The sequence below is a fragment of the Staurois parvus genome, unplaced genomic scaffold (genome assembly GCF_062004578.1).
Source record: "Staurois parvus isolate SC_StPar_1 unplaced genomic scaffold, SC_StPar_1.0 ptg000066l, whole genome shotgun sequence".
In the NCBI taxonomy this organism is placed as follows: Eukaryota; Metazoa; Chordata; class Amphibia; order Anura; family Ranidae; genus Staurois; species Staurois parvus.
In genome coordinates, this window is record NW_028317862.1 from 6,446,031 (window position 1) to 6,734,388 (window position 288,358).

At 41.3% G+C, this 288,358-nt stretch overlaps 2 protein-coding genes across 2 annotated transcripts; one reads left to right on the forward strand and one right to left on the reverse strand.

Annotated features, from left to right (window-relative positions):
* Positions 1-46,837: 46,837 nt before the first annotated feature.
* On the forward strand, positions 46,838-208,971 carry PKN2 (protein kinase N2). The gene is made up of 22 exons (XM_089668904.1): positions 46,838-47,076; positions 144,822-145,119; positions 153,233-153,387; positions 154,361-154,481; positions 154,780-154,925; positions 166,317-166,530; positions 169,003-169,188; positions 176,943-177,052; positions 185,434-185,577; positions 186,674-186,749; positions 186,854-187,028; positions 187,281-187,413; positions 188,366-188,499; positions 188,586-188,661; positions 188,747-188,838; positions 192,014-192,190; positions 194,424-194,486; positions 198,260-198,336; positions 199,042-199,184; positions 199,748-199,855; positions 200,289-200,369; positions 202,705-208,971. Exons 1-22 carry the CDS (start codon positions 47,008-47,010, stop codon positions 202,906-202,908), a joined length of 2,982 nt encoding a protein of 993 aa, XP_089525030.1. The 5' UTR covers positions 46,838-47,007; the 3' UTR covers positions 202,909-208,971.
* Positions 208,972-224,914: 15,943 nt separating this feature from the next.
* On the reverse strand, positions 224,915-275,305 carry GTF2B (general transcription factor IIB). The gene is made up of 7 exons (XM_089668905.1): positions 275,149-275,305; positions 248,203-248,303; positions 243,203-243,336; positions 238,637-238,783; positions 238,428-238,557; positions 231,730-232,011; positions 224,915-225,484 (listed from the first exon to the last, which is right to left on the reverse strand). The coding sequence occupies exons 1-7, from the start codon at positions 275,277-275,279 to the stop codon at positions 225,351-225,353; spliced, it is 1,059 nt and encodes a 352-aa protein (XP_089525031.1). The 5' UTR covers positions 275,280-275,305; the 3' UTR covers positions 224,915-225,350.
* Between the last annotated feature and the right edge of the window lie 13,053 nt (positions 275,306-288,358).

The window sequence follows — 288,358 nt, forward strand, 5'->3', positions numbered from 1 at the left end:
GAACTGCTTTGCCAGAAGTTCAAACAGACTTTAATAGAGCATTCTGCCTCCAAAGAAACTCAAGTTGAATGCATCCATTTAACTGCCATATGTAAAGCTTCAATAACGTGAATGGGATTTTGCTGGCCAGCATTCAATGTGCATTCCTTAGACAGCTGCAAACAAATTTGAAAATTTGAAAGATCAAGATCATTCTTTTGAAGTAGAATTCAAGCAAAAAATGTTGAAGTTTTGGATAGAATGGGTAATACCAAACAAAACAAATCCCCTGCTTTAGATTCCTTTGATATTGGCTCCTCACTTTCCCTTTATGGCTGAGATGTGCCAGCTGCCACACCAGTGTAAACTAAGCTACAATGCAAAAGAGAAACATCCTCTTCAATTTGGACCCAAAGAAGCTCTGCAGAAGTGCATCACTACAAAATTCTTGTGAAGTTTTTGTGCATGTATTGTAGAAATTATTCACATGATTATTATTTAGTAAAAAGCAGAACAGTAATTAAAATCATTTATTAAATGTCTGTGATAAATTACCATGTTTTCCTCTTAAACCCTAGGGAGATTGATTCAATTGTATTCAATTAGATTAACTCAATAATATGTGAGATCCCCTGAGGTCATTGATCTGTGAATCCAGAGGAAGATAAAGAAATCTCCCAGATAAAAAAAAAAATTGGTCTTAATAGGGAAAAAATCCAAATATGGCAATTACACCCTGGATCCCAACTGTATACTTTACAAATATGTCAAATCCCTATGAGTCTGGAAATTCTGTAAATAAGGCTTTGTTTTCCTGCCTTTCTTTTCCTTAAGGCTAAGTTCATACTACTGCAATCAGATTTTGATCTTATTTTCTGTGCAGTTAAGTAGTTCTTCTTGGTTGCTAATCGGTTGTGTTTAGGTGTTGTGTACGTATTCAATGGGGCCAAAATTGCAATGAAATCCCATCATAGTAGTACAGAACCCTTTTCCAAAATCATACTGTGCTGTGTTACGTTGATAACGTGTTACTACAGCGTGCATTTTGAATACTACCCTACTATGCTTTGCATTGTGGTGCACTGTTATAAAAAAAAGTGCGTCAGATTGCCTTTTATATTTATTGTAGTGCATCAGGCATCCATCAAAATTAATAGACTTCCCTAACACAATGCACATTAACTGTGTTCAATAAACATACTGCAATGGACCTGACCAGTGCAAATGGGCCTTACACTGCATGTATATAAATGTAGAGAAGGAGGATTCGGAAATGAGTAATCCAAAGCAACCTATTCAGATGATAGTAGTTAGAATGATGGCTTAAATATTACTGCTGATTAGTTGCTGTAGGTTAGAACATTTACTCTGGGATATAGCACTTTGAAGTACAAAATTATTATTATACAGGATTTCTATAGCACCAACAGTTTGCTCAGTGCTTTACAATATAAAAGGAGAAAATACAGCAATGATACAATTCAGTACAAGAGGGTTAGAAGGGTCTTGCTCCTGGGAGCTTACAATCTAATAGGGATGGGCTGGTGGAACAAAAGGTAATAACTGTGGGGGATAAACTGATGGGAGGAATAGAAGATTCGGTTATTTGCTGAAAGCAGGATAGACTTCCCTGAAGAGATAAGTTTTCAGGGATTGTCTAAAAGATTGGGGTAAAGAGTTCCAGAATATGGGAGAGACTCTGGAGAAATCCTGGAAGTGATCATGAGAGAAGACAAGGGAGCTAGAGAGCAAGAGCTCTTAGGAGGAGTGGAGAGGACTGTTTGGGTAATATTTGGAGACAAGATTGGTGATGTAATTTGGGGCAGAGTTGTAAATGGCTTTACTCTATATGTTATTGTTAATGTTTTGAATTTTATTCATTGGGCAATGGGAAGCCAGTGGAGGGACTGGTGGATACGGAACAGTTGATAAGGTGGGTGAGTCTGGCAGCAGCATTCATGATAGACTGAAGAGAGGATAGCCTGCAAGTAGGTAGGCAAATGAGGAGGGAGTTAAAACAGTCAAGGTGAGAGATAACAAGGGAGTGAATACATTTCTTAGTGGTTTCAATGGTTAAAAAAGGGGTGTATTTTGGGGATGTTCCGGAGGTGACATCAACAAGATTTGGACAGTGATTGGATTTGGGGCTGAAAGGACAGGTCAGAGTCCAGGTTTACACTTAGTACCCTGACATGAGGGGAAGGACTGATGGTTGTAGTATTGATCTTGATGGAGAAATCAGTGTAGGGGGAAAAAGCTGGAGGGAATATTATGAGCTCAGTTTTAGAAAGATTGAATTGAAGAAGTGGTGTGACATCTATGCTATGATATGTCAACTAATAAGTTAGTAATGCGAGAAGAGACTGACAGAGTGAGGTGAGGAGCAGAGGGATAGATTTGTGTGTCAACAGCATACTGTAAATATACAGTATACTATTAAATTTAGTGTTTATTCATTTTATAGTGGTTTAGCAAGTTAACAATGTGCATTTTATAGGACATTTGCTGGTTCTGTATCATTTAAAACCACAGCTCTTGAGAGTATATCTTTATTGAATGTAATAAATGGTCTCTTTACACTTCATTAACAATACAAAGGTTTAATCATCTAAAGTGTGTGGCTGCCATTCTTTAAAGAAACGTTAAAATATTTATACATAGTGCTCAACCAGTATGAGTAAATCTGGCACATTATCACATACATACAGCTTAATATGAAATAATTTTAAAAATGTTTGCATGCACAGTATTTAGAAAAAAAGTGGAGAACAACCACAGGGGTGGGGGGCAGATGTCTTACTGAGAGTAATGGGTGGTGAAAGCCCTATCTGTTTTCATACAAGGAGTGCGGGTCCCTACAATGATAGTCTCTCCACTCAGTCAATGAGACAATGAGGTGAATTTTAGTCCTTATAAAAGGTAAGGTTGTCATCTGCTTATACTTATCATCTCTAGAGAACATTTTCATGGTTCAATATTCTCCCAGTCACTGCAGGCAATACTACTTTGCTTGTGCATTGCAAACATTGGGATTAGTATAGCAAATATTAACCATCTCATTAATAGAAATCGCATAAAGGCCCATATATGCAGCAATGTAAACACATTTTTGGATTAACTAATCCCTAAGAATAAAAAAGAATAAATTAAGGTGCTGACCTAACCCTGCATAACCCCGCTGTTACCATGAGTGTGCCATGATGCACTGTAAGATGCATGACTTAAAGCGGACCTCCACCCAAAAGGGGAAGTTCCTCTTTAAAGACCGCTCCCCCGCTCCCCATTAAGGATTGGCACCATTGGGGGGCGGGGGGGAGCAGGTACCCGAATTTGACAGGTACCCACTCCCACTTCTGGTCCGATTGCCTAGACGACCGGAAGTGGAAGGTGTCCTCCCTCCCTCCCTGTAGTCTTTTGGGACACAGGACAGGTCACAGAAGACTACAGGACCATTCATGAAGCGCAGCGCTACTCGCGCATGTGCAGTGGGTACCCAGCTGTGAAGCCACAAGCTGTCACAGCCAGGTACCCACACTGAAAATGCCGGCCTCCTGGAATACAGGACGGCCAGTGAAACGGGCTGCGGGACACACACCGCGGGACCGAGGGATAGGTAAGTGGCTGTTTTTTAAAGTCAGCAGCTACAGTTTTTGTAGCTGCTGACTGTTAATTTTTGACAGGGTGAGTGGAACTCCGCTTTAATAAAAGTGCATGAAATAGGCAAGGCACAGGCACCTACTGCTTCCCACTCAGTTCAGCAAAACAAACACTCTTCCAAAACAAGTAGCAGAAGTATGAGATCACTGGCATTGCAAAAACTGTCCTGTAAAAAGTCAGATTTGTCAAGAATTCAAAAACAGCAATCACTGGGTAAGATTCCTTCAAAAGAGATTAGGCTAATCAAGTTGTCACAGAAATTTCAGTAGGAGCAAAAGCAAAAAAGTCATGCATAAACTAGATTTAGTTGTGCAAGTGAACATGGCTAGTTTGAATGTATTCAAAGAAACGTTTCCTGTTGGAGAGCAATTGGATGGTAACTTTTTTTGCATTTTTGTCTGTAACTACAAGGGCAATATACAAAAACTGAAGTTCTACATTGTAACCACTAAACTGAGGCCCAGAAATTGTCTGTACTGACATGTTATTACTTGCAGTACATTAAAATGGACATTAGATGGCGATGGCCTGCTATGCTGCTCACATTGATAGAACAGCCCTTTGGAACTTGTATTTCTGAATAGTAGGACTTGGCCGATAAGCAGAGTGTCTGGGACTACATTTCCCAAGAGAGATAGCGTGTGGGCGGGGGCAAAAAAATATCAAAGCCTGGGAGATTGGCCAGGAGAGTGCGGAGGAAGGTTGAAGGAGAAAGAGGTGTGCTGTTGGCTGAAATGCTGAACTAGGCCACAGAGCCAGGATTGGAGAGAGAGCGGAAAGAATTCACTGACTGCCCAGCCTGCCACACTGCCAAGCAGGACACTCTGGCAGCAGAAGACAGAGCAGAATGCCAAGTCTGAATCAGAAGGCCCTTGGACTGTCTCTATCCATCGAGAAAGAAGAATCACAGCAATCTGCTGAACCACATTGATTGAGTGAGAAAGACCCATACATCCACTAACAAAATGCACATTACTAGTTTGCCACCTCAGTTATCTGCTTACACATAGTTGTGAACATTACATACAGAGACCCAGTTTGCGGCCTTGTTATATCAGCGCCATTGTTGGAATATATCTGGAGTACAGTTATCGTTTAAGCTGGCCGCAAGACACACCATTACAGTTCAAGATACAGCAGTGCCAACTAAATCAACAAGTCCATTTCCCTCTTTGCAGAGCAGGATTCCTACTACTGTTCACCTTTTACCTTTGACATTCAGAGGGAGTTGTCTTTGTCCGCAGACATTTATATCAATTGTTGCTATTTACTACATCAAGCTCAATTCAGGGTCAGAGCTCTTAAAGGGAAACTTGCACTAATTCTTTACCATTGTTCTGTGTGTCCAATCTAAGCATTGATAGTGTGATCTCTGTAATTACGGTTGTGATGAGATAGCGATAACTTCAACCTCAGTTGGGGTCCACAGTCAGTGACTCAATCAGAATGATAGCTTGCAGATCTTGTGAAGTTTATTCCATAAACTGAGAGAATCTTACAACAATAAACATTTGATAGGTCGAAAGAACATACTGTGTCTTGCTCCATGCCATGAGGCTAACTGCAATGCATCTCTGGGAAGGGGGAGGGCTATCTATGTAACATTAGCTAAACTAAAGGAAAGGGAGGAGCAGAGACAAAACACTGAAAACATTTAAAGGTATATGAAAGTCAACATGACAGTCATGTGAAACATGACAACCATCAATCAAGGACGTGTTGAATCTTCTCCTTTACCCTTACTATTTCTGATGCAACTACCCTGAGGAACTATCATCCCTCCCTTGATACAACTTCATACCGATTGGGCCCCAACAGGCGTGCAGAAGACATTATAGAGCTGTTGAAGGGGACACTGCCAATTATAACGGAGAATTCCCTTTATTTCACATTTAATCCTTGTTATCTAGTTCTGAGGACCCAGCTTATCTGTTATTGATAGTCATTCCTGCTCACTGGGGATTCAGCAGTCCCCTCAGACTGGAGGCAGTGGATTATTTCTGAAAGCAAGCCTGCTAAAAGATACTGTTATTTTATTGTGAATATTGTTGTTACTTTTGTTCACAGTTGCCAAGAGTGATCAGGTTTGCTGTCAATACCAGAGTTTTTTTTATTATTCTTGACTTAGTTACCTCCAAATCCAATATAAACTTAATTTTGGTTAATACTACTCTGTGTGTGAGTCCATTCTACAAGTGCGATTTATCTGGGTAATCAGAGCATGGTGGTGTCAGCAGAGGTTGGGCTTTAAACAAGAGGTCCAGATTGACAGGGAATCCAAAAATTACTCAGCAATCCCTAAGGAGGTAGAGCTGCATAAGATATTTTCATGGGATATATTATGTAATTTTTTATGCCACTGTGATTTATTTTTAGCTCTGGTAGCCATCTTGGAACAGGGCAGACCAGATCCAGCTCTGCCCTGCTTACCCCTGTACCAACACATCATTGCAATAATATTATTTATGACTGTGTTGTTGTTGGATTTCCTTTCACTTCCTGTCCTGGGGACAAACTTTTGTACTAGGCAGGAAGTGAAGGAAATTTTCCAATGGAGCCCAACACCAGTAAAATGTGATGGATGTTGAATTCCTTCTTCACTCTATTAAAAAAAAGATGCACTTTAAAAATCCTTGTTTTACATGCAATTTCTTCTATCATCGTATTTTAAAGCCTTATATAACACCCCATAGATTACTGGAAATCTGTGCATGTTATTTGTAGTTACTGTATTTTGTCCATGAGAATGTATACTGATTTGGTGCCACTATAATGGCCCGTTCACACCAGCGGCCTCGTTATACTGCAGCTGTTGATGTGCACTTCCAAGGGAGCAGCGCTGACACATCAGAAATGTGGCATTGCACTGTTTTCTTTTTCAACTTTATTGAAACGTCACAAAATTACATTTAGTGCATATTTATTCACTATAGAGGGGATATTCTACTGTTCTAGTGACAATTCTCTAAGAGGAGAGTTCCCCTAATTTTGGAATGTTTTCATTTTACATTCTGCTGTTTTGGGGAAAAAGTAAATGAAAATCTTAAAATCTGAACCTATCTTTACTCTTTCCAAAAGTTTAAAAAAAGATTAATGTTTACATACACTTGGCAAAACATCAAATTCACTAACAAATATAAAAATCTGGTACCTATTTCTGTTTTGCCTGCTTTTTTAACACACATTTTGAAATAAAACATTTTTGGGGCCTATAACAAGAAATTAAGCCTCTGCTGCTTCTGTGCATTGTTGTACAAAAAAGGGGCAGAGAAAGGCCGGGGAGTCAACCAAAATTAAATATAAAGTGAGGTGCCTCTAGAAATACCTGGTAGGATGTTGCCTAAAACAGTACAAGGAAAACTCGAAGAAAAAGAAAGTAGGCTACACAGCTAAAAGGCTAACCTCAAACACATAATTTATTGTAAATCATTAAACCATACAGAGTAAAAATACATTGCATTGGGAATCCAGGAGCCACTCCCGACCATAAAAACCCCCTACCCCTCACAAAGGGGGGAAAAACCTCCCACAAAGGGCATTCCCAAGATAGTACCAGGGAAGGTAACCAATATGATCCAGTGCATATCTACTGCACCCACAGCACCCCTAAAAATCAACCCCCCCTCCCCCAACACCACAACCACCTCTCAACAACCCCACAGAAAAATCCCCCCAAAAAACCTCCCAAGATTACCCCAACACCCCTCACACAAGAACCCTCCCCAACACACCCAACCACCCCTCTCCCAACAGGAAAAGAGGGAGCTGAGGTGTAACACTTGCCCACTAAAACCCCCCTACCCCCCAAACCCCGCCTGATCTAATTACTTATCCACCAACACACTGCATGCGCAAGACAAATATATAACAATCCTTTGCATAATGATTGACTTCAGTCAAAAGGCCCACCCTCAATGCCAAATGACTGTAGGGTAGAATTCACTCATCAAGGACCTGAAAAAGGTACCATATGTAAAGGGCTATAGCCTCTGAAGTCCAACCTGGGCGATCAGGACAATAGTGCACAAAAAAAAAAACATAGTTGTAGTATGGCCAATCCAAAGGAGAAAGAAAAAAAGAGAGTCCTTGCAAATAATGCTCAGCAAATTATGTCCACTGAGATGAAGTCTATGCATGTGCACAATGTGAGATGGTCCGCATACAGCCTGCAAATGTGAAGACAGGGTGATGACCAGACTCTAGAGGACCGCAGCAATCTGCAATGCAAAGCCTCCAAGGTGGAATCCAACCAATGTGTGAGTGGTGTGGGTATAGATAGTGACACAGCCAGCGGAACTAGACACAAAGATGTAATACGAGTACCTGCCACAGCAACCTAATGTGTGTAACCAGTCCAGCCTGCACAAGCCTGTACAGCTGATACGACTTAGAGATCAACACCGAGTCGTCAGCACTCACTGTATGATGGGACCAACAAGGTCCTGTAAGTCAAGCCGTGGCTTGTTGTCCCGATAAAAAGGCCATGTCCTGTAGGGGCTCCGCTAATCATCCAACTGTGGCTATAGGCTATATATCCTGAAGGAATATGCTGTGTTCATACATAATAACGTCCGATGGAGACACGTTACTACTTCTGGATATTTTTTAGAGTGATTTGTTAGACAGGTTGTCAATCAGTACTTATATATCATCAGAGGTATCCCCCCTCAAGTCAGTTAAAGAGACCTCTCCTTCCATCTATACGGGGAAGGTGGGAATCAAGAAATAAACAGGGGAGAGGAGGGAATAAAAGGGGAATATTCAAATAAATAACATAACATTACCTTAGAGAGGCTACCTGCACTGTCCGCAACAGTCAAGCCTAATAGCTATATACACAAATGTATTATCTCTCGATAATTCAGCATAATGACCATAATACCTCTCAACTGTATTTTACCAGAGACAGAGGAGAACAGGGAACAAAGGTAATATATATAAATACATATATTATGGGTGATACCTGACTATATAAGCCAGCACTATACATATTGTAGTATAAAACATGGGGCCAGGTGAACTTAAAAGCTGGACCATTGAAAACAGCCCAATACATCACTATAAATTCCAGTCTAATGAGAGGGATCTGACAAAGCCCAATCAGATCAAAGAAATCACTGTAAGGACAGTTCACTATTGAGCCCTTTTGGAGTCATTGATTCCAGCAGAAAAATCCACATGGCCTCTTTTTGGAGGAGTATTTTGCCTCTATCTCCTGTTCTATCTGATAGTTATAATTTGTAAATCACAAGGCATTTGAATCCCTGAGTGGATCCACCATGTTCATCTATAAAATGTATCACCACAGGTGATTTATCAACACCAGTGAAAATGCTAGTCAAATGTTCACCCATCCATTTCCTAAATTCCCTTCTCATCTTTTCTATATAGATTTTACCACATGTGCACATTATCTGATAAACAACGAAGCTAATGGAGCAGTTGACAAAAGAATATATCTGATATTTTTGTGTCTTATTGGAATTCTCAAAAGCTTTAGTTTTAACAACATATTTATAAATACTACAATGTCCAAATGAGTACATTCCCTTGACAGGTCTCTTAAAGGGAATGTTTACATTTTGTTTTTTAGTAGGAGTATATTCGCTGTGAACTAAGATATCTCCAATAGTTGGAGCTCTTTTGGCAATCAAATTAGGTCAAGGACCCACAATTTCCTTCAATCTGCCATCCAGTAAAAGTATGTGCCAGTGTCTATCTAGTACTGATTGTAGCCAATCCCAATGGGTACCATAGGTGGTAACGATACCCATTTTTTCCTTACAGTTAGTTTTTTGTTTGAAGCGTACATCTTTTTTGTGCAGAATGGCTTCTCTACTCCGATCCCAAGCCTTTTGTTTAGCATCTCTAATGACCGAGTTTGGGTACCCTCTGGCCTTAATTCTTCTACTTAAGTCTACAGCTTCTTCCTGAAATTCTCTGGGATCCCAACAATTCCTACAAATTCTCAGGAACTGTCCTGTGGGGATACCTCTAATTAGGTGCCATGGATGGTGACTGGTAGCATGAAAGAGGGTATTACCAGCTGTTGGCTTCCTAAATGTTTTTGTGATCAACTTTGAATTGGACCTGCAGATTAATAGGTCTAGGAACTCAATCTGGTATGAGTCCACTTTATATATAAGAAAGATATTTTTTTCATTCCGGTTAAGTTCCGCAATGAACTCTTCCAGCTGTTCTACTGACCCCCTCCACACCACCAGAACATTGTCAATATAATGAGCCCACAAGGTCAACATGCATAAGACGGAGCACACACAGCTCCCATCGCAACTCCTCTTATTTGATGGAAATATTTTTTGCTGAAAATAAAGAAATTGTTAGTAAGTCCTAATTCAAGTAGTTCAAGTAGTTCAATAAGAAATTCATTGTGAGGGCTTGCTAATGGATGGCAAATTTCAAGCCATTGGGTAACCCGGTTCCAGGTTGTATGAGGGATGGAGGAGTATAGGGGCTCTAAGCCAGTATACAATCCTCTGGAACTGGGAAGTTGGTAAGCCAGCACAAAATGTCTGTAGTGTCAAGAACAAAAGAGGGGAGTTAATTAACAAGATGTTTGATTCGTTGGTCGACATATTTACCTATTCGTTCTAAGGGACTTCCTACCCCGGAGACAATGGGTTGTCCCAGTGACTTGTTAATATTTTTATGTACTTTGGGGGTGACATGAAATGTAGGAATATTATATTCATCTGCATAAAGATATTGATATTCTTTTTTGGTAAGTAATCCTACCTCCTATGCCTTGTCCATCCAAATTTCATCTACATAATATTTTTCCTGCCAGAGGACCACATTGCCCCCTTTGTCACTAGGTTTAAAAATACATCCAGGTAACTTACCAAGTTCCTTCAGGGCTGACCGTTCCCCCGACGTTAAATTGTCAGGAGGTGGTTCAATTAATTCCATGGCATGTATCTCCGCTGTGACTGATTCAAGAAACAGTTGGAGATATCTATTTGTGCCAAGCTAGGAAATAATGTGGATTTGGCGGGGTCTGAGGGGTAGAGGGGTTTTAGTGGGTGAGTGTTACACCTCATCTCCCTCTTTTCCTGTTGGGAGGGGGTGGTTGGGTTGGGAAGTGTTCTTGTGGGAGGGGTGTTAGGGTAACCTTGGGACATTTTTTGGGGAGATTTTTTTGGGAAGTTGTTGAGAGGTAGTTGTGGTGTTGGGGGAGGGGGGAGGTCTCTAGGGGTGGTGCGGGTGAAGTGGATACACAGTGGGGCATATTGGGTACCTTCCCTAGTACTATCTTGGGATTGCCCTTTGTGGGAGGTTTTTTCCCCTCTTTGTGAGGGGCAGGGGTTTTTATGGTCAGGAGTGGCTCCTGGATCCCCGATGCAATGTGTTTTTACTCTGTATGGTTTCATCATTTACAATAAATTATGTGTTTGAGGTTATTCTTTTAGGTCTGTGCATTGTTGGCACCATTAGATGTGGCATACAGCACAGTTGTACTGACAGTGAAACATTTCCCCCCACACAGTTGGCTAATCTGCTAGTTTACAATCTTCAGAATGGGCACTGATTGGAGGTCAACATAACAGAATGACAGAAAGCATCTAGGAAATGTGTGTGGATGTCATCTGTCACCTTTCTAATGCCCACCCCTTGCTTCTACCCTACAATGACCACATTGTAATCTTTGGTGCACTCTAACCCTTGGAACCTTACTTTTCTGTGGTTCTAAAATGCATAACAGAGTCTGCCATGGCATATTAAAGTTGGGGTGTTTAGACTCACACACACATACTAGGGCTATTTTAGACAAGCACAGGGAGAACATACAAACTTTGTTTGGCTAAGGTGCTGTAGGGGTTCTGTGATAGACCCAACCGGTGCAGAGGCTTTTTGAAGGGACTAGGGGCTAGCCACCAACCAACTGATGAAGGACAATAACGTGATAAATGCTGAGAGTGAGGCTTGGATTAATCCTCTGAATAAAGACAGTAAACCTTACTGGTGTGGATGGAATGGTATAGTATTGATCTGGTAAAGGTTAATGGTCAGATGAAATTTGGTGGCCCTCCTGCAGACTGAGTTGGCGAAGCTCCTCAACTTGGAACAAAAATATTTATCACCAATCTCCCTCAAGAAATCTATGAAGATAAATGAATTCCACTTTTTCAGACTGTTGGAATATTACAAGTGTTTTGTCTCATGATGGACAGATTGCAGCGGTGGAGGCCAGGCATCTGAAAGACAGCCTGTGTAATGTACTTTGTGTATACAGGGTTGAAGGTGCCGGGCTGTCTTGGGTGGGCTCCTGGTTGGCCGAGTTGCCGGGCTGTTGATTAGCTTACTGGTAATTAGATTACTGTTAGCTGTTGGCTGTTCGTTAGATTTACTGAAGCTATTACTGTTTACCGTTTGCAATGTTTAAGATAATATGATCAAGCTCTTACCTAATCAGAATGGGATTTTTATCCTAATCTGTAATATTTATTTTTATTGTTCATGTGGGGACTGCCCCTATTTCCAAAGTGTATAAAAACCTGTATTTCTGTTCAATAAACAGTTCCAGTTGCACCAAGCTAGTGTTGTCTAGTCCTTGGGTGCCATGCCCAGGTATAATACCTTAGTCCTTTATCTCAACGATGAGGAAGCAGTCCTCTGACAGAGGCACTCAAGCGGAGTCCCAGGCGGTCCGTCGCAGGTTCAAACCAAGGATCCTAGTGATGCAATCTATAAATCTGTGATTGCACCAATAATCCAGATCCCTAAAGAGAGCCTGTCAAAATAGAGGTATGGGAGCTGCCATGGTTAACTTGTTTTAGCAAGTGCATGCTCTTGGTCTCTCCACCTGCTTTGGCTTCAGTGAATCACTGACTTTGAATAGTGCTTGAACCTTGAAAACAAATTCACTAATAGCAGCTGCAATATTTCTATCCTGTAACCTTCATTTTAATGGATCACTTGGCTTACTGTAATGGAGCTAAAAAAAAGACACCAGTGAGGAGCATAAGGTCAAAATTGTGTTACCTCGAGGCTCCATCGTATGCTGCAGCTGCTCCCACCCATCTTTGTCAGCCACTGTGGCGAATCTTATCTCAGGTAAACCTCTGTCAGCACAAAAGTAATAATTATTAGCGTCTACTACAGAATTCAGAATTACAATAATCCAATAAGGACTTTAAAATGCATCTTCCATTACTCATTTTACAGTGCTGAGACTTCATAAATACTATCAGCTCTGTAATAAGAAAAGTATTTCCTCTATTGATTGACAACCACAGCAAACTGCGTCCGCTGATACTGTTTGAGAGCTAAGCACTAATGCTAAAATTACTGCAATCAAAGTATCATTACCATGTAAACAAGTGTACCTTCCATTACATTATGCATAATTGAAGAGATCAATTTCTTTTTTTGAAACTGCAGTCATTTTATTTTGTTCCATATAAATTTATTTCAGATGCATAAAATAACTTTTTTCTCTAAATTAAAGCATTGAGTAACTTGCGGAATTGGAGGAACTGATGACAGTATTGACTTTTATCCAGTACAAATAGTCCAGTCTGTTTGATTTCGGGTCATCATGGCATCTTCTCATCATCCCCAGAGGCCCCCATAATGCTTTGATGGTCACATGGTAACACTTATGCAGAGAGGTGGGGGGCAGGGCTGAGTGGGTATGTCAACAGCAGAGCAACAGCACAGAAAAATGCTATGTACTTTAAATTATAAAGTCAATAAATTCACCTGAGAGAGCCTATTTTTGGATAGAAGCCTTATTTTGACAAAAGGGTAAGGCATGTTGCAAAGCTAGATGGACAACATCCTTGCAAGTACAATTCTCTTGAAGAGCACCATTAATAGCAAGGTTCACTTTAACAAGACAATTAGGGCTAATGGATTTAAAGGATAACTCAAGAACAAAAAAATATTGTATCGCTGCTTACCAATCCTTAGATGTGATGGCTGCATTGTCTGCTTGCCTGCCTGATTGCTGCATGTTATTTATTAGGCCAAGAACACTTTCAACAAGTACAGAAAATGACTGATCTTCCCAGAAATTCAGTGTCTTTGTCCATCCTGTGAGCAAGCTGTAAGCATATCTTTCTTCTGCAAACTACTGATCTCCCATTCCCCTGTGTAATAGAAAGGAACAAAAGCAGGCATGGTTATAATCCAGTCTGGGTGGCAAAGATACAGTGAAGGAGTAAGTGTAGCCACCCTAGGACAGGAAGTGTGGTATTCATAGGATTAGTAAAGAAAAGTAAAGGTAAAAAAGGAAACAAATTCAGCCATCTTATATTAGGGCTGATAAGCAGGGGTGTATTTACGCCCAAAGAAGAAGGGACACACGTGAGGATGGGGATGGGATCCAAAAGAGGCTGTTGGCTGCTGGAGGGTGGCAGAGCCCAACTGTGGTTCCCGGGGATGTCCAGATAACTGGCTGAGCTCACCCAGGCTTTCCTAATCATGGCTCCGGGGATCTCTGGCTGTGCAGGTGAGTGCTGTAAGAACTAACTCTCTCTCTCATTGGGGTGGAAGGGAGCAGGTACATGGAGGGGGGGGTGGTTGCACACAATTTTTGTGTTGCACAAAATCTAAATACACCACTGCTGATAAGTTACGAATGATAACATTTTTATTTTAGACTGTACACTGCACTCTTTTTTTGTTTAGAAGATTAATTGTCATTGTCAAAGCAATTCACAATGAAATTACAATTCCACTTCACACTTTATACTTATAAAACAATCATCATCCACACATTTACTATTTCAATTTAATATATAAAATCTCCACTTTATAAAAAAAAAACACTAACACAATTCTATATAGCCGCATTAATTTCATAATCATATTGTGATCAGAAATAGAAATCAGATTCAGAGACGTGTTAATACAAATTTGGAAAAAACTAATTGATGGTGTATGATTGCCCCACTGAAAAAATGTAGAGTTCATTCATGTACAAGCCTTTAATGTGGAAATTTGATGAAAAACCTTTATCGCTATAGCTGACTAGTAAGTGCAAGCAGAGATTTTTGTTTAATATGGAACAATGTAATCAAATCAAGTATTTAGCCAATGATTCTAAAAACTGGCTGTGATGATACCTCTACAGTTGCAAGTGCAATAAAGATTGTGTACCTAGCCTTTTGAAAAATCAGGTTCTTCTACATCAATTTCTGTAAAATCTATTCATTATATCAACAATTTTGATCTTTTTTTATATCGGCAATCTTAATAGCTAAACTATTTTAATTTCATGCTACTAGCCAAAGTAACCATTTAAAGTGGAAGTAAATCGCTCAATAAAACATAAAGGTGATGGGATTAGTATGTAGGCAGAAGTTCCTCTTAAGGATGTGACCACCCTTGCTAGTACCGGGTTGGACCCCATTTTGCCTTCAGAACTGCCTTAATTCTTCATGGCATAGATTCAACAAGGTGCTGGAAACATTCCTCACAGATTTTGGTCCACATTGACATGAGTCACTGTTGCCTTTCTATCATCTTGAACCAGTCTGCCCATTCTCCTCTGACCTCTGACATCAACGAGGCATTTTCGTCCACACAACTGCCACTCACTGGATATTTTCTCTTTTTTAGACCATTCTCTGTAAACCCTACAGATGGTTGTGCATGAAAATCCCAGTAGATCAGCAGTTTTTTAAATACTCAGACCAGCCTGTCTGGCACCAACACCTGTGCCACATTCAAAGTCACTTAATTCCCCTTTCTTCTCCATTCTAATGCTTCAACTTCAGCAAGTCGTCCATACTTTTCAGATATTTATTTGTAAAAAATTTTCGAAAACCATTTATCATTTTCCTTCCACTTCACAATTACGTGCCACTTTGTGTTGGTCTATGGCATAAAATCCCAATAAAATACATTTACATTTTTGGTTGTAACATGACAAAATGGGGAAAATTTCAAGGGGTATGAATACTTTTTCAAGGCACTGTAATTATTTGTGCAAACCTAATCAGCTCAGGAGCAGGTGGTGATTAGGGGAAAGGAGTCACTGTCTTAGCAGTGAGAGTAACCCCCCCCCCCCCCATAGTACACGCACAGGGTGATTCAGGGTTCTGTGTGACATGGGCCCCGGGTGTTCAGTTGAACTCCCAGGCATATGGAGTTGATCTGAACTTTGATCAGGAGGATGTGGTAAGTGGCCTCAGATTAGCCTCCATGAATGTGTTGCCAAGAAGGTAGTCTGTTTGGGCTTGTGCAGTGTATACCAAGGAGTAAACCCTGGGAAGCTTTGTTTGAAGGTGGAATTCCAGCTGCAAGTTTGGCCACATGAAGCAAAGCTGGGCAGTGTGCTTATAAGTAGCTTACTGAGAAAAGAGACAATGATGCTGTATCTCTGGCATCAACAGGCATTTTTCTGTATTTTCCAAAAAAAAAAAAGTTCTGAGCCTGACAGATTAAAAATAACTCAGCCACCACATCTAAGGACTGGTAAATTGCAATATATTACATTTGTTTGTGTTTAGTTATCCTTTAGTTTTGTTCTCTGGCTTTGTTATCCTAATTAATGCTTTGTTATCCAAAATATTCACTGCAGCATTTGTTGAAGTACTTTAAAGTAGTTTAAAGAGTAAAGCTGGCCATACAGCATACAAGAGGAAATATTAACTTCTGGCAATTTGGGGTCCAACCTTATGATATGCCTTGAACAGCCCAGGGTGGAGATGGTGGCGGTTTATCATTTCAAGGAGTCTTACTCAATTTACTACACTTTGGATCATAATGTGCAGATAATTTATCACATGCAAATGTGACCTCTGGAATATTGGGGTCCATTTTTTTGGTGAGTAGCTTGAGAATACTGTATATTTTGGTGGAGGTCACTGAGCAAAGGAGAGCACATTCTTTGAAGAGAAGTTAGTTTAAGTGCTGCATTTTCTTTATGCTATTAGCTGAATGACTTTATATATCAGTCTTATATATCAGTATATAAGCTGCTGTCACATTTGTATTGGTTTAGGGTTGTAATACAGTGGAATTCTGTGTGTGTTGTTTTTGTCACCTTAAAGAGATTACCTAATTATCTACTGTGTTTCCCCGAAACATTTTGGCTCAAAAAAACACACTAGGTCTTATTTTTGGGGTAGGCCTTTTTTTTAAATGTCCAGGAGTGGAGAGGGGGTGCAGAGGTGAGCTGCAGGCAGTTGTGGATGAGGGTTACTATGGAGAGGACCGGTTGATGACCGTTGTGAGCTGCAGTCAAGTGTTGCAGGGGTGACTTGACAGATGAGTTTCAGACCTGTCAGGGTGAAGGGGTGAGTTGCAGACGGGGAATGCAGAGGTGAGCTGTGGCCAGGGGGTGCAGAGCTGAGCTGTGGCTGGGGGGTACAAAGGTGGGTTGCAACTCACCTCTGCACCCCCCAGCCGCAGCTCACCTATGCACCCTGTCTGCAACTCACCTAACCAGGGGCGGACTGACAACTCATGGGGCCCCCGGGCAATAGGGGATCATGGTGCCCCTGTGTCCTTGCCCAAACTAAAAAAAGCCTATGAAAAATGTACCAGTGGCATCTCATGGGGCCCCCTACTGACCCCGGGCCCTCGGGCAGTGCCCGAGTTTCCAAATGGTCAGTCCACCCCTGCACCTAACTCAATTTACCTCTACAACACCTGACTGCAGTTCACCTTTGCACATCCCCCCTCACCCTCCACTGCCCTCATATGGTTAGCTAGCTTTGCAAAACACAGCTGTCAGCAGCTGGCCCCTCTCTGTAGCAACTCCCGTTTCGGGTCCTATCTTCCCACACAGTGCAGCAAGTGCACTTACTCACTGCTCCGCCTCTTCCCCACTGGCCAGCGATCACCCCTGGGGCATCGGCTTCCATGCATTAGGCTGCAGGAGGAGATGCCCCACCCCTAAACACACTGCATACTGCACCCTCAGATATCTGTTCCTTCCCTGTCCCACAGTGAGTACAGAGGTAGGGAGGTTCTGTGGGAGCGGATGGTGCTGTCACTTCAGCCGCGCTTCTGTGTTTATAAGAGACAGTAGATATGGGTGTGTCGGAGTTGGCGGAATGGTGTCCCACCACGTTCCGGCTGAAAAAAAGCCCTGATCACAACTAGGTCTTATTTTCAGGGTAGGTCTTATACTTTTAGCAATTCCCAAAAATAGCACTAGCTCTTATTTTCGGGGTAGGTCTTATTTTAGGGGAAACAGGGTAGTAGGTTAGGACTGTGACAATATTATATGCCAAGCCCTAATTGTCTGTATTAGAGCCCTGTAAGTGTCTGCTACAATGTGGCATTGATTGAATGGGTCGTGAAAGAAGCCAGATGGATGTTTTATAAACCTCTCTGACTCTTGGCTTTCTGAAGCCAGAGTCATACCCTCATTAAAAAATTTACTATTGTTATACCCTAGATAGATCAGTAGAGAGATAAGATTGCAAGGCTCAAGGTACATATAAAGTTTTTCTCTTTCTAGTTTTTCTTGTTTCATAAAATAGATCTTATCTTTGAAAGCTAAATATAGAATGTTTCCTACGATTTAGCAGAAAGTGTTATCCTACAGTAAAGTATTCTTTTTGTAAACAATCATTTTCTAATTCTGTAGAAGCTGTATATAATATATATCTGGGTATATGTACGCAAATTCAAAACAAATTTTTGTAAGTGTTAAAATGCCATTAAACTCACATCATAGAAAATATCAATAAATACTGTATTACATGCTATTCATACTCATTGAGTCACTATGGGATTTGTTTTCTGTATTCTGCAAAACACCTGGTTGATCTCGCTGTTCTCTGTCTCCCCTCCTGTCCATGTCCCTATTGCAGTTGGAGATTTTGCAGAGCATTCTTGGCAGCTACTACACATGCTCAGTTTTCCTTGAGTTTCTATACTGGGTACTTTGTCCCTTTCACATCTGATAAACCCATGTGACTAGAGTCACACATGTGGGTGTATACGCAGTGGTAAAGGACAGTCCACTCCCTCCCTCCTCCTCTACTCCTCCTCTAAATAGCTAAACACAATGGGGTAGGATATTACATCTTGATTGATGAAGGCTTCACCTCCCTTTTATTCTATGACATGGGTTGGAGGGGAATTACACAGCCTGTGACTGGCAGGAATCCACCCACACCATGTTTAAATAAATAAATATATAGTGTGGCGCTCAAAATAAATAAATATATATAAATAAGTGATCAATACATATACAAAATACCAAAATAATGACTGCTAAAATAAATAAATAATCAATAAAAATAATTACAATAATACCTCAAGTGATCACACTCTAAAAGATTAAAGTGTCTCAAATAAATAATCAATAAATACGTGCATCAATAAATGACTCAAGTGATCACACTCTTAAATGAAACAAGTGGCTTATATAAATCACATGCTTATAATTGACATATAAGTGACCAAAAAAAGTAGTACCAACTTGTTAAAAAGTGTAAAAGTGCCAAAAAATAGTGCAAAAGAATAAATAAATGTCCGTTCCTTCTACAAATCAATATATATACTGTTCTTCAAGTGATAAATCAATTCATGCAATATACGGTGATGCTCAATAAGTGATTTGTGCCAAAATCTTCTCCAAACAGTGGCTAAATTTCCTCCTCACCTCCTCCCTGCGACCCCTAAGGGCCAACAGGCTTGTAGGATCAACCTGGATCCTAGAATCAAAAAGGGCCAACAACTTTTCCTTCCTTCTTTGTGTTTCCTGGTGGGCCTCCTATTTCTCTTATTCAGCCAAGGTGCCTCTGAAGAACAATGGCTCACCAATCCAGTGAGCCAAAGAAGAAAACACCCTCTAAGTGTAGCATTAAAGACTCCTTTATTTTCAAAGTGCAAAGTAACAAAACTCACATATCTCAGCAGTCCTCCCTCCTCACCGATGTGTGGGTACACTGCATGTGAATTGGGACTTCCTGGGTGTAGCAAGATGGCGTCGCACGCCGGAAGTGCGTCACCGCGCACCGGAAACTGCGGACTCGTAAACAGGTTTACGAGTCCGCAGTTTCCGGTGCGCGGTGACGCACTTCCGGCGTGCGACGCCATCTTGCTACACCCAGGAAGTCCCAATTCACATGCAGTGTACCCACACATCGGTGAGGAGGGAGGACTGCTGAGATATGTGAGTTTTGTTACTTTGCACTTTGAAAATAAAGGAGTCTTTAATGCTACACTTAGAGGGTGTTTTCTTCTTTGGCTCACTGGATTGGTGAGCCATTGTTCTTCAGAGGCACCTTGGCTGAATAAGAGAAATAGGAGGCCAACCAGGAAACACAAAGAAGGAAGGAAAAGTTGTTGGCCCTTTTTGATTCTAGGATCCAGGTTGATCCTACAAGCCTGTTGGCCCTTAGGGGTCGCAGGGAGGAGGTGAGGAGGAAATTTAGCCACTGTTTGGAGAAGATTTTGGCACAAATCACTTATTGAGCATCACCGTATATTGCATGAATTGATTTATCACTTGAAGAACAGTATATATATTGATTTGTAGAAGGAACGGACATTTATTTATTCTTTTGCACTATTTTTTGGCACTTTTACACTTTTTAACAAGTTGGTACTACTTTTTTTGGTCACTTATATGTCAATTATAAGCATGTGATTTATATAAGCCACTTGTTTCATTTAAGAGTGTGATCACTTGAGTCATTTATTGATGCACGTATTTATTGATTGTTTATTTGAGACACTTTAATCTTTTAGAGTGTGATCACTTGAGGTATTATTGTAATTATTTTTATTGATTATTTATTTATTTTAGCAGTCATTATTTTGGTATTTTGTATATGTATTGATCACTTATTTATATATATTTATTTATTTTGAGCGCCACACTATATATTTATTTATTTATGTTTGCACACTACACTAGGTATTAGTAGGAAAGTGTTGGCAGCTGTATTAGTCGTTCACCATTTTTAGCGCAAGAGGATTCTCTAGACTACACCCACACCATGTTATTGCCAAAAATAATAAATATTTGATTTCAAATATATATTTGCATGACAATTTAAAACAGTTTATTGAAATTATTTATTTGTACTCTGTATCTTAAAGGCTGGTTTTTTTTTTGTTTTGAACATGTGACCAGCAGCAGAGGACTAGAAGCTCCTCCTGCTTATGTTTCCCTGGGAGAGAACTGGGTCATGTGACAGCTGTATATCGATTAGAAAAAAAGGTGCTTAGATTTTTTTTAATTAAAATGATTACAGTGCCATCATCTCCATAGAAAAAGAGAAGGGATAATGTAAAGTAAACAGTGTGGGTTTAGTACCATTTTAAATTGAACTCATGAGACCACTAACTCTTTGTGAACTATGACTATGCAGGTGTACAGTGGGCTGTGTATACCTCCTGTGGCTAGTGAGTCTCTCTAAGCCATAAATTGTAGAAAAATAACAATTTTAATTTTTTTCTTGTCGTTGGACAAAAACTAACACCTGTGTTTTTATGCACTCTTTGAAGAGAAGGGAAAAAATGAACCAGAATGCATCAAAAACTCACTGGATTGCATAAAAAATGAGCATGTAGAAACGCATATGGAATGCATATGGACTGCGTTTCTATGGTGTGAACTGGCTCTTAAAGATACCTGTCACAATACCTCAGAGTTTCATTTCAGAAGATAATACAGGGTGTCCCTTAGGTCTGGACACATAGGCAAAATGCATATTTTCAATACATTTCAACACATTTTTTTACATTTTATTTCATTGCAATATTAATCTTCAATGTGATTTCCACCATTTGTGATGCAAAATTATATGCGCTTTGCAAGATTCACATGAACCCAATGCAGTAACTCCACATTTACGCCAATTTGAGCACATTCGTTCATGATGCGTTCCTTTAGGTAAGTTTCATTAAGTACACCTTCTCCTTTAGAATACCCCCCAAAAAAAGTCAAGGGGGTTAAGGTTCAGTGAGCTTATATAGTGATATATTATACACAGATACATATACTGTACACATATAGTGATATTTACTATGTGTCCAGACTTTAGGAACACCCTGTACAGTGTATGATAGCTAAACTTCTAGTTAATTTTGCCTCCCATGGGAATTCTTTTTATTCAAAATGTATCTAAAGACAAAATTTATAGTTGCATAGTCTGGTTGAAAAAAAACACAAATCCATCCAGTTTAATTTAAAATCACTTTATTTGTTTCTACATTTTATTTCAGTTATTTCTAACCTACTCCTATTAATCTGAATATAACCGAGGTTCATAAACTTATTTCCACGTATTTACTTCTTTGAACTCTGTGACACATAGACATTATGCTCTGTGAGTAGCACTGCTGTGTCACACATTTCGTAGAACCTGCCTTTAGACCTACAGGGGTGTTAAAAGGAGAAGTTTCAAGAAGAGGAGTCAGTACAGAAATCGCAACTTGCAGGCAGCAAAGTACCATGGGATATGTAGTCCATAGAAATTGAAAGTAAACAGCATAGGAGAAGCTGCAAAGTATCGAGGGAATGCAGAAAGTTGTGGAAAGAGATGTCCAGCAGACAATCAGCACTCAAAACATGAAGGGAGATTTTTCAAGTAAGCTTTAGTGTATTGTCAAATTTATTGCTATGACAATGCTGATCCTATAAAAATGAATGTGTATGCTGTGATTATTACAGAACTCATTTAATAACTGCTGAGTAATAAGCACCAGTAAAATGGGAAGAAGTCAACAATTTTGGGTGTGCCGAAGCATTCTTTTTTTGTGGCTGCCCTTGGTTGAACCTCTGCTGCTACGTTTCTTCTTGATACTTTTAAAGTGAATCAAATGCTGGTAACTATAGAAGGGTTGACTTCCTTGAGGCCCAGGAGGCAGTTTCAGTGATGGGCACATGCAGGTCACTAGATTCTGCATGTAGGCAGGTGCAGTCTGTTTTCTCTACTGTAGGTGGCACTCAAACTGAGAGGTACCACAGCCTGGAGAGGAAGTTCTAGGGTAACCTGGTTTCTCTATGGTTTCGTGGGTCAATTGGAGCAGCGTTCCGTTGGCTACGATGCAGCCATGTGACTCTTGGTGGCCATCTTGGGTCAGCAGGGTCTAGTTAAGCCCCTGCCCCTGGGTTTTAGCATGCATTTTGCAAGTGGCTCATATAGGGAGAGAACCCCACTTGTTAGGGAAAGTAACTAGCGGTAGGGAACGGTTCCAGATGAGGAAGGACAGGCTAAGGACTCGCTATCCTGGAAAGGTGCTTCCCCTCTTGGGACTGTACTGACCAGGCCGCACTTCACCCTCTGAAACAGATGCTGTCGGCACCTCTATTCAGCCACATCTGACTGCATTGAACTGTGAGTTCTTTCCCTAGCAGCGCTCTCCTGCCAGGGTGTTTGTAATGTAAATGTAAAGTTTTACAGCAACTGGACTAGTATTTACTGCAAGCACCACGCTGCATCTCTCTACATGCACATGTGCAGATTTCCTGCAGGGCTTAAAATGATTCTAAAGATTATTTTTTGTGAAAAATAACAAACATGTCATACTTACCTGCTGTGTGAAGTGGTTTCCTCCTCTTCCCCCCTCAGGTTCTCCTGGCCCCTCCCACCTGTCGGGTGCCCCCAAAGCAAGCAGCCGTCTATGGGGGCACCCGCTGCTCCGTGTGTCCATTCCCACACAGAGCCGTCGCTTGGCCCCATCCCCTCTCTTTCCTCATTGGCTGACTGGCTGTGATTGACAGCAGTGGGAGCCAATGGCTCCCACTTGCTGTCTCAGTCAATAAGGAGGCAGAGACCCGGGACAGCCAAGGCTGTCATTCACATCGCTGGATCGCGATGAGGCTCAGGTAAGTATTTAGGGTGTCGGGGGGCTCTGCTGCACACAGAAGGTTTTTTTAACTTCTTGCATAAAATGCCTGAAGGTAAAAAACCTTGAGTCTTTACAACCACTTTAAGGTCCCAGCAGAGCCCTGGATGGCCAGACAGATTCCTTGAGCACATCTGCATATGCGCCAGATTATAAAGGATGGCGGCACTGGAGGGGGATGGGCTAATATATTGGAAGACTGAAGTTTCTGTTTAAGCCCAGTATCTCCACATAAAGTTGCTGCTATTTGTTCTTACAGATGCCGCTGTCTACACTTCACCAGCTAATTCAGCTGCATGACATTTAATTTCACGATTATCACTGAAAATTATTTTAATGTATGAGGGTGGGATGTTAAGGAAAATATTCCACCCTAGATATACTAGGAGAAAGCTGCCCTCCTGTCTAGCAGGTTTGCTAAGGAAATGTGATAAACATGATCATTCCAGTAAGTGACAGAGGAAGAAAGTAGCTTTTACCATTACACTGCATGAAGCCTAAACATTGGGTAGAACGATAGATATATTTATTTTATTATGACAACTTCTATGGATGGCTTGTTTGTTCACAGAAACTCACAGGGTGTTACCAATAAAACATATGGTATGTCTGGAAATACCTGTTGGTAGGTGTGAATAAAAATAGCAGTATGTGTCATACAAACACATTAACCATACAAAACATTTGCTAAACAACTGCACAGTTACTAACATATTATTTTATTAGAGTATTTCATTCCAGTAAATTACACAATTAAGCTGCAGCATATGTCAAGGCTAATCTTAAAAAGTAATAATATGATTTACAACGAGCTGACATTTTGAGTTATTATTGGAATTTTTACTTGAAAGGTTTTTTGACATTTGCTTACATTTTTATGGTTTTCTTTTCCAAATGTTTATTATTGCAATTCATATAATCAAATAATGGTCCCCCTCAAATGGTTATCTCTTCAGATAACAATGAATAAGCTGCATAGAAATTCTACTGTTCAGTTAGGTGGAGTTGAATGATAACCAGCTCATCTAAGTACATACACATAACCTTAAAGCAGTATTAAACCCAAAATCAAAAACATAATATATTGCAGTTTACCAATCATTAGATGTGGTGGCTGCATTAGTTTTCCATTTTAAGGCTTTTTCCCTTTGTTTTCACCTGGTGATGTGGCCAATAACACACCTCCTGTATTAGTATATATGACTTTGGAGGAATGAGCACAGGAGACACAGCAGACAGCAGCATTGTCAGTCTGGGGGGGAAGGGTAGCATTGAATGTACTAGCAGATTTAAATACACTAAACCAGCCTTTCTCAACCGGGGTGCCTTGAGCATGGGCGGACTGACAACTCATTGGACCCTTGGGCAATAGGGGATCATGGGGCCCCTGTGTCCTTGCCCAAACTCAAAAATGCCTATGAAAAAGGTACCAGGGGCATCTCATGGTGCCCCCTACTGACCCCGGGCCCTTGGGCAGTGCCCGAGTTTCCAAATGGTCAGTCCGCCCCTGGCCTTGAGGTTTCTTCAGGGGTGCCTTGGCAAATTGTCTAAAAAAATTGTCCAAAACTTGTATACAAGCCAGAGGGTGGAACAAGCCTGCCTTTTAGTAACACAAAGTCACAGGTTTTCATTGTGCACCATTATGACCTTCTAGCCACTGACATCCTGACAACCAATCACTTCATCAGTTGATAGGGAGGATGTCAGCTGCCTGCACAGCATCCTAGTTTGACCCTCCCCTGCCCCTCTCCATCAGTGCTGGGGTCGCATTAGCTCAGTGATGGAGAAAAACTGAGGGGGGAAGAGAAATTCAGTACCAGTGTGCAAAAGTATATTTGCTTTGGAAGAATAAATCACCTCTAATGTTGGGTGTCCTCCGTGTGTGGATGTCGCTGCGTTATATGAAACTATTAGAATATTTTCATATTTTACAATGGGGTGCCTCCAGACTGTCCATAATTTTAAAGGTTGCCTTGACTGATAAAAGGTTGAGAAACACTACACTATACCAATTGAAGCCAAACTCCAGTTCACACTGTATAATCAGTTACAGCAGTTTTTTTCCTTTTGGTATAAAGGTTTTTCATGAATATTTTTTATCAATAAATCAAAGCTGATCGTTTTAATCACCCCTGCCAGTGTTAAGTGATTTGTCTCATCCATGGAAGATGATACTTCCTTGGGTTTCTGAAAAACAACAGACTTTTTGGCTGGATCACCAGATGAAAATAGAAGACAGCCTAAAAACTGAAACTAATAAAGCCATCACATCTAAGAATTGCTAAACTGACATATAATACATGCTTGCTTTTGGGTTTAATACTGCTTTAAAGTAAACATTGCCAGAAGTTTCTAAAACTGTTTTCTTTATGGAAGGATTTGGTGTCACCATAGCCACTGCCTCTGGTTTGTAGTAAAAAAAAAAAACATTCAAATCCGAAAAATAATGGCTGATTGCAGATTGTCATGAAAAGTAGATTTTTTTTAATTCATTGCATTTATTATAATTGTGTGGTGACTTGGTGATTTTTTTCAGTTGCAATCAGTTACAGCAAATACATTTTTTTCTTTTAGGATAAAGGTTTTTACTTAAATAAAGGCTGATCGTTGTAAGCACTCCTGCCAGTGTTAAATGGTTTGTCTCATCCCTGTAACTGATTCATCTGCAAGAGAGCTTGTTCTGTTGAAAAACAACAGATTTACTGGCTGGATCACCAGATGAAAATACAACCCCTGGCAAAAAGTATGGAATCACCACTCTTGGAAAAGGTTAATTCAATTGTGTAATTGTGTAAAAAAAAAAAACTAATCACAGACATTCCTCAAAACTATTTTCATTTAACATTCCAACCTTCTGGGTTTAAGAAACACTTAAAAAAATAAAAAAAGAAAGAAAACTGTAGTCAGTTGCAACTGTTTTTGCAGATCAAGTAGAGGAAAAAATATTGAATCATGAAAAAAACCCACTACATTCTCTGAGGCATGGATTTAAAGCGGAGCTCCACCCAAAAGGGGAAGTTCTGCTTTAAGCCTTTGTTCCCCGCTCCCCATTAAGGATTGGCACCTTTGGGGGGTGGGAGGGAGTGGGTACCCAATTTGACAGGTACCCGCTCCCACTTCCGCTTTGATCGCCTAGGTGATCAGAAGCGGAAGTTGTCCTCCCTCCCTCTTTCCCTGTAGTCTTCTGGGACACGTGACAGGTCCCAGAAGACTACGGGGCCATTCACAAAGCGCAGCGCTTCTCGCACATGCGCAGTGGGCACCCGGCTGTGAAGCCGCAAACTGTCACAGCTGGGTGCCCTCAATAAAGATGCCGACTCCAGGGAGAGAAGACGGCCGGTGAAACCAGCGGTGGTGAGGACACCGCTGGACCAAGGGACAGATAAGTGTCTGTATTTTAAAAGTCAGCAGCTACAGTTTTTGTAGCTGCTGACTTTTATTTCTTTTTTTTCAGGTGGAACTTCGCTTTAACTGTCAACAAACCATATTCTTCATCAATTCGGCTCCAACTTCCTCTTATTGCAGTTGCCAGATCAGCTTTGCAGTTTGGAGCCTTGTCATGGACCATTTTTTTTAATTTCCACCATTGGATTGAGATTCGGACTATTTGCAGGCCAAGCCAATGACATTGGATGTCTTTCTTGAAGGAAAGTTTTCATGGCTTTTGTCCTAAGATACATTATCATCCTGAAAAATTATGTCATCATCACCAAACATCCTTTCAAATGATGGAATAACAAAAGTGTCCAAAATCTCAATATAAACTTGTACATTTATTGAAGATTTAATGACTGTCATCTCCCCCGTACCTTTACCTGACATATCAACGATTGTGAAAATTTGCATGTTTTCTTTAGGCAGCTGTCCTTATACATTTCATTGGAACGACACCAAACAAAGGTTCCAGCATCATCACCCTGCCCAATGCAGATTCATGATTCATCACTGAATATAATTTTTATCCAGTCGTCCACAGTCCATGATTGCTTTTCTTTAGCCCACTGTAACTTTGTTTTTGTCTGTTTAGGTGTTAATGATGGTTTTTCGTTTGGCTTTTCTGTATGTAAATCCCATTTCCTTTTAGGTAATATCTTACAGTTCGGTCACAGACATTGACTCCAGTTTCTGCCCATTTACTTCTCATTTGTGCAGTTGGTAAATGGTTAGCACTTCCACCTGGCAGTACTAGGGTTGTTGATTTGATTTCCAACCACGGCACCACCTCCCTAGAGTTTTAATGTTCTCCCTGTGCCTGCATGGGTTTCCTCCCACACTCCAAAGACATTCTGGTAGGTTAATTGGATCCAATCTAAATTGGCCCTAGTATGTGTGAATGTAAGTTATGGACCTTAGATTGCATGCCCCTTGAGGGTTTAGGGACTGATGTGAATGTACAATATATATGTAAAGTGCTACATAAATTGATGGCGCTATGTAAGTACTTGAAATAAATAAATTTGTTTTGTTGTGTATTTTCTGTTTTCAAGAATTATTGGTTTAAATTTTCTATCTTGACGCTTTGAAGTCTTCCTTGGTCTACCAGTATGCTTCCCATTTGATTTGTACTTGGTCCAGATTTTAGACACAGCTTACTGGGAACAACCAACATCTTTTGCAACATTCCGTGATGATTTACCTTCTTAAAGAAGTTTTCTAATCCTCTCCTTTGTTTCAAATGACATCTCTCATGTTGGAGCCATGATTCATGTCAATCAGCTTGGTGTAACAGCTCACCAAGGCATGCAAGCACTCTTTTTTAACTGCAGACTAATTATCAGATGTAATCTGATGGAGATATTTGTTTTAGAACTGCAAAGTACATAGTGATTCCATAATATTTTCCTCAGAATTGAATGATTCCATATTTTTTTTCTCTGCTTGATCTGCAAAAGCAGTTGCAACTGACTACAGTTTTCTTTCTTTTTTATTTTTTAAGTGTTTCTTAAAGCCAGCAGGTTGGAATGCTAAATAAAAATAGTTTTGAGGCATGTCTGTGATTGCGTTTTTTTCTACACAATTAAACAATTGAATGAACATTTTCCAAGAGTGATGATTCCATACTTTTTGCCAGAAAGCAGAAAGAAAGCAGAAAGAAAGCCTAATAAAGAAAACTAATGTAACCATCGGAAATAAGAATTGGTAAGCTGCAATATAATAAATGTTTGCTTTTGGGTTTAATACCGCTTTAATGGGCCATTCAAACTGCCCGCATGCCAAACACTCTGCTTTCAGTTGTCAGTTTTGGCTACAGGGATGGGGTAGTTTGATGTGTGTTTCAGCGCATCTCACAACGTCCTTCTTTTTTTTTGGGGGTAGCTTTATTTGAAGTGCACAAAGTGACCCTTCATTCATGTCTCTGCAGGGCAGCGTGCTTACAAATACTGTAGCTGCTCACTTTTAAAAAACAGGTAATTACCAGCGCTGTTTTCACTGGAGCCATTCCTTCACTGGTGCCGCCATCTTGGATATGGGAGCCAACTGTGACTTCCAGATGTCTCACAGCTGGCAAGATCATGTGGTGCTTTCTGACTGGTCCCACAGCCTTTTGGGATGTGTGTCTTGTCCCAGGAGATTGCGGGCATGGGGAGGGTGGGGGCCAGCCAAGTTTACATAATCTCCGTTTGGGTGAGAATTGTGGAAGGCCCTATCAGAGAAATGTACCTGTTTCCAGAAAAAAAACACCAATCTTTTTAGCGTAGGGAGGAAGGAGGAGCATGAGCAGAACTTTAACTTTTAAGTAAAGGCCCGCATGAAAGTAATATTAAAGTCTATTTTTTTTATAAAACAGACAATAATAATAATAATATTAATATCATCTATGTATTTGCTGCTTTTTCTAAAAAAATCCTTCTTTGTGTTTAATCTTCAACGTGTCCACTGGTTGCGCTAACAAACACCCATTTTATATGTCCCCCCCTGTGCTGCTGGAACCTATGAGGTCCTGCAGGAGTCCCCTCTATGTGCATGCTCCTATTGTGGAGGAGGAGGAGAGGCATGGCTTTTGCTCTGTGCACCCCTCTTGTGCGTCCTCTGTGTACAGTGCTAGGAATGCTACACGTACAGTTGTAGTACAAAGAGGGAGCATAGGAAGTAGGGAAGGGACACCTATGGGACTCCATAGGTCCCAGTGTCACAGGCAGAACATATAGAATGAGGTGTGTTGGCAAAGCTGGGGGACACTTTCAAAAGTAAACACTGTTTTAGAAAAAACAACAAATACATTTAGGTTATATTCTTATTATCTGTTTTATGAAAAAAAAGTTTAAATTGTCGCTCTTCTTTAATGTCACTTTAAAGAAGAAGTGTGAGATATAAAAAAAAACAAACACACATACTCACCTATATGGCTGCAGCATCAGGCCGATGCTGCAACTGTCACCCGCCGGCTCTAAGACCAGGAACCGAGAGTTGATTGCTCAGTTCTCAGCAGGGGCGGACTGACAACTCATGGGGCCCCCGGGAAATAGGGGATCATGGGGCCCCTGTGTCCTTGCCCAAACTCAAAAAAGCCTATGAAATTGGTACCAGGGGCATCTCATGGGGCCCCCAACTAACCCCGGGCCCTCGGGCAGTGCCCGAGTTTCCAAATGGTCAGTCCGCCCCTGGTTCTTAGTTTTCACTGAGCAGAGTGCGATGACTGTAAAGTGGGGTATACACTATGAGAAAATCAGACTAATGATCATCCAAGTTTCCACAAAGGCCATGATGTGACCAACAAATGTATTAACTTGTTTTGCCTAATTAATGTGTTATGTCTATGGAAGGCTGTGCACAGCAACTGGGCTTTCCAGGGTAGAAAATATGCTGGAATTTACATTGCACAGGCTAAGGCGCCTTTGTGCAAGAGGCCATAACATTTATTTGGGTACAAGGTGGCATAACTGAGTAATTTTCTGTCAAATTATCACAGTGCTGAAAACTGAAAAATGGCCTGATAATAGCTACTGTGCCCTGGGAAGGTGAGGGACATCAGATGCAAATCAGAGGGTGGGGAAGGCCTACCCTTTAAAAGAGCAGAAGAAAAAAGGAAAATAAAAATGCATCATCCTCCCCTACATGACTATACTATATACTATTCTTCTGTTCCTTCTCTCCCCCGCAGGTGACCTGACTGGTTGCTCAATGATTACAGACCTTGTATACTTAGACAGTAAACCTATAGACTTTTATATATGCGTTGGTGTTTTTACAGAGGTAAGAGCATTGTACAGTTGTCAGTCTTTCAGTTTTCTTTCTAAAGCAGTATTAAAGCCCAAAACAAATGTATTAAATTGCAACTTGCCAATTCTTACATGTGATGGCTGCATTTGTTTTCTTTTTTCCTGTATTTTTTACCTGGTGATCCTGTCAGTCTGTTATTTTTCAGTTCCCTTTAACAGACAAAACTGTCCAGAAAAGTAGCAGTTAAAATATTACAGCGGTTGTAAAGGCTCAAGGTTTTTTATCTTCATGCATACTATGCATGAAGGTAAAACACCTTCTCTGTGCAGCAGCTCCCCCCCCCCCAAATACTCACCTAAGCCCCCTCTCATTCCAGTGATATGCACTGGAGTCTTGACAATCCTGGGACTCCCTCTCCTTATTGGCTGAGACAGCTGTTGTTGATTATAGCCAGTGAGCCAATGACAAAACAGAGGGGGGCAGTGCCAAGCCGTGGCTCTGTGTTTGAATGGACACACAGAGCAGTGGGTGCCCCCATAGCAAGCTGCTTGCTGTGGGGTTTCCCGACATTAGGGAGTGGCCAGGAGGGCCCGAGAAGAGGAGGCTCCGGGCTGCTCTGTATAAAACCACTGCAGAGAGCAGGTAAGTATGATTTTTTTTCTTTTAAGAACAATTAAGCCTTTAATATAACCTTAATGCAAACCATTTAAAGTGCAATTAAAGGGTGAATACTCACCTATCCAGCTGTCCCTTGCTGGCACCTTCATCTTCTTCTGAGTGCCAGTCCTCGGGCCTTTTCAATGCCAGTTACCTGGCACTCATGTACCTGCACGGTGCTGTAAGCTAAGCTGCGCATGCACAGCTCAGTGTACAACGTATGAGAAGACAAAGCCTGCCTGTTTGCTGTTTCTTACAGTGAAACTTTAGTTCTGCTTTAACACTGACAGGGGTGCTTACAATGATCATCTTTTATTCATTTATGTAAAACCTTTATCCCAAAAAGAAAAAAAATGTTTGCTGTAATTGATTATAAAGTTTTAACTGGAGTTTACATATTAAATAATTAATTATTTGTTTGTTTAACTGGAGTTCAGCTTCAATTTGTTTGTCATGTGTATCTAAGGCTGGCCGTAGAATATGCAATTTTATTTCCTTCAACCACAGGCTGCGAGAAAGAAAATCGCTCAATACCCTCCCGCTGCGCTATTGTAGTCTAACAGTGGGAAGCTTCCCTGCTGTCAGAATGCAATGATTGCTGTTGCCAGCTATAAAACAAAAAAAAACTAACAGACTGGTTGTGTGAATAGATCTACTTCAGTACAACCAGCCTGCCATTAGATGGATGAAAATTTGTCCGGTTCCTGCTGAATCGGCTGAATTTCGATCTGTCTATGTCTGGTTTAAAGTGACTGTAAATGCTCATTTTTTAAATTAAAATAACAAACACATAGTTACATAGTTAGTCTGGCTGAAAAAAGACAAAAGTCCATCCAGTTCAACCATTAAAAAATGGTTCTTACTATTCTTACTTTCTCTGTGCAATAGTTTTGAACAGAGTAGTCTTGATCTTCCTCTTCTGGGGTCCCCGCTGGTGATCCTAGCTCCTCCCCTTCTCCAAGCAGCTTGCTATGGGGCACGCATGCAGACTCGCTCCCAAGCCCTGCTTTGTGTGTCCATTGACACACAAAGCATAGCTCAGCCTCAACCTGGCTCCCTCCTCACTGGCTGTAATTGACAGCAGCAAGAGCCAATAGGTCCTGCTGCTGTCTCTGAGAAGGGAGAGATCTGAGGGAGCTGTTGCTCCTATGCACATCCCTGAATTGCGATCAGGCTCAGGTAAGTATAAGGGGGGCTGCATGCAGAAGATTTTTTAGCTTAATGCATAAAATGCATTAAGGTTAAAAACTTTTTGACTTTAGAAACACCTTAAATCTGCTAATCTAACACTCCCCTCCCCCAGACTGAGAATGTTGCTGTCCAAGGGTGGATCTGCTGCTCCTCCATCCAGATTGGAGACACCCCACTGCCCGATATCCCCCCCCCTTTCTGCGACAGCAGTATGGGGAGACGTTCCCCATAGTAGCTGTTTTTTTATTCAGCATGGCTCTGCGGGACTCCACTAGGGTTGCCACCTCATCCCTTTAAAACCAAGCACATATTAATTACACAGGTTCTGTGGCTGATGAAGGTGGTAATTAAACTAATTTAGTGCTTTATGTACATTAAATTAGCCTCAGAATCTGTGTAATTAATATGTATTTGGTTTTAAAGGGATGAGGTGGCAACCCTAGGCTCCACCCAGACAGCCGCGTTATTCATTCACAGAGTTCTGTGAATGGGTAACCTACAAGTAACAACATTGCTTGCGGATGTCGGCTTGTAGTTCTCAATGAACTAACATGGCGTTGTGGAACGCTCTAGTAGTTCATTTAGTCCTCCTGTCAACTATCTGCTGTAAAAGCACACAGATTAAACTGACAGTCTGCTGGAGACCTGCCTGGCACCAGAAGTCAGCTATCAATGCTTACCGGCTCCAAAAAAAACACATTTTCTTAGCTGAAAAATGTGAATTTATTATTTCTTTATTATTATACAAATGATTACAAAAGATTACTATTATATAAGTGAACTTATCCTTTAAAACTGCTGGAGCCAAGCAACTAGCATTGTCAAACAGATTTCCACAATGATAGCTTCTCAAGTTCCAGTTATACCAGTCATTCTTAATCTTTTCAACACAGAGGAACCCTTGAAATAGCTTTCCTGTCTTAGGGAACTCCTGCTAAAAATTACTATATCTACAGCTCATGGTACATTAGTGTGATTGTCAGTGAGAAAAATGCTCCTCAGGCCCCTTTCAGATGGATTTTCTGTATGTCCGTTTTTCATCTGTCCATTTTTAGATGAAAGACGGACACCCATGTATTTCTATGGACTAGCGGATGTAAATGGATGATCATCTGTTTACATCCGCTAATGTCCGCATCCGTTAACATCCGTTTTTCTGAATGGAAGAGAACCCTATTTTTCTTCCGGTAAAAAAAATGGAATGGACAAAATAAGGATGAAAACAGACAAAACTGGATGTAAACAGATGTAAACTGACAAAAACGGATGTAAATGGATGAAACACAGATGAAAAAGTAGATGAAATATGGATGTAAAAAGATGAAAAAATAGATGCAAAATGGATGTAAACTGATGAAAAACTGACGTAAACTGATGAAAAACTGATGTGAATTGACAAAAACTGATGTAAATGGATGAAAATGGATGTAAACGGATGAAAAACGTATGTAAACAGATGAAAAACGGATGAAAAAAACAGATGTAAACTGGTAAAAAAAAACGGATGTAAACTGATGAAAAACTGATGTAAACTGATGAAAAACTGATGTGAACTGATCTGTTTTTTCTTGGAAAAAATGTGACTGAACTGATGAAAAAAACAGAATGCCAGTGTGAAAGGGACCTTACACTTATGGTCATTGGGAAGACATACCTCTTTAGGTACCTTTCACACAGGTGCTCCATATGTCCGTTTTTCATCTGTCCATTTACGAATACTCATGTATTTCTATGGACTAGTGGATGTAAACGGATGATTAACTGTTCACATCCGTTAATGTCCGCTAAAACCCTATTTTTCTTCTATTAAAAGCAATGGAATGGACGAAAAACAGATGTAAATGGACAAAAACAGATGTAAACAGATGAAAAACTGACGTAAACGGATGAAAATGGATGTAAACAGATGAAAAAAAATGAATGAAAAACGGATGTAAACTGATAAAAAATGGATGAAAAATAGATGTAAACTGATGAAAAACTGATGCAAACTGAGGCTTTTTTTCCTGGAAAAAACATGACTAAACTGATGAAAAAAAATGGAACGCCCATGTGAAAGGGGCCTTACAGATGGCTAAAAAGATCAATGGTGTCAGTGACAACTTAGCTGAGGGACAGAAATTGCTCATTGCTCAAAGAACCGCTAGCAACGTCTGGAGCAACCCTGGTTGATTTATGCAATGGTGCAGCCGAAAACTGCTCATGCGATTGATGTATCTACCTATTTTTTTAGTTGGCTGTTTTGTTCCCTAACCTGCAGGTAGGATAAGAAGTAACATGTGCACCTTCCAGGTGACTGAGTTACTCATTAATTAACCTGTGGTTTACTGAGGGCAAGGGGAATGAGACAAGCAGGTATTATTGCTTGCCATCTGATAAATGGTTTTACGAGTGAGCTCAGGAGCCTGACTCAGTATTGAACAGAAACATTCTGCATAGAAAAGCCCAGAAACCATGACTTATTCCACTAGGAGAAAGGACTCCCATTCCATATTATTCAGCAAATACAGATTGGTGGAGAAGCCCCTGAGTGTCTTATCAGCCTGCTGACACATGTGAAAAAGGAGCCTGCAATAAAAGAGACCCTTGGAGACAGGGAAGGGATAGTTTTGTCTGGCTGGAGCGGTGAGGATAGGGTCTGGTGAGTTATCCTGTCTTTGTAATGTATTATTTTAACTACACATGTAAACCTCTTTTCTGTATTGATCGGAGGTGCTAAAAACTTAACAAATATTTGCTAAGCAAATCCGTGTTTATGCGGCTTGAACTCTCCAACTAGTAGCATGTAGTGGGAATGGGCAGGGTTGAAATATTGATTTGTTGGTATATGTCTATATTTTCTGTAGGTTCAGGCTTGAACTTCTTAAAGTATTTTTGGAGTGTGTATGGTTTGGTGTTTTTTTGTTTTTTTTTTTGTGCGCTTGTACCTGTGTTTTCCAGGCTTGCGCATTTTGTTTTATCCAATGGAAAACTAGTTACTAGAAGAAAAACACAGATCACATGAAAATGCATGTTTTCCACTGCTCTCATTGAAGTCTATAGGGACCAGAAATGCCCAACTCTGCCTTACAGAAGCTGACTTTACTTTCTTGAGCTTCAAGCAACATACAATAGGTACCTGAGCACCATAGAATACAATAGCAAACCCCATATCAAGCGTCAAAGCGTTTCTAGAAATTATCTTCAAATTGCTCAGGTGTACACCAAGGCTAACCCCCTTCATACTTCTGTAGCAATATCATGCACGTCATCAAGGTTGCTGATAGAGACCACTGGGCCGCATACAGCTAACCTGACTGGCCAATCGGGGGCTTCAGTTATGAATGAACACAGTGAGTGATTGGTATCTGTCACTCATTGTGTTAATTCAGGAAGTGGATTGTAAATGAGATATTTACCAGACCTTTCCCCCACTCTCCATCTTGAATGATCCTAATATGTGATTGCAGCTGCTGATGGGAAGGAGAGGAGGGAAGCCGAGAGCATGGCGGGGGTGGGGGCACAGAGTAAGAAACACATGGTTCACAGGGATAGGGGGGCAATCACCGGAACCGATGTTCTGTCTGCAGCAGCTGAAAGCCATCGGGAGGGCTTTCAGTTACTGCAGGAAGGGCCATACAGGGGATCGGTTCTAGTAAATGCCCCCCCCGTGCCGATTACCCTCCCTGTCCATTGAATTTACCCAGATGCCTGGGCCCCGTACCGGAGGACTGATGGTACCCTCTTATCCACGGCCCTGCACTTCATGCATAAGGCTTCCTTCACACTAACCCGTCTTTCTTCTGCTTTAGCTTTTTACAAAAAAAAAAAACATGTGACCATGTATTCCTATGGAACTCTTCACACTGACCCAATGTGTTTTTACAATTCTGCTTGCTGCATTTTTGGCATGGTAAGAAAAAACACAGCAAAATGCACTTCCCCATTGACATCAATGAAATATCCTGTTTACAAAAAATAAAAAAATGCACCGCAAGGGTGGTAAAAACCTGATTGCTGTGAAAAAAGCTCTTGTGCCTTTGAGTTTCAAGCCTTAAGTGTTTTTAAATTGCGTATTTTCTGTGTTTGCTGCACATTCTTGCTTGCCACCTTTTGGCTGCCTTTAACAGTAAATGGTACTGCCAAGTACAATGTGCTGTTTTTGTGAGTTTCTTGAATGTGTTCACTGCGTGATGTTGCGCATGTTCACATGCTACATAAGTGTGAATGCAGGCTAACCCTAGGTTCACATCTGTGTGGGTGGTGTCGCTGTGGATCCACACGAAAATCTGCGCAGTCGCACCACCGGCACAGAGAAATGCGGACCCGCGGGTGGGTGCCATTAGTTCTAATGGCATGCCGCCTGCACTGGAAACCGCAACCATACTGGGAACTGGGGTTCCTGCGTGGGCTGTGTTTTCCAAAGATGTGCAGGGGCTTCTTCCCTGCGTGGCACGGGAGTTCGTTCAAATGGCCGCAGAGATGTGAACCAGGGGTAATAGAGAGAAGCAGATTGTTAGCAGGAGAATCACCTGTGTTTGATCCTTTGATTGGCTGATCTGCCCGTATGATTGCAGTTTGGTTTGCACTACAGACCCCTGGTTAGATTGAATGCCAGAAATGTAATCCTCCTGGGGCTCATTCAGACTATTGCCCTGCAAAGGGTTCATGCACACTGGAAGCTACCTACATGCCTTTCTGCTGGCAGCAGAAAAACCTGGGTGTTTATTCATTTCATTGGTTATAATATTTACTTTTTTTTCTGGCCATTGAAATTAAATCGGAGTTCCAGTGAAAATTAAGAGTCAGCCACTACAAAAACCGCAGCTGCTGACTTTTAAAAAAGGGGCGCTTACCTGCCCCTCGATCCCGCGGTGTCCCCTACGCAGCCCGTTTCACTGGCCGCCCTGTGTTCTTGGCACTGGCATCTTCAGTATGGGCACTCTGCTATGACAGCTTGCGGCTCCACAGCCGAGGTGCTCACTGCACAGAGCTGTGCTTTGTGACTTGTCACGTGTCCCAGAAGACTACAGGGAGAGAGGACCACTTCCACTGCGATCGCCTAGGTGATTAGAAGTGGGAGCGGGTACCTGTCAATTTTGGGTACCTGCTTAAGAACCCCCCCCCCCCCGCTCCCCAAAGGTGTCAATCCTTAACGGAGCGGGGGGACCAGTCCTTAAAGCGGAGCTTCCCCTTTTGAGTGGCGTTTTGCTTTAACAACCAAGAGTTAAACACACCTAGCATTAACGTGCATTTAGAAGCGTTTACACTAGTTTCTGCAGGGTGAAGCATTTTTCTGCCAAAACTCCCCTCTCCTGAACATGATTCTTCTGTGTCCAAAAACGTCTCTGCCTCTAAACGCTGCTGTTCCTAAACTCATGTAAAAGTATTGGGGTTTATTTACTAAAGCTGGAGAGTGCAAATTTAGACTCACTTCTGCATAGAAACCAATCAGCTTCTAACCTCAGCTTGTTTAATTAAGCTTTGACAATAAAACCTGGAAGCTGATTGGTTTCTATGCAGAAGTGAGCCTGATTTTGCTCTCTCCAGCTTTAGTAAATAAACCCCAGAGTGTGCATGGACACCTTCCTTTTTTTTTTTTTTTTTCCCTTTGTGTTCAGGGACTTTGGCATAAAAGCTCCAAAAATTTGACTTTAGGAAGTGAGTGAGTTAAGTATGCAGATGGCCGGACTTTAATTTTAGCGCCTTTCGCTTTTAATGGCACTGAGCCAGTGCACCAAAAATGGCATACCACTTAACCCATTGCAACCTGTGGGTTTTGGTGCACTACATTGAAATATGCATTTCAGATCATTGAAAACAAATGAGCTGTCACAATGTACATTAAACCATGTACATGAAGGTACCACAACACATAAAAATGAGCCATCTATGGGCTTTGGTATTCTGCGTTTAAATATGCATTGTAGTGTATTGGCAGCCCATTCAAAACAAGTGAGAAGCTTTACGGCAATTTACATTAACCCATGTACACCATCGTACTGCAATGCAACACACAAATGTGACCCATCAGGGAACTTTGGTGCTCTGGGATAAAAATGCATTGCAGTGAATTGGCAGTTGATTTGAAACACATGAGCTGCCTTACTGCAATGTAGTTTAATTTATGTACACTATTGCACCACAGTACATCAGGAATTTAAAGTGCCCACAATTTAATTTGAGCCTTTACACTTATGCCAGCCATACATGGGTCGAAATTCAACCGATATTTCGTCTGAAAATCGGACCTAAGAATAATCAGCTGATTTTCGCTCCGTTAGTGGGTCAATGGCACCGTCTGATTTTCGTGGTTTGTCCCCTTTTCGGTGATCGGGTATGTTGGAAAATTAGTGAAAAACGACTGATTTTCGACTCAATGATGGTCAAATCGTATGATCGTTTTTCTGAAAAGAATATGCGCATGAGCTGTGACCTGGAAGGAACAGAAGTTTTGCCTGTTATATGGGGTGAACTTTATGACTTGGTCAGCTGATTTTCGAAATCATTGATGGCACCATCGGATTAGTGAGCGAACAACGTTTTCGATTTTTGTACGAAAAATCGTTCGGAATTCGACCCATGTATGGCCTGCATTAGATTGCAGGCACATCGATGCCTAGGCACCCTCACACAGTTATTTTTCAGAGGAAGTCAAAAGGTCACTTTTTCAGGATACTGCATATTATCATTCCTAAATGTTTCCTATAACATAGCAAGTCTACTTTTTTTTTTTTTTTTTTTGTTTAGACCGCACTTAAGGCTAGGTTCACACCTAGGCAGTTTGCATTTGAGACATTTTTGATGCGTTTTGCACTACATGCTTTTCTGCAGCGTTTCCATTGCAGTCTATAGAACCAAAAATGCAACTTTTTGCGTTCAAAAAAGTCCCTGACCCTTTCCAAAAAATGCATCGGGTGAAAACACAGAGATGTGAACGTGTCCCATAGGAAATCATGGTAACCACCTCCCGTCCGGCCGTTGTATATAAACAGCCGGATGGTGGCAGTGCAGGGTCGGGTGGACATTTATAAACAGCCTCCCCGCCTCCTGCTTGTACGCGCTCCCTGGGAGCGCGCAGCACCGCGATCCAGTGTCCGCTGTGGAACACCGATCGTCGTATGGGACCTCTGTGCGAGGTCCTGATCATGTGATCACGGATTGGCCAATCCGTGATCACATGCAGAGTATTAAGCAAGATGTCACTTCTGACATCATTGCTTACTATGTGTGAAATCTGTGAATGATCACAGGTCACATGGTACAAGGCTATTCACAACAGCCTTGTACCATGTGACAAGCTGTGACCAATCACAGCTCACACAGTAGTTCTCAATGGCTGCAAGAATGGAAAAGGAGAAATTATTGCTTTTACAGCCTTTATGGGTGTAAAAGCAATCCGTGTTAAAAAAAAAAAAAAATCTTCATCACCCCCCACAAGTAGTACAGTGTCACCATGGTGACACTGTACTGCTAGGGTGACAGTATGTAAAAAAAAAAATAAAAATAATGTAAAAAAAAAAAGTTTTTAAAAATGATAATTTTTGGTTATAAACTAATTTTTGGGTTATAGAATTTTTTTTTTTTTTTACTAAAAAGATAACGGAATAAATTTTGGGCAAGATTTATGATGACATATTATTTATTTGCAAAGTTTTATAAGAAAAACGCTTTTTTTCAAAATTTTTGGACTTTTTCATTTACATAGCAAAAAAAATAAAGATCCCAGTGGTGAATAAATACCACCAAAATTAAAGCTTTTATCTGTCTCAAACAAATGCTAAAAAATTCATATGGGTACAGTGTTGCATGACCGCGCAATTGTCATTCAAAGTGTGACAGCATTGAAAGCTGAAAATTGGCCTGGACAGGAAGGGGGTAAAGGTGTCCAGACTTGAACTGGTTAAATGGACTATGCTGCAAAAAAATGCTTAGGTGGGAACCTATAGGATTGTAAAAAAAAACAAACAAAAAAACAAAACTGGGACACCTTTGGGTGCCCCAAGGAGAGTAAACAGTAGGTATGGCCCAATTGTGTTAATAGTGGGAAGGGCTTAAAGGGGCAGCATGGTTATATAAAAAGCATTCTTCTACCCATATAATATGCTGAGATTGCTGTGCCACATGCAAGAGTCTCACAGACAAGTATAAACTTCAGTACAACCATTAAAAAAACAAAAAAAAAAAAACACAACACACCACCACCACACAACACACCTCTTCCATTGCATATGATTTTGAGTACACTGAAAATAGTTAACAGCTTTCTCTGGGGGCACTGCTTTATGCAGAGGAGCCAGGAGCACCGAAGAGGACACGAAAAGAAGAGGTGTCTAAATAAATGTATGTGATAATAAAGCTTTTTTTTTTTTTTTTTTTTTTTTTTTTTTTAAATAAAATAAAAAATATGTCATGCTTGCTTGTTCTGTGCAGTGCTTTTGCACACAACTGCCACGATCCTCTTCTTTTCGTGTCCTCTTCGGTGCTCCTGGCTCCTCTGCATAAAGCAGTGCCCCCAGAGAAAGCTGTTAACTATTTTCAGTGTACTCAAAATCATATGTAATGGAAGAGGTGTGTTGTGTGGTGGTGGTGTGTTGTGTGTTTTTTTTTTTTTTTTTTTTTTTTTTTTTAATGGTTGTACTGAAGTTTATACTTGTCTGTGAGACTCTTGCATGTGGCACAGCAGACTCAGCATATTATATGGGTACAAGAATGCTTTTTATATAACCATGCTGCCCCTTTAAGCCCTTCCCACTATTAACACAATTGGGCCATACCTACTGTTTACTCTCCTTGGGGCACCCAAAGGTGTCCCAGTTTTGTTTTTTTTTTTTTACAATCCTATAGTTTATACTTATAAAAATTGTCATGCCACTAAACTATTTGGGTTTAACGAAAATGTGGCAACCCTAGCTGTGACCTTAGCACTGACCAATGCAACAGAGTCCTCCTGCCACTGAACACCAATGTAATAAAGACATACCAATGTAGTGGGGAAACTAAAGCTGACCTTTTAAAAGCAAACTTACACTGTCCACCAACAGTGGAATTTGTAATGACCACTAATATAATGGGTATACTTGCACTGATCACCAATGTAATGGGGGAATTTACACTGGCAGCCAAGGTACAGCCATTTTATTGGAGGTACAGGTGGTCTAAATGCCTCCTTTATGGTCAATGTAAATATACTTTGTTAGAGATGTATCCGTGCTGAACGCTAATGTGCTTAGGAAGGGGACTTGTAATGGGAAAAGAACCTAAATTTTCTTCACGAATATTATTATGATTATTATTACACAGGATTTATATAGCGACAACAGTTTGCTCAGCCCTGTACAATATAACGGATGACCATACAGCTCAATACAGGAGGGATAGGAGGGCCCTGCTCCAAGAATATTAAAGGAATACTTCAGTGTGATAAGTGGCTGCACATTACAGGGGCTGGTGGTGGCTGAACAATGTCAGTTAATATAAATCCCTTTTGGCGCATAATGTGGCTTTTGCTGGGTGATGTGTTACTGCGGTCTGTTCCTGCGCCCATTGACATCATTTTCTTTAATGGAATGATACAGTATAACATTATGGTGCAATGTGGTATGGTTGTGTAGCGTGGCATATTGCATTTAATTCACAAAGCTGGACGAGTTATTTTAAAGTAGAACTATAGGCAAAACTTTTTTTTTTTTTTTTCCGGTTTGGAAAGAGTTTGGGTCAGTTTACACTTTAGAAACGCAGTACAGATGTGTTCTGGATGCGTTTCCACATGCATGTTTTTTACAAGTTCCGATGTGTTTTTTACATGTTCCAGTGTGGTGGTTTTTTTTTTTTTTTTTTTTTGCATTCCGGTTCATTTCTCCCCCTCTTTTTCTTCAATTTAAATAGGGATATGTGCATTTTGGTGTGTTTTTGATGTGTTTTACTGCGTTCCAGTACAGTTCTGTGCAGAGAAAATGCAGCATGTTCTACTTTTTTTTTTTTTTTTTTTTCTGCAACTGGAACTGCAAACATTGATATGAACTATAACATTGACAACCATATAACCTACTTTCTGTGTGTTTTGGATGCAAAAAAAAAAGCAACTGAAGTGCATGTAGTGTGAACTAGCCGTTAAAGCAGGTTATAATCCCTGTATGCTAAATCCACACCCATGGCAAACCACAATCACTAATCTCCAAATATCCACAAAATCCCAAATAAAATAAATAACATTTACGGCCGGCAGGATATTACTAAAGTGCTTACAATGACTATAGTGTGTATAAAGCGCCAGCATACAACATCTTCTTCGGACCTCAACAAAGATGGCCGCCGCTGGGCTTCCGGTTAGTGTCTGATGTCAGTGATGCGTTTCGTCATTACAGCTTTGACAAAGCTGTATTGACGAAACGCGTCAGAAGTAACGTCAGATGCTAACCAGAAGCCCAGCGGCCATCTTTGTTGAGGTCCGAGGTGTTGTATGCTAGCGTTTTATACACACGATACACATTGTAAGCGCTTTTTCATAGAATAAACCAATCTATTTTATCTGCTATACTATGGTCTGCCTATTTTGGTTTGATTGTATGTGACAACATGGGAGTGGAATATTGGCAGTAGAGGAGATCTTTTGAGGCGTAGTAGTTGACTGAGATTCCAGGCTTCAGATTTAGGAGGATCTAGTAAGCTCTAGTTACTCAAGGAGGATTGAGCACTGATTGGTGGGCACAGAGAGTGAAGAAGTGAGCACATTGGCACTATCATTGTCTTATCTTGAAAATGCTACACTATATATTTTTTTTTTTTTTTGGGGGGGAGCAATTTATCATGAAAGAAGAATGAAAAATGTGTTTTAAAAGATTCCTCCCCCTTTTAATAAAGCGAGGATTTTTGATTGGAGTGCAAGAGTAGGAATTACGGCTTTAGATTGATTTCACATGGTGGAGATTTGGGACCATTATAGCACTTTTATGTGAGTGTAATATTTTATTTATTAAATTTTAAAAAGATAATGCACTAGATGCAGTTTGTTTTGCATGAGGAGTTAACACTTTATGAGAGGACTACACTGCTTTTGTCACACATGAATTGGACACTTGGAAAATTAATGGTGAGAACCTTGGAAGGACTTATAGTATGAATTTTATACGTACTGTGATAAAGGACTTTTGATTTAATACGAATTTGGATGCTGGGTTCTTGTTCAGGTTATAATCCCTGTCAGATTTTTTATTTTTGCCCTCGTAATTGGGTAAACTATAATGCATGAGTTGCAACTGCATTAGCAGCAGCAAGCTGCCAAATTTTGATCCATGTTTGACCTAGCTGGTTGTACACAAGTCGATCTATGCATCTAATTTGCTCAGCAGAGCATCTATCGGCTGATCCCTTGCTGATCAGAGCAGAGCGGGCAGATGGATATGGACATAGCCTGCTGTACTCTATGGGTGGCCTGAAGTAAAAGGACTATCTCTGATCTAATCCGCCTACATGGAGGAGAGCGAATCCCCTTCCGTTTTTTTGTTTTTAGTGGATTGGGTCAGAGGTGGGCAGGTGTAAACTGACAGGCAGACCTGGTCAGAACAGTCATGTTAAAAGGGACTTTACTGTTATAGGGCTGGTGGAAATAATCAATGGTGTACAAGTGCAATGTTACCACAGCATGTGCGATTCTCTTAATTATGAATCAAAATTTTCATTTTTCAGAGATATGGATGTATCTGAATCTTTGAATCGCAATACCAATAATTTCAACTAATATTAATTAGAAATATACCAAAACAACACATTTTTAGTTTCATTTGGACAACATAATGTGATAGTTTGCACCTTTTTATTAATGTTGGAAGCATCCGAAATAACAAATGATTCAGATCCATTTTCCTTCTTTTTTTTTTTTTATTTTTATTAAAAAAAGAAAAAAAAAATGCACTACATATGAAAGGGAAACATATTGCAATAAATACAGTAAGGTATACAAGTGAAATACAAGGATTCCTACTTCTTGTATTTGGGTTGGATGGAGGTGGATCCATCAGAATTTTTGAATTATATAACGAATCCAAAATTAAATTTGTTTTTGCATTTGTTCCATTCATTACTACAGTCAATATCATCAATCAGCTCACTCAATTTCTCTTTTGTTGGTTGGACTAGCAGGGATGACTCAGAGTGTATAAGTAATCTCCCAAAATAACACATTAAACCAAATATAACCAATCTTCTGATATAACTTTTGAAAATACCAATCAATTCAGAACAATGAATATACAAAACAAACTCTGAAAATGAATCATTCTAGTATGAGGAAAAGAAACTTATTTACTTGACAAATTAAACCGAAACAAAACACATTTTTTTCCTTGTGCACATCTTTTAGTCACCACACTTATGCTCCTTTAGTTTTGAAAGGATGATGCAGCTGTGCGGGTGGAGTAGCACCCAGAAGATGCTGGGTGAAGCGGCTACCATTTAGGTAAGTGGAGGGGTTGGGGAATGTGACCCTACATGTGAGTGTAACATGAAGTGTGGTCAGAAAGGTACACCAGTCTTCCTCCAATAAGGACAACCAATTCAGGGTCAACTTTTTGTAATGGAAAACCTCTCAATTGGGAGAATTACAAATTCTAAAAGTGGGCCATCGCCCTAAAATAACTTGATTTTTTTTTTGCCATGCCCCTCGCACATTTTGAATATTGATTTCATTTTTTTATATTTTTATTCTTTTAAACCATGCAGTGGGGCTAACTGGGTTAACTGCTTGTTTTGTCCGTGGGCACACAGGCTATAATCTCCAGAAAACTGCACTCTCCCCGGTCCAGAGGTGGACTGTTCCTATCATCCTCATGTCCAGAGCTGGTCTGGAACAGTCCAACGTACAAGACTGCCAGACCATTGGGGGGGGGGGGGGGGGTGACAGGAGCAGCAGAGATTAGAGAGAATTGGTGGATTAGGTGAGTATATCTCTGCTCTCCAATCCCCTAGACCAGGGGTCTCCAAACTTTTCAAGCAAAGGGCCAGTTTACTGTTCTTCAGACTTTAGGGGGGCTGGATTAAACTTCCTGGGACCAGCATTAGTGAGAATAAACATGGTCTCTGGGTTGGTGGTCAGTAGGATGAAATGTAGTGCCCCATCATTGGTATCAGTGGGAGGAATACTACCCCATTATTTCTATTAGTGGAAGAAACCGTGGCCCATCGTTGGTGTCAGTGTGAGGAATAGTGCCCCATCCTTTGCTGGTGGCAGGAATAGCGCCCCATCCTTCGTGCTGGTGGCAGGAATGGTGCCCCATCCTTGATGCTAGGTGGCAGGAATGGTGCCCCATCCTTGATGCTAGGTGGCAGGAGTGGCGCCCCCCCCCCCATCCTTGATGCTAGGTGGCAGGAGTGGCGCCCCCCCCCCCCATCCTTGATGCTAGGTGGCAGGAGTGGCGCCCCCCCCCCATCCTTGATGCTAGGTGGCAGGAGTGGCGCCCCCCCATCCTTGATGCTAGGTGGCAGGAGTGGCGCCCCCCCCATCCTTGATGCTAGATGGCAGGAGTGGCGCCCCCCCCCCCCCATCCTTGATGCGAGGTGGCAAGAGACCACTGTCCTAGACAAAAAACAGCAGTTAACTCATGATGTGTGGGCACAGCCCCACTGCGTGCAATTTTTCTCTGGAATTCTTCAAAAGATATTTTGGTGCTTTTAAAGTGGCACTTTTGCATTTCTTTCCTAGGTGAGAATGATGATGCAGATTTGCCACAGGGCATCCGGTCCTTAATGAGCTGTGCCACACGTCTGGGAAAGACAGCTGTTATGGAAGTTCCAAAACGTTGCCCTGTTTGCGCATGTGTGGCAAATCTGCGTATGCATATGTTCTGAAAGGCTCTGCCTCTTCAGCATGCCTGAGCCACCACAAAAATGGTGGTATTTGGGGGAGGAGCCTCACAAAAGGGGACGGAGTTCCTCTTTAACTTCCTGTTATCTTTGGAACAGGAAGTGAAGGAAAATCCCTTTTGGGGCATACAGACGACAAAATAAAAAAGGCGGAGGTTTTATCTGTTGTTTTACCCGAAGTTTTTGGCTAGCCATACTTCTTTCATTTCACAGAGCGGAATGAATGTCCTTCAGTGTTTCATCTACTAGCAGCTTGTAGTGAAGCACTTTTGGAAGTGTTGTGAGCGGGGAATGCGCTCCATGGGAGATATGTAGAAGTTTCATCCACTTCTGGGACTTGTGAGAAAAGTTCTACAGAAGTGCAGGCACACCACAGCCGGACACGTGCTACACAGGGGCGTCAGCAGGGGGCGCTGCGGCGAAGGCGGCACTTGGCAGCCCCCTTCCCTGTGTCGGGTCGTTGTGTACACCCCTGTCCGGGGATCATGTGACGGCCGCAAAGCGTCGTCCGGCGCGACAGCGTGACACGCAAAGGGTGCGACAGGCGCGGCGTACGGGCGGTGAGAGGGGTCTGGCTGGCTGGGGCAGGGTGAGGAGGAGGTGGAGGAGGCGGTGCTGCCATTCCCTGGTTTCCTGTCTCCCCGCTTCCTCTCGGCGTGCCAGCGCTGAGGAGGGCTCCCCGGGCCACAGGCGGACAGAGGGGGGAGAAGGGTGAGCGCTTTCCCTCCCCCTATGAGCTCGGAGCACACAACGGCCATGGCGTCCAACACGGACCGGGAGATCATCCTGACCGATTACCAGGTAATGGGGAGGGGGGCCGGGGCGGGAGAGAGCCCTCGTACTGGGACCTGTTGCCTCCTTCACGGACTGCTGCTTGTCCGAACTTCACTCCATTGACTGTCCGCCTCACTGCCAGCCTCTATGGGAGTTCTTCTATCCTCCACACCATGGGGCAGGCTATTGGCTGCTGAACTACAAGTCCCAGCATGACTTGTACAGAGACCATTGCTGGAGAAAAGTTAGAGATCTGCTCCCCTGTCTTTATTCTTCCCAGTCCTCCCATACATTCCCATTTACTTGCATTGGAGTGACCTCCATCCACCATTAGGAGACAGGACAGGCTCTTCTAGTCTGTGGAACTACAGGTCCCAGCGTGGCAGGGCAGCAGCTTGTTGTAAACCTCCAATAGTGGCAGCGGGAGGCGGCATTGCTGCTTACAAGTCCAGGACGGGGGATATTATTATTTTCCTACCTGTAAACTAGATTTGATTTATGTTGTTCTGTCTTTTGTAGCCAGTGGAACCACTAGTCCCAGCATGCTATTAACTGATGGTGGGGGGAACATTTCAGGTTTGCACTAGTACGTTCACATGCAACTGCACAGCTATGGGGATCCCATCATGGAACCTGTTCACATCAATGCATTGCGGTGTCTGCAAAGGTGCAGGTGCTACTTTGGCGCAGTTGCAGCATGGATTTGGCCCCATAGATGTCAATGAGAACACACTAAAAACGCATGAACATGTGTTTTGTTTTTGGCAGTTTTGTGTATAAAAATCCAAAGAAGCAACATACTGCACTAACCAAGGCTTAAAGTTAGAAATAAGGTTGCATTGTTTTCTTTAGTCTTCCCATAAAATATATGCAAAACTTTTTTTTTTCTGTTTTTCCATTGGACTTTTCTGGCATGGAAGGGAACACTCATACAAAACTGTAAAATTAAATGTTTTTTTTAATAAAGATTATTCAAATATATATATATTAGTTTTGTATGAGTGTTCCCTTCCATGCCAGAAAAGTCCAATGGAAAAAGGTGTGTCTTTGTTGTGGGTATTTTTTTTTTTTTTTTTTTGCAATTCTTGATATTTATACAGATACAACATGCGAGTGGTTTTAACTTATAATCCTCTCAAAAATATATATTGAGCTATTACTTGATGAATATGCAGTTGTCTGGCACTGAGATCTCCCCAGATGACAGACATAGGATGGGGGGGCTGTATAGGACACGAACTGCCAGCAAGACAGGGAAGGAGCCTGCACTAGTCCTCGGTGGAGGCTGCAGGTAGAAATGGCATTGCTGAGTTAAATATGAGGAATAGGGTTGCGTTGTGGGTTTTTTTTTTTTCTTCTTCAATCCACCCATTAATTAGAATTCAGTTATATTAGTGTAACATCCTGACTACCCGGCAGTCAGACTCCACCACTGAGATCTCCCCAGGTGACACTGACCTCTACAGAAATAGGATGGGATGCATTGTACTGTATACCCTGTGAGGCCATAATAAAATATTAGACAATCTTTTGTAGCCTGTAGAACTAGAAGTCCCAGCGTGTCAGGAGAGGAGCTTGCAATGGACTTCAGTGGAGGCTGCGGGTGGAGAGGGCGTTGCTTAAGTTTAAAATGGGGTTGCATTTTTTTTTTTTTCCCTATAGTTAACCCATTAACCGGAATTCAAGCATATTGGCATGTAACATGCTAATACCTGTCTGTCTGACTCCAGCACTAAGATCTCCCACTGGCACATAGTCTGGGGAGCCATACACACTGTGAGACCATCAAATAGGACAGTTGTGTATAGGATGTCTTTAGGGGCTGTGGGGAGAGTGGGCATTGCTAGTTAAAACTTGGGATGGGGTGGTGTGTAGGTTTTTGTTGCGTTTGCTTTTCTGTCAGACTCCTAATAAGCATAGTCTTTTGTAGACTGTGGAACTACATATCTCAGTATTAGAGGGCAGTAGAAAGAAGTCCAGAGCAGAGTTGCATTGTTCATTTTCCACTTGTGAGTTTTATTGATCTATAACATGATGAATACTTGTCTGTCAGACTCCCAGCATTGAGATCTCCCCAGCTCCAACTAACCTGTATAGAAGTAGGCTGGGGAGCCGTGTACTGTGTATGCTGGGAGACCACAGTGCAAAATATGACAGTGACGCTAACCTATACAGATCCAGGATGGAAAGCTGTGTAACATATACACTAGGAGACCGTAGCACTAAATACGACAATCTTTGCAGTCTGGGTCAACCACAAGTCCTAGCATGATGGGGCAGGAGCTTGCACCAGGAAAACATTAGGGCGACTTCAGTAAAGCTGCTGCTCCACTTTTCTGATGTTCATCCCTCTTGTTCATGTATTGTGCCAAATTCATGTAGCATTTGTGACACTTTGTGGTTCTGACAGCGACTCATGCACCAAATTCAGATAGTTCTAAAATGCTCTGCTTTTCTACTGTTGCATTGAATGCTCCAAATGTAAAATTGGAGATAATTAACACCAACTCTTTTTTTGCATACAGAGAAACTGGCACAGACAGATTTTTGCAAAGTGTATGATGTGCATTTTAAAAGTGCTAAAGCATGAGCCAAATACAACATCTAGAAAGGAACATGAACTTGGTGCATTTTTTACCACTTTTTAGAATGCATGAGAGATGCCTTTTCAAAATCTGCTTGCACCAGTCTTTATGAATTCTAGGGATAGAAATAGGTTATGTGTGGTGTTTGTGGTGTTCCCCCCGTTATCAGTCCACCAAAATTATATTAGTTATATTGGACTATAACGTGCTAAGTACCCAGGTGTCAGATGCCAGCGGTGGAATCTGACACTAATCTGTACAAAAAGGGCAGAAAAGATCTATATTTACTGTCAGGCCATAGTGCTGAATAAAACGGTGCCAATTGCATTCAGAGAAATGGGTTGTTGAGCTGTGTACTGTATACACTGGGGCACCATAATGTTATCTACTTTATACATTGGGAGATCATAGTATTATCTACTATATAAATTGTGTTCTATTCACAGGAAGTCCCTGGCGCTATGCATTATATACACTGGAAGACCATAGTGGTCTCTACTACTACACTGTATTCTATACACTCTAAGACCATGGTGCTAAATGGGACAGTCCTTTGTAATATGTGGCACTGCACATTCCAGCATGATAGGGCAGCGGCTTGCACTAGAGGCTGCATTGCTGGTTGAAAGCCAGGGAAGAGGTTGCATGATATAATTTTTTTTTTTTTCTTTCAAAATTAAGTAAGGAAATGTGGGGGTAGAGAGATCTTTCTGTATGGCTGCAGCAGGTGGGTAGTAGAAGCAGCTCCCTTGCAGAGGTCTCTTCTGGAATTCCTGAGCGCTAAAAGACGCCACTGAGTCACCCAATTCAGTCACCAGCATTTACCAAAAACTGGAATGCCTGTTTTGTGTGGATTGACTTTTTGTAAAACATACACTGAAGTTCAGAATGTTCTCATGAATTTCTGCATAGCCAATAGATTTCGATTTGCAATTGCAGGTTAAAAAAAAAAATAAGTACCTGATGACAAGTAGTATTTTACTGACCAAAAAGCTGCCTATGTGTATGAATGTTTGAAGGCCTCTTTGTTGGACTTTCTCATCTGCAACAAATATGGGTATTAAGAATGGTAGCCAAGTCTGATACAAGGTATACTGGCAAGCATTAATCGTTATTTACAGGGTAGAGCCACATACATGTGTTGATGCAAGCTGTGACATGTTGTGCTTACCTTCCCTTCTTTACTGAGCAATAGTCAAATGAGGGACTATCAGAATCCAGCCCATGTGTACAGAGATGTCAGAGTATATAGAGAGATACTCCTCCTGTCCCGTGTAGATGTGTGTATGTGAACCAAGTAGTTGTTAGAGGAGAACTGGAAATCTACTGGGTACACTGTGCAGCCTGTCTGAAGACTTGTTTGCCCTGTTCAGATAACAGGCTGCTCTGCTAATATCAGGACACAGGGAATGATATGCTAAACTTGTGACCAACTTGAATCATTTTTGAACCCCATCAGTGATAAGTCTGTGGATGTGAGTGTTTGGATGCATAGATGTACATCTGTTTTTATAAATGATAGACCCACATCTGCAATATGGTTTTATAAATGATCGACCCACGTCTGGAATATGAACACCCATTCCAGGTGAATGTGAGCACCAGATGACAGAATGTGCTCTTCGTAATTATTGGGTGATTTTTATACTCTGCTTACAAGCTACACATTTCTGCTTTTTATAGACAAATAATAATTTCCCACTGTGTGACTGCATTCCCTACCCGTTTATTGAAGACTTTTTTCAAAGCTATCTTTTGTTCTTCATAGATTAATAGATCTGCTTCTATATTTGGTAGTATATACATTTATGACATTAAATGGCCTTTCTCCCTAGTGTGTTGTGTGGTGTGTTTTTTGATGCATGTACCTTGAATTTTTATGTATTATCAGTTTAGGATTTTAATTGGTTAAATGTCACTGGAAGCTGATCTTGTGTATTTGTCTGATTTCTTAGTAACATTGTTTGTTTGTGTACCTGATATCTGTGTAGGTTGGAGTTTAACGCCCCAGGAAGCTTTTTAGAAAGTTTTCACAGCATGCCTCCTGTTTGCCAGCCACCCAACTCAACTCTTCCATCTTTTCAATGTTTCTTTTGGGTTGCTCTCTGTCTTCTGGTAATTGATAATCAGCTCTGGGGAAAAAAAGCAAGTCGTCAGCCCAAATGCAATTAAAGGATGAGATTAAACTGGCTGTGATGTGCTGCCTGACACCTGTATAGTAATCTTCACTGACATCTTTATTCTGTAGATATTTTGCATGATTTTAGGACTAATACATTGATGACATGGTCTTTCGACACTTCCAAAAATTGTTTTTGGTATTTAAAAAAAGACATGCATTATCCATTGCTATAGTTAACTGGAGCTACATGACCGTTTAGCACCAATTATGCTGACCGTGAATTTAGTTCATACCATACCAGTCCTTGCTTCAGACAAACGAGTGGCTGTCTATATCAGTCTTGCAGATCGATGATACAAAGACATCTCTGTACTGTATCTTTGTTGCAATTAGAGTGAATGTCATTGCGGCATTGAAATACTTGGGGTGTTTCTGTTCAGATAACGGGCAGTATACAGCCCTCCCAGCTTCCCTGGCAACCTCCACTGTTTCTTTGTATCGTGTTATCTTTTTCTGGTGTAACTATATGATCCTCTTGAATGTAGTTTAAAAAAAAAAAAAGCGTGTGGGTTTTTTTTATTTCTTTTTTTTTTGGGGGGGGGGGGGTTATAGAAGGTGTTGGGCAGAAAGTCTGTTAGATCTTGTGAAGGGGGGTATGTTTTCAAATAAGGTTTAGAAGTGCAGTGTATTCAGTATGAAGCTGGGTACAGCATTACATGGGCATCTGAAAATTGCTCTTGTGCTTTCCTCCTGTTATGTTGGAAAGTGATTTTTACTGACTGAAAAAGTAGTGATTTCTGTGAACAGGCTTCCAGCAGAGGCATTAAGTCAATGGGAAGTGAGTTTAAACTTGGTTTCCAACATCTGTTTTCAGGTTGAAACAAAGCCATTTTTGTCCGTTTTTAAAGTGGTTGTGAAGGCTTTTTACATTCGTGCATTCTATGCACGAAGGTTAAAAAAAAAAACTTGTGTGTGCAGCAGCCCATCTAATACTTACCTGAGCCCCATTGTGATCCAGCGATGTGCACAAAAGCCTTGGCTCTCCTGGGTCTTTCTCCTCATTGGCTTAGACAGTAGTGGGAGCCATTGGCTCCTCCTGCTATCAGTCACAGCTGGTGAGCCAATGGGGTGAGAGGGAGGATGGAGTCGCGCTGCTCTTTGTGTGAATTAAATTTTTTTTTTTTTTTTTTTTTTTGCTGTAAACAAATTTGGGGGGGGGGGGGGGGGAACTATTTTGTTGCTATTAAACATGTTTAGTAAAAAAATCAAATTTAGGCCAAAATGTGTTCTGCTACATGACTTTGTACACAAAAAAATCCCAATATGTGTAAATTAATTTGTTTTACGTGAAAGTTATATCATTTACAAATGCTGGTATAGATATTGGAATTTGGTGGCGTGTGTGTTTGTTTTTTTTCTTTACTGCTAATGACGGTGATCAGCGACTTATAGCGGGACTGTGGTGGGAATTCTGACACTGGGGAGAACTGACTTTGTGTTACTGACATCCCCAGTGACACCAATACAGTGATCAGTGCTGATAAAAAGCATTGATACTGTACTAATGGCACTGGGCAAGAATGGGTCAACATGTGGGGTGATCAAAGGGTTAACTGTGCTGTTTCACAGTAAGCTGTGTCTGTGCTCTCAACTGTAAGCACACTGCTTTGCATGGCTCTATGCAGAGCCATACAAACCAGTGTGCTGGAGCTGACTGGGAAGAGAACTGTATTGTTTACATACAGTTCTCTTTGGTGGTGGGGGGGTGGGCCGTGGCGAAAAAAGGCAAGAGAGGAGGAAAGCAGTGGACCAAGACAGGCTCCCTCACTTGCCGCTGCTAAATGTCATTGCCAGCTTTTTTTTTTTCCTTCACTTTACAGCACCAAGAGAGCGGTCATTCGTCCTGCTGCTAAAATAAAGGGGTGGGGTTACCCAGTGACCCTGCCACTTTGTTTACTTTAGCGGCGGGGTCAATGACAGCTCCTTCTTGGAGTTGGAAAATGAAGGGGGGGGGGGAAGTCGGCAATTGCATTTAAAAAAAAAAAAAAAAAAAAAATGGCAATGACATTTAGCGGTGGCAAGTGAGGGAGCCTGTCTGTATACACTGCCCCCTCCGTGCACACACTGCACCCTTTCCCCCCCGCAAAGAGGACCTGTCACTTGCATGCTATTAGTCCCCTATGTGATGGTAATAAAATAAGTTAACAAACCAAAAACACACATTTTAAAAGTACAAAAAAAATTTGAGACTCCCCACCCCCTTGTACAGACGTTTTGGTTTTCAGCCAAGTGTATCCTGAATTTGTGGTTTCGGCACCAGACTTATCATTTCGGTGCACCACTGCCTTTTAATACCCCTTTACGGATGTTCATGCCATTTATAAATTATTTTTCATAAATCGAAGACGACTTTGTGATTTTTGGAAGCTTAACAAGTTCCTTGTCATAAACTTAAAGGAAAAGAGAAACTCCTCTTGTGGCCTGAAGCCTAGGCATCCTAGATCACATGGTCTCGGATATAGAAAGTCCCTGGTTGTTGAACGTTATTAGACATGGTGCAAGTAGTCCAGACTGACAGGCTAGCAATGCAATAAGCGGGGAACACTCACTGTGCAGGGCCGCTATTTAGTGTATACATAATCAAGTATAACTGCCCAAAAGTCCAAACTACACATAGAAACCAGGTTTGTAATTAAACCCATATTGATAAATGTTTCTCAAAAATCAATCAAGAAGATTATGATGCACCTATTTAAAAGGAAAGCACAATGCCTCAGATGCCTTTCCTTGGAGCCTGTCATTTTCTGACTTGAGCTGCCCGACTGTATTTGGGCAATGAAGTAAAATCTGTTTAGTTTTTGTAGAGGTGACATCACCGTGCCATAACTAATATGTGGCCTGTAAGTATAGCTACTTTCATGAAGGGTTGCTGGGATGGGGGATTTTGCTTTGTGCCAGATTCTATTAAAGTTCATCTCTGGTTTGGTATCTTTGGCCATGATGAGGTAACAACTGCTTAAGTGTGTGAGTATGTTTGTTGGCACACAGAGGTATACCGAGAATGAACATTGAGCTGGGCATACACATTTACGGGGCTTGCAGAAGAGCAGGTGATCATGTTTGTTTTACTATAGAAGACACAGTTTGTCTCTTGCAGTGAAAAGCCTACCCGCTCAAAAATATTTAAGTGATTTTAAAAAATAAAATTTTATCCTTTAGAAACATGTCATACTTACCTGCTCTGTGCAGGCCTGATCTTCCTCTTCTGGGGTCCCCCTGGTGCCCTGCCCCACTCCCTGCTCACTGGTTATGATGGACTGCAGTGGGAGCCAATGGCTCCCGCTGCTGTCTGAGCTAATGAGGAGGAGGAGAGAGAGCCACTGCTCTCATGCACATCACTGGATCAAGATCAGGCTCTGGTAAATATAAGGAGGAGGGAGTCAAGCTGCACAAAGGTTGTGTGATTTTGTTTTTTTACCTTTTTCATTTTTTTTATAGTAATATTAAAGGCAATTTTAAAATTAAAAAAAAAAAAAACATGTCTACTTACCTGCTTTGTGCAGTGACTTTGCACAGAGCAGCCTTGATCCTCCTCTTCTTGGATTCCCCATCAGAGTTCCTGATCCCTCCCTCCTGCCAGGTGCCCCCACAGCAAGCAGCTTGCTATGGGGGCGCCCAAGGAAGCTTGCTCCTGAGCCGCTGCTCTGTGTCCATTCACACACTGATCTGTGGCTCAGCCCGCACCCCACCCCCCCCTTCCCTGAAGTCAGTAAGGAAGGAGAGTCCCCAGATCGTGAGGTAAGATGGGGCTTTGGCAAGTATTGGGGAGCTGGGAGGACTGTTTTTTTTTTTTTTTTTTTTTTTTTTTTACCTTCATGCAAAAACCTTCAGCCTTTATAACCATTTAATACAGAGAATGCATTAAGGTAAAAAAACTACCTTTTTTTTAAAACCACTATAGCGAAAACAGACAAGTGCCCTGGAGCTCTGAAGATGGGTAACACTGTTGTGTTTTTAAAGCAGGACTAAACCCTCCTATAATTTTGGCAGCTGAGCATGGTGTCATCTTGTCCTTTTTACACCTTTAGTAGCCATGGTGCTGCACATGAGAAGCTATGATTTCAGCCTTTTGAGGGCTTGAAAGTTTTTGGTTGAGAGATGACATAAGCACTGTGGCTAGTATCACCAGAGGCCTACCTTGAATGTAGCATGCAGTATGCATGCACTATTGGGTAGAAAGCATTGCAAAAAAACATATTGGTGTTTTTGAGGATTTCATTTATTGGATGTTTCTAACTTGAACTTTCTTTTGGGAAACTGTTTAAGGCTAGATTCACATGTGCGGGTGGTGCGGCTGCGGATCCGTGCAGTCACACCACCCGCACAGGAGTGTGGACCCGCAGGTGGGTGCCTTTTGGCTCTAAAGGCATGCCACCCGCTATGGAAAACCCAACCATACTGGGAACCGAGGTTCCTGTGCGGACTGCGTCTTCAGAAGAAGTGCAGGGACTTCTTCCCTGTGTGTCACGGGAGTCCATTCAAATGAATGGGCTCTTGTTTCCTTGCAAAACGTAGCCCACACGACTGCATATATGTGAACCAAGGGTCTATGGTTGAGTTAAAAAAATAAAAATATTTTTTGCAGGTAAAAAATGTATTTGTTTTTGTCCACTGGAGTATGCAGAGCATTGCACCTGTGATCAGCAGATTGCAGGTGCAATGCCAGGCTCCTGCAGACACTACCTATGGCTTGGTGCCTGTACCTCCTGTATGGACTGTCAGTTTCAGAGCTGTAGGAAGTGTGAATGGACGAGTGTGCTAATCGGCACACTTTCAGTCCTTCAAAACTATACTGGTCTGTCTGGCACGAGACGTTTAGTTTATTCCCTTGTAGATCCCTGTGAATGAATGGTGCAGTTTTGCAGGCTGAGCCCTGCACAGCTTTATTGATTTTAAATGAACGTGAGTGTAACTATGGGGTAAAAACTCTCGCCAGTTGTCCGAGAAGGGGGGGGGGGGGGGTCTGCTTGAACATGTTACATGGCTGCAACATGTTCAAAAGGTGAACCTAGTTTTTAGCATTCAGCAGTCTGCACAGTTATTCAAAGAGAAATCTAAATTAAAATGTTACCCAGTTAAATTTTTACTGAGCTGGGATTAGCAAGTTTTTTTTCACAATCCATCATATGTAATTTTTCCAAAATATTTTCATTTTTTCCCCCTCAACCCAGTAAACAGCATTTCCTGTTTATGGCAAACATGATTTATGATTTCCTCAGTGTCTGCTTGTCAATCTTTCATTTGCACTCTATATGTAGCACATTTGTGTGTGTGTCTGAGTGTTTTATTTACTTCATCATACTTAACAACCCATAGCCCCTTCACCAACATTTGGTTTCTAGAGGATCGTTCATCTACTACAAGACGTTCATACACATATCCACGATAGCCTTTCATCCTGACTATTCTTCAGTTGGTATATTATTATATATTTTTTTTTTATAACATTTTAGCATTCTTGTATATTTCATCAATCTTTTCATTGCTTGTACATAAAAGCATATTGTATCCATAACTTTTCATTGTTTTTGCAGTATGGACACAGAGCTCATTCTTTCAATTGCATTCGGGAGGTACAACAGAATTTGTATCTTAACTAAACTGTACTATAAGAAAAAAACTGGGTCAGTAACAATAGTAGCGAGTCTTTATGAAAAGTGTGCTGAATGTCACAGTATGGGCGCTGAGGGGTAAAGGTTTATTTCTAACAGCTTCTTTTGTTCTGCGCAGCTCTCCTGATTTCTTGAAACCTTTCAGCTGGTATCTGGCAACTGTAGGTAATCAAATTTTATACCTTTTTCATAGCTGTGACCCATTTTTCATCTCACAGCGCAGTGTACAACCTGAGATCTACTGATGGGTCATCTAAGTTGCCCATTTGGGCATTAACACATGGGGCACAGGAGCCATGTCTATTGATGATGTGCATGTAGGCGTAAGGATTGTTGCATTTTGTAGAGGTGCGGCAAAGGGGGGGCCATCACTATTGAAAAGGTATGAGGTGACAATTTATGGCTTCAGGTAGAAAAGCCTTGTAGAACACCACACTGCTTACATGCATGCACTTGAGCTCAGAATGCATCTAATGGCTGCATTTGTCCATCTTTGCCTAAAAATATACAAGCACATCTCAATATGGATTGCTGTGTCCAAGGAAACTGAATGCAAAGCAAGTTGAACACTGCCTATGTCTGGCCATACACAAGTCTTTTCTTTTCCTTCAACCCACTGGTTGAATGAAAGATGACTCGATTCCTCCATCCACACTATTTGCTGTAGGAATCCCTCTCGCTGAGCTTTGTATTTTGATGGGGGAAGACTTACTGCCATCAGAATAGTTGAAAGAAATTTTTCCAACAGGCTAGTTGTACAAAAAGTTGATTGATCAACCAGCCTGCCCTTACATTGATCGAAATTCAGCCAGTCCCTGCTGATGTGGACACATTTTCCATCCATGTATGGCCAGCATATGGCATATTTGTATGCACACTGTACCATTGAAGTAAATGGAGGAAAATTATGACCTGCATTTGATTGTATGTTTGAAATGCATAAACACTCACCCCATGCACCTTTGTGGTATTGGCTATCGGTGGATTTTCTGATTTGTTGAAGCCTATAGGCTGGCCATATACCCATAGATTGTTAAATTTCTTTTTGTGCAGTGCAAAAAAATTCTTTTCACACTAAACAGCGTCGTTGGATTAATTTCTTTCTGCGGCTGTCAAAATAGCCAGATGGTGCCTTCATATGGATGCAGGCACTGTTTGGCCAACAATTTTCTGCATGGCTCCTTTGTGTATTAATCAAAGAATGTCAGGTGGAGGAGTGCCAACAGGGGCACCCACTGATTGAAATTCAGCCTGTTTATTGGGAGCTGGCTGAGCAACAACTCAGCAAGAACCCCTTTGCTAGGGTGGTTTTGAATCTTTCCCAGAATTCATCTTTAAAGTGTTGCTAAACCCACAACAGTAAAATCAGTCTGTATATGCAGTAAAGCGTGTTTGTTGTTATACTCACTGTGAAACCAAAGGGGTTAATCCTCCACATTGTGTAAAAAGGATGCTTGATCCTGTTTTCTCTGATCCTCCCTTTCTTCTACTATTCCCAATTCATCTGCTGATAGAACAGAGCCTTGGGGGCAAGCTGTGCAAGCTCAGTTCGGTGTGTATTACTAGAGGGTTTTTTTTTTTTTCTTCTTCTTGGGAGGGTGCATGTAATCAGTGCAGAGCCAATCAGCACTGTCCAGACAGAGGGTCAGGGGTCATGTAGCCTCATAGGACAGCCAGGGGAGAATGAAAAATCCTCCTACAACCTTTAATTGGTGCTCTGCTGGACAGTGATAGAAGTCACAAGACTGTAATAACTGCTGATGAGAAAAGGTACTTAGTGATTCATATTTACTAAAATAATAGTATTTCCATGTTCTGTGGGAGACCAGATATAGTGAATGCAGGGTCCTGGGTTTAGTAACACTTTAAAGCCAGATTTAAACAATGAGATAGGAACACATACTTTCAGAGAATTATATATTTTTCTGAACCAAGTGCCTTCTATTGCTCTCAGCTGCATCCAAATCCCTTTTTTATTTATTTTACTGCTATGATCCAGCTTCTTGTGACTTGGACTACAGAATTTGTACTGTGCACATGACTGCAATTTAACATGCATGGCTCATGTCAAACTAGTGAGGGGGAAAATGAGAGGTTCAGAGGGTAGTACAAGGAGGCAGAAAACACTGAAATGATTTTCATGAAAAAAAATTACAGGGCCATTGTTGAGCAATAGATTTGGATGGATTTCTGAAAAATGAAGATATAGTTCAGTGTCAATTTTAAGGTCCTTGCATCAGCTGAACAGTAGAGTAAAGGTTGTCCACATGCCCAATCTTTGTGACAGATGGTCAGAGAAACCGTGTAGAGATCATACTTTATATATTGGCCATTATTATACATGGCATACTGTAAAAATCACAACAATGTAAACTAACCATTGTGACCCTGCTATACCTTGTGTACTTGTGGTACAGTTCTTGCCCTCTTCTTCTTCTTTTTTTTTTTTTCCAGCTTTTTATCGGTTAACTGGTTTTAAACTCCGTTTTTAATATAGTCAGATAAGTGAAAAAATGATTTCTCTTTGGGATGAAGCACCTTGCTCATAATTGTTCCTTGCACTGACATTAGGTTCATGGTTTCTATGCAAGTCTTGCCTCTCCTCTATTACCCAGTTCAGCCTCCCATTTCTAAGTGTATGTTTTTGTGTTCAATTTTACTGGAAAAGATGAAAGCGAGTAATCCGCCGGCTTTAGTAGATTAAAGCCTAGTGCACACAGTCCGAATGTCGGGCAGCATTGGCCGGTTCAATAGAAACCAGCTGACATTCGACCTATGCGTAGGGCAGCCTGTGGAAGGGGCATGACTGAGAAAGATCTGCTACCGATCAGTGCCCACAGCTGTCCCCCTGTTAGAACATAATAGAATGGGGGGGGGGGAGAATCCCTGTATTGCCTTTAGCTAGCTTTGTCAACAGGCATCAGACAAGCGTTTTGAACGCTTCTCAAACGCCTCTGAAAATTCTGCACATGGCAGCACGGAAGCGTTCGTGTCGCATTGCGGAAAAACTGACGCCTCTGGTTGAGTCAGGAGGAGTTGAAACCTCCCATTCAAACCTATAGTGCCGCTCCGCAAACGCCTGGCCAGCGTTTGTCCTGTGGTTGCGAGGCGTTTGCAGAGCGTTAATACCATTTAAACTTCATTATAGGAGTTTGTGGTGCGGTTTTAACACTTGACAAACGCCTATCAAACAACTTAAAACCACACATAGGGCGTTTTTGGGAGAGTTTGCAGAACGTTAAACGCTTCACAAATGCCTGTCTAACACTTGTCAAACGCTATAGGTGCGTTTGGCAAGAGTTAGAAATAGTCAAGTGTGAAAGAGCCCTTAGTACAGCAGCTCCTCCTGACCTGTCAGTTTTTGTATTTTTTTGTATTTTTTTTTTTTTTTTTTTTTCTTTTTTGTCTTGTTCAGCGCGCTAGGTTGAACAAGAAAATAAAAAAAAACAAACACCGAAGTGTGTACAAAGCTCTAGGGGTCTATATATGTTTTCACCTAGGATTCACAGCACTTTCATCCAAGTTAAATTTATTTATTTTTTTATTTTTTTACAATTCAGTCCAATTAGCAAACATATGAAAATTGTATTAATAGACCCCAGAGATGAGGAATTAACACGCACAGTGGTATATGCTAGTTTCCTTGCAGATAATGAAAATGAACCAGTCAATCTCTAAAATATATCTGCTGACAGCATACTCCCAATTCCAAACATGGGACCATGCAGTAGTGAGAACTGCTCCCTGTTATTATCATGTGCTGCAGGGCACAGTCACAACATGTTTTGTGTGTTTGTTTTTTGTGAAAAATGCTTTGAGTAATGGTTTAGAATTTTATTGCATTGCCACTTTTCTTATCTAGCACTGTCGACTGGGTATATTTATTGGAACTTTTAGCAAAACCACTTTTTTCAGATTGTGAATATATGCCAACATTTTCAACAATGTTATTGATTATAAAACAATATGTTTTTAACAGTTCCGCAATTTTAAGTCCAACAAGTTGTATGCCCCCTCCTGGACTTCTCTTTACTGAGTGCCGCAGCTATCCCTGTACTCCTGGTGTTCTGACAGGGCAGCCACTCTACCTGTCTGTACTCTGCTGGCCATTCTCAGAAAACTTTGTATTTTGTGAATGAGTTCCTTGGTAAACTGGTAATAGCGTTATTCTATTAAAAAAAACAATATATACCCCAATTATTTTGTAAAATATTTAAGAGGATGTTACAGTGAGTAAATAAATACCCAACATGTCACGCTTTAAAATTGCGCATGCTCGTGGAATGGCATGAAACTGCGGTACTTAAAAAATCTCCTTGGGTGATGCTTTAAAAATGTATACAGGTTAGCAGTGTAAAGTTACAGAGGAGGTCTGTTGCGAGAATTATTGCTTCTGCTCCGACGTTTGTGACAATACCTCACGTGTGTGGTTTGAACACCATTTTACATATGTCTGCATGGCCTATGTAGGCATTCACCACTGTGTGCATGGGGGAATGGGGGCACTTTTTTAAACTTTTTTTTTTTTTTCTTTGCACTGTTCGTTTAAAAAAAAAAATAAAAAATTGCCCCTTGTGATAGGAATAATTAGTGACAGGTCCTCCTTTATGGAGAGATAAGGGGTCAATAAGACCCCACATCTCTCCTCTGCAATGTAAAGCATTGATCTAGTGCTTTAAAAAAAAAAAAAAAATGACCGGAAGTGACATCACTCCGGTCCTCCAAGGGCATAGAGATGTGTGGCGGCCATCTTTCCCTTCACTCATCTCTGTGCCCAGCGCCAGTATCGCTGGTTTCTAAGGTAAGACTGAACTACCGAGGGGCGGGGTTTTTTCGGCACCTGTATCGGTTTGTTTGTTTTTTTAACACTTTGGCCAACAGCCGAAAGGGGTGTTTTCGGCCAAACCGTTTTGGCCACCAGAATTTCGGTTCATCCCTAATTGTATGCTTTAAGTTGTCATACCGAAAGATAAAGTTCCTCTTCATGTTCAGCTTTCTAGCAGAAGCCTGTAGGTTTCATGCCTATATATACTGGTATTTGGAACTGTTCATAATTCCCTCTATCGTGACTGAAGAAAAACAGCCCCAAAGCATGATGTTGCCACCGCCATGCTTCACTGTGGGTATTGTGTTCTTTTGGTGATGTGCAGTGTTGTTTTGCGCCAAACATATCGTTTGGAATTATGGACAAAAAGTTAAACCTTGGTTTCATCAGACCACAACACATTTTCCCACATGCTTTTGGGAAATTTCAGATGTGTTTTTGCCGGGCTTGGATGTCACTATTGTGCCGTATTTTTTCCTCCTTGATGATGACTGTCTTTACTGTGTTCCATGGTATATCTAATGCCTTGGACATTCTTTTGTACCCTTCTCCTGACTGATACCTTTTTAACAAGGAGATCCCTTTGATGTTTTGGAAGCTCTCTGCGGACCATGGCTTTTGCTGTAGGATGGGACTAAGAAAATGTCAGGAAAGACCTACTAGAACAGCTTTCTGTGGAGTTAATCAGAATCATTTTAAATGATGGCAGGTGTGTACTGACTCCTTGTTAACATGATTTTAAGTGTGATTGCTCAGTTCGGAATACAACTACATCCCCAGTTGTATGAGGGTGTGCACACTTATACAACCACATTACTTTAGTTTGTTTGAGGTATGTGTGTGTAATAAGTGTGTGTGTGTGTGTGTGTGTGTTTTTACCACTGTTTTTTAAATTAAAAAAAAAAAAAAAGCTAGTGTGCACGGAGCCTACAGGTGTAAATTATGGCACACACCTCGTTGGAATTTTAAAGCTGATCTCCAACTTTTAGTGAAGATTTAAAGTGATTTATACAGCTTGGGCTTTACCGAGCACGTTATGTTTACCTACTCTATGCAGTGGTTTTGCACAGTGCAGCCCCAGCCCTCCTCTTCTAGGTTCCATCACCTCTCGTGGGAGGTTGAAGTTTGAAAGTTTATGAATAAGACAGCAGATAATTCCTGGAACCAGTGTGCTTTAGGGGTCCAGTCACACTAAGTTTTCACATTTAGGCACCTTCAGGTGTGCTGTGTTGAGGTGTACTGCTAACCAACTCAAATATTTAAAGGACTGCCTTAAAGTGGAACGTTACTAATAATCGTTTAGTAACCATTAATGTTCTTTAAAAAAAGAACATACATTCCATAATCACAAATTATTCTACCAAAATACTGTGTGCTGCAAATTGCCTGCAGCATTGCTTCTGCTCCTTCTTGCTGGGGGCTGCCATTTTGTTGCCCAAAGCAGTCAATTCCTTATTGAAAACTCTCCCCCCTCCTTGGTCTCAAAAACTGTAACTTTTTTATGTAATTGTGTACATTTCCAGCCTTGATTTTGTCTAGACTCAGCTAGCGAGGAAGACTTGACAGAAGATTTAGGCCTCATGCACACTGCAGCTCAAAGAAGTTGCTCCTACTGGCATTTGAGCTCTTTTGACCTTTTTAATTTTTCTCTGACTTCAACTTTCCTCCATGTTGTCCTATGTGTCCATGCACACTCTAGGCTTTTTCAGGAGATTTGTGGTAGGGGATCTACAGGCTAACCCCCCTTCCTCAGCAGTAACTCTTGAGGCTGTCTACTGACTAATTATTGGCATAGCGCTGAGTATACAGGACAACTGAGGCTGTTCAGAGTAGGGCCTTACAGAATTTTATACAGTGTAGGTGCTGATTTTTAATGTTTTACGTAGGTATACCTGCAAAAGGGGCCAGCTAAGTGGTTGTAAAGGCTGAAGGTTTTTTTCTACCTTTAAAAATCTGTGTGCAGCAGTTCCCCCCCAGCCGCCTCAATACTTACCTGAGCCTCATCGCGATCCAGCGATGGGAATGACAGTGGTTTGGTGGTGGGTCAGTGATGGTCTGAGGAGGCATAGAGAGCCATGGAGAGATGCACAGACCTCTACAGACTAGACAATGGCACCCTGGCTGCCATTGAGTATCAGGATGAAATCTTTGGACCCATTGTCAGACCCTATGCTGGTGCATTGGGTCCTGGGTTCCTCCTGGTGCACAACAATGCCTGGCCTCATGTGTTGAGTATGCAGGCAGTTCTAGTAAGATGAAGGAATTGATAGCATTGAATGGACCCCACGCTCGCCTGACCTAAATCCAGTAGAACACCTTTTGGGATATCATGTTTTGCTCCATCCGATGCCGCCAGGTTGCACCTCACTGTCCATGAGCTCAGTGATACCCTGGTCCAGATATATTGAAGGAAATACCCCAGGATACCATCCATTGTCTCATTAGGAGCATGCCCCGACGTTGTCAGGCATGCATACAAGCATGTGGGGGCCATACAAATTACTGAGCACCATTCTGAGTTGCTGCATTGAAATTGCAGCAAAATGGACTAGCCTGCTGCATATTTTTTTCACTTTGATATTTGGGTTGTCTTTGAAGTTAATGAAAATTATCAACCTACAGATTGAATTCAAACGATGGGGCATCCTTACGTTCCTAACACATTACCCCATCCATATCTGTGTAGATTTCCAACATATTTTTACCCATTGAGATCTGATGTGTTTTCAAAGTGTTACTTTAATTTTTCTGAGCAGTTTATATACAGTGTATATATTAAATAACAAACATGTTATACTTGCCTGCTTGCAATAGAATTGCACAGAGTGGTCCCTATCCTCCTTTTCTGGGGTCCTCCTCTTCTCAGTTGGATCTTGATGGTAAGTGGGACAGCTTGGGATACCAAGATACAAGCTGACTCGCTTACCATCAAGATCCAACTGGCTGCAAAGCTTGGATACGTACAACAGGTCCAGCTGGGGATACCAGTATGTACTAACCTTTTGATATTTTGTTATGGTCTTTTTTCAAAGAAGGATGTACCAAAGCATAATGTTCTTAATAATAATAATTCTCTTAAGAGAACAATGATGTGCAGGAAATGTGTACTGTATATTATGGGATAGCTTGTTACGGGTTAGCTCTTTAATGTGGATCAGTTCTTTTTGTATGAAAGAACAAAATATTTTTTACTATTTTAAATGAGTTTTTGTTGCCTTCAAAATCCCATCAATAGGGTTATTTTAATTGGTACATTGTAACAGGGATGGTGGCAACCACAGTCACATAGACCTTCTTTTCTTGCTTGAGGAAAAAAAAAGTCTGCCTGACTTACAAATTTATTTAATTTTTTTTCTTGTTAGATTTCTGCTTTAAATCATTTAATGCTAATATTTTGCATAAATAGGAGAACACAGAATTCAACATTTTTCTTAATTGCTTGATATCCTAGTTTTGATTTAAGGCTTGTTGTCCAGGTTTCCTCTTCACTTTTAAATAGTTTGTTTGGGCCAAGGTGGCCCAAACAAATTATTTCCATAGCCAAGTTATTCTGCTTCCGTCAGTGCAGTATGATACTGTAGTCGCATCAGCTACATACATTATGCAGTGCTTTTTGTTTCTGCAGCATCAGATAACTTCACTTCTGCTGCTGGAACAAAATTTGACCAAGTGCCTCTCAGCCATTCTGAGGAAGTCTTGCATTTGTATGAGTGAATACAAGGCTTCCTCCATTTGTTTGTTGTAAAAATTGTGATGTCATCTGTCTGGCCTGGCCCAGATGTACAATTGAAAGTGAAAGGAAACTTAGACTTGTCTTGTACAACGCACATCAGCACCCATATTATGCACATCTGCTGGTATGCATGCACCCTTAAAATGACACTAAACTCTGAACTGAGAGCATATACTTGAATAGTTTTTTTTTTTTTTTTTTTCTGTAACCAAAGTCCCTTCTATTGCCGCCACCATTTCCCTCCGTTTTTATTTATTTCAGGTACTTATGTAGCGCCATCAATTTACGCAGCGCTTTACATGTATTATACATTCACATCAGTCCCTAACCCTCAAGGGGCGTACAATCTAAGGTCCCTAGCTTACATTCATACATACACATACTAGGGCCAATTTAGACAGGATCCAATTCGCATGTCTTTGGAGTGTGAGAGGAAACGGGAGTACCCGGAGGAAACCCACGCAGGCACAGGGAGAACATGCAAACTCCAGGCAGGAGGTGCCGTGCTGGCATTCGAACCAACAACCCTAGTACTGCCAGGCAGAAGTGCTAACTATTTAGCCACTGTGCTGCCCACACCCAGACCCCCCCCCCCCTTCTGTGATCAATCTTAATTTTTTAGAGGATGTTCCTAGAGTATATGTATTTCCAGTGTGGAATATGTAGTGTGCTCATAATTGCAGCTTATATGTATTGTTCGTTAACAAATGGAAGTGAGAGGGTGGAGGTTTGGTAGCTCAAGACCAAGGATGTTACAAGGAAGCAGTAAAACACACAGTAACTGTTTCATAGAAAAAGACTATTATAGGACTTTTAAAGCAGAACTACACTGCATCTAATAACCACAAAGCAAAAATGCACTTTAATTCATTTTTAGTCCTCATGCACGATTTTACAGCTGATCTTTTTGGCTTTTGACATATGTTTGTTTTTTTTCTTGATTTCCTACAGCTAGTAACAACCCCAGCGTGTTCTACTATGTGTCCATGCACACATAGACTGTAATCAGTGTTTTTTGGCTGGGAAAAAACCCAAGACCAGAGAAGGTGTGTGTGTTTTTTTTTTTTTTTTTTTTTTTTTTTGTAGTTGTAAAAACTCTCTAACATGGCAAAATGTCACAAACTGGCGTTTTTTTTGGGAGTTTTTTTTTTCCCTCAATGTTTTTTTTTTTTTTCTTGCGGGGGGGGGGGGTCAAACAAACCACTAATTGCTAAAAAATGCAAAAGCGGCAAACTGCCACTAAACACTAATGCAATAAGGCTAAAAAAAAGTGACTGACTGTACACAGCTAACATTACCAGCGTTATCAAAACACCCAGTGTGCATGGAGCCTTAGTATTCAAAGCAAACTCCCCCATCCATCCATCCATGTCTCTGTGGTTTTATTTTGCTGAGAAAACACTTTGGCTTCACCCCCCCCCCTAACATTTCTAGCTGTGGCCATCTTGAGTAAGGGCAGATGATTCATGTAGCATTGACTTTATGGAATCTACCTGCCTTTGGTTCAGGCATATACGTAGGAGGGCATGTTTAGTTTGGAAAACCCCCTCTTCCCCTCCAGAAGACTTCTGAGGTGTATGACATCATTTACCGCGATTAAAAAAATCAGGAAGTAAGTGAAGAAACATATTCAAATAGAAAGTATATCATATTTACTTGTTTTAAACTATGTTTTACTAATACTAACAGCTTAAGGATTGAAAATTCTTGTTAACTGTGAGTGAAAATTCCACTTTAAGTAGTGGAGTAGTACATTGATTCTTTTTGGAGAATAAAGATATTGTTTAGCATCACTTGTTCTACCTGCCAAAAAATGCCTTTTTACCAAATTTTGATGTATTTATTAAGTGAGCTTATCCTTTTTAAGGGCTTTTTGCCTGGTGATCCTGCCAGTAACTTCCTTTCTTAAGGTGTCCCCTTTTTGGATAGCAGCATTGTCAGCCTATACAGAGGGTAATGTTAGATCCACTAGCAGATTTAGATGGACTTGATAATCGCTTGGTAATGTTATGCTCCAGTGTAAATGTAGCCTTAGAAACTAAAGAAAAGTGTCTTCCTAAGCATGGGTTCACACTGATACAGTGCGGAACATTTCATGTGATTTGCACAAGAATCGCAATGCATTCCAGTGCAAATTGCATGTTAATTCTGTCAAATGCGATTTCAGCCATACATTGTGTATGGCTCAAATTGCACCACATCTGCACCCAAAAGGTGTAGGACCCTTCCCTTTTTTTTTTTTTTTTTATTTTTTTTTATTTTGTTCGCACTAGAACTGTATTCACACCCATGCGATTCAATTCTGCACATCGCACCATGTTTTACGAACCTATTTCGGGGTGGTAACTTAACATACACACCTGCAGCGGTTCACATGAATGGGGTGCGATTGTGGTGTGGAATTCTCACAGAAACCGCTGCAAATTCCACACCACATCAGTGTGAACCCAGGCTAAAGCTGGTTCTTAAAGCAATTCTAGAGGTTCTTTTTTGTAAAACCACAAACATACCTATACTTCCCTGCTTTGTGCATTGGTTTTGCACAAAGCAGCCTGGATCCTCCTCTTCTCAGGTCCCCCGCAGGCTCTCCTGGCCCCTTCCTCCTGTCAGTGCCCCAACAGCAAGCAGCTTGCAATGGGGCTCCCGCTGCTCTGTGTCCATTCAGACACTGAGTCGCTGCTTGGCCCCGCTTCCCTCTCCTTATTAGCTTACTGGCTGTGATGACCGCAGCGGGAGCCAATAGCTCCCACTTGTGTCTGCCAATGAAGAGGCAGAGGCCCAGACAGCTGAGGCTGTCATTCACACTGCTGGATCGTGATGAGGCTCAGGTATAATTGAGGGGTTGGAGGCACTGCTGCACCCAGGTGTTTTTTTTGTTTTTTTTTCCTTCATGCATGAAGGTAAAAAACCCTTCAGCCTTTACAACTTCTTTTAAATATGGGCTTTGTATGGGTACATAGTATTTCAGTAATACTTGTTACATTTTCAGTTTCTCATCCCAATGTTTTAAGCATGATGAAATCCTAGAGAATTCCTGCTATGTTAGTCACTGCCGTAAAGGCCTGCAGTTTTACAGATGACTTGGAGAAAGAAGGAAGTATAACTATGACCTAATCGGAGTCTTTTGGCAGATTGAACTCTCTCTCAACTCTCCCAGACACAGTGCTGCTTAAGATTTATCAAAAGCATTTACAAGGACCCTTGGCTCTAATGGGTTTTTGCATTTTAGCTAAAGGTGTGTTGGGGGGGTTAATAGGCAAAACTTGCTTTCTGTGTGCAACAATATTACATAGAAATGTCTCCATCTTCTTCCAGCAGTTGTCGTCATTGTAGGGTCCTCCCCTCCTTTTGGATGCCTTCTGTAGCAAGGCAGTGCTAAGGAGGCACCTGTGCGTGCATGCTCCTATCCGTCATGCCGAGCAGTGTGTGTGTGTGTCCATTGAAGCACAGGGCTGGGATACCATGCCCCGCTCTCTTGTTGCAGGAATCTGACAGCAGCAGGCGCTCTTCTCCTCATTCCCTGTGAAACCAGGAAGTGAGGGGAGTGATGCTGGAGAGGCAGTGACATGGAGCCAATTTTAAGTGTTTATGGACAGGGTTATGACCGTTAGAGGTGTGTGTTTCCTTCTTGGTTCTAAAGTGTAAACGTTTACCTGAAAGCATTATCTTGCCTAAGGGGAAAAAAAGGTGTGCACGCGAGTTGGCCCCAGTCTGATCATTGGAGGGAGAGCACAGCTGGAGAACTGACCACGTTGTGCTGTCATCCCGAGTGTGGTCAGCTTTTAATAGTAAAGCAGAAGGACTGGCAGGATTTCACACAAAGGACACAATACAAAGAGAACAGGATACTTTTTCGCACAGGTACATGGTATTGCAGGCACATATCTGGAATGTGAAATGTAGGAATTACATTCTTTAATTATTAGGCCTCATGCACACAGGGTGTTTTTGCAGCCACTTTTAGGGGTGAGGGGATGGGGTTTTTTTTAAATTTATTTGTTTTACCGTTCTGTGTGCATGAAGCCATCAAAATTCACTTTTGCAAGTTTGATATTTTGTGCTAGAAAACGGTCTATTAAAGACAATACATGGAATGCTGTTTAATTATGTTATGCACCATTTGTGATGATCTTCATTGGTGCTTTTAATAAAGCACTCCTAAAGTGTTGACACTTTGGTGCTATTTTTTTTTTTTTGCCTTTTTACAGCTGAGTATTGCTTCACAACAGAACTATTTTTTTTTTTGCTGTTTTTAGGCACATAAAATACAATTAAAGGCAAAACTTTTTTGTGTTTATTTTATTTATTTGATAGTGTAAGGGAGGGTTATAACCCCCGGTCAGGGTTTTTGGGCGATCTGTGTCCCATTGGAAAGGTTTCCCTTCATTTCCGTTACCATGGCTAAAACAGGAAGTGAGGAAATCTTTCCAAGGTGAGAGAGAACCCTGGGTTGTCAAGGGAAACTTGTCTCCATTTTAAGATTTCCCTTTCCTGTTCTGGTGTAAACCAAGAATTTTGGAGTTTTATTTTCCTTTCAATTATGATGGTAAACAGGATAGGTAGAGCGATTCTCCCTAACTGTGGCACAGACATGTGTGTATGGTTTATTAAATTCATTTAACACTTTATTTTTTTTTTTCAAATGACTTTGTATTTACAAGAGACTTTGGCTTTTATGTAATCTACTCCTCCGTAGCAAATCATCCTCTACAAGTAAAGATGTTATTGGAATATGGGGGAAGGAGTTAATGGACTGCTAGGGAGCAAGAGTAAAAGTTGCTGACATAAGAAATTACATGGTTTAAATGACCTGAAATTCCCAAAGGGCCTGCGTAGACGAGGCTAGTGAAATCACAGCTGTAATTGTCGAACAGCAAGACTGTCCTGTCAATTTTTAGCTCTTCAGTTTACTGCAAGAATTTGCGTACGTCTGGATGAGAGACTCTCAGTATTTTTTTTTTTTTTTTTTCTCTCAATTTTGGCTGTGCATACACTTTTTAAACTTCTGAAAATACTTTTTTTTTCCTTACATTTTTGTTATTTACTTTTGTGGGAGTTAACGGGGACACATGTAGTAATGTATCTCCCCAAGGAAAAATGACCTTAGCAATGTTCTCACAATGTATGCACAGTGCTGTTTATACACCTTTTTTCATATGCTTGTTAAGTGTTCTTGCCCGGCAAGACCACTTACTGTTATCTCACATATATATTCTTATTATAGCCAAATTTACCACCCTAACTCCTCCCACAGTTTTTACACTACATAGACAGTAATATACCGAAACGTGCGGATTGTTCCCAATTGGTGTGCTATTACTTTGTGGAACGTTGCACCGAATGGTTCACGAAATATCGGCGTTTTTGTGGTGAAATTGGTCCCATAGGAATGAATGGCGGAATGTTCAAAACTATAGTGGGAGCTGACAAACGCTAGAGTGTAAGCAGAAAAATCAGGACATGATTTCTAAACTGCCATCACTCCCTCATTTTCAAGCCCACCTACACAAATCTTGTATCAAAACTTTCAACTATCCCTGCTGCCACTAAAAATGTCCACGGCTAAGCCATAGTCCTGATAGTTTTCACAATATGACCATTTGTTTGCAACTCATGCCACCCATTGACTTTCACTGAAACTCCACTCTAGCCACCTCAAATTTGAAGGGCAATTTCTAAACTGCGACTGTGCCTTTTATTTTTAAAATTTCAGAGACATACTATGCATCAAAATGTAGGTCTGGGTCTTGTGATTCTCACAATATAAAGCTCTTCAGTGTAGGATTTATAATTTTTAAACTACAACCGTTTGAACATGGCAACCGCCAGTGAAGTGAGCAAGTTGGAGCAGTTTGTTTTTAACAGCTCTTCTCTGCCCTTGCTGTAGAGTGAGTTGCCATAGGAACCCAGGTGTGTGAGCAGGCAGCAGAGTGACAAGCCACTCCACCCAGTTACTCTGCCCACTTCAGTTGTAGACTACTGGTGGAGGCAAGAACACTTCACACAATTTCCCCAGAAATTGTAGCTTTTCTGGTTATATATAGAAATTACCTGGTTGTTCATACTGTTGCCGCAATGTGACTTTCTTTTCTGAGCTTGCCTGACAATGCGGTTTAGCCTCAGGGCAAATGACAAGTGATACCAAAACTAAATATATATATATATATATATATATATATATATATATATATATTCTCTATCATCATGGTCTGGGGCTGCATGAGTGCTGTCGGCACTGGGGAGCTACAGTTCATTGAGGGAACCATGAATGCCAACATGTACCATGACATACTGAAGCAGAGCATGATCCCCTCCCTTTGGAGACTGGGCTGCAGGGCAGTATTCCAGCGTAACGACCCCAAACCCACCTCCAAGATGACTACTGTCTTGCTAAAGAAGCTGAGGGTAAAAATGATGGACTGGCCAAGCATGTCTCGAGACCTAAACACTAATGAGCATCTGTGGGGCATCCTCAAACGGAAGGTGGAGGAGTGCAAGGTCTCTAACATCCACCAGCTCCGTGATGGAGGAGTGGAAGAGGACTCCAGTGGCAACCTGTGAAACTCTGGTGAACTCCATGCCCAAGAGGATTAAGGCAGTGCTAGAAAATAATGGTGGCCACACAAAATTTTGACACTTTGGGCCCAATTTGGACATTTTCACTTAGGGGTGTACTCACTTTTGTTGCCAGTGGTTTAGACATTAATGGCTGTGTGGTGAGTTATTTTGAGGGGACAGCAAATTTACACTGTTATACAAGCTGTACGCTCACTACGTCACGTTGTAGCAAAGTGTCATATCTTCAGTGTTGTCACATGAAAAGATATAATAAAATATTTACAAAAATGTGAGGGGTGTACTCACTTCTGTGAGAGTGTGCGTGTGATAGAGATAGATATAGATAGATAGATATATATATATACACACACACCTGCTACTTTATTGGGTACATCTTGCTAGTTCCAAAAAAAATCCCCCACACTATTACACCACCAGCCTAGACCGTCGATACAAGGCAGGATGGATCCATGCTTTCATGTTGTTTATGCCAAATTCTGATCCTATCTTCTGAATGTCGCAGCTACCAGCCTGCCTATTTTCCTATGACCTCTGGCGAAGCATTTTTGTCAACAAAACTGCTGCTCACTGGATATTTTCTCTTTTTCGGACCATTCTATTCTCTGTAAACACTAGAGATTGTTATGCGTGAAAATCCCAGTGGATCAGCATTTTTTTTTTTTTTTCATATGCTAAGACCAGCCCTTCTGACACCAACAACCATGCCACGTGTGTGTGTACATACACACACGGAAATTTTGTAAACTACTTGTCCAGGGACTAAATCAGGGCCCCAATCTAGTTGGCCCTCATGACAATCTACTTGTCCAAAAAAAAAAAAAAAATTTAACAAAAACCATACTTAACCGTATTTAAATTTGGAGGTGATTTTTAGGAATGTCTGGGGCTTTTAAAAATTAGGCCTTATCGCAACGTAAACATGTAATATTTTGAACATTGCGCTGTTTATCTCCTCCTCCCCTCCCTGCCTGTCTCCAGCACCGCACCTGGGGGCTAGCAAGGAGCAGAGAGACCTTGCGATGTAAGGAGCACTGATTGACTGCTCATCAGGAAAGGGTGGGTCAGGTCTATACTTTATCCCTTTTTCCTGCCAAAGCCGTTTTCGCTGCCAGAGCCGTTTTTGTGTTTTTTGTTTTGTTTTTTTTTTTTTTTTGCACACGTTTAAAAAAAATCTTTGTCTGAAGATTACATAAAACCCACAAACATATATTTTCTGAAAGCAAAGACCCTAGAGAATAAAATGGTGTTCCAATTTTTTGTCGCATGATATTACTGCAGAATTTCAGTAGCAAAAACAAGTTAATTTTAGGGCACAAAAAAGCAATAAATTGCCTTTTTTTTTTTTTTTTTTTTTACCGATTGCTTCACCTGACAGGTGAGCCCTGCTGCTTACCCGCAGCAAGGCTCAAGGTAGATAGAAACTACGTGTGTGTGTGTACACACTATAATTGCCAAAAGTATTAGGAATCCTGCCTTTACATACACATGAACTTGCATCCCAGTCCGTAGGGTTCAATATTGAGTTGGCCCACTCTTTACAGTTATAACCACTTCAACTCTTTTGGGAAGGCTGTCCACAAGGTTTAGGAGTGTCAATGGGAATGTTTGACCAGAAGTGCATTTGTGAGGTCAGGCACTGATGTCGAAAGAGAGAAGGCCTTTCTCCACTCAAATTCATCCCAAAGGTGTTCTATTGGGTTGAGGTCAGAACTGTGTGCAGGCCATTCACGTTTCTCTACCTCAGACTCACTCATCCATGTCTCTATGGACCTTGCTTTGTTCACTGGTGCGCAGTTATGTTTTAACAGGAAAGTGGCCATCCCCAAACTTTTCCTGCAAAGTTGGGAGCATGAAATTGTCCAAAATGTCTTCGTATGCTGACGCCTTATGAGTCCCCTTCACTGGACCAAAGGGGCCAAGCCCAACCCCTGAAAAGCAACCCCACACCATAATCTCCCCTCCACCAAACTTTACACTTCGCACAGTGCTGTCAGGCAAGTACCATTCTCCTGCCAAACCCAGACACATCTTTTGGATTGCCAGACAGAGGAGCATGATTTATCACTCCAGAGAACACGTCTCCCCTGCTCTACAGTCCAGTGGTGGCGGCCTTTACACCATGGCATCCGAAGCTTTGCATTGCACTTGGTGATGTAAGGCCTGGATGCAGTTGCTTGGCCATGGAAACCCATTCCACGAAGCTTTCTACGCACTGTTGTGCTAATCTGAAGGCCACACAAAATTTGGAGGTCTTTAGCTATTGACTCTGCAGACAGTTGGCGACTTCTGCACATTGTGTGCTTCAGCATTCGCTGACCCTGCTTTGCCATTTTTCATGGCTGAGTTGCTGTTGTCCTAGTTTTCACTTTGTTAGAATGCCAATAACCGTTGACTGAGGAATATTTAGTAGCAAGGAAATTTAATGGATAGACTTATTGCACAGGTGGCAACCTATCGTGGCACCATGCTTGAAATCACTGAGCTCCTGAGAGCGACCCATTCTTTCACAAATGTTCGTAGAAACAGTGTGCATGCCTAGGTGCTTGACTTTATACACCCGTGCTCATGGAGGTGATTGGAATGCAATGATTTGCAGGAGTGTCCCAATACTTTTGGCAATATAGTGTGTGAGATAGATATACACACATCAGCCATAACCTTATGACTACTGACAGGTAAAATGAATAACTTTGATTATCTTGTGACAATGGCACCTGAAAGTGGCAGGGATATATTCAGGCAGCAAGTAAAAATGATGTCCCTGAACTTGATGTATTGAAAGTTTAAAAAGAAGGGGGGAATAAAAGGCAAGTGTAAGGATTTGAGCAGTGATTCATGCCTTGATGGGGCAGGGCTGTTTTGCTGGTAATAGAGGGAGACTCTACAATAGATCCCTGCCCTGCGCTCTGAACGCGCTCACCTCCCCTTCACTACACACAAAATTGGGCCACAACCCCTATAACCCTAGCAAACAGATGACACCAGAAATCTCAGAAAACCTAGTCTTACGCCATAGAAGCTCAAGAGCGCGGCTAAGTCTCAGACAATATGATACTGCCCTCCAAAAATACAATTGTTGCTTCCACACTACCAAGCAGACCTAATTTTTATCACTCAACTTCTCATCTAGTCAGTGTCATCTCTTCTCTACTTCGTCCTTCACTGCCTCTGCCCACTAAATAAGACTGATAAAATTCATGGTGAGATCTCCACTGAACAGGTATCTCTCCCACTTAACACTCCATGTCCACAGGTACACTCAACATTTCCTCATTCAAACCCGCTACTATAGATGAGTTTACCAAATGTTTTTCTAACGCCCACCTAACCATCTGCCCTCTAACCCTTTTCCCTCTCAAATGCTATAGTCTTCCTCTGGATCTATTCTACACTTTTTAACTCACATCTTCAATCTTTCTCTTCTGGCATCTTCCCCAAATCTATATAACATGCACTATTCACTCCCATACTTAAATAGCATTCCTTGGACCTCCTCGATCTTAACAACCTACATCCCATTTCCTTGATTCCTTTTTCCGCTAAACGTCTTGAACTCCTGTTCTACAACTGACTGAGTGACCTTGTCTTGTAAAGTGCAAACTATTGGCGCTGTATAAATCCTGTATAATAATTATGCCTTTCCACTGTAATAATTGCCCCCAACGAGTCCCCAATTGCTTCTTTTTGTTTTTATTTTTTTTTCTGTGTATGTAGCTTTGCTTGTCCCAGCAGCTCCACCCTCAAAGACCGCTAACACTTCTATGTTTCCCATAGACTTTTTGGAAATGTGTTTGCATGCAAGTCATATGCAAAGATTGTTTGTTTTTGTTTTCTGTTTTTTTTTGTGATGTCATTGGTTTGCAAAAACTTTATTTACAGAAATTATAGTTATTTTCTACAAAATAGAAATGATTTGCTTTTGGCATGGGGAGGGAGAGAATCTATATCTATAAAGTGAGCATGATCCTGGAGTTGGACTCTAAGGGTATCGTGTTATTTTGGCTTTGATTCAAAATAAATTGTTAAATTGTTTCTGCAAGGTATGATATGCTCTATTGTTGCAAAAAAAAAAAAAAACAGACCTTGTAGTAACTGACACCTCTGCATTACATGTTTATTTAAATAAACAAGTGGTGTTTGTAGCAAGTCATTGTTTTAGTTGCTTGAGGATATGACAAGTATAAAATGAAGCAGTAAAACCTTTTCTCGACAGTATGAGTAGCGGTAATGTGATGCTGGCTGGGAAGGTAGTGTGTTGGATGGCTGCCCAGCAAGGTTTTTTATTTCTGCCCTCTGAGCGGAGTACAATGCACCTGCTGGTTGGGATAACACGGGAATTCAGTTTTGCTCAGTGGGCACTCTTAGATAAGAATGATAGAAACTAATAGAAGAATTTTGGATTAAGTGATACACTGCAATAGAACTGTTAATGTAGTATTAAAGTGATTTTGTAAATGCATTATTTTTATTTACTTTTTAAATAACAAAACTGTTTATACTTGCCTGCAGCATCTGCCCCCATAGGAAGTCGCCTCCTAAGGGAGCACTTGTGCGAGTGAGCTTCTCAGCCCCGCTGTCTGCCAAACTCCAGCTGAATTTTTTTTTTTTTTTTTAAATAAGTCGTGACAGCGACAGTTGTTTTGTTTTTGGGTTGTGTGTTTTTTTTTGTTTTTTTTTTTATTTCATAAAACCTGACCATTTTAAGCACCCTTGTCAATGGTAAATGGTTTGTCTTGACCCTCTACATCTTTGCTTTTGAATTTGCCAGGCAGGGGGACTCCGTGGTGTGGATGGGAGGCTGTGTTCTCCGCGCCATGGGCTTTGGGAAGGGGGGTGGGCCTGTGGTGTCCACCAGGAGGCCAGCTTTCGTGGGGCTGTGCAGGACTGTGTTCAGACTGGACTCTGTGCATGGGGAGGGATGGGGGAGACTCTGGGGGTCATTGACTGCTGGGCTCCACTCTGTGGGGCAGGGGAGAGGAAGTCGGCCAAGGATGTGGGGTGGGGAAGAACAGGGCAGTGTGAGCTGTCGGGGGTCCAAGCGTCAGGATGTTGTTTCTGGTCGCTGTTGTGACCTGGTGCCTGGGAATTGTCAAACCTGATGTATGTAACAAATATTCTGCAGAGAACAGTAATCCGATAAGTGCAAATAATGTTCTAAAATAAAAATCCTACCCATTGGTGGAGTGTGCTGCCAGTCAGAGCCAGAGGGGAGGATGGGTTTTCCAAGCACACCCTCTTTTCTGCATGTTCGATCTAAGGGCAGATGGATTCCAGGAAGTAAATGCTACATGACTGATCTGCCCTTACTCTGGCCACGGCCAGAAATCCTAGGGGGTGTTTTTTGAAAGTGATTTCTTGGCAAAATAAAGCTTAGAGACCTGGATGGATGGGGGAGTTGGCTTTGAATATTAAAAATGAACTAATGGTTTGTGGTGCTCAGGTCTAGTGTAGTACCGCTTTAACATTCTGGCCTGTCTGTCGGTGTTGATGATTGTCAGCTGCTTACTGTAGGACATCAAAGATCAGGGTTTCGTCAGTTGTGGTTTATTACTATGAATCCCACTTGAAAAGCTATGAACTGGTTTGTGGTTGGTCCATTTTTATGAATATGCAAGAAGATTAGATTCAAAGGCAGATGTTTGGGAGTCCGACAACAGGTGCATCTCCTTTTTATATATGAAACGGTGTGCCTGGGATGCTGCATTTATTATCATCATAGGATCAGGTCAATTGATAGAATATTTGGTCTGTCATAATTTGGTGGAGGTTTTGAAGGCATTTGCTTTAACTTGTGCCCTTGCATTTACCAGTTATAGAAAGTGAATCCTTCATCTTTATCTTTTTTATGTCCTTTTTTTTGTTTTTAAGATATTTGGCTTTGTAACTGAGTAGTAGTGTATTAGTGGACCTTGCACTAAAATGCATATGTGGCTGCTCTCTTGCCCTGTTCACAGAACACTGCATTACATGCAAAACAAAATACATTGAAATAAAATACATTTAAAAATACTTTTGTTGCTCCCAGGTCCAGGCTGCTTTCCTGCCGCTGGGGTTCAAAGAGATTTTAGGGAAACTCGGATCCTAGGTCTTGTGAACGTGCCGCACCATACCATAGTAGTGTGTTCTCTTGGGATTTGTGATCCTCCATTTCCCCGGATCCCTGGGGAATCTCTCCCATGGAGCTCTTGTATTCTGATGGCTGGGAACTCTCCCAATTGTCAGAATACAATGATTAGTGTTGCCGGCTATAGCTGGTGACGCTGATCGAGGGAGTGGGAGTACTGACAGACTGGTTGTGCTTTACTATAAGGTCCGCTTTTAGGCCTCATTCACACTACTGTGATTTCTCCTGCTTAACTGCGCCGCAATACATGACAATGGAAGTTGCATTATTCTCTATGGTACCCCATTTACATCGGGGCAACATGGTGCAGTGCAATTTTTTTTTGAAAGGTGCAGGTACTTTTTGGTGCAGCACACTGTTTTTGGTGTGTTTTTGACACTATTCTGTATTCAACAACCAGTCTTTTTTAAAAAAAAAAAAAAAAAAAAAAAAAAAGCATTAAGCATAGAAACGTGCTACAAAAATGCATTAAACACATGATTAAGCAGCAGCACTAGTGCGAACCTAGGCTAAAGCTGGCCATACATTATACACAATTTCCTTTGAATTTGTATCTATACAGGCAGGTCCCTGCACTACATAGTAAATCTAAAGTGTTTAGGTTTGACCACATATTATGTGGCTTTTGGTAAATCTAAAGGAAAACTGTAGAAAAAAAATGTTTGTATAATATATGGCCAGCATAAGTCCTGTGTGTTTTAGGTTTTTACTGACATTGCTGTATTTGATGCCCCATAAATCTTCGCTCTGGTCTAACCTCTAACAAAACTAGTGCTGTCAGTTTTTGTTGTGGCTTTTCAACAAAGGTGAAGGAGAGGTTACAGTGTGTGGTTTTCATCTTGCATGGTTTGCTTTCCCTCCGTTTCAGTGTTTAGATGTTAATTCCACTTTTAAGTATCCCAAAAAGTACTTAAAAATAAAGGATATACGTGCCTGCCAGGCAAGCCTTACTTTGAGAAGCAAATCCAGTCAGCAGCTATCATGTACAAGAGTGATTTTCAAGTCCAGTGCTGCTTATTGGAAAACGGCTAACATGTAATATTTTCCAAACTTGGCATAGAATGAATCGCTGCTTTTTTTTTTTTTCTTTTTTTTTTTTTTTTTTTTCTCTGCAAAATTCCACCACCGAAAGAATTGTATATTTCTTATCATATTTCGAGGTGCTTGTTACATATTCCTGTACCAGACTGTGAGATTATTTTTGCAGAGTTACAGAAGTATAACACAATTTTGTCATTGGAGAAGTCCAACATTCCACCATGGAGCACGGTTTCAAAAGGAGTGATGTGATAAACAAGCAGCCAGCACACTTTCTTGAGAACAAAAGGTCATGTTGCTGGAGGGTTTTGGGAACCTTTTGGTATATGTTTTCCCGTGGATGGTGCCACTCTTGACGATGTGTAAAGCATACACGTTTTACGGTTTCTCTTGTTTAGCTCTGTAGTTTGAATGAGAAAAATCTCTCAATTTCCACCATAAATGTTAAACAGTGTAGATGAATGAATTTGCAGTGCTGTCTAATATTATGACAGCCAGCACCCATGGCAAACAGTGGCTGCATGTGATTGGATGCAGGTGCTGTTCAGCCAAGTATTTTCTGCTGAGTCCATCAGCAAATCAATTGAAAAATCAAGGTTTGAATTGGCTGAAATGTGATCAGTGTATGGCCAGTTTTAGTTTGTAAGCTTTTTCTTTGTAGTTATGTGGCCTCTTTGAATTGGCAGAGTTCGAGGCATACACATTCCCACATACACAACTGTCACCTCTCCCAACCTGTTAAACCTGTTCTCATTCATTGAAAATGGAAAAGTGAAACAGTACTTTTTGTCCAACCAAGATGCTGAATAAAATTAAATCGCCTTCCCAGGTTAACTTCAGGTACAAAACACTTCCTGTAAATTTTACATTTACTTGTGTTTTTCACACTTCCAAGTGCTAAACTTGGTGATGCTGAACCCAGGACCCTGCACTCACTATATCTGGTCTCCCACAGTACACACAACATCGAAATGCAATTATTTTAGTAAATAAACTGCTCAATACACTTTTTTTTTTTTTTTCCCCTCATCAGCAGTTGGAGCAGTCTTGCGACTTCAGTAGAGCACTGGTTTAAAGCTTGTAGGAGGAGTTTTTCTGCTCTAGGAGGATGTGAAACCCCTGACCCTCTGGCTGGACAGTGCTGATTGGCCCTGTGATGATCATATGCACTCTCCCAAGAAAAAAAACCCTCTAGCAATACACACCAAACTGATCCAGTCTTCTTTCCCCCTTTTGTTGAAATGACCACCTGATGGAAACTGAACCCGTGGTCACATGCTCAAACAGCCTTTTTACACAATGCAGATGATTAACCACTTAGTTTCTACAGGGAGTATAGCAAGCATGCTTTACTGCATATACAGACTGATTTTACTGCTGTAGGTTTAATTATTCTTAATATACAGGATTTATATAGCGCCAACAGTTTGCTCAGCGCTTTACAATAGAATGGGAGACAATACAGCAACAATACAGTTCAATACAAGAGGGAAAGGAGGGCCCTGCTCCTTGGAGCTTACAATCTAGGAAATTGCCTCCAGCATTGTTCCTTTTCCTTCTTGCCTAAGGAAACCATTTTGCTGGAGTCCAGAGCAGTCACTTCCTTATTGGCAATTCTCCTCCTCTTAGTCTGAAACTATGGGGTTGATTTACTAAAACTGGAGAGAGGAAAATCTGCACAGTAATCGGCTTTTAAATTCAGCCTAATCGCACTTTTTTTTTTTTTTTTTTAATTGATTTTAATATTTTTTTCTTCTAAATACTTGACAATCCCCAGAAATCCTGAATTTAAGCTGTCAAATGTTGTGGTTACGCTAGACAAGGGTAGGCAACCTGAGAGCCGCAGGACTACAAGTTCCATCATGCCTCTGCAAGTCATAGCTGTAATTGTCAGTTTTGTAATCTTTGCAATGCCTCATGGGAAATGTAGTTCCACAAGAGCTAGAGAGCCGCAGGTTGCCTACCCCTGCTCTAGTAGATTTATAATGGAGTTCAGTGCTGTAGAAGTGACTCAGAGAGGCATTGTGAACCCTGGCACAGCATGTGTGCTGTAGTGAGACATTACATTGGTCAAGGTTGCTGCCAAACAGCCCCTCCCCACTTCTTTTCCTTTCCTTTTGCTTATCTTCCTTTTTCATTGTGGATGTAAGGGAATATTGCCTCTGCTTGGTGCTTTAAAATACTTTAAATGTTCCTGGATAGTTAAGATGACGGATTCTCTGCATGCCTGTTTTAGTTGAAATTACCATGTGTTTGCAAACTGCCTGTTGCTTGGTTTTGAAATGTTGTACCTTCAATATACTTATTTTGGTAGTAAATGTTTCGATTACTGAAAATGTCAAACTGATGTGTTCATTTGCTGGCTTTCATTTTATGGAGGGATCAAAGGTTTGCTGTCATACCTGTAACAGCTGCAGGAGTGTAAGCAGAGCCTGGAGGCTGACATGCTCTGTAGGGCTGGGTAACCCCTGATCCCATGCAAAGGAACTTGCTGTAGCTGCTAGTGCTTGGTGAGCTAAATATAGAGACTACACCCATCCTAACAAGTTATTCTTTGCTGAGCCTAGCACAGGCTATCAGTTGCAATTGTGAAAGAGCACCAACAAAAGCAAGTTGGAAACGGCAGCTTGTCAATTATTAGAATGTCTCATTACTTGAATACTTGGGAACAGAAAATGAATGAGTCACCACAAGTTTTATTGACGGCATCAGTTATTACTCATTTAGTTGTGCGGCTTTATTTCATTCTTTCTATATTGCTTGGGCTAGAGAGAGGCCTTCTATTGACCAGTTTTTTTTTTTGTTTTTTTTTTTATATAGTTTAAGCTAATATAATTTTCAACTAATTGGACACTGTATGCCTATCCTCTGCTCCACTTTCCTCATGTCTCACAAATACAAATTGTTAACTGGAGCACCTAATTTTAAAGTGGAACTAAACTCTGTCCAATCAGCATTATTCATTTTAATCCTTATGCTGCTATAATATTAGTAAATAGATGGGAAAATATATTGTATTGCGTTAAACATTTATTATTTCAGGTACTTTTATAAAGGGCCATCAATTTACCCTGCACTTTACATATATATTGTACATTCACATCAGTCCCTATAATCTAAGGTCCCTAACTTACATTCATACATACACATACTAGAGAGGCCAATTTAGACAGGAGCCAATTCACCTACCAGCATGTCTTTGGAGTGTGGGAGGAAACAGGAGTACCCTGGAGGAAACCCACGCAGGCACAGGGAGGACATGCAAAGTCCCAGGCAGGTGGTGCCGTGGTTGGGATTTGAACTGATGACCCTAGTACTGCCAGGTGGAAGTGCTAACCATTTAGCCACTGTGCTGCTGTGTTTTTTTTAGATTATTTTTTTTTCTTTTTTCCCCTTTTCCCCCCCAACTTCCTGTTTTCTGGCCTAGGTGAAAATGTTGTTGTACATCCCATGAGTATTCATGGGATTTTTTTTTCCCATTTTGATCGGAAGGAGAGGCTTTTTCCGCTAACCACACCCTGCTGCCTGCATGTCTGAGCTAAAGGCAGATGGATTCCAGGAAGTAAATGCTACATGAATCATCTACTTTTATTTAAGATGGCCATATCTAGAAATGCTGGTTGTGGGGGGAGGGGGGGATGGGGGTCAAAATTGATTTCTCCACAAAACATGGAGACCTGGAAAGATGGATGGATAACTTTACGTGTGTGTGTCTGTAAGTCCGTCCTAAAGCCTGGTACACACATTGAGGTTGTGTTTTTTTTTTTTTTTTTTTTTTTTTTTTTTTGTTAAAAAAACCTTGAACCTTTGCAACTGCTTTTGAGGCAATCCTGTGATGGTTTTTTTTTTCTCTATAGAACAGATCCATCATGTTGCAGTATTTTATATCCTGTTAATATAATCTCTCAGGGGCTAGCCAAGCATTTAGCTAGTTAATCTATGGCATGCTTTTGCCAAGACAGAACATCTCCTCTTGAAAAACGTGTCTTGTCATTGTTGGTTGGTATAGAATTTTTGGATTTGCTTATGTCACCCCACATCCACATTTGCTTGTGCAGTGGAACATTACAGTGTACTGTGGATCCTATATGTCTTAAGCTTTTGCTATAGCATTCTTGAACAGCTGCCCAATGTAAGAGTGCTTGTCATGCCCTTTAATGGACACATGTTCTCTGCAATATTAAAGGCCCTTGTTCATCACTTTATTACCATAGTAGTCTGTCTGCTCCTATTGCATACATACTTTTCCATCTCCACACACATTTATTTTCCTCAATACTTTAAGTGACTTGTCTTTAAAAAAAAAGTTTGCAGAATTACTAGGCTGGCATTTTTAAACTTCCTTTTTAGGCTCCTTTTTTGCATTAAAACTGGAAGAAAAATGTGTGAACGTATTCCTATGGAACCCATCACAGTGATCTGTTTGTGGGTCAGGTGTGTGCTTTTTTTTTTTTTTTTTTTTTTTTTTTTTTGTTTTTTAATCCTGTTTGCTGCATTTTTGGTGCGGGTTAAAAAAAAAAAGCACCTCCCCGTTGAAAACAATAGAAAACGTGGCAATAACACACCCACTGTGTATTTTTGGTGCATTTTTGAGTCATGTCCTGTAAAATTGCTAGGATCAATGTGAAACCAGCCTTACAGAGGTAGTAGATTGTGTTGGACATCACAGCAGTATGTGCTACAGTATTCCCTATAATTAGAGCTTCGTAGTAGTGGCTTGTCTATTTTCAGATCACTGATAATCTGCAAGGCTATTCATTCAAAGGCTCCCTGCACACTGCGCAATTTAATAACGCTGGTAACATTGGGTGTGTAAAGTCACGTTAAAAACCTGCGGTTTTTTTTTTCAGCAGCGTTTTTTCACGTTAGATTTTTTTTTTTCTTCTTTGCTTAAAGTAAAGTCCAAAATTGCCGGTTTACTGCGTTTTGCAGCGTTAGAGCATTTTTACAGCTAAAAGAACGTTAGAAACCCACTAGTTCTGGGGTTTTTTTTAAAGACCAAAAACGCCTCTGCCAGAAAATGCAGATTACTGTCTGTATGCATGGACTCATAGAATAACATGCTGGGGAGTTTAATGGCTGTAGAAAAAACCGTCAAAAGCCAAAAACAGCTGTAAAAGCATCCAGTGTGCATAAGGACTAATAGAGGTCCGAATCAAACTGGCAAATATTTTCTTTGTTTTTACACGAGCGCTTTATAACCAGCACCTTGACTGCAAACAAGGTTTGATTAACTGTATACTGTCAGAATTATCTAGATTGCATGGCACACAGTAATCTGATATATTGTCACAGCTTTGTGCTACATAGTTCAATTCAATAAGCCTGATGTATTTCTGAATCTAGTGGTTTTTGGTTAGCCATGGCTTTTAATGGGTTAAAGCATAAATGGAAGCTCTCTGTCTGCAGTTGCTTTAAAAAGTCTAATGGTAACTGTTCTAGGGTCATACACCTGTTCAAAACTGCTAGCTGATTCTTCGAAATACCAAACCTAGGTTCTTAGTGCTTCATATGATATGTCTGTCTGCACTTCATTTGGATAATTTGTTGCTCAGAAGCAGGCCATATGCTGTGTAACCTGTTCAAAGTGGAGGCTTATATCAGGATTTAAAGGGCATGGAATCCCAGTGTCATTGTTTGCATGTAAATTAGGTTTGCATAGTATAATGGTGTGTCTAATTTTAAGAAAGGGTTTTGTGTTCTTCCTTTGCACTTGTATATCTAACCATTTTTTTTTATTTTTTTATTTTTTTTTTCATTTAGCTTAGGGAATGCTGAATATACCTGTCACACAAAGCTCAAATGAAAAATTGAAGGAAATTGTTAGCAGAACAATGACTGTCTGTGTCCATTCCCTCCCTAATTGCTCAAATGTGTGGCTACATGTGAACAGCCATGTTACCAGTCCCTGATCACACGCCTGTTCATGCCCACTGCAGAGGAACGCTGATTCGTGACTGTGTAAAGCCCAAGTCGGCCATGTGGATGAGCCCTAAAGAGTGTTCTACATTTACTTGTGGGCACTGAGGCTTTGCACATTTCCCATTTCTACATTGCTGTGAATCAAAACAATAGAGTTGGAACACAAGTGTTAATACAGATTGTTGCTTGGCATTGCTTATTAGTATTGGGATCATGCCCTGTCCATTTACTAGGTTTTTTTTTTTTTTTATTTTTAATGTTCACACTGTCAGTGTCCGCAGGCTGGGCAGCACAGTGGCTAAATGGTTCGCACTTCCGCCTGGCAGCACTAGGGTTGTTAGTTCGAATCCTAGCCAGGGCACCACCTGCCTGGAGTTTGCATGTTCTCCCCCCACACTGCAAAGACATGCTGTTTGGTTAATTGAATCCTGTCTAAATTGTCCCTAGTATGTGTATGAATGAATGCAAGTTATGGACCTTAGATTGTACACCCCTTGAGGGTTAGGGACTGATGTGAATGTACTATGTGTGTGTGTGTAATGCGCTGCGTAAATTGACGGCGCTATATAAGTACCTGAAATAAATAAATAGACGTGTCTCTTGTTTAAAATGGTACATGTACATGGCATCTCTTGCTTTCTTTTGGCTCTCAAGATGCCTAATATGCACTGGAGTCAGCCACACTGACAGGCATACATCTCTTCTCTTCTTAGTGAAATATTCTCTGACCAGCCAGAAACAATATTTGAAATGTCTTTTAACCATTAGCCCGAAAGAGCAGGGCCCTCGATCTCTTCATGTTTTGCATTGTATTGGTATTGTTCTGTCACATGTTCTGTCCCCCTTTGTAATGTACAGCGCTGAGCGAACCATTGGCGCTTTATAAATACTGTATATTAATACTAATTAGCCGCCCGGCCAATAGCCGTTTGGCGGCCAGCGCGATCTGTCACCGGCCGTGTACCTCGGACACGGCCGATGACAGATCTGAGTACCGACCCCCGTTGCCGGTACCATGTGACCTGCTGTGACCAATCACAGCAGGTCACATGACAGTTGTATACAATGGATGGCTTCATTCATGCCATCCATTGTATACTAGTGTCTAGCTGTGAATGGTCACAGCGATCACATGCACATGTCATGTGATTAGCTGTGGCCAAATCACAGCTAAGCACAAAAAAAAAAAACAACCTCTGAAGGAATCTGTCATTCAGGTAAATGCTTGCTTATAGCAAAGTAATTCTTTGCTATAAGCAAAATTGTGTAAAAAAAAAAAAAATACTGATCACTTCCCCAAAGTAGTACAATGTTACTATGGTAACATTGTACTACTTTGGTCATAGTGGAATATGAAAAAAAAATCTTAAAAAAAAAGATAGTAATGAAAAAAAATATATATTTTTTTCATACTGTCACCAGTCAGTGTCCCTGATCACCGCTATGCCAGTTATATATGACGCTGTACTGCACTGGTGACAGTATGTTAAAAAAAAAAAAAGTGAAAATAAATTTTTTTTTACTTTTTTTTTCATTTTCCAAAAAATTATGACAAAAATACAGCTTCAAAAAACTCGCCATGCCTCTTATGAAGTACATCGGACTGTCTACTTTGCAAAAAGGGGTCATTTGGGGGATATCTGTACTATTCTGACATTCTTGGACCTCAAGAAATGAGATTGGCTGTCAGTACTTCAATATTCAGATCTATACCATAGTTTGTGAACTCTATAACTTTCTTACAAACTAAAAAATACATCCTAATTTGGGTTATTTTCACCAAAGACATGTAGCAGAATACATCTTGGCCTAAATTTATGAAGAACAATTATTTATTTGCAAACTTTTATAACAGAAACAAAGAAAAACTTTTTTTTTTTTCAAAACTTTTCGGTCTTTTTTTTTTTGTTAATTTAGCAAAAAATAAAAACCCCAGCGGTGATTAAATACCATCAAAAGAAAGCTCTAGTTGTGTGAAGAAATGATAAAATTTTAGTTTTGGTACAATGTTGTGTGACCGCGCAATTGTCATTCAAAGTGTGAGAGCGCTGAAACCTGAAAAATGGCCTGGGCAGGAAGGGGGTAAAAGTGCCCGGTATGGAAATTGGTTAAATCTAGCAAAGCATATGCTGTTGTAAAGTACAGTGTAACAGAAAAGTAGGAAATGGACTTTAGATGTTGTATGTTTTTTGGATTTGCTGTAGAAGTATCTGGATAAAGTGGAAATACCTAAGCAGCAGCTGATATAAAGCAGACACCTTTAGATCGTATTCAGTGTTCTTCCATCTGAGCTAGGATCCCTTTTGAGAGTATCTATAAATTTATAGCTTCACGTTGTATATCTTGAAGGGATTGGTACGGTCATTCTATTTTTATACATTACCAGTGATTAGATCTTGATGAATCCCTGCAGGCTGAGGCTGGCTTGGACATTTTAGAGTTTTCAGTTTCATTTTTACTTTTTCTTCATTGGCTGTGAATTTGATTACAAAAGAATGTGAAGACGCCAAACTGAAGGTAGTAAATACTAGGCAATTTTGACTGGAGGGTAGGAACATGCTATTCCTTTTTTTTTTTTTTCTGCACTTGTGTTCATTTTAAGTAGACCAATTTAAACATGGTGCCTGTATTTCAGCTTCATCTGATCTGCTCTTGCTGAGCTCGCTGAGCCATCCTTGAGAGAGAATGGTTAAACTAGATTGGATTTTCCTGCGTGAGCACTATTGTGCTCTGAGATAATCTGGTGGTGGGGGTCTCTCCTTCATAAAAGTTTTTTTTTTTTTTTTTCATGTTTTTGGCGTAGTTTTGGAAATATCGTTTTGGGTATGTTTGTCCTATTTAACATTTATGTCCTGTAGTTTTGTTCAGTATAAGCGTGTGCCAGTTTAAGGCAAAGTAGCCATTTTCTCCTAATTCCATACTCCTATCCTAAATTATACAAAATCCCCTCAACAGTGCATTAGAGGTTGATTTACTAAAGACAAATACTGTGCACTTTGCAAATGCAGCTACTCATTTTCTCCAGAGCTGATGTGAATGTGTTGAAGCTCTACTGATTTCCATTTTCTAATCATATGCAAGCACAAATTATGTTTTTCTTTCCTTATAACTGATTGGGTATTTAAAGTGAAGATTCACCATGCGTGGGGGGATAATTGCAACTACACTTGCAAAGTGCAGTCTATTTGCCTTTAGTACATTTAGTGTCTTAGGGCTCGTTCACACTTGGCTGTTTTACCAACGCTTGCCAAATGCCTCTATAACGCTTGGCAACCGCTGGTCCGGCGTTTGCGGAGCGTTTTTTAAAGCTCCGCAAACGCATGTGCGGTTTAGCAGCGGTTGCTAGGCACTTGCCGAGCATTAATAACGCCCCACAAACACCTATAATGCAGTTTGGTGTTACCGCTCCATGAACGCCCCGCAACCACGCCGCCACATTTGCGGAGCGGCACCATAGACGAGAATAGGAGGCTTCAACGCCTCCTGACTCCACCAGAGGCGTCCATTTTGCCGCGACGTGACGCAAACGCTCCCGTTAGAACAGCACCATGTGCTTTAATGTGCAGAATTGGCAGAGGCGTTTGGGAAGCGGTAAAAACGCTTCCCAAACGCCTCTCTGCCGCCTGCACACAACGCTAGTGTGAACGTAGCCTTATTGCAGTATTTAGACTCCTATTACCTAGGTTGAAGGCAGGTGAAAACCATTTAGGGTTTACTTTAGATATTAAAACTTAGGCCTGGTGCATACCAGTGCAATTTTGCATTTCGTCCATTTCTACGGTGCTTTTTGCAGTGTATTTAGCGTTTTTGAACATGCGTTTTGATGCTTTTTTGAATTTGGGTTTTTTTTTCTTATTTTAAAATGCTGCAAAAACTTACTAAATGCATTTTCTGCCGCATCTCCATTTTGACGTCTATTGAACCAAAAATGCAACGGTTTGCGTTTAGAAAGTCCTTGACCCTTTCCAAAAATGCAGAGTCTCAAAAAATGTATAGATGTGAACGTGTCCCATAGGAAACAATGTTTAAATGGACTTTTGTGCGTTTCAGCAATAAGCACTAAAAAACACAATGGTGTAAACCAGGCAGCAAACCCTTCAATCTGAAAATTGTAAGCATTATCAGGCACATCTACAAATAAATAATAATAAATATATATATATATATATATATATATATATATGTCTAAATTGGCCCTAATATGTGTATGTAGAAATGTAAGTTAGGGACCTTAGATTGTATGCCCCTTGAGGGTTAGGGACTGATGTGAATGTACAATATATATGTGTAAAGCACTGTGTAAATTGACGGCGCTATATAAGTACCTGAAATAAATATCTAGTGACTCAGAAATTTGCCGAAAGTGTCAGGTTACTAGAGCTGTGAAAATTGATCACCCCTGTTTCAGGTTAGGGCCAGTCTGACAGGGTCAATCTGTATTTGTTTTGGCTTTAGGACGTGTCTAAGAGCACATTTTTGTTTTTAAGCCATATTATTGGTCAATTTCCTGATGGTTGAAATTCAGTTTTCAAATTGTTGCTTGTTTAACGTGTGTGTGTGTCTTGGCTTCAGTTGCTTTTCAGTGCTGTAGCTGTGGCAAAGTGTGAGCAATGGAGATAAGGGCAGAGTCCCTGCTGTCCTCGAATATCAGCAGGCATGGAATGTGTGGGGGAGCCTGCTGTTCTCATTGGTTCAGTGGGCTGTCTGTTCTTTGGAGGGAAATGGGTGGTACAGTAAACAAGCCATAGTTTCCCTGGCAACCTCTTCTTTGTGGCAGACTATTGACCTTTTTTCCTGCAAAGAAGTTGGCTTTTGGGACAGATGGATATTTTTTTTATTGCATTACACTATAAAAAAAATAAAGCAAACTTGCCTATCCACTTCTATTATTTTACAGCATGAAATACATTAAGGCATAAGAACATAATCTGTATAATAGTTATGGATTCTTTATTATATCTGCGTTTTTTGGGTATGGTGTTTTTTTTTTTGTTTTGTGTGGTGAGCCGAATTCCTACTACTGATGGTTTGGCAGACATTTGTTTTTTGCTTCAGATTGAGATATCAAAGGTGTCTTTTGTGAAGTCACAGCTCCTCGTACATTGATGTGGCCTTGCTCTCAGGGATAAGCCTAGTACTAGTGGAAGATAGATGTGTTAATGCTTCAACAGTATCATGGGGTTTTTTTATGCTCTCCTTCCCACCCTGTGAAATATTAATTTGAGTCCCTGGTCTGCATTGTCTCTGTTGTACTACATGGCCTTCAAAAGTGAGAGAGGCCAGTGTGATTTTATGACCAAAAGAAACAGGACTTCAGAGGTATTTTACATTTTAGAATATTTACTGCCGCAATTAATTCAAACTTCCTATAGGGACTCCTGAGACTAAACTGCAGTATGTCTGTCTTTCTTGTAGCTCTACCAAGCGTTCTGTAACTTGGCCACATGTGAAACAAGCTGTCATTGAGCCGCTGTAACTGCCCTGGTCATGCTCCCTGCCAGAGGACCACTCCCATGCATAGTCACAGCTCACCTTCAAGGAACTCTTGTTTTCATTACCTGCAACTTCATGAACTGGATTTAATGTCTTATGATTGGGATCACCATCTGCTTTTATTGTGTTGTAGTTTATACTGAAGACTGCTGTGTTTTGTATACCTTTTGGGCCTAGGCCTTATGTTGAACAGAAAAACAAAAGCTTCCTTAGATTTTCTCCCTGGGAATAATTAGAGAGTGAAGTGGTTTATGTATGATTTTTTTATTTGTTTTTTCCTTTTTGAATAATTTACTATTACAGTATTAGTCTGCATGCCTCAGTGTGTACACAAAGCAATGCTCTATTCAGATAACTAACATGGAAGGAAAATTTAGTTTTAAAATAGCTTTGAAAGCTTTGCTATTCTGCTGGTTATATTAGCAATGAACGTCATTGTGAAATAATTAAAATGCACATAAACATATCTGGCTGTTAAAGGGTTGCAATGCAAGCCAGTGTCTTTTAACCACTAGTCTGTTTATACAATACTGCTGTTTTATTGCTAAAACATGCAATGAAACCTGTAGAGATATTAAGAAGGCAGTTTCCCTTTTTTTTTATTTTTTTATTTTATTTTTAAACTTTCAAAGGAAAACGTGGCTTCTGGGTTTAGTCATACATGTGCAGCCACCATGGCACACGTTGCTTACCTTAAGTAACAGATTTCGGTAGGGTGTTTACTAATACTAGTACAGACAACATGACAAAACAAGAAAACTGAACCTTGACAAAGTTGTGGTGATATTTATGGACCTATCATCTGTGCTCCAGGACTTGACTGGAGTTAGCAGTGGATTTGGGGCCGACTCTCACACAAATTTTATGAGCTGTGTTGTACAATACAGGCTGGACCGTCACAATGACCAGCTGAAAGCCATAGTTTCATATAAGCCAGTTCATACCAACTCTGTGTGTGCTGGGTGAAAATAAAATACGTTGCATTGAAACACAGTGCATCATATTACAGTGCATATTAAAATGATTTTTGGTTTTTGCTGTGGAAAGAAAAAAAATACACATTGGGACAACTCCCGCGCGTTAAAAATTACATGTCCATGCACATCAGGGCATGCTAAAAACCATGCACGTAATGTAAATCTAGGCTCAAATCATAAATCATTTGCTAGCTTGGAATTACACAAGTGGTGGGAATTGCATAACATTAACATTTTCATTTTATATCCGTTTATAGTTAAGTGAAATATGAAATTTGGGCTCAATATTTAGCAATAGATACGTCCCTTAGTATTCCCCCACACTTCCTATTGTAAGTTGCAGTAAAAGTAGTATTCCTTAGAATGTCAAGTGCGTTCTGAAATCGGCAAGAAAGGCCTCAGGTTTTCCCTCCTACTTTTGTGTTTTTTTTTTTTTTTGTTTTTTTTTTCTTTCCTCCTGCCTTTTGGTAACCCCAGTTCCAAAAAAGTTGGCATGCTGTGTAAAATATACGTAAAGACAGAATGCAGTGACTTTCAAATCTAATAAACCAATATTTTATTCACAATTGAAAACCTGTCAGTTGTTTTAAACTGAGAAAATGTATCCTTTTTTATAAGAAAAAAAAAATAAACGGTAATTTTGAAATTTGTGGCAGCAACAGGTCTCCAAGTTGGGACAGGGCCATGTTTACCAGGGTGTAGCATCCCCTCTGTAAACGAGAGTTGAGAAGACCAATTGCTGGAGTTTTTGGAAAGGAATGTTGTCGCATTCTTTCCTGATGTAGGATCATAACTGCTCAACACTCCTGGGTCGTCTTTGTCGCCTTTTTTGTTTCAAGATGCTCCAAATATTTTCAATTGGTGAAAGGTCTGGGCTGCAGGCAGGCCAGTTAATCACCTGGACTCAACTGCATCTATTACAAAATGGGTTTGTAGCAGAAAAGTATTGTCATGCTGAAATATGCAAAGTCTTCCAGTGAAAGCATCATCTAGTCTAAAACCTGGATATATCTTTCAGCGTTGGTTCCTTTCCAGATGTGCAAGATGCTCATTCCATACACACTAATGCACCCCCATACCTTCAGAGACACAGGCTTTTTAACAAGCTGGGGGAGGGCTGCATCCTGCTGTGTGTCTATGGTTCATGGCTCCATAGTATGGCTTACTATGGGGACACCTAAAGAGGAGGAGCCAAGATCACCAGCAGGGGACAAGAGAAGAGGATCGGAGCCACTCTGTGCAATATCATTGCACAGAGCAGAAGAGTATAACATGTTTATCTTAATTTAAAAAAAAAATAGGCTTTAGTAACACTTGGCTTTGCTTCTGTGTTAATGGGCTCAAAGCCGTTTAATGCTTTGCACAGATGTGTACAAAACTGTACAATGTGTGCATCCGTACGCATCATTTTCTGTAGCCTTGTGAATGATCCCTTTTATCTGTAGTTTTAGGCAGTATATAAAAGCAGTCTGAAGGGCAACTTTGAAACCTGTATGTAAACTGAGCAGGTTTATGTAGCACCTGCCACAGTGTGATGAAAGGGTGGGGTGTGGCACCAGTTGTTTAGTGTGAAGCTGTAGCTCGCCAAGAAGATTTTTCCATTTACTGGATATCTTTAATCCAATACATTGTATATGCTATGAGGGTTAATCAGTATTTTGCAACTTTGGGTATTGTTTCAGTACACAAGTATGTGTTTGATCTACAAATGCCTCTTACTTGATACAGTAGGTGTTTTGGAGACCTGAATTGACTGCAACATTTTGAAACATAACCAAGGTTTTATCTAAATAATATGCTTGCTGACTTTTCTCTCTATCTACTTTGGATTTGAGCCTTCATTTGTTCTCTGCAAAGAGGGCAAATCTTCATACACATTTGGGAGTATCTGCAGTTTTTGATTTGGTCGTCACTGGTCTCATTTATGGAAGAATCCTGTATTTTGGGTGCTTTGTATTTTTGATGCCCATTAAGGTTCCCACTTGGCTAGTACTGGTATTGGCTTGACCAGTAAAAATGGGATTTTTCAGCGTTAATACAAATAGGTTACAAAGCCAAGACCCCCTTCCCCCACGTGAATTGGATGGCCTGAATGACCAAGAGCAGACATACACTTGTAAAGACATTAATGGAGAAACACCTGCGCTACCCTCTATACACTAATAGCCTAGGGTTGGGTTGCTGCTGTTTCCTAACTATACACCTGGATAGAGCACTGGTACAATAAACAAAATGGTGCTGCGCTTCCACACTATACACATATATACTGCTTATTCCAAACTAGGGTTAATAATGATCCCCTTATATGTTCTACTGTGTAAGATGATGAAATTTAATACTTATCAATACTGTGCAATCATATACAATGATATACCATATATAATAAACAAAAAATGGGAAAAAAAGTGAAACAAAAAAACACACTTGTGTCCCTAAACAGGGTGAAACAAAAAATGTCACTGAACCACACGTGATAAACACTTGGCATAAATGAATGCCCAAAAGGTGCAGTGAAACAATCGCTGACAAATGACACAATTGTGCCTACTACCCGGATATCAGGATCAGTGATACCTGTAAGTCCTGAAGGGGGATACCACCACTATTGTGATACCGAATCCGACTTGGAGGATTGAGTGGTCTGCTGCGCCTAATAGCATGAAGGCTTTTTGACCTGTGGAGTCGCTTCATGAAAGTGAGGGGGCAATCTTACTGGTGAAGGATCCCACTTTTTTTTTTTTTTTATCTGTAATATATTTATGGCTATTGCTGGAGTTTTCAATATATCCAGCTATATTGAAGATCACACAAGTGGACGATTGTTTTTGCTTTATATATAATTGGTGGCACTATATTTTGTGGACAATTTTGTATATAATTTGAAGTTGTCTTTATTTTTTAGAGTGTCACTATATTTAAATTTGTGCTTTCACTAGTCTGTTGGCTATAGAGCATTTAGTCCCAAGTTTGGGGACTTGAGCACGGAATATATACTTTTCTATGTGGGCACTTGTCACGTGTTGGTTGCACATTTATGTGGAAGGATTTTAATAGTTCTTGAACATTGTCTTTAGGCAGGTTAATTTATCCTGAGTCTTATTGTGCCTATATGAACAATAGTGTCATTTGTCAGTGATTGTTTCACTGCACCTTTTGGGCATTCATTTAAGTGTTTATCACGTGTGGTTCAGTGACATTTGTTGTTTCACCCTGTTTAGGGACACAAGTGTGTTTTTGTGTATTGTGTGTGTTTTTTTGTTTCTCTTTTTTTCCCATTTTTTGTTTTATATATGGTATATCATTGTATATGATTGCACGATATTGATAAGTATTGATTTGCATCATCTTTTATATAGTAGAACATATAAGGGGATCATTATTAACCCTATTTTGGAATAAGCAATATATAGAAGTATAGTGTGGGATTGTTTATAGTAAAGAAATTGGCATGCTTTTAATATCAATTTAAATGCATTTTTAGGGAATAATGTTAGCACATCAGTTTGAGTTTGAAATATCTAAATTAGATCTAATATGGGCTTTTGTGTGATTTCCTATGTCGAATAAGAAATGACTCCAGCTGTTTTAAAGCATTTGTTTGGAGCACAGATTTTGGCCATGCTTCTGTTGTATTAGCCCATTGGCCAAGTGGCAGGGTGTTTTTGTGACCCCTCTCCACCTTTTGGGGACCCTGTTGTGTGTAGCTGTACTTGGGGAAACCTGTCATAGTGTGACATCCGCTATCTCTGATTCAGGTGTGTGGACATATTCCATTGTGTTAAAGGACCCAGGCCTTGCTTGTTTTCATACCTGAATATCATGGCTTCATTGTAGTAGTTTCATTTTCCTTCAGAAAGATTTCTCTCAATTTCCGTGCCAGACCATGCTTGGAATAATTTTAACAGACCTGTTTTTTCACTGCTGTTAAATATTGCACTGAAGTTTACGGATGGAATTCTGCTTTCTTTGAGTATATATGGTGCTGCTTTTTGAATTTAATTGGTAAATGGAGAAGAAAAACATTTCCCCAGGACTGCTGAATAAGCGTTTTCATACTATTCGTTTCAGGAATAATACTCCCCTGTAAACCATTTGGTTTTAATATGTGTATACTGCCGTTCCTTGTATAATCAAGCCCTTCACCTTTCTGTAATTTTGAGAGGTTTCCAAATCAAAATAGTGTTTATTTTCTAGATTAAGCAGTGAGCAATTGCTTATACATCTAAAACAAAATCATTCGGCACTTGTAGAATTGGTTAAAACACAGAACAACCTAAAAACAGGGCAAGTTAATCAAGTGCCTTGATAATTTTTCAAGGTGTAGGATTTTCTTAATGGGTTAAAACACTTGTTAATCAGGTTAAATATTGCCAATCCAGCTGGCATTGTAATGGGCAGCACATAACATGCTGTTTAGTGCCTAACAATTTAAACACTTGTGGACCGGTCGCCCACAATGTACTGCAGATGTGCGGCTCATGCAGGCAAAGCAACGTACTGTATGTCACTGCCTGCTTCTGGGTTTAGGGTGTACACACCCGCCTGCCAACAGCTGCTGTGCTAGTACACCGCGGGAGATTGTCAGCAAGTCCTGTCCAATGTTTCATGGCTGAGACCTGCTGATCAGCAGAGTCCAATCACAGCCCTGTGTTGAAATTCAATACAGGGTTCTGTACAGGGGGAAAAAAAACCTCCTTTTTTCTCATTCCTGCAAAGCAGATCAAGAGAGCAGTTCCGTAATGCACACATTTAATTCTCTGAACACCCTAGATATTAACCTCTTCCCAGCCAGTGTCATTAGTACAGTGACAGTCTAAATTATCTGTGATCGCTATATTGTCATTGGTGATGTCAGTGGCAGTTGGTCAGTTTCCCAATATAGTCTGTCAGTTTGCCCGCCACACTATTGCAGTCTCATTATAAGTTACTGATCACCGCCGTGACTTTGCTTTTTCCTGTTCCTCCTCCATATTTCATATTTCACAGCACTTTCAGTGTTGCATACAGCACCATCTCATCTCCCCCCCCCCCTTAATCCCACACCCCCTCCAACATAAAGGTGAAACTTCTAATTGTTTGTGCCACACTCTGTGTAATATACCATCTCGCTTGACATTTATAGTTCATTTTGATTGTGTTCATATTAATCAACCCATGTGTTAATTTTTAAATATGTTTTTTGTTGCTCATTCAGTCCCCCCCCCCCCCCCCCAACTCTTTTTCCCATTTTTCTAAGAACGGAGGATCAGATCCCACCAATTCAGTAAGGATCTTGTAGATCCTAGAGGTGGCATGTTTTTGAACTATATTTGAACTCAACATTTTTTCCAATGGGTACTTGTTCTCCGGCATCCTCAATGGTTGTGGGAGTACTGAGACAAAATGTCTTAGTTTGTAATACCTCCATTCATCTAATGTGCAAAATAAATCTTTACTCTCTCTAAATCGTGAAAAGTGTGCAACTTCCCCTTATCTACTATATCCTTTAAACATGCATTTCTGTCTTTAATTCATTTCCCTAAAATATTGTCTCTCCCTGTTGGGAAAATACTCAGTTCCCACCAGAGGAATCAATATTGAATTCTACGTCCAACCCATTTGCTTGTGCATTGCATGCTAAACTCTTAATACCTTTCCGTGTCAATGTGTTAATATTTTTGCCCACTGACTAAAACTTTTGTGGTATCCAAATAATTCTCTCTAATTGTGCTTTTACTTAATATACCTTCCATTTTTACCCAACATTTCCCTTGTGAATTATATTTCCAGTCTACAATTTGTGATATCACCAAAATATAGTATTTTGTTAAATTGGGCAGGTTTAACCCCCCTTTCCCTTTTTTATTACACAAGAGATTATGTTTAATTATTGGTTTCTTTTTAGCCCATATAAACCTGAGCTTCTTCTAAATAACTTCCCAACCCTGTCTTGTACCGTTATACATTTTCAAAAACCGTGAAAGGACCCATTGACCTTTTACAGCTGCTGACGGGCCGTTACATAGCCCTTTTATCCACATGAACATTTTGGGCCCTAATCCTATAACTTCTAGCGTAACTCTCATAAATCTCCAATCTACCCTGTCAAAAGCTTTTTCAGCATCAATCGACAGGAGTATTGTTGGCAACTTCTCTCTCCTTGCTTTTTGTTTGAGTAATGATCTTAGACCATTGTCCCTCCCTTCTCTGCCAGGAATAAATCCCACTTGGTCCAAGATTCTTCAAGAATTGTTATATCCGCTTGCAGTGATTCTTCTTTTATTCCCAGCCCCTCTCCTAACGCATTCATATATGTACAAATTTTAGGGACCAATAATTTAAATTTCTTATAATAGCTCACAGTGTATCCATTGGGGCCTAGGCTCCTTCCTCCTGCCACACTCTTCAGAGCTATGATAATTTCCTCTTGGGAGATGGCTCTTTCTAAGGCCAGTAACTTTTCTTCTGATATTCTTGGTAAACCAGCCACCTTTAAGTATTCCTGCTTTTTCCCTCTTTTCTTCCTCTGTAACTTTCTGGTTATTAGAATTCACACAACATACTGTAATATTTTTGGAACGTACTGGCAATATCAGTGATGTAATACACCAATTCTCCTTTCTCATCTTTAATTTTTTCTATAAAATTCTTTGATTTCTTTTCACTTAATTTTTTCATTAGATATTTTCCTGGTCTAGTCCCCCACTGGTTTTTCTTTTGCGACCCTATTGAAAATTCTTCTCGTTTCCTGTTGCATGAGATCTTTTAATTCTTCTCTTTTAAGAGTTATCATCTGATGTATATCTGAGTCCAATTTCTTTTTATGTGTCTGTTCTAGTTTATAGAACTCCTCCATCACCAGTTTTATTTTTTTTTTTCCAAGTCTTTCTTTTTTTTCCCGGCCCCTGATGAAATCAGGATTCCCCTGATATAAGCCTTTAGTGCCTCACAGATAGTATAAGAAAAAGGAGAGGAGACCAAGCGGAAGGGGTCCTCAGGTCAAAGGGGTCCACATGAGGACAAACAGTGGCTTAATGAATAAACCAATAGCAACCATTTATTGCAGCATAATAAGCAGACATAAAAATACAACAAATAAGGGATAAAGACCTCACCACCACCAACAGATCCAAAGGATGGAAATGACGTGGTCATCTGGGATGACGCCATGCGCAAAGGAGTCCCGACACTGCGGTGTAGACACAAGGCCTATGAGGAGGATAAAGTTCATGCACTATAAGATGTAATATAAGAGAAGAAAAGCCATGAGAAGTTGTTTCATATGATAATGAAGGACACAGATAAAGCTGATTGGACTGTATCCTGTACATCTAGCCTTTTAGAAATAGGTGATTATTACACAATCATAATTTGGACAACAGGAAGGAGAAAAATTGAATGCATGTGTCCATGATGGTACCATAGATAGTAGTTCTCAGGCCATATATGAATTGAATATAGTGAAGAACTGGATGATACCACTCGTCCAAAGATATAGCTGTACATGAGCTCATGTAAATAGTTGAATGGAGGCAGGTCAGGGCATTCCCCCCCCATAGCAAAACCCAACCAGGGAATGCAGGGTATAGTAAGTATTCCAATTGCAGCAATAATTGCGGTATCAATTATAAAATTTGCACCAGTTGGTTTTCACACACAACCGTTTCTGGAACTCAGATGGTGTTAGATACACATAATGTATAGCTGGAATTAAAAGTCATTAGATTGTTAATGAAAACCCTGGTCTCACCATCTTCAGCCCTCCATGTATGATGAAAACTGCCATTCTACAATCATGCCACACATGTAATGAATTAGCTATTACCTGCAGATAGTCCAAAAGTAAATGACATACATATATATGTGATTTGTGGGAAAGTATTTCCAAACCTGCCACTTGCCAAACGCTGATGCAGAGTGTGCAGTGGTACAAGCCAATCCTTCGGTACCATATAGGGGCTTGCAAAGTCTTCAGCAATATAGCAAAGGTGAGTATCCCCAAAATGATTGACGTTGGTGCAGAGTATGCAGCGGTGCGAGCCAGGTCATGGATGGTGTGGAGGCGTTTGCAGAGTATTCGGCAGAGCGGCTGGGTAAATGATTCGTGGTGGATAGCGTGGGAGACCAGGTATAATGCAGAGAATATGCGCAGGGAAGTTGTCCAGCGTGGTGTGTGTCGGTCAGCTGGGACTACGCAGGCACCGGCGTCATCCGGAAGTGACGTAACGCATTTTGCCCAGCGAGTCAGATCTGAAGAAGATTCCTCAAACTCCAGTTTTTCCTAAACCTGAGCTTGTAATATTTCCTCCTTCCTGTTCCGCTCCCACTGACTTCACCATTGAGATCAACAGCACAACTATTGGTCCTTCCACACATGCGAGGGTGCTAGGTGTTATCCTAGACTCCAACCTCTCCTTCAGCCTCCACATCCAGTCACTGGCTAAATCTTGCTGTCTTAACACCATAAAACAACTAATTCACTCCTTAGTTATCTCCTGCCTTGACTACTGCAACTCTCTCCTCACTGGATTATCTCTACATAGGCTATCCCTTCTTCAGTCTAGTATGAATGCTGCTACTAGACTAATGCACCTTACTAACCAATCCATGACTTCTGCCCCTCTCAGCCAATCTCTTCACTGGCTTCTCCTACCCTATCGTATAAAATTCAAAATACTAACCACAACATACAAGGCCGTCCGCAACATTGCCCCCAGCTACATCACCAACCTCATCTACATATATCGCCTAAATTGTCCTCTCCACCCAGGATCTCCTTTCTCTCCTAGCTCCCTTGTTACCTCCTCCCACGCTCTCCTCCAGAGCCTCTCCCATCCTCTGGAACTCCCTGCCCCAGAATGTCCAGGCAGCTCCTACCCTGGCCACCTTTTAGGCGATCCTTGAAAACTCATTTATTCAGGGAAGCCTACCGTAGCTCCACCTAAGAACTGTACTTGAGTCACTTCCATCAGATCATCCCCTGCAGCTATTACGTTTTTGTTCAATCTCCCCTTTCCTTTAGATTGTAAGCTCCATAAGCAGGGCCCTCCTATTCCTTCTGTTTTGTAATCGTACTGTCCCCATTTATATTGAAAAGAGCTGCGTACTATTGGCGCTATATAAATCCTGTATAATAATAGAAATAAAAATTCCAGTATATATACCATAGAATGTAGAAGCTATAACTTTCATGCAGACCAATTATTATACGCTTATTGGGAATATTTTGTAATTATGCATGTAGCAGAATACATTTTGGCCAAAATTTATGAAATACTAATTTTTCTTCTTTTTTTTCTTTCTTATTAGATGTTTTATAGATGTAAGTTTAAAAAAAATAAATAAATAAATTTTTCCTCCAGAATTATCACTTTTTTTTATTTACCATATTTTTTGCTCCATAAGATGCACCTGACCATAAGACGCACATAGGTTTTAGAGGCAGAAAACAGGAAAAAAAAAAAGACCAGAGACTGCGGACAGCACAGGGATGACCAGAGACTGCGGACAGCACAGGAGATGACTGCTGACCTTTGGGGAGGGGGGAGGGAGCGGGTACCTGAATTTGACAGGTACCCACTCTTACTTCCGCTGAGTTCTTTGATCTTACCTGTTCCTCTATCCAGCTGCGCGCTGTCTTCCCGGCTTCTGTAGTGTCGGCGCTCGGCATGACAGCCGGGTTCCCAGTGCGCATGGGCGAGAAGAACTTGTGCTTTGTGATTGGTCCGGCGGCTTCTGGGATCTGTCATGTGTCCCAGGTACCGCCTTACCATTCACAAAAAGCACCGCTTCTTGCGCATGCACACTTGGCACCCAGCTGTCAAGCCCAGCGCCCACACTACAGAAGCCGGGAAGACAGCGCGCCGCTGGATCGAGGAACAGGTAAGATCAAAGAACTCCGCAGAAGTAAGAGCGGGTACCTGTCAAATTCAGGTACCCGCTCCCCACCTCCCCAAAGGTCAGCAGTCATCTCCATAAGGTCACGCTGCAGAGCTGAGCGGCCGGCCCGGTATTCTGACACAGCGGCAGTGGAAATACCGGACCGGCTGCTCCATATTTGCTCCATAAGACGCACTGACATTTTCCCCCCCCTTTTTGGGGGGAAAAAAAGTACGTCTTATGGAGTGAAAAATACGGTATTTATTTTTTTATGTTGCAAAAAAACAAAACAAAACTCTGGTGATCAAATGCCATCAAAAGAAAGCTCTATTTGTGTAGGGGAAAAAGATATACATTTTGTGTGGTGGGGTGGGGGGGTGCATTTGTTCAGACATGCAACATTGTACCCAGTTACCAGTTAAAAGTAGTGCACTGCGGTATAGCAAAAAATGGCAAGGTCATGAAGGGGTTAAAATCTTCCAGAGCTTAAGTGCTTGATATGCTTACATATCTTTCCCCTCTCTGCATCAACTTCATTGTCAGCACATAGGAGAGCCCATAATGCTACCATTGCACCTTGGGACTTTCTCTTTTACCAGTTTAAGATCTCAGCAGTGACATGAGAAATGATTGCCAAGTTAACGAAGTATCAATTATGAGAACAGTCAGTGTAAGTCCTGGTCAAACCCCTTGTTTGCACATAACCTTAAAAGGTCAGTAAAAAGGATTTCCATTTTTGGTAGTGTGTGAAAACACCTGACGACAATTTCTGCACACCTACTGTTTCCATTCTCAGAGGCTCTTTCTCATTGTTGAATTTTTTGGTTATATCTAATATAGAGAAGTAAGCTCCCAGGTGCATGGGAAGATCATTATGGTGGGGACATATCATTCCTGGAGCATACCAAAAAATTTGTAAGGCTAGGTTCACACCCGTGCTGGTGGCTTCTGCTGCGGGACTCTCAACTGCTCCCTCAGCTGCAACCTCCCGCACAGGTGAAACGCAGGAGATGCGAGCGGGTGCCGATAATCTTAATGGCGCACCACCTGCACTATGTACTGCTCTATACTTGCGGTTCCTGTTCAGGCTGTGACTTCAAAAATAGTGCAGGGACCTTTTTAATGCAGCATGGTAACCTATTCAAATGAATGAGCTGCCGTGCCTGCTCAAACTGTGCCTGAAAATATAGATTGGAAATCATTAAAGTTTTTTAGTTTATTATCCGATTATTGCGATCTCTGACTGTAAAGAAACCGAGGGCTTCTACCAGGCCTTGGCTATCATCTGTTTGGCAGCCAGGAAAAGATACATTGCCCGTTTTTGTTGATTGGCGTAAAGACCTGGAATTGAGCAATGAAAGAGAGCTAGCTTAGTATCTTTAGTACTATAAGTTGTAACAGGGTTTTGTAGTGTTTATTTATTTTTTTTGTTCCAAAAAATCTGGACGAAAATGGTTTCGAACAAGACCACCATCTCTGTAGTAAATTGCCACACCCCTATAAACATCTAGCTTTTATTTATTTTTTCCCCAACCGATATGAGAAGCTGAAAGAAACAAATGATGGCTACAGCGTGGTTATCCAGTTCTAGGAGGGCATCATATGATGTCCTCCCAGAACAGGCCCTCCCATGTGCTCCCAGCAGCACGTACCCGGTGATTTCCATGATCGCTGTGTCCTGTCACAGCATCAGGGCAGTACTGCCGATTAACTGGCAGCTGTCAGAGCAGATCGGCACTGATTATCAGTGACCATTATTGCTGCATATCAGTGCTTCCTCATCAATGTCCACCAGTGCCACGTTATCCGTACCACCTCATCAGTGCTGCCCATCTGTGCAGCCTCATCAGCGCACATCAGTGAAGGAGAAAAATTACCTATTTGCAAAATTTTATAATAGAAACCAAATTTTTTTTTTCAAATTTTTTGCTCTTTTTTTTTTTTATGGCGCAAAAAATAAAACACCCAGTTGCAATTAAATACCATACCAATAGAAAGCTCTATTTGAATGACAATTGTTTGGTCATGCATCACTGTACCTGAAATTTATATTAAATTTTATGAAATTTTTATCTTTTTTTCACACAGTGTGACAGCACTGATAGCTGACCTTGGCAAGCAGGGGGTAAAAGTGCCCGTTAGGCAGACTTTTCTGTGTGTGACCGAAGGGGTATGGAAACGACTAAAAGCCTTAACATGAAATGCAGAGCACTTGCATGAACTGCCTACCTGTTTGTAGGATGAATGTCAAAGTCCCTCCTGTGCAGACAAGGCAAACTGCTGGCATTTTTTTCACATATAAAAAGGTGCATCTGAAATCCAGCAATGTAACAAGTTTTTTGCCGCTCAGTGTTTTTGTATGGTGCAATTGTCTTGCCTGTGGTTTGCATTCTCGTTCTGATTAGTGAAAGGTGTTCAGGAAGGAAAAGGCATGCTGGGAAAGGGAAGTGCATCTTTGATCCTCAGCTTTTGAGAAAACAAGAATGAATGGGCCCACTTTTTCTTCTTCTATTGAGGAAAGACTTGTTTAACTCTGTACAAGCAGAACTGCAGCTAAATACACACTTCAGATACATATAGTGTTTGTTTTAATGGTTTAAAAACAGAATATGTATTTCTCTTGTGACACATGGGATGTAGGGACTGCTCCTTTTTTACTGCAGGTTACTTAAAATGCAATGCTTTCATTTTGTACTTCTTCACTAGAACTTAGAATAGTAGAAGGAGGTACAGAATAGGGCTCTTGCATTGAACATAAAATAAGGGAGAACACAGGGATGATGGTACTCCTAAGCCATTCAGGGTCTGCCTCTTCCACTTGTGCTGAAAAGGAGCATGGTTGTGGAGAGCAGAGGGATAACCTAATCGATCAATCAAGTGCTCTTATTCTCAACTCCTTGGGCAGTATTGTGATCAAGCAGTATTATATAACTGCAATAAAGTGAGTTTACCAGCCTGACTGTTGGGCAGGGTTGTGTAAATCTCATGCGTGTGTGTGTGTGTTTTTGTATTAAAAAAAAAAAACCCCACAATGTATACCCAGATTAAGCCGGAATAACATGACCGCCCATAATATGACCCAATAATGAGTAGGTCCTCCTTTTGCTACCAAAACAGCCTTGACCCATTGAGATGTGGAATCCACTAGACCTCTGAAAGTATGGTGTGGTGTATGGCACCAAGCAGTCAGTAGGAGACCTGTATTGTGGGAGGTGAGGCCTTTTTTTTGCAGCACATCCCACAGATGCTCGATTTTTGGATTGAGATCTGGAAAATTTGGAGGCCAAGTGGTCACCTCAAAAATCTTCTTTCATTGCTTCATGGTCCAGTTTTAATGCTTATGTGCCCATTGTAGGTGCTTTTGGCTGTGGACATGGGTCAGCATGGGCAGTCTGACCGGTCTATGGCTACACAGCCCATACGCTACACACTGATGCCCTGTGTGTACCGACACCTTTATATCTGAATCAGTATTAACTACTTTTTAGGCAATTTTAGCTACAGTAGCTCCTCTATTGGATCGCACTACACAGGCCAGCTTTTGCTCCCCATGTGCATCAGTGAGCCTTGCCTACTCATGACCGTGGCTTTTTTTTTTTTTTTTTTTCTCCCCCTTTTTTTTGTGGTAGGTCCTGACCACTACAGACCAGGAACATCCCAGAAGAACTGTGGTTTTGGAGTTGCTCTGATCCAGTTGTCTAGCCATTAGCGTTTGGGCCATGTGCTTTCAACACCTCAGCTTCTGGGACATCATGCTCACTTGCCTAATAATATGGAGAGTTTTTCCAATCCAATACATCAGGCTGAGTTCCACATTAATCACTTCATTCTTGGTTTAAGAACTGGAATGGAGGATTCTGGGAGTTTCCACTATCCGTTTCCCCTACTCTTCTACTTTTTCATTGATTCACTAGGAAACATCACTCACACTTTGGGACATGTATAAGATTACTACCCTGTGATCCTTCACTTTCTGGGAGCCAGTCTAAATATCCCTGCGCTCAGAGTCCTGAAACACGGAAGAATGGCAGCAATCCAACAATGTACAACATAATCTTTCTACAGCTCCCTCTGTTAATAGTGAAGGCGCTCCCACTGTTGGCTTTTTATGGTGTGTAGGGAATTGTATTACTTTAATACACAGATTTCAGGTAATTAAAGTAGTGATATTAAAAAATTGTACATAGTTGATTTTTAAAGAATACATAACTAATGTAAAGGCTGCACAATATGCTCTTCTAATGAGAAGGCATTTTAGAAGGTTCCATAGAAGCTGGTCTTAAAGTTCCCTGTTTCACCTTCTTGGACCATATGAGGTGGTGTCAAAGTTTTGAGACTAGTTTTGTAACACGCCAAAAGATAGCAGCACAAGGCTTCAGGCACAGTTAGTCAGGGAACACCGACCTTCATAAGTCAGTGTGCCAAAGGCATCATCCTGTGTACATCGGGAGCTGTACAATTGGTGCTATTCTGACCACGTGCATTACCATGTCTGCTTTTTCAGCATGGATAGCAAGTTAGAACAAAGAGCAAACGTGAAATTTTGCATGAACTGGGCAAATCTGCCAGAGATTTTTTACCTAATTCGGCAAGTTTAGGGTGATGCTGCAATTAGTCGTTTGGGGTGTTTTGAGTGGCAAGGGCAGAAGAACATCACTGGGAGGCTAAAGATCAGGAAGACCTTCAACAAGCCCAACCCCCATAAATGCCCTTTTCCTGAAGATGGTCCAACTCAAATGTTACCGTTTTGACAACATTGTGTTGATCCAACTATTTTGCCCAGTTTCACAGGGAATGTCATGTTTGCATGGCAATGGTTCCCTTCATCCACCATCTTTTTTTATTTCAGATACTGAGGTTAGTGCTTGCCAGCAGATATTTATATGAAGCTTCTATGTCTGGGTTTACAGTTGATCAGTATTTTGCATATTCAGTATGTGCAGTGTTATATTAATTTTTATAGCTGTAGCTCTCAAATAATGTTTATATTATGCCTTTCTACATTTGCACTAGTAATCTTCATCTTGCATGTTTTAGTGGTAGATTATCACACATCTCTGCTTTTTTGCCTTTTTTAGTTTTCGTTATAGAAAAGTTAAGCATAATGATAGTCTTTTAAATAGGCATATTTAGCCTTTCAAACAGGTTGATGATGGAAGTTGTTTGGTTGCCATTCACAGCTGCTCCACATTCAGCCTGCTTCCATTTTGTTAAATTCCATCTATAGTGGCAAAATACTTTGGCAGGAAGCAGTTTTGCTAAGCACCTATGTTCTACAGGTCTCCATGGAGCTTGTGATTTGGCCCAATTTTTTATCTGTTCGGCATTTTGTTCTCTGTACATTTTATTAGAAGTTCTTCTAATGATTTAACTAGTAGACCAACTCTATAGATGCACTAATATCAGATATTTAAAGTCACTGCATACACTTTAATTTTATACCATTAGTATTGTAATAGTAATTCAAATGATGGTTTGATAATTCTTAAAGCTTACTTCAAAAATCTCCTTTCATGCTGAATGCGGCCTTTCCGCTGACCATAGTTTCCTCATTAGAAAGCGCAACTAACTTTTTTTTTTTTTTTCTTTTTCTAAGGAATACACATTCCATGGTTACCTTGCTGCGTGAAGGCAGTGATGGCACGTGTAGTACAATTCCTGTACTGACTGTGCCTCCTGAAATTACTTTTTTTTTTTTTTTGAGCACCTCTACTATATAGTGTTCAAAAGGCAGACTCTGTGAAACTGGCGACACGACAGTGCATAGTCACAAGGCATATTCAGTATACGTCCCAGCATTCAAGGAAAGAAGTGTAGGATCCTTTTTTTTTAAAAAAAATAAGATTCAAAATTGAAAATCATTTAAATTGATAGACTAGAAATAATTAAAATTCAGTGTGGAAACAAATATGATTTACATCTTCACCATAGATGACACTTTTTTTTTTCTTTTCTTTTTTTTCTTTATCCGTAACGTTATCCGTAATGTAGGAAACAGCCTTAACCAGTGTGGTGTTTATTGAATAGGGGAATTTTGGCTTACAAAACCTTTTTATCTCATTGTTTACGGAAAAGCATATTGAATTAGTAGCCGCTTGTAATGATATGCAGCACAGTAATATATACTTTGTTGCCTTGGTCGCACAGTATTTTGGTCTGACTCTTCCATGTCTTTAAAGGTCAGCATGTTCACTACTGTAGGGCATCTGACCTTGCTTCAAGAAGTGCACAAGACAGTGTTATTTTCTGGATTGATGAACAGGAACAAATTGAATACTGTGCTGCTGTAGTCCCTTTCAGTTGAAACATTGGCTTACTTTTTTTTTTTTTTTTTCTTACATTTCTATTTCACCATTCTTACTAGACTTGTAAAATACTTTCTGTTTAATATCTCCTCTTTATTAAGGGCCCATTCACATTAGGTGTGGTGGGACTGCGTTGGGCAGCTATTCCAACGCAGTCTTCGCAAAAGACAAGACCTTGCAGATTGCTTTGTCTCCTATGTGCCCAGTTCACACCCCCCAAGTTGGATACTTTTTCCCCACTGCAGTGCGAGGCAATCCCTTGCAGTAACCGATAAAACTTTATGAAATGTCCTTGTGTGACATTTCATGTAACACCAAGGTTTACAAAAAAAAAAGTGGTGTGCCATGATTTGGCGCATTGACACTGCAGTTCTCCCCGCTGCATCATATCACCCGCTTAGAACCTATTTACACTTTCTTCAATTTCAGCACACAGTACAGCGCCTACCATATCAACATGCTTTTTTCTGATGCTTCAGCAAATGGTGTGTGTGTGTGTTGATTTTTCATTTTTTTTTTTTTAAAGGGGCCCAGTGGAACCCCAGCTCAATAGTACATCACACGTTTAGGACCCATTTACACTTTCTTCAATTTCAGCACACAGTACAGCACCTACCATATCAACATGCTTTTTTCTGATGCTTCAGCAAATGCCGTGTGTGTGTTGATTTTCATTTTGTCTTAAAGGGGCCCAGTGGAACCCTAGCTCAATAGTACACCACCAAACCCCCCCGTTCAGCTCATTCCCAGCTCACCGGTACCCTCATTCAGCAGATACCCAGCTTATTAGTACTTTCATTTAGAAGATTCTCTGTTCAATAGTACTTCCTGCTTTGTAGATGCCCCACTCAGTATCCCCAGCTCTGCTGATACCCCGCTCAGTAGTAACCTGCAGCTCTGCTGGTTCCTGCTCACTTCCCAATATATTGATCCCACTCTGTGAACCATGTGTGACATTGCTAGTTTCTCCTGCTCCGGTCCCCCAGCTCTGCCAACCTGATGCCCCTCTCTCCCTCGCCCCCCCCCCCTTTCTCGCCTTCCCTCTGCTTGCCTCTTTCTAGGTTTGCTTATTGTTTTCCCAGTGCATCCTGGGATATATCATACCTGTAATACCTCAAAAACAAAGTGAAGCAAAAGCTGCAGGTGCTGCTAGTAAGCGTTTTCATTGACTTCTTTGGAGGCTCTAGAGCACCAAGAAAGTGACATGGGGATTAATTTTGAAGCAAAGCAAACACAATGTGTAAACAGGACTGTAAGCTTACCATTTTTATTTAGTGATTGGTGCGTTTGAGTGGCATTCAGAGCGCTTTAAAAAAAGTGTGTTCAGTGCCACATTTTGGAGCAAGTGTAAATAAGCCCTAAGATATAATAAAGGATAAATATAATATATATAATAAAGGATTAGCATATGTACTTTTTATTCCGAAGAACCAGTTCAGGTCAGCGGTTTTTCTTCCCCAGCCTTGTAAATTTTCTATAGCCTTTCACAGTGCTAGGGCTACATGGACAACGTTTAGCCTTTCCCCATAATTAGCACTTTGTTTTGTGTGTTAGTATTTGCTAGCAGAGGTTCAGAACAAATAGCTGGCAGCAGGAATCCCAGATTTAATAGTCTGAAGTATTATTAGTCTGAGAGGCCAGGCCAGAATCTTGGGATTTAAATTAAATCTGAATCACAGCTCCTGTCTTTAACAAATAAAGCTCCTGCAATAACTGCTAGGATAAATGAGAACTTCTAAAGGTGTGAATGTAAATTGTTCCGGATCTTTTTCTAGACAACCGGACACTTAATACCAACCCAGAAATTACTCAGCTATGAAATATTCACGTCACAGTTCCTGTTCTGTGTGCCTGTAACCCTTTAGTAATTGTGCTGTGTCCACATGCAGCTCGCTTTAATTTCAAAGCTGTTGCCCTGAAGCAGAGTTTTTTATATAAATATATATATATATATATATATATATATATATATATATATATATATATTAATATGCAAACAACTGGAACTTTTTGAAAGTTTTGTTATTATAAATAGTCGATTTACAAATCACAGGGTTCTAGTTTTTAAGAAGGTCAAGATGAAGGTATTTACTTTGTGGCCATCACACATAGTATCTTACAGCAAAGGTTTTCTCTGGATCAGCCTTACTTAGCCAGGGTTCCTTGAGCTGTGGTTGATTTGACCTATCATTTTGATGGTGTCTGCATAGTTTTGGGACCAACACCACCTGATGTTTGGGGTGTTTTTTTTTTTTTTTTTTTTTTTTTTAAATTTATTTATTTATTTTTAACCACAGTGATGAGAAAATTTGAAGGAGCAGGATGGGAAATGTTTTCTTGAACTAATATTTCTTCCAGTGTTTGTAATTTTTGTGAATTTATATTCCAAAATTTGAGTGTTAAAAGCAAACAAAATTAAACAAAAGTCTTTTTGAACAACATTGTTCAGTCATTGAATGTGCAAAGAATTTTCATACAAACGTTTATTGGAAGATGTACTAGTGTATAGCGAGCTTTAGACCCAATGCTCTCAGTAATGTAACAGGCCCGGTCACCTTTTCTGCAATACAAATCTGTGTAAGGAAGCTTGTGCTGAGAGATGTCTCTTGCTCGTCTTTGCTAAGTCAACACAGTTACTTTGTTGCCTTGAAGAACCTTGCTAGGCCCTAATAATAAAAAAAAAAAATGCCTTTATAGTTGCACATAAAGATTTTATATGGCGATTTTTCTGAATCGAAATTTGGCAAAAAATCATTGGGGTGCTATTGACTTTCTGCATGTTTACCGGAATTCTACACCACAACACCTTTTTGTAGTAACTTCAAACACCCACCACTTTTATACCAGTTAATGCTGTATGGAGTGCAGCTCAGGCACCCAACTCCTAGGTGAGAAATTCCGCCCCCAAATTCTGTTCTCCATAGCCCTCTAATAAGGCAGCATCGGGCCTTTTCCATCCCGCAGTGTAAAATTCTTTCTTTGCCTACCCATTCCTTCTTCATTAAAATGATAATACTCCTACTCCCACTCCTAGTTTACGAAACACTTTTCAGCTCTCAAAAAAAATAATTATTTCACAAATCTATGGTCCGCTTAGGCCTGTATCTATAGAATTTCTATTCATACCTTTTTAATATGGGAAAATACATTGCCAACAAAGTGTAAATTTGATTTTTCGATTGCAGTGACAGTTTTCAGCTTTGTCCAGAGTTCCTGAGATGGATGATTGAAATGACTGACCCTTTCTAATAAGGTAATGCTGACATTTTGGATCAGTCAGATCAGGCCTTGCATGAGCCTCATAATACAGTGAAGGAAATAAGTATTTGATCCCCTGCTGATTTTGAATGTTTGCCCACTCACAAAGAAATGATCAGTCTAAAAAGCGAATGGTCGGTGTATTGTAACACAGAGACAGAATAGCAACAAAAAAATTAAAAAGAAATGCACGTCTAACAAATTATGCACTGATTTACATGTTCATGAGGGAAATAAGTATTTGATCCCCTTCACAAAACATGACTTAGTACTTGGTGGCAAATCCCTTGTTGGCAATCACAGAGGTCAGATGTTTCCTGTAGTTGGCCACCAGGTTTGCACACATCTAAGGAGGGATTTTGGCCCACTCCTCTTGGCAGATCCTCTCCAAGGCATTAAGGTTTTGTGGCTTACGTTTTGGCAACTCGAACTTTCAGCTACGTCCACAGATTTTCTGGAGACTGGCTAGGCCACTCCAGGACCTTTTTTAATATGCTTCTTCTTGAGCCACTCCTTTGTTGCCTTGGCCGTGTGTTTTGGGTCATTGTCATGCTGGAACACCTATCCACGACCCATTTTCACTGCCCTGGCTGAGGGAAGACGGTTCTCACTCAAGATTTGACGGTACATTGCCTCTTCCATCATCCCTTTGATGCGGTGCAGTTGCCCTGTCCCTTAGCAGAAAAACACCCCCAAAGCAGAATGTTTCCACCACCATGTTTGACAGTTGGGATGGTGTTCTTGGGGTCATTAGGCAGCATTCCTCCTCCTCCAAACACGGTGAGTTGAATTGATGCCAAAGAGCTTGATTTTGGTCTCATCTGACCACAACACTTTCAACCGGTCCTCCTCTGCATCATTCAGATGTTCAGTGGCAAACTTCAGACTGGCCTGGACATGTGCTTTCTTGAGCAGAGGGATTTTGCGGGCACTGCAGGATTTCAATCCTTGTCGGCGTAGTGTGTTACCAATTGTTTTCTTGGTGACTGTGGTCCCAGCTGCCTGGAGATCATTGACAAGATCCTCATGTCTAGTTCTGGGATGATTGCTCATGTGTTGTCATCATTGACATGCCACAAGGTGAGATCTTGCATGGTGCACCAGACCTAGGGAGACTGACAGTTGTTCTGTGTTTCTTCCATTTGCGAATGATTGCACCAACTGTTGTCACCTTCTCACCAAGCTGCTTGGCGATAGTTTGGTAGCCCAGTCCAGCCATGTGTAGGTCTACAATCTTGTCCCTGACATCTTTGGACAGCTCTCTGGTCTTTGTCTTAGTAGAGAGTTTGAAATCTGATTGCTCCTGTGGACAGGTGTCTTTTATACAGGTAACAAAATGAGATTAGCAGCACTCCATTTAAGTGACTGCTTCTAACCATAGCTTGTTACCTGTATGAAAGACACCTGGTAGCCCGAAATCCTGCTGAATGATAGAGAATCAAATACTTATTTCCCTCATAATTTGTTAGACATGCATTTCTTTTGAAGGTTTTGTTGCTATTCTGTCTTTTGTTACAATACACTTACCATTCGATTTTTAGACTGATTATTTCTTTGTGAGTGGGCAAACATTCAAAATCAGCAGGGGATCAAATACTTATTTCCTTCACTGTATATGGTTCTGTCACGTTTTCCAAGGCACACATTGGACCTGTGGAACAGCATTTTAATCGAACTTCTAATGTAAAATCTATACAACTATATTTTTAAAAAAACTATTTTTTTTTTTTTTTTTTTTTTTTGCAGTTAGATCAGTTTTATAGATATCCCCAATCAATCTCATTATGATTACTGATTTAAATTCTTAACCACAGAATCGACAAAAAATAGGATAAAGTAGTGCTGACAAGGCCTGTGTTGAAGCTTTCCCATAAAAAGACCTTCCTGGCTGCAGTTCCTGTCTAATCTTTTTAGGAAACCCAGAGGAAATGATGTCGTTTTAAGGAGACACCTTATAATTGGTCTTGAATCTATTTACTCTGAGTTCGTTTGCACGCATGACAGTTTTTTTAGAAATGTAAAGAATACGACATTTACTGTATTAGGCAGACAAAAGGAACTGAACTCTGGAAGCTGTACCCAAAAAAAGCATTCAAAGGACTAGTCACCAGTATTGCCTGTGGTCTTTCTGCAGCTGATTATTTCCCATTACTGACTTACCATGGCATGCATGTCATGCTATCCATGTACTACACCGTGTCTGTGTAGAGGGAGCCAGCTTGGTAGTAGCAGGGGCTTGCCAGTAGTGTCAGAGCCTCCAGCAAAAAAAAATAAAAACGGCAGTACTGTAGTGATATTGCCAAATATCTAGATTTTATTACTTAGGGGGGAGCAGTGCCTTGTATTTCACGCTGCAGATGTACAACTATGGCGATGTAGGCACTGGAATACCTCTGCACTCGCATACCAGGAAATACACTGGTATTTTTCAGGAAAGAAAATCAAAACTGTAAATCGTTTAGGGTACACCTTTGATTAAATAAACCCATTCCTTTACCGGAAAAAGTGAAGCTTCGTCAAGTTGTTACTAAACCCGGGACCCTGCATTCATTAGATCTGGTATCCCACAGTACACAACATGGGAATGCAATTATTTTAGTAAATATAAACTGCTAAATACCTTTTTTTCTTAGCAGTATATAGCAGTCCTTTGATTTCTATCAGTGCCTGGCTGAGCACTGGTTACTCTTGTAGGACAGTCAGAGAATGAAATCTACGAGGCTGCATGACCCCTTACCCTCTGTTTGGACAGTGCTGATTGGCCCTGTGCGATCACATGCACCCCCCACCCCCCAAAAAAAACTAGCAATACACACCAAAATGAGCATGTTCAGAGTGTCTACTAGGGCTCTGTACTATCAGCGGATGGATTGAAGACTGTGGAAGAAGGGTTGGATCAGAGAAGACGGGATCAAACTGCCTTTTTACATAATGTGGAGGATTAGCCCCTTAGATTCCACAGTGATTATAACAAACATGCTTGACCGCATATACAGTATAAGGAAAAAAGGAAAAAATCCTGCGCTACACTCAAAGAAAAATTAATGACAATGAATAAATATGTGAATAAATATAGTGAACTGCTGCTACTCTTTCCCTTAACAGAAAAATGCAAAACATATGAAAATTAAGTGCGCTGTTCACTAAACAATCAGATACAATGACCAAACACAATATATCCACAAAATGATATTATAACAAAAATTATAAAGTCCCAAATCCAGTGGCAGTACCGTGTGCTGAAAAATCTTCCAATAAAATTGTATAGGTGTCCACAAGTGCTTGACACAACAGAAAAATCAGTCTCTTACCAGACACATTGATCTCCAATCGAGATCAAACGAGCAGACGGTGTTCAGATCCAACGCTGGCACCCATGTTAGCAGTATCAAGGAGATGAATGGACAACTACAGGTTCACCTCGACGAATTCATCACATCATACAGCTCTTGTGGCTCATTCTCGGAACTTCTGATTTTGTTCTATTCTGATCTCTGTAATTAGATATGTATCCGAGTTCTTCCTATCCAAACCTCATTCATCTGCAATTCGATTTTCACTCTAAACTCTTGATGAACAGCATGCAGGAGCCAAGGCAAGAATGCCGGCATCAGATGGATAACAAATGAGTGCAGCTGAGCAGGACTTGCAGCAATGTGAACATCTAGCACAGTCGGGGATTGGCAAACAAACTGGTGGGGGTACAGCTGCAATGACAAATTGCAGCTGTCAAGTCCAACCTTTGATGTCATGGATGGGTGGGGCTGATATGCATTTCAGGGGCTCCACCCCCTTTTATAGCACTTTAGTAATTATACTTTTTGTTATATTATCATTTTGTGGATATATTGTTTGGTCACTGTATCTGTTTAGTGTACAGCACACTTTTCATATATTTACTGCATATACAGACTGATTTTTAGTGTTGTGGGTTTAGTATAGTAACACTTTAAAGTCCACAGTGTTATAGTTGAAATGTATATTTCTATCTTAAGATGTAGAATGTCAAGCCATACAAATACCAATTGTTATAGAATTTTAAAGCCAGTATGACATTTTAAGATGCCAGTTCGGTAGAATAAGGTGTTGGTTTCATTGGTTACCTTGATCCAGGGGCAAAGGTGTTGGTTTCATTTGTTATCTTCATCCAGGGGCTTGTCTTGGGGTTAGGTCTTAGATCTGCCAGTATGGGGGTTGCCAAAGACTTTTGCAAGTTTGTGTGCTGCTACCAGCCACACAGACATGGGACAGGGAAAGCAGGCTGCTACAGAGAGCTTTCCACACTCTCAGAAGTGTCAGAAGTTTTCAATAAAAATATTGGAACAGTTTGTAGGAAAAAAAAATTCCAAAAGCGAGAAAGCATCGGATACTGCTCTGAATATATTTATATGTTAAAGCCTTATATGTGTGAGTTAGTGACAGGGTCACTATAAACTGGAAAACAATTGATGACACCATCCATATTCTTATACTTTACGACTGTATACTCATACCATGTCTGAACTGATGTCTCATAAGGACCCATAGATGTAAAATTATTATAGGACCAGATGCTCTACTGTCCCAGCTTCCATTAATTAAAGGTTCAGATGCTTCCTGGGCTGCAGTTTGTTTTCCCAAACAAGTTTCCCCTTTGTTTCACTACGCCTTGTGTGACTAATTCTGTGATGTGATGCAACAAATGTTTGAGATAAAGAACTGCAGTCAGAGGAAGGAATAATGGCATTTACTAAAGATCAGAGGATTTCTTAATGCATTTGCTTCTGGTCGCTTCTGTTTTGACGTGTTAGAAGTAATTGTCATTATAGAGCTTTAACAGTTAACCTGGCTTGCAAATTAATTCTTCCCACTCAAAACATTTTTCTTGAGGCAAAACCGCGATGTGTGTTTTCATGTTTTCATTCAATCTTTAATTTGACAGTTCTGCTGTATTGTTGAGGTTTGTGAGAGTGGTGCATTAAGTCTGGCTGACACATTCGAAACCGAAAATATAGAAACGTTCGACACAGAGCAAAGTTCAAATCCAATGTGCTGAATGTTTATAGCACAGAAACTTCCTGGTGATCAATTGCCTTCTCTACTACACTTTAACCCCACTCCCAAGCAAAACAATGTATTCCCTCAGCACTGCAAATGAGCTAGTTGATTGCCTCAACCCCCCCTCTCAGTTACTGGAAATGGTAGCAGACACCAACCAGAGAAAATTACATTATGGATACACTTCACTTTTACCTGAGATGTCTCTGATCCTCAACAGTATAAAAGGTAAAAGATTAATAATGCCAGATAGATTCTGCTACTACCAAGACTTTGACATGCCTGATCTATTATGCATTTGAGCTCCGTTCCCTGTTTGATCACCTGGCTGTTCTTACAATGATCTTTACCATCTACTCTTCAATATTCCTTGTATCCTGTGCTCTGAAACACACAAACATTAAACACACCAAATAAAGTCAGCAAATTTAGCTGATTGAAGTCCAGTTGCAGACGTATACTGAGCAAGCTGGGGAATGCATAAAATGGGGTATGAAAATTGGTTCCACATACATGAGCCAAAGGCCTCATACACCAGATGAAAGTATATGACAAATGATCGTCTGTGTGTGTGTGTGTTTTTTTTTTTTGTCTTCACTTTAGTAGACTATTTTGTTTTAAATAATATGAAAATTCTTGTTCAGACAGAATACATCTTTGTGACTATGGACGTAGTGATGGGTCAGGTACCAGACATAGAAGAAGTTGGACACACTGTTAGAATATATACATTTGCTCTAACAGTGTGTCCAACTCTGCAGTTACCTTAACAAACGCAGAGGCCTGCAGTTTGCAGAACAATATCACATAACTGTGTCCTGCGGAATGAAACATTCAGGAGGCAGTAGGCTGAGAGTAGAGAAGCAGTTGTCAGACTTTAGGTGACCCCTCCCCTTTTTGCTTCACTGGACCTTGTGTCCATTCTTAAAGCTCATCTTTACTGGAAGTGCACCACAAAAAAAAAGCTATTTTGATTCATTTTTTATTCTCAAAGCAAACTCCCCTATCCATCCATATCTCTAAGCTTTATTTTGCTGAGAAATCATGTAGAAAAACGCCCCTTAGCGTTTATGGCTTTGGCCATCTTTTTAGTAAGGACAGATGGTTCATGTAGCATTTACTTCCTGGAATCCATCTATTTAGCATACAGGCAGGAGGGCATGCTTAGCTAGGAAAACCCCTACACCCCTCCTGAAGACTCCTGGGATGTATGAGACATGGTTTGCCTAGGTATGAAAACTAGGAAGTAACTAAAATTAAAAACAAAAACTGTTTAACCGCCTCCCAATCGCCCGCCATATAAGGAAATGATGGACGCAAGGCGGTTCTCTCGTTTTGGGAGGAAGTCATGACGTTCTCCCACTGTAACCATGCGGGGGTGATCGGTGGTGCGCTTGGACACAGCGGATCACCGATCAACAGAAAGAGCTGATGACATCGGCTCTGTCATGCGATCAGCTGTGTCCAATCACGGTGACAGCTCGTGAGGAGAGACGGTAATCGGAATTCCTCAGATGGGACATGTGCACTGATCATCAGGGCACTAATGATCAGTGTAGCCCCATCAGTGCCGCCTATCCGTGCCCCCTAAATTTTTCAGTTTTTGGTTTGTTTAGCAAAAAATAAAAACCCCAGATGTGATTAAATCCCACCAAAAGAAAGCTCCATCTGTCTCAAAAGATAAAAATTTCATATGGGTAGAATGTTGCATGACCACGCAATTGTCATTCAAAGTATGACCGTGCTGAAAATTGGCCTGGGCATTAAGGGGGGGTATAACAAGTAAAACCAGTCCATATGATAGACTTTCCTATCTATTTACTAATGCTAGCTGCATAAGGATTCAAAATGGTTGATGTTGATTGAAACAGCAAAGTTCCACTTTAAGCTGGCCATACACTGGTCAAAATGTGTCTTGACCAGCTGAACTTAGAATAGTGACCGTGACACTTGTTTAATCGACTTCTGATGAAGGGACATGATGGCAAATTATCTGTCGATCAGCAGCTCCAGCCACTGATCAGTGTGGATGGAAGAATCTTTTTGACCGCTGGCTGAATGAAGAAAAAAACCTCAACAGTGTATGGCCATCTTTAGTTTTTAGAAGTAAAATTAGAAGGCAAATAAGAATCTTAGTCCTGCAAATGTATGATGATTTTGCACATTTATAATAATTTAAGATCAAATATTTTTAGTTTCTCGTATAAGCCTAGTTTTTAACTAGTTTAGTTATGTGGAAGAAAAGAAAAAAAAAATGAAGGCTTCATTAGTGTATGTGGGTTTTGCTGTATGCTGCTTGGGCACTTGGCTGATTATTCCCAGGCGCAGATATTTTTAGTTTGCTCTGTACATAAGCTGTTGAGACAAATTAAACAAAACTCAAATATATAGTGTGTATAAACGCCTCAGCTTCCCCTGCTTTTTCAGCTTGTGGTGTTGGATGGCATTTAATGACGCCATCAAACTAGCTATTATAGTCATAATTTGCTCTTGATATTTTTTGTATGTAATTTGTAAATGCTGTAAGGCAGCATCATGTTAGTTTGATGTTTTAATGACAGTCAAGTACTTTGTAGAATTAATGTCAACTTGCACTCAATCCTTAAACTAGCATTCCCCCCCCCCCCCCCCCCAATATTACCTAACCGTAACAATTTTAACTAGAGCACATTAACTTCAGCTTAAATGTTTGTCTGAAAGTGTGTTGTTTTTGTTTTGCTTTTTGTGTCATCCCACTTGCAAATATAGTTAGAACGTTTTAGCTGCTGCCAGTGTAATAGTCATATGTGTCCATTTTATACTTTCTGTATTTGTACTATGGTATAGGTCAATTTATGGGGGAACAATATGTGCTGTGTGTTAAAGAATGTGTAAACCCAACATGTCATCATCCTACTCCTGATATGTGCCTTTCTCTGGGAAAATCTGTGTTCTACTGCTTTTCTTCCCCTAGCACTCATGTAGTTGGGAAGAGGTTATGTAATTTTATAATATTATAAAAAAAAAAATTGTACACCTTCTCTTCCCCCTCTCCCCCCCCCTTTTTTTTATAACTATACACATGTGCCTTTTCATTGCTATTTCAAACTGCATTTTACAATCACTTTAACTTGGAAAACAAATTACAGATGGGCAAATGAGAGAATTTAAAGGGTAACTCCACTTTCATTTAAAAATATAGCATATACTAAGGGTTAATCACTTCTAAAAGAATTCAGGCACTGCACTTTTGTAGAGCCATAAAAAAAAAAATCAGATGGTGCACTTGCAGGATTCTAATAAAGAGCTGAAGTTACCCTTTTTAAATATTTTAATTTATAATTTTGCAAATTTGCTTGTGAAAGATGCATTTCCCTGCTTTATTTAGCAGCACTTTGTCTCCGAATGAGCTAAAGCTCTGTGCACACACTTAGATTTTTCAATTAAACATTCATACAGAAACTCAGTACATGTGATGACATGGTGAATGTTCTTTGGGAAATTCATTCTGAAATTGAAAGTTTTTTTCAGTACTTTCAAACAAAAACCACATACAGTGAAAAATGAATAGTGCCAGAAACATTTTCCATTCTGCTCCTCTGAATGTTCTCATCTAAATCAAACATCAATTTTACCCTAACCATTTTAAAAAAAAAATAATGGAATGACTGTATAAAAAAAAAAACAACTTTACCAAAGTTACACTAGTGTATGGCCAAGAGCTGAGAAGCTCCTGAGGGTTTAACAGTTCTTGATCAGCTACCTGAACTTGTGCAGATAACACATGATATATTTCAGCACCTAAGTAATTGTTCCGAGCCCTGTAGTTTCTATTTCTCTTAAAGCTGAACTATTGGTTTCTTACTGTGGCCTTAAGTATGCATATACAGTTGTGTTCAAAATAATAGCAGTCAGACATCACTAACCTGATCAATCACTGTTTTTGGTAGAAATATTTCTACATGGCAAATAATTTACTAGCAGGTGTAGTAGAGTAATAGAAATCCAACAGACCCAACAGTCATGACATGCATGCTGCTGATTCTGTGTAATTAAATCACTAATTGAAAGGGACATGTTCAAAATAATAGCAGTGTGGAGTTCTATTAGTGAAGTCATTCATTCTTTGAAAAACAGGTGGAAATTATTGCCCTTATTTAAGGAAGGAAGGCAGCAAATGTTGTACATGCTGGTTACAGTGCATTTCTCTCTGGAACGACTCGTTTTCCTCAGAATTTCAGACATTGTTCAGAAGAACAGCGTACCTTGATTAAAAAGTTGATTTGGAAAGGTGAAAACATATAAAGAAGTGCAGAAAATGATAGGCTGCTTAGCTAAAATGATCGCAAATGCTTTAAAATGGCAACCAAAACCTGAAAGACGTGGAAGAAAGCGAAAAACTACCATTCGAATGGATAAAGAATAGCCAAAATGGCAAGGAATCAGCCAACAATCAGCTCCAGGAAGATGAAAGAAGGTCTAAAGTTATCTGTTACAATTAGAAGACGCCTATGTGAAGCCAAGGTATCTGCAAGAAGCCCCCGCAAAGTCCCACTGTTGAAAAAAAAGACGTGCTGAAGAGGTTACAATTTGCCAAAGAGCACATTGACTGGCCAAAAGAGAAATGGTGCAACATTTTGTGGACTGATGAAAGTAAGATTGTTCTTTTTTGGTCTAGTGGCCGGAGACAGTTTGTCAGACGACCCCCAAACACTGAATTCAAGCCACAGTACACTGTGAAGACAGTGAAGCATGGTTGCGCAAGCATCATGATATGGGGATGTTTCTCATACTACGGTGTTGGGCCTATTTATCGCATACCAGGGATCATGGATCAGTGTGAATACATCAGAATACTTGAAGAGGTCACGCTGCCTTATGCTGAAGAGGAAATGCCCTTGAAATGGGTGTTTCAACAAGACAATGACCCCAAACACACCAGTAAACGTGCAACATCTTGGTTCCAGACCAACAAGATTGACATTATGGAGTGGCCAGCCCAATCCCCGGATCTTAATCTAATAGAAAACTTGTGGGGTGACATCAAAAATGTAGTTTCTGAGGCAAAACCAAGAAATAGAGAAGAACTGTGGAATGTAGTCCAATCATCCTGGGCTGGAATACCTGTTCACAGGTGCCAGAAGTTGGTTGACTCCATGCAACACAGATGTACAGCAGTTCTCAGAAACAGTGCTTATACAACGAAATACTAAGTGATTCAAAGGAAAGCAAAATCATCAAACATTTTTCAGTTTATATAGTGAATGTTTGATTTTGTTAAGAATACAAACACTATTTTTTTTGAACCGTGTAATATTCACTTTTCTAAACTTTTTTTTTTTTTTTTTTTTTTTTTTTTTTTTTTAGAGGAACAACACAAATTTGATATATTTTTCTTCATGTTTTGATTTGGAATAAATGTGTAGTGTTCCCAATGCATATTTGTGTGGAAATAAAAGCTATTAGAAGGATTTTGAGCTTTATTCACTTTTTTTTTCAACACACTATTATTTTGAACACAACTGTATAGCCAGTACTGATGGGGCAGAGTTATCCCTCATCGCTCTTTCCCTCCTTTGCCACTTCTTAAGAGTTCCCATTGCTCCTCTTCAGTGATTGGTTGGCCACTTATGATGCATCTCCAGCACATGCTGGGATTGTATACTGGACATGCACCTCAAGTACTGTACACTCTTTCGAGGTCTTTTTTGATCTAACGTGTGAACTGAATTAGCTGGCAAATAAAAATCTTTCATAAGGGAGCCTTCAAATTCTAATTTATGGAGCACCAGTAATGATTGGGCTGGTGCAGGTCTGTAACTATGGTCAAAAGCATGCAGCAATAGGATTGGCGCAGCAGTTTGCTTTTCTGGGTGTCCCTGTAACGAGCCTTTTTTTTTGTTTTGTTTCTTTTGTTTGAGTTTCCACTTCCTGTGACACGGTAGTTTTAAAAGGTCAATTGTAGATCTTTTAGGTAACAGCAAATTAACTCTCAACTCCAGTTTTTACAGTTAGAGGAACTCTAGCCCACCCCTGTTCTGCTAGGCCCACATCCCCCCTCCTCCTTTTTGTGAATGACAGACAATGCCTCCTGAGATGTGGCATTTATATCCCAGGGGCAAAGGGAGTGCTGCACATAATTTGCCTAGGTGAGAAGGGTAGATTGAGGACCGAAACCTTTTACTTGAAGAAATAAAAAGGTAAACAAACAAACAAATTCTGTTTGTAGCGGAGTGTGGGATGGTTGGGAGATGCAGAAACTAATAAGTTAAATCTCTGCTACTTTAAAGCTGATGACTATAAAGATGTCCATTGCATGCAACTCCCAGCAGTGTTTTAGGCTATATCAACCTCTGTAATTGTCAGTTTTTTGCTTTACAGCTTGTTCTACTTATACTGTACATTCGGCGCAATTTGAAAAACGACATGAGGAAAAAAGACCTTTTTAGTACCAGTGTTGTGTTTTTTTTTGTTTTTTTTTAATCATAATGATAAAATATTAAGGTGCTCCACTAGACCACAGATGGGCAGCACAGTGGATAAAAGGTTAGCACTTCTGCCTGGCAGTACTAGGGTCGTTAGTTCGAATCCCAACCATGGCACCACATGCCTGGAGTTTGCATGTTCTCCCTGTGCCTGCGTGGGTTTCCTGCTGGTACTCCGTTTTCCTCCCACACTCCAAAGACATGCTGGTAGGTGAATTGGATTCTGCCTAAATTGGCCCTAGTATGTATGAATGTGAGTTAGGGACTTTAGATTGTACGCCCTTGAGGGTTAGGGACTGATGTGAATGTACAATATATATGTAAAGCGCTGCGTGAATTGCCGGCGATATAAGTACCTGAAATAAATAATGTCAAACAGCTGGAGGGCCACCAGTTTGACACCCCTGCACTAGACCATAATAAACGCAAATAAATCAGTTAATTTTCACTTTATTGCTGACTTGTTTGTGTTTATCATGGTTTAGCTTACACCTTTTTTATATTTATTTGTATGTATTAGAAGGGATATCTTTTATTTGTGTGTTTGCAGCTACTTTTTTTAATTGTTTTTTTTTTGTTTGTTTTTTTTCCTGCTTGGTTACCATTTCCAATTTTTTTTTTTTTTTTTCTTTTTTATACAGTAGAGGCCTTTTTAAATTATCACCTAAAGTATTGTAAGTTGTTGCTTTGTGAAAATACATGAACTCATACAGAACACACCAAGGGGCATTTATTAAGCAAATTAGCAACACAATTGGTTGTAAATCAGGCTGAATGTCCTTAATCAAAGTCCCATGCAAGAGGTTTGCAGACCTTGTGCACCTGTATTCCTGGGCAGCCAAGTGGACAGTTTGTAAAGTTCAAACCCCAATTTATTACGGACAGATTTCCACTGCAAACATGCATACATTATAATGAAGTGGCCAGGGTCAGGTTTCATTCTGTCACAAGTGTGGCTTTAGAGCAGATAAAGCAGGAATTTTTTGACTGGCCGCAACCTTGTAATAAATCTCTCGCTGCTCCTGTTAAGCATTTTCATGTGATGGTGTTTGTTATGGATTGTAATAAATGTTGACATTTTAAAAGCTGCATATATTTTGGTTCATTTATGGCACCGTCAAAGTCCCTTTTTTTTTTGGGGGGGGGGGGGGGGTTTAGTTCTATTTAGCATTGCGACCAGACTGGTAAATATCCCCCATTCTTTCTTGAGTGTGTAACCATCAAATAAGAGTCTAGCTTTTAAACTGAACCTTGCTTATTTTAAAAGTGTTAACACTTTAGGTGCCACTGTTAAGGAGGATGGTTAAAGTTTGTTTGCGGCATGCAGAACTCAGCGAACATTTACGGCCCCAATCTGTGCCACTCTGATGTGAGTCTCGTGCATGGGAGTGGTGTCACTGTGGACCAGCCATTCAAGCGGCTGAAGGCACAGAGCTCGGAAGGCAGACCGGACAAAGATGGATGCGCCCGGTCCCTCTGGATCAATCCAAGCACAGTGCTGGAGAGCTCAGTTTGGACTGTTAATGTGCTATAATATGCTATTACGCAGTACATAAAGGATATATGAGGCATCATTAAATCTCCATTATTAGTAAAGTCTCCTATGTGTACTTCTGTGGTTAAGTTTCCCTTTACCAGGACCTCACTTTCCCTGTGTTAGGTTCAAAACTACCAAAAAAAAAAAAACCTTTTATACCACATAAATCATCCAGTGCCTCCACTTGAGTAGTGTAAATCGCACGTCTTTTATTGAAAATATATCAAAAGTTAATATTTGGCCAAACCTCGCTCAAAAAACAAACCTAAAATAACTAACAAATTGCCCTCCTCTCTCAATTCCTTATAACATAGAGGCCAATTCTTACATAGATCGCTACAGTCCCAAAGATTAACTCTTGTAAATCGAATAAATAAGCCTCTAGACCTGGAACAATTTTCGGGATCCACACATTAAGTTTGATCATCTCAAAAAGACAAGTAGCCAAGGGGCTGAGAATCTTCAAGTAAACCATAGTGATAGCCAGATACCTAAATCTGCATGCATATTTGCAGACCCGTTTTTATGCATCTCCCGTGGGTGCCCTCAACGCTCAACGTGTGTGTTACATTTGCATGTGTGGGTGGTACTAGGATCATGATTGTAGCTGCAACCATCTCAATGCAAATGTGTGTGGGGGGGGAAATAATATATATATATATATATATATATATATATATATATATATATATCTCTCAAACATACAGGTATTGTGATGGTTAAATGTAGAGAAGAGTTACCCATGGGTTCTGAAATGCTGTATAGACGTATGATGGCTGCCATGAGAAGGATAATGGTAACCCTAGATGATTGTACAGTTGGGCAACTGATACCCTGAAGATGTAGATTGTCTGTCTGTTTATATTTCATAAAACACACACTTGGACTTTAGTTGCTTGTTGTGATGGGTGATACATTTTTGGGGGGGATTGAAATGTAAGCAAGTTTACACTGCAATGTGAAACCTTGGTTATGAGATCCTTTATTATAAATTATTCATTTAACTCTTTCATCCTCTTTGCAGGGGACAAAGTGCTTTTGATATTGTGTATGTTGCAAAGAAATGGCTGCCAACAATGGAAATGATATAAGTTTATTTTATTTCACCAAAATGGAAAATATTTAAAGACCTCCTTTTTGTGTGGGCTTAAAGTATCCATGAACATTTTACCATGTAATACAACCCATTCTGTTAAAAGAACGAACATGTGTATAAAAAAAATAAATACCGGGGACTGGGGGTGGAGCCTGACTATGGCGGCTCGGATGAGCGTGTAGCAAACACTCTCCGTTAGCCTCCCCTCGTCTATTCTCCCCGTGAGGCCCCGATAGAGAGACCAGGGAGACCAGCTGCATTGAGGGTGAGCGGTAACTCACCCGCTGGAGAGAGGTCGCGGAGTTCCGAGGACGGTTGGGCTGCTGGGACCCAGGAGAGAGCCGGAGAGAGAGCTGGAGGGGGGACGCCTTGGGGTTCTCCACTGGCGACTGCCAGCGCCTGTAGAAGAGGAGTGGAGTTGCCGGGGAGATGGTCGGAGCCTGGATCCAGGAGAGAGCCGGGAGAAGGACGCCTCGTGGTTTCCTCTGGCGTCTCGTGGCGGCTTCGGAGGAGGAGTAGGGTTGCCAGGGAGACGCCAGTGAGACGGTCGAGGCATTGGAGCGGCCCCGACACGTGGGAAGCCGCGGAGGAGCTCTGGGAGCTCCGAGTGTGATAGAGAGAGAAACTGCCCGGCATCTGAGCAAGAGGGTGAAGAAGTGGAGGGTAAATAACATATTGCCCCACAATATACTATAATATTCTCAGCTGCTTACCTCGTCCTGTCTCCTCTATCCATCGTCCTGTCTCCTCTATCTACCCCCACCTCTAAACTATCTACATACCATACCATACCAGCTCTGCAGTCTAACAGTTTCATATTACCATCTTCTTAATACGGCTAAACCCGCCAACTTCCATATTACTCCTATCTCTGTTATATTATCAACCCGTGTTGTATACTGTGCTGTATACCACCTATAATCTAAGGAGACAAGTGATGAGAAGATAAGCAATATGAGTTATATGAGGCCCCTAGGAATCCCTTCAAGAGGATACTAGAGGACACAATTACAGAGGAGGAACGCTTCTGGAGTGAAGTTCCAACGTGGAGGGTGAGTGATGACCGTGGGTTTTCCTGCAGGTCCTCTTTAACGCTCTTTATACATTGGACTTGTTTATTAGACTTTTATACACATTGAGTTCTCGTACTAGATTCCTATGTGCCTATAATAAGACATTGCATTAAATATTCAATCGGAAAAATAAAAGAAAAAGGAGATTCCTAGGGCGGGTCTGAAGATTGGGAGGAGTAAGAGAACAGGAGTTCCTTGAAATAAGAGTAAAAAGTTTCAAAAACAACATGAAAGGTAAAAATACTAAAGGGAGCGGGCCTAAGAACACTCAAACTGGTACGATTAAGAAGTATGTGTTACAAGGAAACGTTACCCCAGAAAGAACTCAGGGAATAAGTGAAAAAAGCGATTTGGAAATAAGCTTGGATAATAGCCCGAGACTTTCCCTGGGCCCAGTATATAATAGTCAAATGGAAGGCATGGAACAGAGAGATCTTGAAAGAGACTTGCAAATACCTAATAAAAAAGAAATGGCGGAAATGTTTAAAGGCTTGGAAAAATCAATAAAGCAAGAGATGGGGATGATCCGCGAAGACTTAGGACAATTGTTAACTAGGGTGGAGGAAATAGAGGAGAAGGTTCAGGCCCATGCCCAGGCCATCCCAAAATTAGAGAAGTGGATAACGGAAGATAGAAAAGAACAAAAGATTACTTTATATGATGGAAGAACAACAAAATAGAGAAAGGAGAAATAATCTTAGAGTAAGAGGAGTCCCGGAACTGACACGGGGAAGATTTAAAAGAGCTAACTGCCAAAATTCTGATCTCCATAATGGATAAATCGGATGAGGAGATGCTTAAATTGGATGAAGTATATAGGATTGGGAAATATCAACAAGAAAAAGGGGTAGAAAAACCAAGGGATATAATTGTATAAGTAGGTAATAGAGCGCTGGGAGTACATAAATGAAGCAGCTAGCATAAAAGGTAACCTTGGGACCCAGATAGAAACATGAAAAATAAATATGCAGCGCTTTTGAAATTAAATATGAACAAGCATAAAAAACAGAACATGAACAGCATAACTGCATGACAAATTCAGTCCATATTGCATGGTGCGATAAAGTGATAGGTGCAATTGTCCCAATAATTCATGTTCAGAGAAATTCGTGACTCTTGTGATCTCGTGATTTGTACAAATAATGCACTAACCAGATAGCGCAACCAATGCGCATGGAGCAATTAAGACCCGCTCCTGGTGCTCTGGACTTGTAGTATTAGGAGGATGTCATCTGCAGGTTTGGCCACCAGATGCCATCAATCCAGGTATATGGGTAAGTCATCCACCAGAGAGATCATCAGCGGGGGAGGGGGTGATCATGCATCATTCCCAAATGGACGTAACCTTCAAAAGCGGGCTCCCATAACATAGATGAGACCCAGAGAAGCCTCTGATAGTGTAGTATGTTTATTAAGTAAAAACTTACACCAGATACAATTGGAGGAAAAAACTTGCATCAAAGCAAGGTCAGGCCACCAGGGTGTCAATCAGGATGGCTTTGTGGTATGCATACACAGGTCAAGGGCACCTCCCTAACGCGTTTCGTGTGCAAAACACTCCCTCTGAGGAAGTGTTTTGCACACGAAACGCGTTAGGGAGGTGCCCTTGACCTGTGTATGCATACCACAAAGCCATCCTGATTGACACCCTGGTGGCCTGACCTTGCTTTGATGTAAGTTTTTTCCTCCAATTGTATCCGGTGTAAGTTTTTACTTAATAAACATACTACACTATCAGAGGCTTCTCTGGGTCTCATCTATGTTATGGGAGCCCGCTTTTGAAGGTTACGTCCATTTGGGAATGATGCATGATCACCCCCTCCCCCGCTGATGATCTCTCTGGTGGATGACTTACCCATATACCTGGATTGATGGCATCTGGTGGCCAAACCTGCAGATGACATCCTCCTAATACTACAAGTCCAGAGCACCAGGAGCGGGTCTTAATTGCTCCATGCGCATTGGTTGCGCTATCTGGTTAGTGCATTATTTGTACAAATCACGAGATCACAAGAGTCACGAATTTCTCTGAACATGAATTATTGGGACAATTGCACCTATCACTTTATCGCACCATGCAATATGGACTGAATTTGTCATGCAGTTATGCTGTTCATGTTCTGTTTTTTATGCTTGTTCATATTTAATTTCAAAAGCGCTGCATATTTATTTTTCAAGGGATATAATTGTTAAACTCCATAACTACGGAGATAGAGACGAGATATGGAAAAAGATTAAAGGAAGAACAAATATTACATACGAAGGAAAAAGTATTCAAATTTTTGCAGATTTAACAGCAGAGACTCTGAGAAGGAAAAGATCACTGAAACCCCTACTAGAAGTGATGAAAAAACATAATGTGAAATACAGATGGGGCCGGGACATAAGTTTAATTGGGTGGAGGGATGGAACTACAGCTATATTAACATCTCCGGAAGATATGGAAGACGTTTGTGATAAATTTGGTCTGCAGAGACAAGAGATACCTGGTTGGGAAGTGGGGGATGGAGAGGTGGACAGCTGTGGGTCAAGAATGTGGCAGCTGGTTAAAAGAGGAAATAGAGAAACAATAGATAAGGGGACACCGGGGAGGAGGGGGGGAAGGTGAGCGGTCATGGTAAGAGTCGAACCCCTATAGAGGAATCGGAGGTGGAAAATGATGCGAAGGCATCGGAGGCCTGGGGGGGATGGGGAGGTGGGAGGTTGGGGGGGGAGGAGATCTCAGGGGGGGAGGGCTAGGGAGGACTGGGTTTTTAGGGGTAACACTCTGCATAATGGAAGAGAAAGAGATAGGAAAAGAGAGAAAGGATAAGATACGATAGATGGAAGATCTCCGATTTATAACTTATAATGTAAAGGGATTGAACTGTCCTGGGAAGAGATTTAAATTATTTAAGGAGCTACAGCATAGGGAGGCTTCGGTGGTATTTCTGCAGGAGACACACCTAGAGATTAAGTCAAATATAAAGTTGTACTCTAGAAATTATCCAACATGGTTTTATGCGGATTCCCCAATCAAGAGAGCTAAGGGAGTAGCAATAGGGATTGCAAAAAATGTAAGGCTGGAGATAGACGAGAGAGAGGTAGATCCTGAGGGGAGATTTCTGTTCTTAAAGGGTAGATTACAAGAGCAAGAATGTACAATTGTAAATATCTACTGCCCAAATAAAAGACCAGAAGTCTTTCTGAAGGGTGTCCTGAGAAAACTGATGGCCTTTAAGAAGGGACGTTTGATAGTGGCAGGGGACTTGAATTTTTGTATGGACCCACAAATGGATACGACATCTTCTGTGCAAAGAGAGGGAGGTAAAGCTCTGAGAATCCTGAAGAGGGTGATCCATGAGTGTCAACTGGTGGATATTTGGAGAGTGATTCATGGAAAAGAGAGAGATTATACCTTCTCCAAAGCACACGAGGTGTACTCCAGATTGGATTATATATTAGTAGATTATCAGTTTATAGATTTGGTGGATAAAGTAGAGATAGAGGAGATGTCTTTTTCGGATCATGCCCCTGTTTCACTGAAAATGAGGTGGAGAAGACGATTGACAGGTGGGATAGGTTGGAAGTTGAACGAGGCTCTCCTCCTGGATCAGGAGGTGGATAGAAAACTTAGAGAAGAGATTGAAAGATACTTTCAAGAGAATGAGACAGGGGAGGTGTCGGTGGCTACAGTGTGGGAGGCCCATAAGGCTTATATAAGAGGTATCCTGATTGCGTTCGGGGCAAAAAAGAAAAGGGAAAGAAGAGAAAAACTTACTGGGTTGTTAAAAGAAATAGCTGAGTTAGAGCAGATACATAAAAATAAAAGATCAGAAAAGATAAGACAGAAGGTGATAAAAAAAGAACTAGAGCTACTGATGGAGGAGGAGAAGAGAAGAGTCTTTAAAGTTGCAAGTGAGAGATATAAATGGGGAGATAAACCAGGAAAATATTTAATGAGAGCCTTGAGGAAAAAAAAAATAGGAATTATATAGAGAAAATAAAAAACTCCAAGGGGGAAATGGTTTACTCTACTAAAGAGATCATCGAGGTGTTTAAAGAATATTACAGCAAGCTATATAATATTGCCTCCCAAGACCCAGTAAATATAAACGGAAATGAGAGAAGAGAGAAAAGAAGGGAATATTTAAAAAAGGCAGGATTACCAAAGTTAAGTAATGATCAACTGAATTCCCTTGATTTGGAAATCACACAGGAAGAAATAATAAGAGCATTAAAGAATACTTCGACGGGGAAAAGCCCGGGTCCAGATGGTTACACAGTGAGATACTATAAAAAATACAGTGACCTGTTAATACCCAAACTGAAGAAATATATGAATGCCCTGGGAGGAGAGATGGAGGTGAGAGGGGAATCTTTACAGGCCCAGGTGGTGTTGATACAAAAGGAGGAGAAGGATCCCTCTCAGTGCTCTAGCTATAGACCGATATCACTCTTGAACATAGACACCAAACTATATGCAAAAAATATTCGACAGAGTGGATTGGAGTTTTATGATGGATACCCTGGAAGCTCTAGGAATAGGAGTAAGAATGAGAGAGTGGATAGGAAAGCTGTATAGAGAGCCCTCAGCGATAGTAATGGTGAGAGGTCGGAACCGATTAGAATGTCAAACGGAACTAGACAGGGATGTCCATTCTCTCCATTGCTGTATATATTGGCATTAGAACCATTATTGGCAACTATTAGGAAGAATTTAGATATAAAAGGTGGTGCAGATTGGGGAAGTCGAACATAAAGTAGCTGCCTATGCGGATGACCTATTGTTTTATGTGGGAAATCCTAGGATAACACTCCCAAATCTAATGAAGAGCTTAAAGGATTATGGGGAGCTATCAAACTTGAAAATCAATCCAACTAAAACTGAGATCTTAAATGTAAACCTGTCAAACAGTGAAAAAGAAAAAATACAAAAAGAATTCCCCTTTATATGGAAAAATAGAGAGAGAAAGTATTTGGGGGTGAAACTTTCTGCTTCATGTACAAACCTGTATAAATTAAATTATATCCCACTCTTAAATGAGATTAAGAAGGAACTAAGGAGATTCGAGGGAGGTAACCCATCCTGGATAGGCCGTATAAACCTGATAAAAATGATAATCGTACCAAAAATCCTCTATAAATTTCAGATGATTCCAATCAAAATTCCAGAGGTCTTTTTTAAAGTAATAAAAAAGATGTTAACAAAATATATATGGAAAAATAAAAAACCTAGAATATCATATGACTTGTTAAATAGAAATAAAGAGAGAGGAGGCTTGGGAGTGCCAAATATTAAGAGGTACTATAAAGCAGTAGTCTTAGCGAGAATTTATGATTGGACACATAATTTTGAGGGGAAAAGGGGAGTTCAGATTGAGAATGAATTAAGTCGAGTTACCTTGAAGAGAATTATATGGGCACCAGCACAATATAGAGGGCTAAAAGATACCACGAGTGTTTTTACATTAAATGTTTTTAAAGTTTGGGATAAATTGCATACATTTATGAAATGGGATTTTAACTCACAATTAATTTCACTGAGGAATACGGATTATTTTCCTCCAGGTAAGGAGGAAAGTACAGGGAAATGGATTAGAAAAGAAGATATCCAACTGAGAGACATAATGGAAGGACAGGAATTGAGAACACTTGGGGATTTGAGAGGGGATAAAAGGGAACTTTTTATTAAAATAGATGAATGGAAATATTACCAATTAAAACACTTTGTTAGAAACCTCCCAAAACCGTTGAGATCGAGAGAGGATTGGAACCTGTTTGAGAGGTTGTTAGAAACACGAGGTGACGGGAGGCGAGGCACTGCAAAAATTTATAAAATCCTCACTGAGTTAGACACTTACACAAAACCAAGGTATATAGGTAAATGGGAAAGAGATTTGGGAATAGAGATAGATGAGGATAAACAAAGGAAAATATATAGATTAATACACGAGAATATAAGTATGAGAGAGGTGGAGGTAAATTATAAATGTTTAACGAGATGGCACATTACACCGAATATTGAGTATAAGATATGTGGGGAAAATTCACTAGAGTGCTGGAGGGGATGTGGAAAAATAGGCAGATTATATCATATATGGTGGGAGTGCCCAAAGATTCAAGGTTTCTGGGAGATAATTGTCCAAGTAATTGAGAATATCTCCGGGATAAAGATAGGACTGGACCCAGCAGTATGTCTACTACATAGTACAGAGTTATCAGTAAATAAGTACAAGGACTCGGGTATATGGTGCTATCTAAATGCGGCCAAGGGTCTGATACCCAAGTTTTGGCATAGATCAGAGGTGCCTAAGATAGAGGATTGGGTGGAAAGAACTAATCAAATTTGTAAGATGGAGAGACTGTGTTATATGCAGGAAGACAGGATGGGGTTGTTCTATAAGAGGTGGAGAACATGGGAAGAATACATGGTGAAATATATGGAGTAACTATGTGAGAAAGTTAGAAGGATTTACATACCCTATATTCACGTATGAAGAGGGATAATTGAATTATGCAGAGTGGGTGGGTTTATATGGGGGGAGGGTTTTTGGTTTTTTTTTTGTTTTTTGTTTTTTTTTAACTCGGGTGGGGGGAAATAGATTGAGGGGGGGCGGTAAATGGGAATAAAAGATAGTTAGAAATGTTATTAAAGATATGTAAATTTGTATGAGAATAATGATGAAATGTGCAATATATATGGAAAATAAATAAAATTTAAATTAAAAAAATAAATAAAAAAATACCATTATTTTCATATAAGTGATCGTATAAGTGATCACATGACCTTTGTTTTGTGCTCCATAGGGGACTTCCAAGAGGTGGGGGTGGAGATTGCAGGGAGTGTCAGCAGGAGGCAGAGAGAGCAGTACATGGATCTTCCCAGTGCTATGCAGGGGTGTATCATCACAAGAAGGGCTGTACATTATAGTTCAACACTCAGTTCCCAAAAAGTTGGGATACTGTGTAAATTCTAGCTAAAAACAAAATGCAATGGTTTGAAAATCCTATAAACTCATATCTTATGTGAAATAGAAAATCTATCAAATGTTTAATCTGAGAAAATTGTACCAATTTAATAAGGCGATTTTAAATTGATGGCAGCAACACATCGCAAAGTCCCAACCTTTTTTGCAATTGGGGTTTGTACAAGGCAAGGTTTACCACGGTATAGCATCCCCTCTTCTTTTAACCCCTTCACGCTGGCTGCACGCAAATGTGCAGCCTCCCGGCGCCTGGGCCTAGACGCCGAGCGGCCGCACATTTGCGTTCATGTAACAAAAAACATATGTACTGAGAGCGCGCGCCCTGCGTGCTCCCAGCACACATGTGCGTTACTCACAGAAAGGTCCCGGTCCACTCTTTCGATCAGGACCTTTCCCGATCATGTGACCGGTCGTTACGTGACGTCACGGTGGCCACATGACACTAAGCCCAGCCCCGTCCCACCCACCTCCCGGCGCAGGAACTCCTCTTCATGCCGGGACGATACGGTGTGAAGGGGTTAATAACACTCTGTACATGCCTGGGAAGGAAGTAAGGATACCAGTTTCTGGCGTTTTGGGAGAGGAATGCTGTCCCATTCTTGTCTGAGCATATGCTGCTCTAAAATATGGATATACATCCCAACCACCGCACCACCTGTCTGGAGTTTGCATGTTCTCCCTTTTGCGTGCGTGTGTTTCCTCCCCGGGTTCTCCTGTTTCCTCCCACAATCCAAAGACATACTGGTAGGTTAAGGGCTCTTCACACGGAATGGACCAATTTAGCGGATCCGCTTGCTTAGCAGATCCACTTGCTTAGCGGGGGATCTCTCCGCTGATCCCCACTGAGCCATCGGATGACAGCTGTGTCCCCTCCGCTGCTGCAGAGCAGACACAGCTGCTCGCTCTCCTCAATGGCCGGTCCGATGAATACATCCATCCCTTTTTGGCAGATCAGATGTCGGTGGGTGTAAATAAACACGTCTGTTTTTAAACCTGCCGCTCCATAGAGAAGGATGGAGGTTCTGATCGGGTCCACCTGAATAATGGTCAGGCGGACCCGATCGGAACATTGTGTGGAAGAGCCCTAATTGGACCCTGTCTAAAATTTGGCTCTAGTATGTGTGAATGTGAGGTTAGGGATCTTGAATTGTACGCCCCTTGAGGGTTAGGGATTAATGTGAATGTACAATATATTTGTGTGTTTGTATACACACAGGTCCATATGTATTTGGACAGTGGCACAATTTTAGATTTTTCAGGTACCAAAACATATTCAAGCTATAGTTCTATAATGGCTATGGGCTGAAAGTGCACTCGGGTTTCATTTGAGGGTATGTACGTCCAAATTGGAGGAAGGGTTTAGGAATTGCAGCTCTTAAGAGTAGCAATGCCCCCTTTCTCAAGGGACCAAAAGAAATTGGACAATTTTGAATATAATCATATAAAATGTTTGTGTTTTTTTGTTTTGTTTTTGTTTTTTAATATATTTTGTTGAGAATCCTTTACTGGCAATGACTGCCTGAAGTCTGGAACCCATGGACATTACCAAATACTAGGCTTCCTCCTTTCTCATGCTTTGCCCTTTCTCATGCTTTGCCAGGCTCTAACTGCAGCTGTTTTAAGTTGTTCTTTGTTTGTGAGTCTTTCTGCCTTTTTTTAGTTTTGCCTTCAGCAAGTGAAATACATGCTGAATTGGGTTGAGATCAGGTGATTGACTCGGCCATTGCAGAATATTCCACTTCTTTTCCTTCAAAAGCTTCTGGGTTGCTTTTGCAGTGTGTTTTGGATCATTGTCCATCTATACTGTGAAGTGCCTTCCAATCAACTTTGCTGCATTTGGCTGAATCTGGGCTGACAGTATATCTCTAAACGCTGCAGAATTCATCTGGCTGCTTCTGTCTTCTGTCACATCACCAATAAACCAGTGCCACTGAAAGCCATGCATGCTGATGCCATCACACTGCCTGCACCATGTTTTACAGATGATATATGTGTGTGTGTGTGTGTGTGTGTGTGTGTGTGTGTGTGTGTGTGTGTGTGTGTGTGTGTGTGTGTGTATACAGTATCTCACAGAAGTGAATACACACCTCACATTTATGTAAATATTTTATTATCTTTTCATGTGATAACACTGAAAAATGACACTTTGCTACAATGTAAAATAGTGTACAGCTTGTATAACAATATAAATTTGCTGTCCCCTCAAAATAACTCAACACACCGTCATTAATGTCTAAACCGCTGGGAACAAAAGTGAGTACACCCCTAAGTGAAAATGTCCAAATTGGGCCCAAAGTGTCAATATTTTGTGTGGCCACCATTATTTTCCAGCACCGTCTTAACCCTCTTGAGCATGGAGTTCACCAGAGCTTCACAGGTTGCCACTGGAGTCCACTTCCACTCCTCCATGATGATATCACTGAGCTAGTGGATGTTAGAGACCTTGCGCTCCTCCTCCTTCTGTTTTTGAGGATGCCCCACAGATGCTCAATAGGGTTTAGTTCTGGAGACATGCTTGGCCAGCCCATCACCTTTACCCTCAGCTTCTTTAGCAAGGCAGTGGTCATCTTTGAGGTGTGTTTGGGGTCGTTATGTTGGAATACTGCCCTGCAGCCCAGTCTCCGAAGGGAGGGGGGATCATGCTCTGGTTCAATATGTCACAGTATATGTTGGCATTCATGGTTCTCTCCATTAACTGTAGCTCCTGAGAGTTTTGTTTCTCATGGTCAGAGTCCCTCAGGTGCCTTTTTGGAAAATTCCAGGCTGGCTGCCATTTGCCTTTTACTGAGCAGTGGCTTCCATCTGGCCACTCTACCATACAGGCCTGATTGGTGGAGTGCTGCAGAGATGGTTATTCTTCTGTAAAGTTCTCCTCTCTCCCCAGAGAAACGCTGGAGCTCTTTCAGAGTGACCATCGGGTGCTTGCTTACCTCCATGGCCTTCTCCCTCGATAGCTCATTTTGGCCGGGCGGCCCGCTCTTGGAAAATTCCTGGCGGTTCCAAACTTCTTCCATTTACGGATGTTGGCCAATGTGCTCATTGGGACCTTCAATGCTGCAGAAAGTTGTTTTTTGTTTTTTTGTTTTTTTCTGTACCCTTTCCCAGATCTGTGTCATGATACAATCCTGTTTCGGAGGTTTACGGACAATTCCTTGGACGTCATGGCTTGGTTTGTGCTCTGACATGCATTATTAACTGTGGGACCTTATATAGACAAGTTTATGCCTTTTCCTAATCGTGTCCAATTAATGGAATTTCCCACAGATGGACTCAAATCAAGTTGTGGAAACATCTTAAGGATGATCAGTGGGAACGGGATGCACCAGATCTCAATTTTGAGTTTTATTGCAAAGGCTGTTAATACTTATGTATATGTGGTTTTTTTTTTGTTTTTTTGTTTTTTAATTTCAAAGATTTCAAAACGTACTACTTTCACATTGTCATTATGGGGTATTGTTTGTAAACCGAGTTACACGTGTAAATTTTTTTTTTTTTTTCCTCAACATTCTACAAACGCCTTGGTTAACGTAATTTTTGGTTTACAAATGAAAATAATGCCTCGGTTTCCAAATTTTATTACACCTTTTTTTCGCAATATGAAGTGTGTGCCGGTGCCGATTTTTAAATGCATTTGCCGGATTATTTTACTTCACTCTAGCTCACAGAGCTGTCACTTGCCCGGAGTTTAAGGAAGCTTTGTTTCTTTTAAGAAACTAAAAGGTAACATTTGTTTCTTTTAACTTGGGGAAGTAAACTGAAAAACTTTCTCTTTTAGCTAGGGGGAAAGTAACAGCTCAATCTCTGAGCTATAGTGAAGAAAAAAAATTAATTACATTTAAAAACCACCACCCTAATAATAATAATAAAAAACGGCGTGGGGTCCCACCTCCAATCCATACCAAACCCTTCAGATCTGGTATGGATTTTGGGGGGAACTCCCACGCCAATATTAAAAAAAAAAAAAAAAAAAAAAAAAAAAAATGGCATGCCCCCCTCCTGAACCATACCAGGACACCTGCCCATAACATGGGGGGGTGCTTTGGGATCCCCCAAGCACCTTGTCCTCATGTTGATGGGGGCAAGGGCCTTTTCCCCACAACCCTGGCCCGTGGTTGTGGGGGTCTGCGGGCAGGGGGCTTTTTGGGAATCTGGAAGCCCCCTTTAACAAGGGGACCCCCAGATCCCTCCCCCATTTTGTGGGGAGAAGGTCCTTGTCCCCATCAACATGGAGACAAGGTGCTTTGGGGGGGAGCCCCCCTGCCCCACAGCACTCCCCCATGTTGAGGGTTCTGTGGCCTGGTATGGTGGGGGGGCGCTCGCTCGGATAAGGGTCTGACCTAGCTTTTTGGGGAGACCCCCATGCCTATATTTTTTTACATTGTGTGGGAGTTCCCTTCAAAATCCATACCAGACCCGTAGGGCTTGGTATGGATGGGAATTGCCGCCAATTCTTTTACATTCAGCTGTCAGTGGGGAACCCCGCTGACAGCTGAAACATTAACACATGGTTGTCATTGCTAAAATACTGCATGACTTGATAAAATAACTCATGCAGTATTTTAGTAGCGTTTACCTCTGTAGGGCCAGGTGTCACCTCATCAGTGGTGACACTATCCTTAGCCAAATGCAAAACTAGTGAAAAACAGAGAAGATGAGTAGGAGAAAAAATGTCAATGACATCCATCTGTAAAACCATTCCTGTTTTGGGGGTCGTCTCATTGTTGCCCATCTAGTGCACCTGTTAATTTCATTCTCACCAAAGCAGCTGAAAGTTATAAACAACCCCCTCTGCTACTTAACTGACCAGATCAATAACCCAGGAGTTTAATTGACTTGATGCTCTACTCTGCTCAAAAAAATTAAAAGGAACACTTTAATCTGTAGGTGGTTCAGCATTGATAGGGAGTAAGGAATGGGCAGTTTGCACATCTGGAAAGGCACCATTTCACCCCCTTATCAGATTCAGGCTTTTGAACTGAGCATTCTTCACAAGCTGATAGATTCCTCTTTATTCCAGAGGACACGGTGAGATTTGACCCAGAGAAGATGGCTGTATTTCTGGATCATGTTATGGCTTCTTTTTTGCATGATAGTTTACCTTGTGTTTTTGGAAGGCATAGGGTATTGTGTTCAGACAGTGTTTTTTGGAAGTATTTCTGAGTCCTTTCAGTGTCTATCACAGAATTAGCCCTGTTATGCAGCTCCATCTAAGGCCTTGAACATCACAAGCATCCAGTATTGCATTTCGGCCTTGTTCCTTTATACCAAACGATTCCAAGAGTCTGATGAAACCTAAAGTGGACCTTTTGGGGGGGGGGGCGGGTACCAGAGTTTAACAGGTACCTGCTCCCACTTCAGTCCGACCGCCTAGGCAATCGGAAGCGGTAGGTGTCCTCCCTCCCTCCCTGTAGTCTTTTGGGAAACGTGACAGGTCCCAGAAGACTACAGGACCATTTATGAAGCACAGTGCTACTCGCACATGCACAGTGGGTACCCGGCTATGAAGCCGCAAGCAGTCACAGCCGGGTGCCCACACTGAAGATACCAGCCTCCTGGAATACAGGACAGCTGGTGAAACGGGCTGCGGGGGACACACCGCAGGACCGAGTAAAAGGTAAGTGGCTGTCCTTTTTAAAAGTCAGCAGCTACAGTTTTTGTAGCTGCTGACTTTTATTTTTTGACTGGCCGAGTGGATCTCCCCTTTAACTGCCTCCCGTCTGCCATATAAGGCAATGACGGGCGCAAGGCGGTTCTCTCGTTCATATGAATTCCTCCCATTCTAACCGCGCATACGCGGCTCCGGTTGCGCGGCGATCAGCGGTGCGCTGTGTCCCTCAGACACAGCGGATCACCGATCAATGAAAAGAATCGAAGATTTCGGCTCTGTCATGTGATCAGCTGTGTGCAATCACAGCTGATTGCATGTAAATATGGAAATGCAGGTTATCAGCATTTCTCTCCTCACGAGCTGTCACGCTGACAGAGGAGAGCCGGTAATCTGCATTCCTCAGAGGGGAAAAGTACACTTATCATCAGGGCCCTAATGATCAGTGTGCCCTGATGATTAGTGTAGCCCCAGCAGTGCCACCTGCCAGTGCAAGCTGTCAGTGCTCATCAGTGCCACATCAATGCCACAGATCAGTGCCTACCAGTGCACATCAATGCAACATATCATTGCCCATCTGAGCTGCCTTTCAGTGCGCATCAGTGCCTCCTGTCAGTGCCACCTATCAGTGCCCATCAGTGATGCCTGTCAATGCCCATCAGTGCCCATCACCGCAGCCTCAGAGCATATCAGTGAAGGAGGAAAATCCCATATTTACAAAATTTTAAAACAAAAACTAAAACTTTTTTTTTTTATTTTATTTTTCAGTTATTTTTGGTTTGTTTTAGCAAAAATTAGGTGATTAAATGCCACCAAAAGAAAGCTCTATCTGTCTAAAAAAAATGATAAAAATTTCATATGGGTACAATGTTGCATGACCGCGCAATTGTTATTCAAAGTGTGACAGCACTGAAAGATGAAAATTGGCCTGAGCAGGAAGGGGGTATAAGTGCCCAGTAGGCTAGTGGTTAAAGCGTTTTCTAAAGGTTCTTCTTCCTCCTTTATTTTCCAAAAAAAAACCCACGTCTATACGTGCAGTGGTTTTGCACAGATCAGGCTGGATCTTCTTCTCGGGTCCCCCCGCCGGCGCTCCTGGCTTCTCCCTCCTGTTGGGTGCCCTCACAGCAAGCAGCTTGCTATGGAGGCACCCGCTGTTCCGTGTGTCCATTCACACATGGAGACATGGCTTGGCCCTCCTTATTGGCTGACTGGCTGTGATTGACTGCAGCGGGAGCCAATGGCTCCTGCTTGCTGTCTCTGCCAATGAGGCAGAGACCTGGAACAGCCGAGGCTGTCATTCACATTGCTGGATCGTGATGAGGCTCAGGTAAGTATTGAGGGGGCTGGGGGCACTGCTGCACGCAGAAGGTTCTTAAGCTTCATGCATAAAATGCAGTAAGGTAAAAATTCTAAAGCCTTTACAACCACTTTAATCGTGTTATTGGTCTGTTGCTAATTAACCAAATTAGTTGCAAATTTGTTGTCAGTACAACTTACTTTAGCAGCTTTTTGTTGCCGTGTCCCAGCTTTTTTTGCGACGCGTTGCTGCCATCCATTTCAAAATGCACTTTTTTTCTTAATGTTAGGTTTTCTTTCTATTGTGAATAAATAATGGGTTATAGATATTTGCTAATCATTGCAGTTTGTTTTTATGTAGATTTTACATAGCATTCCACCTTTTTTGGGATTTCGGGTTGTAGAATGCAAAGATGAAAACTGACCATGCTGGGATGGTTGCGCTTCCATGCCTAGTGTGGTCAGTATGAAATGGGAAAACCCAGGGGACTGGCAGGATTACCAGGTTGTTTCATGCAAAGGAAGCAATACAGAAGAGAACAGGTTACTCTTTCATACAAGTATATAGTCCAGACATATCAGGGATATGAAATATTGGGGTGACATACTCCTTTAGCCACTTCCTGCCCGCAATGTACTGCAGCAGGGTGGCAGCTACAGGCAAAGCGACGCACACGTATGTCGCTCTGGCTGTACTAACACGCGACTCACGACTGCTGTGTCCAGCGGACTGAAGATCCCGCTGAACGGGACCTTGGCAATCACAATGTAAGCAAACCTGTTATGAATCAATCTCATTCCTAACGGCTCTGCTCCTCTTCCTAGTGTGCTGTGATTGGCCCACAGCTGTCACATGATACATGGGGCCAATCACAGCACCCTGTACCACATGTCCAGCTCCAGCCAATCACAGATCACCATCCTGAGCTGTCAAAACTTAACTCATTGACGGTTCATGACAGCAAGCTTTGCATTGCAGGAGAAATTGTTTATTTCCCCTGCAAAGCAAAGTGTTAAAAAAAAAAAAATCCCTGATCACCACCCCCCCCACAGTAGTACAATGTTACTATGGTAACATTCTACTATTCTGATAAACGTATTAGAAAAAAATACCTTGAATTTTTTTTTTTTTACTTTTTAGAATTTTTTATATTTTGCAGGCGAGCTGCAGCTCTTGGCAAAGCGACATAATCTTGTGTCACTTCCTATTTTGGGGTGTGAACGCACCTGTGCCCCCCGCTAGCCCCCCCGTTTGTGCCATGTTCATTCTTCTCTCCCTGGACCGAGTTAAAGCAATGCATTTTACACCCGTTAGATTAGCACATTTAACCCTATTAACCCATTGATCACCCTGTTACCCAGCCAGTGCCATTAGTACAGTGTCGGTATATAGAATTTTTCACTGATCGCTGTATTACTGCTACTAGCAACATTAGATAGCGTCATGGTCAGTAAGCGCCCCTCAAAGCCAGGGTCAACTAGTGTTCGATCACTCTCACGCTATAGGCCTCTGATCACCGCTATTGCTATTATAGTTTTTGTACGGATCAATATATTGATCACTAACTATACTAGTGCCTCCTTTGTATAGTGTCCCCAAAAACGCAGTGTTAGCAGCACCAGCCCTGTTCGCCAGCACTATCGTTTAGCCCCTCTGCTGTTTTTCACAGAAGATTTGTATCAATTGGTTGTGGGCCAAAGCAATTTATACGCACAACAATACATCCCCGCCCACCCAAATTCAGCTCTTGCCAGACAGTTCGCATGGAACCCTTTAACTGTTTCTGAATTTAAAACTTTTTTGGGCCAACCCTCAACATGGGCATTACAAAAAAGAATGAATTGCAGTCATATTGTTCCACAGAGCCAATTCATCATATGCCTGTGTTCTCTGCTGTTACATATATGCCCAACATGGACCAGCAATGTGCTGGTATGTCGCTGGACTTTGAGTGGTTATACTGGGATGTTGCCTGCAGCTACAGACATCATTCTAGTACCGCTTTTTTCAGCTGGTAGTCGGCATTCATGTACAAGGAATCCTAGTGTCCAATTAGCTACTGAATTGTTTTTATGAGCAGCGGGAAGGGACAAACCCTCTCCTCCTGCTGACTTCCACAGTTTTCTTGGGCACTCCTGTCCCACAAGGGAATCCGAGAATGCAGCCTGCAGTTCTGTTGGCTGACCATAGAGCTGATTAGAGCCCAAAATGACTCCAATCATCTCTATGTAGTCTAAGAAATCGAAGGCTGTGAGCATTTCATCACTTCAGTTTCACAGGATATAAACAGTGCCATTTGTAAATTGGGAAAGTATCTGATCACACCGATCTTAGTGAGATTATGTAAGGGCAGGGGAGATATCTAGAGTCTGATAGACCCCAGATTTCTCTAAAAAATATGACGATGCCCATTGAATTTATAGGGGATATTTGCATTCCCTGTGATAGCGTTAAAAGTGATAAAAAAAAAATGAAAGGCACATTGTAAAAATAATTTTAAAAAAATCAAAATGGGGGGGGGGGGGCCCCTTGTCCCCGAGTGTGCGTGTTGACCCCACGCCAGTATGTAAACAGCATGCATGTGAGCTATCGCCGCAAACGTCAGATCGAGGGCAGTAATTCTAGCACTAGACCTCCTGTGTAAATATAAATTGATGACCTGTAAAGGCTTTTAAAGCATTGCCTATCGATAATAAAACTGTACTTTGTTGTCATTGCACGGGCATGCACAATATTAAAGCATGTCATGTTTGGTATCTACTCAGCGTAACATCATCTTTTATACTGTATCAAACAATTGGGCAATATATTGTGTTTTTTTTGTGCATTAAAATTCTAAAAAGTGTATTTTTCCCAAAAGATTTGCGTTTGAAAATTCGCTGCGCAAATACTGTGTAACGTAAACATTTTCAACATCCAGGTTTTTTATTCTCTAGGGCCTATGCTTTAAAAAAAATGTTGGGGGTTCAAAGTAATTTTCTCGCAAAAAAACTGTGTCAGAAAAGTATATCAAAGAAAACTTTTCTTTTTACAAAAAATCCAATCTACATACAAAAGTGTCCAATATAAAAAAATTAAAGTGTCCCCAATGTTCTAAACCACATCCGTGAAACAATCTTTTTTTCTTCTTTCAAAAGTTATTCTCAATTCCGGAAGTCTGTAGTGATCATATACCTCAAAAAAAAACAAAAACTCAAAATAGTGTCATATCCTTTATACAAAAAATAATAAAATATATACCCCACACTTGTGCACAAAAAAAAAAAAAAAAATGTGAGAATAACAAGAGTATGGATATAGATGCATTCAACTGCGTGTCAGAAAAGGCTTGGTCTTCAAGAGTGGGTGATGTGTGCCATAAGCTTCTAATATTGGCCCTGAAATGCCAGGATAGTAGAAGCAACCCCTCCAAATGACCCCTTTTTGGAAAATAGACCCTCCATGGTATATGCTAAGAGGCATGGTGAGTGTTTTTCAGATCTCATTTGTTGCCCCGTGTACTTAAAAAAATAAGAAAGAAAACAAAAATCTGTAAAAATACTCACCATGCCTCTTATCAAATTCCTTGGGGTGTCTACTTTCCAGAAAGGGGTCATTTGGAGGGGGGTTGTACTATCCTGGCATTTTAGAGCCTCCAAAACTGATGGGTAGTGGGGCAGTGATATCAGGAAATATGCCCTTTTGAAAGCCTGGAGGTGGTCATTGGATTTTGGGGGCTCGTATGTAGCTAGGATGCCAAGTCTCTCACGTGGTATCCCCATATTCGGCAGAAGTAGGAGAATGTGTTTTGGGGTGTTATTCCACATATACCCATGGAATGTTTGGGCTATAATATATCATTAAAGTGGCAACTTTGCGTAAAAAAAAAAAAAAAAAAAAAAAATTGTAAAAAATGTTGAAAACCATTTTATATTTTTTTCCACTTCACAATTGTGTGCCACTTTATGTTGGTCTATCACATCAAATCCCAATAGAATAAATTTGTTTTTGGTTGTAACATGACAAAATGTGGAAAATTGTACATGAGTGAAGAACTTGTCCCCCCACCCCTACTGTTGCATTTTGACATTTGGAGTCTATTCCATCTCCCTAAATGCATAATATTGTGATGCCTATTCATTTATGAAATCTGTGTAGGTAGTTACAAGAACTGGAAGACTAGCTCTGTAGTAAAGTTGTCTGACTTTTTATATATTCTTTACAGGACACCAGAACCCACATTGCTCCTGAACCAATGGGGATTAATCAGAAAATAGACTTTTCAGACCCCATGTCACAGCCGAACTTGGATGAAATAAAGGATCAGATCAAGCGTGAAATCAGAAAAGAACTTAAAATCAAAGAAGGTGCTGAAAACCTCAGAAAAGTTACTACAGATAAAAAGAACTTGGCTTATGTGGACAATATTTTAAAGAAGTCAAATAAAAAGCTAGAAGAGTTGCATAATAGTCTTCAGGAACTAAATGCACATATTGTTGTGCGGGAAGCCGAGGATCTTCCAGGTAATCAAAAATAGTGAAAGAAGATGTTTGTGTAAAACTTGATCTACTAACAAGTATAGTACATAACCTGTATATACTGTTTTTTTTCCTTTTTATATGCATTAAGAGTACAATTTGTTGCAAAATTTTCAGCTATAATCTTGGATTCACTTTCTGTCAGTGGACACACGCACACGCACACACGCACACACACGCACGCACACACACACACACACACACACACACTCTGTATATTCCATAGGGCGCTCTTGTTAGATCCCAACCTCTGTGGCTATAGGATAAAGGTGATGGATGGGAGCAATAGCACTGTCTATTGTCTATTCTGATCTCATTTCCATGTGTAATAACGCTACAAAAAATTAAGTATATACAACATAACCTCAGAATAGACCAGGCCTATTCTGACACTTCTCACATATGTGTAAAAATCAGCATTTTGTGTGCTAGAAAGCCTCAAACATTATTTTTATTTAAGTGGAGGCCCTAGAGAATAAAATGGTGGAGGTTGCAATATTTTGTCACTAGGTATTTGCACAGTGGTTTTTAAAACACATTTGTTTGGAAAAAATACACTTTAATTACCTTTTTAGTGTACACAAACGCTAATAAATATATATTCATATTTTTTTTTATGATAAATAGATACCAAACATGTTATGCTTTAAAATTGCTCACACCTGTGTAATGGCGACAACCTATGGTACATTAAATTATCTTTAGGCGATGCTTTGAAAGCCCTTGTACGTTACCACTTACACAGGTTTACATAGGTCTGGTGCTAGAATTATTGCTCTCGATCTGACATTCCTGGTGATTCCTCACAGGTATGGTGTGAATTGCTGTTTACATATGCGTGCCGGACTGGCCTGTGCATTCACCTTTGCACGGGGGGGGGGGGCACTTTCAAACTTTTTATTTAAATTTTTATTTTTTTTACACTGTCATTGTTTTGAGACATTTGTCTGGAAGACTTGCAGCAAGATAAAGAAGATGTGCAAAGTGCTACAATTATGACTGTACTCATGTACTTAGAGAGTTTACAATCTATGGGACAAATCGTTTTTATTTCATTGATTTACATTTTAAACAATTAAACAGCGCTGTTAAAATGTATAAACTATAGTAAATAGCAAAATTGCATAAATGTTAGTGTAAATAAGTGCAACATTGCATTTCAGTAAGCAATCGTTAATGCTGCGCATAACAAATACTAGAAGTGTAAATATCAGTATCCATGCAATACCTTTTAATCTAAAAGTGCAGTGGTAATAAAACTAATAAAGTGCTTAATTCAACCACATATGTGCATCAATATTGCATAGAAAAGACTCCCATATATTCAAGTCTTATGTGCTCGGATTCCACTTAAATGGTTGAGATCTTGTGCATATAAACACTGTTATTCTATGTGCAACCAACTCCGTACCCTTCAGTGTTCCTCCACCTTTTGGCACACTTATGCTCTCTCCTCCTTGTTTGACCTATAGTGACAGGTTCAAACCACTCTCTTCCCTGTCAACCGGGCAGGTATTCTCTTTACAAAACAACTCTTCTCCACACTTTCACCATAACCTTGTTATTGTTATCCGCTATGTTCTGCAATGTCCTGCAGAGAGAAAATGCTCAACATAGTGTAGTATGTACAACCTTAAATATTTATTTAAAACCGAATGGACTGTTTAAAAAGTGTCCATCTGGGAACTGCAGTAGATAAGCTCTCAATTTTTCAAATCCAGCGTTTTGGGTCACTCGCAAAATGGTGGCTCATAAACTTCCGGTTTGCGGCTTGACGTCATCTGCCCACCCTACACGTTACGTCACAACACGTGACTTCATCAGAAGTTCAATCACGTGATGAAGTCACGTGTTTTTTAACCGGCATAACATATAATAAAATAGCTGGTATAGCAAAGAATCACGCTCCTTTTTTAAAATCAAATTTTGTGGCTTAGCAGTCTGAAATGAAGACCGTCACAGTTTTTGTTTTATCCAGCTGTATTTACTCAGTGCAACTTATCCAGCTGTATTTACTCGGTGCAACTTGTAACATTCAAGTGAAAGATATAATACCAACATGTCAATTTTTTTTAATTCAAAAACAATCAGTGAGTTGAAAAAGATCGTGATCGTTTGATGGTGACCATTGTGGACTGCAATTTTCAGGTCATGCCACAGATTTTTCAGTGGGGTTTAAGTCTGGGCTCTGACTAGGACATTCACCTTTTTCTTTCAACCACTGTGTGGTCATTTTACTGTGTGCTTTGGGTCATTGTCATGTTGGAAGGTAATCCTTCTCCGCATTGACAACTTTCTGGCAGAGAGCAGCAGATTTTTTTCAAGAATTAGAAGGAAAAATGGATGGGGCAAAATACCATCAATCCTGAAAAGTGCTCCAGTCCCTGCAGAACAGCCCCATAACAGGATATTACCACCTCCATGCTTTACTGTAGGAATGGTGTTATTTGGATGGTGAGCTGTATTGAATTTCCATCAGACATATTTTAGTATTGAGGCCAAATAATTAAATTTTAGTCTCATCTGTCCAATACACCTTTTTTCCATGTGGCCACAGAATCTTCAAGGTGTGTTTTGGCAAAGCCACATTTGTGATATTGTCTCATGTACACAGTGACCACTCTTTCTCATAAATTCCTGCAACTGCTTCAGTGTTGCTGTAGGCCTCTTGGTAGCCTCCCTGACCAGTTTCCTTCTTTCTCTTTCAGTTGGGAGCGACGTTCTGATCCAGGGAGGGTTCTAAATACCTTCCACTTCCTAATTATAGACTTCACTGTGCATTGATAAAACCTTTTGAAATTTGTATCCATCTCCTGACTTGTCTGTCCACAACTTTATCCCGGAGAGCTTTTGACAGAATTATGACTTCCAAATAAAAATTAAAAAAAAATGTATTGCAGGACTTAATTATAAGTGCATCTGCTCTTTTTTTAGTTTTTTTTTTATTTGTCCCACAGATATCTTTTGAGCCTGCCAGCGAGGTCTACCTTATGCAGTGATGGTGTGACACAGATGCTGCTCCTAAATTTAGAGCTGAGTTGACAATCCCTTGTAAACTGTGTCCATTTGCACTACAATGGAATCAGAAAATATAGGAAGGGGGTGTGGTGATCAGCATTGCCATTGCTGTTTGATAAGCTTGTAGCTTGCCAATCAGAGCCTGGCCACACCTACTATAACTACTGCATTTGTTGCTGAAACCCCCTCACATTGATCTACAGTGTATTAGGATGGGGGGGCATGTGGGACACAAATGAAGGATTCGATTCAGTCAGGTTAAAAAAAAAAAAAAAAAAAAAATTTAATTTATGTTGAGGATAGTACACCAAATAGTGACTGGATTTGGGGGCATGTTTAGAGTGTCATACAGGAGCTTTTCGTATATATTTTAATTTTATTTTTTTGTCACACTGTACAGGGTGTGTCGGGTTTTGTATTCTACAATCATGGAATTCTAATTGTGCTAATGATGTGAAAGTAAACGCGATACAAACCAAAACAAAATGAGGAATCAATATTTGCAGGTTGAGTGACCATAGGTTTTCTTGCCCTTTTGTGCTTGTTGCAGTATGCTGGGTTTCCTATACGTTTAAAGGGTTACTTCATCTTTCCCAAAAAACGGCTTATGCAGGTAGCGGGTGCCTGCGTCTTTGAGTAGAGTTGCATAAATGCCCTGCTGTAGGTGTTTTTAAGTTTGTTTTTTTGTTTGGTTTTTTTTTTTTTCCCCATCTCTGAAAGCAGGGTTGAAAAACTGAGATTGGCTAAACCGCCAGCTCCCACCACCACCCACCAACCCCACAAACGCTTGATTCAAATCCATGGGCATTAGCATTGCTGACAGATAACTAACTGCAGAACTACAGCAGCAGGGTTGAGAGAGTGTATGCTCGGGATTTTTTCCAGCCAGGCATCGGGAGGCACATAAATGGCACCAACACCTACAGCAGGAGCATTATTCAACTTTAATCAAAGTTTCCCTGTTTTTGTTTTTAATCTACAAGCATCTCTTACCTGCATAGGCAATTTTTTTTTGGGTGGGAAAGAACGAACCCTTTAAACTTAACTATAGCTAATGGATTAAACTGTTGCACTTTACCCTGAGCATCCAAAAACTGATGTGTTATTGCAAGAGAAGAATTGACATTTTAATTGGACTTTATAACATTTAGCTGGTAAGTGGGTTTTTTTGTTTTTTGACATTCACTTGACCGTACCAGTTGGCCTCATTTTAGACTGGGCCATATCTGATCTACTCATGAAGTTAATAAACATTGAAGAGCTTAGATTGTAAGCTCCTTGAGTGCAGGGACTGATGTGAATGTACAATATTATACTGTATGTTAAGCGTTGCATAAATTGTCACAAGTTTTTTAGGCATGTGTAAAAAAAACAAATGCTGTAAGTTAAAGCTTTCTGAAATATGTGCAGTTTAATTTTTATCAATTAACAAAATGAAAGTGAATGAACAGATGAGAAATCCAAATCCATATTTGACCCTTTTGACTTCAAACTAGCGTCTATTCTTCTAGGTAATCTTGCACTCAGTTTTTGAAGGAACTTTGCAGGTTGTGTGGTTTTAAACATCTTGCAGAACTAACCAGATATTCTGTGGATGTAGGCTGTCTAAAATCCTTCTGACTCTTCATGTAATCCCAGATAGACTATGTTCTTCTTTATGCTAAAGAGAGTTTTTAATGACATTTGACTGTATGTTTGGAGTGGTTGTCCTGCTGCAGAATAAATTTGGGGCCATTCACATGCCTCCCTGATGGTATGGCATGATGGATAAGTATCTTCCTGTATCTCTTAGCATTGAGAACACCACTTATCCTGACCAACTCTCCAACTCCAGTGTGCAGAAATGCAGCCCCCAAACTTGCAAGGAACCTCCACCATGCTTCACTGTTGTTGCCTGCAGACACTTATTTTACTGCTCTCCAGCCCTTCGGCAAACAAACTGCCTTTTGCTACCAGCAAATTTTGATTCATCAGTCCAGAACTCCTGCTACCATTTTTTTTCTACACCCCAGTTCCTGTGTTTTTCATGCATAGGTGAGTCGCTTAGCCTGGTTTGCACATCAAAGGTATGGCTTTTTGGCCACAAGCCTTCCATGAAGACCACTTTTGGCCAGATTTCTCTGGACAGTAGGATGGTGTTCCTGGGTCCCATTGTTTTTTGCCAGTTCTGTGTTGGCACTGTTGGACATCTTCCAATGACTAAGGTATGTAAGCATATGTCTCATCTGCAGCATAAAGTTTCCTTGGCCGACCACTGTGGTCCTCAGCGTTGCTTGTTTCTGCTTCTTCAAAAGCGCTTGAACAGCACATCAGTCTGCTTTGATATCTTTGCCTGGGAGAGATCTTGGAGATACAGTATAACAACCTTGTGTCTTGTTGCTGTGCTCAGTCATGCCATGGTATAAGACCTGTGACCTGAAACTGTATTCGACAACCTCACATTAGTAGCAGAGTTTGGCTGTTCCTCACCCAGTTGTAAGCCTCCTACACAGCAGTTTTTCAGTTGATGACCATTTCAACCTACATATGAACTTAAGGATCATCACCTGCCTGGTATAATTGGTTAATCCTACACCTAACTTTGATCCAAAAAATCTCAACTTTGTGCAAGTGTACAAAGTGGCGTCAAATCACCATAAATTTTTGCATAAGGGGTATTCACACCAAATATTGATTTGATTTCGATTTTTGTTCTGTTCGCTCACTTTGCTTATTGTAATCTGGTAAAAATAAGCAATTTTAAATATATATATATTTTTGAAAGCATTCTTACTTTACAGCATTTCTTCACACTTGCTTCAAATTTTACATAGTGAAGCTACAAAGTTTCACTTGTAATTTAATGTGCTCCAATATGTAGCTTCAGAGCTCTTGGCAATGTTTTACTTGTATGCAAGCAGCCAGCCTGAATTAACCAGATTTAATTACGTATTTGTATACATTTTGACTCGCCACCACCTCTGAATGTAATGCAGGCCACAGATGGCTCGAAAACCGGGTGTTTTTTCGTCCAATAAACGGAAAATCGGTCGTTCGTTAAACCAACGTAACCACCAATGATTACGAAAATTGGCCGACCAAGTCATAAAGTTCACCCCATATAACAGGCAAAACTTCTGTTCCTTCCAGATCACAGCTCATGCGCATATATTTTTTGTAAAAACGATCGTACTATTTGACCATCATTGACACGAAAAAGCAGACGTTTTCCAACATGACCGATAATCCAAAAGTGGAAAAATCGCGAAAACCGGCCGACGAATTAGCCCACTAACAGTGCGAAAATCGGCCGATTAATCTTTCTGACGAAAAATCGGATGATTTTCGAACAGTCTATGGCCGGCATAATGCTCCATACACAGTAGTGTTGTTGTTTATGAGCTCAAAAAACCTTAGAAAAAAGAAAGCTAAACATTAAAAAAAGCTAAACATTAAAAAAGCTAAAGAAAGAAAAACATTGATATTTTTGTGCGGCTTGTAATAGTGTTTTAGTAGCAATGTAAACACATTTAAGAGCGTCAGCATTTTGAGTGCTTTTTTCAGTACATGTGGGGGTGAGCTCAAAATAAGCTTTTAGGAGCATTAAGCTGGATTTTGTTTGTTTTTCTGCTGGGAAAAATCTCTCCAAAAAACTGTACAAAAACTTTTTTTTTTTCCTGCTCCTAAACACTGAAGCTTGAAAAATGCAACTAGCCTAAAATAGTGTGCATGGATATAAAGGATAACACTATTTTAGCTTCTAGGAGCACAGAAAAAAATGTTGTTGTGCATGGAGCCTAAGGCCCCTTTCAGACGGGGCGGATCAGTCAGCGTGATCCGCCTGCTCAGCGGGGGATCGCTCCACTGATCCCTGCTGAGCAGGCAGATGATAGGTCTCCATCCGCTCTCCTGCTGCAGGGCGGACACAGACCGTGCCCACTGATTTCACCCATTCACTGTCCATTTCCACCTGATTGCCATCTGATCCTCTGGACACATTATGCTGTGTGTAGCAGTATGTGTCCCGAGAATAAGCAGAGATTCTCATTAGTCAAAGATGACCTTTTGGTGTTACATAGCTTCCGGGGCTGTTTACAACTGTATGGATCAGTACATCAGCAGCTGTGGGGAGCAGATAATTCTAAGCAAATGCATATAAGTTTAGAGGGGATGCGAAGAGCTAGGAGACTGTTAGGAAGCTCTATATGGAAGCTCTATATGGAGATACCCCTTTAAATTAAGTTTTGTAGAACAATTTAACATTCTCCCAATCCCCCAGTCCCTGCTGCACCTACCTCCATTAGTGATGCATTTTCACGCCACACAGCCTGGTGCAGCAGTCTTGGGGTTTGAAACCGGTTTTCCAGCATTCCTAGGAAACGAATAGAAATGCCAGCACAGTTTTCAAATGCTAGAACTGCTGCACTGGGCTGCATGGAAGTGGAAAGTGTAGCGCCAACAGAGGTAAGTTCAGTGGAGAAAAGGGGGAGGGTGTAGTGTGTGTGTTCGCCACCTCCCAGAAGAAGAAAATGAATAGGTGAACCCAACACTTTAAATATGATGGTCGTCTCTGGGCTGAACAGGTCCTCTTACAAATGTGTTTGTGTTTCTCAAGTAAGTATGTTCCAGGCTCATGCTGTTGTATGTTATTTTAAAGTCGTGTGGCATACTGCTTTGTCTCTGCCTGATCATCTTTGATTTTATGTTTTCACCTTTTTGATCAGCCATTGTCTGCCCGCTAATGACCTTCAGCTTACCTTTCTGAACAAGACATAGCTTATCTTTTTACTCTGAATAAGCTAGTCTGCATCCTGCTGCTTATTTAACTCTCTATTGATTGCCTTTGGCTTTCTCTTTTTCTTTTAAAGTTGCTTTTAAATGGAGCAACTGGCTCTGAAAGGACATGCCATGCTACACGTCATTGAACGTGTTTACTCTGTACTTACTGCGTTTTCTTTCACATTTTTTTTTTCTTTCTTCTTCCACCCACACATTCATTAACCTTTTTATTGCTTGTTAGGTTTACCAAAACAATAGCGCTCAACATTGCATCGGTAAACATAGTCTTTGTAATCAGCAAAAATTTGTTTAACATTTCCAGATTGTCCCAAGACACCAGACACTCCGAAAAGTGACTCCGGCTCATCAGCGCACAATGGAAGGCTCATAGCTTTGCAGAAGCAGTTAGACATTGAGCTGAAAGTGAAGCAGGGTGCAGAGAACATGATACAGACCTATTCTAATGGTCCCTCAAAAGTAAGTAGAGGTTTAAGGAATTAGGTTTTCCTTGGCCTCCAGAAAGGAGAATTTTTTTTCCTTTTGCAACAGTCCATGGTCAAATAAATGATAGAGTTCTACAGAAGCTTCTTAACATTTGTGTTTGATTTTGCTCTCCTAAGAACACTTGCCAGATACTATTTTTTTTTTTTTTTTTTTTTTTTTTTTTGAGAGATTAGTTATGTTGTTAAAGGACATTGTCACCATGAAAAGGACCCCAGCTTATTGACTTGTATTAGTATTTGCATTTATTCAGGGCTCTGGGTTTTTTTTTATATAGGGAATCACATATGTGGAATTTTAACTTTTTGTTATTAGAGACCTGAGCACTAACCAGTACAGCAGGCAGTTTAGAGCCTCTGTGATTGATTGGATATTTGACATGTCCATTTGGCTAATTATTAGAGCAGGTGAGAATACATTGGCAGCATGTGTCATGAAATGGGCCACCTAATGTTCAATGTTTTTATATATCCCATGAAGTTTACCTGTATCTGTTTGTGGGTCTTACCATTTTTATGTATTTTTTTTGTCTTCACATTAAACACATTTGTACATTATAACATTTTATTATAGGACGTTCAGTACAGTACATGTAATAGGGGTTTTACACAGGCATCATCACAGATGAATACATCTGGTGCTGTTAGAAATGTGATTTTCAAATCAGTATAGAAGGGAGCTTCAATTTTACAAAACGGCTAAAAGCCTAGTAAGGAAAAGATGCTGGGCAGACATCCTGCATGTTGTCCCAGAGTGCAAAATCTGTTCTTGGTATAGTGGGTTCAAGAAATCGGGCAGTTTGTGGTTTCCTTCGGTCTGAGTTCTGTTTGTTGTATAGTAACTAGACTCTACTGCTTTGTAGAGTTGCCCTGTTTGAATTTTTGGAACATGCATAAAGAGGGTTTTTTTTCACCTGCCATTTGATTATCCTTGTTACTTGTTTTTACAGGATAGAAAGCTGCTTGGGACTGCCCAGCAAATGCTACAAGACAGCAAAACAAAAATAGAAGTAATACGTATGCAGATTCTTCAGGCAATGCAGCAGACAAATGAAATGTCTTTTGATAATGGTAAAGGATCAAAAAATTCTACATCCAATTTTGTAAAGCAATCACATATTAAAGTGTTAGCTGGGTATAAAAAAAATGAAGGAGTTATGAGAAATGTAATTGTGTTTTTTTTTTTTTTTTTTTTTTTTTTTTTTTTTTTTTTTTTTAATGAGGACAAATTGTGGTGCGTGTGTGTGGGGTCCCCCCCCCCCCCACGTGTTTTTTTTGGGGGGGAGGGGGGGCTGCGCCAACATAAGCAGTTCATGCTTGATGTTGAATTCTAAGAGATGTTTTCACGTGTGTGTTGTCTGTCTTGCAGCAAAACCTGTGATTAGTCCACTTGAGCTCCGAATGGAAGAATTGCGACACCACTTCAGGATAGAATTTGCAGTGGCTGAAGGTGCAAAAAATGTTATGAAGCTGCTCGGCTCTGGGAAAGTTACAGACCGGAAAGCCCTCTTCGAAGTAAGTGTTCATTGCTTTTTGGTTTATCTAAACGAATGAATAGCTTACCTTCCACTAATGGGTATGTTAAACGTGGAAGAGAATTGCACCAACACACATTGTAGTTTTTAAATGAAATGTGGATCATCTTCCCACCACCAGCAACTAGAATGGTAAGGCTCCCTAGTGCACCTTCAAAAATGGTCCTTTTTAGTTGATGGTAAAAAGAGCAAGGTCTTCTCCATGGTGATCAGGGAGCCCATGGCTCTAAAGTTATACAGTACTTGAAGCCCTTCTATAAAGTGAACCGGTTACCTTGCCCAGAAAAACTATATTAAGTTCACTTTATAAAAGTACATTTGCTAATGCAGAGTCATACATCAGAGCTAAAGATACGTTTCCTGTTTGCTGTAAATTAATCAAACGTAAATTAATCAGTCTGCCATATAGTTTAACCTTTAACAGTTTTACCTGCCAAAGTATTTAACTGTCTATCCAGTCCTAAGATTTGCACAGCCCTCCTAGACTGTACATTCATCATGGTGATTTGAATTTTCCAGATGAGCAGTAAAGCGTGTTAATCTGTCCACCACCCGGCCTTTGATTGAACAATGAAGGATCAGCAGCAGTTGACTCCGGTGCTCTCTCCTCCTTTCAGTGTGTTCTTGTCAACACTTTTTGCATGCCACATACCTGGTTGGCTGCTAGTGATGCCCCTCCCTCTCCCCCTATGTTGCTGTGTAGAAGATTACGAGAGTACAATACCAAATCAAATTCAGAAACATTAGCTGCTTTCTAAAATGTTAATTTTCAACAAATACACATCTGTTAATTTTTTAACACACCAAGCACAAGTCAATTTAATTTTTAAAATCTCAACTCCAAGAATATATAAAAAAAATCAGATTTTTTTCCCGTTAAATCATTAAAGGTTGTTGCACATACTATTGCATGCACTACACCATAATTTATCCCTTGCTGGCTCAGGTTAAACTGGGTTTGGCGTTATTCTAGGGTGGAGTAATGTTTGATTTTAAAGTTTATTTTAGGTGATTCCCTGCCCATTTCTTACCAATATCCAGATGCTAAAGCACCCTTACAGTTTACATAGGCTTTAATTGTATACTGAATGAAGATCAATCAGCACAGTTACTAAATAGAAAAAAAAAATCTTTAGACTTCTAATCAAATTTTGCAAGCAGCCACAGAGTAAATATGCCAAGTGCTTGTTTTCCTTAACTAACGTAGAGCTAGGTATGACTTAAAGGTTCTTTTATACTATGTTTGTCCTTGGTTAACTTGTTAAAGGGAACCTGTTACCAGTATGCAGTGGAGGCTTCCATATTGTGGGTAGAACAGGGACCCTGGAGACCAAAAATACTTGGTCATTGAAGTCTCTGTTTACAGCCTCCTTGACTGCTGTTTCACCAGTCATTGTCAGGTGGCACCTGTAACTAAATCATCCAGCAGTAAACGCTAAAAGTGCCTCTGTTTGTTTCTGTGTGAGAAGAGTATTTGTGTGATCTACAGTCGGGTCCATAAATATTGGGACATCGACACAATTCTAACATTTTTGACTCTATACACCACCACATTGGATTTAAAATGAAACGAACAAGATGTGCTTTAACTGCAGACTGTCAGCTTTAATTTGAGGGTAGTTTACATCCAAATCAGGTGAACGGTGTAGGAATTACAACAGTTTGCATATGTGCCTCCCACTTGTTAAGGGACCAAAAGTAATGGGACAGAATAATAATCATAAATCAAACTTTCACTTTTTAATACTTGGTTGCAAATCCTTTGCAGTCAATTACAGCCTGAAGTCTGCAACGCATAGACATCACCAGACGTTGGGTTTCATCCCTGGTGATGCTCTGCCAGGCCTCTACTGCAACTGTCTTCTGTTCCTGCTTGTTCTTGGGGAATTTTGCCTTCAGTTTTGTCTTCAGCAAGTGAAATGCATGCTCAATCGGATTCAGGTCAGGTGATTGACTTGGCCATTGCATAACATTCCACTTCTTTCCCTTAAAAAACTCTTTGGTTGCTTTTGCAGTATGCTTTGGGTCATTGTCCAACTGCACAGTGAAGCGGCGTCCAATGAGTTCTGAAGCATTTGGCTGAATATGAGCAGATAATATTGCCGGAAACACTTCAGAATTCATCCTGCTGCTTTTGTCAGCAGTCACATCATCAATAAATACAAGAGAACCAATTCCATTGGCAGCCATACATGCCCATGCATGACACTACCACCACCATGCTTCACTGATGAGGTGGTATGCTTAGGATCATGAGCAGTTCCTTTCCTTCTCTATACTCTTCTCTTCCCATCACTCTGGTACAAGTTGATCTTGGTTTCATCTGTCCATAGGATGTTGTTCCAGAACTGTGAAGGCTTTTTTAGATGTCATTTGGCAAACTCTAATCTGGCCTTCCTGTGTTTGAGGCTCACCAATGGCTTACATCTTGTGGTGAACCCTCTGTATTCACTCTGGTGAAGTCTTCTCTTGATTGTTGACTTTGACACACATACACCTACCTCCTGGAGAGTGTTCTTGATCTGGCCAACTGTTGTGAAGTGTGTTTTCTTCACCACGGAAAGAATTCTTCAGTCATCCACCACAGTTGTTTTCCGTGGTCTTCCGGGTCCTTTGGTGTTGCTGAGCTCACCGATGCGTTCCTTCTTTTTAAGAATGTTCCAGACAGTTGTTTTGGCCACGCCTAATGTTTTTGCTATCTCTCTGATGGGTTTGTTTTGTTTTTTCAGCCTAATGATGGCTTGCTTCACTGATAGTGACAGCTCTTTGGATCTCATCTTGAGCGTTGACAGCAACAGATTCCAAATGCAAATAGCACCCTTGAAATGTGATGAAAAATTATGGCATAAGGGTAAAGCGAGCGCTCATAGTTCAGCTGCTGGAACACTCTAAGGAATCACTGGACCTTTAAGCAAGAATAATAATATATAGTGCAGCGCTGGTGTATTAATTAAAAAAAGAACATGCTAAAATGAATACAAATAAAATAGTTCATAAAGTCCTTCCACAATTAAGTGACCATAGGTGTATGAAGGTCTTCCTCCTTATAAAGGTGACTGGTATCGGATAGAAAAAATGCGCACTCACCGACCGCACATTTTAAATGCGCCTTTGTGCACTCTTATGCAGATGACCAGCCAGACATGCAGATCCTAAGGACACATGGACCATCCCTCTCAAATACTGACATCGGCCTTGGGTGCAGTACCTCCAGGTATATAGAGCCCTTTCGTTCCAAAAGATAGGCAGGCAGGGGTCCCCCTCCTGCTTCCAGGTACCCCAGAAATGGTAGATGCAGATCGTCGGCGCCTGTAAACCACGTGACAGAGCACAACGGGAGGGGCGGGGAGCACCCTTGAAATGAACTCTGGACCTTTTATCTGCTCATTGTAATTGGGATAATGAGGGAATAACACACCTGGCCGTGGAACAGATGAGAAGCCATTTGTCCCATTACTTTTGGTCCCTTAACAAGCGGGAGGCACATATGCAAACTGTTGTAATTCCTACACAGTTCACCTGATTTGGATGTAAATACCCTCAAATTAAAGCTGACAGTCTGCAGTTAAAGCACATCTTGTTTGTTTCATTTCAAATCCATTGTGGTGGTGTATAGAGACAAAAAATGTTAGAATTGTGTCGATGTCCCAATATTTATGGACCTGACTGTAGGAGCCCCAATAAGAGTCTGTGACAGCAAGACATGATATATACTTTGAATTCTTTTGGTAAATAAAGTATGGTGCAAACGTTTTAAGCAGGTGTGAAGAAATGCTGTAAAGTAAGAACACTATATTCATTTTTATCAATTTACAAAATGCAAATAGAAGAAAAATCTAAATCAATACAATACTGGTGTGACTACCCTTTGGCTTCAAACCTGCATCAGATCTTACACGTGCACACTTTAATCCTACAAAATTCCTGATTTTGTGCACGCGGACAGAGTCGGGTGTACAGCCCTGGCCAAAAGTTTTGAAAATTATATACAAATATTAATTTTCACAAAGTCTGCTGCCTCAGTTTTTATGATGGCAATTTGCATATGCTCCAGGATGTTATAAAGAGTCATCAGATGAACTGCAATTAATTGCAAAGTCCTCTTTGCCATGAAAATGAATTTAATTCCCCCAAACAATGTCCACCTCTTTTCAGCCGTGCCACAAAAGGACCAGCTGACATAATGTCAGTGATCTTCTCGTTAACACTGGTGTCGGTGTTGGCGAGGACAAGGCTAGAGATCACTCTGTCATTCTGAGTAAGCATGACAAACTAAAAGGAGGGTGGTACTTGAAATCCTTGTTCTTCCTCTGTTAACCATGGCTGCACATCATTGTGCTTTGCACAAAAAAGGGATTCACAGGCAAGGATATTGCTGCTACCAAGATTGTACCTAATTCAACCATTTATCAGATCATCAAGAACTTCAAGGAGAAAGGTTCAGTTGTGAAGAAGGCTTTAGGGTGCCCAAGAAAGTCAAGCAAGCATCAGGACAGTCTCCTAAAATTGATTCAGCTGCGGGATTGGGGCACTACCAGTGCAGAGCTTGGTCAGGAATGGCAGCAGGCAGATGTGAGTGCATCTGAACGCATAGTGAGGCGAAGACTTATGGAGGATGGCCTGGTGTCAAGAAGGGCAGCAAAGAAGCCATGTCTCTCCAGGAAAAACATCAGGGACTGACAGATATTCTGCAAAAGATATTGGACTGCTGAGGACTGGGGTACAGTCATTTTCTTTGAATGCCCTTTGCGATTGTTTTGGAGGACCTGGAAAAAACCTTGTTCGTAAAAGAAAAGGTGAGCTCTACTATCAGTCCTGTGTCATGCCAACAGTAAAGCATCCTGAGACCATTCATGTGTGGGGTTGCTTCTCAGCCAAGGGAGCGGTTCACACTGGCACGATTTGGGATCAGACTTGTGAGACCCCAAGTCGCATGACATGTGAAATACCATGTTATTCAATGAGAGCTGTCTTAATTCGCACTACTGAAGTCACTCTGACTTTAGAAAAGTTTCCTGTACTACTTCCAGGCGAGTTCTATTAAAGTATATGGGTGCAAGTTGGATAGAAGTCGCCTCCAAGTCGAATCCTCATCTTTATTGATGTAATTTGGATCCAACATTACAGGAAGATTACCCAGGCATTTCCTGAAAGTTGCTTCATAGTAGTACTCAAGTTGCCTGGCAAAGTTGCACGACTTTCAGGTAGCAGTAGTGTGAACCAAGACTAAGAACACAGCCATGAATAAAGAATGGTACAAAAACCTCCTCTGAAAGCAACGTCCCAACCATTCAAGAACAGTTTGGTGACAATTCCTTTTCCTGTATGATGGAGCACCTTGCCATAAGGCAAAAATGATAACTTAAGTGGCTTTGGGAACAAAACATCGAATTTGGGCCCATTGACAGGAAATTCCATTGACCTTTTTAAAGCGATACTAAAGGTTCATTTTTTTTTTTTAAATGACAAACATGTTATACTTACCTGCTCCGTGCAGTGGTTTTGTACAGTGCAGCTTGGATCCTCTTCTTCTCAGGTCCCCTGCTGGTGCTCCTGGCTCCTCCGTTCTGTTGGGTGCCCCCATAGCAAGCAGCTTGCTATCGGAGCACCCAAGCAGGCATGTCCTCATGCTGCTGATCCATGTGTCCATTCACACGCAGAGCCATGGCTTAGCCTTGCCCCTTCTCTCTCCTCATTGGCTGACTGACTGGGGATGGGGCCAAGGTAAGTATTGAGGGGGCTGGGGGCACTGCTGCACACAGGTTTTTTACCTTCATGCATGAAGATGAAGAAGAAAACCTTGAGCGTTTACAACCACTTTTAATCCCATTGAGAACTTGTGGTCAATTCTCAAAAGGTGGGTGAACAAATAAAAAAAAAAATAACTAAATTGACAAACTCCAAGCACGGATTATGCAAGAATGGGTTTCCATCAGTCAGGATATGGCCCAGAAGTTGATTGATAGCATTAAAGGGCAAATTGCAGAGGTCTTGAAAAAGAAGGGTCAACACTGCAAATATTGACTCGGCATAAACTTAACCTCCCTAGCGGTATGATTATGTCAGTATTTCTGTGCTCAAAGCAGTACAATTTCAATGGAAATATGTTTTTTTATTTTAGGCCTGTAATTCTTAGGAATAACTCACTGAAATCTGTTTAAACAAGAGTCTAGTAGACATCCTTGGTGCAATAAAGTTTAATAAATCATAAATTATAATATGATTAAATAATGTAATCAAATCAAACACACGGAACTCTGTCCAAACAATATTATATAGACACTGCATATTCTAGAAAACATCACGGGTGTGGTATGTTTTGAAACACGGGACTGCACAATGTCCGACATTGCAATCAGGACAGTGGAATCTCGTTTCCTTGCAAATTTTTTTTACACTCATCTCGCCGAGAGCAACATACCACGCACATCTGTGTAGGTGCTGCCTTTTTTTTTGGGTTGGTGGGATGTGGTCCATAAAATGACGTCCAGTCAGATGTTCTGGTTTGACAACTCCCACAGCACGTCGTCCGGATCTACCCACAGACACTGATGTTGTTTGATGTTTGAGGAAAATGGATTCCGCCACTTTCCAGATAAAGTCCACATGAACCACAGGCTTGTCACTGTTTTTTGCAAAACAGAATATAGGCATTCCACAAGCACTGTTTCAGAAGATGCCGGAAAATCTTTTTATAGTATTTCCTCTGCTGCTTTCTCATCGCCGGATAGAATGTCATAGCTTGGTCAGCTCAGTCGACACCTCCCATGGTGCTGTTGTATTCAATAACAACCTGTGGCTTCTGGAATTTTTTTCCCACCTTTTTGTTTGTACCATCACTGTGGAGGCATTGTGAATGGTACTCATTAGGCACACATCCTTCTTGTCCCGCCATCTCAGTGCAATCATTTTGCCTTTCTGCCAGGCAACGATTTCTCCCGACTTCAGTTTGTTTTTTGCAGACATCAATGGCAGGTTGCGCCAGTTAGCCCGAACGGTTCCATATGTATCCATTTTATCCATTTTGGGCTGAAGAACCTCGTAAAGTTCTGGAGAGGTGTAGAAGTTGTCCGTCGTTACACAGTAGCCTTGGTTTAGCAGAGGCTCAATCGGTGACAGGACGGAAGATCTTGCCATTCCGTAGTTGCTGTACTTGGGATCAAATTTTGTGCCTTTGCCAGTGTATATAACTGTGTTCCAGATGTAGCCAGTAGAGGATTTGCACAGCAGGCAGGATTTGATGCCAAATCATGCTCTCTTGGATGCGGTATACTGTATCCAGCTGAGCCTTCCTTTGTAGGCCATTAGCCTTTCGTCTTTGCTAACGTCTCTCTCTGGCACATAGCTCTGCTGGAAATTTCTGACAATTATTTGGGCGACTTCCCAAATTTTTTTTTTAGCTTTTGGGAGCCTGATGAGTCAATTCATCAAAATCTTCATTATTTGCGAAGTGCAATAATTTCATAATAAGGGAAAAGCTGTACTCTGACATGACGGTGCCAAAGAATGGTGCGGCGAGCATTTTGTTTGTGGTCCAGTACCACTTCTGCAGTGGTTTCCCCACCACTCCTTGTAGAATAATTAAGCCGAGAAACAGCCAAATGTCCTCTTTTGGTGACAGGCTCCCACTTTCTGCTTTGTGAAAACCTGCTATATGGAGCAGCTAGTTGTTGCGCTGCGAACCTATTTGTCTCCGTCACGATAATTTCAATAACCTCATCTGTCAGAAACCATTCCAAGTACGCCAAGGGGTTGTCACCTTCAACTTGGATTTTCATACCGGGTGCGCCGGTAAATGGAAATCTTGGTGGCGCTGGCGTATCACAATAGTACACCACGTGCGCAGATCACTCACGTCAATCTCAGGTTTGCCACTGTCTTTACTTTCTGAGGTAAAGTTACAATGTATGCACTAGAGTAACACTTTATTTTGACACTGATCTATTTTTATAACTCCCGCCTCCTGCAAGCCCCGCCCCCCGATGGCACGGCAGGCTCACACTGATCACACTGATCAGCGTGAGATACCAGGGAAGGAGACTGGATGGACTGAGGGGATGGCTGCATGCGTCTCGGGACACGGATCGTGACCAGGTACTTAGTTTGCGGTGACCCAAAGTCTGGCTCGGGGTTACCGCTTTTGACAGCTAGATTTAACCCCGAGCCTGACCGGTGAAACCGCTAGGGAGGTTAATGCAATTTGTCAATAAAGGCCTTTGACAATTATGAAATGCTTGTAATTCAGTATATCATAGTAACATCTGACAAAGCCCTAAAAACACAGAAAAAAGAGAAGGAAGGTGCTTGAGTGTAAATTGTCATAAATTCTTATTAAAACCGAAGCTGAAATGCACCCTCATGATGGTAATAAAAAGCAGGCACATCTGAGTCTGTGCATTGATGAGGCATCCTCTGCCACTGTTTATAGCCGTCGCTGAATGGTGAGGGGGATCCAATTCGAGGATTGGAATGCATTTGGAGCGCAAGTGACCGGGGCGCTCAGCAAGGTGATGTCACCGGAAAGGACTTGAGCGTTTCGGAGCATATGCACATCGACTGGCGTTGGGCAAGCTCCTTTCTCAAGCTAATCTACACCCATTGGAACCTTCCTTCTCTCTTTTGCATGTATTTGTTGATTGCTTCCTCTCTCTACAAGAAGCCTTGCCATGAATTATATATTGTCTGTTTGCTCCACTGACACTACTCTTGGATGTGATTGTGTCATCACATCTTAAGGCTACTGTTTGCAGGGATATACCAGTCTGCGCCGGGACCACATATCTTTTATGTATTTCTCAAAAAACACTGAAGCAGAAGACTTTGTGGAAATTAATATTTGTGTCATTCTCAAAACTTTTGGCCGGGGCTGTATGATTAACCAGGTATACCAAGATGGTGCAAGTGATCATCAATTTCATATGTAGGTTGAAACAGTTATCAACTGAAACAGGAACAGCTGTGTAGGAGGCCTAAAACTGGGTGAAGAACAGCCAACAGTTTCATGTCACGGGTTATACACCATGGCAAGACTGAACACTGCAACAAGACACAAGGTAGGTATACTGTAATGGCAAGGTCTCTCCCAGGCAGAGATTTCAAAGTAGACTGGGGTTTCAAGATGTGCTGTTCAAGCTTTTTTGGAAAAGCACAAAAAAGGGCACCGTTGAGGACAGTAGATGCAGTGGTCAGCCAGGGAAACTTAATGCAGCATATGAGACACATCATGGTTACTTCCTTTCCACAGCAAAAATGTCCAGCAGTGCCATCAGCACAGAAGTGGTGAAGGCCAGTGGGACCCAGGTACACCCATCTACTGTCTAGAGAGGTCTCGTCACACGTGGAGTTCATTTTAAGAATTGCAGTCATAAAGCCATACCTCCAACGTGGAAACAAGGCTAAGTGACTCACCTTTGCACAAAAAACGGAACTGGTGTGCAGAAAAATGGCAGCAGGTGCTCTGAACCGATGAGTCAGTTTTTTGGCCAAAGGCTGTAGAGCGATGCAATGAGTATCTGTAGGCAACAGTGAAGCATGGTGGAGGTTCCTTGCAAGTTTGGGGCTGCTTTTCTATAAATGGAGTTGGAGATTTGGTCAGGATCAGTGGTGCCCTCAATGCTGAGAAATACAGACAGATACTTCTCCATCTTGGCATACCATCTGGGAGCCAAATGATTGGCCCCAAACTTACTCTGCGGCAGGACAACAACCCTCAATGTACTGTCAATATCATTAAGAACTGTCTTCAATGTAAAGAACAAAGAGTCGTCCTGAAAGTGATGGTTTGGCCGCCATAGAGACCTAATCTCAACATTGAGTTTGTCTGGGCTAACATGAAGAGACAGAAGGATTTGAGGAAGCTTACATCCACAGAATATCTGTGGTTAGTTCTCCAAGATGTTTGGAACAATCTGTCTGCCGAGGTCCTTCAGAAACTGTGTGCAAGTGTACCTAGAATAATTGATGCTGTTTTGAAGGCAAAGGGTGGTTGCACCAAATATTGATTTGGATTTCTTTTCTGTCCATTTGCTTTCCATTTTGTTAATTGATAAAAATAAACTTTTAGCGCTACTTTTTCTGATAGCATTTTAAATTTTTTCATACCTGCCTACAAACTTTTGCACAGTAGCATATTTTCAATTGGTTCAGAATTAAAAGTATAGTGTGCAAGCATGCATTTTAGGGATTTCTTGCAGTGTTTTCTCTAAGCCCTGGATCACACTGGTGTGTTTCACAGTTTCAAATCGCATGACAAGTTGCACCCTATTGTGGGCAATGGAACCTTCTAAATCGTTGTGACTCCCAACTCTGCAGTTCCACACTGATTTGGGGAAAAAGGTTCCTGCACGATTTGTGTGATTTCAGATGTGACTTGCATGTAGTTGCACAGATGTCAAGCAAGTTGAACGTATAATCGCACTGACCTGCGGCTTTGGAATCATACTACTTTTAGTGAAAGAACACCATTTCAAAGCTGCTTTCAGTGTGAACCAATCTACAACAGATTAACTTGGATTTTGCGTTTTATTTAAAAACAACTGATCTCTTTAGGTTCTATGGATATTAAAACAAAAAATTTGATAGACTATACTTCAGTTTAAGTGCCCCTGCTTTCCGAGATCTTAGTTCTTTGCTGAAGTACCAGTGTATTGATTAGTCAGACGCTGTGACCTTGATCTGACCAAGTGTCTTTGCACCGCACTAGTAAAGTGATGTACGCAGAGAACCCATGCTGAAAATTTCTTTCCCATATTGTCTTGCTAGAGAAAAGGAAGAATTGATATTGGGTTGCTTTTTTACAAATTGCATTGCAAGGGTTTGATCTTCCAAAATTTAAAACCTCAGTCCAGTCTTCTTGTCAGTTTTAGTTTATAGAATGGAAAAGATTGCTTGTGACCGATCAGTTAGGGGAATTAGACAATAGACAGAAAAAATAATTTAATTTGTTGTGTGGTGGCAATGTACTGACTTTTCTTTAGTATGGCAAATAAAAAAAAAAACATTTTTAGTATTTTAGTCAAGTTGAAGAAAAAAAAGTGTACCACATGAAGTACAAAATACCATCATATACAATGGGACACCAGCACGTTACAAAGTATAAAGTTGATAGTTGTCACTTGTTTTGTATAGTAGTAAATATACATTTATTCCCTGTGTCCATAAATGTTGTGTAGCCTTGAATAAACCCACTTCAGTGCTTTTCTGTATGTAGGGGTGGGCATTATGCAGAGCCAAGATAAGTGGGTAGGGTCTTTGTTGTGGTTGTTCCAACACAGATCGTTATACATTTTGTTCCATATCATTTTGTTTCCTGTCAGATCCTTGCAATGGTGTATCTTTTTAAGGTGCTTATCTATTTACCATGTTTTTTCAGGCTCAGTCAAGATTTAATGAGTCTAGTCAGAAGCTGGACCTCTTGAAGTATTCTTTAGAGCAAAGACTTAATGAACTTCCAAAAAATCATCCGAAAAGCAGTATTATCATTGAAGAGCTCTCACTTGTGTCATCTCCAACGTTAAGCCCAAGGCAAAGCATGATCTCCACACAGAACCAATACAGTACACTGTCCAAGCCAGCTGCTTTAACAGGTATGTCTTAAAATAAACATTTGGTAGGGCTAATATAAAGCTTAAAAAGCAACTTTTCTGTTTTAATGCATTTGATACCATCAGTTGTAACGTTTTTTTGTTATCAAAGTTGATGTAACTTTATGACATTTCTACAGTTCAAAATTACCGTATTTTTCGCTCCATAATACGCACCTAGGTTTTAGAGGCGTAAAACTAGCAAAAAAATATTCTGAACCAATGGACTGCAGACATAGTACAGGAAATGACTAGAGACTGCGGACACAGTACAGGGGATGACCAGAGACGGTGGACTTAGTACAGGAGATGGTCAGAGACTGCGGACACAGTACAGGGGATGACCAGAGACTGCGGACAAAGTACAGGAGATGACCAGAGACGGTGGACTTAGTACAGGAGATGGTCAGAGACTGCGGACACAGTACAGGGGATGACCAGAGACTGCTGACACAGTACAGGGGATGACCAGAGATGGTGGACTTAGTACAGGAGATGGTCAGAGACTGCGGACACAGTACATGGGATGGTCAGAGACTGCGGACACAGTACAGGGGATGGACCAGAGACTGCGGACATAGTACAGGAGATGACCAGAGACTGCGGACACAGTACAGGAGATGACCAGAGACTGCGGACACAGTACAGGAGATGACCAGAGACTGCGGACACAGTACATCATATAAAGTCCCAACAGGGCCCCTCCCCCCCAGAATATCAAATGATCTGACACCATACATCAAGGAAAAGGACTACAACTCCCAGCACCTGTCATTTTTAACTTATAGAAAGCAGGTGGCGCACTGAGCTCCAAGGACAGGCCACACCAGCAGATAGGACTGGACTGCAGAGCAGGGAGCGCACTATGGACACATGCCAGGAGCGGGGAGGAGCTGAAAGGACAGGCCACACCTGCAGACCGGACCGGACTGCAGAGCAGGGAGCACAGTACATAGACATGCCAGGAGCGGGGAGGAGCTCCGAGGACAGGCCTACTCCTGCAGGGCGGACCGGACTGCAGAGCAAGCTTGCTGAGTTCGGCGAGGGGACTGCCTACTATGAAGAGCTGCGGGGACAGCCTGCTGAGAGGGAATAAGGTAGGGTGAACTTCGGTAACAGCCTGCAGTGGGAGGGGACAGCCGCTGGCCCTAACACGGCGGCGGTGACGGAGGACTGGTCAGTATTTGCTCCATAACACGCACAGACATTTTCCCCCATATTTTTTGGGGAAAAAATGCGTCTTAGAGCGAAAAATACGGTACCTCCTATTGCAGAAGTTCTAAATTCTGCACATTAACTGAACTGAGTGCATTTTAAAATGTCTATGCTGTGTAGATTGAAACGATGATACTAATACAAAGATGTTGTACACATTTTAAAACCTCATGCACATACGATCTTTTTAATGCTGCTGCTAGAAGTCTGGCGGGTTTTTTATTTTTATTTTCTGCCACTAAATGCCCCAGCATGCTAGCTTGTGTGTCCATGCACACATAGGCATTTAGAGACCGGAAAAAAACCTGCCAGAGCGCATCCAGGAACAGCAGAGTTTTGGCAGAAAAAAAGGCACATTAAAGGAGAAGTTCACCTTTTTATTAAAAAAAATAATAAATGCACATTTTTTTAATGCAGTAAAAAAATTTGCATTTGTCTGCTGGAGCCTATAAATCATTGCACCAGTGATCAGCAGATCACTGGTGCCATGCAGATCTGTCAATATATTTGTTTTGCCCATAAGGCTAAGGCTGTTGGGACTTGTAGTCTCTCATTCACTTTTTTTTTTTTTTTTTTTTTGACAGCTAGCAGGGGAGGAGAATATCCCTCACAAGCTGTCACAACTGGGAGTGGGGGCAGGTCTGATCATCACGTTACACCCTGAATATGAGTGTAACATGTTACGAAAGGTGAACTTTTCCTTTAATGCTAGGCACATCAAGCACTTGAGCATTTAATTTCATTGGGCAGAGTAAATTATTATGGCCAATTAAATTAACGCCCATGCACTTAGTGTGCACCTAAATGTGTCCATAGACCAAAATGCTACTGCCAGGAGGAAAAGGAACTTAGGAGAGCAGGGCAAAACTCTCTGTGTGCATGAGACCTTAAAATGCTCGAATTAAGTTAGTGCTTTGGATTTCTTCAAGAGGTGGCTGCTAAGTTTCCCCTTCAGTATCCTTGCTATGGCCTTCTCTACAGATTCACAGATTAGTGGTTGAATCACTGTTGCTGGTAGGACTGATTGTAAATGAACAGAAAAATCACTCCACTGTGGAACATGCATAAATTCTAAGCACAGTATCCTGCTTTTAGATTACCTATGCAAAGAATTTACTTGCACATAGGAGGAGGTTTTTTTTTTTTCGTTTGTTATTTTTAAGACTAACCATTTGATAATCTTGTTGGACAATTGCCATTTATTTGTGGCTTGAAGAGGAAGTTTGTCTGCTGTCTTTACTCATTGACTGCATTCCACAGGTACCCTGGAAGTCCGACTCATGGGATGCCAGGATATTCTGGAGAATGTCCCTGGCAGGTCCAAAGCCACTACCACCACCCTCCCAGGCTGGAGCCCAAGTGAAACCAGATCATCTTTCATGAGCAGGACGAGTAAAAATAAAAGTGTCAGCAGTCGGAATCTCCTGAAGACAGATGACTTTTCCAGTTCAGTAGCTTTCTGCTTGTTATTGTCTGTTTCCTTTTATACTAACTTGGCACCTAGTGTCTTATGAAGGTTGTGTTTATGGAAAAGTTTTTAACACTTGCTCTTTAAGGTACCATGCTCTTTAAGAAGAGATGTGGTATTGAAAAAGTTTGGATAGGTTTTTTTTTTTGTTGTTTTTTTTCCCTTTTTTTTGTGTATAGGTAGGTGGCTTCATAAAATTGCATCTGCTTTGTTCCTATTGTTTCGTGTAGTGTAAACAATTGATTGGGTTTCTCTGCCAGGAACATGACTGCTGTTTTGAGGCATTCTTTAACTGCAAAAACAAATACCTCTCCACAGTGTGCTTAAAGTAAAGAATAATAAATGCACTTTTTTTTTTTTGCAAAAAAAAGTGCATTTATTTTTGTCTGCAGGAGTCTGTAAAGCATTGCACCAGTGATCAGCAGAACGCTGGTGCCATGCGGGTCTCCTGCAGATCTGTCCATTTATCTGCTTGCCCATACGGGATGTGCGAGCAAGCAGGTATACTGACAGTTTGAATGAATGAACTACCATGGCGCTCCACAGAAGATCCCTCTCTCGCTGTCAAGTGGGGAGCGGAGGCCAGTCCGCTTATAACATGTTACACCTTGAATATGGGTGTATCATGTTACGAAAGGTGAACTTATCCATTTTAGGATGATAAGACCCAAAAAAATTAATGTCTCATGTCTTTATTGAACACATTCATTAACCACATGCCACCCAGCCACTGTATAAATACGGCGGCAGGGCGGCACGGCTGGGCAAAAACACGTTTTAAAACCAGATAGGAGGTGCGCCGCCGCCCTACCTGTCCCGCCGATCACAGCCGCGGATGTCAGTCGCCGGGTCACAGCCGGTTGTTACCGGTTATGTCCCGGCAAAAATTGCTGACAGAGCACAGCTGCAGTAGCTGTGCTTTCTGTCAGTTCCCTGACAGCTCCAGGACACGCTGATTGGGACAGAAGAGTTCCTCTCTCCCGATCAGCGGTGTTCCCTGCAGTACACACCCCCGCCCCCTAGTAAAACACTCCCCTCACACAGTTAACCCTTTCCCTGAATAATAAACTTAACCTCTTCCTCCCCAGTGCCATTAGTACAGTGTCAGTGTGTTTTTTTTTTTTGTTTGTTTTTTTTTTTTTGCACTGATCACTGTATTGGTGTCACTGGGGATGTCAGTGACCCCAATGTCAGAATGTCCGCCGCAGTCCCGCCATAAGTCGCTGATCGCTGCTATTATTAGTATAAAAAAAACTAAAAATCCCAGTATCTTTTCCGCCATTTGTAAATGCTATAACTTTCACGTAAACCAATTAATTTACACGTATTGGGGGTTTTTTTTGTTTTTTTTTTAGCAAAGACATGTCGCAGAATGCATTTTGGCAGAAATTTATGACTAAATTTGATTCTCTTTATTTTTTTTTTTACTGGACATGTTTTATAGCAAAGTCCAAAATATTGTTTTTTTTTCCTCAAAATTGTCAGCCTTTTTTTATAGCGCAAAAAATAAAAACCACACAAGCGATCAAATACCACCGAAAGAAAGCTGTAAATTTCATTTATGTACCGTATTGCATGACCACGCAATTGTTCGTTAAACTAGCGCAGCGCTGTATAGCAAAAAATGGCATAAATTGCAGTATCTATACCATAATTGTACACGCTATAACTTCCACACAAATCAATCAATATACACTTATTGGGATTTTTTTTTACCAAAAACATGTAGCAGAATACATTTTGGCCTAAATTTATAACCAACTTTGAGTTTACTATATATTTTTTATAGCTGAAAGTAAAAAATATCGTTTTTCTTCAAAATCTTTGGCCTTTTTTTGTTTATAGCGTAAAAGATAGAGCACAGGTGATCAAATACCACCAAAAGAAAGCTCTATTTGTGTGAAAAAAAGGACGTAAATTTCGTTTGGGTGCAGCATTGCATGACCGCGCAATTATCAGTTGAATTAGTGCAGCATCGAGTAGCAAAAAGAGGCCTGGTCATTAAGGGGGGTAAATCCTCTGGAGGTCAAGTGGTTAAATTTTCACAGTGCTGGAGGAAAAACTAAGTGAGCCATTGGCATTAATAGCTGGTCAAACCTCCTTTGGCAGTAGTGACTTCAAGCAAGCACTTTCAGTAACTCTGGATCAGACCTGCACAACATTCAGGAGGAATTTTTGACCATTCCTCTTTACAAAACCAATTCAGCTCAGACACATTTGTATGATGCTGATGTGAGTAGCACTCCTTAGGTCATTCCACAGCATCTCTATGGGAGATGAGGTCTGAGCTCTGACTGGGCCACTTCAAAAGGCAGATTTTTTTTTTCTTTCTTTCTGAAGCCACTCTGGTGAATTTATGTCAATGCTTAGGGTCATTGTACTGCTACATCACCTAACTTCTAAGTTTCAGCTGGCAGACAGCCACCCAGACATTATCCTGTAGAATATCTTTGTAAGCTTGGGAATTAATTTTCTCCTCAATGTTGGCAAGTGGTCCAGGCGCTGAGGCAGCAAAGCAAGCACAAATCATGATGTTCCCTCCAACATACTTCACCGTTGGGTTGATGTTTTGAGAGTAGCAGCTTCCTCTGTGGTGTTTTGTGGATACCTTGCCTGTTCAAAGACTTAAAGAGTAAGTCTGTTGGTGATTCTTTATCTCATTGAGGATTTTATGTTGTGCCTTGGGAGTCCTCTTAGCAGGGTGCCCACCACTTGGAAGAGTAGCGACAGTTCTAAACTGTCTCCATTTATAGACAATTTGTCTACTTGTCGACTGACGAATGCCTAAAAACATTAAGATTGCTTTGTATCCCTATACAGCCTTATGCAGATCAGCTACTCTTGATCATATGTCTTCTGATTGCTCCTTTTTGTGAGGCATGGTTCACATCAACTGCTGCTTTTTATGAACAGCAATCTTAAAATGTTTTGAGTGTCTTTATCAAAGTAGCTTTAATCATTTTGCCACCCGGTCTGTACGTCATACGGACCTGACTGGGGGGGGTTTATACATAATCCAGTGGCTGCAGCAGGATTTGTGCACAAAGTTGACAGGCAGACTCCTGCCTGTCAGGTGGAAGCAGTTGGGTGGCTGCACTGCTGATCTCTTCCACTGCCCCTTGGTACCGGTGCCCCTTGTGTACACACTCCCTCCATGCATCCTGCTTGCCCATCTGCGGGCCTGGAGAGCACCATGGTGGGTGCTGGTGGATTGAGGGGGAAGAGGAGAGTGGACGAACTCCACTTTTCTCCTTCTTGCTGTGACCCAGAAGGCGACGCATGTGACTTTCGGTTACCGCTGTCACTTTCTTGGCTAGCACACCCGAGAAGCAATGTATTGCGGTGTGCATTGCGATACATTGCGTGAAGCCCAGAGGAGACATGCAGTGTTTTTTTAGACCCTGCATGTCTCAAAGAGCTTGTAACCTAAAAATCATCACTTTTGTGTCCCCTATGTGATGGGGGGAAAAAAAGTGAAGTAAAAAAAAAAATGTTTTTTTGTTGCAACAAAAATCCCTCTTAAAAAATAAAATTAAAAAGAATTGAGCAAACCCACCCCCACGTAAACGCACATATGAACATAAGCTCACACGTCAGAGCGCCTACGTGTGAAAATGTCGATTGCGACACACATTACATATCGACGTGCACGCCGGAGTGAGAGCAGTAAGTCTAGCACAAGACCTTCATAACACCAAACTGATGACCTGTAAGGGGTTCTGAAGTGTCTGCACCTATGAAATAGTGACAACTTCACAGAAATTTAAGGTTTGCCATGTTTGGTATCTATTTACTCTTCACAAACTCTTTTTATATTTTACCAAAATTTGGGTAATTTATTGCATTTGTTTTCCCTAAAATTCAATTTAGTGTGTGCGTGCGTGCGTGTTTAATTTGTTTTTTTTTCTTCCCTGGAGTTTTGGGTTAATATCGTGGGACGTAAGAAATTGGAACTACCACTGTTTATCTTCCTAGGGTGTCTGCTTTCAGGAAATATATAATGTTCTGGGTGTCTTGTGTAATCATGGAAAAACGAAAAAGAATTCTCCTGCGCTCCAAGACTCAGACAGGTGGCACAAGATGGAACCAGGCCTGGGGAGAACGAACACCACTGCATAAAGGGCTGTGCAGCTCCAAACCAAGGCTGGGGAAGCCCAATCAGCACTGTAAAATGAAATAAAAAACAAGAAGCGCACCAGCCTTGCGCATTACCTCAGCGACCAAAATTTATTACTTGTAAAGAACATACTCACAAACAGCGAATAAAATCAGGCATGTAAGTCCTCTCAGGGACTTGAAGATAACATGAGTCCCATCAGGGGAATAGGTGTTCAGTACAGCTGACGCGTTTCGAAGGGAGTCCCTTCTTCCTCAGAGCTAACTGAACCATACGTGCACCCTCCTATATATACCCATATCTCTGGACTAAAAATAGGCCCTCCCTACCCGGGTTGGGCAGTCTCAGGATAGTAGGAGGGGCCAAAATCTCATAAACTAACCATCAATGTTTACAATGCCATTAGAGAGAGATATAACATATAAATTATAAAATGAATAAAATACATAAAATACATAGAGAACATAAAAAACCTATATAAAATATATATCTTAAAAATATATATATATATATAAAAAAAAAAAAAAAAAAAAAAAAAAAAAAAAAACAACCATATATTGCATACGCCACTTGGTGTGCATCTAATCCCTCAATTTGACTATGACACCAGAGGAGATAATGGTCTTCCACAGTTATGAAACATTGTCATGTTCCGTGTTGCATTAGTGCACAATGTGTCCCATGGATACTTCATCCAGAGGACTTGTCATAACGCTGGATGGAAATATAGCGATCAATGTGACAATAATCATAAGTTCTTAATACAGATTGTTAATCACCGGATATTTTGATGGTTAAGTGTCCATAGTGTCACAACCCCATGTATATATATATGTCCAACCATATAGTCAAATCCACCCACACTCAGACCTTCAACCCAGAGCTGTGTGTTTTTTGTATTTTCTACTACCAGGCAACTGCATGCGTTTCATGATCAGATAATGAAGAGGATTAGATCAGAGCTCTTAGATCCACATGTATATACATTTACACACTCGCAGACGTATACATCCACACTCCCCCTTCAATCCTGATGCTGTGTATATTTTATATATATAACTAAATATCACCAGGCAGCTGCATGCGTTTCCCGATCCATTGATGAAGGGGATTTGTAGTCAGCTGCATAGGGAGGACATGAACTTCCCTCATTGCTTGCTGGTTTACCCTGTGGAACGCACGCTACTGCTCCATGCTCCTAACTGCGCATGCGTGGACCTAACCTGCGCATGTGCAGAAGGAAAAAAAAAAAAAAAAAAAAAAAAAAAAAAAAAAAAACCAGGGGGGCAGATGTATCCTTATAGTATGAAGCAGTGAGTGGAACAATTATTATTACTATCAGGGCTAATACTAAATAACCATATTCCCTACACTCAGAACATTTCTGTTGATAACAGTATATGTAATGCTGAATATAGAGAATATATATATATAAATTATGTATACATATATATATATATATATACATACTTCAAACACATTCAATACACTAGATACATCAAATGTATTTGAATCGCAACCTAAAATTGGGGTGGAACAGTAGAGGTCACTAATTGTATTCGTACTTTCTGGTGACTAAATAAGAGTATGAATCTCCAGGTCATCATTTAAACCTCTAGGGGACAAGGTACCCAATGTGAAGATGTCTTGTCTTGTGTAATCTTCAGGCCTAAAAATTTTTTAAACATGTGCAAAAAAGGCTGTTTCAGTGAAAGGTTTAAACCACACCTCCAAACTAATTTTATTAATTGGACTCCAGGTGTGCAAACTACTGACTCCAATTAGCTGTTGTTGAAGTAATTAGTCGTTTGCTTACTTGTTCCACCAGCACTGAATGTTTTTAATAGGTGTGTTCAATAAAGGCACAAGAAATTAGAATTGTATATTAGCTTAAAGAGAATCTTCAGTGTCCCTGTAGCTGCTGAGACTCTTGCCTTTCCAAGGATTCACCGCTATCATCACCCAAACCTGTTCATCACCGGTCTTCGTGTCTCTAGCGGCTTCACTGCTTGTGGATCTTCCCCTTCGCATTGGGTACATTGTGTTGATCTGTTGTGACTTGAGGATCAGATCACACTTTATGGCAAATTACTGTAGAAAACCAGTTAATTCCAAGTGGTTCATATATATATATATATATATATATATATATATATATATATATATATATATATATATATATATATATATATATAAACATTACTGTGCAGAAGTCTTAAGCAGTGTGAAGTGTTAATAGTTTATCAATTAGCAAACTGGACAATAAATGAACAGAAGAGAATTCCAAATCGAATCAATATTTGGTGTGACTACCTTTTACCTTCAGTTCTTCTAGGTACACTTGCACAGTTTTTGAAGGAACTCTGCAGGTAGGTTGTCCCAACATCTTGAAAAACTAACCACAGATCTTCTGTGAATGTAGGCTGCCCCTTTCATACAGCCAAATGGTTAAAATTTTGACTTGTCCGTCCAGAGCACCTGCTGTCATTTTTCTGCACCTCAGTTCATATGTTTTGTGTGTAGTTGTTGTGTGTAGTTTAGTCGCTTGGCCATGTTTCCATGTTCTATGCAAAAATGGCAGGTGCTCTGGACTGACAAGTCAATGGTTGAACTATTTGCTAACAAACTGTCCTTTGCTACAGCCAAAGGGCTGGAGAACGGTACAATGAGTGTCTGCAGGCAACAGGGAAGCATGGTGGAGGTTTCTTGCAAGTTTGGGGCTGCTTTTCTACAAATGAAGTTGGAGATTTGGTCAGGATCATTATTGTCCTAATTGCTGAGAGACACAGGCAGATACTTTATCCATCATACAATACCACCAGGTAGGCATGTGATTGGAGTCATTAACCTGTTGCAGAATAAATTTGGGGCCAAACATTCAGCCATGTCATTAAGAGCTATCTTCAGTGTAAAGGAGCCCTGCAAGTGTGATGGTTTAGCACCCAACAAAGACCTGATCTCAACATCATGGAGCCTGTCAGGGATTACATGAAGAGACAAGGATTTGAGTCAGCCTACATCGACAAAAGATCCATGGTTAGTTGGTTAGTTCTCAAAGATGTTTGGAACAACCTACCTGCCGAGTTCCTTCAAAAAGTGAATGCAAGTATACCTAGAAGAATTGATGCTGATTTGAAGGTAAAGGGTGGTCGCACCAAATACTGTTTTTATTTGGATTTATCTTCTGTTAATTTACTTGGCATCGTTGTGTTTTTGTTAATCGCTAAAAATAAATTAACACTTCTATTTCTAAAAGTGTGTGTTTTTTGTATTTAAAAAAAAAAACAAACAAGCTAAACTTCGATCTATAAAGTATGCAAAATATTTCTTTCATTATAATACATTACATTTAAGAGAGCTTCAGGCATCTTCAGGCATGTTCTTAAGCAGACTAGAGGTTTTAACATCATCTACTGAATTTTGCGTAAAACCCCACATAATTAGTAATGAAACCCAAAGACCATTTCATTTGTTCATGCACCAGGCTCTTTACAAAAAAAAAATGCATCTAATCTTTTCTTAAGCAGATATTTTGTTGTGGGTTTAACAGTGAAGCTTTTTGTTTCCTGCAATCCTCTTAGCCTTTTAAGCTCAGTTGCAATAATTTCCTTACAGATGAGGTCTGTGCTGTTCTGAAGCTGGACAATACCGTAGTCGGGCAGACCAACTGGAAACCTATTTCAAACCAATCATGGGACCAGAAGTTTACGTTGGAGCTGGACAGAGTGCGTATAGTATTGACAAATCCAGTGCCCCTGATTTACATTGAATAGAATTTTTAATATCATATAATTACCTTGTTTAAATTCAAGCACATTGCACTTTTTATAAAATGTATAATCTTACAGAGCCTAAGGTCTTTCACATTACTTGAAGGTTTTAAGGGTCAGTCTGCTATGACAATTATAAAAAGGTTACTGTAACATACGTAACATATATGCAGTGCGATTCATTTAGTGGTGTCCCTAACATGCAGTACTCTACAGTGTGCATACTGTGTTTATGGTATGCAGTGTTGCTAAAAACTATCATGATTTTTTTTTCGTCATCTGTTTCAGTGCATTGGCAACCCATTTCAAAGCAATGAGATACTTTAATACAAGAAAGGTTAACACACATTTACAGTGACTTAAAACCGTTTTCAACCCAACATTTGGCTTTAATTACAGTGTATCTAAATCTAATGCTTCCCTCCCCCAGACTGACACTGCTGCTTTCCAAAGGTGTCCCCATGCTCCTTCACTCAGAGTGGAGGCACTCTAATATAGGAGGTGTGTTACTGGTGTGAAACCAGGTGAAAACCGAGGGGAAAAAAACGAGTGTAGCCGCCACATCTAAGGATTAGCCAGCTACAATATATTACATTTTTGGTTTTGGGTTTAATACCACTTCAGTGCACAGCAATGGATTGCTTAAGTGTGATTCTAGCCGGGGAGGGAGAAGCCTGAACATGGCGGCTGTGGGGAGCATGTGGCAATCGCTCCCTGCTAAGCGCCGCTATTCGACCTCCCCAGTGACCACCTGGAGTAGGATATGGGGAATTGACTCACCGGAGTCTGTCGATCGGTACAGGAGAGGAGAGAAAGCCGGAGATGAGACCAGGGCGGAGGTGGCAGTGAAGCGCTGGTCCGCCCGGCGCCTTACGGAGGAGAGACCCAGGAGGCTGAGGGGCGAGGTGACATGGTGGGAGCACGTGACCAGCCTCGGAGGCTATCTGGGAGAGGAAGAAACCGGCCGGCTTCCCGATGCAAGAGGGAGCCGCCGGCTCTCATGTGTTTAATCCCCACGGCCAGTTGATCGATTCTGGGTCTGAGTGACCCAATAGAGTGAAGGGATTCACCCTGCTATCTGGTGAAAAGTCTGGATGAAGGGCACGAGGAGAGGAGTGAAACCCAGAGGAATCCCCCCTTGGACTGAATTGCTCTGAAGGCCCCACACCTCAAGCTCGGAGTCACTGCTGGGAGAAGAAGGGTGAGTGAGAGCTATTGGGGGCTTATCGTGTGGGGGAACCCCGAGTGATATGGAAAATCTAGGGGTGAAGGAGAGGAGGGGAGGATTCTTTGGGCTAAGAAAGAGAAGATGAGAAGAGCTCCAGGTGTCCCAGGAGAGTAAAAATACATGGGATATTAGCAGGTTCTGTCTGGTGTACAAAATTAAAGGACTGATACAATTTCATATAAAGAATAAGAGAAGAAATCAGAGTTTTAGAGGAAATGAAGAACAAAGGTCCTAAGGGAACAGGGCCCAAAGGATCTCAAATAGATACGATAAAGAAATTTACATCGCAAAGAAATATTACGCCAGAAAGGGCCCAAGGTGCAAACGCAAAAGGGGATATGGACATGTCTCTGGGAAACAGTCCTAGATTATCAATGGGTATGAATAGTAGCGGTAGCCACCTAACAACAGAGGGCTTGGAAAAAAAAGAAGTAGACGGTGAACTACAAGCGCCAAATAAAAAGGAGATGACAAATGTTTCAAAGTTTGGAAAAAATGATAAAACAAGAAATGACAGTTGTGCGCAATGATCTAAGACACCTGCTATTGAGAGTGGAAGAAACAGAGGAAAAAGTTAAAAAGCAGGCCCAAACCATAGATAATCTAGAGAAAAAAATAACTTACTTGGAGAATACCCAGAAAAAATTGCTCTATAGGATGGAAGTTCAAGAAAATAAAGAAAGAAGATGTAACCTTAGAGTTCGAGGAATTCCAGAGCAAGTAAAAGGGGAATCACTATATGATCTTGTCGTACAAATTCTAAACTCCATAAGAGACAGACCTGAAACAGACGGGATTAAACTGGATGGAGTGTTTAGAATAGGAAAGTTTAATCAAGCTGTGGAGAAGGAAAGATCAAGAGATACAGTGGTCCAGTTCCAAAAATTTGGGGTTAAAGAGGAGATATGGAGGAAGATTAAAGGAAGAGCATTAATTAAGTATGGAGACTTAAAAATCCAAATTTTTGCGGACCTAACACCAGAGACCCTATGGAGAAGGAGATCCCTGAGACCCTTGTTGGAACAAATGAGAAAACAGAACGTCCAGTAAAGATGGGGTACCCCAGCTTGTTTAATTGGCTGGAAAAATGGCGTAACAGCATATTTGAGACACCCGGAGGAACTGAGGGATTTCTGTGACAGACTGAAACTGCAAAGAATGGTGATAGTGGGGTGGGAAGAAGAAGAAAAAGAAAGAAGGGAAACAGAAGATACAAGAAAAGAGGACTGGCAGAGGGCCGGGGGGAGGGGAGGCCTGGGGGTGGGGAGAGAGGGGAGGGAAAATTGAGAAGAATATTTTTTTTTTTTCTCTCCTATCTCTCTCGACCCCCTGGGCCCCACATATGTTGAAATGGTAACCCTCGGGAGCTTCGGTTGAGGGGGAAAGTAAAGGTTTTTGTATTTCTCCTGTGGATAGAGAGAGGGGATCTGGGGAGGTCGAAGGAGAGGATAGCCGGCCATGGGTGGAGCTTAATCCCAAAGCATTTAATCAGCGGTGGAAATAGATCCACAAATGATTTATAGGCAGTATTTAAGCCTAAAAATGGGTAGGGAGGAAAAAAAGAATGAGGGATGGGGGGAGGGGGGGGGGATGAGAGTCGGGTTGGAGGGAGGGAGGGGAGGAGGTACTGGGTTAATACTCTGCATGACAGTAGGGATAAAGAGGAAGAGGTTAATTGGAAGAGAGATGGAGCGAATTGGGAAGGATGGAAGAAATACAGTTTATAACCTATAATGTGAACGGGTTGAGTTGTCCAGGGAAGAGATTTAGGTTGTTTAAGGAGTTGCATCATAGGGCAACGTCAGTGGTATTTTTACAGGAGACGCACTTTGAGATAGAGGCAAATGTGAAATTGAAATCCAAACACTCCCCAATATGGTATTACGCAGACTCTCCAATTAAAAGAGCAAAAGGGGTGGCAATAGGTTTGGCAAAGAATATGAGATTTGAGCTGGAGGATAGAAGAACCGATCCGGAGGGGAGGTTTTTATTCTTAAAAGGTAGGCTTCAGGGGATTGAGTGTACTTTAGCCAATATATACTGCCCTAATAAAAACCCGGAGACGTATATGAGGGGTCTGATGAAAAAATTGATGGAATTTAAAAAAGGGCGTTTGATAGTTGCAGGAGACCTAAATTTCTGTATGGACCCACAAAAGGATAACACCTCTTCTGTGCAAAGAGAGGGGAGTAGGTCTCTGAGAGCTTTGAAGAAAGTGATGCATGAATATCAACTAGTGGACATCTGGAGAATAATGCATATGAAAGACAGAGACTATACCTTCTTCTCTAATGCACATGAGATATACTCGAGATTAGATTACATCTTAATAGACCATCAACTTATAGATCATCTGGTTAAAATTGACATAGAGACAAGAACGTTCTCGGATCATGCCCCGGTCGTAATGAAAATGGGATGGGGAAGAAGGTGGACTGGAGGATTAGGGTGGAGGTTAAATGAGGCTCTTCTTCTGGACGAGGATTTAGTTCAGAAAATCGAGAAAGAGATTAGGGTGTATTTTCAGGAGAACGAAACAAAGGAGGTGTCGATAGCTACAGTTTGGGAAAGTCATAAGGTATTTATAAGAGGAATCTTGATCGCGGCAGGAGCAAGGAAGAAAAAGGAAAGAAGAGAGAGGGTCAGTGGGCTTCTAAAAGAAATACTGGACTTGGAGCAGATCCACAAGAAGAAAATAACAAAAGATACGAGACAGAAGTTATCGGATAAAAAAGATGAGCTAGAGAGGTTGATGGAAGAAGAGAGGAGAAGAGTATACAACAGGGTATTAAACGAGAGATATAGATGGGGAGATAGACCAGGAAAATACCTAATGAGAGCCTTGAATAAAAAGAAAAATAGGAACTATATAGAAAAGATAAAAAGTCCTAAGGGGGAGTCGGTCCACTCAACTAAAGAGATTATTAAAGTGTTTACGGAGTATTACAGAAAGCTATATAATATTAGTCCCCAAGGTCCTCTAAAAGAAGCTCAAGAGGGAATCAAAGAAAAAAAGATGATATATTTAAAAAACGCGGGATTACCAAAACTAAGTGAAGCACAGTTGAACTCCTTGGATGTGGAAATTACCCAGGAAGAAATTAAAACAGCATTAAGAAGCACAGGGGGGGGGGGAAGCTCAGGCCCAGATGGCTATACAGTTAAGTACTATAAGAAATTTAGTGAAGTGCTGTTACCCAAGCTGGAAAAGTATATGAATGCTCTGGGAGGTGGGATGGAAGTGAGGAGAGAATCTTTACAGGCCCATGTAGTACTTATTCATAAGGAGGGAAAAGACCCATCTCAGTGCTCCAGCTATAGACCTATTTCATTATTGAACACAGATACCAAACTGTATGCAAAGGTTTTAGCAAACAGGTTGAAAGATCTAATGCCTGAACGGATCCATGGAGATCAGGTGGGCTTCGTACCTGGGAGAGAGGGTAGAGATAACGGCTTGAGAACCCTGATGCTTATTCAGAAAAGTAGAAAAGGGAAAGCCCCGGTGGTGCTCTTGTCAATTGATGCAGAGAAGGCATTTGATAGAGTGGACTGGGGCTTTATGATGGACAACTTAAAAGTGCTGGGGATAGGTGATAGAATGCGTGAGTGGATAAGTAAATTATATAGGGAGCCTACTGCAATCATCACGGTAAATGGGAAGAGATCAGAACCCATTGGAATGTCTAATGGAACAAGACAGGGTTGCCCACTGTCCCCTTTACTATATGTGTTGTCACTCGAACCTCTGTTGTCAATAATAAGGAACAGTGGAGCGGTAAAGGGAATTCAGATAGAAACTAGAGAACATAAAGTAGCGGCCTTTGCGGACGACTTATTGTTCTATGTGGGGAATCCCCTAATAACTCTCCCAAATATAATGAAGATTCTGAAGGAGTACGGTGAACTATCAAATCTAAAAATTAATCCAACGAAAACAGAGATCTTGAATATTAATATATCAAAGAATGAAAAAGAAAAACTACAAAAAGAATTCCCCTTTATATGGAGAGAAAAAGAGATAAAATACCTAGGAATAAAACTCACTGCCTCATCTAAGCATTTGTATAGATTAAACTATATTTTTTTGATAAATGAGATCAGGGAAGATTTAAAAAGACTAGAAGGAGGAAACCCATCCTGGATAGGACGTATAAACCTAGTCAAAATGGTAATTATGCCTAAAATATTGTATAGATTTCAAATGGTACCAATTAAAATTCCAGAGGCCTTTTTTAAGATAATAAAATAAATGTTAAGATACATATGGAAGAATATAAAACCTAGAATAGCATATGAAACATTGAGTAGGACTAAAGAGAAAGGGGGATTGGGTCTACCAGATGTCAAGAGATATTATAAAGCAGTGGTTTTAGCAAGAATATATGACTGGACATATAACCATAAGGGGAAAAGTTGGGTAACAATTGAAAATGATCTTAGTGGAATTAGATTGAGTCAGATGATATGGGTTCCAGCACAGTTTAGAGGAATTAAAGAAAGCACAAGTATTTACACTTTAAATGTTTTAAGGGTATGGGACAATTTACACAAAAACATGAAATGGGAATTTAATTCTACACTAATGCCTCTCACAAACACTGAGTACTTTCCCCCGGGAAAGGATAAGATATCGGGGAGATGGTTTAGAAAGGAGGATACCCAACTGAGAGATGTTCTGGTGGAGGGGGAATTGAGATCACTTAAAGAATTAATAGAGAACAAGGGAGATATCTTTATTAGAATAGATGAGTGGAAATATCATCAATTGAAATGTTTTATTGGAAACCTCCCGAAACCCCTGAGATTAAAACAGGAGTGGAATATGTTTGAAAGGCTGTTAGAAACACGAAGGGATGGGAAGCACGGTATTTCAAAAACCTATAGAATACTCACAGAATTAGACACAAACACAAAGTTTAAGTTTTATAACAAAATGGGAAAGGGACATGGAAGTTGGGTTTGACGAGGACAAACAGAGAAAGATGTTTAGATTGATACACGAGAATGTTCGTATGAGAGAGGTTGAGATTAATTATAAGTGTATGACACGATGGCACATTACACCGAGTGTTGAGCACAAGATGAATGGGGAAAATTCAAAAAAGTGTTGGAGAGGATGTGGAGAGATAGGCACGGTGTTTCACATATGGTGGGAATGTCCGAAAATCCAGGTTTTTTGGAAGGTAATAGTCAAATTGATTGAAGAAATAACTGAAATTGACATAGGGTTAGACCCAACGACGTGCCTCCTACATAATGTGGAGACATCTGTAAATAAATACAAAAACTCAGGCGTCTGCTACTTCTTAAATGCGGCGAAAGGGTTGATACCCAAGTTTTGGCAGAAAAGTTAGGTACCGAAGGAGGAAGACTGGATTAATAGAGTAAACCAGATAGGTAGAATGGAAAGATCATACCATATGCAGGAAGATAGCATGGGAGGTTATTATATGAGATGGGAAAAGTGGGAAAAAGCAAGATTGAAAGAGAAATATAGGAAACTATGAACTAGGATGTTAGCTAAAAAGTAATAATGCCTCGAGAGATTAGAATGGGTTAGAGTCTGCAGAGGGGGGAGGAGGGGTGGGAAGGGTTGGGGTGGGATGGGAAAGAAAAGCGTTTTTAGAAGGGGAAATGTAGAAATGTTATAAATGCCTATTTATATGTGAATTGTTTCCCTTTTTGGGTATTTGTATTTATATGAAAAATTTAATAAATATTTAAATTAAAAAAAAAAAAAAAAGTGATTCTAGCCTTGGGTTTAACACCTCCCAACTGCTCTTCTTACACAGATTGGCGTTCCAAGCCATAGCTGCATTGTAATAACACTGCTTCAGATTACTGTATTAACAGTGGAAGTGATTGACTTCCCTATTTGTATATTTTTAAATTACTTGTACTGGTAAAGAAAACCCAATCCCTGGAATTCATAAAGAGTACTGTACATACTCTTTAGAACTCTTACTTGTGGCAGGGCAAAAACATATAATAGATTTGTGTACACCTTGGGAGTATATGCATCTGTCACAACTTTGACAGAGATGCTTGCAGCAACTCTGTCAAAGTGGGGGAGTTTTACAGGTAGAGTATTTGGAGAGTAATCGAAATATATCAAATATTTACAGAGCAGCTTAAAGCGGTATTAAACCCAGAACCAAAAATGTATTCTACTGCAGCTTTCCTCCAATCATTAGATGTGGTAGCTTCAGTTTTCTTCTCTGGCTTTTTCCCCTCTGTTTTCACCTGGTGATCTGGCCAGTAATACACCTCCTGTATTAGTGAGACACCACTCTGGAGGACTGAGTACAGGGGGCACAGCAGACAGCACCATTGTCAGTCTGGGGAGAGGTTAATGGGAAAGGCATTAGCAGATTTAGAATTGCTAACAAATTGAAGCCAAACTCCAGCTCACACTTTTATAATCGGCTACACCAGTTTTTTTTTTTTTTTCTTTTGGAATAAAGATTTTGTCTCAAAAGCTGATCATTTTAATCACCCATACCAGTTTTAAGTGATTTGTCTCGCCCATGCAAACTGATACATTCCGCTGAATAGCTGAAAAGGCTGTTCTTTTGAAAAAACATTTGCAGACTTGCTGGTTGATCAGATGAAAATAAAAGCCTAAAACAAAAACGAATGCAGCCATCACTTCTTAGAATTGGTATGCTGCAATATAATGTTAGCTTTTCGGTTTAACACTGCTTTAAAGACAAATTTTGATGCAAAATTGTCTTCGATGTGACACAATACTCATAAGGCACAATCGACAATTTACTCCCAACAAGGAAAGGTCTTCGTTACCTCCACCTTCCTTCCCACCAATATGGCAGTGTTTCTGTATGAATTTGCTGCTAGAAAAGTGCCATACAGTAACAGAGCCACAAATAAGAATTACTTGAACTTGTTGCACGCATCGGTACTTGAAATTAAATTGTTGCAGGGTTTTGTTGAATTTGGCGCAAAGCTTTTAACTACTTAGACTTGCTGACCGAAAAGTGTCACAAATACCTTTATTGAATCGCCTCGTTTGTTTTGTAGAAAATCTCTCATTTATAATAGAGATTCTATGGTCTGTTTTAAACCTGTATGCTTCTTTTCTTTTTAGTCCCGAGAATTGGAGATTTCTGTGTTCTGGAGAGACTGGCGATCTTTGTGTGCTGTGAAGTTTCTGAGGTTAGAAGATTTCCTAGACAACCAGAGACATGGCATGTGTCTGTACCTGGAGCCACAGGGCACACTCTTTGCAGAGGTGAGAACTTGGAGAGTAAACACTTAGTAGCTGCTCTCCAACTGCAGGCTCTCTTGTGTGTTTATAACCACAATTCCTTGACTGTAAAATCATATCTTGGCTGCCAAGGCTAATGCTGCTGGAGGATCAGAAGAAGCTTCCGGTCTATGAGGAAGGGTTACAGTATATTATAAGTAGTGCCTACAATCAAGTAAAAAATTTGTATCTGTTCACTGTAAAGATACTCTAATCCCCCCCCCCCCCTTCCAGAGCTGGTTGGGTGTAGTGCTTGTCTTGGTTTGGTTTAGGGCTCTTTCACACTGATGGGTTTTTTGTTCTGTTTTTTTACCTTGCTAAAAATACAACAAAATATTTCTCTTTAAATCCTGTGGGACTCTTCACACTACTACTCTGCTGGTGCAGTGCATTTTGAAAAAGTTCTGCATGCTACATCATTTTAGCTTTTTAGAAACACAGATCCCTATTAAAATAAATGGAAAATGCATCAAACGTTCATCTAAAATGCACAGCAGTTGCAGTGTTTTTTTTTTTTTGTTTTGTTTTTTTGTTTTTTGTGCTTTGAGTCTCACGTCCATGTTTCATATGTGCATTCCAATCAGAAAACGCACTGGTAACTCATCAGAAACGCATATGCGTTAACACATTTTTCTAGATCTGTAGATTCTTTTTAAAAGCAAAACTTTTTAGTTTCAATCTAGTTTTATATTCATGGCTTCAGAGCTTTGCATGCCATGAGTATTGCTTTTGCACCCTTCAGAATGATTGCCTACTTACTGCTTGCTATAATAAATGTTTTGGCTTCTTTCATTGAATGGAGGAGAGAGTGAAATGATTATGGGACAAAGTGGACTGTATATGTAGCTATATTTCAGTGTTACTTTGTGCAATGATCTGCTGCATGAATATCATTCAGTCAACATCTGAATTGCCTGAATTCTCCTTACCAATCATGCTTAACAGTGGTGTAGGGGATCAATCAGAGTATTAAACCTGTTAATAGACTGTTACGCAATTTTAATGATATTTTTCTATGGTAAATGCAACATTCGCTTAAAGTGAATCCAGATGGTTAATTTTGCTTTCCTTTTATGCACAGGTAACCTTTTTCAATCCCGTTATTGAAAGAAGACCAAAACTCCAGAGACAGAAAAAGATTTTTTCAAAGCAACAAGGTAATATATATTTTTAAGCTGCAGAGAAGTACTTGTCATCAGTAGATTTTGATGGCCTTCAGTGATGTGGTTCTCTGCTTTTATCACTTATTCATTGTTAACAGGAAAAACATTCCTCCGAGCGCCACAGATGAACATTAACATTGCCACATGGGGACGACTTGTCAGAAGGGCAATTCCCACAGTTAATCACTCTGGCACTTACAGCCCTCAGGTTACTGTTCCTGCTGCAGTGCAGGTTGTGGACCCACAGAGCGTGGAGCTATCACCGTCAGTGAGGTATGTGCTTTGTTATGCTCTCTGAAATTGATATACTTTACTGCACCTACCTGCATCAAAGAATGTTTGTCATTACACTTATAAAGTTCCTTTTATATCTCTTTTATACTGTATGTTGCTAAATTGTTCCCATCAAACAATATGCGCTAATGCAGACTTATTTTCAGGTTTCATATTTTAATTTAAAATTTTATAAAAAATGAGCTAGGGAATACAACGTGAATTTTAATTAGATGTTTTTCTTCCTTAAAGCGAATCTCCTGTAGGAAAGCTGGACTTTGAAATAGAATCCGAAGCACCTAGTGTTCCACCCCGGGCATCCTCACTAGACCTTGATGTTTATCAGGCTTCAATAGATATTAAAGCACCGAGCATACCAGCTCAGGTAAGTTAATGCATATACTTAGTTTTGGATCTAGATTCTTTAATGTTCCAGTGATTTGTGTTCTTAACAAATCCATCCAGAAGAGAATTAAAATTAATATAGCAAGAGATAAAAAAAAGGAATGGAGTGAATGGAATGTGATCTATGAATTGCTTGAGGATTGGATACATTTCTATGCCATGACGTTTTTTGTTTCCATTCTTTAATGGTTCAAGGATGAAATGCATCCATTCCCCAGGCTTATGGGATATTGATAAACCTGGTGAACTTCCAAATTCCTGGAGATCAAAACAGTGACTAGCAGGCTTTGATTGTACAGTAGTCAAAAGAGGGTGTTGGCAGGTGCCCCCAAACCACACTGGATTTGTAAAGGTTCCGTGAACTGCTCCGCACTTAAATCTTGTTTTCCAGCCATCACAATGCTTGGCTCTAAACTTATTGCTTCTGGGTATATTCACACCAGATGAGGTGGGACTGTGTTGGGTGGCTGTTCCACCACAGTCCCACCGCATGGACAAGGCAAAATGCCTTGTTTCGTATGCACCCAGTTCACACCACTACGTTGTGGTAGTTTGTGGGCACAGGAGGAAAAAGTATTGCATGTGCATTATTTTTTTCAGGGCAGCATAGTAAGAGGAAATCCACTGCCTCACACCACATGGCTGGCAATTTACCTTTATGAGATGTCTTTGTGATATCTCAAAGTTAATTTTAAAAGCTCAGCACATCTTAACTGTTTGATCTCAACTGAATCTCACTGCACACCAGCCGCTGCACTGCATTGCAGGGGCTTGTGTGAACCAGCACTCAAAGTTCATGCCGTGATTAGAGGAGGCTGAACAACGTGTAGCCTGAACTGTCTCCTTCATCCATCATTTTACTGAAGCCTAAAGGGTGGGAAATAACTGACTAAAAGTAAACCTCTTTATTAACCATCATCTTTTTATCACAGGACCCTGGAACAAATTATGAATATTCAAATAACAGAAACAATGTAGCTACAAAACCGATAACAGATCTAAGTGAAGGGGAAATCAATGTGTCAGATGTGGAATATAACTCACTACGAGAGACCGAGGAAAGGCGGTAATGCTGTTACCTGAGTCTATCTTTGTGATGTTTGTTTCTGCTGGACTGACAAACTTCATATTATCATTGAATTGTCTCCCCAGTGTGCAGCCTCGGTTCCAGTTCAGCTTGCAAGACTTCCGCTGTTGTGCAGTATTAGGCAGAGGACATTTTGGAAAGGTACTTTTTAGGAGAGATGATGAAAGATACTGCTGCTGATAGAACCTGTGTACAATTGTATTGTAACCACTTTCTTCCTTTTCAGGTGCTGCTGGCAGAGTACAAGAACACTAATGAAATGTTTGCTATCAAAGCCTTAAAAAAAGGAGATATTGTAGCTCGTGATGAAGTTGACAGGTAAAGGTTTACCTAAAAAATATAAATCGTAAATATGACTTTTAACATTTTAGGAAGAATATTTCTTCCCACCTAAGTTGCGCCCTCAGGATTTGAGCCTTATCATGCTTCACAGTTTACGAACCTGGGATTCTGTAAAATATTCGGGTAATTTGATTTCGTCATTTCTACCTCTTTTGCCGATTACGCATAATCCTTCATTTTCGCCAGGCCTAGCACATCCCCCTTCTTTCTCTTGGTGGACCTCCCATGGCTTTGTTATTGTACATGATTTTCTGAGCGCTTGTACGCTTCCATCTTGGGAGTCTCTTCAAGGATCAAGGGGGGTTTCGATATTTGCAATTGCGCCCCTGGGTCATCTCCCTCCGTCGTATCTCTACATACCATTCCCGCAAAACGCCCTTTGAACACGCCTGTCAGCATTCCCCAGGTCCCCTGGTCTCATTTTTGTATTTATGCCTCTTAACAGTAGGTCCTCCTCACCACCTCTGTCATGTTTCTCAATGGGAGCGAGATCTGGGTGTCTCGATTGCGGTGCAATATTGGCGTAGGGCCTGGGGGATGGTGACGAAATGTTCATTCAATACAGTCACTCTTGAGGCAGCCTACAAAATTCTACTGTGGTGGTACTGGGTCCCGGGTCGGACTGCTCACTTTAATCCGACTGGCGGAGATAGGTGTTTCCGGAACTGTGGTCTATGCGGGGACATCTTGCACATTTGGTGGTCGTGCCTGCGATTGATAGGCTTCTGGTCTAGGGTTTTTGTTTTGCTACAAACGCTATTTCATATTACGGTCCATAGGAATGCAAGGGTGGCACTCCTGTATTGCCCAATTTTGGGTCTGTCTAGGTCTCAGCAGAAATTGGCATCCTACCTATTTATTTTGGCCAAATGTGCTATAGCTCAAGCATGGAGTACCCCTTTGGTTGTCTTCCAGGGGGTGCGGACCCGGATGAGTGCTATGTTCAATGAACAGATATCTAGCATTCTTTATGATTTTCATCCAAGATTCGGATTGGGAACCTTGGATACGTTCTTCCTTGCCATCCTTGCCTCCTACTAGTTATGGCCTCTTATAGTCGCTGCCTGTGCTAGCCCTGGATCCGTGATCCTTTTAGTTTCCCTTCTTCCATGTTTTCTTTTTGATTCCCCTTTTTGTTCTATTTTCTTTTTCCTTTCTTCTAACCTTTTTTCTTTTCTCCTTTTTTTTTCCCGATATTATGTTGGATTACTGCTGCTATTTGGTTTGGCTTTTGCCGTCCCTCCTTGATGTCGTTATTAGACTAACAAAAGTCAGCAGGATATCTGTGTTATTTTTCTGCTCTGCCCCTGTGTGGGGGTATTTTGAGCTGCTTGTATTTTTAAAACAAAAATTTCTTAATCAAACTATTGAAACCGGAAGAATATTTCTGCATATAGTTTGGGAATGTGCTAAAGTTCGACCATTGTGGTTGCAAGTTGCCCAGTTTATAGCTGACCCTTTCGATTTTCCAAACATATGTAGCCTGCTAACCTGCCTTCTGGGGTAATTGAGGATGATATTGTGGATAATGCAAAAATAACGTTTTTTGAGGTTATTATTTATAATGTGTGTAAACTGATAGTGTTACATTGGACACCAACAGATATCCTTGGCTTAGGAGCCTGGACTTTATATGAAATGACATATGTAGCTACAGGATGTCCAAAAAAATTTCTGTGAATATGGTCTAGATGATTAGAGCCCTCAGACATGGTGGAAGACAGCCCTTGAGGTATATAATTGGTGTACTGTGTAAGACATACATGCCATCTGTCCACTGTATAATTTTGACTATCTGGTGCACTGGTAATCAATATAACACTGACACTAGTATACTGTTATGTGATGGGAGAATAGTGGTTTACTCCGAAAAGTTTTGGTTCCCAATTTGATTTTTTGTTTCTTTCTGTTTCGGATTTTTGTTTCTCTACATAAGTAATAATCTCAAACTGACGAATCCAAAAAAACAAAAATTTGAAAATGCTGTATGTACTTATGATGTCATTTGTTTTCTTTATGGCATGGCTTTGCTGATATCACTTGTCTGGGAACTCAGTGGAGCCACAGTGTGTGCTGTCATGTTATGACTGGATAATACTTGTGGAAATATGGCTTTTTTTTTTTTCTTTTTTAAAATTCATGTACTAGGTCTTAAGAATTATGACCTGTATATTTGTGCATATGGCAATAAAACCTTTTTTTTTTTTTTTTTAATTAGGAAAACTGAATATTTACTGTACAGTTCAGGAAAATGTGAAATATTTTTTTTTTCCAATTGTCAAACTGCCCTCTTGTATGTTTTTCATAAAACATGTCTGTCTAGATCTTGCTAGGTTCCGTAACTGCAATTGTGTTGTTTGCTGTCTTATTACCCCAGCTCTCTTTACTCCAGAGGGGCTGAAAAATCAGTAAAATGTTAATTCATGACCTGTTGTCCTTCACACCAGGATGCCATTTCCCACTCTGCATTGACACAAAGTCCATTACATTATGAATATCCGCTCTCTGGAACTTTGATTTTAGTGTACTTGATTGTAGGGTCCCCCGTATATCTAAAAATAAAGCACACACATTATGTTTAATACTCATTGCACTTTGTTAGCGTTTAGAAGTCAATAGACCTCTGCTCATCTGTATGATCGTTTCCTGCATGTAATGCACACAGTTGCAATTTGTGTGCAGGCCTTAGCCGATGCATGCCATGTTATGCAGTAGTCTTCATCACATGTGGTCAGTGGCCAGATTTATTTTTTTTTTTTCCCATCATAGCGGTCAAAGTCAGTGGATGTTTCAAAAGTGTACTTGCCTTTCTTCTGCTCCTCTGATGCTCTGTCAGCCATCAGGAGCAAGGAAACCTTGGCCTGTATAAGCTCTTTTGTGATCTCCAGTCAGAGTTCTCCTTTCATCTATATAACAGTGCTGGGCCTCCCATATGAGAGGAAGAGGGAGTTGCATGCTCCTCTATCCCCAGACGTAACTGGGTATTTTCTTTTTCCTATGCAGGGGAACACAGGAAAGGGTGAGTATTTGCTGCAAGGGTCCTTTGTCCCAACCACTCTACAGTAAATCTTTACAATAGGTGACCTGTGCTTTTAGATTTTCATGTTACGCTTTATGTTTAACAAGTGGTTTTCTTTCTGTTGTACTTTAGCCTTATGTGTGAGAAGCGCATCTTTGAAACTGTGAATAGTGTGCGGCACCCATTCCTGGTCAACCTGTTTGCTTGTTTCCAAACCAAAGATCATGTGTGTTTTGTGATGGAATATGCAGCTGGAGGAGACTTAATGATGCACATTCACACAGATGTTTTTTCTGAACCAAGAGCTGTGTAAGTTGTTTCTAAATTACTAAAGAGATGTCCTTCAAGTAGATATCTGCAGGGATATAATTTTCTGTAAATGTAGAGAAGGCTGATTACGCATGAATGAACTAATCTCCCGCTGCAGCTATTTTATTCTTACAGTCAGCAGCTGTCAGAATTACCAGAACAGAAGCTGCATCTGATTGGGTGCAGCCCCTGCTGCGCTAACCGGTTTCTGTCAGGTGCCTTTGACTTATCAATCGTTGGAAAGAATGATTTGGGGGGGGGGATCCAGAAGGGCCACCTTTTTTTTAAAGCTAATTTTTGCTGGTTTATCAGGAACTGGACAAACTTGCTCAGTTTGACTATCTTCATGTTAGAGCACTTTACCTAGCAACAAAACAAATGGTTTACTGTATTAACTTATCTGAGCCGAGTTCTAGTAAAAGCTTTGTTTTTGGCATTGCATTAATCTGCAGCAGCCAGAATTGCTATAAATGTATTGTACCTTTTTGTTTGAAAATACTCCTCTCCACTGCTATATCAATGTATCTGACATGGCTTAAGAGTCTTATCAAGGTGGTATCTTTTAGCTGAAGTTTTTAGTTTTAATGAAGTGCAGCCAAAGCTGCTCGTTTGGCTGTACATCTGTGGATCACAGGAGTGCAGTTCGTTACCCACTCCTGTGACCCATTTTCATCCAACAGCGGGCTGAAGTCAGCTGTCGGCTGACATCACTCAGCCGGTCCAGGCTGGGGAAGGATCCCGACTTTAAAGTCTGGCTCCACCTAATTGTCTGGACCAACAACTTATTTAGCCTCTCAGCAATGCGCTAAGAGCTTGAGCCAGCCGCTCCCTCCACTTCACAGCCAGCGTTCCAGAAGGCAGAGAGCTGTGACTGACATTCACCAGCTCCCTGCTCATGAAGCACTGGGAACTGAGCAATCAGCGGTCTTTGATCGCTCCCTTCTCAGTTTTATCCGGTGGGGGACCAATCCTGCATCCACCTAGGTAAATATGATTTTATCCTTTTTAAAGGATAATGTCACCCTTTTGACAAAGTGTTAAAATAATACCTGAATTTGAAAAGCACCACTTGACTGACATCAGCTTTGTGGTCATAACATGCATCACATATGCTCTGAGTCAAAAACTGCCAGCTAAATCAGTGGCTAGACAGTTTGTTAATGTTAAAACCATTAGTGGGCATAGTGTCTTTCTGACACTGCATTTGGCTCTACCCTTCCTGTTTGTGTCGACTTCAAGCTAACCGTACACAGGAAAATGACCTGACAGGTTAGATTATGTTCGATGTGGTATGCTGTTAACCTTGCAGTGTGTTACACATTGTTTGGCCACAGATATTTTCCTGCAGTAAATGTCTTTTGTAGGCTCAAAATATTGTGACATTATTAGATGATAGCGCCATCAGTGGCAGAGAACAGTTAAGATGTAGGAATAGAATTTATAAGCTGAATATTATCAGGTATACCCTAATGCTTTTTGCTGTATGCTGCAACCCTGTAGCCTGAGCCTTCTCAGAAGTAATCTCTCCACTGTCCCACCTTTTCCACCAGGCTATGGTAGTCCTGATTCTTTAGGTGACATATTGTATGTGCTGCTGAAGTCACTGGATGACCTAATTCATCGCACAGGGTATAATTCACAAAGCGGTATCTCACCGCGTCCAAGTATGCAGTAAGATACTGCACGTTTTTTAAAAAGTTTGTTGGCATTCACTTAAAAAAAGCTACTAAAATACCACGAGTTATTTTATACAGCCATGTGGTATTTTAGTAGTGAAAACATGTGGCAATGTAACGAGTTATCCGCTGTAAGCCCCCCTTATGGGGGGAACGGGACTCCACACCACTGACAGCCGAAGACTCATCGACTGTTAAGGACGCTGCAGTTGCCTGCTCTTTAACAACCATGACAGTTACTAGTTGTTAAGGACACCGGCGACCGCCTGCTCCTTAACCAGTACATACCGCACGCCTCGACCACTGCTTAATTACTGCATGCATTTAATTATTTATTTCCTTCTGTGAATTGACTTTTATGTGGTATTTACTGAGCGTTTTTGCTATTTTAGGTAAATACTGCATGCTAGTAATAGTGAACTGACATTTTCAGTATCGCATGCAATGTGTGGTCAGTTGAGCGACAACGCATGCGATAACCTTTTAGTGAAATGTCGCAACAGTGTCTTTGCAATTACCAGCTACTTTAAAATCATCATTTTTTATTTATTTTTCAGGTTTTATGCGGCCTGTGTAGTTCTTGGCTTGCAGTATCTACACGAGCACAAGATTGTTTATAGGTGAGTTACCCTTATGTACATGGTAAAGACTGATTACAGCACCATTTCATCAATTCAGTTCATTTTAACAAGTTGTGGAAAAACTGTCCCACTGTGAAAGTGTTCAGCTGTTCAAAATACTATAATTACAGTTCACAATTCTTTTTATTTTTGTATTTCCTACAAATGCCATTCCTACCTTTTTGCTTTACTAAGAACAGCATTGCATTCACTTGCTGAATATGGTTGCCTGCTCATGTAGACAAAGTGGACAGGACATGGCTTTGGAGATTTATGGGACTGTTCATTGGATGCAAAACTTTTTAAGCATCCAAGTAGTTTAGCTGCTGTACAGCAGTCCATTTTATTTGAGGCTTGTCTGTGCTACCAACCTTTTAACCACTTGCCCTCCAAAGGATTTACCCCCGTTCCTGACCAGGCCATTTTTTGCAATACAGAGCTGCGTTACTTTAACTGACAATTGCGTGGTCGTGCAACGCTGCACCCAAATGAAATTTTATGTCTTTTTATTTTTTCCCCACAAATGGAGCTTTCTTTCGGTGGTATTTGATCACCTGTGTTTTTTTTATTTTTTGAACTATAAACAAAAAAAGACTGACCATTTTGAGGAAAAAAAAAACTATATTTTTTACTTTTTGCTATTAAACATGTCCAGTAAAAAAAAATTATAATTTCGCCATAAATTTAGGCCAAAATGTATTCTGCTACATGTCTTTGCTAAAAAGAGAAGAACAAAATATGCTTTAATTGGTTAACGTGAAAGGTGTGTGTGTGTGTGTTGGATTTTTTATTTATATATAATTTTTTTTACATTGCCACCAGTGCAGTACAGCGTCATCCTATAACTGGCATGGCGGTGATCAGGGACACTGGTGACAGTACAGAAAAAAAAAATTGATATTTATTAAATTTTTTTCTCTTTTTAAGATTTTTTTTTTTTTTTTCTCATATTACACTGACTAAACTAGTATAATGTTACCATAGTAACATTGTACTACTTTGGGAAAGGGATCAGTATTTTATTTTTTTTATACACAATTTGATTGCTTATAGCAAAGAATTTCTTTGCTATCAGCAAGCATTTAACTGAATCAGTTGGATTTGTTCAGGTTTTTTTGTTGTGGTTAGCTGTGATTGGCCATGGCTAATCACATGACACAGATGGGCTCTAATTGGCCCAGCCTGTGCATGTGATCACTGTGACCATTCGCAGCTAGACACACTTGTATACAATGGATGGCATGAAAGGAAGCCATCCATTGTATACAACTGTCATGTGGCCTGCTGTTATTGGTCACAGCAGGTCACATGGTACTGGCAACGGGGCCGAGGTATACAGCTGGTGACAGATCATGCCACAGCGCAGCTCTGCGGGCACGTGCAAAGCGCGATCCAGGAGGGGCGAGAGGCTATACTTTCATTTACTATAGGCCGGGCGGGAAGTGGTTAATCACTTGACAACCGGGCTATAGCCGAATGGCGGCTACAACGCGGTTGTCTAGTTCTGGGAGGGCGTCATATGTGTCCTACGGACACAGCTGATCACGTGATGTGGTAAAAGGCCAATCACAGCGGCCTTTTACCACGTTATCAGCTATGTTCAATCACACAGCAGATCATCGGGTAAATGCAGTTGTCGGCTGCACTTTTCTCACTCTGTCACAGCGGGAGGAAAGTACTGTCGATAATGGCAATTGTCAGAAAATCAGCACTAATCAACAGGGCACTGATGATCCGTGCCACCCACCTGTGCCCCCCATCAGTGCCGCCTAATTCATGCACATCAGTGAAGGAGAAAAGTTACCTGTTTGCAAAATTTTATAATACAAAGAAACTTTTTTTGCAAATGTTTTGCTCTTTTTTTTGTTTATAGCACAAAAAATAAAACTCACAATGGTAATTAAATACCACCAAAAGAAAGCTCTATTTGTGTGAAAACAAGCATAAAAATGTCATATGGGTACAGTGTTGCATGACTGCACAATTGTTATTCAAAGTGTGACAGCGCTGAAAGCTGAAAAATGGCCTGGGCAGGAAGGAGGTAGAAGTGCCCGGTAGGCAAGTGGTTAATGATTAACTGCATACTTTTAGTGTATTTTTAATTTTTTGTTTTGACCAAGCTGGTCCAAACAAACTATTTCCTTCATTGACATATGTAGTGGCTCTGTATTTTGGCAGCAGGATTGGACTTCCTGTCCTGTTGTGGGAACAAAATCGAGTCAGGCTAAGCGCTGGCCAGCCATTCACTGGAAATATTGTATTTTCTGAATGACTACAAGGCTTCTTCTGATTGGCTGAGGAGGTGCAGCAGGCAGGTGATGTCATGATCTCCACCTCAGTCTCTTAGAGGAAACTTTGTGTTCATGCTGGAGCAGAGAGCTTTTATACTGTATGTAGCTGATGCTACATACAGTTCAGAGCTTGATAGCAGCTGCATGTGTTGGTGAAGGTTATAGTTATTATGGATAAAACATGGAGCTTTAAAGTGTAACTTAACCCCTTGACGCCGACGGCACACAAATATGCGGCCTCACGGAACTGGGCTTTTTTCCGTGGGGCCACATATTTGCGTACCTGTCTTTGTGCAGGAAGCGCGCCGCCCTGCGCGCTCCCAGCACAGAGACCGCAGTGCCACTGAGAGCCTCTGGTCCCGTTCTAACAATCGGGACCCAGGACTCCCGATTCCAGGTCACGTGATCGCTGTGATAGCCTCTGATTGGCGATCACAGTGATCAGTCGCTGTGCAGCTCGGCCCCCTTGTTTTTTCTCTCTATGAATGGAGAAGAGAGATACATTGTATCTCTCTAACTCCTGGCATAAAGAGAAAAAAAATGTGTACAAAGAAAAATGCCTAGATCAAGGTTTGATCTAGTTCCGTGCCAGGGTTAGTGTTTGGGTCAGGGTCAAAGGTCAGGATTAAAAAAAAAAATTGGTGTCAGTTAGTGTTGATGTCAGTCTCAATGTGTTTTAGGTAAAAATAAAAAAAAACAAAATGCGCACTATTGTTTCTGGGCTGTACTACGGGTACAAACAACAAATAACATGCACATATATGGTATCGCTGCAATCGTCAAGAGCTGGAGAATTTATTTTGGGTTGTTCTTTGGTGGTAGGTTATGGTCGTAACAAGAAACACACAGCTTAAAAAAAAAAAAAAGATTTTTGTTTACTATTTTGGGCCAGTTTTCCTTTGATTAAAAAAGATTAGAAGCTATCCATTACCATTTACCACCAAATGAAAGCCCAATTTGTCCTGAAACAAATCAAGGGATAATCCACCTGGATGTACAAAGTAGTTGTGATGATATGCACGGTTTTACTATCACATGTCAACGTTACAGAATTGTGCTTTGTTATTTAGATAACAAGGTAACAAGTTAAAAATGGGCAGACATGCAGGTTTGTTTTAATGCAGAAGAGACATGCTTTGTCTTTTCTGCAATAAATCTACCTCCTGCTTGTTCACCCTTGTGCAATGACCCACGCAGGTGCAGCTGTACAATTTCAGCAACGTTATCCCCGCTTTGCCAGGCGGGGAGCTCCGGGACAGCACATCACGTGATCAGAGACGAGTATAGTTACGCTTTTAGCTTTACATAGTATATTATTTCCTCCTATGCAGTGGGCTATTTTGAGTGTTTTCAGTTTAGTAGCAAATAGAGGGAAAAAGACCAAGAGAAATGTGCCTTCTACTTTTACTGTATTCGTGTATTACTGTTTATTAATGTGTTCCATGAAAATATTGGCTAAGCAAATCTTCCATGTTCACCTAGGGATTTGAAGCTGGACAATCTCCTTTTGGATACAGAAGGATTTGTAAAAATTGCTGACTTTGGTCTTTGCAAAGAAGGTAATGTGCACATGTTTTCATAGATTTAACCAGTAACTTAATTGAAGCTGCCCAGAAATGAGATGATAGTCCAAAGATTCTGCTTTTAAAAGTTGTCACTTACTTTATTTGTTGGCTTTTTTTCTGGTGACCCTCACAAGTGCCCTAACCAGTGAGCCCAGCCCTGAACACTGAGGCCATCTCACTCAGGGTACACACTCTGCATATATTAACCCTCAGGGATGTGGATTGTACATGATGATTCGGCTGATGTGCTACCAGGATTAGAAAGTGTATATTCTAGATGAAAATGCTTTCTAAACTACATGATATGCTGAATGGCTTCTGCACAATTATTAAACAAAAATGGTAGATCATAAAATCACTCCTTACAGTGCTTGAAAGCCTCTAAAGTGCATGTCCAACCCAGACTTTATTTTTTTGACATTAGTGTGTGACATTAGTTTCACCAGATGGGAAGTGAAGGAAAATCTCCAACAGCAGCACAGACAAATTTTTTTTTTTTTTTTGTTTATTAAAATGACAAACGTTTTTGTCAGATGAAAGTATCTTCACCTTTGCAACACATGCTCTATTCAAAATTAAAGAAAAAAGTGTGGATTGGAGATCCCTGCTTAGCTACTCTTCTGTTACATCTATTTGCTGTGCCATTAAGTATTAAAGAATTGCTTGACTGTGCCCTCTCTCTCTGTCTCTCCTATCCAGGAATGGGTTTTGGAGATAGAACTAGCACTTTCTGTGGCACCCCAGAATTTCTGGCTCCAGAAGTCCTCACAGAAACCTCTTACACTAGAGCAGTGGACTGGTGGGGACTGGGAGTCCTTATTTATGAGATGCTTGTTGGTGAGGTATGTATATATGTAGAGTAAGCTGTATAGGACCACGCACCTAAAGATGCAATTGTTTACCTTCACTTTCATATTTTGAGGAGTACATTTTAACTGGTTATAAAAGTCTATGGCTTATTAAAAGGTCCCAAGAGGCCATTGCAGCTTTAGAGACTGCATGCGGATCTTCAGGATGTGCTCTAATATTTGCAGTTTTATTTATTAAAGAGCTATGTGGTGGGGCATCTGCACTATCGCAATACATTGACCTTTCTGTTTAATTGTGCCTTTTGATGACTTAAGCACATTAGTCATTGTTTTTCATTTTAGCTTTAATATTTTATTTATGGTTTTGTGCATGCTTACAATGAGCAAGATGGATGCATCCCCTAAGTGCTTATCATACTAGTGATCTGATGGTATTCACATATGGGCTGCTATTTATCAGCCTGGCTAGTTTGTGAGTGTAAAAAAAATAAAAATAAAGTCCAACTGCTGTCCTAAAGTAATTTTTAGTACGTGGACATTGTACTTGTTGCTTTACATAACCAAGACTGAGCTAATATATGTTTTGTTTTGACCAGTCCCCATTTCCTGGAGATGATGAAGAGGAAGTATTTGACAGCATAGTCAATGATGAAGTCAGGTATCCACGGTTCCTGTCCACAGAAGCCATTTCTATCATGAGAAGAGTAAGTTGCCATTGAAACGTCATTGCCTTTAGCCAGATTTCGTTCTGAAATTTCCCCCTTATTGTAGCCCTGTTCCTCCTGATCACTTTTGTGTGTTTATCATTTATTTTGAGTAGCTTTTCACTGAGAGGATAAAGACTATTTTTTTCTGTGGCATTTTTTTGTTCTAAACATAGTCTTCACTTACCTCTGATCCATTGTGTATATAGACAGTAATAAATATGGTTAACTCTTGCATTGCATTAACATGTACATTACTTTTCTGATTGCATACGCTAACCATCTGCTGGTTATAAAATATTTGATTCCCCTTGTTCAATGCACATTTGTACTGGGAGAGGATAAAGGTGTCCTTGTAATTAGTATTCGTATAAGGATAGGGTTTGCAGTCACTGTGCTGTCTGTATAGGTTTACTACATTTCTCTTTTGCAGCTATTGAGAAGAAATCCAGAGCGCCGCCTAGGGGCAAGTGAAAAGGATGCAGAAGATGTAAAAAAGCATCCGTTCTTCAGAGTAAGTACTTTTAAAGTGGCTGAGTAAAATTTGACATCACAAATTTATGAAAAGCCTAGTAACCTACCAGTGTGGTCCTTGAACAAGTCTGGATTTTCAAGAGAAAACCTGCACAGACAAACAAGCAAAAGCACAAGTAGCAGAAACGATTAGAGTGGGTTTTGAATTAAAGTATACTGGAGCCATGTGGTAGATTAGTCAGTAGGTCACAGACTATAAACAGAAACCGGCTTTTGTGGAAAAACAGGAGGCCCTGCTTCTTGAAGATGTTTTTATGCAGTTTTTTTTTTTTTAACACCAAAATAGCGATTTGATTACCAAGTCAATCACACCTTTGGGAGGTTTGCCTTTTGAGGTATCTGCAGGAGATGTGAGAAAGTTTGTCATGTGTAAATGACAGGAAAGATGTAGGACCTGATATTTCAGGCAGTATTAAAAGAACGATACCTTTCAGTTGGCTGACTTCTTTGCAGATCTATCATCTCCCGTAGGCAGGAGGTTTTCCCCATATGTCGGCTATTGTCCCAATTCCAAATAAATCTACCTTCTCTTGATTAAATTCCCTGTGGCTCTTACTCCCAGTTTGATGAAGAAGGTGTTCCTTGTGTGTATTAAAAATGTGTCCCTGTGGGGTTAGACAAATATCAGTTTTCTTTCAGGGTTAATAGGTCGACCAAGGATGCTATTGCTTAAGTTTTACACTCATTTTTCACCCTTTTAGAGGGTAAGATCAGTTGTGTTTGAATGCTTTTTATGAACGTTATTGATGAGCTTAGATTACTGAACCTAAGGCCTGCTTTCTGTAGCTGGGATCTAGATTTTCTCACTAACAGGCTCAAGAAATTGAAAATCTGAGATTAATGCTGATAGTGGCTAAATGGTTAGCACTTCTGCCTAGCAGCGCTAAGGTCGTTGGTTCAAATGGCACTACCTGCCTGGAGTTTGCATGTTCTCCCTGTGCCTGCGTGGGTTTCCTCAGGTTTCCTCCCATGCTCCAAAGACATGCTGGTAGGTTGATTGGCTCCTGTCCAAATTGGCCCTAGTATTCTTATGTATGAATGTGAGTTGGGGACCTTGGATTGTTAGCTCCTTGAGGGTTAGGGACTGAGGTGAATGTACAATATATATGTAAAGGGCTGCATAAATTGATGGTGCTATGCAAGTACCTGTAATAAATAATGCTCATGATTGGCTTTAATACAGGTGTTCTGCAACGGTTCATATTGTGTCCTGTTTTATTCACCTTGTATACGTATGGCTGTGTTTCCAAAAGTGGGGGAAAGCGGTTATAAAATTTGCAGACAATACTACTATTGGTAGAAAAAGGGATAATGATGAGGTTGCTTTTCAAGCACAAATAAAGGGAACTGGTAATCTAGCACAGGGAAATAACTTGGAGCTCAATGTGAGTAAAATTAAATAGTTGAAAGACTTTAGGAAAGAGTGATGCCTATGCTAATATAAATGGGGTGCAAGTAGAACAGGTACATGAATCTCATGCTTTTAGGTGATGTGCCAGCAATTACAGGTGATAGGCCACAATCCCTGCATATATCTTCTCTGGAAACTGAAGAGGGCAGAGTTTTGTAAACTCGTCTTTTTATACAGGTGCCAGGGAGAGTGTTTTGACTTAACATGTTACATTACGGCAGGGTATATGTAGAGCCCAGGATATGAGTTTTACAGAGGGTGCTCAAAACTGCTCAGAAAATGTGTAGATCTGCCCAGTGCATGAGGAGCTTGGGGAGAAGACTTTGCTGGGGCTTTTTGACAGCTCTGACTATGCTGAGGCTTTTTGACAGCTCTGACTATGCTGAGGCTTTTTGACAGCTCTGACTATGCTGAGGCTTTTTGACAGCTCTGACTATGCTGAGGCTTTTTGACAGCTCTGACTATGCTGGGGCTTTTTGACAGCTCTGACTATGCTGAGGCTTTTTGACAGCTCTGACTATGCTGGGGCTTTTTGACAGCTCTGACTATGCTGGGGCTTTTTGACAGCTCTGACTATGCTGGGGCTTTTTGACCGCTCTGACTATGCTGGGGCTTTTTGACAGCTCTGACTATGCTGGGGCTTTTTGACAGCTCTGACTATGCTGGGGCTTTTTGACAGCTCTGACTGTGCTGGGGCTTTTTGACAGCTCTGACTGTGCTGGGGCTCTTTGACATCACCTGCATTGTGTTAAAGCCCAATTAAACTGTGTTTAAAATTACTTAAACTGTTCAAAGTTAAAAAAAAAAAAAAAAAAAAAATCATTTTCAATGGGCCTATCATTTAAAAATTCTGGCCTGCCTTCACCAAACCATATTGGTAAATTTATGTTTGTCTCTTTTGCAGCACATAGACTGGCATGCATTGTTGGCAAAGAAGGTGAAGCCTCCATTTGTACCTACAATTAAAGGACGGGAAGATGTGAGCAATTTTGATGATGAATTTACCTCCGAAGCCCCCATCCTCACACCTCCCCGAGAGCCACGGTTACTAACAGAGGAGGAGCAAGAAGCATTCAGAGATTTTGACTATATTGCGGATTGGTGTTGAGAGCAAGGACACTGTGAAACTGGAGAGAACTGGCTAACAAGATGACAAAATAAAAACTCACCGCTTGTGCCATCTTCAGTTCCAGAATTATTTTATTTTTAAGTCACATGAAGATTCTTTTAAAAGTACTTTTCATTTTATAAATATATATATAAAAATGTGTGTATATAAACTCTGCGGAAGAGTGGCCACTTTCAGCGTACGCCCATTTTTCTTTTTTTGTTTTTTTTTTTTTAAACTAGCACTGGAGCAACTTTACACCTGGTCCTCTGAGCAGGAGAACTTGGCCTGTGATACTTACATATCTGTCCCCACCATCTTTTGTTTTGTCTCCTTACATGCAGAGAATAGAACTTTGGAAAAAAAATGCTTTAAATTTTAACGCTAATTATTTGGGCAGCTGATTGCAATAAGCAGGTTAATTCCTGAGACATGTTTATGTATTTGTGACGATCTTAATATTATTCACCTTCCAGGTACCCGTTAGAGGTTTTGGTTTTAAATGTACAAAGCGGAGTCAAAAAAGTTAAAATCTTTTGTATGAGGGAGCATTGTAAGGTGGCATTTTTCGGGAGTTTTTTTTTTTGTTTTCTCCATAGTTTGATGAAAATGTTTTGTTCTTGGAGTTTTGCTCAAATGTGAGACTTATGTTTTGGTTTAGTGAAGTTAAAGTGTATGTAAATGCAAAACCACCCTCCCTATTTTTTTTCTAGTTTTGGTTATGGTAGGAAAGTTTAAACCAGCTGCAAGAAGAGCGTGAGATTCCTCCAGCTGGGATAGGGAAATATATTCCGATGACACCTGGTTAAGATGGGAATTACCTCACTTGAGTCAATTCTTCCCATTGGTACAGACAGTAATAATAAGCTGGAGGGTTTTAACTCTTCTCTGATTTGTCCAAAACTAAAAAGAAACGTGGGCTTTACATACACTTTACAACCGTGAATATGTAGATCATAGTTACCTGGATTCAGTAACTACTGAAGTGCATGCACAGTTAATGGTTTTAGTCTTCATATCCTTTTGAACATTCGGCACAGACTATTCACAGTGCCTCAGAGGCTCTTGTGTCAGTCAGTGGCATTAGTTTGGGCCTATGATTTAAGCGATTCCACAGACACCAGATTTGACAAGTAACACAGCTACTTGCCGATACCTTGTGGTGCCTGCGCTTTAGTGGTGGTGTTACTTTTGTTACATTTTAGGTAATGTCTGGTTCACTTTGAGTGTATACAAAACTGGTTTCAGCTGGTAATGTAAATTTAGTATACACTAAAATTTCCACAAAGAGCTAGAATGTTTTTCCTTTTATACAAATTATCTAGCCGCTTTCCCTGTAACCCCCCCCCCCCCCCCAAACCAGCCAGCTAACACTACTTTACCAGGATCACTGCTTTTGAAAGTATCCCATCCAGGCATTGCAGTGAGGCCCAGCATACTGTAAGTGTCAAATGCTTGTGTAGTCCAGGGGGTTGCAGAGGAGGAGGCTTTCTCCTGGCTGCCTTCTCTAGAGCTCTCTCAACCCCAAGCTCCAGTCTGTGGATAAAGCCTCTGCACTACTGTGTACAGAGCAGGGCTTTGAGCCCTTTATTTGTATGTGGTGTGGAGATCATGCAACCATTCTGCCCTTTTTGACTCCTGACATAGTGACAGACCCAGTAGGGGAGTATATGATATGGCTGGGGATCTGCACAGGAGCTTCGAGACACTAGTATACTTTCTATTCAAATGCTTACACTCCATGTTCACACCCAGATAAAATCTGCAATATTGGCTTTGGTTGGAGTACCCATTTAAAAATGTAGGCAATATTTTGTCTGCCATCACTTTTTTTTATATATAGTTATCCGTAGCTGTAACTGGCTTTATTCTCACTGTTCCATATGCAGCAGTTTCTGCATTACTCCTCTCAATACTATGGTTGCTCAGCACACTGGGCACAGCAGTATTTCAAGCCTGTTTGTGAATGTAAAGGTCTCATATAGTTTAGCCTTCATTGTCTCCAGTCGGTTGTCTAAGCTGAAACAAGAGTTGCCTTCTTTCTGTGAAACGTCAGTGATCTTCATTAGAGAAACAGACTGTTCAGTTATTTTTTTATCATGCCTTAACTATCCTTGATAAAAGTGAGCTTCCAAAAGACTATTCTCAATTTTTACCAAAGTCACTTGCCAAATACTTTGCCTTTGCAGCTTTCTAGCTTTACTAGCAGTGAGTCCAGCAACACTTTGGCCATCAGTGTCTTACTGGCTCCTGTGCCATTGAATTTACTGTGAGGAGTAGCGTAATGAGCACATAATATACACTAAACCTGTCTTCAGAGCAATATTGGGGATCTGCTATACCTAACCACCTACTGAAAATACTAGGCTGTTAAAATCATCCAATGCTTTCAGACACTTTAAATCATTTAATCTTGAAAGAACACAAAATAGGAAAGTCTGAGAAGAATTGTATAAAATCTCTGCATACGTGTTTGAGTTGGTAACCTAAAGCATTATTTATTTGTAATACTTTCTTTTTTAAATGTGTTACACTTGCCTGTGCAGTGGTTTTGCACAGAGTAGCCCCGATCCTCCTCTTCTCAGGTCCCCTGCTGAGGCTCCTAGCCCCTTCATTTTGATGTGCCACCATCAAGAAGCCCCTTCCTAGGAGAGCATACCTGTATGCTCACTCCTGAGCCGGCTCTTTGTGTAAGACACACAAAATGCTGCTCAGCCCCACCCCCCACTCCTTCCTCACCGGTGGCAGCAGTCAAGGGATCTCTACACCCCCCCCCCTCTGCTCCTCCCACACGGTCACGTGATTTATTCACAGATTTCTGTGATTGTATGCCTGCAAATACTGTCTGCGGCTGAAGTTTGTAGTTCTCAATGAACCGCGTGGGTGCTGGTGAGTGCTTTTGTAGTCCACTGAGCTTCCTGTCATTCGGAGCTGCCTGCCTATAACGGAGGTACAGGCAGACAGCTACTCTGACAGCCTGCAGGAGCCTGACGTTGCCTCCACAATCTGCTGATCATGGGTGCAGTGCTTTACTGGCTTCGAAGAAAAAAAAGAATTAGTGAATGCACATTTTTTTTACCTGCAAAAAGTGTATTTATTTTTTTTAAAAATGGACTTCTCCTTTTTAAATGCTTGCTTAAGTCTAAGGGAACAAGAACAGCAATTTTACTTACTGTCTTCCTTGCTGTAAGCATGATTCCCCCCCCCCCAAAGCTTCTTCTCTCCTTTGCTCTGTCAGTTGCGGGTCCTCTGATGACATCAATACCAATGCAGAGCCTGTAGCCCTCATTGGAGCACCATGGAACAGTCCAGTGCTGGAGAGTAGGGGAGCATGGGCTGCTGGGGAAACTGGGATCAGATCAGTAAAACTGCTTTTCCTGTCCCTTAGACATAAAAGAGCATTTTTGTTTAACCCTCGCATTGTGGGGGCATTCCCACTGCAAGGGAGTATTTGTTTTTTCTAATCATTCACTGGAGTTTGGGCTCTAAAGGGATGCCTCTAGCAGCCAAGGCTCCCATCTAGTGTTGGAGGCAGCTATTGGCTAACTCAGAAGCAAGGCTACTTCTGGGGTAGAACAAAAGAGATATTACCACTCCACAACTAGTCCTCCTTTTTGGCATCAAGGCTGTGGCAAACGTCTGTGCTGAAGAGGATTTGCAGCTATGACAAAAACCATCCTGACTGGTGCCCTTTAACTCATTAGACAATACTGCCTGCTCCAGTCTAATCTGGTTCACATATGTATGAAACCGTGTTTCAGAGATGTGAGAGAAGTAATGAGGTTGCAATAAATTGTATGGCAGCATACCTGTGAAATCAAGCTTCTATCTGTTCTTTGTTTATGGAAACGAAGTCTATTAAGTCTTGCATATGGTGAATGGAACCCAGATGGAAGTTAAATGTTTTTGTACAGAAGTTCCAATCCTTACAATAAGGCTACTCTATTGTCATTGTAGCCAATGGAACTGGAGGTTCTATTCGTGTCCCACCATAATATGAATGCTAAGAACCGTTCTCACCGAAGACTAATTTGGTAACACAACTTGCCCAAATGTCATAGCAGAAATGTGTTTTCTCATGTATTTCTACAGATTGTATTTATTTTCTTATTCCTTACATTGCTGCATGTCCAATGTTGTATCTCGGTCTTGATTTACAAAGTGCATTCCCAGTAATGGTGAATGAGATGTTTTTTCTATTTGGTTCCATAAATACATGCTGCCTCCAATGTGGGCATCCTGATAGTGGCCACAAACACAGAAGACACTATCCGTAGGATTAAAATACACTAATTGTTGCGGCCCACTGGATTTCAGAACTTATAGCTTCTGAGGGTGAACGCAATATGATGTAACAGAATGTAAAAAAAATATTTTTGATAAAATTGTATATTTTATAATCAGAACACTAATTGTAGCTGTACCTCAACGTTTGATGTTCTGCCTTTTTACTAACTGGGGGTTCAGCAGATTCGTAGACCCTCTTTAAAGTAAAGAGATGAAGTTTTTTGTATTTTTTGTTTACTAGAGGCCAGAAGCTAGTAAATCTGTTCTGTGTATGTCTAGGGCCCTGTCTTGTATTTCCTTGGTCTGTCTGGGCTGTATATAGAAGAGATGATGGAGCACCAAAAGTACCTCAGGCTTATTACTCATATCTGCACATTAAAAGGTATCATTACTACACATTGAAGCAGCCCATTTGTGTTGGGGATCTTGGCTGACGTGCAGGCTATTTGTGTAGATATGAATGATCCTAGATTTAGTCATAATTTTCACTATGATGAAAAATAGTTCTGGCTGAATTTGACAGGATTGTCCACCAGGGCCAATTAATTTCTGAAAAATGTTTTTATCAAATTGATTGTATTGAATAACTTTACAATCCTTTATGAACTGCATAATGCTGCAGCCCATTGCCTGCACTGCGCTGCTTCTTACTAACATGGCAAGTGGTTCCTTGGCTCTGCTTCTTACTGCATATTGTCATTGGGGAATCTTGCACACTGACACAGTGGGTTTATTTACTAAAGCTGGAGAGTCCAAAATCAGACTCCCTTCTGCATAGAAACCAATCAGCTTCTAACCTCAGCTTGTTCAATGAAGCTTTGGCAATGAAACCTGGAAGCTGATTGGTTTCTATGCAGAAGTGAGTCTGATTTTGCACTCTCCAGCTTTAGTAAATAAACCCCTGTGGGTCACATTCACTGTAGACCCTAAACATCGTCAACACTAAATTGAGTTTTAGTTGGCATTCGTAATTCAGTACTCTGAGAATCCTGCTAAAGGGTCCCCCGTCTTGGATAGCAAAGGGGTCAATCGCTTGTGGACCCTGGCAGGAGATCACAAAAACATCTCTGTGCACATCAACTAATAGACACCTCTCAATATGAATGCAGTACATCACACTAAATGGCTGTGTCGGTTTGGGTAGGTAGTATTATCATTAAGCTTGTCTAGCCAGTGAATTGCATTATGGGAACACTCCTTAATGCATGAACTGTCCCAGTGCTATGTATGCAGCCATGTGAAGAGTATTGTATGGACAAAGGAAATATGAGTTGAGTCTTGTACTGTTTGTTAGATATCATTTTTGTTTTCAGAAACTGTGCTTTTGAGGTGCATTTTTTTTTCTATTTGATTGTTTTATGTAGTAAGAAAGCAGTGTGCAAACAAAGCTTTTTTTAGTATTTTAACTGACAGAATATCAATGTAAACCACATGATGTACAGAACTTGTAGTTTAATGGAATCACTAGATGTTATAAGCCAGGGTATGTCACAAACGTAAGCTCAAGAAGCACTAATTTTTAGAAGGGTTTTTTTTTTTTTTACAAATATCAAATATTTTTAGGCAATTTTATGATTTTAAACCCTAGATTGTAAATATATTTTGCTATAGCTGTAAGTGGCTGCTAAAGCACTTTTTAAGGAAATTAGACTATTTTTAGGCTGGTACACTATGCATTGATATTAAATGTGCCTTTAAGAAATGTCATTCTACAACAGAGTGTTTTTTGCAGTCATCAAGTCATATGAATGCACAGATTAAAACTTTTCAAATAGATTGCAAGTCTTGGCTCTGTTTTTTTAAGGGCACACATTAAACATGAGAACTTTACAGTTAAAAGAAACCTATATATCTTACTTATACAGTACATCTGCAAAGTATTCGTATATCCTGGGTTACAGACTCCATCTTGACATGCCAGTTGGATAGCTTCCCCTTCCCACTCCTTGAATCTTTAGTTTTTTTATGCTAGTGTCCTAAGGTGATGGACCTCTCCTTCAGTGAAATCACTCTTGGCTTGATTCGTTTTATCTTTTGGATTATTCAGTCATGTTCTCACGGTCTTACAATGGCACAAATAAAAGCAGTGTTTCTGGATTGCTGGAATTTATGTACAGTGGGGATCAAAAGTTTGGGCACCCCAGCTAAAAACGCCATTTTTTTGTTTTAGATTTTATTTCCATCATTTACACTTTCAAAATAACAGAACTTTTGTTGACATATAAGAATGTCTAATCTGTAATTTGATGCCTTTTGGAGATTTTTCCATCGTTCCTTGGCTTCTTTATGCACATTAATACAAATTAATAATACAAACTTTCGATCCCCACTGTGTGTGTATGTGTGTGTATGTGTGTGTGTGTGTGTATATATATATATATATATATATATATATATAATTACACACACACTCTCACAGAAGTGAGTACACCCCTCACATTTTTTATTTTTGTAAATATTTTATTATTTCTTCAGTGTTGTCACATGAAAAGATGTGACACTTTGCTACAAAGTGACGTAGTGAGTGTACAGCTTGTATAACAGTGTAAATTTGCTGTCCCATCAAAATAACTCACCACACAGCCATTAATGTCTAAACTACTGGCAACAAAAGTGAGTACACCCCTAAGTGAAAATGTCCAAATTGGGCCCAAACTGTCAATATTTTGTGTGGCCACCATTATTTTCCAGCACTGGTTTAACCCTCTTGGGGATGGAGTTCACAGGTTGCCACTGCAGTCCACTCCCACTCCTCCATGGCGACATCACAGAGCTGGTAGATGTTAGAGACCTTGCACTCCTCCACCTTCCATTTGAGGATGCCCCACAGATACTCAATAGGGTTTAGGTCTGGAGACATGCTTGGCCAGTCCATCACCTTTATCCTCAGCTTCTTTAGCAAGTCATCTTGGAGGTGTGTTTGGGGTTGATATCATGTTGGAATACTGCCCTGCAGCCCAGTCTCAGAAGGGAGGGGATCATGTTCTGCTTCAGTATGTCACAGTACATGTTGGCATTCATGGTTTCCTCCATGAACTGTAGCTCCCCAGTGCCGGTAACATTCATGCAGCCCCAGATCATGACACTCCCACCATCATGCTTGACTGTAGGCAAGACACACTGGTCTTTGTACTCCTCACCTGGTTGCCGCCACACGTTTGACACCATCTGAACCAAATACATTTATCTTGGTCTCGTCAGACCACAGGACATGGTTCCAGTAATCCATGTCCTTAGTTTTCTTGTCTTCAGCAAACTGTTTGCAGGTTTTCTTGTGCATCATCTTTAGAAGAGGCTTCCTTCTGGGATGACAGCCATGCAGACCAATTTGATGCAGTGTGCAGCGTATGGTCTGAGCATGGACAGGCTGACCCCCCACCCCTTCAACCTCTGCAGCAATGCTGGCACCACTCATACATCTATTTCCCAAAGACAACCTCTGGATATGACGATGAGCACGTGCACTCAACTTCTTTGGTCGACCATGGCGAGGCCTGTTCTGAGTGGAACCTGTCCTGTATGGTCTTTGCCAGCATGCTGCAGCTCAGTTTCAGGGTCTTGGCAATCTTCTTATTTTATAGCCTAGGCCATGTTTATGTAGAGCAACAATTTTTTTTTTTTTTTTTTTTTTTTTTTTCAAATACTCAGAATTCCTTGCCATGAGGTGCCATGTTGAACTGCCATTGACCAGTATGACAGAATGAGAGCGATAACACCAAATTTAACACACCTGCTCCCCATTCACACCTGAGACCTTGTAACACTAAGGAGTCACATGACACTGGGGAGGGAAAATGGCTAATTGGGCCCAATTTAGACATTTTCACTTAGGGGTGTACTCACTTTTGTTGCCAGCAGTTTAGACATTAATGGCTGTGTGTTGTAGGGGACAGCAAATTTACACTGTTATACAAGCTGTACAATCACTACTTTACATTGTAGCAAAGTGTCATTTCTTCAGTGTTGTCACATAATAAGATATAATAAAATATTTACAAAAATGTGAGGGGTGTACTCACTTCTATGAGATATTGTATATATACAAACATACACACACACACTTATCAAACAAATGAACACAATTAGCAAATCAGGTTGTGTTACCTTTAACAAGTCTGACAGGTTTACAGACCTGTGTATCTGCAGCCTTTTGCACTTGGCTGTCTAGGATTACAAAGTTCTGAGAGACAGATTATTAGTGAAGATGAGACCGATTTTCTGTAAACAGATGCATAATTAAGGGTGTTTCAGTCAGCTGCAATGACTTTAGGACCACCCAAGCAATAACTGATTATGCAGGCTTTAACTTTGTAATATAGCTCACTGCTCCTGTTAGCATAACTTTGACATGCACCACAATATCATGATAAATGTCCCCTCGTATGTGGCTGTAGCTCAATTTAAAGGATATGTATAATTTAATGTATTTTTTATTAAGAATTAAAACACTAACATCCATTTATTAACTGCTTGCCTGCTGCCCTAAAATAGAACTACTGCTACAGCGCAGTAGGGCTGCGCAAAATCACATATACAGTTGTGTTCAAAATAATAGCAGTCAGACATCACTAAGCTGATCAATCACTGTTTTTGGTAGAAATGATATTTCTACATGGCAAATAATTTACTAGCAAGTGTAGTAGAGTAATAGAAATCCAACAGACCCAACAGTCATGACATGCATGCTGCTGATTCTGTGTAATTGAATATTAGCAGTGTGGAGTTCTATTAGTGAGGTCATTCATTCTTTGAAAAACAGGTGTCAATTATTGCCCTTATTTAAGGAAGGAAGGCAGCAAATGTTGTACATGCTGGTTACAGTGCATTTCTCTCTGAAATTCTGAGGAAAATGGGTCGTTCCAGACATTGTTCAAAAGAACAGCGTACCTTGATTAAAAAGTTGATTGGAGAGGGGAAAATATATAAAGACGTGCAGAAAATGATAGGCTGCTCAGCTAAAATGATCGCAAATGCTTTAAAATGGCAACCAAAACCTGAAAGACATGGAAGAAAGCAAAAAACTACCATTCGAATGGATAGAAGAATAGCCAAAATGGCAAGGATTCAGCCAACAATCAGCTCCAGGAAGATCAAAGAAGGTCTAAAGTTACCTGTGAGTACTGTTACAATTAGAAGACGCCTATGTGAAGCCAAGCTATCTGCAAGAAGCCCCCGCAAAGTCCCACTGTTGAAAAAAAGACGTGCTGAAGAGGTTACAATTTGCTAAAGAGCACATTGACTGGCCTAAAGAGAAATTGCACAACATTTTGTGGACTGATGAAAGTAAGATTGTTCTTTTTGGGTCTAGTGGCCGGAGACAGTTTGTCAGACGACCCCCAAACACAGAATTCAAGCCACAGACACTGTGAAGACAGTGAAGCATGGTTGTGCAAGCATCATGATATGGGGATGTTTCTCATACTACGGTGTTGGGCCTATTTATCGCATACCAGGGATCATGGATCACTTTGAATACATCAGAATACTTGAAGAGGTCATGCTGCCTTATGGTGAAGAGGAAATGCCCTTGAAATGGGTGTTCCAACAAGACAACGACCCCAAACACACCAGTAAATGAGCAACATCTTGGTTCCAGACCAACAAGATTGACGTTATGGAGTGGCCAGCCCAATCCCCAGATCTTAATCCAACAGAAAACTTGTGGGGTGACATCAAAAATGCAGTTTGAGGCAAAACCAAGAAATAGAGAAGAACTGTGGAATGTAGTCCAATCATCCTGGGCTGGAATACCTGTTCACAGGTGCCAGAAGTTGGTTAACTCCATGCAACACAGATGTACAGCAGTTCTCAGAAACAGTGCTTATACAACTAAATATTCATTAAGTGATTCAAAGGAGAGCAAAATCTTCAAACATTTTTCAGTTTATATAGTGAATGTTTGAATATTAGACTGTTTAAAAAAAGTGAAGAAAAGTGAGTTTGTAAAGAAGAATACAAACACTGCTATTTTTTTTGGAGGAACAACACACATTTGATATATTTTTCTTCAGGTTTTGATTTGGAATAGAATGTGTAGTGTTCCCAATGCATTTGTGTGTATGGAAATAAAAGCTATTTGAAGGATTTTGAGCTTTATTCACTTTTTTCAACACTCTATTATTTTAAACAACTGTATATACATGTGATTTGCATTTCCGGGTAGGGGGCGCTCGTGCCCTCATCCCTGCACCGCCATTGGCAGCTAAGGATGGCAATCACCAGGTCCCGGCCCGAGATTCCTCACCGGCGATCGCCGTGTAGAACTGACAGGGGAGAGACCTGTGTGTAAACAACACAAGATTCTCTCCTGCCACTAACGACATACTGCTTTTATATTTTTCTGTACATCAGAGAAATACAAAGCAGCATGTCCCTGTAGTAAAATAACGCACACAGTTAACACTTTAACACCCAAAAATTAACCCTTTCCTGCCCAGTGTCATTAGTACAGGGTCAGTGCTTTTTATTAGCACTGATTACTGTATTAGTGTCACTGGGGATGTCATTGGCAGTTAGTTCCCACCCAGTGTCAGAATGCCCTCTGCAGTCCCACTATAAGTCGCTGATCGCCATTACTAGTATAAAAAATATAAAAATTACAGCATATATACCGTCATTTGTAGATGCTATAACTTTCAAGTAAACCAATTAATTTACAAGTAATGGGATTTTTTTTTTAATTTTAGCAGCAGACGTAGCAGAATACATTTTAGGCTAAGTTTATGACAAAATTTGATTTTTAAATGTTTTTTTATTGGATATGTTTTATAGCAAAAAGTCAAATATTGTTTTTTATTTGACTTCAAAATTGTTGGTCTTTTTTTGTTTATAGCGCAAAAAATTAAAAAAACGCATAAGTGATCAAATACCACCAAAAGAAAGCTCTGTAGAAAAAAAAGACAAATTTAATTTATGTATAGCGTTGAATGATTGTGCAATTGTCAATTAAATTAATACAGCACCGTATCGCAAAAAATGGCCTGGTCAGGAAGGGCAGGGCAAATCCTCTGGAGGGTAAGTAGTTGAAGTAATGCAGTGCCGTATTGCAAAAAATGGCTTGGTCAGGAAGGGGGAGGAGGTAAATCCTCCGCAGTGCAAGTGGTTCTAAACCCCAAAGTTTTGTTTATTTATAACCTTCATGCATTCTATGCTTCATGCTGTGAACGAGAGCAGGAGCTCTCTCAGGTCTTTGCCTCCACATTGGCTGAGACAGCAGCAGGAGCCAATGGCTCCCACTGCTGTCAATCACAGGCAGGGGGTGGGGTAATCAGTATGTTCTGGGGCTATGCAGCAGGGGGAGGGGCCTGGAGCATTGGCAGGAGACCTGAGAAAAGAAGGATCAGGGTTGCTCTGTGCAAAACCATTACAAAGAACAGGTAAGTATGACGTTTGTTACAAAAAAAAAAAAAAATTAAATATCAGGAACCTTTCCAATCACTTTAAATATACTATTTTTTTTTTGTGTGTGTGTGTAATTTTCGATGTAACTATTTGCAGTTTCTACTTCCTGAGCCATGTTCATTACACAGTGCTTGTGCTTTACTGCTCCTTCTCACAACACACCTTGTGTGAGCTGACTTGTTGACAATGATACACCCACAGTGTAGCTTATCCCCCATTGCAGCTGCTATTAAAGTGAGAATACACCTTTTATTTATATTTAATACCAAAACACAAGCTCAGGAACTAGATTGGGTTTCTACTAAGTAATGTAATCAAGCCCCAGTGTTGTAAAAGAATAAAAGCTGCCATCTGAAGAGTAAGAAGACACTGCTTTGAAGTATGCTGTAGGCTTCATATACAGAATAGCCCTAGCTACCCTCCTTATAAGGGACAAATTCATAACTGGCTGCTATTTGATATCCCTAAAACACCTATTATGTTTATTAAAATCTGTATTCTAGCACAAAAAAGGAATTTTGACTTACCTGTAAATTCCATATCTTGAAGTACAGGACACACAAATAGTTACATAGCCTGGCTGAAAAAAGACAAGAGTCCATCCAGTTCAACCATTTAAAAAAAAAAAAAAAAAATATACAAGTTATAATCCTATACCTACAGTTGATCCAGAGGAAGGCAAAAAAAAAAAAACCCCAGCAAAGCATGAAGCAATTTGCTCCTGCAGGGAAAAAAAAAAAAAAAATTCCTTCCTGATCCCCTGAGAGGCAATCTGATCCAGTCCCTGGATCAACTTTACCTATAAATGCTAGTATCCAGTTATATTCTGTGTATCTAGGAAGGAATCCAGGCCTTTTTTTTTTTTTATTTTTTTAAAGCAATCCACTGAGCTGGCCAGAACCAACTCTTGAGGGAGTCTATTCCACATCTCTCACTGTGAAGAAATCTTTCTGTGTTTGGAGATTAAGTTTCTTTTCCTCCAGACGTAAAGAGTGCCCCCTTGTCCTCTGTGATGACCTCAGGGTGAATAGCTCTACGCCGAGTTCACTATATGAACCACTGATGTATTTATACATGTTGATCATATCCCCCTTAATCTCCTCTCAAGAGAATAAATTCAGTTCCTCTAATCTTTCCTCATAGCTGAGCCCCTCCATTCCTCTTATCAGTTTGGTTGCCCTTCTCTTTACTTTCTCCAATTCCCCAATGTTCTTTTTGTGAATTGGTGCCCAAAATTAAACTGCACATGCAACATATTCATTCACCATGGGTCATTTTCATGTACCTTCTGGTGACTGGATGGCAAGCTTTGAGGACATGAATTTTATAAGGCAGTGTAAAGCCATAGGCTGATGAAATAGGATGAACAAAGCCAACACTGGCCCTTAAGCCTGGGTTCACACTGAAGGAGCCAAGTTATGATCAAGACTTGTTTAGAGGAAGGCCAGAATATGAGGCACAGAATAAACTCTCGTATTGAACTGGCTATGTTCCCACCTCGCAAAATAGGATTTCCAGGTCCAATAAAGGAGGCGTTCTTGCTTTGAGAGGGGTAGAAATCAGACTCCAAAATCCCCTCTAACCTGTAAGACCTGTGTTTCAACAGCCATGCTGTTAAAAGCCAGATATTGCAGGATGGAATAGAGGACTTTGAGACATTAGACCTGGTCTGTTGGGAAGAGGCCAAGGACAATCTGCTAGACATTTGAGTATACTATGTACAAGGTTCTTCTGGGCCAATTAGAATTATCTTTTTAACTAATTTTTGGGGCAGACTAGATAGAATTTGAGCTGGTGGGAAGGCACAGGGCAGCCTGAACTGAGACCAAGGGATTATCAGGGCATACAAGGCCAGGGCTAGAGGAGCCCTGTTTCTACTGAGAAACAGGAGGTAGTTTGTTGAAACCACATTTGGAATCCCACCTTCTTTGGCTTATCACATTGAACACATCAGGATAAAGATACCACATGGTGGCAGCCAAGTTAGTCTGCCTTCCACTTGTCCACTCCCCTGAGATGTGGACTACAGCAATCACTGGACAATGATTCTGTCCACCAGACACTCTGGTTTGCTTCCTTCAAGACAGTCACACTCATTTTGCTTTGGTTGATGTATGCCACGGTGGAGGCATTGTCTGGTTGCATCTAGTTTGGGTGTTCCTTTAAAAAGGGGACCCTAAACTGCAGTGATAACCTGACTCATCTGAGATCCAGGATGTTAATGGGAATTTGGTTTCCTCTCTTACCAATAGTCCATGAAGCATCAAAGATTGAAAAATGCCTGACAGACTTGACTCTGTTGTAAGAATTTTTCAGTTGTAGGTAAGGGAGTACTTCTCCAGTATTAGAGCTAGGATGATGATCCACCACAATATGAAAGTTGGCAGAAAGAGCCTGCTTTTTCCATGCCAACAAAATGTTGTGTTGGAGTGTTCTTGAATGAAATTGGATGCAAGGTACTGCCTCGAAGGAGGCAACCATAGGACCTAGACCTTTCTTGACTAATCTCACTATGGGACTTCTTTTGCATCTAAGATATCAAGCATGAGCTTTTAGAGAAATTTATTTTCTAGAAGGACTTGGCATACTTGGATGGGGATGTTTCTGGGATCAGAACCAGCAGCCCTTTCACACCGATGCAATCCTAATGACTTACAGTGGAAGGTGCCTTTTTTTTTTTTTTTAAGCTTTTTTTTTTTAAAAAAAAAAAAAAAAAAAAAAAGCACCGAGGATGCATGTAGCATACAGGAATTTTCAAAGTGTAGTGCACCTGCAGTGTGAAGTTACATACGATTTAATGGCAAATAGTTTTTATGTGCCTTGTCACAATGTAAAAGCCCAGTAAAAGGGCACCAGTGTGAAAGGGGCCTAAGGTGAGGGCCGGCTGGAGAAAACCGTGTTTAAACTTACCCAGTAAAGGGCCTAGAGCAGCTGAGTTGTCTTGGACATTTTCTGAGAGCTATAAGGGTTATGAATCCTTCAGGGGAAGGTTGACTAAATAGCCTGTGATTTGGATGGCCTGAGTTCTAAGGGCAAATAAGAGCACAAGACATTTGTGAATACTCTGGGAGCAGAGGATAGGATGAAAGGCAGTGTAACAAACTAGAAGTATTTTTTTCTGCCTCTGCAAAAGCATAGACTGCAGCGATGTGCATCTTGACTGCCCACAGATGACATATTCCCACTTACCTTGCAGATTTTAGGCAAAATTGTGGCGTTTTAACAAATTTGCTTAGGGAATTTAAAATCCTGGAATAGGACCAATATCACTCAGGCTTTGATTCTGGGAAAGTTTCGAGTAGAATCCTATCTTGTGTCAGTAGTTTAGGGCATTTTACAAATCCGGGGGTAGTTTTTAGTGATTTTGAAAGAAGAAAGCATTGAGGTACTCTTTTGTACCCCATAAACCACCAAATGGTTTCAAAGGGTTTGGGACATCTGTCACCCAGATTGAGGCAAGCTGTACTCTTAGGAAGGTGTCCCTTAATTGTGAGGGGAATTTGAGGAAGCCTTGTGCAGAAAGGAAGGGTTGAACTTAGGGTTTGACGTTGAAGCCTGGCTACAGGGCTGGGACTGCAGGGTTAAATAGCTTTTAGGAGCATTTCAAATTTTCTACTTACAAAATATTTGAAAAAAGGAACATCTTCAATAGGAACAGGGAGGTGTTTTTGTTTTTTTTTTAACAGAAACTACAGATCAGTTACAGGAATAGCCTACATGTTTGCAAACTTTTCCCACTAGAAAATAGTTTAGCAAAAATGTAGGGGGCAGAAAAAAAATTGTTTCAGTGGTAAGCCAAGCATCAGACTGCAGATATTTTTCTATTCATGAACAGGGAATGTTTTGTGAGATTTTGCAGTTCTCTTTGCACTCAAAGCGGCATGATGAGATGGAGGGAGGAGAGTCAGGCTGCACAATGCCACGACTTCCTTAGATTTGCTGCTATTTTGAAGAGGGCGCTTCAGTTGCTAACACAAAGCACATTGCCTCTCCTGAAGAAAAATCATCCACAGCTTCCTGCAATTAATCCTCAATATCATCTTCATTCCCAACTGTGTCTTTATCCTCTAGATCGTGCATATCGGGATGCTACTTCAGTCAAGAGACAAGAATAAGAAGTAGGATGGGTTATGGGGAGGTGTCAAAGGGACATATCCTCTAAAGCTCCGTTAGTGTCCAATTAACTTAAGGTGCATAAAAATAACCCATGTTGTATGAATACTCACCTAGAGTTATGCTCAAAATAATAACAGTCCAACATCACCAACCAGATCAATCACTGTTTATGGTATAAATTACATTTCTACATGGCAACTAATTTACCAGTAGGTGTAGTAGAGTAATAGAAAACCAACAGATACACAGAATCAGAACATTTCTCTCTGAAAATCAGAGTAAAATGGGTCATTCCAGACATTGTTCAGAAGAACAGCATACTTTGTTTTCCCGTCTCAAATCAACTTTTTAACTAAAAAGTAGAGCAGATACTGATAGGCTTCTCAGCTAAAATGATCTCAAATGCTTTAAAATGGCAACCAAAACCAGAAGGATGTGGGAAAAAAAAAAAACAAACTACCATTCGAATGGATCAAAGAATAGCCAAAATGGCAAAGACAAATTATCAGCTCCAGGTGATCCAAGAAGGTCTAAAGTTACTGTAATTAAAGTCTTATGTGAAGCCAAGCTATTTACAAGAAGTCCCTGCAAAGTCCCATTGTTGGGAAAAAAAATAACATGCGGAAGAGGTCACAATTTGCCAAAAGAACACATTGACTGGCCTAAAGAGAACCGATGCAATATTTTGTGGACTGATGAAAGCAAGATTGTTTTTTTTTGGGTCTAGCGCAGTGGTTCTCAACCTTTCTAATGCCGTGACCCCTTAATACAGTTCCTCATGTTGTGGTGACCCCCAACCATAAAATTATTTTTGTTGCTACTTCATAACTGTAATTTTGCAGTGGGGGGGAATAGTGCCCCATCGTCGGTGTCCGTGGGGGGAATAGTGCCCCATCGTCGGTGTCGGGGGGGGGGGGGGGGAATAGTGTCCCATCGTCGGTGTCAGTGGGGGGGGGGGGGGGGGGGGGATAGTGTCCCATCGTCTGTGTCAGTGGGGGGGGGGGGGGATAGTGTCCCATCGTCTGTGTCAGTGGGGGGGGGGGGGGGGGGGAATAGTGCCCCATCGTCGGTGTCAGTGGGGGGGAGGAATAGTGCCCCATCGTCGGTGTCAGTGGGGGGGAGGAATAGTGCCCCATCGTCGGTGTCAGTGGGGGGGAGGAATAGTGCCCCATCGTCGGTGTCAGTGGGGGGGGAGGAATAGTGCCCCATCGTCGGTGTCAGTGGGGGGGAGGAATAGTGCCCCATCGTCGGTGTCAGTGGGGGGGAGGAATAGTGCCCCATCGTCGGTGTCAGTGGGGGGGAGGAATAGTGCCCCATCGTCGGTGTCAGTGGGGGGGAGGAATAGTGCCCCATCGTCGGTGTCAGTGGGGGGGAGGAATAGTGCCCCATCGTCGGTGTCAGTGGGGGGGAGGAATAGTGCCCCATCGTCGGTGTCAGTGGGGGGGAGGAATAGTGCCCCATCGTCGGTGTCAGTGGGGGGGAGGAATAGTGCCCCATCGTCGGTGTCAGTGGGGGGGAGGAATAGTGCCCCATCGTCGGTGTCAGTGGGGGGGGAATAGTGCCCCATCGTCGGTGTCAGTGGGGGGGGAATAGTGCCTCATCGTCGGTGTCAGTGGGGGGGGGGGGGGGGAAATAGTGCCCCATCGTCGGTGTCAGTGGGGGGGGGGGGGGGGATAGTGTCCCATCGTCTGTCAGTGGGGGGGGGGGGGGGGGGAATAGTGCCCCATTCTTGGTGTCAGTGGGGAGAGGAATAGTGCCCCATCGTTGGTGTATATGTGGGAGGAATAGTGCCCCATCGTTGGTATTAGTGACACAAATGATGGGGCACTATTCCTCCCACTGACACCAATGATACTTACTTTGCTGACCCCTGCTCCAGCCTGGGCTCACTCTCTCACTTACCTGTCAGCTGTCTTCCTTCTCTGGCCGCTCTCCTCTTCACTTGCTCCGGCAGCTCCCTCGATCTTCTTTGATCTACGCGTGCTGCCGCTCGGCTCCTCCTCTCCAAGCTCCACCTCCTCGCCGGTGATTGGCCGCCTGTGTGCCTCTCCTGAGCTACAGTTCCGGTGGCCAATCAGCGGCGAGGAGGCGGAGCTGTTGAGTGATCCCGGAGGTGTGGCCAGGTGACAAGGGCAGTGTATCATCCCACCCACACATCGCCTGAGACAGAGAAGCGGTGTCTCGGGTTCCTAAGACCATCGGAAATATGTGTTTTCCGATGGTCTTAGGCGACCCCTGTGAAATGGTCGTGCGACCCCCAGGTTGAGAACCGCTGGTCTAGAGGCTGCAGACAGTTTGTCAGATGACACCCAGCACAGAATTCAAGCCACAGTACACTGTGAAGACAGTGAAGCATGGTTGCACAAGCATCATGATATGGGGATGTTTCTCATACTACGGTGTTGGGCTTATTTAATCGCATACCAGGGATCATGGATTAGTTTGAACACATCAAAATACTTGAAGCGGTCATGTTGCCTTATGCTGAAGAGGGAATGCCCTTGAAATGGGTATTTCAACAAAAAACGGCCCCAAACACACCAGTAAACAAGCAGCATCATGGTTCCAGACCCAAATTATGGAGCGGCCAGCCCAATCCCAATAGAAAACCTGTGTGATGAGATAAAAAAAAAAAAAATGCTGTTTGGAGGTAAAACCAAGAAATGTAGAGTAATTGTGGAATGTAGTGCAACCGTCCTGGGCTGGAATACCTGTTAACAGGTGCCAGAAATTGGTCGACTCCATACAACCCAGATGTGAAGCAGTTCTCAAACAGTGGTTATAACTAAATATTAGTTCAGGGATTCAAGAATTTTTAAGTTTATACAGTAAATGTTTACAGAAAGTGAAGAAAAATTAATATTAATCTGTTAAAAATAGCAGTGACTGCATTTTTCTTTACACATGCAAACAGCAGCAGGCAACCCCCCAGCATTAGTGCCAAGAGTGGAACATGACAGCATCAAGGACAGCACCCAAGGGGAGTCCTGGAAGACCCACCTCCCAAACAAAGTTGGCCAGCAGCTGGTACCCAAACACCTATATTACCGCTGGTGTTGGTTCCTTTGTTGCTCTCTCCACACTGAATTGAGTCAGATTACCCTTTCAAAGTGATAACAAGCAGTCTAGGTAGTTACAGTGCCTTGAAAAAGTATTCATACCCCCTTGAAATTGTCCACATTTTGGCATGTTACAACTAAATACATAAATGTATTTTATTGGGATTGTGTGATAGACCAACACAAATTGGCACACAATTGTGAAGTGGAAGGAAAATGATCAATGGTTTCAGATTTATTTTTGTTAAAAAAAAAAAAAAAACTTTTGAAAAAGTGTGTGACGTACATTTGTATTCAGCCCCGAGTCAATACTTTTTGCAAAGCTGATTGAGACATCCCCAAAATGACTTGCACTTAGAGTGAAATGTTTGCCCATTCGTTGCAAAATAGCTCAAGCTCAGTCAGATTGGATGGAGAGCGTCTGTGAATAGCAATTTTCAAGTCTTGCCACAGATTCTCAACTGGATTTAAGTCTGGACTTTGACTGGGCCATTCTAACACATGAATATGCTTTGATTCAAGCCATTCCATTGTAGCTCTGGTTGTACGTTTAGGATTGTTGTCCTGCTGGAAGGTGAACCTCCACCCCAGTCATGTTTTTTGCAGACTAACAGGTTTTCTTCTAAGATTGACCTGTATTTGGCTCCATCCATCTTCCCATTAACTCTGGCCGGCTTCCCTGTCCCTATAGAAGAAAAGCAGCCCCACAACATGCTGCCACCCCGTTTCACAGTGGGGATGGTGTGTTCAGGATGATGTGCAGTGTTCGTATTCCACCATGCATTTTGCTTTTAGGCCAAAAATGTTAATTTTGGTCACATCTGACCAGAGCACCTTCTTCCACATCTTTGCTGTGTCCCCCACATGGCTTCTTGCAAACAGGACTTCTTCTCGCTTTCTTCTTGCCACTCTTCCATAAAGGCCAGATTTGGAGAGTGCAAGACTAATAATTGTCCTGTGGACAGATTCTGCCACCTGGGCTGTGGCTCTCTGCAGCTCCTCCAGAGTTACCATTTTCCTTCTACTTCACAATTATGTGCCACTTTGTGCTGATCTATCACATACAATACATTTCCATTTTTGGATGCAATGTGACAAAATGTGGAAAATTTCAAAGGGGTACAAATACTTTCAAGGCACTGTATACTCAGTATTTTTCCTCCGCTGTGGTACAGCACTCTACCCGAGCCAGACCATTACCAGGCTTTTACTATGGGTGTACCTGCCCACCCTCCAAACATTTCTCTCCCTCAACATCCATGCGCCTGGTTCAGCTTGGAGGGGATATAGAGAGAGGTTTATCTTCAAATGGCTATGAACCCTTTCCACAGCAATCTTTTATGAGTAACCTGTGCAGGAATGTGGGCAGGCTGAGGTGTGAAATTGCAATAATTACATGGTCAGAGGTGTGAAGGTGCAGAATTTGGGGTGAGCTGAAGTGTGAAGGTATAATAATTGGGGTATGAGCTGCAAGGGTGCAGGAATTGAAGATGATCAGAGGTGTAATGGTGCAGCTGTCTGGGTGATGATGGGAAAATTTAGGAATTGTGACTGATCTGAGGCCTGAAGGAACTGGAATTGGGGCTGAACTGGGTTGTAAAAAAATGTAGGAATTGGGGTGAACTGAGGTCTGGAGGTGCAGGAACTGGGGCTGATCTGAGGTCTGGAGGTGCAGAAATTGTGATCAGAGTTCTGGGGGTTCAAGAGTTGGGGCATATACGATTCCTTAAAGCACAGGAATTATCCCTGGAGAATAGAGTGAGAAGGTGTAGAAATTGGGGCTGAGTTGAGGCCTGGAAGTGTAGGGATTGAGGCTGATCTGAGGTGTGAAGGCACATGAATTGTCCCTGGAGAATGGGGTGTGAAGCTGTAGGAATAGGCATGAGCAGGATTTGTGGTGAGCTGAGGTGTGAAGGTACAATCATTTGGATATGAACTGTAATGCAGTAACGGGGGCTGATCTGAGGCCTGGAAGTGCAGGAACAGGGGCTGATCTGAGGCCTGGAGGTGCAGGAATTGTGATCAGAGTTCTAGGGATTCAAGAGTTGGGGCATATCTGAGGCCTGAAGGCACAGGAATTGTTGCTGGAGAATAGGGTGCGAAGGTGCAGGAATTGGGGCTGATCTGAGGCCTAAAAGGCACAGGAATTGTTGCTGGAGAATGGGGTATGAAGTTGTAGGAATTGGGGTGATATGAGCTGTAAGGGTGCAGGAACTGGAGATGATCAGAGGTGTAAAGATGCAGGTATTTGCATGTTCTGAGATGTGACAATGTGGGAATTGAACAAATGACTTTTTTTTATCCCTAAATTTTCCCTTTTCAAATAAAGTCTACATAAAGTAAAACGTAGACCTACAAAACACAACTGTGCAATAACAATCAAAAATAAATAAAATTATAGAAAATAAAGTCCCAAAATGTCTCTCAAACAATTCCGATCACTTTCTCTCCACCTTTACAGCTTCTTGTGATATTGTATACAAAATTCCAAATATGATACTGTTTTTTTTTTGAGGTTTTTTCTACATTAAACTGCAAATAGTGTATTATCTTAATTACATACAATTGTGCACTATGTCATGCACACTCCCTAACCGGTGTTCAAATTATGGAACCAAAACACATATGAATCCAAGTAAAATTACCCAAAATACGTGTACAGTGTATCTTATTACTTGTGACAGTGAACTCAAAACACTGCAACCACTATTATACAACCACACATGTGAATCCAAAAGGTTTTTTTTGGTCAAAAAGTGATCACTCCAACCTAGTGCAGCAAATGAACAATTACCCTATAGAGGTAAAAAATCCACTTTTCAAAGTGGTGGATGGTAGCACCTCCAGATTTCTCACACTTCCTTTGGGCATACATCCATATCCTTTGGGCATATATCCAAATCCAGTTGCTGTGGCTCTATCCTTAAACTGTAACCTCTCTGAACATCTAAGGCTTTGCTTTCTTGCTCAGCGATGTCAGCCAACCAAACTTGTTGGTTGGCTGACAAGATTGTTAGTTTGGTTGGCTTTTAGAGACTATGGTTACAAGAGAGAGTCCTTATGGTCACATGTTCCCTTTCTCACAACCTTTAAAGTTTAAATCCAGCACATATTGATATACAAAACCACAGTAGGCAATTGGATTACAGAAAAGCATATATTAAATATGAAAAAACGTAATTAATAAAAACACAATAGGTTCACTGTAAACTTTACAATGTAAAAAATGAGTAGTATCTTAACATGAAAATCTGTTTTACTAAAGTCCCCATATGGCACATGCTTTCTTTGCAATGAAAAGGTCTGGTTCCTCAAAGATGACGAGTAAGGCTTTCTGAAAATTATTTATTAGCTGTTAAATATTTGCTGATATACAATAACAAAGGAAAAACACCATTGTTGAGATCTTAAATATTTAACCCGCAAAGGATATATACACATACAAAACTAGTCTTGGAATGTTATCACAAACCTGCAGCAGATTTTTCCAATTGTAAATCTGAAGGCTCAGTGTCAAGACTTATAACTGGAACCAAAAGACCAACTATTCAAAAACCATAAAAAGTCACTTTTTTTTTTTTATAACTGTGGCAACTTGTCAACCGGTGTGTCAAACTTGAAGTCTGCAGGGAACAGATCTGGAGCCCGGGGATAGATGAGTCTGTAAGACTGTCGGATAGTTACATCTGCCACTCCTGCGATGTCCCCAATTTCTATTTGAACAGGAATAAAATGGTTTAGTATTTGACATGTACGTGTAGATAGAACTCAAACTAAAAACAGCACATGATTACCAATTTACATAAGTGCTAGTAATCCAACAGTAAAAAGTGAGAAATACAAACTGGCTTCCAGCCCTTATGCCTAGGCATTGGAGAGGACACTCAGCCTTCCTTTGGCTTACTGCAAAACCTAAGGATCACAAATCCGACAAGAATGAGCTCCTGCACAGTTTCCCAGGAGGCTGCATGACATCACCACTGCCTAAGCAAACAGGCCAGATGCAGGGGTCTAGGGCTAAATATTTTACTGCTAGCAACTATTATTCACTTCCTTCCCCTTAAATGTAAAAGGTATACAGTACAATACATACAGATGCAGCCCTGTATGTAGCCGGCAAACTGCAGCTGCCAGAAGAAGCTATTTACAATAAAAGCTCAGGATTAATACAGGACCTTATTTATGTTCTGCTATTCCTTTACTGCAGGAATTGCAAGCTTTGCATTTCTTAATTTTAAAAATCAAAATGATATGTTATAAAAAAAGGCTGGAGCAGAGTCAAAAATCTACTGGCAGGAAGGCAGTTCTTACCTATACATTTCATCTTTTTGTTCATCTGAATGAAATTCAGCTTTCCTGGCTTGTAAATAAAGGACAGCTTAAAATTATCTCTCTACCGCTGCATATTGCATTTATTTCTTGCTTGGATATTAGCCATTACATTATATAAATACAGAGAAAACCGACACATTCACAACTGCAATTCAAGGCCTATGATCTTAAAGAATAGTTTCATTTTTTGTAACATGTTCCATCCATATTCAGGCTGTAACATTTAACAAATGCACTTTGTAAAAGTTAACTTATCCTTTAAACAATCTGATGGGAGCCTCCATTCTTTTATGACATTGAACCCTCAATTTGAAGATGCTATTTCACTGGCTGGTAGGAAACAGCTTTGGCTTCAATGCAGTCAAAATATCTCTGGAACAAGTATAGAGATAAGGAACTTTGCAATAAAAAGCCTTCCCGCTAGGATGTTTTCTTTTTACAGGTAGACATGCCATGTGTCTACAAGCAGAGAGTTGGAAGCTGTTAATGCAGCAATCTTCTAAAGAATGTACACAGATGTGCAGAAATTAGTTCATCCCAGATCAGCCAATCCAGATGGCTGAAAATACTTAACCCAGAAGAAGTCCGACGTAATGGACGTCGCATTCTAGAGTAAAGGTGAGTAAACAAACCTTAGTTCCACCAACAGTCAAATACAGACAAACTCCTCTTTTCAGAAGGAAGCCAACAATGAAGATAGCAAAGGCAGCTTCAAACATCTCATGACAAAATCACTTAGTATGTAAAGATTTTTTTTTAAGGTTTTGGATAGTGTGTTATCCCGCTCCCTGGTTAGGAGGTGAACCTCTAATGGTGAGAACAATGAAAAAAAAACTAGGAGTTAGACTAACTGGTAACTCTGTTTCCAGTAATCTTCCAGGACAGCCCTTGAGATGGAGCTCCTCCCCTCCAATCAGGAAGCACATTGCCACTACGTCCCTCAGGCCCATGACCAGTTATCCATGAGAACCAAAGGACAGCTGTGAAAGACATATCAAACAACAAATACCGAACAACTTAAATCCTAGGGTGGGAAACATGCGGTCCTGGAAGACTACTGCAAACAGAGTTACCGGTAAGCAACTCTTGTTTTTTCCTCCAGTCGTCTTCCAGGCCAGCCCTTGATCACCAGATTGGGGGGGGGAAGAGGACCACTGCTTCCTCCCAAAGGCCTGGTCCTGGCTGGAGATGACCAGCTGGTAATGCTGGATAAAAAGTAGAGAACCTTGATCAGGTTGCTGCCTTGTATATTTGCTCTGGGGTAGCTCCCGCTCTGTCCACGAAGCCGCTGAAGCCCTGGAGAAGTGTGACTTCAGAACCTTCGGTGGAGGAAGTCGCATGATTCTATAGCTTTCAATGATCGCTTGCTTAATCCACCTAGCTAAGGTGTTTTTGGACGCCTGCATTCCTTTCTGCTTCCCATAGAATAGCACAAAGCCTCTAAAGATCTAAATTGACTTGTAACCTCAAGGTATGTTAAAACACCTGACATCCAGGAGGTTCAGATCCTGCTCCTTACTTGTAGAGGGTGTGTTACAAAAGGACAGCAACAATATCTCGGGATTTGTGAAAGGTCAATGTGACTTTTGGTACGAAGCCTGGGTTTGTCTGTAAAATTATTCTGTCATCTAAAACCCTTAGAAAACGAATTTACCCTAACCTGCGTGCCATGGTGATGGCCACTTGGAAGACATCTTCAGAGTTAAGCTGCATAGTGAGGTCTCCTACAGCGGCTCAAATGGATGTTTGATGATGCCCTCAGTACTACCAATTAGTCCCAATTGGGACATTTCCAGGCCAAAAATAGTCTTACCCACGGCCTTACAAAATCTTGAAATTAAGAGGGTCTTCTTGCAGAGAAAGCTCCAGATACACGGATAGAGCCGCTATTTGCACTCTTAGAGTACTCAGCACAAGTCTCTTTTCTAATCCCTGCTGCAAGAGTTCCAGAAGAGCTGGAGTGTCCATACTCAAATCCATTGTTTTCATTGTACTACGATTTAAACTTTTTCCACACCTTTTTGTAAATGGCTCTGGTATCCAGCTTCCCAACGCTCAGTAAGGTTGCCACAACCTTGTCAGAGGTCTTTTGCCTTTAACTCCTCTTCAGAAGCCAGGCTGTCCACTTGAAGTTTCTTGGCTTGAGGTGGTAACATGGCCCCTGCCGCATCAGAACTTCCCTGACCGACAGGGATAAAAGATTCTCCTCTGCCCACCAGCAGATCTGAAATCTTGATTAATGACTCCTGGTACCCGTTTGTTTAGATATGTGACTGTCGGCAAATTGTCGCATAGAACCATGGGAGGTGGTGACCCCTCAACTGCTCTTGAAAATAGCTCTCACTACCGCCATAAGTTCTCTGCAATTTGAAGAGGCCTGGGCTTCCTCTATGGTCCATTTTCCTTGGACTAGCTGCCACCCTAGGTGGGCTCCCCAGCCCCACCTGCTCACGTCCGTCACCAGCTTCTGCAAAATCAGAAACTACCAGAATAATCCCTGACATAGATGTGTGTGGTCTCTCCACAACCATAGTGCCCTCTTCACTGCTGTAGCAGATCTACCCTTCTGTCCAGGTCCTCCTGCCCTTGTACTTGCAGTAGAAAAGGACTAAGGGCCTTAGGTGGAACCTGGCCCACTGAACAGCTGGGATTGCAGATGCCATCAAACCTAGTACCAACATCAGATCTTGCACGGATACTAGACGATTGTTCTGTAGAGCCCCCCACTCTTCTGATTAGATTTTGAACTCTTCTGGAAGCAGTGTCTTCTGGTCTGCTGACCTGAGATAGTAACCTAGAAACAGGATGTTTTGAGTGGGACAAAGACTGGTTGAGAATCCATCCCAGGGACTTCAACCACTGTTGTGCTTGAATCAGATTGTCTGTCAGCTGTGCTTCCACAAACAGAAGGTCGCCCAAATATGGAGCTAATATCATGGACTTCAACCTTAACAGTGCTAGAGTCTGTGCCAGTACCTTCGTAAATATCCTCGGTGGAGAAAAGGCCAAAGGGAAGTGCTTTACTCTGGAAATGACACCCCTTTCCATCTCCGTCAGCCTCAAGAATTTCTGGGAGTCTTCTTGAATGGGGACATGGAGGTAGGCACCTCTCAAGTCCAAGGTTGCCATCAACGCTTTTTGGTAAGGAATGTTTATTGAAAAAAAAAAAAAAATTCCATCCAGAATCAATTGTAACGAATCACCTTGTTCAAGGGTTTGAGATTTAGAAATCAGACAAAATTTACCTGATTGTTTGACCACAAACATGGGAATAAAACCCCTTTCCGCTTTCTTCCCTCAGAACTGGGATGAACACTCCTTGGTCTACCATTTTCCCCAGGAGGAGAGGGCGCACTTGACCCTTTTCAGGATCTCTTGAAAGTTTCGTCATAAGAAAAAAAAAAAAAAAAAAAAAAAACACCTTTCTGCAGGTATGGTGTTGAACTCCAGGGCATAACCCTTGGCAATGATGTTGAGGACATTTGTTGGCTGGAATCCTCTGCCACTGGGGAAGAAAGGTAGCCAGCCTTCCTCCCACTGGCATCCTGAAGTCACTGTTGGGTTGCACCAGAAAAGCCAAACAAAACATTGCTTTTTTGTTTCCCCTTATGACTAAAGCAGTGCTTTTTCAGCTGTTCCCTGTCCTTTTGGACCCGAAAACTCCTTTGGAAAGGTTTTCGCTTTTCCGCAGGGAAAGCCTTTTTCTTGTTTGCTGTTCTATCCAAGGCCACATCTAAACCTGGCCCGAACAGCAGGTCCCCTGAAAAGGGAAGATTACATAATCTTAACTCAGATTCCGCATCCTTGGACCAGGTTATTAGCCAGATAGTCCTTCTGTCAGAGGCCCTGCTCTTGTGGCGAGCTTCACCAACTCAGCAGATACATTTGTAATGTAACGAACTGCTTTGAAGAGAACCAGCATGGAATTCAGAATCTCCTCCCTCGGAGTGCCATTCTTAATGTCATCTTGTAACCGTCCACCAGAAATCCAAAATTTCCTGCGACACAGATTATAGCTAAGGCGGGTTTTAGGCTAGCCATTCTAGTCTCCCAGGCTCTTTTAAGGATGCCTTTCATCCATACAGTCCTTCAAATACCCCATGCATTCAAAAGGCAAGCGCCGACTTAGATACCTTAGATAGGGGGCATCAAGCTTTGGCTACTTATTCCAAACCACCTGAGGATCTTCATCGAATAGAAACTTCCTCGTGGGTGGCGGCAAAAAAATGTTTTCACTCTCAGGATCTGCCCACTCCAAGTATCACATCCGACATTACCCGGTGAATCAGAAAAAGCTTAGATTTTTTTTTTCTCTAATGCCTGATACAATCAGGTCATGTTTTGAGGGTTGACCCTTCCCTCAATTTCTAAGGTCTCGTTGATGGACGCCAATAGGTCCTTCACATCATCCAAGGACAATTTAGAGCCTTTCCTTTCCTATAACAGGGCTAACTGCCCTGTCCACTGACATCCTGAGAACCCAAAGCCTGTCCCTGGCCAGGCTATGGGTGAGGACCGACTTGCTGGAGCAGCCAGAGTTATTATATCTGCAATCAGCTTCTTGAACTCCTCCTCCTGGTGCCTTCCTGCATCCCACCAGTACTAGTTTCCCCTAGAGCCTGTGCGGATGGAAGCTCAAAGTCATCCCCCCTGCATCCTTGGGCTGTGTTGTGCTCGCACTGTCTCCTGCAGCGGCGTCCACATGTAGCACCAGCCAGCCTCCTCTCCTCCCTGCATCTTTAAGGGGTCAGGACCACTTCCCTTGGGCACAAGGCAATGTCATCCCGCCCCGGAAGTGACATGCCTGCGTTTCCGGTCAAGCAGCTCCAGCCGCAGAAGCTCCGCTCCCCACCGGGGCCAACAAAGGGATGCTACATCGCCATCTCCGCAATGCCTGGACTCAGAGGGAGGGGGGAGCAGATCGCCACAGCCAAGAACGGAGCACCGCGCCCGCCCAAGCCATCCAACTATGTCAGCCAGGTAAGCTGACCTTTGGGCCAAAGTGCTCTTCCCCTCAGGCAGCCCTTGAGACATTGAGCCCTCCAGCGGTCCCTCATGCAACATGTTCCCTCCAGATGGAGGAAACAACTGGTCATGGGCCTGAGGGACTGCCTTAAAAGACAAAGTGGCAATGTGTTTCCTGATTGGTGGGGAGGAGCTCCATCTCTCAACGGCTGGCCTGGAAGGCGACTGAGAAAAAAAAACATTTGCTCTGGTGACCATGCTCACAAAGTGAAGGGAAATAAACAGGTTTTACAGGTGTCATCAGAATAACTTTTTTTTTTTTTTTCCCCATACATCCCTTAATCCTCCCCTCTCTCTCACACACACACAAAATGGAGACCTGAAGACTTAACTGAGCAGCCCAAAAATAGAGAGCTCCACAATCAGACAGTGGCCCCATTCAATGGTTGCAGAACCAGCAGTAGGACAAAAACTACAACAGTCAATTGACCAATATATTTCTATTAAAAGAATGAACATAGAAGCACACAAATCAAGGATACTAAACAGCATACAGCAATGATGAACTCATTATTGTATCTTGCAGGCAATTTGTAAAAAAATGTCAGAAAAGCAGAATATTTACACAGTTGATTGACCATTCCAGCAGTGCTCTACTAACCTTTCTGCGTTTTCTTTTCAGCAGATGCTTGTGAAGCCATGTAAATGGCAGCAGCTGCCACTGATATGGGACTACGTCCAGGAACTAAGTCCAGCTCCACAGCCTTGCGTGCAATGTAAGTCGCAGCCATCTGTACTTGTTTGGTCAGGCCCAGGTTTGAACAGAACCTGGACATAAAATCTCCAGTTGTAATCAAATCCACATTTGTTTCCAAAGCTTTCAAAATCAGCTTGAAGCATCTGCCAATTTCTTTCTTGGAGATTCTTGAGACAGCGCAGATTTCTACAAAGTAAACAGTAATTACAATGCTGTAGTCCCTTCTTAATGACAACTGTTCAATAAATATAATCAAATATTTTTCAGATGGAGCTAATAAAACCCAAAAAAGAAAATATTAGTATGAAACACTGTCAAAAGTAGTCTTTAGGGACTCAAGCTCACAGGTGACGTTAAAAGATGTGTTGTTTATAATTATTGACTATTGTCTGTACTAATCTGGAGATGGTAGGTAGGGGACACTGTAGACGTGACATTTTAAAAGCCCCACTCCCACTCCCCTCCCTCTAACCTTAAGCCAATCCCAACAGAAGTTTTACTGCGCTTAACTGGTGCTGCAAGATCTCATCCAGGTTCCATATTTCCAGATGTAGGGGACCACTGACCCAGCACTGCAAATCCACCATAGACTACTGGTTCCCCCGACCAGCTGTTCACTTGATGGGGCATCCATTGCCTTCTGGGTGCCTGAGATGACAGAGGTGAGCCCCTAAACTTTTGGTAGGTCCTGACTACTGCAGACGAGGAACATCCCAAAAGCACTGCAGTTTTGGAGAAGCTCATCTCCCATCAGTCACTGAAATCTTCATACTTGCCCTTTTTTTTTTTGCTTTCAACACTCCAACTTCAGGGAGAACAACATGTTCACTTGCTGCCTAATATATCTCACCCACTTCCATATGACAAAAAGAATCAATTTTATTCACTTTACTAGTCAGTGGTCATAATGTTATGGCTGATTGGGTCATCTATATTGTTAAAGTGTTGCTAAACCCACAACAGTAAAATCAGTTTGTATATGGAGTAAAGCATGCTTGTTATACTCACTGTGGAACCTAAGGGGTTACTCTTCATTGTGTAAAAAGGCCATTTGATCCTGACTTCTCTGTTCCTCCTCTTGTTCAAATGTCCACGTCTTAACTCCTGATAAGACAGACTGAACCGTAGCCATTCTGCACATGCTCAGTTTAGTGTGTATTGCTAGAGAGGTTTTTTTTTCTTGGAAGCGTGCATGTGATCAGCACATGGCCAAACAGCACTGTCCAGACAGAGGTCAGGGGTTTTGCATCCTCCTAGAGCAGAAAGAAAACTCCTCCTACAAGCTTTAACTAGTGCTCTGCTGGACACTGATGGAAGTCACAAGACTGCTAACTGCTGATAAAAGGTATTTAGCAGTTTATATTTACTAAAATAATTGCACTTCCGTGTTCTGTGGGAGTGAATGCAGGGTCCTGGGTTTAGTAACCAAGTTTATGTACAGATAATTTTTTTTTAAACTGCTGTGTAAAATCTGCAAGACACTAGTTTCAAAGAGAACTTAACCAACTTTAGGTCCGCCTGCAATGTACTGCAGACGGGCGGCAGCTACAGGACCAATGACACAGGGGCGCACAGCTCTACCGGACACAGCAGGATGAGAATCCTGGTCATCGGGACCTTGTGATCACAATGACAACAAAGTTTTTATGAATCAATCTAATTCACAAAATCTTTGCTTCTGTTTCTGTAGAGCTGCGATTCGTCCATTGCTTTCATATGACACACGGGGCCAATCACAGCACCCTGTACCACGTGACAAGCTAGAGCCAATCACAGATCACTATGTTAAACAGTCAATCTTAACTCATTCATGACCGTTCAAACCAAGCTTTGCATTGCAAAGCAGTGATCTTCATTGCTCATGCAATGCAAAGTGTGTAAAAAAAAAATCCCTGATCAACTCACAGATTAGTACAATGTTACTAATGGTAACACTGAATTACTCTGAAAAAGAAAAAAAAAAAAATGTAAAAATCTAAAATTTTAACTACTTGCCATCTGCTTGCCAACAATGTGTGGGCGAGTGGCGGCTCAGGGCAAAGCGACGTAATCTTACGTCACTTTCTATTTCTGGGTGTACGTTCTCCCCCTGCTGTCCAGGGAGAGAACGCCGAACACAGCACCAAGTAACAGCACTACATTTTACATGCACACATTAGATTAGCACATTTAACTCTATCACCCCTATTAACCCTTTGATCACCGTCACCCAGCCAGTGCCAATAGTAGTGTCGGTATACAGAATTTTTCACTGATCACTGTATTACTGCCACTGACATCAGATAATGTCAGGCTCAGTTAGCGTTCCTCCCAGCCAGGGTCAGCTAGTGTTAAATTGCCTGCACACTATAGGTTGCCGATTACCGCCATTACTAGTATAGCGTTTGCATGAATCAATATATTGATCAAACAACTATACTAGTGCCTCCTTTGTATCCTCCTTTGTATGGTGTCCTAAAAAACTCATTGTTAGCAGGGTCAGTCCAGTTCGCCGACAGCACTAGCGTTTAGCCCCTCCACTGTTTTTAATGGAAGATTTTCATCAATTGTGGGCCAAAGCAATTTATACACACCAAAACATTGCCGCCCACCAAAATTCAGCTCTTGACAGACAATATGCATTTAAACCCATCAGTTTCTGAATGTAAAACTTTTTGGGCCTAACCCTCAACACTGGCGATCATATTGGTCCACAGAGCCAATTCATCATATGCCCATGTTCTCTGCTGTTACATATATGCCCAGCATGGACCAGCAACATACTGGTACGTCGCTGGACTTTGACTGGTTATACTGAGATGCCTGCAGCTACAGGCATCATCCTGGTATCTTTTTGGTGGAGGTTGGCTTTCATGTAAAAAGCAATCCTAGCTGCTAATTAGCCGCTGGATCGCTTTTAAAAGCAGCGGGAAGGGACTCCCCCACCCCTCCAGCTGCATTCCAAGGTCATCTTGCAGCCGGCAGTTCCACTGGCTGACGATAGAGCTGATCAGAGACTGGAATGCCTCCAATTATCTCTATGGTCTCAGAGACGTGAAGCTACAAGCATATAATTTCTGTTTCGTCGGGTATATAAACAGCGCCATTTTAAAATTGGGAAAGCATCTGATCACATCGATCTTGATGTGATCAGATGCTTTAAGGGCACAGGAGAGATCTAGAGTCTAATTGACCCCAGATTTCTCAGAAAATAAATGCCTGTCACTGCTTATTGCCTTCACAGGGGATATTTTTATTCCCTGTGATAATAAAAGTGATCAGGGAGAAAAAAAAAAAAAAAAAAAAGCACCTCCTAAATTTCCCCTTTAGAAAGTAGACAATCCAAGGTATTTGCTAAGAGGTATGGTGAGTATTTTGCAGATCTCATTTGTTGCTACAAGTTTTTTACGAAGAAAGAAAACAAAAATTAGTTTTTTTTTGTCAAAACCCTGTGACAAAAATGATATCTGCAAAATACTCATCATGCCTCCTATCAAATTCCTAGGGGGGTCTACTTTCCAAAAAGGGGTCATTTTGGGGGGTGGGGGTGTTTGTACTATCCTGGCATTTTAGGGCTTTCAAAACTAATAGGTAGTGAGGAAGTGATATGAGGAAATATGCCCTGGGGGTGGTCATTGGATTTTGGGGCCCTGTATGTGGCTAGGCTGTCAAGAACTCTCACATTTGGTATCCCCATACTCAGGAGAAGTAGAAAAATGTGTTTTGGGGTGTTATTCCACATACCCATGACATGCGTGAGCAATATATCATGAAATGAACTGTTCCATGGGCTCAACATGCCTCTCAAAAAATTCCTTGGGGTGTTTACTTTCTAAAAACGGGTCATTTGGGGGTTTGGTACAGCCCTGGCATTTTAGCACCTCAAGAAATGTGATAGGCAGTCAAAGTAAAAGCTGCGTAAATTCCTATACATACACACACACACACACACACACACACACACACTAGGTTGTAGATGCGATAACTTTCATGCAAACCCATTAAATATACAAGTATTGGGATTTTTATTTTTTTTTAAACCTAAAAAAAAGGCATGTAGCAGAAAACATTGACCTAAAATTTATGACTGAATTTACTATATATTTTTTATAACCGAAAGTAAAAAAATCTTCAAAATTCAGTTTTTTTCATTTATATCACAAAAAATAAAAAACCCATTGGCGATCAAATACCACCAAAAGAAAGCTCCATTTGTGTGAAAAAAAGGACATAGATTTCATTTGAAATTGCGCATTGCCGAACCACAAAGACAGGCCTGGTCATTAAGGCGGGTAAATCTTACGGAGGGGCAAATGGTTAAAGTTCATCTGTACTTCAATTGAGTCAAGGTGCTTCACGATGTATTTCCACTTTTGAGAAATTTCCACTACATTTGTTATGTTCCCATTCACACAGCATACCTACAAGTTTAAAGCGGTATTAAACTCAAAACCAAAAATGTCATTTATTGCAGCTTACCAATCCTTAGGTGTGGTGGCTACATTAGGTTTTTTTTTAGGCTTTTTCCCCTTTGTTTTCACCTGATGATCATAGCATTAGGACCCAGCGAGCAGCCTATTTGAAACTTTTTTTCTGCTGGCCCGGCGGGTCAGATAAAATGTCTTTGGTGGAGAGTATCTGGCCCGCAGGACTTCGTTTGAGGACCCCTGCATTATATTGTAAAGCACTGCACAAATTGATGGCACTATATAAATCCTGAATGATGATAATCTCATGACATACATTACAAATGCACAGCACGATGAAGCCGTTGCTGGAAAAAAGTTCAAACTCCCAAAGAAAAGTCCAATAATCAGAAGCAATATGCAAATGTCTAGGACAGTAGAACATTTCTGCTTCATTTTAGTCACAACTAACAGACCTCTGCAATTTCTTGGACAAATCTCCCATCTCAATCCCCCACACCCCAGGCAAACTTAAATTAAAAGGGCTACCCCCACTTTGAGTGAGGCATATTTATAAAAGCCATCCCTTGAGGACCCTAAACACTTAATTGCAACACAGCAAGACTGCATTTCCTAGGATTGCTGCCCTCACGGTCCCACAGTGCCACTGTAAAACTCCAACACTGATACTGCATACTTGGCAAGTAGAACAGCCTGGTTCAAACACCGAGATGCTACAACCCAGTACTTAAACACCCTCTGCTACCCAGAGAACAGCAACGGCCATGCCCCCGACTCTAACACTTCAAAAAAAACTCTATATTTTGCAAAAGGATTATGGTTTATGCCAGATTGCCATTCTGGGGGCAACCTACCCTCCTTATATTCAATGCTCTGCCAAGCTAGCGGTGTAACCATTATAAAAAGACTATACCTATAGGGTCCTGTCTACAACCAAAATGTTATCTCTCTCAATGTGAAGCAAGTAAATTGTCCCTGAAAATGTTCTTGCCTACTACGGGAATACTACAGACTAAAACTCAGGTCGCACTTCTACAGGAAATGCTCTTCCCACCTGACACCTCCCAATTTTCAAATTTTAGATTTCCTACAGCTTACCACAGCAAAAACACATTAGCAAGCCTTCGCTGCGCCACCAGATAATTTCAGATTTAATTTTCTGGTAATGTTACTGAGCCCTTCCAAGGGGTCTTGGTACCAAACAAGCAGCATATCTTCTCCATTTTTCACATCTCTCGACAAGTACAGAAAAACCCTTCTGATATACCTTTTAATGTGGCCAAGATATGCATATTCGCACCCCCTGGACACAGGAATCCTCTCTAAAGACAATCTCCTTCCCATCTTTCAGTTTATGGTCCTCTAAATCAAACAAGATCAGACTCCAAGAAGACCTAATGGACTCCCCTACAATCAGGAAGGGGGGGGTAAAAAAAAAAAAAACAAAAAAAAAAACAATCATCCTACTGGACAGTGTTCACATGTCCCAAGAATACAGAGGTCTACTTTCTAATGGTTGAGCCCCTTATGCATGACCTACACCAGGTATTCCACTCATCTCTACCCACCTACTCTTCTTCCTATTCTGATTTGCTTCCTTTATACATGCTCTCCAAAACAAATATCCTACCTCTGTGCCTCAATGGATAAACTAACAGCTTGAAAAAGAAAACTCTACAAGGATGGTATTCACACTATGTTTTAAAATGTTCTCCAGAATAAAAAACAAAAAAACTAATTCATCATTTAATCTACATTATCTCATACCAGGACGGCACATACAACTCAAAAAGAGTACAAAACAGACTAAATTAACATATATTTTGGCTTGTGTACAAAACACACTGTTTCGATGACTCTGATGTCATGTATGATGACCAAATATTGAATATAATGTCACCCGGGTTTTTGGTGGTTAAAAAAAAAAAAAAAAATTCAACTTTTTAAACATATGCTATATAAATGGAACTTCTAAATATAAATGTAGGGGCATGATCTCAATTTGCCTGCAAAAGTGGATATACACCAAGACATTTTGCTTTGAAAATCTCACTTGTGATGTCACAGCTCTCCTATCCTCAGCAGAAAAGTCAGTGCTTCATTGGCTTACAAGCCTCTAAACCAGAACAAGTATAAACACAACAACATCACACGAAAATACAGCATGCTCCTTTCTTGTCTGTAAGAAGAGATTACCTTTAAATGTTCTAGGTACACCTTCTTGCCTGCATGCGATATACAGACAAGCAGAGGCAATAGCGTCATTGGCTCTCCCTTTGAGACTTTTCTGCTCATATACTTGTTTAAATAAGTTATTAGTCCGATCCTTTAAAAGAAAAAATATGGATTAGAAGATTTTGGGTTTCTTTAATTTGCATAACAAACTTTACAAGACTTGTACTTACAATTATATTACGTGGGAGGTTTATTCTGTCAGCCATTGTTGTGATTTCCTTGAATGCATTCATCATGGCTCTGTCTGAACTGCTCATTGTTCTGCGATTCTGATATTTGGAGTTCCCAAATTCATCAAAACTAGCTGCCCCTGTTCCCTGTGTAAAAACAGAATCAAAACAAATACAATGAAAAAAAAATTTATAAACGTCGATGCCAAATATGCTGTTTGAACAAAGTCATCTAAAGCATTCATTCAGGTTAATACACATTCCAAAGACTACACAGCAGTATCTCCATTTCCATACATCAGCCCGAGACTACAAGCAGGCTGCATTAGTTTGGTGTTCAGTCCAGGTTATCCATCAGTGGGTGGAAGTCAAAATAAGCCACATACCACAACAAAGCAAAGAATTACACTCACCAGCCACTTTATTAGGTTCACTTGTTCAATCACATTCAGCAACTCAATGCATTTATGCATGTATAGGTGGTAAAGATGACTTACTGAAGTTCAAACAAAAGCATCAGAATGGGGAAGAAAAGGGATTTAAGTAACATTTAACATGGCATGGTTGGTGCCAGACGGGACGGTCTGAGCATTTCAAAAACTGATCTACTTGGGATTTTCCCGCACAACCATCTCTAGGGTTTATAGAGAATGGTCCAAAAGAGAAAATACCCAGTGAGCAGCAGTTGTGTGGACAAAAATGCCTGGTTGATATCAGAGGAGAATGGGCAGACTGGTAGCTGCGACATTCAGATGGTAGGGTCAGAATTTGGCATAAACATGAAAGCATTGATCCATCCTGCCTTGTATCAACGATTCAGGCTGGTGATGGTGGTGTAATGGTGTGGGGGATATTTTCTTGGCACTAGCAAAGTACCTAATAAAAGTGGCCGGTGAGTGTATAATATAGGTTTCAATTTTCCATAAACTACTTTGTCTCACACTTGCTTAAAAACGCCAGTTTAAAAAAACTATATAAAACCATAATATGCGATTTTCCCCTCTGGTGGTCAAAATTGGTATTTTCTATTTAAAAAGCCTGAGAAAAGGGTCTGACTTAAGAGGTGCACAACCTTGGATAAAACACAAGGGTGCCCACTCCTGACAGTTTTCTCAAGTATTATGCTTCTTTAGAAAAGCAAGTGTTTTTGCAACTAAGGACACTCTTTTCTTGATCTATGCGTGATATCTTTCCAAGAGGCCTTCATAGTGCATTGAGGCCAGGTATCTACAGAAAACTTTACCATTGGGAGGACTGGACACCAATCTGGCAAGCAATCTTGGTGTTCTCTGAAGATACACGCGTTGGAAAACTTGTACAAAGTTCTTACGCATTAGTATTTTATAATCCCTTTCAGCGGTGTAAGGCTGACAGCACGATGTGTAATATTAGGCAGTCTTTCCCCATCGTTTGCAGATAAGGGTGTATGACCACAGCCACACAAGTTAATTTGTGGGAGAACCTGGGCGATGCTCTTCTCCATAGACCACTAAAAAGGATGTCCTGTGGAAATCTAGGGCACGGATTGAATATTTTTTTTATGAAAACAAAGCAGACCATTGCATTTGCTAGAATTCAGGGTATCTTTATTAAGAAGTTGACAGCGGTACTGGATGACAAAACACAAGTTTCTATCGATATAGCAGCCCTGGCTTGGCTACCAGTTTGGTCTCCCGATTTGCCACACGGCTGGCTCCTCTTTGAATAACATTTTCATTGTCGTCGTTGTCCCTGCCCCCTCTGGGACAGGACCAAAGTCGAAGCTTCCCCATCCCCCCATACTTCTGGTACTGCGTCATTCCTCCTTTTGATATCTTTCGTTCTAAAGAAGGCTTTTCTTTAGCCCATCCACATATGCTTACCATTGTTTTGTTAGCACCTTCCACTGGTAGGTGTCCTCTGGCCCGACATTTAAGGTCACAGTTTGTTATCATATCCCCCGAGCAACCCCCCTTTTTTTTGCACAGCAAGCTTAAAAGCTGCTTTTTCAGGACTAAATTTGAACTCAAGAGTTCCACATTACTGGTTTCAGGTTTTGTGGATGTAACTGATACCATCATCCGGTTACAGATCATAGTTCTATAAAACTATATGATCCTGTTATTCTTGAGACCTCTACGTGGGTCAATGATCTTGCCCTTAAACTTGAATACTCTTTTCTTAATTGTTCCGTCCACTAACATTTCGTACATTTACATTTGACAGTTCAATAAAGCTCTTTTGATACCAGAAAAGCAAAGGTTTAAAAAAAATCACTGTGTGCATCAGATTTTTTTCCCCGCAAGTATCTTCTGAAAGGTTCACAATTATCCCCATTTTCCCTAATCATGCATCTGCTTCAAAAATACCTTTAATTTCAAAATACTTGCCAAGATATATTCCACAGTTGAAATTGGCAAGACAAACAGATATGATGAATTTTGTTTAGTGTCAGAACTACTAAATGTACTGATTGCTGGCTGAGAATCTGAGCCCCGAGTTCTTGCAGGTTTGAAAATGGGACATTAACCACTTACCGCCTGCATCGTACTGCGGATGGGCGGTAACTGCAGGCAGAGCGATGTATTAGTTTGTCGCTCCGCTCTTCTGGGTTTGGAGCGTATGTGCGTGCACCCGCGAGGTCCTTTTTAAGATCAGGTTACCCAACTCCATTTAGCTGAAGTGCTAGGAACAGATGACTTATATGCAGCAGGGAGCCAGTACTAGTGTCATGCTACCTTTTGGTGAACTTGCAAGCACCAGTGGCCTATACATCCTGAAATTTTACATACCAGCACTGCAGTATCATTTGGTGACGTCGAGAGTCCCATAAGTGCATCACAAGCTCATGCGGCGGCTAGCACAAGTAGAATCCCACAGCCACCAAGTATTGGAACACAGGCCCGTACAAGCCCATAGTGTCCATCCAAACATGCTTGCAAATCCTGACTGCTAGCCCACAGATTCTGCAGCACCCTTACTTCCCCCATTCACTGCCCAACCCTGTCATATTGGTCCACAGACCCAATTCATCTTATTCCCATGTTCGCTGCTGCCATGGCCAGAAACAGCTATGAGACGATAATGTGCTTCATGGATTTCAATGACAAGACACTGTCGTCCTTGGGGTGACCCTGAACATGACTGGCTCTACAAAAGAGCAGCCCCTCATAAACCACCTCATTGAGAAATTCGCAGATGTGTATACGTCCTAGTAAAACATCTGCATGGATGAGTGCCTCATTCATTTTACTGGCCGCCTTGCTTCAAACAGTACCTCCCCAGCAAGTGTGGCAGATATGGGGTCAAGCTGTACAAGCTTTGGGAAAGGGCCACAGGCTATACATGTAATTTTAGGGTTTATGTGGGAAGAAACAGTGAAGTAGAGCCCCCCCCCCCCCCCACTGCATGAGGAGTAGTTGCATGATAGTATGGGACTTGGTGTAATTCATGTTCCGCAAGGTGTACCACTTATATGTGGACAACTTCTATGCAAGCGGCCAGTATTTAGACATACATACAATCTTGGAATTTGCTTGTGTGGCTCCATGCGACCTAAATTGCCAGGGCGTCCAACGGCTTGTAAACACCCGACTTAGAAAGGGGGAGAAAGCCTACTTGAGAAATGGTGAATTGCTCTCAGTAAAGTGGAAGTTTTCGCTCTGTCTTCCATTCACACAGACATGTCGGTCCAAATTAGAACGGCATATGGCGTTGAGTCCACTACTATTAACTTAACACGGGAGGGGTGGACTTCAACGACTAAAATGATGAATCCATACCTAGTTTCCCGAAAAGTTAGACATGGTACAGTAAGGTGTCTTTCAACTGGCTACATATAACATTTTTGTTATTTACAAAGCAACTGGAAGTGAATCCTTTTCAGGAAGAGCATCACAGCCCTTTTGTATCCAGAAGGTGTCAAGATGAAGTGAATCAGCTGCATGAGAGGCATTTTTCTGATGTCCTCTCTGGTACCCCAACCCAAAAGGTCGCCCCAAGAAGACAAGGTAGCAGATACTTTTATAAGACACGATGCCAGCTTTTTTTTTCTCTCTACTGTCCTAACCAAATTTGAAAAAAAAAAAAAAAAAAAAAAAAAAAAAAAAAAAAAAATCTTCCATGGGCTCCACATATCTCTCAAATTCCCTGGAGTATCTACTTTCCAAAAAGGAGCTATTTGGGGGGTTTGTGTACTGCTCTGGCATTTTAGCACCTCAAGCCAGAGTAAAAAGCTGTGCAAGATTATATATTATATATCTATCAGTTTGTAGATGCTATAACTTTCACACAAACCAATATACACGTTATGGGATTTTTTTTTTTTTAACCAAAGACATGCAGCAGAATACATTTTGGCTTAAATTTATGACTGGGGGGGGGGGGGGTGTTTAGAAGATGGGGAAGAACAGAATAGGCTTTAGGCGAGTCAGCCATGGATGAATATACAAAATATTCCTCACAAATACAAAGTCATTACTGGCAATTATTTTGTGATCTTCATAAAGGGGAAATATGCCCGTCAATCACTAGCTTAGTATGGAAGGTAAATCATCACAGTAATCTTAGGTTCATAAACGTAATTACCTTGCCAATCATTGTAGTCAGGTCACCCCCACTTAGCAATGGATTCTGAGTGTCTCCAACTCGAGATGGATCTTTGGTAGCCTTGTCATTACTGAAAGTTCTCCATTCAGACCCAACATCAATCACTCGATCACCTGAGAGAAGAACAGGTAAGGATACTAGGAAGAAACTATGAGCATGACATCTTGAAATTTTACAATGACAGGAATGACTAGTACTTCATATTTAGAATCTTTTCTGTAGATTTCAGTCTGCAGTGGACAGTGTGGAGAGCTGAAGATACTGTAAAAAGCAGAACTTTACTCTCTCAAACATGATTTTTAATTTGCTGGTTCTCCATTCCACCGGTCATGCTGCTCCCCCATCAGGTGGGAGAGCAGAGCCCACAATTTATGGGGCAGTCAGTACTGTCAGTGTACTGTGAAGTGATCAGGGAGCTTTACCCTCCTCAAATTTAAGCGCACCCTAGAGCATGTTTAAAAACCCCCTTCTACCACAGCCGGCATTTATAAATGGTGCAGGTAGACAAGTGGTTCAGAGTTAACCTCAAAAACACTAACACAAAGCTAAACTAATGAGCTTTAAAAGATAGGCTTTAATGCTATTTACTTGAAGCCAAAAAGAGGCAAGCATCATTCATCTCCCAAGCCTCCTGATGTGCAGTGTGCTCTCCTGATGCCAGTCAAATCAGCAGCTGCAATAGTAGAGAGCACGACAGTGCTTACTAGTACTAACTACTGCTTCGTACTAGAAAGACAGCATGGAGCTTGGAAAACTGTTAGGATGCTTTACTCACTGAAAAAGTGACCTAGAGGTATGGAATTTGCACCAATTTTTAAAGCTCATTAGTTAGGACTATGCAGTGGTATTTAGTGACTGCTTTGGAGGTCATTTTTGACAAAAGGTGATTTAACCTTTCAAGAAAAAAAAAAAAAAAAAAAAAAAAAAAAAATCACACCACACAGTCTGGCTGCTCTAACCACAATGTCCTTAATGTAATTTTAGGGCATTCCCTATTTCCCTATTTGTAGCCATTTGATAGTTGATATGTTTGTCAGAGTATTGTCAAGTTTAGAACTAAGGGAAGGAAACACGGCTATATCATATTCAGACATTTTAAAAAGTTACATTAAGTTGGCCTAAATCCATGAAGAAATGTAGCAAATCACTGACACATTCAATCAGGTCATGGGACAGACCGTGTTCATATGACTCTTACAGGAAGGAATGCTACAGCAAGTTTCAGGAAGTGTTTACTACGCAAAGCTCCATGAATTTCTCTTAATACAATGAGAAACTAGATGAAGCAGGCTTAATAAAACATGATTACCTGGGTTATGCAACACCTATAGATGAATGGACTCTGGCAAACAAAGACAAGACATCCTACTCTATATAATAAGGAGCTGTAGCAAGCAACATCCCACCCTCCAGTGATATACTCCAAGAAATGGATTTTACAGACAAGTACAAAAATCCTGTTTTCTTTTTTGCACATCACGGGACACAGAGCAGGCTTAATAACATGGCTACCAGCACTGCTCAAGAGGGGAGGGAGACACAGCCACCATCGTCCAAGTCTAAAGAGCTACACAGCTGCCTATAAGACACTGAGACCAAACACTGCATCTTCAGTGGTAGTTACATCTACCTTCTATAAACTAGATGTGAACTAAAGATTTCCACTAAGGCCTGATGACCAATAGCCCAAGAGGCCCCTACACTCCTGGTAGAGTGAGCCATCACATTAAACTGGATTCTTTTCATTCAAGCCACAGGCTTCAAAAATCAGCTGCCCAATCTAACATAAAAGGTTGACTTAGTAGCTGAATGACCCTTCCCTAGTCCTTCAGGAAGGACAAATAGTGTGTCCGATTGCCTAACTGCAACAGTAAATTTCAAATACACCTTTATACCCTACACCACATCGAACTTGTGAAGAACCCCGTCTCCTGGTGGCTCAGGCCTGGAGGGAAAAAAAAAAAGGCTAGACAATGTCTTAAGATGAAAAGATGAAACCACCTTCAGCAATAAAGTCAGGAGTACGTGCTAGTTATGGAGCATCAGAAAAGGGCTCCCTACAGGAAGGGGGGCACCAATTCCATTCTCCTTGTGGAGGTAATAGCAATCAGGAAGACAGCATTCCGAGTCAGAAACACAAACGGAAGATCCCAGATTGGCTCAAATGGCAAACTCTGCAAGACTGACAATACCAAAAACTGAGATTCTATGGAGGCAAAGGAGATCTAATTGCAGAAACCATATGGTCTGTTCTAGACACTCTCCTACCCTTCAAAATACCAGCTTCAACAGCCAAGAAGGGTAGCAAAGCAGACCTTGTTGCAGAAGGTCCGGGAGAGTTGGCAGCATCCATGGACTGTCCACCACCAGGTTTACGATGTTGGAATATCAAGACTTCCTGGGTCAAGCTGGTGCAATTAGAATTCCCGGCGTTCCCTCCACCCAGATCCTGTACAACAGATGCAGAAGAAGCCAAATCGGAGGAAAAGGTGTAGATCAGTAATAATGGAATCCAACGTGTCACTAGGGCATCTGTTGCAAAGGGCTGAAGATCTCTAATTCTACACACAAACTCCCCAGCTTCATACTGAATCTAGATGCCCCATCATTGACAAAGTGTCCTGAACGCCACAGGATGGAGGGACCACTCCCCTGGAACCAACTACTTACAGCTGAGAAAATGTGACTCACAATTTAACTCCTGGAATGTGTACTGCGGTCAAAAGCAGGGACAGGAATCTCTACCCAGGACAGAATGAGATCCACTTTTTCCTGGGCTGCCTGACTCCTGGTACCCCTTGGTGATCGACATATGCCACCGTTATAGCATTGTCCAACTGAACTCTTACAGAAGGCCCTGCAACTGGTTTGCTCAATGCAGAAGCACCAGGATTATTGCTTGAAATTCCAAAATATTGATGGGCAACAATTTCTCCTGTACAAACCAAGACCCCTGCAGTTAAAGGTGACCCATCGCACCCTCCCAATCCGACAGACTGACTTTTCATGAAATGGGAAGAAACTACTTCTGCTTTCAAACTCAGGTGGTGACATATCAAGCTGGTGACCGCAGATTACTGGGATGCAGACACATTAAGAATCCAGAGACCGAGACCTCCTGTCCCATGCTGATAGGACATTCTACTGCAGTGGTCTGGAATGAAATTGGGCAAAAAGGGACAGTCTTGAATGAGGCAGCCATCTCCACCAACACCTTCATGAATTCCTTAGCCCCCTGAGGGAAGTCACCAGACTTCTCAGAGACACATTTCTCTGAAGGAAGAAAAACATTTGGACTTTATGTGGGATACGGTCCAGGCAAATACTCCAGTCTCAGTTGGAAGACTGCTTTTTGTCGGTTGAGGACACAGCCAAATCTTTCCAATGTCTGAACTGCAAGATCCACATATTGTGCCACAGTTGCAGAGCAGACTGTTCTGAACAGCAGGTCATCCATGAATCCCAAAATGGGTACAAGAGAAATCTGAACTGGACCCTCAGCGCCTGCAGAATCTCTCTACACATTTTACCAGGCCCTTAGTGGAACTGTACTGCATCTGAGCATCACAAAACAAAAATGCTACACAATTCATTTTTATTATTCAAAGCAAACTCTTCCATCCATGACTCCATGCTTTGTTTTGCTGAGAAATCATATTGAAAAACACCCCCTGGTGTAAGGGCAGATGATTTATGTAGCATTTACTTCCTGGAATCCATCTGCCCTTTTCTCAAGCATCTTCCCTCCTGAAGACTCCCGGGATGTAGGACATACATTTGCCTAAGCATGGAAAGTTATTTGCCTAGGCATGGGGGTAACTAAATACAAAAAAAAAAAAAAGTGAATGTGATATACTTTCCTATATATTTACTAATGCTAGCAGCGTAAGGATTAGAAATGGTCAATGTTGATTGAGAGAGTGAAGGTCCATCTCATCAAGAGGACTTCAGCAAGGTCACCAATTTCTTATCTGCCAGATCCTCAAAGACTTGAACATTCTCTACTGGACAAGTTAGATTGTTAAAACAAAAAACTGCAGCATCCATAGAGGGTGTACACCATCTTTTAATAAACCTTTCTTCCATCGAATAGAGCTGCTCAAATCTTTTAGTGGGAACAAACACCCTGTGTCAGGATAACCCCACTCAGCTGTAGTAACTGATTCAGGATACCAATCCCTACCAGAACCATTGAGAATTTGCCAATGCTTGTGCAGAGCACTGCATATCACTGTCCATCACCTTTGGTCACTGGCAAAAAAAAAAAAAAAAAAAGGGTGCTCTCCTTGGGAGGTGGCGTTTACACCTTCTGGTCTGCCAGTATCCATTCCCCTATAAGTGGCGTATAATCCAAGTAGTCATGTTTATTAAAGTGTTACTAAACCCACAACAATAAAATCAGTCTGCATATTCATTAAATCATGCTGGATATACTCTGTGGAACCTACAGTGGTAATACAAAGCATCATGTGAAAAGCCTACATCCAGTCTTCTCCGATCCTTCCCTTTTTCCACAATCCATCTGCTGATAGTACAGAGCCCTAGGGGAGACTAGCAATACACACCACAATGAGCATGTGCAGAGGGTTTTTTTTTTCCTTTTTTTGGAAGGGTGTATTTGATTCGGCACAGCTCTAATCAGTGCTGTCCAGACAGGGTCAGGGGTCATGTAGTCTCATAAGACAGTCAAAGGAGAATGATAGATTAACCAGTGCTCGGCTGGACAAGGATAGTCAAAGGACTGCTTTATAATGCTGATGAGAAAAAGGCATTTAACAGTTTACATTTACTAATATAATTGCATTTCCATGTTTTGTGTACTGTGGGTGACCAGATATAGTGAATGTAAGGTCATGGATTTAGTAACACTAAGCCTGCTCTGTGTCCTGTGATTATGAAAAAGAAAAATTTATTTTCCAGTCATGATTTCATTCCTATATTATATTGGTTTATTTGCTAAAATGGTCAGATTATCTTACCTACAACTAATCCACACTCAGAGCAGATCATGTCTCCGGCTCTATAATCCTCCACAAGCATGGCATCAGGGTGGTTTGGACAAGTGACTCTTGGATCCACACTAAAAAGGTTAAAGAAACAAAAATGTCATTAATGCCTTGTTGCATTTATGGTTGGGAGGAGGTTAAAAGTACATGGTTGAGCGGCTTTTTTTTTTACACCACCCCCTTCTGACAGCCCATTATTACAGTCACCAGAGAGGGCTGTAAGCATGCCAAAATAATACCTGTTGCATTAGTCAGGCATTGCTGCTGTTTTACTGTTCAGGTTACTTTAATCTGCACACCACAAACCACTATAAACACAGTATCTCAATTTAATGCTACAATCTTCAGAACTGATGAAATTCCACATAGCCAAAGTGCAGACCAAGTGGATGTTTTACCTAGATACACCACAAAAGTGCTTGGTTAGTTTGTACCATTGATAAATGAGGATGTCAAAAGGAGGTTAAACTATTCTATATTATGAAGTGCAGATACAGATTTCTACTTCATTATCTCCATATAGCAAGCAGAGCAGTCACAAAACCAGAACACACCCTACTATTGTACAAACTCGGGCTACTCCCTTCAAAGAGTATGAGATATAATTTGGAACCATTATTAGAGAATGGCATTGCTATACTAAGTAGTCACCAGCTATAAAACCTTTGAGGTCACATATTGACAATATCCTGTCTGAAAATGCATATTAAGGATACCTGCACAGCTACAACAGGCGGCAAAGGAAAACATTTTAAATGTTAATAAAGCTTCACAGCAGCACCGAGTATTGTTCCAGGTGGTTTACTAACCCAAAACACTTAAAGTGTCATTAAACCCAACCCTCATAAATGTTCCATACATGCTAGATTACATTGTGTACATACCCACCTTTGTCACTACAGCATTCCTTTTCAGTAGAAAAAAACCTCAGCTGATTCCGCTGTATACTGTCCCTCCCTCTTTGTCTGTACCCCAGCTGAAGCCTGAGATTATGTAGACCAACCATGGTCACATCTACTAAGCAGAATTCAGTTTCAATTCCCTACTACGCTGTTCATTTCCTCCTTTTTCTTATCTGTGCAGCCCACATAACTAGAGTCACACACGTGGGATATACACACTGGAAAAATATAGTTCCCTCTTTCCTCAATGCCCTCGTATAGCAAAACACTATGGGGGCAGGATATAAGATGTTGATTGATGGAGGCTTAACCTTCCTCTTAGTTTAAAGAACATGCACATCATAGGCATTGGTCTGAAGAGTTTCTATTACTCTGCTGAAGTATGCTAGCAGCAAAGGACATCTGGACTGTCTGCATGTTGCTGATCGGTGCTGTGCCATTCACGACAAAAAAAAACTTCTTTTAGAGTAGAGAATGAAAATTAAATAAAACAAAGTGTTTTAAAGCTTTATATATCTATATAAAATGTAAAAAAAAAAAAAAAAAAAAAAAAAAAAAAAAAAAAAAAAAAACGACATGGTGTAGGTGGTGGTTACGTTGCCCAACATTCACTTTGTGAATATATCTGGAGGTGGTTCTGCCAATCACAGGCTCCCTCACCCCCCTCCAGCCTGTGCCTATGATATGCACGCCGACCTACAAGGAGGCAGCCATCTTCACATGCCATGAGTCATGCAAAAGCTGTACAGGCGCCATGGAGAGGTCAGAACCCGCGAAATGTCGGCTGATGTAAGCGGTAGTTCCCTGGATCAACAGCAGTACCCGTGAAGGATATTTCTATTTTTTACTACCCATGGCACAGGTGGTGAGTGGACTGTTACAAGATTAACGAAGAAGGCTTCTTGTTACTTATACTATATACACACATCAGAGCGAGTACCCAGAGTGACTATCCTGATATCATTTGTCTTATTTCAGGATGGGGACATTATGATGCATGACCTAGATGCAAGGCATACTACATATATTGCAACAGGCGGAAGATCCATTGGGCCTCATTCTATTTCAAACATTAAAGTGGTTTGCAGTCCACATGTGGTGAAGAAACCATATAAAGCAGGCCTTTGCTATTTGTATTCATCTCTCCATCAAGACATCAACAGGGACTCTTTCATCTATAAGAATCTTTGCAACTATTTAAAAAGAACAAAAAAAGAAAAAAAAACAAAAACTGCTTGCACACCTTGATGAGCTGTTTACACCAAAGTGATGGACATGAATCATGGCTCAAACATGAGAAAAGTCAGTTGAAACAAAAGGAGAAGATTATAAAACTTCAAGGAGGTAACAGAATGCAAAAGATGTTGGTGGTTCCGTCAGCTGTGTCTAAAATCTGGACCAAGTACAAATCAAATGGGAAAGTTGTAAAAGGGAAGCGTATTGGTAGACCAAGGAAGACATCAAAAGCGTCAAAATAGAAAACGTAAAGCAATATGCCTGGTAAAACAGAAAATGCACAACAAAAACGAGAAACAAATGGGTAGAAACTGGAGTCAACGTCTGTGACCGAACTGTATGTAAATGGGATATACATACAGAAAAGCCAAACAAAAAACCATCATTAACACCTAAACAGAAAAAAAAAAAAAAAATAAGGTTACAGTGGGCTAAAGCAATCAGACTATGGATGACAGTGATATTCAGTGAGGAATAACTAATCTGCATTGAACAGGGTGATGCTGTAACTTTTGTTTGGTGCTGTTCCAATTAAATTTCTAAAGACTGCCTGAAGGAAACATGCAAAATTCCACAATCATTGATATGGGGTTGCATGTCAGGCAAAAGGTACGGGGGAGATGGCAGTCATTAAATCTGCAATAAATATACAAGTTTGTATTAAGATTTTGGACACTTTTCTAATTCCATCGATTGAAAGGATGTTTGGTGATGATGACAACATCTTTCAGGATAATGCATCTTGCCATAGGGCAAAAGCTGTGAATACCTTCTTTCAAGAAAGACATATGTCAATGGCATGGCCTGCAAAGTCAGGACCTCAATCCAATTGAAAATCTATGGTGGAAATGAAAGGAAATGGTCCATGACAAGGCTCCAACCTGCAAAGCTTGTCTGTCAACTGCAATAAGAGGAAGTTGGAGCTAGACTGATGAAGAATACGGTTTGTTGACAGTTAAATCCATGCCTCAGAGAATGCAAACTGTTATAAAAGCCAGAGGTGGTACAACAAAGTACTAAAGGTGTAATGTAGAGTTTTTTTTTTTAGGATTCCATAATATTCCTCAGAATTGAGTGATTCCATGTTTTTTTCTTCTGCTTTATCTGCAAAAGCAGTTGCAACTGACTAGAGTTTGATTTTATTTTTTTAAAGTGTTTCCTTAAGTGTTACTAAACCCAGGACCCTGCATTCACTATATCTGGTCTCGCACAGTACACAGAACATGGACGTGCAACTATTTTAGTAAATATAAACTGCTAAATACCTTTTCTCAACAGCAGTTAGAGCAGTCTTTTGACTTCTATCTATCAGTGTCCAGCCCACCACTAGCTAAAGCTTGTAGCAGGAGGGGGGTTTTTTCTGCTCTAGGGGGATGGAAATCCCATGACCTCTGTCTGGACAGTGCCGATTGGCCCTGTGCTAATCACATGCACTCTCCCAAAAAAAAAAAAAAAAAAGTTCAGTCTGGAGATAAGAGGTGGTCACTTGAAAAAAGGGGAGGAACTGAGAAGGATCAAACAGCCGTTTTACACAACGCAGAGGATTAACCCCTTAGGTTCCACAGTGAGCATAAAAAGCATGCTTTACTGCATATACAGACTGATTTTATTGTTGTGGGTTTAGTAACACTTTAAAGCCAGAAGGCTGGAATGTTAAATGAAAATAGTTTTGAGGCATGTCCGATTATTTTTTTTTTTCTATACAAAGATGTCAACTTCCTTGGCTGTAAAGAATAAGGAGGGTGTTCACACTGCCCAAGAAGGGGATTAGTCCTCATTTAAAGGACACTGGGTGCAGCACTAACACCAATAACTTTATATCCCACTAGCCAGATGCACATCCAGAACTGCTGAAGTATAGTGCAAATATAGCCCAATGCTATAGCGCAGTGGTGGTCAGACTTCTTGCTATGGTGGGCCTCAAGTGTGGCCCTCAACAACAAAAGGGCCGCACATAAAATTCTGTAAATATTCAGCAACATTGGCAAACTGACACCACCAGTAATCTCAAGAGACATAGCCGTGCTCGAGTGACTGGGGCAAAACTAAATCCCTGCAAGACTTCACCCCATACAAATCTGCCTTCCGAAAATGCCAGCATGGAGGCATGAATTGTAAGTAAACCTACTTAGTCACTCTTAATACTCTGTCATCCAGAACTCATCAGCTCTTCTCTACCTTTACCTCTCGACTGTCCCCCACCACCTCTATCCACTAACTCACTCACTGCCCAAGAGATTGCCAATCACTTCAAAAACAAGATTGATGCACTTCTTCAGCACATCACCCCATTGTACAGATATCTTCCCCACTTAATACCCTGCCCAGCAGCATATTCAATACTTTCCTCTTCTGACCACTACAGAAGGTGTTACCAAAGTTCTCACACATCCCCCTAACCAAAATTGTCCTCTGGACCCCTTGCAACTACTTTATTCCTCGGTCCAATGCGCTCTCAATCACATCTTCAATCTCTCCCCCTCACCTCTAAGGCATGCACAAATCACCCCCATACTTAAATTGCCTCGCTGGACCCCACCAGCCTGAACAATTTAAGACCCATCCCATTGCTACCATTTTCCTCAACTTTTAGAACGCTTAGTCTACAAACGTCTGAGCTCCTACCTCTATGAAAACCTTCCTGACCCCCTAGTCTGGCTTTCGCTTGCAGCATTCCACAGAAACTGCAATTCTAAAACTAACCATTTATTAACAGCGAATACAAACGGCCACTACTCTATACTCTTACTGCTAGACCTTTTTGTGGCCTTTGATACTATTGACCCCCAGCTAATCCTCATTCAGCTCCACTCTTGGCCTCCAAGATTCTGCTCTTTCCTGGGTCTCTTATTGCAGTGCTCCTTCAAGGTTACCCAAACAACTGTCTCCTTTCTTCACTTCCATTTCTAGTAGGGGTCCCCCAGGACTTTGTACTTGGACCCTCTCTCTTCTCTATCTGCACCTCCTCTCAATCACTTGATAGCTTTCCACAGCTTCCAATAGCACCTATACACTGGAACACCCCAATCTATCCCTCTACGCCTCACCTAGCTCCTTTAGTCTTCACTCACATTACTAACTTACAGACATATCAGCTGGATATCACACCACTTCCTCAAGCTAAATCTTTCTGAAGCGGAGCCTGTGATATCCTCCTCCTCTCCCCCACGCACCTCTCCAGCGTCTGCCTCCCTGACTTTTCCCATCAAGGTCAATAATGCAACTATCATTCCCTCCTTGTGCCAGTGTACTAGGTGTAATCCTAGACTCTGACCTGTCCTTTCAGACCATAATCCAATCACTGTCAGCAAAGCTTGTAGACTTTGCCTCTGTTAACATCTCTAAAATTCACGCTCATCTCTCACCTTGACTATTGTAACTTCCTTTTCTTAGGACAGCCTCTACACAGGCAATCCCCCTTCTGTTTACCATAAAGGTTGCTAACAGACTCATTTACCTTTCCAACTGCCCAGTGTCTGCCACCCCCTCCACTGGCTTCCAATTGCCCAGCAAATTAAATTTAAAATACCAACATCATACAAAGACATCAGCTACATCACCAATCTCATCTCAAAATATTACCCAAACCATCCTCTCTGCTCCACCTAAAACCACCTCTCTAGCGTGTCTCCACCTTCCATGCTTACCTTCAGGACATCAGAGCCTCTCCCATCTTCTGGTACTTTACCTCAATCTGCCTGGCTATTTTTTACTCTGTCCACTTCCAGGCGATTCCCAGAACACTCATCTCTTCAGGGATACCTTCAGGGGTTACCTGCTCCCCAAAAAGGTGCCAATTCTTAACGGAGACCAGTCCTTCAAGAGGTACTTCCCCTTTTGGGAAGCTCTGCTTTAGGACCAAAGCTGGTGTCTGTAGAGGCCTGAATGTCCACCTCGTAAACTAATGTGAACAGAAGAGGTGGCAGCCTTAAAAAACCTGAGAATCAAGATGTCTGGGTGCTAAAGAGCCCAAAAATTACTGACTGAACAAACTGACTGGAGTTTAATAGGGAAAGAAGAATTCAACTTTCAAGGCATAATGATAACCTGTGTAATTCACCAAGAAATGATTAAACTAGACAGTACAGCCCTTGCAAGAGCCCATAGGCAGGATAGACAAGAGAGCCTGAAGTTTTGGTAGAAGCATTGACCAATGGGTAATCTTGCACCTCAAGAAAGAATTTTATGAGCAAGATCGGCCAAGGCATTATCAATAATGGGCTTATAGGGTGGCTTATGTAGAGACGAGACAAGCTATCCACTTGCCATCTGGGGAAATTTCATTTTTCACATAGACGTTAATCTGCATTTTTTGATAGAAATTACTTAGCACCCCCTAAAACACAGGCCCTGGAGAATAAAATGGTGACAGTTGTAACTTATGTCACACAATATTTGGGCAGCCATTTATCACACCAATTGTCAGAAAAAGTTATGCTTCAAAGTATCATAGTGCAAACACGGTATAATACCCAAGTTTTGGTAAAATGTAAAAAGGAGGTTTTGACAAGTACATAGATACCAAATATATCAAGATTTAAAATAGAGCACACCTGTGAAATGGTGGTAAGCTACGGTATCTAAAATAGTCCATAAGAGACACGCTTAAGATGAGAAAGTATGGAGGGACAGGGGTGCTATTCACCACCCCACCTTTATTTTTTTTTTTCTCATTACACTATTTTTTCCATGTAACTTTATTGCCATCACAAATGGTCAACGAGCCCCTTGTGATAGCTTTGTAGATTTGGAAGCAACAGGTACAGCTGTTTGCATGGCTGTAAAAGCCAGGGAATGACCGCTATCAAACCAGAAGTAGTGATGAAATCCGCATTCCTTCCAGCTTCATTCATCACAGAGGAGATGAGTGAACAGATGTTCCTCCATTTCCTCTGTGGGTAGCCAACCTGACCACTTACTAGTCTCGGGCCCACCAACGGAACAGAAGAGTCCAGGAATGGCAGTGGCACGAGGGCTCTGCAAAGCTGTAAAAGTGACCACCTTTACAGGAAAGCCAATCGCAGGCTCCAAAAACAATATCAGGATCATGGCTGCATCTGCTGCCCATGGCAAATGTCCCATGCTGCCCATGGTGTTTATATATGTACGCTGGGGAGCGAGCGGTTACGATCTCAAACCCCTGAACAAAGGCCTTTACCAGTGAATGAGTGGCCAGAGGTCAAAGAAGAGCCAAAATCAAAAATTTCACTCATTGTGGACAAGGATGAAATGTGCCTTTTTTGGCATGAATCATAATTAGGTCCACGACCATGGCATTGTTCAACTGAACCCTTTTCAATCATCCTTGAAGTTGGTTGCACCTCCGCAGCAGGAATAAATGAACAGGCATTAGTTTCAGAAAGACGATGGAAAGTCTTTACTCCCTTTGAAACCACATTTCTTGGACCATTTCTGTCTCTAGTACACTTCCCCAAGCCAACAGACATGCTTTTTCAAAACAATTTGGTTAATGGGAGAAAGGACTCAATTCCAATGCATGGCTGGTCAGTCACCAGGTCCAATATCCTAGCCTTGGAACACAGGTGCATGGGCCAGGCCAAAGAATAGGGAATTGGTCCCATTCAGTCTGCATACTGAGCTGCAGAGGATCAGAGTAAACCAGTACCCTCATGAAAAGGCAGACCATTCAAAGCTTCGTGGAGCAAAGAGTCCAGACATGAATATGGACAGTCAAACACTCATTCCTTAGAAGTGACCCAGGCCTGGGTGTTTCTCCTAAGTGTACTCCAAGTGGCAGACTGCATCCAACATACTTGGGGGGGGGGGGGGGGGGGAAGGTTAGTATCGACACAAAGCTCTGAAGTGTCTATTGTCCCTTGGACGCAATGGCCCAGAATGTAGTCCTTCAAGAGGTGATCAGCTATTCAAAAATGTGGATTACCAGAGCACAAGGATCAGGGAAAGCACTTGTGAAGACCCAAGGAGTCATGGACAGGTCAAAGGAAAAGCCATAAACAGAAAGATGATGTTCACCCACTGTATATCACAGGAACTGCTGATGAAGGGGGAAAATGGGAACATGTAATTACACATCCTTTATGTCTACAGATACTAGAAATTCCCTTTTGTTGCAGACAGGGCTGATTTCATCTGACACATTTGGACACACAAGAAGGTGCGGAGACCCTTCAGATCTAGGATGGAGCAAACACCCACGTTGGGCTTTGGGACCAAAAACAAGTTTGCCTAAAAGCCCCCCAAATCATTCCTCTGTAACATGAAGAAAAACACTCTTGAAGACTAATTACTAAAGTTAATGCAAGGCAGTCTGAAGCACCTGCAAGTTCCTGGGAAAAGTGGGAAGGCTGAGGGCATAAAGCAAGCAGGTGACAGATCGAAATTACAACCTGTATCCCTGGGACAGCAAAGATCCAAAATGCCCCAAACCCAGTCAGCCAAAGACCAATAAATGCTCCCTCCCCACTCGTAAAAGTAGGGGTGTCCCTTTATTCCGAGGAGGACTTTGTGCCAGACTGGCTGGTTTGCACATCAAGGACTTGCGACTGAACTGGATGGAGGAGCTGGCCTTTGAAGCAGAGGTCTGGACAGGGAGAAAGTAACTTTTATGAAATCCAGAAAAGCTTTGTTACTAGGTAAATGTGAATTTTGCACCAATGACTTTAAGGGGTCAACCTCAAAAAACATTCTAGAATATCAAGGATGCCATGGCGCTTTGTTTAAAAAGTCTTACCGTCATTCAGACTTTTGTCTTGGTCACACTCCTTTATCCTCCACTGATGCACCTCTCAGCTTCTAGTGTAGAGCTAGCAGTGCCATTATTCCTGGTCATTTCCTCTACTCCATGCTGTCTAGGACGCACGATCGCCACCCTCAACATGCGACAATCGCATGACCGCAACCAACAATACGTCACGCCCGCGGCGTCAGACCCCAGACCTTCGCACGAAACTCGTGACCAAAGGACCAGCCGATCTAAAACCGCTAGGTGACGTGCGTAACAATGCCACACTCAGCTGCGCCCTGCACAACGATTGTCCAGCTAATGGAATGCAAATCGACGCACCGGCAGCCTGAATGCGCTTGTTACTGGGTCGGGTTAATTATGCAACTAACCCTTCACTGCCACCACCCCTTTTTGTACAGAGAAAGGGGAAACTCGCTTTATCCAATATACACTAATGGTTGAAAAGTCGCCTGTCCAATACGGTCACCGCAGGCCGATTGGGCAGAGGATTAAACAAACACAGTAGCGTCTCTTCAAAAGGCAGGAATTCGTAAATTGCAATTAAGCACTTTAGAAACAGTTTAACACTTTCAGAAAGAAAGATTTATTACTAAAAGTCAAACAGGTGCAATTAAATATTTACAGAAAAAGATGTAACTAAGATATATATATATATATAAAAACAGCACAGCAAAGAGATAACAGGGAGAAGTTAAAAGGTTAAGTTACTTGCCATGTTAAGCCTTAAGGTAAGCAGATCCAAGTTTCAGAGCAAAGAGTGATCTCCTGCTGTTATGAAGTTAAAATTGGGAGATGTGTTTAGCTTAGCTTCAGGCCTACAGCCTGTGTTTTTTAAAGTCCCCCGGCAAGGGGGGTGGCGCTGAGTAACTGTCCAATACCCTGTTTTTGGGGGGGGGGGGGGGGGAAAATCGCCGGATGGGCTCTACATTAAAACTGACAGCTTCATAATCCATGATATGAAACATAGGTGACAGCTGACCTGAGGAATGTTCATTTAACTTGTCACCTGGCTGGTAGGGTTTATGAGGTTCCAACTTCTTTCAAGTCCCAGGAAAAACTCTTATCTTGGTTAGGTGGTGTGATTTTACACAGGTCTTGGGAAAGAGTCTGCTGTCTCTATGGGGGGCTTTGTAGTGCTGGGCCCCCTGCTGCTCCAGCCTGCCAGCAACTTTTAACACTTACACATCTGTCCCTGTGCCTCTCAGGAAGGGAGGGGGTAGGGAAGGATTGAGGAATACTTCTAATAAAAAAGGAGAACTCCACGTCCATCTCTGATGAGCAAGTTTGCTACACATGCATACTACAACTCCCATAGAGCTGAAGGTTTCTGCAAGTAGGTGTGTAGTCCACCTTGGGGACAAGCAGGAAAGGGTAACAGAAGTCCAAGAACAGAAGAAAAATGCTTGTATTTGAGAGATTAAAACGGAGAAGTGGAAGGTACAGTTTACTTATATTTAAACATATTGCATTTTAGAAAAAAAAAAAAGTCTAAAGACTCTCCAAAGAGTCATGCTCTGTCAAACAGAATCCATCCCAGACTGAGAGAACAAGGATCAGATCCTTAGACTGTCTCTGCAGACAAGTTCTGCAGCCAGAAATTCTTGTGCATCTGAACAAACATAAGAACCAGGCGAGAAGGGAAGTCTGCTGTCTACGGAGTACTGCAAGGCTACTGAGAGGACCTCCAATTTTGGGAGAACCCACCAAATTGGATACAGGACTGCTTGTGTGCTTGGATCAGACTGCCAATATCTAGCAAACAACCATAGATACCATCAAAGGTTGCCTAGCCAAGTGCAACAGAGCAAAAAAAGGCTTTAAGGAGTGCATCAAACCTTTTGTCTACTGGATCTTCAAAGACTTGGTGCTCCTTAACCAGAAACATAGGGGGTTTGATGAGGCAGAAAGAAAAACAAAAAAAACAAAAAAAAAAACAAAACACCACACGGTTATACCACAGGAACTTTCCACTTTTTGTGGCAAGTATCCTCAATTGGACACTGCTAAATAAGCCTCTAGGGAGGAGTATACATGGTCTGCTGTGTTCAGTCCTCATACAGAGCCGTCCTGTACTAATTACGCCAGAAAGGACACAGCAGAGTCAGAAGGCAGAGAGTGGGTATTTTTTTTTTTTAGAAAACATACTTGCCTGCTCTGTGCAGTGGTTTTGCACAGAGCAGCACTGATCCTCCTCTTCTCGGATCCTCAGTTGGCAATTCTGGCTCCCTCCCCCTAAGCAGTGCCCCCATAGCAGGCTGCTTGGTATGGAGGAACTGGAACGCACATCACTGAACCAAGATCGAGCTCAGGCGATTATTGGGGGGGGGCTGGGGGAGAGGAGGCTGCTGCACACTAAGGTTTGTTACCTTCATGTATGCATGAAGGTAAAAAAACCTTCAAAGTGTTACTAAACCTAGGACTCTGCATTCACTATATCTGGTCTCCCACAGTACATGGAAATACAATTACTTTAGTAAATATAAATCAGTTAGAGCAGTCTTGTGACTGCTATCAGTGTTCAGCAGAGCACTGGTTAAAGCTTGGAGTTCTCTTCTCTAGGAGGCTGCATAACCCCTGACCTTTGGGCAGTGCTGATTGGCCCTGTGCTGATCACATGCACTCTCCCAAGAAAAGGAAAAAAAACCTCTACCAATAAAAACGCCAAAACTGAGCATGTGCAGAGTGTGTCCACACGATGGAGATAAGAGGGAGGCACTGGAAGAAGGGGAGGATCATAGAAGTCAGGATTAAACAGCATTTTTACACAATGCGGAGAATTAATCGCTTAGGTTCCACAGTGAGTATATCAAGCATGCTTTACTGCATAAACAGACTGATTTTACTGTTGTGGGTTTAGTAACACTAAGCCTTTAGAACCACTTTAAGGGTTTCTTTCAGTTTCGGAGAGGCCAACGTGGATACCAGGTCTCAAACTGGAGTAAGGTTGTGCCTGTAGCACCAGGGTGCATTGTCCTGTAGCACAGCATGTGATAAAGCTGGGCTGAGGAGGACTGAGGTACTGTTTCCATGGGCAGGACAATGCACACAGAGTGCTACCACCCATCTGAATGTGTCGCAGCAGACATAAAATTAGCACTTCAAGGGGAAGGCGTTTCAGAAGATGCAACACAATTACCACACAAGGAAAAAGTGTTGCACTGCGCAGCACATCAATTTAAAAAAAGTGTAGCTGTAGTCCTGCAACACTCTGCTTTTGGTCTAATGAATACTGGCATCCCCTAACTGCACAGGGCAGGGGCTCTAAAGGTCTTCAGGAACTGGGTCATATTGGTGCAGGTCGCCACTGGGTGGGGAAAGAATCAGACTGTTCTCCATCAGGTTCAACAATCCAGGCAAGATAGGAAGGTTAAAAGTAAACAAAAACAATCCCACACCAAAATTAACATTTTGCCCAATGAACTGCTGAAAGAAATACCAGACAAGACTGTGGTAAAGTTTCTTGGAAGGATATAAGGATGGTAATGAAGATCCCTAAGGCCTTCAACTCTAGCATGGGATTAAAAATATGCTAGACCTTTTGCCAAAAAATTGTAAGACCTGAATAACGGACATGAAAAAGACAGATTCATAAAATGAAGAAAATGCTTCTCAATCAAGGAAAGAAGGTTCCAATGCATGTGAATGGGCTCTAAGGCTAGGCTATACAAATCCCAGAACCAAACTCATGAGGTCCTCTAGTTGTAGTCGATGGATCTAGCTCCTGGATTGGACAGACTGGCTCTGGAATTCCATATTAAATTTGCTGACCCCTGTCAAGGCTCTTTACCTCCATAAAAATACATATTATGTTGGGGCAGGATTTAAAGGCAAATACATATTGGCATGAAACACATCTTTAAAACTGAAAAACACAGTAATGTGTACAAATAGGTCACATTAAAATCAGTAGCTTTCAAAAAGGCAGCATGTAAAAAGGCAAGAACCACCAAAATCATGTACAAGAACTACAAAAATGACAGTAAAATATGTTGCATGTGTTCCAAGAATGTGAAAATGCCTCCAGGTCCAAGGCAGTAAAACTATCATGTAGGATTACTATGCGTACATGGTCAAACATTAACATCTGACCTAGATATTTAAAAGACTATTGTAAGGAAATAATTTACAAAATCCCCATTTTTTTAAGTTTATAAGAAATGTTATATTTTATAATTAGGTATACTACAGATTGCAATTTATAAGCAGTACAGTGATCGTTCCGAGCACATAAATTGGTGGATAAACCATTCGCCCTTAAGTGTACTTGCATTTAAGAGGAGGAAATGTGTATTTACATTGTGTAAGATCTGATTTAGAAAGGTATAAGATATTACCATCCTTTTAGGCCCTTCAAGATGCACAGTAATTTTCTTAAGAGCTCTAAAAAAAAAAGAAACAAAAAAAAAAACCCACTTGGAGGCAAAATAAGTATGTCAGACAGTGTGATTATAGTGCAAATGACCTCTTGTAAGAACTGCCATTCAGTACTGTAGTGAACACATTGATTGCAGGCCAGCACAGAACAAAACCACATGTGCCAGAGTTCAATTTACCACGGAGATAAAGGTGGTGGTGGTGGAATTAAATGTTTATGTGCAAAAGGAGTTGGCACTTGATAACAGGGACCGCAAGGTGCCAGATGATAACCTATTGGGCAACAAAAAATCCTCTGCAAGTGCCACTGACCTGTAACAGGCTTCCTGCTCACAAACACCTAGACTACAACCAGCTGCAGATATCCACAGAATACTGGCTGTACTATGGCCAATTTGGTCTAAGAATCCTTCTATGAAATGGTGCTTGGATTTGTGTGTCCAAACAAAGCATGCAGAGATCTTTTCTAGACAGCTGGTAGTTCCCTTAAGGGCCCATTCACAAAACCGCCTGGCACGCATTACAGTGCATATAACGTGTGTGCCGCTTTCTTACAATGCATTTCAGTGTTTGTCTTTAACAATTTAAACAAAAACTATGCACAGCAGCATGCTGTAATGCTTTGTGTCTTGTGCTGAATTTTTATGCAATGCGTGTATAGTGTGAACAGGGAACACAGGGCAAGCAGTGTCACTATGTTAAGCCTGCGTTGATCCCAGCACACGGTGTTTACAAAACACAAAGATGACTCACCTAGCATTAAAGTAAAAATATGGGAGCTGCCATTGCAAACCTGTCTCTTCATGTCCTAAAGTAAAACTATGCCCCCCATTAAAAATGTACATTAGTACATAAATATAAGCACATCTGCACTTGGTTTTTAGTCCCCAGGCAAAATCCCACAAATATCTGTTGATCCGGATAGTAAAATCTACCTTCAGCCGGATGTAGGCTTCATGGACACTACAGCTGCTAAACTGACATTTAGGAGCAGCTGGGCGTTTTTCTTCTGAAGCCCCTGAACTCTCCTCTGTGTTATCCTGTGTGTCCATGTACATATATACTATATTGCCAAAAGTATTGGGCCGCCTGCCTTTACACGCACATGAACTTTAATGGCGTCTTAGTCCGTTGGGTTCAATATTGAGTTGGCCCACCCTTAGTTACAACAGCTTCAACTCTTCTGGGAAGGCTGTCCACAAGGTTTAGGAGTGTGTCTATGGGAATGTTTGACCATTCTTCCAGAAGTGTATTTGTGAGGTCAAGCACTGATGTCGGACAAGAAGGCCTGACTCACAGTCTCTACTTAATTCACCCAAAAGGTGTTCTATCAGGTTGAGGTCAGGACTGTCAAGTTCCTCCACCCCAAACTCCCTCATCCATGTCTTTATGGACCTTGCTTTGTGCACTGGTGCGCAATCATGTTGGAACAACGGTGACCATGGAGGAGATTGGAATTCAATGATTTTGAGGGGTGTCAATAATTTTGGCAATATAGTGTCATTGTTTAGAGGAGTTTACAAGCGGCTGAGTTTACTGAGTTTCTCTGAAAGCACAAAAACTGTGTTCAGGACAAATGTTTATTGGCATTTAAAATGCCAAACACATCTAAATGGTAAACGCATTCAGCACTCCGCATTTATTCATTTCAGCGCCCAGAATAAACAAATTCTGGCCAATGAAAAACTTCTGTACACCAAATGCTGCTAGACTGTTAAATGCACCTAAACAGGCTTGGGAAAAAAAATTTACAAAAATTTTTCAATAAACCAGTGTGCATGAAGCCGTATACTGCTACTCCTAAACATGAGTTTAGGAGCTTCTGGTGTTTGTCAAAGCCCCTTAACTCAACTCAATAAAAGCCTATGTGTCTATGCACACAGGCTTTTATCAGAGCTTAGAAGCAGCAGCGTTTATGGGCACTTAAACATCCCTCTCCTAAATGCAGAAGAATCATGATCAGGAAAGGAACACTTTGGGCCACAAAAACGTGTGTAAATGTGCATCAACGGTAGTCATGTTTAGCACTTGGGTGTTTATTCATTTCAGTGGCAAGTACTCTGCAGGTCCAATCGCTAAATGCAGCACTGCGTGTACACATGTTTTTGCCAGGTTTAGTGTCTTTCAGTGGCCAGAAGAGCTTGGCATCCAAGGAAACTTCAGTGAACATGTAGGGCAACACAGTTTCCTGTAATGGTATGACAAGGATGTAATACTGATCCAGAATTCAATGTACAGTTCTCATTCGTGTAGGCTGTGCTTGCACCACAGTGGAACTGTAGGTCACTGGAAATGACCTACAGTACCACTGACCTCAATTTTACAAAGTCGATGCGGTGATGCTCATGGAACATTCACTTTACGTTACAGGATAGGATGCACTTATTTGATGAAAAAAAAAAATATATATGGGTTTGGAAAACCCATTTACTGTCCGACCAATGATTATTCAGGCTTTAATTGATGGTGTCTCTGTTGGTGGCTTTATTGCTCTGCCTATCTTGCTCATGTACTTAACTTCTATGTTCTACATAACTGTACTTATTTGAAATTATTACAGATGTGCCTTTTTCTATTGTATGTAATACCTTATGCTGTGAAGCTGTTTTTGCAGCCTATTTCTTAATAAATAAAAATGTTTGGGGAAAAAAGTATGGGCATATCCATTATTTATTTCAGGTACTTATATAGCGCCGTCAATTTACGCAGCGCTTTACATATATATTGTACATTCACATCAGTTCCTAACCCCCAAGGAGCGCACAATCTAAGGTCCCTAACTCACATTCATACATACACATACTAGGGCCAATTTAGACAGGATCCAATTCACCTACCAGCATGTATTGGAAGTGTGGGAGGAAACCGGAGTACCCGGAAGAAACCCACGCAGGCACAGGAAGAACATGCAAACTCCAGGCAGGTGGCGCCGTGGTTGGGATTTGAACCAATGACCCTAGTACTGCCAGGCAGACGTGCTAACCATTCTATGTAAGAACACAGTGCCATGAGTTACGTTAACTTTACAGAACACATTTTTCTGCATACAATAGTGTGTAGCCAGCCCAAGGCATCAGTATTTTGAGTCACTGACTAAGTATGCAAATAAGGCCTTCTGACTTTACACCTTTATTTCCTGATCTGCATGTTTGTCCAGTTCAGTATCTCTAACTATTGACGTCTGAGACAGCTAAAACTCCCATATACAGAAGGAGATCAGAACCAACAGTCTCTATAGTTCTCTAAAGGAATATATATTGTCCAACAATCAGCTGGTTTGACGATTTTCAGTCAGTGTGTACAGCAGTCTGTCCAGCAGAAGCTGGTCTATCAACCGACTTTTGTTGAAGGAACATACTGGAAGAAAACCAGTATCTAAATGGCTGCAAGGGCTGATCAATGTATTCGGGAAGGAGGGGGGGGTTGTTTGGGGCAGGTGGGCTGAATCCTCCAACAGAATAGCAAGGGAGATAGCCACACCCTCACTTGTGTTGGTAGGACAATCTCTCAGGCATTTTTCATTCAATCCAGCATGCAAAGGGCTCTAGATCAGCATTTCTTTAACCACTTTCCCTCTGGCCGATAGTAGAAGTACTGCTACAGGGTTGCACAAAATCATATAATATATATACACATACACACACGTGATTTGCATTTCTGGGTAGGGCGACGTGTGGCGGCTAGGAATGTCATTCAGCGATCTTTGGGTAAAGCTGACAGGGGAGAGACCTGTGTATCTCTGCACAGCATGTCTCCGTGGTAAAACAGCACAGTTAACCCTTTGATCACCCCAGATGTTAACCCCTTCCCTCCCAGTGTCACCAGTAGTGTCAGTGCTTTTTATTAGCACCAATCACTGTATTAGTGTCATGGAGGATATCAGTAGCAGCTAGTCAGTTCCCACCTAGTCTCAATGCCCGCTGTAGTCCCACTATAAGTAGCTGATCGCCGCAATTACTAGTATAAAAATAAATGAATAATAAAAATTGCAGTATATATATACAAACACCGCTATGTGTAGACGCTATAACTTATAAACCAACTAATTTACACGTATTGGGAATTTTTTTTTTTAGCAGACATTTTGGCCTAAATTTATGAAATTAGATTTTTTTTTTTAAATTGGATATGTTTTATAGCAAAAAGTCAAAAATATGTTTTTTTTCCCCCAAAATTGTCTTTGTTTATAGAGCAAAAAATAAAACACGCAAAAGGTGACCAAATACCACCGAAAGAAAGCTCTATTTGTGGGGGGAAAAACAAAAAAGGCTCCCCCCTCCCTGCTAGTCCCCGGGGGCGGGGCTGGAGACAGGCGGGGAGGAGGAGATAAACAGCGCAATGTTATTATTACACCTTTCGGTCACCATAAAGCCCCTTTTGTTTTTAAAAGCCCCAGACATTTCTAATATCACCTCCAATTTAAATACAGTTTTGGTTAAAATTTATTTATTTTTTTATCTGGACAAGTAGATTGTCATGAGGGACAAGTAGATTGGGGCACCAATTTAGTCTCTGGACAAGTAGTTTTTTTCCAAAAAATGTCCACACCCCTGATGTGTCTTTTTCAACTAGACTATGTAAGCAGCTAAATACACAGATGAAATACATATGAGAGCCATTTTAATCCCAAAAGGATTTGTATTTCTGTCCATCCAGCCCCGAGATTAAACACAGCTCTGCCACACAGCACAATCCTGCCAGGGGACCATCTTTCTCAGCTGTAGATTCAGTTTCTCTTCAGGTTTCGTGCCCGCACCCTCATCCTTTGACTGGTGAATAACAAGAGGGCCCCGGATCCCCCCCCATGTAAATGGGTATACTCATTCACTTAAAACAAAATTACAAAAATTTTGAAAGGTAAATAAATCATGATGCAAATATGAAAAATATTCCCCGATGTACATCCACCATCAACCACAATGAATGCCACCCACCAACATGACTGCTTTCTCCCAGAGCTTAACCACTTGCCCTCCAGGAGGATTTAACCCCCTTCCAGACCACTTTTTGTGCTGCGTTACTTTAACTCACAATTGCGCAGTCATGCAATGAAGTACATAAATGAAATTTATGTCCTTTTTGCCCCACAGATAGAGTTTTCTTTCGGTGGTATTTGATCTGCGTTTTTTTATTTCTTGCGCTATAAAAACAAAAGACTGACAATTTTGAACAAAAAACATATATTTGAGATTTTGCTATAAAAAAAATCCCAATACGTGTAAATGAATTGGTTTACGTGAAAGTAATAGCGTCTACAAATGGCGGTATAGATGCTGGAATTTTTTTTTATAATAGTAATGGCGGCAATCAGCGACTTATAGCAGGACTGCGGCAGGCATTCTGACACTGGGTGGGAACTGATTGACTACCATTGACAACCCCAGTGACACCAATACAGTGATCAGTGCTAATAAAAGCACTGACACTGTGCTAATGACACCGGGCAGGAAGAGATTAACTTTTGGGCGACCAAAGGGTTAACTATGCATGTTACATCTCTGCTGTGCAGGGAATCGCTGGCCGGGACTTGGTGATTGACATTCCTAGCCACCAATAACGGTGCAGGTAGGACAGTGCATGCGCGCGCCCCCTATCCAGAACTGCAAAAACATACATACGCAGCCCTGCCGCCGTACTTCTACTATAGGGCGGCGTGCAAGCGGTTAAGTAAACAAGGGGGAGGGGCTCAATGACAGTCGGTAGGGTAACCTGGTAATGCCAGACACATCCATATTTGGTCAATGACAATGGGTGGCCCTAGCCCTTTGTGACATTAATCAAACAAGGATGTGTCCGCGTACGGTCAATAAGTGGCCCCACCCCCTTGTTTAGCAGCAGATCAGTCTACAGAAGCCAAGCGATGGAAACGTCATGTCTGCAGGCTGTGTTTCTTATTCCTTTAAATTGTAAGCTCCATGAGCAGGGCCCTCATATTCCTTCTGTACTGAAATGTATTGGAATTGTACTGTCTCCCTTATATTGTAAAGCGTGGCGCAAACTGTTGGCGCTATATAAATCCTGTAGAATAATAATAATTCACTGATTGATTATGGATATACATCAGGGGACTTTATATTTAATTTAAGAACTTGTCAAAAACAGTGAGGTTTTTATTTACACTCGTCATTTTCTTGGTGAAGGAGAAGGGGTACTATTTACCCTACACATTCACATAGGGTGCCTGAGATACCAATAAGTCACCCTCCACAACTGGCAAAGTGCGTTGCCAGGAGGGCCCTGCTCAAATGGGTTTTTGGGGAAGATCCAGCGCTCTTTATTTTTGATGCAATGTCCCCCCACAAAATCCATACCAGACCCAAAGGGGGTTTATTTACTAAAGCTGGAGAGTCCAAAATCAGACTCCCTTCTGCATAGAAACCAATCAGCTTCTAACCTCAGCTTGTTCAATGAAGCTTTGGCAATGAAACCTGGAAGCCGATTGGTTTCTATGCAGAAGGGAGTCTGATTTTGGACTCTCCAGCTTTAGTAAATAAACCCCAAAGAGTCTGGTATGGATTTTTTTTTTTTTTTTTAAATGCCAGTTCTTTTTACATTCTGCAGTCAGTGGGGAATCACGGTTGACAGGCATGAGTCGCGGCAGTTAGTGGGTGCCTTAACCAGCAGCCCAGAAAAGAACTATCACATTTAGCAGTGGTAGGAATACCACACTGATACTTGCACACAGAAGGGGGGAGGGGACAGGAATCACACAGGTGTATTCTAGAGGGAAGGATGACAGGCTCCCCCAGGTCCTAGAGCTGTGTACACTGAATGCAACATCACCCCACCCCCCCCCCGCACAGAGATTGGGGAGGGGGATAGACCATCACACCACCCACAGTACCTATAGGATGTCTGCAGACTCTGACCATCTCTGGTAGTATGTCAAACACTAAATAATATGCACACCACTTTGGTGTGTCAAGGGCTGCAGTTGAGCTCACCTCATCAGCTGACCATCACTGGGAGTAGTTCCAAAAACAAGCTATATGTTCACAAAATAAATGAAGTGCATGGGAGTTAGAACAAGCCTTTCGTGACTTAAAGCGCAACGGTCACCCCAAAGGCCTCCTTCACATGTGCTGCAATCTTTTCTGCCGCTCCAAGGTGGATTGCTTTGCAGAGGCAGTTTGCAGGCATTCTGGAGGCAATGCTGCAACTGGCTTGTGGCTGCGATGCAGTCCCAATGACATGGCCGTGCCTACGAAACGTCATGTTGAGTTAAACTGCCTATTAATCGTCCTCTTAAGCCACTCTTCGATGCAATCTGGTCATGCATGGTATTTTGTCTTGCTCTATTGACTTTAGTGTGAACAAGGCATATTACTTGTTATGGGTGTTGTCAGTGTTTATACGGTTTAAATATAATTTGTCTGTTTTTAATACGAGTTATCATTTGTAGGTTGTCAGAAAAAAAAAAAAAAAAGTGTGCTGTTAGTAAAGTTTTGTCAGTAAAAATTGCAGCTGGAAGTTAGCAACTCTGAGGTTACGGCTGTCTGTATCCCCGCTAGGGAGCTTATATTAACGACTGTCACTGGCACTGAAAGTCAAGGGAAAAAAACTAAACAAAAACAAATCTGAAACCTGAGCCATTAAATGAACACTTAGAGGAGAAATCTTCCAACAGGGACACTGGTTCCATTGACCACTGTCTAAAAGGACTTTTTACTTTAAAGACAGGAAGTGAAGGGTAATCTCCCCAATAAAACAACTGAAAAAAGTAACCTGTTCTTTGTATTACTTCCGTTTTGTGAATTTCCTGGTGTTCCTGCCAGTCTCTGCGTTCCTACTATAAACTGACCATACCAAGCAGGAAAACACGACTGTCAGTTCTCTAGCTAGGCCTGCTCTCCTCCAATGATCAGAGTTGACATGTCCCCTATTCCCTATGCACAATCATTTACTGGGAAGTTCAGTGTACTGTGGTTTCTCCTTCCCTAGCACATAGGCAGCTGAGAATAGAGGGAATGAGATCACAAAGCATTTACCTTTTTTTTTTTTCCCTCACAGTTGGTATAGAAAAGAAGAAAAGAATCACCCCCTTTACAATAATCTCATTGTATTGCTTTGTAGCCTGAAATGAAGACAGTTTTTGTTTTATCCAGCTGTATTTGCTCAGTGTAACTTATAACATCCAAGTGAAAGATAGAACACAAACAAGTTAGAAAAAAAAAAAGAAAATCACTGAGTTGGAAAAAAGATCACCCCCTTGTGTCAGTATTTTGTTTTAATTACAGCCCTTGGTCTGTTGGGATGTCTCTACTAACTGCAATGTTTGCCCACTCTTTTCAGAACTGCAAAGTTCAGTTAAATTTGATGGTGACCATTTGTGGACTGCAGTTTTCAAGTAATTTCACGGATTTTCAATGGAGTATAAATCTGGGCTCTGAGCAGACCATGCAGGACATTCACCTTTTTCTCCTTCAACTGTGCTATGTGCTTTGGGTCATTGTCATGTTGGAAGGTAAACCGTCTTCCCATTGACAACTTCCTGGCAGAGAACAGCAGATTTTCCTGAAGAATTTGACGGTATTTTGCCACATCCATTTTTTCTTCTGTCCAGACAAGTCCTCCAGTCCCTGATGCAGAGAAACATCCCATAACAGATTACCACCTCCATGCTTTACTGTAGGAATGCTGTTATTTGGGTGGTGAGCTGAATTGGATTTCCGCCAGACACCTCGTCTAGTGTTGAGGCCAAATAATTCGATTTTAGTCTCATCTGATGAACACCTTTTCCCATGTGGCCTCAGAATCTACAAGGTGCATTTTGGCAAAGCTCAGGTTGTGACTGCATGAGGCCTTTGTGGAGTGGCTTTTCTTACAACTCTCCCATAGAAGCCACATTTGTAGAAAATTTGTGATATTGTTGACACATGCACACAATGGCTACCCTTGCTCATAAATTCCTGCAACTGCTTCAGAGTTGCTGTAGGCCTCTTGGTAGCCTCAATGACCAGTTTCCTCCTGGCTCTTTCATCTAGTTTGCAGCAACATCCTAATCCAGGGAGGATGTGTTGTACTAAATACCTTTGACTTCTTAACAGACTTTGCTGTGCTTCTAGGCATTGATAAAGCCTTTGAAGTTTTTTTGTATCCATCTCCTGACTTGTGCCTGTCCACAACTTTATCCTGGAAATATTTTCACAGTGGCTTGACACCCATAGTTGACTGCTTCAGTTTTACTATCAGAGACTGACATGCTCCAGGAAAGCTCTTTTCATGTGGATCTAATCAAAATGATCACAGCTGATGACAGTTGAAAGTCAAATGGCTTTGTGTGACATTGAGAAGGCGATTAACTACACCTGACTGAGTTTACAAGTCATTTTTAGGAGGAGGTGAACCTTTTTCCAACTAGGATTCTGTTTTTATTTTTTTTTTCTGACATTGTTGTGTTATATTTTTCACTTTTATTTACCCAATGCAACTTATAACATCCAACTGGATAAAAGAGAAACTGTCTTCATTTCAGGCAGCAAAGAAACAAAATGTGATTTTAAAAAGAGGAGTGATATTTTCTATACCCACTGTATACACACACACAAATGTTTTGCCTTTCATTTTAAACTGAATTTTTTTTCTTTTTTATACAAGGTGGTTAGGGTTTACAATCAGTTTAGCTTTTATTTTTTTATTTTTTTTTAAATCTGCACCTGGTGATTCTGCCATGAAGGTTCTTGTTCATGCACCTCCTGTTACAGAATGACCACTTGCACTTTTCTCCTCTCCCAAATGTGCTCCTGCATTATTACCCTGCCACATGTGCCACCAATGGGGCACTACGCTCCAATAGTTCGCTCAGCGCTGTACATTACAAAGGGGGACAGAACATTACCAATACAATGTAAAACATGAGGGGATTGAGGACTATAAGTGAAGAAAAGCTGTCCATTTTCAAGTGTTACCAAACCCACAGCTGTAAAATCAGTCTATATGCAGTAAAGCATGCTTGTTATACTCACAGTGGAACCTAAGAGGTTAACCTTCTACATTGTGTAAAAAAAGGCTGTTTGATCCTGTCTTCTATGATCCTCCCCTTCTACTGTCCCCAATCTATCTGCTGATAGTACAGAGTTCTAGGAGTCACTCTGCACATGCTCAGTTTAGTGTGTATTGCTAGAGGGGTTTCTTTCCTCTCTGGCACAGTACATGTGATCAGCACAGGGCCAATCAGCACCATCCAGACAGAGGGTCAGGTGTTATGTAGCCTCATAGGAGAGTCAGTGGAGAATGAACACATGGGAGTCACAGCCACGGCACAGAGCTCTGAAGGGGACATGAAATGTCTGTTCTGTAGTAAAACAAACTTATCTGCCTGCATTCAACAAACCACAGCCTGTAAACCAAGCTGCGCATGCACAGGTCAGCTTGCAGCAGTTGGGCCAATCCTGTGCGCCAGGATAACTAGCTCTTGCACATGCACAGAAGTGACGTCATACAGTGTCGGTCACCAGGAGAAGAATGGTCAACTGTGGCTGCAAGAAACATTTGCCTAATGTATGGCAAACCTAAAAAATGTAGATTGAGGAACCTCCACTGCCAGCTATTGCATTCAAGTAGCTGTGGCACCTGTGGCTGCCTGAATATCCAGTGACTGCATCTAACAGGATGTGTAGTCATGCCTTGGCCAATACTTTTTCCACCTAACCCAGTAGTTTTTTTTTTTTTTTTTTTTAAATCTTTTGTCAAGGCAGATGGTGCTGACAAAGCCATCAACAGCTCAATTTTTGGAAAAGTCAGCAGAAATCTGGAAAATTTTGAGTGGTCTATGGCCAGTTGTAGCTCATGGGGTGATTTAAAGATTTTTGTTATACTGTGTCAGTTGTTCTTTAAGCCCCCCATTGACACCTGAGCGATTTGTAGGAAAATTCCTAAAGCACAACAGTGCTCATGAAGAATCCCATTATCCTCAATGGGTCCGTTACCATCTAAAAGGATGGCATTAGAACATACCCCTCTAACAATTAGAGAACTGAATAAAAGTTCCCAAAACAAACATTTCCCAGTAAAATTCTACTAGTGTATGGCCAGTTTTAGAGACGATTTACACATGTGCAGTGCGGATTGAAGTTCAAGTTTCACAGCTAATTGACTCAGCAGTTGTCCAGTAGTTCCTGTCAGGTATACATCAGGATCAGGTCAGGATTTTATCCTATTCACACATGTGGTTTAGAAACGGTTCCCATAGAAGTCAATAGCCTGTAATTCTCACCTGAACCTGAAGGCACTGCTCAGAAATCGTAAGGGACTCTTTCAAACCGCACTGAATCTGCACTGCCAGCGGACCAGACTATGTGAACAAGCACCATAGGAAGCAATGTTATTTCACGTCATGCAGATTGGATGCGCTTCAAATCACATCCAATCCACATATATGTGAACCGGCGCTTAGTGTGGCGGCGCTGATCACCTGAAGCTTGGAACCCGAGGGGTAGAATTGCATGTTACTGGCCCCACATACTTTAGTGGGAGTTCCTTTAAAATATGTTCGTTTTTCAGGCTTTACCTTTTAAAACAGCTTGGACCAAAACAAAAACACGCATTTCTGTTCCTGTATTACAAGTCACACACAAAAATAAAAAGAGTCTCCAAATCGCCTGGTTATGTACATGCTGCATGTGAATGGGAACTAAAGCCTCGGGATCAGCATAGCATCCAGAATTCTCTGAAGATGTCAAGTAGAAACTAGTTGGCATTCTCTCCTCTTCCCTAAAGCTGGCCACTGAGGAAGTCACATGACTAGACCAGAGCACTGCAAGTATAAGCATCTTCCTTCTACAGCAGTCGTCTCCAAACTGTGGTCCTTTGCATGCCTTTATCTGGCTCTTGCAGTTCTATTCCTCCCATTGACACCAAAGACGGGGCACGGTATCCTCTCCTGACACCAAAGACGGGACACCCTTTACTACCACTAATGCCAGGACAATTTATATTGCCACGGACTGCCCCCCCCCGAAGGACAATAAAGTTGCCCTTTGTTTATAAAGTTCAGAGCCCCCCTATTCTACAGGGTAGCCAGCATAGGGGTTAGAAGAGCGGTGGGAGCAGTTCGTACAGGGGGTTGGGCGAGCAGGGGGTTGGGCGAGCGGGGCGTACAGGGGGTTGGGCGAGCGGGGCGTACAGGGGGTTGGGCGAGCGGTGCGAGAGGTTCGTACAGGGGGTTGGGAGAGCGGTGCGTACAGGGGGTTAGGCGAGCGGTGCGTACAGGGGGTTAGGCGAGCGGTGGGAGAGGTTCGTACAGGGGGTTTGGCGAGCGGTGCGTACAGGGGGTTAGGCGAGCGGTGGGAGCGGTGAGAATAGGGGGTTAGGTGAGCGGTGCGTACAGGGGGTTAGGCGAGCGGTGGGAGTGGTTCGTACAGGGGGTTGGGCGAGCGGTGCGTACAGGGGGTTGGGCGAGCGGTGGGAGTGGTTCGTACAGGGGGTTAGGCGAGCGGTGCGTACAGGGGGTTAGGCGAGCGGTGCGTACAGGGGGTTAGGCGAGCGGTGCGTACAGGGGGTTAGGCGAGCGGTGGGAGTGGTTCGTACAGGGGGTTTGGGGAGCGGTGCGTACAGGGGGTTAGGCGAGCGGTGAGAATAGGGGGTTAGGCGAGCGGTGCGTACAAGGGGTTAGGCAAGCGGTGAGAATAGGGGGTTAGGTGAGCGGTGCGTACAGGGGGTTAGGCGAGCGGTGAGAATAGGGGGTTAGGTGAGCGGTGCGTACAGGGGATTAGGCGAGCGGTGAGAATAGGGGGTTAGGTGAGCGGTGCGTACAGGGGATTAGGCGAGCGGTGAGAATAGGGGGTTAGGTGAGCGGTGCGTACAGGGGGTTAGGCGAGCGGTGGGAGTGGTTCGTACAGGGGGTTGGGCGAGCGGTGCGTACAGGGGGTTGGGCGAGCGGTGGGAGCGGTGCGTACAGGGGGTTAGGCGAGCGGTGCGTACAGGAGGTTAGGCGAGCGGTGCGTACAGGAGGTTAGGCGAGCGGTGGGAGTGGTTCATACAGGGGGTTAGGCGAGCGGTGGGAGCGGTGAGAATAGGGGGTTAGGGGAGCGGTTTTAAGTTTAGTCAGATCCGCGTACATGGACGGCGAGGGGCTTAAAACTTGGCAGATATTTTCCGGCACCCAGAGAGCCGCATACAGCCTGCCATACAAGTGAATGGCTGTAGGTGGGCACTCTTTTGTACACGCCGATAGCTTGTGCATGTACTCACCTTGGCGTGCAGGAAATACGTGGAACCTGTATGTACACAGAGGTCATTGTCGGAGTCCAGCCATTCTCCTGCACAGCAGGCTATACACACCACCTGCCACTCCCCAGGCGCAGGAAAACCTCAATATTACCATTCGCTTGTTTTCAGCCTCTCCTCACCTGTGTGCATCTTATGGTCAGGCGAGACCTTCGTCCTGGGCACAGTACACACACCACACAACTACAAGTCCCAGGAGACACAGCACATACTGCTCCAGCTGTAAATACTCCCTCCCGTCTACCGCAGGGAGTGTCTGGAGTGCAGGTCGCTCGGGACAAAGCCGTGCTTCTCACACACGTCCCCGGACAGCAGACACTACAGCCGCTGTTTCCCTCACCGAAGCACTAGCGGCCACCACCGCGCTGCCTCCAGGCAAGCCCAGCAATGTCCGCCGACATTCACACGGATACAGCAAAGTTCGGTAACAGACACAAGCGCCGAGCCACTCACCGACTCGTCGACGCCATTGTTACGGTGTCCGCTGACCCCCGTACAGTAACCCGGCAGTCACCACGCTTCTCTTTTTTATAGAGCTCGGTCACGTGTCTCAAAGGGGAAGCCGTGAGCTCATAACGACTCATTGTTAGCTACCGCGCAAGCGCATAAGAAGATAGCTGCTACTAGCCCGCCTACTACACATGCGTACTCAGGCTTGCTTGCTGTGGAATGTGTGTCGAGTCACTCTAACCTGGATGGCTACGCATGCGCATACAGTACTCAACGTTACCTGTAGTTTACATGAGGAAACGGGGAGGTGGTGTCTGGGTTATGTAGTTCTTCAGCTAGTGGGGACTGATGGATCCCAGGGGATGCTTGCCTCTATTAAAGAACAAGATATAATACAGGTTTATGGTTTGGGTAAACACATCACCCTACATAAAAGCTGCTGGACTGGTTGAAGTACTTTGAAAAGTGCAGAGGTGTGTGGAAGCTGTAATCAGAGAATTATAGGGTAGTGACAATATACACAATAAAATGTCATGGCCGGGGCCTGCAGGCCTTTGTGCACGTCACACGGTGCTGCCTTCCTACACAAGTCTGGGGGAATGCAATGCTTGCTTGATAGAGATGGAATACAGGTCAGGAGGAGGACAAGTGAAGGTCAGATGGTCCTGTATTCTGGATGGTCTCAGAAGCATTTCCATCTGATGTCATCAACAAAGGCCCACAGACACAGACCATAAAGGAATCGCTGGCTTTGTAAAGGTTTTGTGGTAGGGCCACATCACCAAGGTCACAAAACCCATTCCAAACGATATTGCTCCCCAGCTGGCTGAAATTCTGGACAATCTTGTTAACTGGCTAGGCAGCAGCTGCTAGGCAGCAGCTGCTCAGCAACATAGGAAGAAGATATGTGGTCTCTTAGAGCTCATACACACTAGCGGTTGTGGGGCAGCAAAACCCCATGCTTGAGCCACACTCTTATCGCCCCCAACCGCTACCTCCTTTTTTTTTTATTCATAAAGATTTCATTAAGTATTTGCAAAACCACAGTGGCTAAATGGTTAGCACTTCCGCCTGGCAGTACTAGGGTTGTTGGTTTGAATCTCAGCCATGGCACCACCTGCCTGAAGTTTGCATGTTCTCCCTGTGCCTGCATGGGTTTCCTCCAAGGTACTCCAGTTTCCTCCCACACTCCAAAGACACACTGGTAGGTAAATTGGCCCTAGTATGTGTATGTATGAATGTGAGTTAGGGACCTTAGATTGTATGCTCCTTGAGGGTTAGGGACTGATGTGAATGTACAATATATATGTAAAGCACTGTGTAAATTGACAGCTCTATATAAGTACCTGAAATAAAACCAAAATAGAGTACACAGCACAAGGTCAAATACACGGCATGTATAGCCATGCTGAGAACAATCCTATACATTGATAAATGTGAAACCACTCCCATTATATGCATTTTCCACATGGACACAGGCAAACAAACAGCTCTTCAGAATAACAAAAGGTAGCATTCTGCAACAAAGTCCCTGCAATGTATATAGATCACCCAGATAGGAAGATTTTTTTTCTCAACAAAAGTGGAGTTACTCTTTAACCTCCTTGGCGGTTTTCCCGAGTGTAGCTCGGGGTAGAATTTCTACACCAAGAACGGTAACCCCGAGCTACACTCGGGCTTACCATGCAGCGTTCTCTGGGGGTCCCTGCAGTACTTACCTTGTCCTTCGCTCCCACGATGGGTCCCCTGCAGCGTTCCCGTCCATCTCCTCCAGCGGATGCCGGCATCTGGCTTCCGTGTTCCGGTCCCTGTGACGTCGGAACGTTCGGGCGGCGGAACCGGCGGGAAATTTTAAATTTTTAAAAAATGACATTTTTGCTGTCATTGCTTTTTCACTGCATTTCGCATACATTTTGTCCCTACTGCTTTGTCCTGCGCCCTGCCTGCATTTTGACTGTTCTTTCTGCCTGGAAACTTAGAAAAGTCCATGGCGGCCAAAAAGCATCCCTTTACGTCAAAAGCGGTTTTAGAACAGCAATAGTAAATCAGAACCACTTGCAGAATTGAGTGATAATGATTTGTGGGGAAATTCGTCATCAGACACTGAAAACGATTTTGCGACTTTGCTCAGCGATGTGCGAATTTGCCTCTGTATTTCAAATTTCAGTGTTTTTGGTTTGATTATATTATTGAATTAAATTTATTATTATATTATTATTTTTTATGATTATTTATTAAATTATAATTTATGATTTCGTGTTTCAAGTTTTATCATATCCGGAATGTTTAATAGACTCTTTTTCGGATAGATTTCAGTGAGTTATTCCTAAAAATTACAGCCTACAATAAAAAACTACATATTTCCATGCAAAAAAATGGTACCGCTTTTGGTACAAAATTCCTGACATAATCATACCGCCAGGGAGGTTAAATGATTCAGATCAAACAAAATTTTAATATTACGCAAAGATAACCGGAATAAATACAAAATGAAGTTTTTAAATGATGATTTAATTTAATAAGGAAAGAAACGTGTCCAAACCTGCCTGCCCATGTGTGAAAAAATAACTGCCCCCTTCCCTTGCTAAATCATGAATAGACTCCCTCAAGAGTTGGTTCTGGCCAGCTCAGTGGATTGCTTTAAAAAAGGCATGGATTCTTTCCTAGATACACAGAATATAACTGGATACTAACATTTATAGGTAAAGTTGATCCAGGGAATATACGATTGCCTCTTGGGGGATCAGGAAGGAATTTTCTTCCCTGCAGGAGCAAATTGGATCATGCTTTGCTGTTTTTTTTGCCTTCTTCTGGATCAACTGTGGGTATAGGATTATAACTTTTTTTTTTTTTTTTTAATGGTTGAACTGGATGGACTTTTGTCTTTTTTCAGCCAGACTAACTATTTAACTGTGATTAACCACATTATTTTTAAAGCTGTGTTAAATTTCACTTTCCACACTCAGGCTTGATTACTGCCAGACCTGTTGAATCAAGAAATCCCTTGAACAGAAGCGGTCTGACAAAGTGAGGCACACTAAAAGATCTAAAAAAGAAACACATCATGCCGTGATCTAAAGAAATTCAAGAACAGATGAGATATGGATTAGTCTGGAAAGGGTTACAAAGCTATTTCTAGGGCTTTGGGACTACAGCGAACCACGGTAAGAGCCATTATCCACAAATTGAGAAAACTTGGAACAGTGGTGAACCTTCCCAGGAGTGGCAAGCCTACCAAAATTACTCCAAGAGCACAACGATCCAGGAGCTCATAAAAGAACCCAGAACAACATCTAAAGAACTACAGGCCTCACTTAGGCTCCATTAATACCAATGCGTTTTTTAGTGCTTTTTTTTTTTTGCAGAAATGCACTACAGTCCATTTAACATAGTTTCCTATGGAACATGTTCACATCTATGCTTTTTTGAGCTGCTGCGTTTTTGGAAAGGGTCAGGGACTTTTTTAAAAGCAAAAAGCAGCATTTTTGTTACAATAGAGATCAATGGAGAAGCTGCTGAAATGCATGGTAGTGCATTTTTGCCACATTTTGCATATTTATTCTGCCCAGCAACAAAAAAATCTACTTTAACAAGAAAAAAAAGCTGGAAAAAAACACAAAAAAGCAGTATAAACGCATTAAAAAAAGTGTAGAAAAACGCAAAACAAACTGCAAATAGCACTTGGGAAAACATCAAACGCAAAATGTATATATGAGAACCAAGCCTTAAGGACAGTGTTCATGATTCAACAATAAGAAAGAAACTGGGCAAAAATGGCATTCATGGGAGAGTTCCAAGGTGAAAGCCACTGCTGAACAAAAAGAACACAAAGGCCTGTCTCACATTTCTCAAAAAACATCTTGATTACGCCCAAGCCTTTTAATATTGTGTGTACTGATGACACAAAAGTTGAACTAAAAAGGTGTGCGTCTCATTTTATCTAGTGTAAAACTAACATGCCATTTCATAAAAAGAACATCATACCAACAGTAACGCATGGTGGTGGTAGTGTGATGGCCTGGGGCTGCTTTGCAGCTTTAGAACCTAGATGACATGCCATAATTGATTAAAATTATAAATAGTGCAGCGCTCAAAAACAATACAAAATATAATACAACAAATGTGCTCACATGCAATAGTGTCACAAAATTATTCAAAAATAAATCATTAAGTGAGATATCTACATTATAAAGTGCCAGTCAATATTATTCTCTATCACATTAGTGCCCACATATTCAAAAAATAACTACCATTTGAAAAAAAGACACAATTTTCACAGTGCTCCAAGTGTAATAACGTGACCACACTTTATAGACTACTCAAAAAGTCAAAAAAATAAAATGTCCATAAAAAACTGATAATAATAAATTCATGCAATGCGCAAACAAAAGTGCAGAAAAAATGTGTTCGTATTCCGCAAACGTGCCACTCTTCACCTCCTAAGGCTAGATTGCCTCCTCACCTCCTTAAAACGACCCTTAAGGGCCAAACAGCTTTCAGGATCACTCGGGATCCTTATCCCCTGGCGATAAGCACTTCTCCTGACGTTGTGGATCACTTTAGGGGACATCCATTACCCCCAATCGGAAGCCTCTGGAGAACAATTGCTCACCAACCCTGAGCTGAGACTGCAATTTTCCTGCTTTGTTGATAAAATCTTCCCACACGGGATAACTTGCCTTCATATCATTGATGATGGTCTCTTCCAGACCATCATCAGTGATATGAAGGCAAGTTATCCCGTGTAGGAAGATTTCATCAACAAAGCAGGAAAATTGCAGTCTCAGCTCAGGGTTGGTGAGCAATTGTTCTCCAGAGGCTTCCGATTGGGGGTAATGGATGTCCCCTAAAGTGATCCACAACGTCAGGAGAAGTGCTTATCGCCAGGGGATAAGGATCCAGAGTGATCCTGAAAGCTGTTTGGCCCTTAAGGGTCATTTTAAGGAGGTGAGGAGGCAATCTAGCCTTAGGAGGTGAAGGGTGGCACGTTTGCGGAATACGAACACATTTTTTCTGCACTTTTGTTTGCGCATTCCATGAATTTATTGTTATCAGTTTTTTATGGACATTTTATTTTTTTGACTTTTTGAGTAGTCTATAAAGTGTGGTCACGTTATTACACTTGGAGCACTGTGAAAATTGTGTCTTTTTTTCAAATGGTAGTTATTTTTTGAATATGTGGGCACTAATGTGATAGAGAATAATATTGACTGGCACTTTATAATGTAGATATCTCACTTAATGATTTACAGTCAGGTCCATAAATATTGGGACATCGACACAATTCTAACATTTTTGGCTCTATACACCACCACAATGGATTTGAAATGAAACTAACAAGATGTGCTTTAACTGCAGACTGTCAGTTTTAATTTGAGGGTATTTACATCGAAATCAGGTGAACGGTGTAGAAATTACAACAGTTTGCATATGTGCCTCCCACTTGTTAAGGGACCAAAAGTAATGGGACAGAATAATAATCATAAATCAAACTTTCACTTTTTAATACTTGGTTGCAAATCCTTTGCAGTCAATTACAGCGTGAAGTCTGGAACGCATAGACATCACCAGACGCTGGGTTTCATCCCTGGTGATGCTCTGCCAGGCCTCAACTGCAACTGTCTTCAGTTCCTGCTTGTTCTTGGGGCATTTTCCCTTCAGTTTTGTCTTCAGCAAGTGAAATGCATGCTCAATCGGATTCAGGTCAGGTGATTGACTTGGCCATTGCATAACATTCCACTTCTTTCCCTTAAAAAACTCTTTGGTTGCTGTTGCAGTCTGCTTTGGGTCATTGTCCATCTGCACTGTGGCGGCGTCCAATGAGTTGTGAAGCATTTGGCTGAATATGAGCAGATAATATTGCCAGAAACACTTCAGAATTCATCCTGCTGCTTTTGTCAGCAGTCACATCATCAATAAATACAAGAGAACCAGTTCCATTGGCAGCCATACATGCCCATGCCATGACACTACCACCACCATGCTTCACTGATGAGGCGGTATGCTTAGGATCATGAGCAGTTCCTTTCCTTCTCCATACTCTTCTCTTCCCATCACTCTGGTACAAGTTGATCTCGGTCTCATCTGTCCATAGGATGTTGTTCCAGAACTGTGAAGGCTTTTTTAGATGTCGTTTGGCAAAGTCTAATCTGGCCTCCTGTTTTTGAGGCTCACCAATGGTTTACATCTTGTGGTGAACCCTCTGTATTCACTCTGGTGAAGTCTTCTCTTGATTGTTGACTTTGACACACATACACCTACCTCCTGGAGAGTGTTCTTGATCTGGCCAACTGTTGTGAAGGGTATTTTCTTCACCAGGGAAAGAATTCTTCGGTCATCCAACACAGTTGTTTTCCGTGGTCTTCCAGGTCTTTTGGTGTTGCGGAGCTCTCCGGTGCGTTCCTTCTTTTTAAGAATGTTCCAAACAGTTGTTTTGGCCACGCCTAATGTTTTTGCTATCTCTCTGATGGGTTTGTTTTGTTTTTTCAGCCTAATGATGGCTTGTTTCACTGATAGTGACAGCTCTTTGGATCTCATCTTGAGAGTTGACAGCAACAGATTCCAAATGCAAATAGCACACTTGAAATGAACTCTGGACCTTTTATCTGCTCATTATAATTGGGATAATGAGGGAATAACACACACCTGGCCATGGAACAGCTGAGAAGCCAATTGTCCCATTACTTTTGGTCCCTTAACAAGTGGGGGGCACATATGCAAACTGTTGTCATTCCTACACCGTTCACCTGATTTGGATGTAAATACCCTCAAATTGAAGCTGACAGTCTGCAGTTAAAGCACATCTTGTTTGTTTCATTTAAAATCCATTGTGGTGGTGTATAGAGCCAAAAATGTTAGAATTGTGTCAATGTCCCAATATTTATGGACCTGACTGTATTTTTGAATAATTTTGTGACACTATTGCATGTGAGCACAGTTGTTGTATTATATTTAGTATTGTTTTTGAGCGCTGCACTATTTATAATTTTAATTATTATATACACTGTTTGGGTAGCAGGTTAAGTGCTGGCAGCTTTCAGTAGGTGAACTTCCCTTTTAGCGCAGGAGGATTTCTTTCTGTATGCCATAATTGATATAACCATGAATTATTCACTCTACCAGAAAATCCTGAAGAAGAATGTCTTGCCATCAGTTTGTGACTTCAAGCTCAAGTGCACTTGGGTTATGCAGCAGAACAATGATCAAAAACACACAAGCAAGTCCACCTCTGAATGGCTAAAAAAAAAAATAAAAATTAAAGTTTTGGAGTGGCCTAGTCAAAGTCTGGACTTTTCTCGAATGAGATGATGTGGCATGACTGTAAACAGGCCATTCATGCTCGAAAACCCTCCACTGTGGCTGAAGTAAAACAATTCTGCAAATAAGAGTGGGTCAAAATCCCTCCACAGCGATGTGAAAGACTCATTGCCAGGTATTGCAAACATTTGATTGCAGTTGTTGCTGCCAAGGGTGGCACAACTAGTCATCAGGTTTAGGGGGCAATTACTTTTTCACATTAGGGCCAGGCAGGTTTGGACAGCTTTTTTTTCCCTTAATAAATGAAATCATTATTTCAAAACTGCATTTTGTATTTACTCGGTTATCTTTGTGTAATATTAAATTTTGTTTGAAGAGCTGAATCATTTAATTGTGACAAATATGCAAAAAATCAGGAAGGGGACAAATACTTTTTCACAGCACTGTAATTTGTGCAAAGTATCACTGTGTTAAGTGAAAAGTAGGTATCAGTTTTACCACAGATACAGTATATCACATACTCTGTGTGAACAGCATTCATGAATAGGTGAAACTCCAAAGGTGTCCTTGCTCCAACCTTCACCTTAAAGCACCATCCATGTAAGTCTTTCTATCATGCAGGGGGATTGCAACCTTTGGCAATGTTTTGCTGTCTTAGGATAGAGCAGCAATATACACTTGTTACACAGTGTCCTCCATGCTGTCTCTCCAAAGATGGTGTTGTAAAACTGTACTTCTCCACTCCCCCAGGGGTAAATAATAGCACTGACATCTGTAAGGAACCATCACGAAGAGAAGCTCTCATAGTGTAGTATTTAATGGTGACTCATTAACATATACTATATTGCCAAAAGTATTGGGACACCCCTCCAAATCATTGGATTCAGGTGTTCCAATCACCTCCATGGCCACAGGTGTATTAAATCAAGTACCTAGGCATGCAGTCTGCTTCTACAAATATTTGTAAAGAATGGGTCACTCTCAGGAGCTCAGTGAATTCAAGCGTGGTAACGTGATAGTTTGCCACCTGTGCAATAAGTCCATCTGTGAAATTTCCTTGCTACTAAATATTCCACAGTCAACTGTTTGTGGTATTATAACAAAGTTGAAGCAACTGGGAACAACTGCAACTCAGCTATGAAGTGGTAAGCCATGTAAAATAACAGAGTGGGGTCAGCGCAAGCTGAAGCACACAGTGTGTAGAAATCGCCATCAGTCTGCAGAGTCAATAGTTAATGACCTCCAAACTTCATGTGGCCTTCAGATTTGCACAACAGTGCGTAGAGAACATCATGGAATGGATTTCCATGGTCAAGTAGCTGCATCCAAGCCTTACATCACCAAGTGCAATGCAAAGCAACGGATGCAGTGGTGTAAAGCATGCCGCCACTGGACTCTAGAGCAGTGGAGACGTGTTATCTGGAGTGACGAATCACACTTCTCTGTCTGGCAATCCAATGGACGTGTCTGGGTTTGGCGGTTGCCAGGAGAACGGTACTTGCCTGACTGCATTGTGCCAAGTGTATAGTTTGGTAGAGGGAGGGATTATGGTGTGGGGTTGTTTTTCAGGGGTTGGGCTTGGCCCCTTAGTTCCAGTGAAAGGAACTCTTAAGGCGTCAGCTTACAAAGACATTTTGGACAATTTCATGCTCCCAACTTTGTGGGAACAGTTTGGGGATGGCCCCTTTTTGTTTCAACATGACCGCGCACCAGTGCACAAAGCAAGGTCCATAAAGACATGAATGAGTGAGTTTGAGGTCCTGACCTCAACCCGATAGAGCACTTTTGGGATAAATCAAAGGAAACAGCAGCAATGGATCTTGGTCAGCAATATACAGTTGTGTTCAAAATAATAGCAGTCAGACATCACTAACCTGATCAATCACTGTTTTTGGTAGAAATGATATTTCTACATGGCAAATAATTTACTAGCAGGTGTAGTAGAGTAATAGAAATCCAACAGACCCAACAGTCATGACATGCATGCTGCTGATTCTGTGTAATTGAATCACTAATTGAAAGGGGCATGTTCAAAATAATAGCAGTGTGGAGTTCTATTAGTGAGGTCATTCATTCTTTGAAAAACAAGTGGCAATTATTGCCCTTAGTTAAGGAAGGAAGGCAGCAAATGTTGTACATGCTGGTTACAGTGCATTTCTCTCTAAAATTCTGAGGAAAATGGGTTGTTCCAGACATTGTTCAGATGAACAGTGTACCTTGATTAAAACGTTGATTGGAGAGTGGAAAACATATAAAGAAGTGCAGAAAATGATAGGCTGCTCAGCTAAAATGATCGCAAATGCTTTAAAATGGCAACCAAAACCTGAAAGACATGGAAGAAAGCGAAAAACTACCATTCGAATGGATAGAAGAATAGCCAAAATGGCAAGGACTCAGCCAACAATCAGCTCCAGGAAGATCAAAGAAGGTCTAAAGTTACCTGTGAGTACTGTTACAATTAGAAGACGCCTATGTGAAGCCAAGCTATCTGCAAGAAGCCCCCGCAAAGTCCCACTGTTGAAAAAAAAGACATGCTGAAGAGGTTACAATTTGCCAAAGAGCACATTGACTGGCCTAAAGAGAAATGGAGCAGCATTTTGTGGACTGATGAAAGTAAGATTGTTCTTTTTGGGTCTAGTGGCCGGAGACAGTTTGTCAGACGACCCCCAAACACTGAATTCAAGCCACAGTACACTGTGAAGACAGTGAAGCATGGTTGCGCAAGCATCATGATATGGGGATGTTTCTCATGCTACGGTGTTGGGCCTATTTATCGCATACCAGGGATCATGGATCAGTTTGAATACATCAGAATACTTGAAGAGGTCATGCTGCCTTATGCTGAAGAGGAAATGCCCTTGAAATGGATGTTCCAACAAGACAATGACCCCAAACACACCAGTAAACGTGCAAAATCTTGGTTCCAGACCAACAAGATTGACGTTATGGAGTGGCCAGCTCAATCCCTGGATCTTAATCCAATAGAAAACTTGTGGGATGACATAAAAAAATGCAGTTTCTGAGGCAAAACCAAGGAATAGAGAAGAAATGTGGAATGTAGTCCAGTCATCCTGGGCTGGAATACCTGTTCACAGGTGCCAGAAGTTGGTTGACTCCATGCAACACAGATGTACAGCAGTTCTCAGAATCAGTGGTTATACAACTAAAAATTAAGTGATTCAAAGGAAAGCAAAATCTTCAAACATTTTTCAGTTTATATAGTGAATGTTTGAGTTTGTAAAGAAGAATACAAACACTGCTATTTTTTTCAACAGTCTAATATTCACTTTTCTTCAATTTTTTTAGAGGAACAACACAAATTTGATATATTTTTCTTCATGTTTTGATTTGGAATAGAATGTGTAGTGTTCCCAATGCATTTGTGTGGATGGAAATAAAAGCTATTAGAAGGATTTTGAGCTTTATTCACTTTTTTCAACACACTGCTATTATTTTGAACACAACTGTATGTGATTTTATTAAGCAGTTAGAAATAGTACACTCACGTGTAAAGTTCTTGACAAGCGGCTCAGGTACCGATCTCAACATGGACATAACATCAAGTATGTTAGGTAAACAACCATTCCGAATCCCTCAGCTAGCATATCGAGGGACTGAATGTAATAGCTGTCAAACCCCGCTAATGGTCGACACCGATAACACTGCCTCTTGGATCACCGTACACTGTAGGAATGGAGGAGAGGGAGGGCAGAGAGGGGGTGGTTTCAAAGGACACAACTTCTTTGTCATAACTTCTTTGAGGTGTGCGGCTGTTTTCTTCACTTTTTCAAGTTATTTTGGTAGCCGCAGAATCTTTTGGCTGGGTCCATCCTGAGATTTGCTTCTCCCATCCCTGCAGTAAATTGGACATTGGATTTGGAAAGTTGGGACCTGTAGTGCGCTAGATGGGTTTGTGATTTGTTTTGGGATGAATCAGAGTGAAGACTGTAAGCCATGCCTTCTCGTCCGACATCAGTGCCTTACCTCACAAATGCACTTCTGGAAGAATGGTCAAACATTCCCATGGACACACTCCTAAACCTTGTGGACAGTCTTCCCAGAAGAGTTGAAGTTGTTATAGCTTGAAAGGCTGGGCCAGCTCAATATTGAACCCTACAGACTAAGACTGGGATGCTGTTAAAGTTCATGTGTATGTAAAAGCAGGCATCCCAATACTGTTGGCAATATAGTGTATAAACAAGTTAAAAACACCCACAATCAAAAGTTCAAATGCCACTTGTGACACTTGCATAAGGTGCCAACAACCAAAAATGGAGTGGCAGCGCAACCTCAAGCAATTCAGTGCTGCCCAACGCTGTTTCATGCGGTCGGGCGTCCTCAGGGGCCTCCTATTTACATTTATATATAGATCAGCTTTATTACAATACCTTAAACCAGTCTTTCTCAAACTTTTCAACACAGTGGAACCCTTGAAATAACTTTCCAGTCTCAGAAACCCCCCTGCTAAAAATTACTATATCTACAACTCATGATACATTAGTACAGGGGTGGGCAACTGTGGCCCTCCAGCTGTTGGTGAACTACAAGTCCCATCATGCCTCTGCCTTTGGGAGTCATGCTTGTAACTGTCAGTTTTCCAATGCCTCATGGTATTTGTAGTTCTGCAACAGCTGGAGGGCCACAGTTGCCCACTCCTGCATTAGTATGATGGTCAGTGAGAAGAATGCTCCTTACACTTGTAGTCATTGGGAAGAATTACTGATTTACAGATAGATAAAAAGATCATTGGTGTCAGTGGGAACTTCTATGAGTGGTATAAATTGCTCATTGCTCAAAGAACCCCTAGCAATCTCTGGAGGAACCCCAGGGTTCCATGGAACCTTGCCTTAACCCCTTCACGCCAGTGCCTCCCGGCCCTTTAAGGGTTTCAGCAGCCGGGTGGTGGGGTGGGATTTAGGGTCACATGATCAGGAAAGGTCACGATCAAAAGAGAAGATCGGGACCTTTCCGTGAGTACCGGACGTGTGCTGAGAGCGCGCATGTCGCGCGCTCTCAGCACATGTTCTTTTTTAATAGAATGCAAATGTGCAGCCGCTCGGCATCTAGGCCCAGACGCCGGGAGGCCGCACATTTGCGTTCGGCCGGTGTGAAGAGGTTAAACAAAGAGTATTAAAAACACACCGTTGCCAAAGAGTTCTAAGGTGATGTAAACACTTCATTATAAAGGGGCTCTTGCAGGATAATTATAAGGATTGGAAAGAAAGAAGAGAACAAAAAAACCCAAAGCCCCTCCACCCGCGTGCCGATGACCGCTCCCTATCACTGTGTGCAAGGTCAACACCTACCCAGTTTAGAGGTGGCGGTTCGATACTACAGCCAGACGTAATGTCAAGATAAGTCTCAGTCGACTTAAAATGTGTCCAGCATGTCCAAATTTTAGTAGAAACCATGATCATAACCTGAGATGTGAAAATCAGCAGCAACTCCAACTCCGAAACCCTGTCCAATCTCAAAAACTATTCTCTCACAGATGGAACTGATGGTTGCTTCCAATGTGTAGGTATGCACATTGTAGCAGCACTGACCATGTGCATGGCAAGGGATTTTGGATAATGCCTGTGCAGCAGGGACAACAAATGCTGTAGAAATTTGGCCAGTGAACAATGAAGAGTATAGGTAGTTACCTTTTGGATGATTCCATGCACCTGTTCCGAATATGGCTGGAGTAAGAAGCACTGCCACCAGACATGTAGAAGGGTACCTTCTTTAATTGTGAAAGGGCAGCATCGATCCAACATGGACAGATAGGATTTGTGTAAGAGAACCAGCAACTAGAGAAAGGGAACGTTCCAAAGATACCCAACCCTTGTAATGTTGAGTCCAACAGTCAACTAATTGCATTAAGTGGCAGGCCCTGTGACTGCACTGTAGGTCTGAAAAGCCAATGCCTCCCTTAGCCTTTGGCAGAGACAAGCACACTAGGCTAAGCTTCAGG

Bases quoted from the DNA above. Each gene is read 5' to 3' on its own strand.
- GTF2B (XM_089668905.1), bottom strand. From the start codon at position 275,279: ATGAGTCGTTATGAGCTCACGGCTTCCCCTTTGAGACACGTGACCGAG. The intron at 238,784-243,202 runs GTAATTACGTTT...GTTTTTACACAG, and splicing joins TGACTACAATGATTGGCAAG to GGAACAGGGGCAGCTAGTTT. The intron at 232,012-238,427 runs GTAATCTCTTCT...TTTACTTTGTAG, and splicing joins TGTACCTAGAACATTTAAAG to AAATCTGCGCTGTCTCAAGA.
- PKN2 (XM_089668904.1), top strand. From the start codon at position 47,008: ATGAGCTCGGAGCACACAACGGCCATGGCGTCCAACACGGACCGGGAG. The intron at 47,077-144,821 runs GTAATGGGGAGG...TATTCTTTACAG, and splicing joins TCATCCTGACCGATTACCAG to GACACCAGAACCCACATTGC. The intron at 199,185-199,747 runs GTATGTATATAT...TGTTTTGACCAG, and splicing joins ATGAGATGCTTGTTGGTGAG to TCCCCATTTCCTGGAGATGA.